This window comes from Manacus vitellinus, unplaced genomic scaffold, assembly GCF_001715985.3.
Source record: "Manacus vitellinus isolate BGI_N305 unplaced genomic scaffold, ASM171598v3 scaffold_6_pilon, whole genome shotgun sequence".
Classification (NCBI taxonomy): domain Eukaryota; kingdom Metazoa; phylum Chordata; class Aves; order Passeriformes; family Pipridae; genus Manacus; species Manacus vitellinus.
The window spans coordinates 2,807,814-3,045,576 of NW_021940750.1; the positions used below are offsets into that span (position 1 = coordinate 2,807,814).

At 38.5% G+C, this 237,763-nt stretch overlaps 4 protein-coding genes across 39 annotated transcripts; 2 read left to right on the forward strand and 2 right to left on the reverse strand.

Moving 5' to 3' along the window:
- The first annotated feature begins 31,536 nt into the window (after positions 1–31,536).
- On the forward strand, positions 31,537–51,121 carry SPI1 (Spi-1 proto-oncogene). The gene is made up of 5 exons (XM_008919766.2): positions 31,537–31,888; positions 38,409–38,502; positions 45,793–45,980; positions 49,433–49,589; positions 50,271–51,121. Exons 1-5 carry the CDS (start codon positions 31,844–31,846, stop codon positions 50,585–50,587), a joined length of 801 nt encoding a protein of 266 aa, XP_008918014.1. The 5' UTR covers positions 31,537–31,843; the 3' UTR covers positions 50,588–51,121.
- Positions 51,122–62,763: 11,642 nt separating this feature from the next.
- MYBPC3 (myosin binding protein C, cardiac) lies at positions 62,764–124,248 on the forward strand. Its single transcript, XM_018082988.2, has 34 exons — positions 62,764–62,913; positions 71,163–71,429; positions 72,849–72,944; positions 73,176–73,262; positions 73,395–73,543; positions 74,495–74,612; positions 76,002–76,050; positions 77,225–77,269; positions 79,658–79,714; positions 84,644–84,667; positions 85,241–85,407; positions 86,242–86,374; positions 86,608–86,610; positions 87,018–87,142; positions 87,747–87,852; positions 91,827–91,993; positions 92,377–92,542; positions 93,478–93,584; positions 93,904–93,933; positions 94,098–94,234; positions 95,757–95,834; positions 97,079–97,238; positions 99,303–99,407; positions 102,536–102,724; positions 104,772–104,906; positions 106,096–106,263; positions 107,535–107,623; positions 112,576–112,771; positions 117,247–117,386; positions 118,143–118,302; positions 118,875–119,011; positions 121,180–121,374; positions 122,329–122,371; positions 122,860–124,248. The coding sequence occupies exons 1-34, from the start codon at positions 62,889–62,891 to the stop codon at positions 122,967–122,969; spliced, it is 3,963 nt and encodes a 1,320-aa protein (XP_017938477.1). The 5' UTR covers positions 62,764–62,888; the 3' UTR covers positions 122,970–124,248.
- Positions 124,249–132,845: 8,597 nt separating this feature from the next.
- On the reverse strand, positions 132,846–205,461 carry MADD (MAP kinase activating death domain). 35 transcript variants are annotated; one of them, XM_018082503.2, is made up of 39 exons: positions 205,394–205,461; positions 192,060–192,252; positions 188,627–189,241; positions 185,705–186,008; positions 185,228–185,359; positions 184,075–184,188; positions 183,302–183,382; positions 182,080–182,136; positions 181,142–181,320; positions 180,333–180,568; positions 179,814–179,970; positions 178,747–178,850; positions 177,695–177,888; positions 176,761–177,092; positions 175,982–176,121; positions 174,633–174,734; positions 173,751–173,789; positions 172,665–172,724; positions 172,102–172,204; positions 170,264–170,450; positions 169,940–170,090; positions 167,772–167,978; positions 162,816–162,869; positions 159,716–159,813; positions 159,296–159,379; positions 156,629–156,787; positions 156,057–156,165; positions 155,458–155,520; positions 154,961–155,081; positions 153,692–153,797; positions 151,177–151,287; positions 150,111–150,218; positions 149,858–150,022; positions 148,265–148,337; positions 146,398–146,504; positions 141,315–141,323; positions 140,987–141,056; positions 136,027–136,073; positions 132,846–134,341 (listed from the first exon to the last, which is right to left on the reverse strand). In XM_018082503.2, the coding sequence occupies exons 2-39, from the start codon at positions 192,119–192,121 to the stop codon at positions 134,234–134,236; spliced, it is 5,148 nt and encodes a 1,715-aa protein (XP_017937992.1). In that variant the 5' UTR covers positions 192,122–192,252; positions 205,394–205,461; the 3' UTR covers positions 132,846–134,233. The 35 variants fall into 35 exon arrangements, with proteins under 35 accessions (XP_017937992.1, XP_017937997.1, XP_017937993.1 ...); XM_018082508.2 differs by having other exon boundaries at positions 176,761–177,041; positions 178,747–178,853; XM_018082504.2 differs by having other exon boundaries at positions 159,299–159,379; positions 178,747–178,853.
- A 2,987-nt stretch (positions 205,462–208,448) lies between these two features.
- NR1H3 (nuclear receptor subfamily 1 group H member 3) lies at positions 208,449–221,848 on the reverse strand. 2 transcript variants are annotated; one of them, XM_018082407.2, is made up of 8 exons: positions 221,418–221,848; positions 218,392–218,661; positions 214,295–214,503; positions 213,822–214,001; positions 213,312–213,411; positions 211,688–211,801; positions 210,783–210,877; positions 208,449–210,380 (listed from the first exon to the last, which is right to left on the reverse strand). In XM_018082407.2, the coding sequence occupies exons 1-8, from the start codon at positions 221,533–221,535 to the stop codon at positions 210,234–210,236; spliced, it is 1,233 nt and encodes a 410-aa protein (XP_017937896.1). In that variant the 5' UTR covers positions 221,536–221,848; the 3' UTR covers positions 208,449–210,233. The 2 variants fall into 2 exon arrangements, with proteins under 2 accessions (XP_017937896.1, XP_008918017.1); XM_008919769.3 differs by having other exon boundaries at positions 218,392–218,658; positions 221,418–221,846.
- Between the last annotated feature and the right edge of the window lie 15,915 nt (positions 221,849–237,763).

The window sequence follows — 237,763 nt, forward strand, 5'->3', positions numbered from 1 at the left end:
CGGGGGCGGACACCCGGCGGAAACTGAGTCCTTGGAAATACAGCGAGATGTCCGCACACATCTCCAGCGCGGGCTGCTGGGGCAGAAACACGCGCGCTGTGCGAGACCTGCACTTCTGGAACGTGCTGGCCGAGAGATGTTTGCTTTATTTTTTAAACTCTATAAATGGATTAATAATTCTTTGGGTTACAGATGTGTAGAGACTAGCGCAGTGGAAGCCGGTTTTTGAGTAGAATTTCTGGAAGTTGTTAGAACGGAAAAAAGAATGGCAGCCTCCTCTAGGGCTGAACCTAGAAATGCTTTTAAAAGATACAATTACTTTAAAATATACTTGCCTCCCCCTCGCAGGTTCATTACAACCTGCATGATGATACCTATGTAACCCCAGAGCTCCGTAAGCATTGGCGTCCTGACTATTTAGTGGTGGAGAACACCCACGGTTCTTACAGAGATTTGCAGAGGCTCCATGTGCTTAGGAAACTGGGTCGGATGAGAATAAAGATTGACTTTTGTACAAGCCAAACTAGTTTGGATCTATATTGTTTCCAATATAGACACTTTCCAAAATGTATTGATGTACCTTTTAGTTGCATCTCTTACCATCTTCCCTGAGAGATAGAACTTGTTTCTTGCTCCAGTTTTTGAAATGAATTCCATTCCCCAAGGAGGCAGTGCTGATGCCAATGCTTCTTTCTACGATCTCACCCTAGTCCCATTACATCACACCAACGTCATGCCCTGGAGCAGGAGTTAGGAGTTAAGTCAGCCACAGTCACCTGCAATGGCTTTCTGCATTCACGTAGTGGCAGCACAGTCCTACAGGCTATGCTCTGCAAATGCAGTTAAAGATAAGTTGTATTTTTCTCACATGCGAGGGGAATGTTTGCATAGGAAGTTCAATTTTGAAAACAAATTTTTAAAGAAAAAGTATTTTGCATTTTGTTCTCAAATTGTACAATCTATGATTCTTCTGTTCCACAGCTGCCTTCCTACTGTCTGAATAACTATCATCAGCCTTCCTGAGCCTTGCTCCGGTGACACAGTTCCCTGTGCCGATGGATCATAGCTGTGACTATCAGAGTTACAACAGGCATCTCCTCAGGTAAACCAAACCACGCTGAGAGCTTCAACTATTGCAGTCAATACTGGTACCATGGTTTCAGAGAAATGAGTGGGAGTTTGCTTTTGACTTCAGCAATGTAGGAATTCACTCCAAGACTTTCAGGTTTTATGACAACCTACCATAAGTCAGCATAGGAGGAATTCCAGCTGAAATGTTCACTCAAGAGCTCATGTCATCAGGTGTCAGCTGCTAGTACACTGTACATCAAATAGAGCTTTTACACAGTTGGTGGCGGTGTATTGAATTTTCAGTGATAGTCTAGAGATCAGTATGGAAAAATCGGAGTCCAACAGGCTTGGTCCAAAAACTGGTATTTTGTCACAACTGGAGCAGGGATCTGGAATGTTCTCCTGCCTCCTGCAAGCCACAGAACCACTTCAACATGATTTATGTGAAAATTACATTTAGATTTCTGTATTCTTTACTGAATACTCTTTCCTCAGCTGAGGGGGAAAAAAACAAAACCAGATCACTTCTAAATGTAGACTAACAAAACCAGACACTATATATTCAGTTCTTTTTGACTTGTAACTGATTTTCTTCCCTCCCTAATGTCTTTACTTGGATGTCACCAACACTTACTCTTGTTTTCAACCTTTGTGATTTCTTGTGTCATTCTTTCAGAAATGGGGAAAGGCAGACAGTTTCCAGGAAAAAACAAAAATTGTTTACTGGCATCCATGAAGGCAGAGACGTGGGGTACACCTCCTGCATGGCCCCCGAATGCTGACGCGTTATGTATCCGTAAAAGCCAAGAGATATTGAAATATTTGCCATGGAGCATGGCAAATATTTTTGTCAATTAATTTGGTTACTGGAAAATTGTAACTCAAAAGTATTAGTCAATTATTTTGATTTTATTAGATTATCAGATTTTATTGTTATTATTATCTTTAAAGTCCTACTTCGATCAATAAAGGAGTATACTATTGTCTGGATCACCCATCTAAAAAATTCGTCTAGAGTATTCCGGCTGAAAAAAAAAATGAATAAATGTAAAAGGAAACCCGGAAAATCAATTATTCTCACTCTGCCGGTTGGTTCTTGGCGCGACAGGAGCGGTAGCTCACAGGCTCGGGATCATCCATCCCGCTGCCGCCGGAGCTGCAGTTGCGCGGAGGCACCGCAGGGCGGCACTGCCCGCCCGCCGAACGGCGCCGCCGGGACCCGCGGGGATCGCGCTGAGCGTCTTCCAGCGGGAAAGCAGGGAATTCCACAGGCGTCGGGGCAGGGAAGTTAGACATCTGGTAGGTTAGATACGATCTTTCGCAGAGCGACTGGACACGAGTAACTAAACCCAAGCATGGCACTATGTGAGTGGTCTTGATAAGGCACCTGAACACCGCGGGCAGTTAATGGCACCTGACAGCGACAGCCGGGCGATGGCTTGTTCTGCCATCCTTGTACCTGTCCCTGGTGTGCCCAGTCGGGTTTGTGGAAGGAGGCTCGTGTGGCTGTACTGCTGGTGGTCTCTCCCCATGAAGACGAGGCGTTGTGCTGGCAGGACACAAACAACCCGAGCCTCGGGATAGTGCTAAATCTACCCCCAGTCACTCCAGTGCTATGGGAGGCTTTCCTTTAGCCAGGCACAGCCTCAGTGGGATTTAGATCTCGAGTGTCTCAGAAAGCTTGGCGAGCATCTGCTCTGGTTGAAGGAGGGGGGCACTGCGAAGGAGTCCGGCTCTCTTGCCACCGCGGGGGGGTGGTCTTCCCGAGGAAGATATTTTGGCATCTGAATTTCCACCACAAAACTTGCTAATAAAAGGGTCAGAGTGCCAGAGTAAATTCATGCTTCCTCACACCTAATAGTGCTCTCCGTACTCTGTCCCCGGGATCATATTCTTTCTTGTTTTATAGTCAGAAGCTTGCTTTTGAAAGAGTGTGGGACAGGAACGGTGCCCTTAAAGCAAGCTAACTGCAAAGAGAAGGTGCCAGAGTCTCAGCAAAATCTCTGGAGAGGTCACATCAAAACATTTCTAGAGGGTCGAGTGTAAGACTAGATGTTAAGCACTGACAGATAGGGCACAGGCAAGCAGAGAAACAGGGGCAGACCATGAATGTGGACAGGGCAGAAAGATTTTTAAAAGTTCTTCCCAGTTAAGTTGGTTAGGCATTGGAAGAGATGTCCAAGGTTTCTGTGGTATCTGTTGGAGAGTTCAGCTGGCCTTGACCTTGAGCAACCTGATCTATTTGATCAGGAGACTGGACAAACTGACCTCCCAGACGTCCTTTCCAACCTAATGTTTTCTGTGATCCCCTGGTTGAGAAGAAAAAAACAGTATCAAGGGGTAAGAAGTAAATCAGAGAGAGAGCCCTCTAAGTATATGAAAGGAGCTGTGAGGCCACAGCAGTAGGCATTTTTGCCCATTGTTTGGTGGGCGCCAAAGGCAGTAACACTATTGCCTGGAAGTCCTGCTCTGACTCATCCCAGGAGACATTTCTGCAAGGCACAGCAGAAAAGGAGAAGTGACTGCTGAGCCCTGAAGCATGGGGGAGGAGGGGAGCTGGCCCCATGGAAGCTCAGAACAGGGAATTTTAGTCTTACTCATCATATTATTTTTATATTTGGGTTTTCAGATGTAAACCTCAGTATTTCTGTCAGCATGTTAACTCTGTGTGCACCTCAATTTTGTCCACTAGCTGCAGTGACTCCTTTCTGCCTTACTCTGTGCACAGACACACAACTTCCAGCTGGGAGCTCAGTTTGACTAGCACTTTACTAGTGTTTGTAAGCAATAAATGAACTACCTGGTCAGTGATGTTTAATCTGGGCAGAATTCATTGTCATACTGGAGAAAGAAGAAAAAAGACGAGCTTGGTCTGAGAAAGATACAGCCAGAGAGTGGGTTAGGGCAGATGAGTCAAATGTGGCAGATGAGCCATAGAGGATTTGCAGAAGTTGGAAATGAGATACATACTGAAAAGGTGATCTACCTAGTCTTAACAAATGTAAGCAAGAAATGGAAGGGAAACCTAAATTATCATGAAAAACAAATAGTGTTGGAAGGGCTAGCAGAATCTAAACCTCTAGCAGAAGACCAGCACGAATTCTTTACTGAGGTTTCAGACCTTAACAGTGAGGCCACAATAGTACCCTGCCAAGCTAGGTATCAGTATGTGTTGTGTGTGATACACAGTGGTCTTTATCTTATATCTAAATGTAGTTAATTCTGGGTTCTGACCATGAAAAAGGGTTTTCTTATGATTTTCAGTGCTTGATAATGAAACCCCTGATTTCTATAACCTAACACATCTTCTACATGCCTCCAGGATACAGCACCAACTATGGTTCCTTCACTTTAGTTGACAGAGGACAGGCTGCAGTTCTATATGGAAGTTTCAGTATCAGTGTTACAGGCAAACAAATACTTTATAATCAACATTCACGCTTTCATTCTCTGCACATTCTTCCCTAGTGAGGGCCATATTCTGAACCCTGGTGCCAAGATTCAAACTCTCAGTTACTGAAAGTAGTGAGACCTGTGCTGTCATTCACCTTGAGTGCTGAAGGCTTCAGACTGTTCAGAGCTACATAACCTGTAAGAGGAGCAGCCATCACTTGGCAGAGTTGTAATTGTAGTAGTTGTAGGGCATGGTATGCATAGAAGACTTAAATACCAGGCCCCTGAAATGAAGTTGTTAATGGAGTGCAAAGGATCTCCAAAGCAGTACTACTGTGTGTCAGAACAATGCCTACCTCAAGCCAGTAGAGAAAAAATTAAATTCTCCAGGTTATTAAATTCAGGAGGATGCATTATTAGCATTGGCCACTCAAATTCTAAGTGCAGTGGTTACAGCCTAGTCCAGTTTTCTTCTAATGAGGAGGTCACAACAGTGTAGAGCTCAGTGGTTTACAGTCTCCTTCCAGACTCTTGATTAATCTGTGCAGTCTCCATTTGGGTAAAACACAAAACTACTCAGTAGGTTGGTACAAATAGTTTTGTAAAAAGACCAAGGAGAACATCTCCTGCTATGTTTCAAAATGACATGCTGCATTATGAAATAAATTCTCAGAGACGGAAGAAAACTATGAGATCAGGGTTTTTCCATTTCTGTTTGTCTAAGGTGACAGAAGCTGTATAAAGCTGGCACTAAAAAAAGCACAATTGATAGCGAAGTTCATCTGAGGTGCTCAAAGTAGGTGGGGGAAGCCCTTCTTTTTTTCTTTTCTAGTTGACAAAGAAGCCCAGGACTGGGGCAATAGTGGGAGTGTCACAGGCAACACTGAAACTTAGTAGCAGACATTATGGAGGAGGATTCAGAAAAAGAATAGCAAAGAGAATTGTCACTGAATTGCAACTAACATTCACAGTAACATGTTACCAGTAATCTGAGAAACTTGATGTTTTGGTTAAACAGAACAATTCACATGCAACATCCAAGATGAGCAGTCCACTACACAACAATGCTTTCCTGGTGCTATGATCAAGGATAGAAATATGCAAGCAGAAGTAAATTTACCAGAGACATCAAGAGGATTAGTAGAAGAAGGAAACAAGCAGCCTGGGGCAAGAAAAGTTGTGTAGATGCCAACTCAAAGTAAGTCTTAGGAGGAGAAAATTGGGATGCAGGCATAGCATCTCAAAGATGAAGTCTATAAAACTGATTTTAGTTGGATATGGATGGTATCAGATACAACATTGATAAAGATAGCTGAGAAAATGTTCTAACCAGCCATATATTTTTATATTCATCCTCTGTTTCTGAGCTTCACAAATCTTTCTGTATCAGAAATGTGTTATACTCCGAACACAGCACATTTTTTGCCAGCACAGGCATTTACTTAAACTGTGCAAATGCATCTGCTGGTTGGCAGAGCCAGTGGCCTCCTAAAGATCACAGATCCTGACTTTGAAAGCTTATCTACCATCCTCTTTTTTGCTATTGCCACAGATCTCTTCTCAGCAGTCTGGGGCTTTGCTCCCTGAATGGGGGGCTTGTGCTACACAGGTGCCCACCCCTGATAACACAGCTGAGGAGCCCAGAGGAAGTTATACAAGATGCCTTTGTCAACACTCCTTCCCACATAGACCATCTCCTGTCTCCTTTGTTACTGTAAATTGACATCAGAGTTGCTGAATCATGATACAGTAGTCACAAAAATGTTATTTATGTTGTAGAAACAAGGCCCCCTCCCTCTCATTGTTTCCTGCCTGTGTCAAAATGGAATCACTGATTTTTGTCCTAGCTCCTCCTGCACTGGCACTTTAGGTGAAGTTGTCTGAGTTCTCCTCCTTCAGGCTAAGATAAAATACACATACAGATACAACCAAGATTTGATTCTGGCCTGCTAAAAGACCGTCTTGCTGAGCAGACACTGTCTGGACAGTTCACCATGAAAAGCCATTTGGAAACATTTTCTGAGAGATCTGCTTACAAGGTCAGACCCCCAAGGGAATTTTTCAAATGTTACACCGTACATTTGAAAAGCTGACCTCCCACAGAGAGGACTTATTTGCACTACAAAAATATTTTGTTAGGGTGCTTAGTTACAACAGGCTTTAGTCCTAAGCCTGTAGATGGAGATGAACTATGGTTTGCCTTTTCAGCATTGTAACTAAGTTCCTAACAAACCAGGATGTTGAGAAAAGAAAACAGTGCTGTATCTGGAAAGAGATGCATGGAATAGAACGACTTGCAAAGCAAGTGACAATGTAGAAAGCCACAAGAAGGACATACAAAAGACAAGAAAGAGACAGGAGGTGACATGGTTATGGTCAGGGAGACACTGATGACCAGAGACAAGAAGTTACCAAAATATTTAAAACATACAAGGAGCAAGACTGAGTTATGTCAAACAGAAAGTGTGAGAGGCCTGTGAAACACAAGGAAAGCCAGAAATCATTATCAAGCCATCAAAAAATTTAATGACGATCAAAATTTTCTATGTATAAATTCATAAGCACTTAAATTTTTTTTGTGCAGATAAATACTTTTCAAAGCCATATCTTCATAGCCCAATGAGATTTAACTTTCTTACTTTAAACCAATACACAGACTCCATATAGATTTGCTAATGTGTTCAGGGGAAATGTCCAGACTTTGACTGCATAAACAAATTTATCAGGAAAAAATACCTATAGCCCTCATGCAGAAATGCAATTTGAAAGTATAACATCAGTTAAAAAAAATCTAGAAAAATTCACAAGTTAATTAATTTAATTCACAAATGACGAGAGTTCTAATTTTTTTCACCAGAATCCTATTCCTCTTCTGTTCTCTTTCAAATTTTTATTTTACAACTAGCTAATAAACAAAGTTATACTATAAAATAAACTATGGAAAAGCAATAAAAATTTCAGTTCTTCATTTACTGAGTCTTCCCCACAAATTATGACTCACCCTAGGATTATCAAAGTACATAGTGAATTCAAAACATCTAATTACTATGGAATTATGACATAATGTAGCCAACAGAAATAATTGATTTTCAATGCATTACAAAATTGTTATTGTTGCTATTTTAGCAGTAGGTGAGAACAACATTTGGCTGAACTACACATGGGCAATAAAAAAATCTTGTAACCTAGCTTGAAATCAAATGCAAAAAGTGAATGACAGAACCTATAGAAGAAACTACTGGAGAGAAAAGAAGCTAAATTAAAAAAATATGCTACTGATTTATATTAACTGTGTGACTTAGGTCATGTGAAAAATTTCTTTTTTAACAACAAATGAAATCATCCTCCTTTCTCAATTCAACTATCATTGTTTGTCTCATAGCAGTCCAAAACACAGGACAAAATTTAAAACACTTGCATAGTCATTACTGAGTGGCTAGCTAAAAACAGACCATAAAACTCTGCATAAACTTCCTTATCATGTGCTTTATGTATCTCATAGTTTCAAACATACCCATCCTGATTCTATTGAGAAAACATCCTGTTGTACCACTGGTATACAAATATCTGTAAAACTGCTGGAATATCATTGGCTGTTGAACTAACACCCCTTTGAAACAGTGAGCCTATGCTAAGTAAAGTTGGCACCACTTTTCCACTGCATTTCCATTAAATGTAGGGCATTTAACTGATAAAAGGGGAATGACAGCAGTGACAGTGGGAGCAAATCCTTGCCTCTATTTTTTTTTCCAGACTAGCACGGATTTTAAGGCCTGTAGCACAGTTTCAGCTGATTTTTCTTTGTGATAATAGCATTTAGTGCTGATATGGTTGCTTTTTTCTTTAAGTAACAGATCTCAAAAATTTTACTCTTCTTTAGACACAGTATTTAACTTCAAACAAGGCACTGAACATATACCTCCCATGACCAACAGGGAAAAGAAAGGCATACAGAGTCCAAGTGGCCAGCTAGTGAGTCAGAGAGCCAGAAAATTAACCCAATATCCTAGATTACAAGCCAGATCCTAAACAGTGGATCGTGCTCTCCTAAGTCAGAATTTGCTATTCCATTTTTTTTTTATAAAATCTACCTTTCCACAAATGTAATTCAGATGTTACAGATAGCTAAAGTGACATTTTTGCTAGTATTTGAAGGCTGAAAGAGAACACCAGATGTAGTAGCACAAGATCTCGAGAAAGACATAATCCGGAAAAGAGCACAGCAATGTGGCTTTGATACAAAGACAGGTAAAAACATAGGAAAATGTTAGGAGTCTGGGGGTGATATTATTGGAAGCAGTAGTTTAGTCACCTTTCATGTTGAGGAGGAGTTATTTATAGCTCTTTGTTTTCCACGTGGTTTGCTGTGGGACTTTGACAGAAAACACATGGTTTTGTATGTCTGGCAAGATGAAGCAGATGACAGATTTGGCTTAAGAGCCAAATGAGACTTCAGTGCTCTGATTTTGCCAGTGCAATTAGTAGTTTTCCAGCTGTGGCTCTTCAAAAAACCTCCATTCTCTATATTTAGTAGTTTATAATATGGAAAAATAAAAGGTTTTAAATTTGGATTGAATATTCTTGCACACTGGATATCAATAAAATTTATCCATTTACACATGGAATATTTATTTTGGATTTTTTCCTCAGAATTGGTTTGAAATTGGTTAGATTATGAGCAGGAAATCAGGATGATCCAAGTACAGACTTGTCACAAGTCTCTGAAGTTTGAGCTTGTGTTTATCAACCGTTTAATATCTCCATTCCTAAGGGACTGAGAGGATAAGCAGATGGTCTGCAAAGCAAAACTGTAGTATTTGAGGCTTGAAGGGAGGGAGACGTAGATCTCTCATTCTGTTCAATTCCTCTGATGATTAAGGCATGCATCCATCACTCAACAAATGGGCTGCAAAATAGTTGTTCCTAGTCATCATATACCTGTCCTAGGATGGGTTTTGTCATGCAATTGATGGTCATTTTTTGGATAACACTGAGCAAAATGGTAGCTTGACAGGTCTTTCAAATACAGAGGATAGGCCTGCTTCTGTTGCAGGATAGATGCAAGTTCAAATTAAAAAAGTGAGGCAGAGATTAATATCTGAAAATGCATTTTGCCTAAGAGACTATTTAAGAAGCACAAAATCTTAAAGTCAAGCACATCTGTCATAAAGGAGCTGCCTTTTCAGTCTGCTAAAAGGGGGCTGGCCCTGCTAACAGACAAGGAGATGGTCTCAATGCACTAATGGTTCTTTCCATCCAAATTTCCTGTATGTGTCACAGCTGCAAGTCTGTGCAGCTGTCTCTGGTGGTTTTTTTTTTTTGCCTACCCCATCTCATGTTTATAGATGGTTTATCATTTTATGTTGCATACTAAGGAGATAAAGAGCAAGAAATACTATTCTGATTTCTGTAACATATTGATCACAGAACCCTCAACAGCCATGTATCTGTCCTGTTTGTTAGTGATTAAATAGCAAATACCAACATATTCTTAGTCAGACAAACCTCTACCCATGGCTTTAGATTTGTTTTCTTTTTGTTCTCTAGGCACATATGGTCAGGGCTTTAGCCCCTGCCAAAGGCTTTAGAAGACCCTGCCCCTCGAGAACTTGAGTAAGCAACCACTCCTCCCCTGTAGAGATGAGTTACAGAGAATGCATAGAAGAGTAACCATCAGTTTTCCTGTTTATCCGTGGGGTTCAACAAATTTCAAATCAGATGTGGGGTGATGTGACCATGTAGTAATGGAACTTTCTGCGAGCTGCCACTAGCCTTCAGGCACAATGCATATATCCCCTTGAGGCATGAGGGAACACTGTTTTTAGTCACAGGTGCCTTCTGGCAGATTGGAGCAGGTGCTATCACCCTCCGATTCCTCCAGCTTTCTCTCATTTCATTCAGCAGCTGTTAGTCAAATTCAGTTCTCATCACCTAGAGGTGAAGATTAAAGCTTGGGATGAAAAGAGATGACTGATGAAAAGCCCATCCCAACCACTCTGAAGCTCACGCTGTGGCAGGTAGTAGACTGGCACTAGTTTGTAAGAGTATTGCTCCATGATTGTTAGTCCTTGTGCTGTCCACCCATCTTGTGTTCATGTCACCTTCCTTTTCCTTTTCCATTCTTTGGGCAGATAGACCTCAGTTGCTGAGTGTTGCTTCAGTGTAAAATAACACGTGGTGCTTGTGGTGTGGGAAGGAAGCTGGCTGTGAGAGATAAAGGTTTGAGGTTAAGAGCAGACCGACTGTTATGCTCCTGGGGCTTTGCTGATCTTTGTATAACCTTAGTGTGGCTGAGTGATACAAATCAGCACTACCTTTTCTGATAAAATCCATCTACCAGAGGCAAGCAGCAGCCATACCTCCACATCTTTTTGTAGTTTATTACAGCCCTGGTGTTCCAAAGGGTTTGGATGGGTCAAAGGTTAATTTTCCATTATGTTGCTGGAAGAGAGTGACCAAGTTTGGTTAAGGCTCAGAGACTTAGGAAATAAACCGAAGAAAAAAAAACATATCAGAGGACTTGCAAGAACCAAAAGCCTTCAGGGAAATTCCAAGATTGCCAAAGAAAAGAACAATTGCTGAGAATGTTTGTGCAAAACCAACATCTTCTTCCTTCCCACAAGGATTAGTACAACTCACTTTGAAAGAGAAAGAAAGAATCAAGAGAACAAGAAACATTTCACCCAGCTGTCCCACTCTGCAAAACCCCATTGCTTTACTTCACCCAAAGCAGCAGGCAGAAATGCAAAATCATGCCATTTGTGACCTACAGAAACAAAGCTCAGTGTTTGCATGGGTGGGGGAGAGAGAGAGAGACAGTCAACCTTATCACCAACTGGAAAAAATGCAGAATAGAAATGCCCTGGTAGCTTTTTTTTTTAAATTATTTTTTATTTTTAATTTTTTTTTCCTTCATACAAGCTATACTTACTTTTCCTCACAAGAATACAAATCTTAAATGAAGCCAAGCTTCATTACACATAACAATAGGGATCAAATGTGATTTTGAAGGCTAGAGACTGAAACTAATGGTTCTGGAAGGTGTTGCACCAAAATCAATCTTTAAATCTTCAGTGGAAAACAATAATTAAAATTAAGTCATGAAGCATTGAAAAAACAGAGGAAATCTAAGCTTCTTAGCCCATCTTAAAAAAAAATCTTCTATCTGATTTTCTGAAATTTTTTGCAGAAGAGAAAGTTTTTACATTCTTGAGAGTTATAGAATAAGCAAGTGTGGTTTATGAGGCAGGTCTATGGCAGCTGCAGTCTCTTGCTTTGCAATGTCCAGAGCAGAGCAAACATTGTCCTCAGACAACCTTGTTCAACCATTCTGTCATCTGATTCAGACTCAAGCTGTCTGCTCAAAGGGAAAAAGTACCGTGGGCATCTGCATAATTGAAACCTGAGGCAAGCAGAATGTTAAATAAGGCTAAAATTGCTAAACATTTTTACAAAGAAAGGAAACAAAAATCTGCTCTTTCTCTGAGGTCATCTTTGTCCTGAACATTGCTCTAGTTCTGTCACATAATCCTGACATAAGGAAGTTACTCCCTCTAAGAAAATTTGGTGGAACCAAGATGGAATTGGCATGTAGAAACCCTGTAATTCAAAACACACTGTTTGCATATTTTAGACACTGGTTTTATTAAAGTTAATAAAGTATTACTGATTCTATAAAATACTTCATAGGTCATATTCATCTCTGAAGATCAGATTATTTACTGGTAAAATATCAAGTAGTCTAAATGTTCCAACAACAGCAGTTAAAATCAAGACAGCTCAGCACCTATGAAAATCAAGTCTGAAGTGTGTAAGAGCAGAACAAACTGTTTCCCTTTCACACTGTAGAAACTGTAAACAATAACATTAAACAAAATTATGCATCAATTAATGTAATAAAAATATGATTTGAACTAAGGTTGAATTGAGAAATTGATGGACTAAAATACATGTTATTCTGAAAGTGATGAAATTCTGTTTTGTGCTTTCAGCCTTCCTTTTGTTTTCCTTTTTCTTCATTGTTCCAGTTCTTTTTTGGTCTTTCAGTTTTGTCGATGAACACAAACAACTGAACAGCAGAATAACCAAATAAATCTGAACCATATTTTACAGGAGGATTTCTAAAGAGTTCTCGTTTAGCTAAATTAGGTCATGAGGTGTTAAAAGAAGCTGCTGACTGCTGAAAATACAGTAAAGATACCAAACAACCTGAATGTAACCTTGCCAGTTAATTTAAGAGAACAAACGAACAGACAGAATGAAGTCTGCAGAATAATTTTCAAATAAAAACCCAGATGGGTTTGAAATAGAGAATGTGTGTTACAGAACGGCCACTGGAGAAGTGGTGTTTCCTCTTGTTCTCAGTGAAGGTCTATAGATCAATGCATCAAGGCTTTACCTGAGGCCTTCTATGTTCTTGGTAACAACAGCCGAAAGAAAAACTAGAGGAGCCAGCTCAGAGTCTGCCCAGGTAGAGCCCTAGGCAGGAGGGATACCAGCAGCTTGCAACTTTGAAAAAGTTCTCTCTGAAAAAACAGTAAAAAAAAAATTGATTGAAATCCAATCAAATGTAACTAATGTTGCCTCCTGTAGGACAAATTTTGTTCTTCAAATCACTTATCATGTCCATATTTTAAAGACTGCTTTTCATTTTCCAATCTGCACCCACATGACACAGTTTAATATAAGTTATGTCTTTGTTCACAGAGAGTATTTTTTCTAGCTTTAAGGGAACTTTGTACCTCTTTGACTTGGAAAGGGTAATCCAGTAAATCTATGCTTTCTCCAATCAGAGGCACAGAAAAAGTCTTATGACAAGAACCTCTCAGTTTCCTAAGCACTTAAAAGTAACTAGTCCTGAACACTTTAGGGTTCATTTGCATAATGAACCCCTTTCCTTCTATTTCTTGCCTCACCCAGCAGATTATTTTCATACTGCATATTAGACCACTAATAAGGTACAAATTTCAGAGAGCCTGATATAGTCTAATAAGCACACAAAGTTTAAGAGGACTTAAAACCCCTGGTTTCCCAGATCATCTTCATTGGCTCTGTGTTTCAGTGCAATGAAAATTAATGATAATGTGTGATTTTTCCACTCAGATTTAAATTTTTATCTGCAGATGTTAATAACACTCAGTTTGGGCATATCATAAGGAAAAAAATCAATCTCAGTAAGTGCTAAGCATGAAACAGGTTTAGATGAATCATCAGAACTCTGGAAAAAAACTGGAAACCAATTGTGAGTTGTAGTGAAAGTTGAATAAAATAATGAGGAAGAACTGGTGGAATAGGTTTTTTCTAAATGTTTGGTTTCTAGTATGGGTTTTCATACTAACAGACATGGTGAGTATGTCCTCCTTGCTCAGGATAGGCTAATTTTCACATTTACATGGCTAGGAGCTCCAGAAGTCCAATCTTAAAAAAGTGCACAATACTCCCAAGGGAACAGAATTAAATGTTGACCTCAAATTCAACTGAGTGATTTTTTTTTTTTTTTTTTTTGGAGTGTGGATGCACACTGGTAAGACATATCTTGGAGTCTAAGTATGTGCTGATTTGTCCCCCCCCAAAAAAAAAAACCACTAAGCTCTTCCATACAAAATCTGTGACAAGTGTGTGAACCGGGATATTTTACTAGAAACAAACAGGTTCAACCTTATATTTTGCCTGCTCTGCCACCAAGTGAAAATGGTAACTATCATAGTTTTCAGGACAAAAGGCATAAACAACACAGTAGTATTCTGCCTAGTAAACTTCAAGATTTTCATAACATTTTTAGAACTTTGAAAGTAAGCAAGACAAAAAATAACCAGCAGGGAGAGAGAGGTGTTAGATCAAACTAGGGAGAATATGGATGCGTTATTTTTTGGACTAGTCATGTTGCTAATCTCTGAGCACATTTGAAATGAAAATTTATTTCATGGCAGGAAAAAACCCACAGTTGTGGGAAAAATTCTGAAGTGTGTGCTGTTAAGAGTTGATGCAATGAGGGGAGTTACAAGACAAACTAAAGTCACCTGCTGAATGACTGAGCAAAACAAAAGCAATCTGTATAGAACGAGTTACTTCAGAAGGAAGTATAATGAAGTTTTCATCTCAGATTTGGTATTTTCAAAAGTAACCTGTACTGGAAGTGTTATAAACTCAATTCCAAAGCAATTTGGAGAACAAAAGTCTGGATAGAAGTCTCTCCATAATAAAGCAGCAGGTAAAATATTCAGTTTAATTTTGGTAGAGGTGCATTTCCATTTGCCCTAGATTAAGTTCAATTGAACTGTGATAAAGAAGAGACTTAGGAGGCAGTGCAGAGAGACAAAGAGATAAAGCATGTATCAACTCTGCTGAATAAGATATTTGACTGAAATCCACATCCAGGCAAGATCGCTTGAAGATTCTACATATAACTTTGCTGCTTTAGTAAAACCAAGCCAAGTTCCTAAGGATATTTCTCTAATGTTCTGATCACATTTTCTTCAAATCTACATTTAGTCTCTGTATAGGACTTTCAGCACTCTTGCAATACAGCTCTTAATATTCTTTAAATTCCTGTAATGCTGAAGACTGGATTTCAGGAATCTGACTGCTTTTCTCAGTTTGGTTGAAGATAAGGGAATAATCGACTTTTACTGGCTAAATAAAAGAAAAGGGGGGGGGAAAGGAAAACTATAAAATTAATTTCCACTCTAAATATTCACAAAACAATTCAGAGAATTTAACAGGAATCTAGAAATTGTTTGGTTTCCAGGATCAGATTCTCAAAACTGCATTTATTGCACAAATTAAATATCTAACAGAAAAATAATTCCTAGATATAGTCTCAATAGCTAACATTATCTTCCATTCCATTCTTTTGAAGCATCTTCTCCAACTCACAAATTCTGCTTTTTTAATGTGAAATCCTCTTCTAAAATTTTACTCACCTGTCATCCAGCATATAAATTTTCATTTTCCCCTCTGATTTTGCAGAATAAATTTTCAAGGTGATTTTAGTACTCAAGTATATAAAAAAAACTTTTCAAATTTAAAATATTTTTACATGTTGTATCTTTCCTTTCTCTTTTGTTTGCTGTGTTGTTCTCTTTCAGCCATTCCAGTTCTATCCCATGCCCCACAGCACCCACAGTGTTTTCTACTTAAGAGCAGCCCATCATGCACCTCTTTTATAGGCAGAATGCATCTTTATTCTGTGAAATCTTACGGTACAGTCCTTTCTCTGCAACCATGAGAGTGAGAAATATTTTTTCTTTTTTAATATTAAAAACATCCAAATTACAAGATATACATATAAATCTCCACTCTAAACCCACCCATTTCTTCCATGTTACCAAGGAAATGAGTACAGAGTTAATCATAATGAACAAAACACAATCCTCTCCACCTTCTCTATTTCTATCTTTCAGTCTGTCAGTGCTCCAGACAAGAAGCTTCCTACTGCATTTCCATACAAATTTTGGAGATGAAACAAAATAATTAAGAAAAACTCATCATATTCTGAGTAAGAACATCCTAATATGGGGGATTTGAGCTGTAATGACTGAGAAACAGGACATGCTGGTGATTGAGTTAGGCTGCAGGCCTGAGAAAATGAAGCCAGGAATTGCACAGGCCCCCAAAGGTCAGCAGATTTCTCATCTCTTTCGCTGCCTTCTCTGCAGTGTTCTGTTAACATTTTGCAATAGATTCAGCAGCTAAGTTTTTGGGGTGGGTGTAAGAGCGCACCGCTTCCTGTGTGGCCGTTCTGCTTCCTGTTTTCTCAAGGCTGATGGAGACAAGCTGGCGGGGCTGCTGATTTTGAAATAGGGGCAGCTGCATGATTGTCTTGTGAGAGCACAGAATGAATCACCATCCCATTCTTATAGAAAAATCCCAAATATTTCCAGAGTTGGAACTCTAACTCTGTGGCTTTGGGTTACCTACTGTTTCATTGAGAAGAGTGTGGGGAATGCCCAGAGCACCAAATAGTCAAAAATCAAGAACCAGATCACAACAGATTATGAGATTACTTCAGAATTCATATAACTTTTGGAAGATTTTCTCTGTTCACTGAGTTTTCATTCTTTAAGCTACATCATATTCTCTGCAATAAGAGTATTTTCTTTTTTAATATGAAAAACACAAAGTATCATGAGACTTTTAATAAAACCACAAGTCAGTAACAATAAATGGATAGGAAGGTCACTGAAACACAGAACTACTTTTACACAGATTTTGATAAACATTCAAACAAAGTAAATATTCAAACCATTGGAAGGTTCAAGGGTATGCAAAATTCAGTTTGTTGGTAAAAGAAGAGAGCCCTTTGGTAAAAGACAGGAAAGGAGGGGAAAATAAATTGGCAAAAGAAAAATCCTCTGCTGTAAGAAAAAGGATGCAGAATAAATCTATCCTTTTGTAAGCTGTATCTGGTTATTATTATTAAAACTTTAGCATCAATATGAGAGATTCCCCGTAACTGTTTACAAATAACTACAATACAACCAAGATTACAGAAGATGCTTCCCTGAGTAGGATACTCTCAAAACCTAAAGAAATATTTGAAGAACCTCCTTGCAAGTGCAAACACTCTCCACCCACCTCAGCCCCCTTCACTCCCCAAAACAGGCAGTTAAATCAATACTCTGCTTAGAGCTTCAGACTCATATCAGCCCCTAGATTGTCTAGAAATCTGGGGCTGTTACCTGTCAGCTAACATATGCTAATAAGTATGCTTGAGAAATATTGTATGGACAAGGCAGTGTGCATTTTTCTGTACATTAAGCTCAATTAAATATTAGTCTTTCCTCTATGCTTTAAGATATCCATCATAGCACTAAGTGGTTTTGGCAAACTAACATGACTTTTTTTTGACCTGCTTCAGTTCAGATCCAGGCTCCTTAGCCTGCTCCAGGCTGTTTCATGATTAAAGTCTTAATTCATTGTTGTTATCAATTCCATGTCCAAAAGCAGCCCAGGTCTACACTTTGGAAACAAGACCTGTGCAAAATGGAAAGGAGACAGAGAGAAAATAAGAGCCTAGAAAATGTCTCTTAAGGCTGAAGGGAGCGGTGGTAAAAGGAAGAACAGGGGGGGACCCTCATGTGGGGAGATATGTGTGGTCACTCCTAACATTTTGAGCCAGCCCAGAAAGGAACAGACTGCTATTTAAAGCACATAGCTCTGTTACTCCTTGATCTCATAGTAAGCCTCGTGCCTCAAAGGGATTGTATGTTCAACCCAATTGGCTGCCAAATGTTTACTTTGGGCTGGATGTATTGAACACACATACTCAAGCATACTTTTATATTCCATTACCTGTATATTAACACCTCTGCTTTTGAGCATCTATTTGAACCTCATGCTACACTGTCTAAGTTCTTGAAAATTCTTGCACATCATCTTCCACTTCCTGGACCCTTATACCCTGCTACCCTTGCCTGGTCCCCCATAATCTTAGACTGTGTTTTACATAAATATTCAATATGGGTGAATGTCCCTTTGTGTTCTGAATTCTTGGGCCTGCCCTGAGTTTTCACAGAGAAGTGAATACGAAAGAGCTTGAGTTCCTCTCCCCACGCTGCATTTGTTTCACTTTCTCCTTTTTTCCCTCACTGATTTAACCTGAACCTCTCTGAGCTCAAATGTAGGGTTTCTGAGTTCCCAGTTCTTAGGATGAAGACATTGGCACTGCTGGAGTATGCAAGCAATGAAGACACCCTGTTAGATATCTTCCTGATCTGTGTCAGTGGCTCTACCTTGAAACATTAATTCCTTTAGTCACATTTTTTTCTGAAAATCTTATCAAGCCTGCTTAGTGGTATCTACATGGCAGTTTGCATATAGAACAGTGGAATAGGAAAGGGCACATCCCACTTTCGCTACCATACCACTGAGCAAAACATATCTTAGAATGAGTCTATGGTGCATTATAAGATAACTTATTTATTTTTCCTTCCTGGCTTTAAAAACAGAATTACTTCAGTTCTCAATCGGACACAGTTTTGACCATCTGGCAGCTCAGTCTGCAGCATTATGGTTATTGTGGGGCAATTACCTATAACCCTTACTGGGAGATTCACAAACTGGAGAAGTGTAGAGAGGTGCAGACAGGTCTTGAAACTTAAGAGGAAATGCAACGCCAAAAGACAAGGAGGGTGGTAAAACAAATGTGGATGATGGCAAAAAAAGAGAAAAATCTAGAGATATGTCATCTATGGATTTATCAGTGTCCATCACTTTGGATGATATCATCACATTATGAAAGATACTAACTTTCAAAAAATGTCCAACGGTGTTTTCTGGACCTGAACACAGCAGATCAAGTCACATAATTTTGTGATTACCGATGTACAACAGTAGTTCCAAAACTTCCACGTGAGGAAGCAGGCCTTTACAGACCTGTGTGTTAAACCTGCCCAGCCCTTTGAAACCACACACCATGAGTGACAGAGCCCATGCTGACCAGAAAGGCAGGCTGCTATCTGGAAATTAGCTACCCAAGGCTGCTACAATTCCGTGGCTTAACCATCAAGTCAACTGTCAGGCAGCTGGGTGGGGGTGAGGACATTGCAGTGTTATTATGAAAGTTGTTTATCCACTGATTATCAGCAGTGAGAATATACATGAAATACCAGCAGGCTTTTACAAAAAGAGCCTCTGAATTGCACTGTGGTAACAGACAGTGCACTGTGTCCATGGTTTGTGCTCCCGCAGAAACCTGTGAATAAGTTAACTAAAAACAGTCCTACTATTCCTCTCTTCTTTCGAGGCTGGATAAACACAGACTGATCAACACCAATGTAGACAGCACTAGTGAAGTGTGGAACATGGAAGTTCTAGGGAAATAATGCATATGCAATGTTGGACAATCTGGAATCTTATTCTTTCCCCTTGAAGTAATAATGAGCAGAGTCCACACAACGCACTGCTAGTCTGCAGTCCTGTCCTTTCACATAGCATTAATGTTTTCATTTCAGGTGGTTAGGTGGCATGAGCATGAATACAAGCTTGAACTTGTAACTATCAATTAGATAAGTTTTAGTCTGTTAAAGAGGGAAAAGTCATGGTGGCAGAATTTCCCAGAAATAAAAAAATTCATATTGCTGCATAAAAGAACATATTTGTGAAAAATTGCAGGTCTGGGCTGAATGATAATTCAAAAGAAGTAGTTAGGAATTCAGGGCCCAATTCTCATTTTCTAAGTAACCTCTTTTCTCTGCTCAGGACCAAGACCATGTGTGTATATCAAACCTACAGGTTTTTTAATTTGGATAAAATGGTATGGAATATGGAACAACAAAAGCTTCTGTTCTCATGTAAGAGGCCCATAAAAAGATACCAGTACTTTCAAGAAGAAAAGTTCTATTCTTTGTCTTGTTTTCACTCTCGCTCTTCAAGTTGCTTTCCTTATCAAACTGGGAAAACAAGTAATATTCTTTCAACACTGTAATAAGAAACTAGTAAAAAAATAACCTTCCTGGTCTGGGTGAAACTTCTTTGACCTCCTTCTATATATGAACCTAAGCAAATGCTGGAGACAGATACAACCAGAACCACTACAAAATATGAACCGAGTAGCAAAGCTTAGCAACAAACTGTTACAAGGTATGTTTTCTGATTGTTTATGAATGGCTATTTATGTAATTTAAAGAAACTGAGCCTATGGTAAATATTGATAAAAAAATATTTTGCAGAAATTCCTCGCCTTTCAAGTCCAGTCAAATAAAATAAACATGGTCCCCTGAAATATATACAAAAAATCCAGAAATAATTAATCTATTGTTTTATCACTATCCAGAGAAGGAGAAGCTCTGTTGTAAAAAAGAATATTCCTCACCTGTGTGAGGCTGGTGAGAGTACATTATATTTGTTGTGAACTTGCATGTGTGAAAGGCAATTTTTTGTCCAATAATTGATACTGAACAAGAGGTGTGCCCTTTATCCTTATACAGCTGGAAGAAAAATAAAGAAAACTTGTACCTTGTCTTTATAGCCTTATGTTCCACAACAAGTCTAACATCTCATTGGTAAAAGGCACTTAACAAATGTGAAGGAAGAAAGAGGCTTGGGGACCCATGCATACAGAAGCAGAAGAACCAGAAACTGCAGAAGAACATAATCACTTTAAAACAATTTCAGATGTTTTGTTCATATTGTTACCAAGTGGATTCCCTAATGACAAATTAGCAATTTCTGACTGCTAGGATGATAACCAGTAGAGTCCACACTACAGATTCTAGTAGAGGTCTCCTGCAAATCTAGCATTTAATCTGTCAGTCAGACCTCAAAGTAATATAATGTAAATGCAATACGTGTAAGACAGGCTGAGAAAACAGTGTTAGCCTCAGTGGAGTGTGCTAAACTGATAAAATAAGAGGAAGGTCCTGCTGGCTGACAGAATCTGTGAGAAAATGTCCTAGGATTCAGGCAAATTCTCTGGGGGTGTTTTCTTTCTTGGTGTGTTACAGTCACAAAGCGTGTCTTACTGAACACATAGGAATTAAGTTTAAGGAAAAATCCCTGAGAGACTGTAAACTCCACAATATTTAAATGCGCAGCTATTTTAGTTACTCTTGTATGAGGCTTTATTGTCACAAGATGACTCTATGAGGAGGATGTGCCAAGAGGGATTAGGTTTCGACAACTTGCCTCTTCTGGAGTGACAGCAACAATAAACAATTTTTAAAGAAAAAGCAGTAAATAAACAGGCTATCACAGATTTGAAAAATTCATCTCATCAAATATTTGTGTTTCCAAAATGAATGTGGTTCTCTATAGAAAAATAAACATGAATCGGAGTCAAGAAGCATGTAATGCCTTTTAAACTTAGACGGACTACAGGCTAACATATCTAGTTTCAAAAGTTATGTCTTGATTATTTGAAGAATGTAAAGAATAAAGATTTTGAAAATTAATATGGGATGGATTAAGACTTTACTTGGAAAAAAAACACTGAAAAAATGGTTTACATTTAATTTTCTTGTAACAGTAGGGTATTGACTTCCTGATTTGGAAGTGATGTTCCCAACACCAAGCCCGATATAATTCTTGTGGTCAAGGTGAAAAATTTGTCCTTATTTCTTTGAAAACATATCTAGTCCATTGATGATGACTGACCTTAAAGCCATTCTCTATTCTTGTCTCAGGAATCAGTTTTATGAGTAAGGACAATAACTGCATTCAGTTTTGATCTTTATATGAACCAATTGGATCAGGAGAATAAACAGAAATATATTTAGGAAACTTTCTTTCCATGATAGCAGAAAGGTAGCTGGGAGTAATCCCATGTCTGTGTGCATTGTAAAAGAACTAACTGTATTTGTTGGGTGGCAAGGGAGCTACACAGTGTCTCTCCCCAAGCCTACATATACTGGCCAAAACAAAAACCTTTTCTTTTCCCACCTCATGCAAAATGGGAATGGAAAAAAAAGGGAAACATTCTCCGTAGGAGATTCTGAGAATAAGAATCATATTTGTTAGACCATCCTTACATCTTCAAGAGGTAGCTTGTGGAAAGAAGTAATTTTAGTCTTTCCTGTCTTGAAGGTTTTATATTAATATTTCAGCAAGAAAAATAAATAAATAAATAAATAAATAAATAAATAAATAAATGGAGCACTGAAGATCCCAGTACCAACTCATAGGTTCTTGTTAAATATAAAGGGCTCTGGCACCAGAGCTGAAAAAACCTTGGTATACACTGATATCTCAGGCACTGTAAGCAAATGTGCTCATACATTTGGTGCCGAAAAAATCAGTGATAAAGGGAAAGAAATAATTATTATAAAGTTTGTATGCTTAAACAACCCTTGCAACTATGCTCAGCATTTTAGCTGCTTGGAAGTCATGGGATTCACATGTTCTGTTGCTGCCTTTTCCCTCCCACTTAGAAGAGTTGTTGAGTGTTGTGACCCATACTGACAGGTTGATTGCAGGTTGACTGTTTCCTCAGTTCATCCTCAAGGACCATGCTCAGTTCTTCTAGGGAATGCCAGAGGCAGCCCTTTTCCTCAGACTAGCATAGCTACTGAAATGGATTATGACATCTTTGTATGGCTTTCATTTTGATTCTTTGTGTTCAGATTCAGAGCAGTGGATATGCAGAGAGACTCTGCCAGGTCCTTCTTTCAAGAGCTAACTACACACTGTAACACAAAATGCAGTTCACCTGTAGAGCCCCTAAGGCCTCTGCAATGTCTTCTTCTTCCTGAAGTCTTTTGATTAGCTCTACAAAAAGTCAATTCGATCTCCACTGAATCAAATCTGTGATCCCAGAACAACACAAAATAAAGGAGTCTCTAATGCAACTAATTTTAATCATCTGCCTTTCTCACATTATTCCTCAGCTTTCTGAGTTTACCTTTTATGCTCCCACTTTGGTGCCGCATATCTTCCATCACCTAGCTTAGCACTTTTAATTAGACCCGAGGTATAACCTCACAGGAGGTTTGCCTTCTAACTAGAGAACTTCTGATGAGCTAGACTTCCTTCCCAAAGTGAAAGTAGTCAGTCTGTGCCCCACTCCCCAGCTGAGCTCTTCAAGACCCTCTTCCCATAGTTTTAGCACCCAGTATAAGACAATGCAGTCAATAGTGCCTTAGATGATTTTCTGATACTGGTGGTTTGAGCACGAGAAACAATTTTTCTCTTTTCATAGGATGAGAAGAATAATTAAGTTAAATCCATAGCCTGAAGTGGATGGAAATATCAGGAAACAATCTCAGAACAGCTCAGCATATCGTGCAAAGAGGGAGTAAAATGGCAAAAGCTGTTCTAGTAAACTTCTATTTACTGGCATGCTATTGAGCAATAGTTTCAACAGCATGGTGTGTATTCATACTTACATACATATAAAAATTCTCACACATATGCACAAAACCATAGAGAAGTCCCCTAGAATTTGGGTGTGATTTGCAGGTGGTATTCAGAAACAGATGAAGACTGTGGGGATCAGTTTGTAAGATTATTGCTATTCTTCACAGCACCCTCAACAGCAAAATAGAGCCAAATCTATTTAAAAACAGTAAAGCCAGAGAAGTGAAGTTGCCTTTGGTTGTGCTGTTTTTCTCTTTCTCGTTGTAGCTTCCTCTTTCTCTTCACCAGCTCAGCACTGCTGGCAGCTTTTTATAAACCACGATTCCTACTGCTGTCAGCTTGTTTGGAAACTATATGTTGAGCTCAGTCCAGCAGCTACTGCTGTGGGTTTATGTTTAATTGCTGGCAGGATCTGCTTTAAATTCTGTATCCACCACCATAATTTTAATTGCAAAACACTCAAAGAGCTCTGTATATTCAAAAATTTTCAGTTCAAAGGAGAGTTTTCCACTAAACGTGTGCAGTTATGTAGCATAAACTAAAAGAAGAAATGTAATCCCTTAAATAAGTAGTTAAGAACTTCTGCATGATGCACATATGGGAGTGATCGCCTCTGGAAGGTTACACTGTGGCAGAGTGGTCAGTAGTGCTGGGTCATTCTAGGCTGACAATAATCTGCACTGAGCATGCAAAGTGATGTCATGACCAGAACAATAGCTGTGAAAAAGCAATATTGAGATCTTGATATGTAGAGGAATCTTCTACAATTCCTCAGACACCAGACACCTCAGTCTCCACTAGAGACAGGGTGGATGAGTGAGTAGAGTGCTGTTCAGAAAGGTTATGATTACATGAATGATTCAGAATTAAACAGTGAAAAAACTTCATTTAGATGTAGCATCAAGGAGACATTATTAGGAAAGCAGGCAGAAGCAACCATGGGGAGGAGCAGGGGAAGGAGCAGGACTGAGGAAACACTGTTGGGGTAGTGAGATAAACAGCACCAGCACTCCTGAAGTCTTTGTACTCTGCCTGCTCCTCCAAAGGCAAACTTGGCCATTGATTTAGTGAAGAGGCTGGGTTGGGACAGGCATGTAACCTTTTTTCTAACCACGGCAGAAATCTTACAGCCCATTAGGGACCGGGGGATGATGACAAGATCTTGGATGGCAACAAATGGTGCTCAGAAGAAAAAGTATAGAAAGAAGATAAAATCAGAGAGTTTCTCTAGGTCATAGAGCTAAAAATTATTTTTAATCACAGATCTCTAAAATTCTTCTATGGAGGTGCAAACATGTATGCATTTTACATGGTGAGCTTAAGCCCCTGATAAGAGGGTTACTTTTTTGTTATTTTTCTCATATCCCTCAGAAATGCTCCATGGACTTGCAGAGGCCTACAGACCATGAGTTGAAAAGTCATTAAATCTTGACTGGAAAATATAAGTCTAAACTCAATACCTTTACTGGTTAAACTAAATTTAAATTCTATATTACCAAATTAAATGAGAACAACAACATTAGTAACAGCATGCTGCAACTGTAAACTATGTTAAATTTAGTCACTGTTGAAAATACACAATACCAGCACCCTAAATTTTAAAGGATTTGTATATAGGTGAGGTCTGTGACTGAAGAGACAAAAAACCTGAGTAAACCCAGGGGCATAGGAGTGGAAATAAGGTGACTGCAGAAAAGCTGAAGCTCTGTTTATCAGTAGAGCACATTTTGTCAGCACCTTTACCTGTATTTGTCTGTGCTGTACATAACTGCATGTAGTATTCCTAGTATAACTGTATCTCAGCCCCTTGTGTTATCAGTCACAGAGGGTCACAGTGGTTACTAACAGACTCCCCACAACAGCAAAAGCCATCAGGAAAGTCTGTCCCCTTCTCAGCTGGCAGGAATCCTGCAATCTGGGGACAGTCAGCTGAGTTATAAATACTCAGTCATGGCTATGTTTTGGTGTCTACTCCTCTGTCTCCTACCATCTCCTACTCAGAAAAGAACCATTTCCCTTTTCTTAATGACCACTGAAATCATTTCGGGAATTTCCAGCACATGGTGTACAGATTCTGATTCACTTTAAACGCAGAAAATGTTTAACTCCTTCTGGTAATTATTGTGAATTGATCCAGCCCTACAAATGAAGGTATCCCAAGTTCCTCTTTCCCTTTTTCCCTTTCAGCCCCACACAAGTACTTGGCATTCAAATCATTCTTCTCCTCTGCACTCCACTGTCACTGCAGTCATGAGACCTTAGCTCTCCACATGGTTAATTTGTTCAGATTTATGAGTCTCTTTTCCTAAAACAGGAAAATAATTTCATTTTTCTCATTTTCTGAGATACATATATACCTCTTAGATTATTCTTCTGTGACATTCTTTAAAATGCTACCACTAATTCCATATGGTCAAAACTAAACCTCTCAGTTTTCCTTCCCTTCTACCTCCTTCTTTTAGCAAAGTTATTCTTCTTATTCTCACTGTGACTTGGGTGTTGTCTCTGACACTATGCCAATCTACTCAAGCAGACTTTATCAAGGATGTGCAGCTTCCTCTTGCAGGACACCTGTAAGAACAAAATTTTTCACTTTCCTTTTGTTGCTTAAACTTTTGCATGACCTAAACAATGACAGTCTCCTTCTCCCTGGTGTTCCTGGCTTCAAACTCTCTTTTCTCCTTCTTTCTTCATTGTAAGTGGGATCAAATTGCTGTTCAAATGGTCTCTTGTGTATTTCTCCACTATATTCCTCTCAATTACATCAAAAACAACTTTTGAAATCCTTTTAAGTCCCTTCACACAACTGTTCCTCACTAGTCTTTGTTTCTTCAACATCTAATATAATGATGTCATGTAATTGTTTAATGTTTGATGTAATACTTCTGGCACAACAATAACAACAAAAAAGTTAAATAGAGTTCAGTACAATACCTACTGAACTGTAGGTACAGAAAATTTCTTGCACTAGAAAAAAAAGATTGCAAAACTAGAAGACCAATTGCGACAGTCGTTGGAACAACATGAGGGAGGAAACAAAATATCAGCCCATTGGTTGTTAGCAGAACAACTTTGCAAAAAACACAATACCAAAAATATAGAGAAAAACAACTGCAATCAAACACCTTCAATGGGCTTGCAGTCTTTACCTGGCTGATGTGGTGTTTGTCAAAGTAGTAAGCAAACTTTGCTTCTAAAGAAGGGTATAGCTTAAGACCAAGCTAGTTATCTCTAAACTGTTAATTTTTTCTCTCACAAGATTAGTGAAAGATTTTAGATTTTTACAAAACCCTGCAGATTTCAAGGTACCTGAAAAAAATCCACAGACAAGAAAGCAAAAACGAAAACTGAATAATCTAACTGCAGGTGACGGTGTGAAAATGGTCTGAGGTTACAAAAGGCTGAAATGTAATTCAAATAAAATTTTTTCTAATTAGTAATTACTTCTGTAAGAAAAAGTTTCTTAGTAGGATAGATACTATACTACTGAGTGTGTCATACACACCTGTCCCAGCCATAAACAAAAAGCTGTGACGTAAGGCTTGCATAGATGCTTCACCCCTTATGCAGCCAAATGTCTATGTGAGAATGTACAAAGAGCACTGGCTTCTAATAGTTTAATTACTTTGTCTATGCATTCCGTTCCAGGAACAAAGCCCTTGTGAAAGTAGTGGCAGAGAGCAAGAAGCACAGTTTATGTAGCCCACCAGCTACCTAAACACGTTTATTTGCGATTAGTGTTTTTCTCTTTAGAATTCTGAGAGATTACTAAGAGAAATAATCCTAATAAGATGCAAGTCTGGAAAATACTATTTACATTAGGAGAGAAAGAGTCCTTCCTCGATACATCTGAACTTTCCAGAAAGATCTCCAAACTCCATATAGCAAAGATATTTCTGACACAGGTTGACAAAGGTCACTACAGACTCCGGAAACGAATCCTCTCTAATGGTGGATGTAAAACTGCAATTTAGTTCAGATCACAGGACCACTTCTAAAATTAACCTCCTGATCCTCCTCACTTACTACATTTTACATCACACAGCTGTATTAGAATGCACAAACTAGACTCTTTTCAGATGAAACTGAAGATATGACTCAGGTCTGCAGATGCAAATGGGAATTTAGTCCATGGCATCAGACTAGGATCAGTCTGAAGCGTTACCTTGTCAGAGAAAATACAGAGTGTATTTCCTCCATCAGCAACAGGTATTTTTCTCTACAAATATGCTCTTATTGAGCCATATCACACATGCATCTTACCCTTATAGCCTAACTTTTACTATTAAAATATCTGATTGGGAGGCGGGGGGAAGGAAGACAGAACCTCTATTGGACTGTAGGTTCTCTTTGAAGGGATGTTGGGCAATAATGCTTGCATCTTACTGGTGCTACTGACTGTAGGTAGTATGTACACTAGACATAGTCTTCAAGAGTAGATGGTGTTAAAGCACTCTCCCATGTTAATTGCTTGAAATGTTACAAAGGTTTTGTTTTAAGAGATTGGATGACAATGAAAGAGCAGGAATATGTATATTGAAAATCTGTTGCCCGCAGAATGCAGAAGATCATCAAAAACTGACATAAAATCTTCCAGTCATTTGAAAATGCCTTAAAACCCAAATGAGTTTTCCCAAATACAATGAACAACAAAATGCAACTGAGATGGAAACAGATCTTAAAGCCACATAAATTGCCAAAGAGAGATTTTCTTCTTTGTTGAATTCTGTTTTATGGAGAGTTTAAAAGGTACTAATCAAATGGAAAAATAAGTGCTTTTCATTTCTGTAAGTGATTGCATATCATACATTCTTAGAATATACATGAAGGTTTCTGAATTAATACTGATTCAAACTCCCAGCAGAATGATTTTCTCCCAGTGAAAACCATTATCTTCATTCTGATAGGATTTAGTCTAGTCTATGCTTGAAAACCTTTGCTGATATAGAGAAGTTAGTTAAGACTGATATTTTAATGACATTTTATGACATTTCCCGCCAGCAAAAGTCCTTGTACAGATACCGTTACATAAAACTCAGAAACTTATGAAAGCTGAACTGTCAAAGGCACTTTTTTGCAAGTAGGAATTGCATCAACTCTGGGAAGGGATACCCACATAGTGAGAAAAAGTCTTTGTTCAAATACTGCCAGGGCAATAAACCTGAATATATCACAAGGGAACATCAGTGAGTGATAATCTAGCACAGTGGAAATGGGATCATATATTTCAGTGGAGTCTATATTCAGACTGTTAAGGATGCTGAGGTGCAGGTCCCCATGAGAAAAAGTGGCAACAAATTCTTTTCAGTCAGTAATTTGCAGCAGCCATTTTCTGGCTCCTACCCTTTATCGATACATGCAACAAAGATATTTCAACTCATGCCTTCAACACAGTAGCAGTATATGTAACGAACAGTCATATACAGAGGGCTTTCCTCTAGAGCTCCAGACCCCAGAGGTTCCACACTCAGAGATCCATGTCGTCTGAATGGATATTCAATGTTAAAGGACGGTATACAAGACCCTCAAGCCATATTATGTCCAGATAAAAACAAGTTCAATGGAAAACATAGCTCTGAGAAGAACACGGAACATACAAGGGAATCCCTTGCTTTGAGATCTTGTCTTACTGTTACAAGAAAACTTAGCAGCAGAATCTGTGTAAACACCTATTTCTGATTAAAAGACTTCAGAATGAGTGATGTCTGTGGTTTTAGTAGGGAGAAAAATTACCTTCTAAGCACCAAACAAGGTTTGAGGTAACGGGACCTCTCTGTGATGTGGCTGCTAGTTGAAACCCTTTTGCTTTGGTAGTTTGTGGTTAGAAATAGTGTGAAGAATAAATGGCTAGAGGTAGGGGAAGAAATGTTTCAAAAAGCTGCACACAGTGAGGTGATGCTTAGAGGGAAAATTTTAATATGAATGTTAAATGTTTTCAGAAATAATCTTTCAGAAACTTAATCTTTCAACTCAGCATGTTTTTCTCTAGTTCTCCAAATTTCCATCATGGAGAAGCATCCCTACCTTACTTCAAAAGCCTTTTTGAATATCAAAATACATTCTGTGAGTAGTAGTTCACACCATATGCCTCTGGAAATCAGTTCTCTACTACACAACTTTTTTGTAACTTTATCTGTTTTCTGCATGTAAGTCATCTAATAATGTAACTGCAAGAATCTGGGGTAGTGGTATTGTCTCTAGTAGGCCTTACTTTAGGGGTGAGAAGATTCTGTGATTACGAACAGAAATAAGACACCAGTTATAGGCAATAGTGAGAAATTAATCTGTTGAATTTTAGCTAGATTGTTATTAGTGATATTCCTATAGAAATATGATAGATTAAACAAGCATTTTATTTCACTTTTAGCATTTCCATTTATGGAGATACTCTCCTTCCTAAGAAACTTATTCAACTGCTAGACTTTCTGCTGGTCCTGAAACTTTATGGCATATTATTTAGTTCTAATTCACCATACAGAGAATCAATTTCCTTATTTATGTTGATAATCTTGGTGCACTTATGATTACCGTATGTTTAAACCTGGTTGATAATGTTACAATCTAGCATTCCCCGAGTGCAGTGAGGCTGGTGCAAAATATATATCCTTATTAGGTAATTTCCTGTGCTAAGAGACAGTGCAGAAATATCCTCCAGCCTATGAAATATAGTTGCATTCCACTTTAATAGAAGCCTCTCTGTGTAAAACACTAAGTTTTTAAATGTTTCAGAAGCTGCTTAAGCTATCTTTCAGAGTGTCATGAATCAGATAGCATATCTTCTTTATTCTGAATAGCCTTTTTAATAGACACACAATTTCCACAGTTGCTTTTATCGCCTATTATTCAATTACCCACTGTAAGATGTGTGTGTGCTATTGTTCACTCCTGTCTCCTCTGTTTGCACTGAGTTTTATCATCTGAGCTATACTTTACTTCTCTCCCTTCTCCCCAGAAGGTTTGCTCACTTCCAGGCTGGTATCCAGGGGGAGACTTGAGAATCATCTCAGAGAGAGAACTGGACTGTTAAGCAGCTTGGTTAATTCTAGGTTATAATCAAGAATTCATGATATAAATAAAATAAGAATGAAATGCTTATGTATCACCTCATGCTGATGAAATTCAGTTTGGGGCTTAAAGAGTTAATCATGTTCTTGATGTTATCCCATTGCTAATATGGTTTGCTTGTTGAGTTCCTGAGGCTGGGGAACGAGAGGAACTTGTGAGCCGTCTGGTTTTACCACTGTATAGGGGAGGAAGTCTGTAGTGGCTGAAATTCCCCCTCACACATAGACCCAGGTGAGTGGTGAGCAGGCTGCTTTCAAGAGCAGAACCTGTGGCACATGGGCATAGATTGAAGGGGAACAACCCAGACAATGAAACTTCACTTTTCCAAGACATTAGTAACTAACTGCGAAGCAAGAAGGCATATTGCAAAATGAGAGTGTTCTCCCCTTGTAGAAAAGTCCCATTCCCTACACCCTGCCCCCTGGCCACTGCCAGCACCTCTGTAAGAAAGTCATTTGTTCACAGCAGCCAAATGCAAGAACGGTGGGATGAAGAGTGTGGAGAACATCATGTGAGAAGAGCTAACACAATATCTCTGCAAGAAATTTCTGTACCTGACTCTTTAGACAGAAGTCTATAAATTTCATTCTCTACTTGCTGTTGAAGGCACTCAGGACCTGAGAGAAGTCAAGTCATTGCGTGGGACATGTAATACTTTCTCCTTTTCCCTACTCACTTTCTCCTTGCAGGAGTTACAAAAGAAAAGAATCCACAAGAAACAAATAAGAAGACAAAGTGTCTTTCACTGAAACAATTACTCTCTTGCAAAGTTTATGACAAAAGTCTCACGAGCATAATTTCAGTGTTTTGTATAAACCTAAGACTGTATATTTGAAACTGCATACTCTTTTTTTCCTACCTACTAACTATTGCCACGTAATTTCAACACGGGACTATTATTAAAGCAAGTCTATGCCACTGCACTGGCCTCACAGAAGTTGTCAGGACTGTGTCTTTATGATATACCATTAAACCAGAGAACAGCACCATTGTTATGGTTCATCTACAGCTAGAAGCACATAGCCTTCCACAGAGTGCTGCACCCATATGCTTGTTTATTGGTAGCAGGCCTGGGCTCTGGGTATCTGATTATACAGTAGCACCTGCCCATGGCAGATCTGGCCGAGCACAGACTTCCTGCTGCAGCACCGCAGCTCCATAAATGAGAGAGATTTATGCAAACTGGCTAAAGTGTGATGTCACAGCGCTCTGATAGACCCAGGGACTATCTTCCTTCTACAGACATTTGATAAAATCAGGAACTTCACATACGACTTGGAAAGAAGGTCACCTCAGAACCTATTAGGGCAAACTATGAAAACTTGTTAGGGTCCTTCTCCTATCCTGAGATCCAGCACTGCAAAGGGACTTTACAGAGTCCGAGGATCTCAGCGGATCTCACTTTTTTCTTTTTTTCTTTTTTCTTTCCTTTTTTTTTTTTTTTAATGTGATTTTTTTTCAAGTCAGTTATGCTGGATGTTTGAAAACTGAATTAAGAAAAATACACTCAGAAGTTGGCTGAATGTTGCAAGCTTGCAAAATGGAAGGATTTCCCCTTATTCCCCCTGTGAGTATATTTGGTTTATTCCTAATACGGATCATTGGGCTCAGTAGAAAAAGGCAAAATAAACCAGGTATTATTATTTGAGAATATCTGTGTTTTGGTCTGTATTTGTAGTGTCAGGAAGTTTGGTTTAGGTCAGTCTATAAAACTAGTGACAACATGGCAGTGAAAGGGAAATTAACATTTCCTCCCCAAACTTGTATCTGAATTTGATCTCCATTTGTTTTCACAGATTAAATGTATGGTATTTTTGTACAGCACAAATATAGCAAGCCAGTAAATCTCTTTTCTTCAGTGTTGCCTATGTGATATAAAGCCAATTCTTTCTTCAGATTGTAGTTATTAATTATCTGGAGTCTCTGACATAGTTTATGTATTTAACTGTCTACCAATCTGTGAAAGAAGAGTTGTTGAATGCTTATTTTGTGTATTGCGGATTTTAGAACTCTGTGCTCTTTGAAATGATGGCATTTTAGTTTCTAACTTCATCTCTTCTTGAACTGAATTCTCTTGAATTCACTTATCCTGAAAAAGTAATTTGCGGAGGAGAGGAAAAAAACACTCAGTCCTTATTTGGGAGTTTCAATGTTTTCTCTAAGGTATAAATTTTTCTGTGTGCTTATGAGACTGTTTTATCCTTTTCTTAACTCTGAAGCATTGTTGAACTGCTCTAGTTTATCTTATGGTGAGTTCAAAAATTATTATTTATGAAGAACATAATGTCACTAACCTGTTTTTCAGAAACAAACCTTAATGGGAAATCTCTAAGTAGAATGGATAAAAGAGGCCCCAGCTAGATTTCATTAGGTTTGTAGAAGCTGAGGAGGTGCCAGATCAGGTGGTTTACTTGGCTTTTTATGTGGTAGATGACTTACAGCAATTGCTATACATGTGTCAGAGCACAAAAAGAGACAATGCAGTTTTTTTAACAAAAACTTGTATTGAGTTTTCTATTTGTCTTGTCCCATTTAATGAAGGCTAAAGTCATATTTCCTTATCTTCCATCCAGAACAACAGTCCTTTGAATTCCTGTCATATTCAGTATTTATGCTGACTGAAAATATTTTTCTTTTTGTGGGAGACCCTTTATTCTCTCAGTTTACCATCAGTGTCTCTGATATTCTCTTAATTTATCATCAGTGTCCCTGAAATCCCCTATCTACCCAAAGGACAAGAAGACTTTAAAAATAATTTCTCTTAAGTACATGGAATTGCCCAATGGACCTACTGTAAGTGCATCAGAATAAAAATCTGAAAAGTAACTGAGAAAATGAAAAAGTACGCAAAGATTTCTCGATGTGTTGCTTGTTGGGCTTAAAAAAAAAAAAAGCAACATAAATCTTGTCCTCAACCACCCCAGAAATAAACATCTCCATAAAGAAAAAAAAGAAAAAAAAACAAGGTAATTTTATGTCCTTTCATTCACTCATAGACAATTTTTCTAGACTCTTTTTTTCAGTATTTAGTTCCAGGGCATATATTAAATAAATGGATTGAAAATCTAACACAGTTTCACTCCTATTCTAACCTGTGTTGCAATTAATATTCTGTCTGAACTCCTTTTGGATGAAAAATACAACAGGCAGTAAAAATACAACTACAGGCAGTAAAAATACAACTACACCTTACAGAAGCACTTGATAGGGCAATTTAAGTTTTATTTTTGTGAATAAAATGTCCAAAAATTAATAATTTGTTGTTTCTACTTTCAGAATTGCTTTAAGTGTGCTTTGGGCACTGCCAGCTAGAGACCTACATGTCTGTGTCTCCTGGGGCTTTTTCAAAGGGGAGACATAGGCCTGTTTCTAGGCAAGGGTTTCTGCTGCAATACTTCCCTCCTCCACCCTCCCCGTTCAGTTGAGGGTGGGTCTGTAACTGCCTTCCTCTTGACTATGCTAGGAAACTCTTACCCTTCACTTGGAAAATGGTTTAGGTTCATTATTTAAATGGTTTAGGAGTATTCTATCTTCATCTGAAAATTAGGAATTTTGTATGGGAAGTTCTGCAAACTGGCTCCATGTCTTCCAATGCATGAAGAACTAAGTTGTGCTATGAGTTAAAAAATTATTAAGTCAAACACATTGACTTAAAGAGGGTCCCAGTTTTACATGAATCTCTAAGTAGCCACCTTTGACTACTTAGCCGTAGTCACAGCTTTGAATTAAGTATTTTTGCATGAGAGCAAAAATGCCCCACAGAAGTACTCTGTTCCACATAACTGCATTGCCAACACGGTCCAGTGAGGCTGGCCCAATGAGTAATCATGCTAATATTTTTACTCATGTTCTCTAAAATAGTTATACTGTAATTTGTTTCCAAGAAAATACAGTCAATTTTGGCCTTAAAACTTGGCAGCACATCACTGGAAATTGTGTGAAGTATTTCTGAATCACGTGCCACTGAATAGTTATATCAAGGTAACAAAAAAAGATCATCATTTAATGAATTTACAATTGCCTGGAATCATCTAACAAAGTCTTGGTGAATAACAAGAATTTTCAGACTGCTATTAAGTTCAATATATCTCTCTTAACCAATGCCAACCATGCTTTCTCTGAGTAGTTTTGTGGCTTTTCCCTAGAGTTTCAGGCAAAGATGGAAGATGAAGGCCACTCTTCATTTGTGAAAGTCTGTGACAATTATGAGTTCCTAACAAAGCTTTCTGTCACTCTTTTACATGAAAACAACTGATAGCTTGTCATCAGTTATATATTACATTGTAACATAAGCCATTCTTTGTTTTTTGTCATGGGAAACAAAACAGTTCAGTGTCATGGAAGTGCTATCAGTAAGATGATGAAATGAGTGTGTGGGTGGGGACTTCCAGAGAAAGATGGGGCAAGTGGGTAAAGATTGGTAAAAGAGGCAACAACAGTACATGGAGAAGCCTCTTCTCTCTAACTAGAGAAAGAGTTTTTAATGAAACTTAAAAAAAAAGAACAACAACCCCCTATTAAAAAAAAAAACAACAGAAACAATTAAAAACAGATTATTGGAAATAGCTTCTCTAATAAATAGGAGAAAAAAATCCCACCTTCCCACAGGATAATCAGAGAGAATACATTCTATACTATCTCCTTTTACCACTATCTGATTAAGTTTTTGATAAACAAATTTTTAAATATTTAATATACCTCTTCCCCTGTTAGTTACTGTACTTTTGAAGATCAGACACCAAGATGGAAAATAGTGTCATTACAAGTCATTTGTGTGGACAGATTGGTCCAGGTTGCATGACTTAACAAGGATATACACATGCATATTTTATCAAATGAATCACTGCACAGAAAACTAATTCAAGGACAAAAATTCCAAGAATCCATACTAAAGACATTTTAAGCCCCAAACTTTCAAAACAGAGCTTATTACCCCAATGCCCTATATAAAAGCAGACTCTTAGATGGTGAGTATCTGTAACTCACTCTGCAGCCAGCTGGATCTGTAAATATTAAGTGAATCACTGTTTTAAGAGTCTATTTAGCACACCTTCCTTTAGCTCTAATCATTGAATACACATCTGAACTTGTAAAAGCAGCTTTTGAATGGTAAAATACTTCATTCTCAGCTCAGACTGTGAGACATTATTGCCTGTTAATGTATATTGGTCTGAAATGGGGGAGTTGGAAAATCTTTAGGAAGAGACAACAAAGGAAAAATATAATCAGGAAAAGTCAAATATTATTTCCTGTGTCTAAAATGTGTATTTGTTATCTACTTTTGGACTGATGTTTGGCCTTCTCACCAAGCTATACTTCTGTAAAGATGTGAGTGACAGATACTTTGATGTAGCTGTGGAAATTTTAACAAATTAAGCCTAGATTGACAGGAAACTGATGCCTTAGGAAATTTGTTTACTTTTGGCTAAATAATTATCAGAGTTACAAACTTGGATGCATTTAGCTATGATTTTTTTAAAATAATTTCTATCAGTTTCTAGTATTTTAGTTGAAAAGAAACAAAGATTTTTCTTTCAAACTATGTACCTTTATACGGCTTTTTTAACCTCCATTTTTCCCAATAACATATGCATTATCCATTTGGATGTTGAGGTCTCCCCTTTCATACAATATGAATGCTTTCCTTTGAGTTATAACAAATTTACCATTCTGAATATGAAGGCACAAGTTATATGTTTTTCAGGTTGGTGTTACTTAACAGGAAGTATATATTTATAGAAAGGAAATTGGGGAGTGAGTGAGCTAATTTGCAACGATAATGAAAAGTAGAAATTCCATTCAGAACTTTATCCTAAAGAGAGCAAACTACAGTCTCACTACTTTTTCTTGTCAGAGATCAGAGTACACCAAAGGTCGAAGGAATGGAGATGAGTAAATACATATAACCATAGAGAGAACACCAAGAAAATACGTAGAGAAAATCCAGAGGCATCAGGGAGAACGCACATTGTACTGACTTCTTTGACTACCCCTCTGAAATCTGGAAAACAGCTTAGCATTAAATCTCTGTGTAGATGAAGGGCAATTCTATCAGAATCACATAGATTTGGAAATGGAGACTGCGTCCATGTCCTCTGGAGACTAGAAATGAGAAGAGTCTCTTCACTGGTATTCCTGCTGTGAACACAATTAAATGACAGTTTGCCCCTTTTCCTTAGTCTTTCCTTTAGATTGTCTTTATTGTGGGTTGTCATCTTCTCAAGATTGCCCCAAAGCAATTATCCACCACCAACAGCTATATTTGGAGCTGACAGCTAGGCAATGGATTTTCTCCTGAGTCTTTGAATATTCCATGGATCTGATTCCCACTTAGTGTTTATTTTCGGGAAGCCATGAACTTTTAGACAATCTTACCAGTGCAATTTAATTATACATTAATACAGCACATGACTGCTACTAAGGATTAACCAAGGTCTAAAGTAAATCCTGAAAGTTTGGGTTTTTGTTTGTTTGTTTTTGTTTTGATTTGGTTTTGGTTTTCTTGTTTTGGTTTTGGTTTTTTTGGGGGGGCTTGGTATGTGTTTTAATATCTTAATCCTCAGAAAAAGACAATCTTTAAATTCCAAAATTCCAACAGAAAGCACTGAAGGAGTTAACCAGAAGAATTAAAGAAAAAAGTCTTTTCCTTTCGCTAGCAGCTTATCTACTACCTCCATCTGGATTTTAATGGCAGCTGCTACCTTAGGTTTCATGTTCTCAAGTAGTCTAGAGAAGGAAGAAAAGAGAAGCTTGCCTGCATTTCTGTCATGCTGTAACCATAGCATAAGCTTACAAAATGCAGATGTTCCAAAAATGAGACAGATTCATGGAGGGAGATAAAGGATTTGAGATATACAGATAGGTATATCAACATATAAACACAAAAAATATGTCCATCATGTAAGTTATCATGTTGTTTCAAATATTTGTCCTTTAAAGTTAGTTATGCTGAAGTCATTAATAGAATTAAAATGTTTCTATTAATACCTACTAGAAATAATTTCCTTTCAAAAGAAAAAACAAGAAGGTGTTTGAGTTCTCCTTTGCTGTTGACACCACAAGAATTTGTTCAGATTGGAAGAAAATATTGTAACAAACTTAACTCGACTAAAGTTTAACAAAACCCCATGGAGCACATTGTCCTTCTCTAACTCCTCACTCTGGAAAAAAACAAGAAGGAACATTAAGTGAAGCAATGAAACTGTGCAAAACTAATAATAAACAGATGACCTTTATTGCAACAACATAAGATCCTAATCAATATTCATACTGGAATACTAGGCCTGGGGAGAAAGAGAAGTGGGAAAGTAACCCTATATCACCTGTTCTAAGGAGACAGAGAGAACTTTAACTCTACAGTTAAGCATCCAATAGGTCACAACTCAGTATTTGCCCCACATTTGGAGTTTTTAAGCCTTCTCTGCACATATCTAAGAGCCCTGTGTAGTTGACTGGAACCAGAAAACATTTAGAGTTTATTTTGGACAAAAATCAAGAAAGAAAATGGTTTTTTGCCCTCTGTCAATGTTATTACCTGCATACAAACTGCCACCATTTAGTCAGATCTCCTAGAAATAATCAGAATATGTTTAGGCAAGTTTCAGCGTTCTCTTTTGTGTGCAATAATAATAATAATAATAACTATAATGACAACAATAACAACAATAACAACTATGACAATTATAACGATAATAATAACAATTAAAAAAATAATATAATGTTTGCTACTACCAAAGAAAATATTTCCCTGCCATGCTGTGCCTGATGTCCACAAGGACTCTAAAAAGTATCCTCAGAAGGCCCGGGTGTGGGATACTAAGGACTTGTGTATTACCACAGGACAAGTTCTGCTGCACAAACTGGGTGTCTTTTCTACTGGGATTACTCTTTTTCCTTTTTTTTGTTTTCAAACCAGTGTTTGGTGTCATGCATTTTATTCCTGCTGATTCAAAAATACCTTGAAATCTCCCCTTTCTTTCCCTAGGCAATATAAAATGGGTTGACATCACCCCTTCAGTAACTATGTGAATAATTTGGAAGAGATTTGTGTAAACTTATGGTTCTAAAAATTCCTCTTCTTTTTACAGCCCTCTGAAGATATGGTACCCTATGAGTCAGACCTCTACCGACAGCCCCATGACTATTACCAGTATCTCAACAGTGACGGAGAGAGCCATGGTGGTAAGTCAAAAAATATCTCCTTGGAGCAGAAAGGTTCATGGAAAACAGATTTAGGACATCCAAGGAAAGAATAAATTTTTTGCAGTGATCTATAATGTATAGACACAGATTTTCAAATCAGAAACCAACGTTATTTTATTCCACTTAATGGTTCTGTTCCAACCCAGCAACTGCAACAGGGTTTCTCTGAAACAGAGTTTTAAAAAGCACTCTATGATGCAAAGAGCTTCCAGGAAGATAGGATCTCATGATCTCTATCCTTCATTGTCTTTGCTGTATTTTTACTTTCCTCTGCAGATCAAAAGCACTCATCTTGTTTCACAACTCTTTGAGGACATGGATTTGCAATACTGTATTTCTCTTCTTGTGTTCCTATTTCCAATTCCTATCTGACTTAGGTCCTACATAAACTATTTTTGCCTTTATTTTAATTAGATTTCTTTGGTATTTGGCCTTTTTTACTCCATATATTTCTTTCTTTTTATGTCTTTTGCATGCTGCCACACCTAGCTTTAACTTTCACTCTTCCTCCAATACACCCAAGTACTTCCTCTCTCTAAATCTATGTAAAACTTCCTTATAGCTGTTTGTATGTAAACACAGTTCAGTATAAAAATGCTGTATAATTGTTTATTACTTCAATTTGTGTATGTGGTTTCAAAGCTTTGGTGTCTATATTTTGGTGTTTTCTGGGCACTGCACTGGACTCTAAATCAATGCAGAGGTGAAGTCTTGTTTTGTGAATTTTGCCTCCTGTGAAATACAACGGGTCCAGCAACACCACCCTGGAAATACCTGAGTCAATATTGACTCAGGAAGGAAAAGCACCGTTCTACTGTATTACTTGTCGCAGTCCCTGCAAATCCTGGAGTTTCCCTGAAAGACTCCCACTGATAGAGCAACTAGACCCATTTCTGTTTAATTTAACACATTAACTACTCACAGCATAGCACTGTTTTGCCTGTGGCAGCAGAAGCTATTTTAAGGAACAGTGAGTTACAGTAGAGGATTGTTCTGAGCATTTAGCTGAAAAAGATACCTACCTAAATTTGTTCTCTACATTGTATTCAAGAAATGTCAATGGCATTCTTAACACCTGGAGACAAAGAATTAATTCAGTTTTTATAAGTTATCTCACGGCATCTGTTAGTCACACTAATCAAACCCAGCAAATTCCGCATGGAAATTCAGGGTTTTTACATTATACCCTGCAGCTGTTTACACACTCATAAAATGAGGATAACATTGATTATCTCAAAAGGCAATTGTGACAATTAAACAATAAATATAAAAGATGCCTTGTAGGAAAAAGCTCTGGGAAATAACTTTTCTGTCATTACATCTAGGCTACCTCGAGCAGAAACATCCCTTTATTTTTCATAATTTTATCATCCCATCTGGTTTACTTCCCATTTTTCTGTTGGAAGGCTGTTCCTAAGGTACATTTCTCAGATCATTAACATGTTTTTACTCATCCTAATGAACACAACAAAAACTGAATAGTTGCCTATATGGGTTATAGTCTAAGCAGTACCTAAACACCCACTTTGAACAGAAATTTGTCTGTTCCCTAAGTTGTGTGCATTTGTCCAAAAGACCCAAAAAAACCCTGTTTAATGTTTTAAACTCCAACAGTAAGTTGTTATGGAAGAGGCAACTTGAGCCCAGCCTGAGCATTTCAATCAAATTTTTATTTATGAAAGCAACCATGTTGTAGTTGGTTGTGTCTAAATATCTAATGTGCCTTATGCTGTCCTGCATTTCTCACAGTCCAAAAAAGCCATGAACAACCAAAGAATACAGATGAAGACTGAAAACCATGAACTAACACATTTTTCTTCTTTCTTATAAACACTGAAAAAGTGAACTTTGGCTTTCATTTTGTTTACATGACAGAAGTAGTGGATCTTGAGAAGTGCCATGCAGAAGAGCAGGAAAGGGACGCCACAAAATACTTTCAGAAATATGTACTAAGCATTCAGAGCAATGAGGATAAAAGCACGGTGATTGAAAAATGGAAGGGAAAAGGAATAAATAAAGTACTGCAGTGACATCAGTGAAAGAGACAGAACCTGATCAGATGGGGGGGAAAAAGTAGAAAAAAGAACAGAGTTGTGAGAGAGGAGTTCAATTTGGGAGACAATGAGATCACTGGCAATGCATAGAAAATAATTTTGCAGGTCACTCAGTAGCACTATGGACCTCAATGTAAAACTACCAGTTAATGTAAATAGATTATACCAGACAGAAAAATACTTCTGATTATGCCGACAACGGACTGCTAAAGAAAGTTTTCCGTAATCATCAGACCACCTCTCTCACTGCTAGCAAATTAATTTTGTGAAAGGGAGATGGCAATATCTTAATCTGTAGATCTGTGTTACTTGCATTACTGTCACTTTCCTCAAACACAATGCTGAAGGCAACCCTTACTCCATATTTACAGGAAGAGGCATAAAAAGCTCAAAATCAGTGTGCCACTAATATAATACATAGGAAATCTTTGCCAGTAAGTGAACAGTAGATTCAAAAATGCACCATAATATGTTCATTACCACAGGTATTATGTGCAATTATTTTCTATACTGCAGTTTAGCTATTTTTTAAATATTGTAATAAACAGAGACACAGTCATGCAGGACAGAAGCTGCTTCAAGTGATCATGTATTAGTCCATCACCCAAGCCTGGGCTTGTAAGTCTGTAAATGTAACACAGCATATTTTGTAACACTAATGCAATCTTAGTAATTACAAAATTTCACTGCTGCTTTGTCTCTAAGTTATTACTAAACGTTATTGGTTTAGGAAAAATCACTTTTTGTATGAAGCTGAATGCTGACCCTTGTTCCTTTTGTTTCTAGCCTCATGGAACTTACTAGATCCCGTGATCTGGGGTTTTATTTTTGTCCCACCTCCTGGAGTAATATGATCATTTAAGAATCTCAACTTTGATTTTGTTAGGATCCTGGCTCATGCAGAAGTGGAGGAAAGTCCAAACATGCGAATCTTAGTCTTAAATGCCATATGAAAGAGAGAAAGAATTCCAAACTTCACTAAAAATCCCCTTTCCTCAAAGCCATTCTCATGATTTGTTGGGGTCTGACTCATAGGTATTTGAACATTTGGAATTATTAAAATAGTGAAGTTTGTAAAGTGGGAGTTAATAAGATCCTAATGTTATAGATAAGACTAGTGCCCTGCTTAGAAGCACAGCATTTCTCCCAAGAATGATTCTGTTCAAGACATTAATCAAGACATTAATTTTCCAGTGTCCTTTAATATTTTTCTCATTTCCTCCATGGGGTTTTTCCTTGACTTGTTTTTTCAGACGTTGGAACATGTAAGCTATGCGATATGGGACTGTGCAAGAAACCCTCTCCTAGTTCATCATGTGTTGGAAAATCTGTACCACCCAGGACAGAACCACCCAGAAACACTAGCCCAGCCCTCACAAGTACAGCCATGCCAGCAGCTGCCTCCTCAGACAAGGCAGAGCGCTGTGCTGACAGAGCTGTTACATTTCCGGTTCAATAGCTGGCTCATGAATTTCTGCATGATTTTGCACCGCGTAATGCCAATTTAGCCTGTTGCTCCACTTTTATTATAAATGCCTTCCTTAAGCTTATTTCAAATTCTAACTGCTGGTTCTAACATTATTCAGCTATTACAAGAGCAAAGAAATTTACAGTGATCAGAAGATAATGGAGAAAGTTCAGTCATGTTTTCTCACTCATAAAGTGAGAATCTACCTCTATAGTGAATATTAACACAATGCCTTTAGGTCCACTAATGCTTCCCAGCAGGCTAACATCCTCTCTGTCATGGGAGGGAGCTCAGAATCCGTGACTGTCCTTCCTCTAACCTTTCACTACATGCAAGACCAAAACAAACATGATCTCCATGTCTCTACAAAAGAGAATTTTTTTCACATCCTCTTTCACTTCACACAAAATGTCTCATAATGACTCCATTGTGTAGCTATAGCTTGGCTTTTAATGACATTTTCCTTTACCCAAAGAATAGACACTTTCCATTTCTATAATTTTTCTCTCCTGTCTTTTTTCTTCCTTCCACCTTCATGTTTTAGAGAAAACAACAGAATTGCTATGTGTTACTGATGTGACACTAATAAAAAACACAGAAGTAAATAGTTGCTGATAACTCGAATATCAGCAGACACAGATATATAGATGATTTTTTTTTATATTTTCATGTGCAATAACTTCACCACAGAGGGGCTTGTGAAGACAGATCTGGAATTTCTTTTTTAATGTTACTAAACCAATATTATTTTTCCTAAGCATCACTGGGAAATTATAAATAATTTAGGAAGAAGTATGGATCTTTCCTCTTGTCGCAAGTTGAATATTTGGACAAAATTATATTGAATTAATTTCTGACAGATTTATTTTGTAATGTAATATTATTATGTGATCACTTTAAGTCCTAAATGCAGTGTTAATAGTACTGTTATATTACTGTATTTTTACAGCAGCACCGAAATCCATCATAAAGAAATTTAGTAATGAATAGGGTAAATAGTAAATAGAGATTAATCTTAGTATGCATAAATAGTGTTCCATAGGTTAATTTATTTGCCAAGGGAAAAGTTTAAAAAGTTCTGGAGCAGCGGTAACCCTGTCATAGGCTTCAAAAAACTAAGAGGTATCTTACAGTATAGAAACATGACTGACGATAAAAGAATATTTTAGAAGAATCCAAAGTAGACCACTTGGAGCATGCACAGATACTCATGGCTATGCATGAGTTGGAAATGGTCTGTGTTCTCTCTTGACCACTATAGTCGCTGCTGGTAAGAAATTCCACAGCTGAAGATCTACCATTGACAGCCTCAGAGACCTTTCCCTGGACTTTGTCATCCTAACAATTATGCACTGATCTCATTCTCTGTTATAGATTATCAATGACAAGGGGTCTTTGGGAATATACATTGCCATCTGACAGAGCACTTTCCGCACAGTGAGCAGAGCCAGATCATTTCAAGGAAGAAGAGTTTAGATTACTCCCGCAATGTATTCTCAACACTTTAGTGTGCAGAGTAACATGGTATATGGGGCCTCGGTGGTTGGCTCTACTTAGAGAAATCTGTGGCAATTTAACACAGAAAAAACATAAGTTAGTGTGGCTCAATCTTCCAACTAAATGGAAAAATTGCACACTGAAAGTGCCTAAAGCTTCCTATCAAGACACAGCCTTAGACAGTCTATGGATTCAAACTCACACACTGACATTTCCTGGGTTGGTACAGAGGTGGATGTAAAAAATATCTGGGTTCTTTGTACCCATAAAACCCAATTTTTTACCAGAGAAACCAAAATTTTTCTCTAGCACTACAACATGAAGAAGTGCTACCGTGTACTGTAATTACCGTGCGGCTATAAAATTCATACACAGTGCACAGAAAGTGCCACACAAAAAACCAAAGAAATTACAAAGTAATGCAGCAGCTCCCTGAATGCTTTTGTAAGCACCTTTCTATCCGCTTCTTATGCAATGAGGTGATTTATCCATGAATCAGAAAAGCAGGAAGGAAAAAAAATAATCCCTGGTGTTTTAAGTTATCTGATAGAGCCTTCAAGTAAATTTCTACTGGTCTGAGCATAAAGGCAGCTAAAAGAATGCACAACTTTTTAGGTACAACTATTTTTGATACAAGCATATCACTGAGTTCCCTCTAAAGGAAGCCACATTCTAGTTACTCTCCTGCATTTCAAATCCTCAATGAGATTAGACTTAATTGTTTGAAACATAAGTGGGGAAGGATGAGGAGATAGAAGCTGAAAGAAAGAATGAAACTGGCATTTCAGAAAAAATATTCATAGCATATTAGTGTCCAGATAATATCATACACAATAACATCATATTCCAGAATGAGACAATTGTTCCTCTATAAATTCAGTACAACAACACTTAGAGCACTGTGTTCAGTTCTGTTATCAGAAGGATGTCAGCAGCTGGGAGGGAGCTTGAAGAAGTGCACAAGTAAGATTAGAGTAGTGAATGTACTGATTTGTATTGAAAGATTGAGGCCTAAATACATGCAACTGGGTTAAGTGATAATTAGAAGAAAATTGCAAGGGTACATGACAGTACATGACCTGAAAACATGTGAAGGGTAGGACAGAAATTATTTATAATAATACAAGAGAAGAAAACTTGGAATAGTAAGGAATAAATTACAACTGCTATACTGAATACAATAAAGACATTTCAGCCAGGCATAAATGATGCAAGGAAAGTTAAACTATGGAAGGTTAGTTTCTACTTCAGTCAGAGCAGAGGATATGATGCTGACATTGATTTTAAAAACAGGTTGCACATAAATGTGTGCACAATTAAGTATGCAGCTACTGTCTGTAAGAGAGAAATAGAATTTACAGTGCTCCACATTTCTTCTAGAAGATTTTAAATTTTGAGCAGCAAGTATGAAATTCTAAAAAATTTAAAGGCTTATGTTGAAGTAAAAACCCCAGAATCTAAAACTGAAAATTATATGGAATTTAGTTTCAAAGGTAAATGAATCAGGAAACAGGATGGTGGTTAAGTACTTCTTTATGGTTTTGAAAAAAAAATCCAAATTGTCACAGGAATTTCAAACATTCTGAAGAGATAAAAATGGTCAAGAAAAAGTCTGCATCAGAATTTAGCCACACTGTAAACAACATGCACCAGACTGCCACAAAAGTTTATCCTTTTATTTTCTAGTATTGCTACTTAAAAATGTGTGATATAACAATGTGATAACAGGAAGTATCTAAAAAAGTGCCTTTTCTGCAGCATTCCTGAAATTTTGCTAGCACAGTAAAATAAAGACTGAAGATAACTGCAGAACAATCTTTAAATTTTTTCCACCTCCTCATTTCCATGCATTGAGGAAGAGTATAATAAGAATATGACAGTATATAAATCAGTAGAATTTGTTGCGTCAAGAATGAAAATGTCTTGAAACTTGTTATGGCCTTTTCTTGAGAAAGTTGCCAACATTAATGTCTTTTGCATCTTGTGCTAGATTATCATTGAAATCCATCTCATCATCTAAGAGTATTGTCCTAATTAAAGTGGCCTAAGTATTACTTTCCAACCACAGGAACTGATGAGACTAGGAAAAGAAACTTTACAGGGATCTATACAGATTGTCACTGGAGACAGGTCAACAGGGATGGTGTGGAGAGAGCAGAAAGGACAGCAACAGGAGAAAGAATCAATGAAATCCAGGTAAACGCCAAATTTCTTAATCTTGTAACGACAATCTATTTTTACTTTCTTTAGATCATTACTGGGAATACCATCCACACCACATGCACAGTGAGTTTGAGACCTTTGGAGACAACCACTTCACAGAACTGCAGAGTGTGCAGCCTCCTCAGCTACAGCAGCTGTACAGGCACATGGAGATTGAACAAATGCATGTCTTGGATTCTGCAATCCCAACCACACACATCGGACTCAACCATCAGGTATGGTTACCAGCACTTACTCAGAATTTTGGATGACAATTAATGCTAAGGAAAATAATGCATTAGGGGATGCATGCTCTCATATGAAAGAGATTGCTGAAATTAATTGCACAAATTCTTCCTGCACTTGATGTAAGACTCTTCATTCTTGGGACAAATGTGGTTTAAGTATTCTTTTTAGCTAGATAATGAGAAGTCATGTTCCTCAAACTGTCTAAAAAGATAATTGCATTTGATGGAGGTGTTTGGAATTTCAAATTTTTTTTAATTTGGAATGAAAATCAACTGTTTTGTAATTCTGCAGATGAACTGGACCTGAAAAGCTTTGCATCATCCTATCAAGGGTAGCTATGACTTCCGAGAAGTATTCTGAGCCTTGAAGCAGTAGAAAAGTTTTAAATATTTCCAAGCAATCCTGACAGTTTTACATGACTTGTGTTAGAAATGCTAACAAAAACAAGTCACTTGTAATTTTACCACAGGCTAAGAAGGACCCACTTGTACTTCTACATGGGAGTAAACAAGTCACAAGCCAAAACACACTGTCCTGTCTTTGCTCAGATTTTACTTGAAGCCAGTCATTTCCCTGTATGAAAAAGATACATCATTATGCAGTAAAGATAGTCACCAATGAATTCTCAGTAATGTTGAAATTATAAGGGGTTCCATCATACTGCAAAGACATTGCGGGTGTTGAGATCACATTTAACTCTTGATCCTACAAGAATGTGCCCAAAGTCATTTCTGGGAGCAGTAGAAAGCTGAGTGATCTTGTGCTAAGGAGTTCCCAAGGCTGGCAAGGTACACACAATGTCCTAAATACAAGACAGAGCAGAACTGAAGTCAGAGAAAAAAGCACTTGCTGATTACAGTTTTGCATATAAAGGTACCGTTGCTGAAACTTTGGAAGCACAAGAGAAAAACAAGAGGAGGTGTTTCTGCTTATCTGAATTCATTCTACTCAGCTATCATCTTTCATTTCAGGATGAAAGGCAGGGAACTAATTTTGTTACAACTTTCGATAAAGAGCACTGTGGTCTCTTTCTGCCCCACCCCACACAAAGCTGCAGATGTTAGGATGTAGAATTCACCATTACCCTCCTTTTCCTTACCAGCTGGAGGCCTTTGGCTTTTTACTTTAGATTTTTTCCTACAGTAGCTCATGCAAATGGTACTTGGCATGCTCTGAGTTTTACCCTCCAATGTGTCTCAGTCACAGTCCCAGGCAAAGAAACAGAAGCAGGAAGCAAGTTTTAATCCTCCACTGAATTTGCCAGTTACTAACTAAACCCAAGCTTGTCATGCAATATCAGAGTTCGAGTTTGTAAATAAAGGAATAACATTCAAATATATTTCTTCAATTTTCTGTTGATATCACGTTGTTTTGTGAAATCAAATTTGAGGCTTAAGCTGCTCTTGAACAAGATTTCTTTAAAAAGTTTTGTTAGCCTGACAACAGGGGTCTCACAAATAATAATATAAGAAAAGAATATTAATTCTGGAGGCAGAATGAAAGAAAAAGTTGAAAAAACATGAGAAGAACCTTAGAAAGAGGAAAACCTCACACAGGTGCCACAGCCCCTGAGACAACAACAGAATATGGAAAGTAGCTAATAGTTTCTTAAGTTTTCTCTCTCCAGAATTGTATTAGTAACCTGGCTCTTTCTAACACACTGGCATGTCCTTTGTGACTCTGTGTAACATAACTGTGTGATACTGTATTGGCCTATGTTGAGTTTCAGGTGAAAAGTAAGTGTAAGTAAAAATACAACAGTCGAGAAAAGCGGGGACAGCATGGGAAAAGCTTACTTAACTCGCCAGGCAGGCCTCTGCGACTACCTTTGCCTGTGAGACACTGTGCCCCTCCCTCCTCCACTACACTCTCCCACCATCCCACTCCATTCCCAGAAGGGCAGTTTCCTTACTCCCACACCACCTCCCAGAGCATTCCAGGTTTCCACAACCTTTTTATCTTCAGGGGCTCCAATGCCTGTTCTCCTCCCCTGTAAGACGCTGTCCCACCTTCTCATTCCCCTTCCCCCATGGCACTCTCTCTGTTCCTTCCCACCCCTGAAACTGCAGCTTTTTTAACTGTAAAAAGCTAAAGGTGACTCTGTGGTGAGGGCTGAAGTTTTGCTCTTGGGGATCTGGCAGGAAGCTTACACACACTCTTGCCCAATCCTGCCCTTCCTGCCCAATCCTCTCCAGCCAATCTGCCGACTCATTAACCGCCAGCTGCTGCACCCCAAAACCAGCCCTTTGCACACGCCTTATTGGGACATTTTAAGCTGGTGCAAAACTCATCTGAAAAGCACCACTCAGCAAAGTCCAACATGGGCTGGGTGGTGTGACTCATGAACACCCACTCCCCACTTCAGTGCCTGAAGTCCCAGGGGAAGGGTGCCAGGTTCAAGATATCCTTTCTCGATGAAGGAAAAGCAGTTCAAAAGAAACTCACCTTCAAGGATTATTATCTGTCCCATTTCATTAAAACTACATTCTATATGTTGCTGGGTTTGTGGGATGTTGGCTGTTTTTTTGTAATGAAGGAATTGGGTTCTTACTCCCTGCCCCTCAGACTGACCCGTTTCTCATTATTAAATAAGAAGCTGCCACAATTCGTGACAACTAGTTGTGATCCCTAGCAAACCAGACTGCAACTGAGAATTTACAGAGCTGAGGTATATTCCACACTACTCCTAACAACACCTCTGTATAAGGGCAAGAGAATTTAACACAAAAAACTTGCTTGCTAGATTTGCAGATGAGAAATCCCCATTAATAGGGAATTTTCAGATAGCCACTCAGGAAAACAGAATGTGAGCCAAGATGGTGTATCCTTTATCTTAGTGTTAAGGCTATTCCTCTCCTCATGGGGGAAATTCAAGACAGAAAGCTGACAGACCTGTGTAACCCCATCTCCAGATTTGGATGCAGTCCTGTAGGGATTCAGTGCTGTCAGAAGGTGCTATGCCTGAGAAAGGAAGAGGACAACAGAGCTAAAGCCAGCCATACTAAGGCAGAACTGTTCAGCTCTTTCAAATTTAAAAGAATAGCTCCAGAAGCAATTTTACTCTGGGGATAAGCAACAGGGATCAGAAAGGCATTAGGTAGAATGCAAGCTGTGGGGACATGTAGGGGAAGAGGGGCAATATTACTTGCAAGGATATAACATATGGGAAAGTTCTGACTTTAATAACCTTATTCCTTCTTCCCTCTTTTAAAAGTGCTTCATTGTACGTGTGTAAGTGATGACTGTTATCTGAAAGTGTTTCTTAATTGGATGGTAGTTATTATAAATGTCAACAACTAAGTCACTCATTATTACACTAAACACTCATATACCTCTTATTTTCTCCCCCCTTTTCTCTGTAATTCTCCTCATTACATTTAATTCTGATGCTCAACTCTCTATCACTGTCTCCTCCCTCTGCTACTCTGTTCTCCAAAAGGTGTCCTATTTGCCCCGGATGTGCCTACAGTACTCCTCTCCACCTCAGCCCAGTTCTGATGAGGAGGACATGGAGAGACAGAGTCCCCCATTGGAGGTATCAGATGGGGAGAATGATGGTGTGGACCCTGGGCCCGGAATTATGCATGGAGAAACAGGTCAGTGAAAACAGAGGGACTTTGTCAAGCCATGTGGTAAGCAGCTGTTATATATATTACCTTGATGATAATTAATGACACTGTGGAACTGCTGTGCTGGTGTTCTATCTCACTGCCATAGGTTTCCTTTCCCTGAGTCCTTGCACCCTTCTGTCTTCCTAATCTTTTACAGCCATAACTGTGTTTATATCTCATTTCTTCATATACCCCCACTGCCTCCTTCTGCTTTGCTTATTCAGGCTTCCTGAATGGAAAGGGCTTTTGCCATTTCTACTCCAAATTCCATTAAGAGATGGGAAAACCAAGGCAAGAAGATCAAGCAAGAACTGATTTTAAAAAGTATTTAGCTCTCTTTGCTCAGTACCTGAGAGTCACATTCTGTATAACCTACCAAAAATAGATTTAGATCAGTGTCAAAATAGCAATGTTTTTCAATTAGCTTCTAATTAGAAAATTAATTTCAGAACAAGGGTTTGGCCTTTGGAATTACTTATTCTTGCTTTTTCTTCTTGGTACATCAATCCACACTATGTCCTCACAGTGTTACACTGTTTATTGTTATAAATGCTGCAAACTGAAGAAGTTACAAGCTAGCTGAAACAGTTATATACTTTCTGCTGTTTCACCAGGAACTGTACACAAATCATAATGCTCCACTGGGTTTCTTTGACTCTCACACAGGCAGCAAGAAAAAGATACGTCTGTATCAGTTCCTTCTGGACCTTCTTCGCAGTGGGGACATGAAGGACAGCATCTGGTGGGTGGACAAGGAAAAAGGTACTTTCCAGTTCTCCTCCAAACACAAAGAAGCATTGGCACATCGCTGGGGCATCCAGAAAGGCAACCGCAAGAAAATGACCTACCAGAAGATGGCACGGGCTTTGAGAAACTATGGCAAGACAGGGGAGGTCAAGAAAGTTAAGAAGAAGTTGACCTACCAGTTTAGTGGAGAGGTGATGGGAAGGGGGGTCACTGATAGGAAGCATTATCCTCACTGAGGCCATGGGACCCTAAGCAAGAAAAATATTAAGACCTCCTGGCTGGATACCAGCAGAGGAGATGGACACATCTTTCTCTTTGCTTCCTGTGCCCCCTTCTCTGCCTTTAAACAGCCTTTACCATCAGATGTTTCTGGTACGAATTCCCTTCTTCAGCATCTGAGAATCCTAACCATGACAGAATTCTTTGCTTCCGTCCTCCAAGTTGGACAGAGTTGGGAAATTTAAACAATGTACAAATATATTATTGTCAGGAAAGATTTTTTTTTTTTTGATTGTATTGTAACTAAAAAATACAGCCGATGAAGTTTTGCCTCCAAAGGTGGTGCTGTGTCACCCGCAGTGACACCGCGATAGCTTTCAGCTTTCAAACTAGCATTAATACAGGCTCTGCCGCAGCTCTCAAGGCTAGAGAGAAGTTTGCAGATCTTGGAATGATACTCGTTCTTTTAAATAGTAATAACATGTACATATTTAATAAAATTAGATATAATGAAGTTCTGGTATTTGCATAATAAATGATTACTTCACAAACAAAGCTTACTCATTCAATTATGCAGGTATAGGTCCTCTGTGATGTCTGAATAAAAGGCATGCAGGGTTATAGGGCCTTTTCCATCTGTTGCTACTTTTTAATTTACCTAGAAACACCATCAGTGCTGTCAAACTCAGTAAAAAATATAATAGGTGAGATACATTACTGTGAAAGAGACTACAGTACTGAAGTAAATTTAAATATACATAGATATATAGATATATGTATTTGTCACTATTTTTTCCAGTGCAAACAAAAGCCTGCCAGTTGAATCATTTCTATTCATGTATACCAAGAATAGCATTTATAGCTCCGTCTGGTCTAACATAAGAATTAGCCATATTCTGCTGTGGTTTCAGTTATTTTCCTATTCCTGTTGCTTCTTCTGGCTTTCCTCCACAGTGATATCTTGATTTTAGCTTATGAAACTTTCTTAGAATTAAGTTGCATTTAATCATGTCTTTGCGGAATTTTAATACAAAAGGGTTTCAAGATTTTAAATGTGGATTTTAGTCCCTACAGTAAAACAACTGATAGTAATTAATAACAACTTCATTGTATAGATTACAGTCAAAATGCAAAATAAAAGATAACTCAATACCTGAGATACCATGGTAAATTTACCCAGTACATCTAAACATAGAAATGAAATTCAAGGTCAATCAAAGCTAAGAAAATGATAATTTTAAATTTTAACATTATTTAACATATCTCAATTGTTTTCAAGCACCCAGAAATCAGGAAAACATCATGACTCTTTCAAAATATATGAGGTGAAATGAGGCAGATCTAGAATGAAGAGAAGGGTTTTGTTTAACAATATTGATATGCAGTACATCATGCCAAATAAGACAATTTGGAAGTCATAACTAAGTAACCTAACTAATTAACTTGAAATTTTTCAGAGCTTGCTCCTCACTGAAACCAAAAATCGTTGGCAGTGATGAGCTTTTTACAGACCTGAGTTCTCAAAACTATATCTAAACATAGTCAGTGTTATCTACACTAACAATCTCACTGTGGAAGTGAAAAGTCTGGTGACAGCATTGGGCTACAGTGTCTCCTTGGAGCCAAACAGGAAGAAGTTCCTGCTTAAAAAACATCACAATGTGCTACTTCCCAGTTCATGAACATGATAAATATGTCAGTCAACAAAAAAATTAACTGAGAGTTAAAAGCAAGTAAGGGCTTCAGAACTTTCTCTATCCAAGACAAGAATGACAAATAGAAATTACCTTTCATACTTATAAAAAATCTTGCAATTCAACTTTTAATTACTGGAGGATCATGTATACTCTCCTAGTCAAATATTTTTCATTCATCTAGGGTTAAAATAAGTCAAATCTATGAAACAAATTAAGAAGATATTTTGTTTCTAAAATTCCACTGGAAAAATTTACCTCCTATAAACCACATCTGCATCCATATTGCAATTTTAGGATGGAAGCTGAAGACACTGAAGGCAGCTCTCAGAAGATTAGAACACTCAGCACTGACATAATATGGGTTTCTTCAATGCTGAACTAGAAACTCAGGACTTTTCTGCTTGGTATTGATGATTCTCCACCACTGACTTGGAATTAGAAAGAAATAAAAGACATTTGCACTCATCAGACTTGCAGATATTCAAGAAAACTAGAGTAATAATTCCTCTCCTCATAAAAATATCTTTATCACAAACATAGCTTGAAAAGCAGAACTGATCCTTCTCTGACGCTATAATTTGGAGGAGAAGGATCATTTCCTCTTGCAGGAAAACTGATAACTGGAAAGAGTCAAATAGTGAGTTAATTTTGGAGATGCTTAGGACATCAAAAAAGCAATTTCAAGCTTATCAAAAGCTTTCTAAGATCAATGACAACTACTTTTCCGTTTTCTTAGTAAGTCTTGTATAAAAACCAATTAGATGCTGGATAAATAATACAAAATTAAAATAAGCATTCAGACCGAAACAACAAGAACTTTTAAATGAGCTATTTGAGCACTGTGTGTTAATATAAAATGTTAATTTAGAGCATCTATTGTACTTGAATTAAAGAATTTGCATTTCATACTGCTTTTGACCACAAGTAATGTGTAAATGGAAGAATCTGAGAAAAATATTTTGGGGGGCAGTATTATTTATAATTAAAACTTTTTAAAAATATTATTAATATACTTTAACAAGCAGGTTTAAAATTTTTGTTATTTCCAAAGTTGGAAACTTTTTCTCTTCCTCTTGTTAATGCTCTGAAATACTGTTTCTAAAAATATTTACTCCCCATCTGTTTCTGGTTAGATTTTTCATCTGTGGCATAAAGAGTGAATAATCATGTGTTGCAGCTGTGAAGGAGACCAAATGATGATGCATTTCTGCCAAAGTACTGTTTGTATCCCATACAATCCATCCTATTCCGGATGATAGGCTGTCTAATCAAGCTTAATTATCACCATTCAGTTGCACATGCAAGCAGAAGTTCTTTGGCTGTTTTAGACAAAATACTGTAATTAATGAGACAAAATCACAGGTTCTGCAAAATTCCAGAGGAGCAAGCATTCCATTTTCTCTGAAGGTGGTGCCGTACCAGACTGGCAGACACGCTGGAAAAAGGTCAGTGAGGTCATTATCTGGAGAGATCACCCATGATTAGCGTAAGTTCATTGGAACATTTTGCAGCCCACTGCTGTTGGAGATCATCAATCCTCTTTCAAAGAAAGTATTCATACTACAGCTGGACATTCAACTTATATATGATCTTTGTAGCCTACTTTAAAAACCACCTTTATTAGCTGCTGGGTGGTTCCTAATCAATTTTTGTGGAGAGATTCGTCAGAGAACTATTGCTGACCTAAATCCAAAATGCTGATTGTAAAATATTTTAGAGTCCTTCCAGCCACACATCAGAGGCGTAGGTGGTATAATCTACTGAGGGATAATCTACTTGTAATAATTTACAGTGATAGCATATATTTTTTAATTCTACTCAGTCAAAGAGAGTTTTAGAATTTCTAGATCTGAGCAATTACACACCTACATCAGAGAGAAATGCAGCAAAAAGGTGCTATTATTTGTTTTTATCTGACAGCCTACATTTATCAAATTCTTCAAACTTCCTGAAAAATACATATGTACATCCCTAATATATCTGCTGGGGTTTTTTTGTCTCCTGCTTCATGAAACTGTATCTCTATAACCCCATTTCAAAATCCATACACTGACAGAGTCTTATAATCTGTATTTGTCTTCTCTTGTTATTACAACAGGGCTTACAGTCTGTATTTTGCACATTTCTTTTCCTCAGTAAACCTGCCTCAGTATTATTTTTCTCTTTGTATCACTTGATTTCTTCATCTTTCTTCCATTTCTTTTTATTTTTTTTCTCCCTCATTGGAATCTCTGCACAAAAAAATTCACTTCATAATCATTGAGCTTAGTTCAAACTATGGTGCCAACTTCATAACTAGTACATATATCACATGACAGTTCAATTCAGTCTATTTATACCATTTCTCTAAATTTTGCTTATACTCTAACTGCACATTGTAAATTCATAGCAGAGACTTTATTACTGGTGACAATAAAATAAGCATTTTTTCTTTGAGAATGTCCAGAAGAGTATTTTCTCAGTGGAAATCCCACTCTTGTGTATTTAAAATGTATGGATTGCTGATAGAAAAGACTATGATGGCACAGACTGTGGGTACCAATTCCAAAGTTTGCATTTATTTCTAATTTATTTTTTGTGGAACCTGCTATCTCACCACATTTTCTTGTTCTAAGCAATACTCAAATCAGATTTACGTAATTTTGCATACCCACATACCTAAAACACTGAAAATGTACACTTGTAATAAAAAAGCTACTGTAATGAACCTACTGATATACTACAGGCAAGTAGACAAAGAGCTTTGCTCTTTAAACCAACTGTAACAACTTCACCAAGCTTCACCTTTCCTCTTTAACAAATTTGCATGTTGCAATTCAGGTGGCTTAGTTGAGCCTGTGGTATTAAGGAGGTCTGTATATAACCGAAATTATCAGAGTCCTATTCCAAGAGCTGGGGAATGTGAACTTCTTCCAAAGAACATGAAAACATCACAAGGCTGAAGATATTCTTTCTCATTTTCTCACTTATAACTCATCTGTGTCTGCCTTAGCCCAACGCCTCTCATGAGATGCTCCTCACAGAGCAACCTAGGTTGGAAGGGACCTTTGGAGGTCACATCATCCAACTCCCTACCCAAAGCAGCCCAATTAGATCAGGTTTCTCAGGGCAACTTTCTCTATATTCTGTGTTTCTTTCCATTCTCTCCACTTATACAGCCACATCCTCCTTCTTCATGGCTTTAGTTCCCCACAGTGTTACTTTTTACTATTGGGGAGCCAAAGCAGTACGTGAGAATGAGCAGAGCAGTCTATGGACAGGAGGAGAATGAGGATGTGGTAGAGCAGATAAGGTTTAGCAGGAGGTGGTGGAGGAGAAAGAAGGGTGGGAGGAGGTGCTGGGGAGACCAAGGTTATGCAAAGGATTGGGGAAGCGGCTTTGTGGTAGGAAGGAATGCAGTTTCTGTGCTTTAAGGGCTCCCTCCGAGCTTCTGTTTTAACTTCCCAGCAGTAAGCAGCAGTGCTCTTGATATGAGAAGCCCTTCGACGACTAGTGCCTTTGTGCAGAATGCTTTGATTCCTCTGCCTTATGCAAAGTTAAGAATGTTTGGGTGCTGAGCTGGGCATTTGTGTATACAAATCAGTTTGGGGTTTTTTAGATTTAACTAGCTAATTTTCTGAGTTTTGAGTGTCTGCTTTCAGAAACATAATTCTAGATGTCTTCTTTCGACATTCCCTCTTCCACTTTTTTCCGACTCACCAACACTGTACTTTCCCTTCATCAGCCAGTCCAAACTATCCATTCTGAGCATTTTGTTCAGCTTTTCTCTATATCTACACTCAGCCACCAGATGCCTCCATATTTAGTAGATCCCAGGCCCTTTATCCTCAATGTCCATTTTGAACTTTTGCCCAGCCAGTCTTATTTCTTCCTGTCAGGCCCACTTTTCTCACTTGTGCCTCCGCTCAGCTTCTCTTTATGCGAATGGTTCTCAGTTCCAATGCGTTTGTTCAGCCATTTATAGTTTTCCCATCTCACATCCTCTTACAGTTTCAGTCTTATCACCTACTGAGTCCTAAGTCTCTTCCCTCCCCGCTGTTTCTATCCCAGCTCTCCATCTAATATTCTTGTCCTTTGAGGATCTATTTCAAACCCTTTCCGTAACGTCTAGCCTCAGTTTTTCTCCTGCCAATCCATGCCCTTCAATCACATATATTCATTTCCTTGTCCCAGTCAACTTGGTGTGATCCCTTCTCTCTCTAAAGGTCCAATTATTTGCCCCCCACAAGCTGTCCCTTCCTTTTTGATGTACCTGAGGGAGACGTTGTTTGGAGCACAGGACATATATGCCATTTGCTCTTAGTTCAAGTGTATGGATTCAATCCAAGTCCCACAGTAGCCCAGAGATAAATGCATACAAAGGTCTGCTGATACATGCACTGGACCAGATTGACAGAATCAAAACTTCTTCAGATGATAAAATCTAGAAAATTCTCACTGAGCATATGCAGACTTCAGTTTTTTTCTATAGTCTAGAATATGGAGCAACTAAGGTTGGTTATCATAAAGCCAGTTAAAAGCACACCTCTGAAATGAAAGAAAGTTGCTGTCAAATGTCCAGAAAGAACTCAAATATGGAGTGCAAAGGGTAGGGATACAAAATGGTTGTGTAGAGGAAAGTTCAAACAAGCAGAACCAGCACTCAAATTTCGTAAGTCTTTGTGAACTCAAGTTCTGTCACTAAGGCCAAGTGCCTTTGTACTGTATACACCAGAGTTCTGTGATTCAAAAGCTCAAAGGAAACAGTCTTAAGTAAGCTTTAGGCTGGATATCAGGAACAGTTTCTTCACCCAGAGGTTGGTTGGTCACTGGAACAGGCTCCCCAGGGAAGTGGTCACAGCACTAAGCCTGTCAGAGTTCAAGAAAGGTTTGAACAACATTCTCAGGCACAAAGCGTGACTCCTGGGATTGTCCTGTGCAGGGACAGGTGTTGAACTTAATGATCCTTGTGGATCTCTTCCAACTCAGGATATTCTATTATTTTATGGTTCTATGAGCAGTTGAGTGAATGAGTCCTGCTGGGCCTGTGCTCTGCACTGAGCCACCTCAGGTGTCCCACCATTAACACCAGCAAATCTGCAGTTGCTAGAGCTGAGAGTTAATTATGCTGCCTTGTCCTCAGAAACTGTTGAATCATAGAGGAGATGGTATTTTCACAAAACTAAACCAAACAAAGAGGCAGAGAGACAAATGAACAGAGATAGAAACAAGAAATTAAGTGGCATAACAGAAACTACCAGCCCAAAGTAGAAAAGCAATATATAGATTTTGTTCCTGGATAGCTACATTTGAACCTTTTAATAGGAAGTTGGATAGTCTTATTAGAAGGAGATGTTGTTAACTTTGGTCATAAATAATCCTTGGGTTTCTTTGCATAAGCCATTCTGCAACTATCCAAAATCACACAGCCCGTCACTGCAGGCCACCTATTACTGTCATTTTTTAACTTGACTTTGAATTCCGTGATGAAAGCCACTGTCTGAAGTGCAGAAGAATAATTTCAGACTTGTAAGATAATTCTAACAAGCAAGGACATCCTTTTCCCTCTCCCTCATTATTTTAGCACAGGTCCAGAGACATTAATTACCTGTTGCTTCGCTGTTCATGGACACCAGTTTCATTTGAATAGAGGATGGAACTTAACACACTTTCTAAAAAATTATCTTGTGTTGCAGTGCATTTGTAAATAGTTATCAAAATCTACTACACATCTATTTTGGGACAGTGTAGCCATTGCAATTATGTATTTCATTTGCATAGCAGTTCAGTTATTTCAAGTTGTGACATAAATAAATAAATATAGAAAATGCCAGAAAAAGTTTACCATTACAACAATGCTGCCACCTGGTAACCTGAAGTGTAATAGCAGAGAAAACATTCTTTTTGCCCTACCTTGAACATGGAGATATATTTAAAATGTTGCTTTAAATAACATTTAAAGCCACAAAAGCTGCAAAGTTATTACTAAATAGGATCATTTCCCTGTATCAGAGTAAATCATTCTCATGGCTCTGTTTCATTGTGGGGAAGAAGTAATTCATACCTTCCCCAGATTAAACTTGATTCTGAATCTTGGAAGGTATCTATGGGGAATAACCAACTAAGGGACTGACTCACCACAGTGCTTGAATTAAATAAGTCAGATTTTAAGCACACAAGTAGTCAGAATTAAGTCCACATTTAAAGTTACTCAAGTACCCCAGTAGCTCAGTAAATGAAAACTATACGAGTAAATATTTACAGAAAGAATCAAATCTACCATGAGAAAGATATGGCCTAGATAAAATGAAATTCCGAGAAAAGAGACACAAAGAAAATAAGATGTCAGGTGTTGTTGTCATAGGTGAAAAATCCATTAATTAAAAGGAAAATGTTACAACCCATTAAATAAAGAATATTTATTTAAATAGAATAAAAACACATATAAAGTTTGGGAAACGTTAAATGCATTGAGAAAAGGTTCCTAAGCACTTATGAGAGTCCATAACTTTTGAAGTCTAAAATAGTTTCTAAGTATCTGTAATAAATAAGCAACAGAGAGTGCAAAAGAGAATAAACTTATTTACATGATCCCAGGAAGAATCAATGGGATGAACTCCTGCCCAGTGCACTCCTTATGCTAATAAAGAAATGCAGAGTGTATTGTTGAGCTTTGCTTTCTAATACAAAATGCAAATGCTTCATCATCTTATTATATATATTTAGCCTAGCATATTAAATCTTTTTTGATTAGCATAAACTTCTTTCAAATTCCCCAGGAAATGAAGGCTCATAGATAGTTACTGGGATACCACCCTTAAAAAACATATCTTTAAAATAAAATCTAGTGACTGAGTGTATCTCCTTTGAATAACAACACAATTTTGATTATCCCATAGATTTCCAGAGAAGTATAAGAACACAATTATTCTGCAAGCCATGTGATGGCAGGATGAATTCCCTGTTTGTCCTGGAGGAAGCAGGACCCTTCCATCACCAGCATAGTGATGGTAGCGACCTCTTTCAGACATGCCATTGTCAGACACATGCCTGGCAAATTTAAAGACAAAAGCCTGTCAGTTAGAAAGAAGAAAAAGAAGGAAAATTCTTCTGTATGTAATGTCAGGTTTAAAAGTGTTCTAATGAATGACTGTAAAATACACAACTGTATTTTTTGTCCAAAAAAATTGGAGGAACTGTAACAAAAGTATAGAAAAAACCCAACATTCAGACACTGAATGGCAGATTCTGTTCTCTGTTTTGCCAGGAGATGAGGATCAGCACAAGGAGCACAGGCACCAACTTAAAAGAATAAGTGTATAAATTTACTGTAGTGCAAAACAGCAACGAATTTCAAAAGAAGCAAAGAATTATAGAAGGATAAGCTTAGTAATGCACCTATTAATTACTACAAAGAGTATCTATAGTGATTAAGAAAGATACATCACTAGTTACCCCTTTAATACATTACCATGATCATCACCCAGACCCGCACATAAGTTGGGGAGTCCCTGATGACCACCAAGGGTCAGAGAACCACTCCCAGTAACTGGGAAATCCTACGCAGTGCTTCCACTCGTAGGTGAGGCTTCCATCTTCGCTGTGAAAAGGGTTCAGCTTTTATATTGGTAAAAAAATAAACTTACATCACTATTTAGTGAAGAAAATATCTGGCTGTCTTCTCTCCTTGGATTTCACCCAGAGCCTGACCAAGACTCAGAGGAAAATCAAGGGAGTCAGTTTGGACTATCTACTGTCAAACAAGGCCAGCCATCTACTTCCATGGCCTTGACCAGTCTCTAAATGCCAAAAGATAGACATATTCATATCTCATTAATGAACAGATACAAATCTTCATTAATAAGCGAATACCCACATATCTTACTAGTAAGCTTACATTTTTACACAGGTGTAGTATTACACATTTTACTAAGGATTATACAGAATTTTGGCTAAATATAACATTAGGTTTGAAGGTTCATCTGGAGATTCAGGCCTCAGCACTTCTTCCAGAATAAGAGAATATTAAAATTAGAAGATGAAAAATTCAGAATCAACAGTAGAATTCCTATTTTTAATATCTGCATTTCGACAGTGGAATTACCACTATTGGAATCACACTATTGATTCCAAGGAGTTAATGTCATTATAGAGGGAAATGAGTATTTAGGTGAATCAATAACATTGAGCATTTCAAGAAATTTGAAGAAATATTTAAGATGTACTTAAGCCAATATCTATTGGCATTAAGAATGGGTTCTCTGTTAGATACGCATTACTCCATGTTTAATTATTCCAAGGGTCCCAGTTTGTGCTTCGAAGCACCTCCTGTTGGACACTCGCAGAAAACAAATACAAGCTTGGCGTGTATGATAAATACTACAAGTCTGCATTTTAAAGAGTTTGTATATAAATATACTTTTAAACACTTAAAAATGGGTTTATTTCCACTTACACCATTTTAGTTAACAGTAATAAAGGCCTATGGTGCTAACCACAAAAAAACTTCAGAACTGAACATTGTTTTGAATACAAATCTAACATAACTTCTTGGCATACTGTGTACTTTGTCAAATCAAGAACCTCAGAAAGCACCATATAAGCTTTCAGTAAAATAATTATTTGCTAATAGAGGAGGGAGAAAGGATGAAGTAGTGCAACTAAATTTTCTAGGCAAAATAATTCCTGAGAAACGTTACTGATCACAATTACAAGAGGCTCATGTTTTAAATACTGCATAAGTGACTTCTAGTCACTAATTTTCTTTTTAAACATTATTTGTTTTAAAACAATATTTCTTTGTAAACATTATTGCTTTGTAAACACTATGTCAAGGACAACTAAGATGAGAAAAAAAGTGTGGTTCTGATCACAGTTCACGTCTGAATAATCTAAACAGGTATTTATTTATTTCTCTGTGATAGCTCTGCCTCCCGTGGCCTCTGTTTTCTAAGGCTGCATGCAGACAGCTTTCTTCCTAGAAGAGATCTGTGTGCAGTTCCAGCACAGTGGTGTGTTGGGGATCAAGTTTGAAGAGAAGAGGGAGCTAATGGCATTATCTATAATACAGAGAAACTATTAAGAAAGGAATAGCTATCTTCACTAGTCAAGTGACAGATTTTTTCACACTGAGACCCAAGCTCTTTAAACAGCTTCAAGACAAAACAAATAGCTGAAATTTTCTGACTCCCAGTAAAATGCCTCAGGCACAGTATAATAGGTCAAAAACATAACATGATAACTTGTACTCCACTAGAAACAGAGGCAACGGAAAATATACATAGGTGACATCCTGCCCATCTTCCTCATTCATCATAAAAAATTCCTCTAAGTGAAGGGGAGGAACTATTTGGCCCAGAATCAGGAGAGATGTCAGCAGTCATTCTCACATGTTCACATTTGTCCTATCAGCCTACCCAGAGAGTCAGATGTGAATGACAGACATAAAGCACGGTGACTGATGAGCTGCATGCACACTGGTCCATTCTGAGCTCCCTGTCAAAAGAAGAAATCCTTTAGATTGAGGTTTTTACAGGATAGTGAAACTGGAAAAAATGAATACCACAACCTTTTTTAGAAATTATTTTTTCAATACTTGTCCTGGCTAAAATATGCTAAATATTTGGCCTACAAAATTTCTCTGGTAAAATTTAAAACTCAAAATGGATATACCATCAACTCAATAAAAGAATGATTGTCCACAGTTACTATTTTGACATACACTAAGTGTATGAATAAATAAAAAGCAATGACTGGAGCATGAAATGGCCATCCTAGAATAATTTTCTAGTGAGGTTTTCTCCCAGACCTTTTCTATATAATTAAGCAAAAATTAAAACTTCTAGAGGTGTGAAAGAGAACCCTGGAGCTATTTTTTAAATTCTACTTAAAAGAAGAAATAAAAAACTTGCTAGTTATCAAGAAATGTATGCTGTGGATCTAGTGGGTGGATGGGAAGGGCGGACTGAAACTATTTAAGTAGTGTCATGCTTTCTGCTTGTGACTGCAAATGTCAGTAATGCATAAGTGTCTCTGCAAAAGAAAATTCTTTCCTGCAGGTTCACATTTAGTTCTACAAATATGGTCTCTGGTAGAAGAGGAGAAAAAGAGACAAGAAAATCATTCTCTGAGGGACTGTTCAGTTCTGACATAATTATAACAATAAGAAAGATTTAAATAGGTAGCAAGAATGCAAGAAGATACACACTTAAAGTAAGAACTAGCATACAGAAGATTTAACTATCAGATCTAGTTTCCTGAATGTGCTATAAACACAGCAGTGTAGGAATTCCTAGTGCAATACATGCCTGAAGCTAGAAAGTGTGCTGTACGCATGTGCAACATCATATTGTGCTCTGGTTTATACCAACAGATCAGTGGTAGCCAGTCTTGGGTGGCTTGAGCTCTCTGGCTCCTGGAACTTGGCTATATTTATCCCAGCTGATGTAGCCTGTCAAGTGTGTTCTGCTGTTGATAAGGTGCTGTAGTTGACAACAGTGGGAGATCAAGGGGGAGGAGCAGGATGGGGGCTTCCATCAACTGTTTCTTTAGGGAGTTTCAAAAGCCCTGCAGTCACATTCCTGTTTAACTCAGACTCTGCTTTCTAGATACAACTGGGAGCTTCATCAGAAACAAGGTGAAGATGCCAGAGCCTGTAAAGAAAACAGGTAAGAATCATAACTGACAGACAAAACCTAAGAATAGCTTGACAGAAAAAGTGTGAGTAGATTATGCATTCTAGAGAAACGAGATGCCACAGAGGAAAAGAAAATAGAAAGGAAAAAAATTGCATTTTTTACAATTATAAGAGATATTGAGTGATCTTGCAGAGAAATCAGAGACTGGTTTGTCAACCCTCAGCCACAAAATTTTCTCAAGAGACTTTGGATGAGGAAAAATTAGAGGTGAAATGTGTTTAGTTCTCAGTTTCTTTTAATTTCTCATTTCCTTTCCTAGTAACCTTTAGGACTCCAGAAAAAATAAAAAAAGCTTGTAGTCTCTCTCTTGGACAGTTAAACAGTATAAGCCTCTCCTGCTTTTATTTTGGGGTTTATTGTTAGTGAAATCTCTGTGAAAATGAAAGCAAACAGTACCTGGTTGAGAGCTTATTTTTTCCTCGTTCTTCCAGCCAGTGACAATAGAGCTCTAGGAAAAAAGACAACATTGTACTGTGAAGAATATATGCAATTTCTTTTCCCTCACCCTACTCCATCATTTCCCCTTGAGCCAGAAGACAACTAGCCCTTCTCAGAAAGCCAAGGTCGTAGAGCCACAGAGAAAAATATCAAGAAAATATTTCAGATTTATGAATGTTGTAATTTAAAATCTACAAATAAGGAATCACTCAGATGCTGCCCACACAGAGGAGGCCTAAGATGGGGTGCAAGGTGCAATGAGTATGGGTTTTTGAGAAGAACAAAGAGAGCCTGGGAAGCAAAGGAAGGGAGATTTTAGCTTCAGGACACCTGCAAAGGAAGATGCCTCAGGAACACTTTGTGTCCACAAGTAAGTTTGGGAAAAAAAGTTGTCAAAAGCTGAAGTTATGATCAATTGTAAAGTATGCACATATTCAACACAGAGAGCTGGAGAAAACTGTACAAATCTGGGATTCTTCACTTTAGAACTTTCACTTCACTGATACCAGTGCATACCCAGAATCACCACTACCTGAATGTACAGTACAAGGTGGAAATGTTCTTAATAATGTGCAGTTTCCAGAGTTAGTCAATAGCAGCTGTAGAGACTTACTAATAAAGGCCTCTGTGCTTTGCAAAGGCCTGAGGAGGCATCAGTCTCCTCTTAGGTTGGTCAGTAAGAAAATCCCCTCTGGTCACCACAACGAAAGAAGAACTTAAAAAAAACCTTCATTTGACCAAAGTGTTTGTTATCAGCCACTGCCAGAGATAGCCCATCTCTGCCATTACAGACTACAAAGCACTAAAGCATGATTAACTCCAATAAGATTTTCTATGTTCCCTCTATATGATAATCCTGAAACAACAATGGTGTCACCAATTTCATTACAACTATAACACCATTTCATATTCATAAGGCTGCAATTTCTGGAATCAGATGGAATATAGATTTGTATATATAAAAAAAGAAATATATACTAGATCTTGAAATTGTAGACAAAACCTTGAAAATATAAGCTGTAAAGGTTAGGTAATTACCCCATAAATTAGACATTCATGTCATGTTCTGATTTGAAAGTCACATGATTTTTAATCTTTATTGAAATGAGTTCAATGGTTGTGAATGGAGGCAAAAAGAAATACAGCAGAGTAGGCAAAATTTGACTGTGTGATCACCTAGGCACTGTGACTTCTAATTTCTAGTTGTTTAACTACCTTTAAATTAACATTTTCATCCTCTATGGTTGAGGGGCAATGTCTCTGTTGTGATGATGCCCACCTTTGCTGGCGAATGGTGAAGAGAAATTCTATTCCAGCTTATTTCTCCATAGAAATCTAACAGGTGTCTAACATCACTAGTCCTACACAGTTCTTAGGAACAAACCAGACCAAACACTGGGATTATCACAGCAGGGGGAGGAAAAGCTCTTGTTACCCACTCTGACCGAGACAGAACCAGTCACATGCCCTGTGACTTCTAGAGAGGATCTTCTCAGTCTCCCAGGAGACACTAATCCCTTTGTTTTTCTATTTCATGTTGTTTATGTAGTGCAAGCCATTTCAAGATGAGATAATGTTGAGCACTATCTCAGGAGGGCCGAATAACCACTAGGCATTTCATACTTGGATAAATTATGATTCTTGCCTTTCACACACTGTGCAGTTAGAACACTGAAGAGCCCAAAGTCCCTAGTCTGTATTACCAAAATTTGGGCACTGGTGTATAGGCAAAGGAAAATTCTGCACGTCAGAGAGTGATCAGAGATGTTCTGCCTATATCTGGTTTTTTTTGACAGACCTGTTAACATTAAAAAAAAAAAAACAAAACCAAAAAAACCACCAATGAATAAATCATTAAACTTAAAATGGTGGAATAGATTTTCCAACAGACCTTCTTTCACTTTAAACTGTCCAACTAAAATACTTCAGGATAAGGCACTGCCCTATTTATTTACAGAATGACAAAAGAACTGCCCTAGCATTCCAGAAAATCTGTACAATCCCCAAGAGCAACAGGATTTAGAAGACCTGTAACAGTTTGATGTTAGACCAGTCAATCAAATTTGAAAAACTTTACTTTTTGCAGGATTCTGTTGCTGAAACTTTATGTTCTTCTCCTTTGATTTAAAGATTTCATGGTTAATTTTTGTTCAAAGGCTCACTTTTTGGAAAATTTTGTTCTTTTTTTTTGTAGTGAAAATTCAGAAAGGTTAAAAAAAGTCCCAACCATTTCCCTAACAATAATTTATGACATTAAGAGGAAACAGCTGACTTTTTAAGTACCAAATTTAGTAGATAAATGGGACTTAATGGGAAATGTGTGTATTACTATATCTGGAAAAGGAGAAGTCTGTATTACTCACCTTTGAAAATCAGGCAACTTTTATTCACATATTTTATAGACTGAGGAGTCTAGATTTTGCAGTTCAGATTAGGAAATTTCATCAAGTATTTATAAATACCCTGGCTTGTAAGTACACAGAGGTTTTCATAATAATCAGTGTTGCATAATGAAAAGCAAACTGTAGAAATTTACTTTGAATACAAGATCATTCTTTTACATTTGCAAGCAGCTAACACAGCAAAGTACTGCTCCATTATAATGAAATTCTATGCACCATAGGAATGTAGAAAAAAACCTAAATTCATATAGACCTATTTTCCTCTTTTGTAAGTTAAGATTCAAACCAAGTTGAACATTATTATCCCCATTTTGCAGAAAGTATGATGTATGCATAGAGAGAGAGGTGACTGATTAGTGAAACTATTCCTTGCCTGTTGCTCATGTTGCAGGAATTTGCAATCTCAGCTGTTGAAGTAGGCAAGGAATGATAAGATTGAGTTGTTCAATAGCTTTTGGATCACAGAATGATTAAGCTTGTAATTGCAAGAAGCCACTTAGGTTCTGAGTGAGGAATGAGCAGCATCTTTATATAGTTCCTCAGAAAGGAATTTACAAGCTCCATTACTGAAGTCTGCTTATGCTCAGTTTGCCTTTTAACTCAACGGAAGAGCAAATGGTATAGAAGAAAAACTAGATGCCAAGTGTAAGCAAAGATCAATTTTCAACATGAAGCCTTAACAAATTAAAGAATTCCAAAAGCTAATATTACTTAATATTAATTAAATATATTGGCCAATACATATTTTACCACCAAACACGCAAAAAGCTCAGTAAGATAACTCAGCTTTCGGGAGAAACCTGTGACTATTTTCTCTAATTTCACTCATCACAAATTTCTGCTCGAGTTTGTAGGATCTGCATTCAACCAGATACATTAGATTCTCCTCAAGCATTTATACCTTTAACAGTTTTTATTTCAGAAATGCAGAAATATCATTTGAAAATCTTATCTAACACACATTCTGCTGAAGTTCTTATTTCCCTCTCCTCCCTGTAAGTATCACAAATAATGATTGATGAAGAACTGAAGTCAGAGACACCATTCTGAAAACGAGGATGATACAAAAAAAACCCTAACGAACTAAAAACTACAACAACAAAACCCACAAAAGAATGACTGTCCTCTATCACTCTGTCTAGTTAAAAAGACTTGTGGAATCCACACTTCTTCCTTGCTTTCATTTCACATACTTCACACTTACTTTGAAATTCCATTATTTTAGGCATAAATTTTCAGCTAATACTTGTGATTCTCAACAAGCCAAATTATTTAGATGATGTGGCTAGGAAATTAAAGTATTCCAGTTATTTAAACATTATTTTAATATACACCTTATCTCCACTTTTTCTGACAATAATGAGATAATTGCTCTTCTAGCTTCTAAAATTAATTAGAAACAAAACAACACTTACTAATGATTTGATGCAGTACAAAGACAACAGAAAACAGTCTCTGCCTCAAAACACTTGCAAGATAAAAGCCCAGTAAATAGATAGATAGTTCAACAAGAGTGTAAAGGAAATAATTATTAGTACAATAGACAGAAACCTGGGTAGTAGCTTAGCCATTTCTAGGTTTTTGCACAGGAGAGTATGAAAACGATTTGAAGCAGAATAGTAAACTAGTTTGACAGTGGATGTTAGAAGGAGATTGCTTCAAAGCTGGTCAAAAAGTAAAGGAGAAAGCATGAACCTGTTAGTATGAAGATTTAATAAATGGCAGCAGCATGAAGGCAGAATACTAGTTTTATGATTTAATTTAGGTGCAAGTTAAAGAAAAATAGCTTTGGAACTTAAATTATTTCTAGTTTAATTTGGCCAAAAGCAAATATATTTTACATTTTTTCATCCTCTTGACCAAAAGACCTATTAATAGAATTTGAAAATGTAATCTGATCATGGACATTCAAATAGAGCTTTTTATTACTATCCAGTGAAACTGTAACTCACATAACATATATAGTTGTATGGCTGATGTATATGTCTTCAGGTGTTACAAGACTTTTAGAGGATGCAAGTTCTGGTAGATGCAGCATTAGCCCTTGAAAAGTTTTGGCAAGATAACTGCAGACCACATGCAGTCTGCTTCCTCTTCCTCCTGGGGTAAAAATTTGCTGGTTTACATTAGAAGTTATGTGAGTGTGTTTGCATTATGGAAGCTAGAAGTTATTAGGAAGGCCTGAGGTATAAGTGAAGTGTTGAAAAATAGGTTAGAACAAAGTGGCCCTAACCTCATTTTCTTTTATTAGCTTCACGTTCCTCTTCTCTCCCCGCCTTAACTCCACACAGTAATTCCAATTCCTTCCCCACTAAATGCACACACACAGAGCATCTATCACTCTCCTTCCCTTCAAAAATTCCTGTCTTCATCAGCACTGTTAACTCATGTGCATCTCTGCTCTCTCTCTAGAATTGCTGTAGTATGTTAGTACTAATGTCATTTTTTTCTCATTTGTGCAGGCTGGTTTAGACTAAATCAGGAACCAGATAGCTAACAAAATGGGTGGCAGAGGACACAGGCTACTTGGTCATCAGGTGTCCCAGCCCTATGGCTCCTAAGTGCATGTTCAACTGGAGTCTGGATAAACATGTCACAGTGCCTGAGATCTGTCAGTGCCTGACGGGCACAAGAGCTGCAAGTCATTCCACAACATCACACAAGAGGTGTCACAGTCATTGGGTTTTCCACAGCCTGATGGTGGTGGTCATATAGAAGAGTGTTTAGAGTATGGGATAGACATATGGAACTCAGAGGCATATATCTAATCTGGGTAGAAGCCAAACATTGAAGTGAGAGTGCCAAATGGGCAATGTGTTTCTGGTAAAAGCAGGCAGAAGTGCAGTTCTCAGGACAAACCAGTTTTGAATAGTGGTGGTTGGGAACATTCCTAATGAGGAAATAGCTGAATTAGATTGTTATAACTGCATGAGTAAAAGAAAACTTCTGACAAACTTGGATTTACTTAGTTGAAGAAGCAGCCCCAATGAAGGGGTGGGAGTAACTGATCTCTTTATTTTGTTAAGCAGTCTGGTTTTCCCCCAGAAGGAAAAATTGTGGTATTGTCTTCACATACTTGTTCAGCAATCTCTCTTTTGCAACAAAGTATTTTCCTGTAAAATCTCCAGCCCTACATCTCTAGTTTTCTTTTGCAAATAGGAACAGTAGAAGATGAAAAAGAATACACCTGGATAGAGAGATGCTTCTTTGGACACTGCCCCCCACTGACTCTGAAAGCGCAGGAAAAAGACTCAATAAAAAACTGAGTCTTCTTTACCTGAGAAAAAACATGCCTCTCTGCTTCTATGTAGAATCATAGAGAAAGAAGCCAGGTAGTCAGTGTTTCAGGGGTGGGTTTCAGAACTGACCTATCTCTCCACTGCGCAGCGGCCTGGACACGTTTATATGTCTCTTGAATTCTATATGTCAAACCTGCTGTCTGCAGTAACTCTCCTGCAATTTTGCACTATACACTGCATCAACATATACCATGCTGTGTTATTTACTGAAGTGCAATACTATATCAAAAAGTGTGAAACTGATAACAGGCAGGACACTATAGCACACTATAGCACACTATAGCACATTATAACATGTAGTCCTATACACTACAAAGTACTATTTTGTTTAAGAACTATTGTACAGGTTAGAAAAAACCTCAAAATATATGCATGTAGGAATATTGTACTCCCAGGGGAAATTTTACATGCTTATAACTTAATGTGGAAGGAAAGCATGCCAAAGGATACAACAGGAGCTCAGTCAAGGTTTTTATAGGCTCAGTGCAAACTACTTTTTTTTTCCCATCAAATATATAAAATGGGGTGGGGGGAAAGGAAAAAAAGAAATAAAAAAATGTAATTTAGGTTTTTATATAGCAAAGAAAAGCAAAATTTAAAATATACTACTTTATGAAATTGTTTGTAGTTGATGCTTTAACTGATGTTTAAGTAGTTTTAATCCTTTGCAAAACAATGCAAGAAACATGAACTGTATTATGACTAAAGACCAAAAGACATTAGATGAAAACTCTGTAGATGTAACTCTGCTAAGATCAACTAATTTACGCAGTCTGAGGATATGCTAGACGAATAGAGATTTTGTGCAATGAACAGATGGTATTATCAGTAATATACCATTTTATGAACTAAAGCACCTGTTTGAACATGAACATAAACTTTTTCATTTAAAATATTTTCATGTCACGTTCCTTTCATTTTTATAAAGCAGAATCAAAAGTCCAAAGTTAATTATAACCATTGTTGTGGCCTTTGGAAGGATTTTTGTTGCTGCCAGAGTAGGAGAGCTATAGACAATTTGCACAGCGGTTACAGATAAAATTATACACGATGAAATTATTAATATTTTATAAAAGCACTGTTATATAAAAATAAAGATATATAACTAACTAAATAAATAAATCAAGGTAAAGAAATTAGTAAAATAAGTTACCTTACTAAAATTCTAATCTTGAGAAGGATTAGCGTGCTCATGGATCAAAATCATGACGCATTGGTTGCTTTACAATTTCCTGTCTGCTGTGCTACTTTGATTATATCAAAACCAAAACATCATTTGGTTTATGGTTGTTCACCCCATATATTAATAACTTCATTCTTATCATAAGTGTTTCTTGACACACTGAGGAACTATTTTAATCCATCTTGTAAATAATTAGAAAACTAGTTGTTGTAGAGTGCCACATAGGTGAGTACTTCAACTTTTAATGCTGAAGTGAACTTTTGAATGCAAACAACAATTGATATTATTTTAGCTGGGATTAAATTACAGGGGTCATCATAGGAATGTGGATCCCTTTCCACTAAAACCTTGATCAGTCAAAACAGAAAGACTAAAGATGAACCATTAATTTGTTGTGGTATAGTAGGACACAGGTTCGTGCACAAACTACAGTGTTGTTGAGGAACAGATCCTGATCCTCTTTAAAAATGGTACTAAGTATGCATTAGGACAAAATTAATATTTCTAAATAAAACTGCATGGCAAATTAATGTAAAGAGTTCAATATATATGAGACTACATACCACGCCTTCTTGTCACAGATCAAAACATTCACTTATGAAAAATCAGAGCTCATAATGGGGGGAAAGAAAGATAAAGACAGACAATGAGGTGATTTTGCTATCCATTCCACTTTATTTGATGACAATATGGGGAAGATATGGCATCTCAGTTAGAGACCAAACTCAGTAAACTCAAAGACAATTCCACAACTTCTCTGTGGAAAGTGTTGTAATTTATATCTTGCATGGGCAGATGGAAGAGAAAGGAGACAGCTGCTGCAGCCACAACAGCTGACTACACCAGATATGCCACAATTGCAAAACAGATTTTAGTGAGCCATCTCTCTTTTTTTAGTTTCTGCATTTACCAAGAAGCCGAAGACAACAGAGGTGACAGCCGGAAGCACAGCTGTGTTTGAAGCAGAGACAGAAAAATCTGGCATCAAGGTGAAATGGCAGCGAGCTGGCACAGAAATTACTGAGAGTGAGAAATATGTCATCAAGACAGAAGGAAACAAGCATTCACTGACAATCAATAATGTAGGAAAAGAAGATGATGTGACATATGCTGTAATAGCTGGAAGTTCCAAGGTCAAATTTGAACTCAAGGTCAAGGAACCAGGTACTGCATTTCCTAAGCAATTCTGATTTCATCAGTATTTCCAGTCCCACCCACAACTTTCATGAATGAGGTCCATGGAAATTAGCCTATCTTAACACCATAAGATTTCTCTACCAGCATTATACCCAATTATTTGAAGCTATTAATTCATGTTAAGCTGAGGAGTACATTTGCTGTGGTTAAGACAGCCATTTCCAGATGTCAGAAGTCCACACAATGGAGATCACAAAAAAAAGCCATACACCTCTGACAAGCACCCACTGGTGATGAAGATATCATGATGTCAAAGGAGAGATAATCTTCCTGTGTACATTATATATTAATGCCTCCAAACAAGCTTTTTTTAAATAGCTACACTATTTACACTGTACTAGATGCTCCAAGTTCTGGGAGCATCTACACTACATTAGTTAGAGTAACATTTAATTCTTTCCAGTAAAAATTTAGTTAAAATTTATTTGGACAAGGTCTAAAGGGATATCTTCTAACAATAAAAGTCTTGGTATTTGATACTTAACTATTAAAATAATAAAAATAAAATCACACTGTTTTCTTTTAAGACACAAATAAAGACAGTAAAGGCATAAAGAGTAAAAGGCATACATTTTCTGAGAGCAGAGTTGATGCATCTTGATATGTTCACAGATACTGTCTTGTTTTTCAGATCTTACTAAGATGACATTGTTATAGAGTGACTGAATTAGCCATTGTTATTTGGAAGAGGCTCCACTACCTAAGGGAAAAAATATCTTGCTGCAACTGATCTGTTTCAAGAAATTCTACCTCCCACCATCTGTTCCAGTTGCTCACTCCTACTCCATTTTCATACAATTTTGTCTTCTCCATTGTGCAAAATTCATTTGCCTGAATTTTTCTGTGAGGTCATGGCTCAATTGTCAGGATACAAACTTCTGTAAGCCAGAAGAAATGACAGATGGATTTTTAAAATACTTTACCCATACTGATTACTAGCAGTGTCTGCAGCTTTTGTCAAGCAGCACACAGCAATAGCAGTTGTAACATTGTATTCCAACAGTGTTGTAAGCAAAATCTCATGAATAGGCAAACTATTTACAAAAATAATAATTACATCATTTTGCATTATCTTTTCTGTTTAGACCATTAATGCTAGCATCAAATAATAGCATTATTCATCAGCTGTCAAGTTTCTACACATCAAGACTATGGAATTTAAAAATCCAGGCATCAGTTCTTTCCAAGTTCAGCAAAAGAGTGAGCCTCATCATACAGCTTCAGTAGGCCCCTTCTGCTTCCAGCACATGTTTTAGGTTCTAGGAAACCACACCTAACTTCTCTGCATTTTCTAACATAAATCAAAAGCTGGTTTTTTGCAAAATTTTTTTCAGAAAGGAAGTAGACACATGACTTTCTCTAATCTTGGCTGACATTCATTTCCAGAAAAGAGTGAGACAGTCCCTCCTGCTGGAGATGCACCAACCCCAACTGCCTCAGAATCACCTGCTCCACCAGTAGAGAGCAGCCAAAACACAGAAGGTAATAGAGAACTAATGCTGTCATCAAGTCTGGTTTATTAGCAGAAGGAAAGAAGTTGCAGAGGGACTCCTTAGAGTAAGTGAGGTAGAGACAGTAGATGAAGGCAGACCATAAAGAATAAGGAATCTCAGAGACAAAAGAAATATATTGAGATATTTTAAATTAATTAACTAATGCACTATATAGGCTGATGCAAAAAGTTCTAACTGGTAATTATGATGCTTATTTCAGTTGCATCTTCTCAGACTCAAGCAGAAGAACCTTTGGACCCCATTGGGCTCTTTGTGACACGACCACAGGATGCAGAAGTTACTGTTGGTAAGTACAAAATGTCAGTCAAGTGATATTTGTAAACTGCACCTGTTGCTTGACTATTAGGGTGACAGCAGAGATATAACAGATAAACTAAACACTATTCATAATCTTATTTTAACCTACTTCCCTTACAAGGTGGAAACATCACATTCACTGCCAAAGTAGCAGGTGAGAGCCTACTGAAGAAACCATCAGTGAAATGGTTCAAAGGAAAGTGGATGGACCTGGGAAGCAAAGTGGGGAAACATCTCCAGCTACATGACAATTATGATCGAAATACCAAGGTACAACTGGCAGAATAGGGTTCTCAGTCTTCTGGGTGATAACCTTTAATTTGGGGAAAATAGAAGCCAATATAGGAATGTTTTGATATTAAGGTGTCTAAAGTGACACACAGTGCTATACTAACACGTAGAAGTAAGTCTATGTTTTGACTACACAGACAAGAGACAAGCTCTACATACAGACTTTTGCGTACTCTTATCTATGGTGAAATGAGAAAATGTCTGGACAACTGGGAAGAAAGTTTTGCACTATCTACTGCAGGATTCCCTCTGTCTTCCTCTCAAGTAATAGATACCTGGCATTTTTAAGAGAAAACAATAAATCAGACAGATATTTAAGAACGGTCTATCTTGATCTTAGCAGGTCAAGCATTCCATCATTAGTGTTGGAATTCATTTTATTCTTGTATTGTCTAAACTATTTTAAATAGCTAAGATCAATTTTTTACCACAAATGTGTTCGAAGACACACAAACAAGAATACAAGAGTCTGTACCTTGACTTCTCATCCTGTGTAGTATATGAAACACTACTACCCTCTCCTGGATGGAATTAAACAGCCTTGCTCACATTAGCCACTCCTTTTGCTGAATTTTGACATGTACTGTATACATTCTGGGTAGAAGTTGTAACTGTTTAATGAAAGCTTTACTTCTGTTTCCAATTTACATGCAATTAGTGTATGTGGTGACTGCACACAACAGTATACCAGCACAGTTTGCTATCCTCAGGGATACCTGTACTGATAGTACTCTTTAGCTGTTCCTGAATTTGGAACTATAGGCAATTTTTTATTACAGTAATGAGTTGGACACTCAGGACATTCTTAATTTTAAAAGGACACAAACACATAGTTCATCCCTTGCCTATTTCTCTCCGTGTATTCCCTTTCCCTCTGTTTCACCACTTCATTTTCTACTTTATGAATTCTATCATTGGTGTCTCTTCTAGGTGTACACCTTTGAACTGGAAATCATAGAAGCAAACATGACTTTTGCAGGAGGGTACAGATGTGAGGTGTCTACCAAGGACAAGTTTGATAGCTCTAGTTTCAACCTGACAGTTAATGGTAAGGTGAACTGACACCTATTTTTTTTCTTCCTGCCCCCTATTTTGTTTTTCTTCCTGCCCACCAACAATTCCCTCTGGTAGATAGTGGCTGCTAGACAAGCACAGATCTGAAGTATAGCTCTGAAGAGCTAAAGGTACACCTAGAGAGGCCCACAGATGAAGATTGGATGGGTTGGCAGAGATACAGGTCTTTAGAAATACCACTGAGTTGTCACTCAAGTCAGAACTGTGATGCTCTTAAAGAGGGCACGCAGAATCAGCCTGCCTTTTCTCTGGCTTTATTCTGATTTCAGATCCATTCCTCCATTATATTTAATTCAACTAGAATAGAAGATACGGTCATTCTTACTTTGGCAAAAGTTCACTACTGAAAATGGATACTTGAGAAAAAAAAAGGGAGGAGGAGGAGAAAAAAAGATTTAGACATGACACTATTGTCAAGTCCTTTTTCTTCTTTTCCTGATAAATTCAAGTGATGCAGAAGCACCTTGTGAGATAAAATTGCTTTAAGATTGGATGACTCATTTTACATAATACATGGTGCCACCCTCACAACTGCTATATTAAAAGGTTATAAAAATTGAAAAGGAAATACATATTAACGTCAGTTTGCCCCTAGTGTGGAAGAATTTAGGTAAACCAGGATAAGCATTAACAGCCTGAAAGAGTTGAGTGTTTGGACCATTTTCTGTTTCAGGAATTCTGTTGAAGGGACTTCAATATTAACTTGTGTCCAGCTACCAGTGTACCTACTGCAAAGACAAAAGTTTGTTGAAGTTACTCATTCAACAATGTTAATTTTTGAAGTTTCACTAGCTGGCTGTCGGACTCATAAGACTTAGGAGCAGCAACTGAAAACAGTTCTTCTCCCAGTAGTAGTAGTACACCAATTCATACTGATAGAGTAATAAAGTTCTGTCTATGCAACATCCTCAGTGAATTCCCCGTACATCTCTACATATTTCCGAGAATTTATCTTTCTTTCAGAAGATAGGTTATAATTTATTATTAATAATAGTATTCAGCTAATATCCCATTGTATTCTTATTAGGACTTAAATACCCTGTGAAGACGCTATTGAAACTAAAATTTAGCAGCATGAGAATTGGCAAACAAGAGTTAAGACAGTTCATCAAGGTCCAGATTACGATGCAACATGAAACAGAAATAAGTTATACACAAAACACTGGATTTTGAAAGCTTTTTAGTGAAGGCTACGTGTTAAAAGATGATGTTTCAAGCTCTCAGTATGCAATTAATCACATTCTACAATATGAGAATTTAGAAAAAGAATTTCTGCAGATGAAAAGCTGTAGAAATAGCACTATATTTTTGCATTATTTTGACTTGCTCTCCCACTGTTCTTCATCACTTTTTGTCACAACAGAAGCACCTGTGACTGGAGACTTGGATATTCGAGCTGCCTTCCGACGCACGTGAGTATGCACAGCAGAAACCTATGTAGATCAGATCATACATCCATGCAGATTTCAAGAAAGCTATCTAAAGGCCAAGCTGTTGTACAAACAAGTACAAATATCTGAATGTCTACTAAGAAATATTTCTACCATTAAAATATTATAGAAATCCTAGAAATCACCTAAGAGATTTTGGACTTTGTACTAGCATAATAATCACACTTGTCTTCAATTAAGTAATTGATGTTATCATTCTAACAAGAACTTCAGCACTTTTTTTCCAGACCTGTAAAGTACACTCCAAACACAGACCAATAGAGACGGAAAAGATTCTCTGTGTTGTCTAGTCTTGATTTGATCTGGCATGTACCTTAATATAAACATTTGCTAAACAAGGAAGTGGAGTTTGAAGTGAGCTCTGTAAGGAGCAGATCTCTGAAAATATTCATGTAAGCATTTTGACTGTATTTGTTTTCTTGTTCTATACCTATATTAATTGAATGAAGACAATGGCATTGCAAGTGTCCATGTGAAAACTCAGTTATATGTAGTCTTAGACATTAAAACCTGCTATGGAAAAGGACATTCTCCTCCCATCTTTAATACCCTCCAAATTGGTGTATAGCTTAATGGAATAATGTTCCCTCCTATTAGTACGATTCACAAAATTGGTTAGGTATTTCTATTTTAGTTGACATTATTTTTCACTGTCGTGAATTTCTTCTCCCTTCGTGCAATTCAGTTTCCATTTTAGTTTTTATATATTTCTGCGAAATTACTAGACTAAGAATCTTCCTACAGACATCTATTTCTTCATTATAGGGCACAAATCATCTGTGGTTATGCTCTGAGTATTTCTCTATCAGTGCTACTTTTATATAAGTTTTTTTTTAGCATTTATCCCAAAGAACTAAAAAAGGCTTGCAGAATTTATCTCCAGAGATCTATCTACAGGTAGCTGACCAGCCCTGCTGTGATGGCTGCTAAATAGAGGATGCTCAGTGCATAACTGCATTGTGTTATGTCACTGCAGTGAAAGCAGGCTTGTACAATTAAAATAATTTAGAATAAGTTCAAAGTGAGTGCAGTGTGAGCAGCTTCAGGCTGTTCAGATTGTCAGTTTCTTCTTTAAGAATGGAGCCAAATTTTGAACTGATCTGTTTAAATCTGAAGCTTTGTCTTTGATACTCAGGAGCCTAGCAGGAGGGGGGAGACGGATGACTTCAGCCTTTCTCAGGTAGTCACTGTCTGTGTCAACTGAAAAATTTAAGTCTTACAATGAACTGTCTCTCTCTGCTTAGGAAAAGAAAAAAAAATCCACAAAACTAAACTGCAGCTTGAATTCCAAATAAATCATTGTTTATAATATGTAGTATTTATATGAGATTAATACATATGAGTAAGTAGTAATGTAAGATAAATAAAAAAGATAAAATATAAAAATACAAAAAGATTAAAACACAAAAAGATAGATAAAAAGAGATAAAAAGAAGAAAGACTAGTGTGATAGTTCAGTGAGAGGCAGATTCATCTACAGAAAACGCATGTGTTTGGCAAGTGGTATCTCCTCACCACTGTTACAAGGAAAAAAGTAACTTCAAATTATATGCATGTCTGCCCCCCCTGTTGTACATGTTCTCTCTACTGAGCACATTCTGACTAAAATTGCCGCTGCTCACAAAAATGTACCAACACACATGTATATGAAAATCTGTTGTTTCCTGGCACACTCTTTATCATATAGTATCATTAAAATTTTCACTTTATGCCTTTTGGTCCTAATGTCTTCTGCTATATCAAAAACAGGAACTCTGAGATTAAATTTAACTCTATGCATGTTAAAGCAATTATTAGGATCTTATTCTTCAGAAAAGCTAAACCTTGATTGCTGGGCCTTCCTGAAAATTTGATTTAATTACCACTTGTGAACAATAACATGATTAGTTATTCTCTCAGCTGTAGATTTTGATTTCCTGAATATTTGATTACAAGAAAACCTTTTCTAATTTGGGATTATACTAGTGATTTTTATATACATTTTATATACATTTTGCCTGCAAACATGGAAGATTTTCTGAAAGTAGGGAACAAAGTGGCCAAAAATACACTTTTCTCTTTGAGCCTTATACCCAGGAAATTACCTTTTCCAGTGCTATACTATCCTGCAAGTAATCACAGAAGTAAAAACAATACTTTCTTAATGAAAAGATGTCTTCTTACAACATATTCAAAATTACACAGATTTAAAATTGTTATTTAACCTTACATTCTCAAGCAGCACAAGAAGTTTGGCACTTGTTTCTGTTCTATTTTTTTAACAGTACTGTTAAAATGCCCATCATTTATCTGTTGAGACTGATTTCTTACTCTTATTTGTTCCTGCAATATTGCTTTTTCCTGACATTCTGATTTATACTTCTACAGACAGACTGATTTTTATTGAAGCAACTAATACTGTATATCAATAAAGGCAGCATTATGAGCTACAACTGCCACCAGTACAACTGAAAAAAAATTCTGCTTATGAAACAGTAATTAGATATAAAGTGTTGCTGCAAGAAGAAAATGAATGCTGTGAGATGGCATCATCAGATTCTTGTACTCAAGAAAACAGAGATGTTAAGAGGCAGATGAACATTAATAGTTGAGATAAAAAAATACATTTTGACTTTCTAAAACCTGTTTGAATGCAAAGAAAAATGCAAAAAAGACCTTTTTTTTTTTCCTAAGTGGAATAATCAACAGTCACAGAATCCAATACTTTTTGTAACTCCAAATACTTTTTCTATCAAATCCCTGAAGTGATATTTTAGGAATTGAATCCAAAAAGTGATTGTAGTGACTTTATACTAAGATTTCACTGTAGACCAGTGCTTCAAATGTTCAGAAGCACAGCTAAAATACATTTGATTCGGAACACCAAAAATAACATTGTGCCTTCCATCCCAGTTCATCATATGTAACGGGCAGAACTATACATCAAAAAACTTCTGCTTGATGCTTCTTGTTCTCACAAGTCAATTCATCACAACGTTGCTTGTCATGATGCTTGTTGAACAACAGCATATTGAACCTCATCTCAGGATCACAGAATTCCTTCTTCAACTCTCCCAAGCACTAATGATGTGACACTTTTTTCAGTGTAATGAATTCTGGAATCACAAAGATCCTTAAGAAACAATTACAGCTGGGATAATACTAGGAGGGAAAAAGTGATTTTAGATTGCAAGAAGTTCCACAAAAAGCTTGATTAATGCTGCCCTACATCGTAAAAAAAATATCTACACTCCTGGACACTAGAGGAAAGAGGAAAGCTTCTGCAATACCTTTATGATTACAAATACATTCCAGATCAATACCACCATCAAATTAATACCCTGTACAACTTTATGCACAATGAGTGTAGAAAAAATACAAGTTCATTATATATATTTCTTATACCTATATGAAGACGAATATGGACATAGAGCCTAATTAAGTCACCTTCCATGTCAAGGCACATTCTAAGTCATATAAACACATCTACCACCCACCTGCAAAAAAATGTCATCTACATAATGTTATAGTCTCACAAGCTATTCCCATCTCCTTCTGAAACTATTTATGATTTTCTATTACTATACAGTGCCGAGGGACATGATGAGGGGGCGGAGTTTGATTTTAGTTCCCTACTGAAAAAAAGGTGAGTAAAAATCCATAGAGTAACCCATATCTATAAAGTAACCAGGTTATGTTGAACAACTCTGAAAACAATAATACTGGAATAGGTCAAAGTTTCATAAATTCAGAATCCCTGTCATTTTCCTAAAGCAGTTCTAAATGGAAAAAGAATGACAGGTAGTTATGGCAACTTCCTGAAATACACAACATTTAATGCATTTCTGCTAGGTTTATACTGGAGAAAAAAAAAAACAAAGAAAAAAAATTGTCTTTCCCAAGACAGAAAAGGCCTGGACTCAGGTAATTACATGTTTCCAGCAGGCCTTTCATTAAAAACAAAACAAAACACAACAATTTACAATATCTATATATAATGCTGCCTTTTAAAGAATTTTCTGTCCTAGCTTTTCACAATTCTTTCCATCAGAGAGTTGGGAGGACAAGCCTTTTTATGAGATATCTAAATGTTACTATTACACTGTACAACTATATATTATATCTTACGTGGCTGTTTATTGTATATATAAAATATATTCTATGTTGCATAAATATTATATAAATATTTTTCACTCTTCCATTCTCTCTTAATAATCTTAATTCTTATTTCTTGCTTTTACTTTCTTTTTTGAATTTTTTCTCCAATTCCCATCCTTCCTTGACATATCTGTTTTCATAACCTATCTACTCATGTTTTTCTCTTTTTACCAAACTCTTAATCTGGGTGTTTTGGATTCCACTGTTGCCAACAGAGAGTAAGATTTCTATTTCATTTTATTATAAATGCATGGGTCAGACTGAATATAAGAATCATTTAGTTTGAAATAATGCATGCATCTTTGTCTTCTTTACATACAAAGCATGACAAAAATTGCACAGTATGAAAGAAAACTATCAACTGCTAATTTTTGAGACAGAAACGTTTTTAAACAATTAGTAGAAGTTAAGGGTGAGCCATTCAGTACAATCAATGTATTTCTCTGAATGTCCTTTGATCTTCACCATCGCTTTTTTCATAAGCAGTTTTAAATTTTCCTTGACTTTCCAGATTTTCTCAATAACCCGTTGCTTTAAATTCCTGTTGTCATAGTAATTAGAATCAGAAAAATCATTTCCATAATATTGTTGCTGGTGCCTGTCAAACAGGCAATGAAGATTTGTTTGCTTCTTTCTGTTCACTGACCCTAGCCATTCACTCTATCTTTTCAGTGCCTGAAGTGACTATAAACACCTGTTACTAGATTCGTGTTTTGCAAATCTCAACTTAGTTTAGGTTTTCACAATCAGCTACTTGGTTGTTGTTGTGAATCTGTGTTCGGTTTCTGCTCAGGTATTGGTATCCCTATTTATAAAAAGTGTTTTATCCTCACAAGCAGCGTAGGATCATGTAGAAATATGAAGGAGCTTGGTTACAGAGGCAATAAGTACACAATAGTCTCATGTTTCACTCAGGTTAACTCACCCAAATTTCAGTGGGACAAGCAAGGTCACAGAGGTATAAAAAGCCCTGTGCTATGCAATATGCAATGCACCCAACTATAGGCAAATTCTGGCTTTGCAGTAACACCACAACCAGAACACTTGAGGGGTTTGATAAGGACACTTATCAAACTTCCTATAACTGACATTGATATCAAAGTTCCTTGTTTCAGCATGACCCAAATTGTTGTACACACACTCTAATTTCTGTAGAAAATGTTAACCAAAAAAGAATTGCTTGTCTTTTTTTAAAAAAAAAATTAAAGGGATGCCAACATGAAAATATTTGCATAATTTCATAGAGTCTCTACCTGAAATGAGGTGCTGAGTACTACGAATGCCCCTCGTAGCACCTTTCCCTTTTGCTCTCATAGCTGGTTTTGAGCAGCGATCAAACTCTAAAAGGGAGTAAAAATCTCCAGTACTTACAGAAATATTCAATTTGTGGATTTAAGTATTCATTATTTGTTAGACTAGAAATACTATTAATTAAAAGAGTCTCATCAATTTCCCTGCATTTTATCAGTGTTCTTGACATTTCCCGACTTACAAATCTCTGCTTAGCGAATTTAAGCATATAAATTCACTGTTTCTAGTTGTTTTCACGACCATTTCAGAAGTAATTTGTGGATCCTTCAGGCTTTGCACACCTCAAGTTGAAGACCACTCTTATATTAATGACAATAAATAGGTATAAAACCTCATCACGGAATGGAAGAATTTTTCATTAAAAGAGAATGGGAAAAGGTACCTCATGCTGAGGAACTCTCAAGAGCTATGTAGATTCAAATAGAATGAGGATTATTCATTTACCACTTCTGCTTTGTCGCATCTAATTTACAAGTGTCCCTCAATCCAGAGGTAATGATCATTCCCACTACAATAAAGAGCTTCATTTAATACTATATCTTCTATCACTGTAATTTAATTAACTGGTGTTGACATACAGATGTCATGGGCCAAGGAGAGGTCATTGGGAAGAAGGACGGAACAGCTGTCACAGAGCTATTAAATGGGATAGTGAGCAGAGACCTTGAAGGAGGTGACAGCTGACAGGGTCCAATCAGTTGACAGTAACAGGATAGGAAGGAACCATTTCTGGGATGTACAAAACTATTTTTAACCCCTCCACATATGTTTGAAACATATCAGCTGCATATTCCATTTACAGCAGGTTCACTAAGCTGCATCGTAATGCCCCCAAGTCCATAGTTAACCTATGAGGTGATCACTCTGAATAAGGATCACCAACATCAGGGAGAGTAACATAAGTGTGGGAGAAACTTCAGGAGACCAAGAGCTCTATTACTTTTCCTACACTGCTTAGTTCCTATAGGTAGTGGAAGAGTACAGCCTCCTTGTGCAAACTCTGTGTCTTTATGGGATCAAAGAGAATGCAAAATAGTGAAAAGGTGTACTAGGATGGGGAAAACTTTGCTCAAAGTCATTTTTTTCTTTTCTTTTTCAGAATTCAGTTTAACAGTATAGAAATTACAACCTGTAGCTTTTAGTACCATTTTACATACAAACCTACGTTCTGGGGACCTCACTGCCACCGTCCAAGCTTGCTCGGCCCCGGCAGATGAACCTCAGGATTAAAGGGTGGGCTCAGTTCAGCGCACACTGTTTCTCACCTAAAAAATCCACTGTGCAGGCTCGAAGGGTAATGACCTTTCCCAAATCTTCGCTCGCGAAGACTCGTCATACATACACATACAACAAGCCTTTTCCTGAAATCAGAAAATATTAGTATTTCCAAGGAAGATACTATATTCTTTCTTATGTTCAAATTTCTTGTACTGTATACACCAAAACATTATTGCCAGAAAAAAAATGGGATGCAATGGAGTGATGCAAAAGCTAAAGTTAAGCAAGTCTTCTCAATAGTGAGAGATATTAGACTGTGGAATTTCTTCCAAATTGGAAGATTTTTCTCACTATGTACTTGAAAATAACTCACACAAAACATTTTTTGAAAACTCCATGAATACTCCTACCTGTAAATTTTCAGATAAATAGGGGATATGTACAGACAAGCCTACAAGTATGCAGATAGACTGAGAGATCACCAGTATTTATATAAAGTCTTAGGGAAGATAACATTTGAATCTGTTAAGTCTTTATTATTTTCTATGATTTTATACTTCAAGATACACTTTCTCCACAGAATTTTAATTTTACTAGTACAAATAATTAAACACATATTTGAAATATTATATGCCCTTAGTTTTATGTACTTATATATCTATTTTAACTTACATGTATTTAGAAATATTTTAAAGTCAATCATTGATATGACCAAGGCAATTAACCCAAGAACTACCTATGTTAAAGAAAATCTTGGTCTATGTGGCAAATCAGTTCAATTTACCTACCTTCTGCTAGGCAAAACTACAAATCATTTGTAGCTGCCTCAAACTAAATTATAAGTGTATGGAAAAAAGGAATCCTGATTAAACTTGTGGGTGATACTGACGTACTGTTATGGCAAAGCAAATACCCAGCACGCTTATCACAAGCACTCCAAACTTCAGCTACTCCTATCAATTCAATGAGTGATAGAGAGGATTTAATGCTTAGTGAGTGCTAAGTCACTTCAAAGATATAAGATATTGCATACCATATTTCAGCTCAAACTCACTGAGCTGAAATCCACTTCTCTTGCTTCCTTTATGTTCAAGAGCAACAAGGGTGCTGGAAATCCCAAGCCTGGACTGCAGTACTTTAATAAACATAGCGCTCTCGTTACAAGCCAACCTTTTTCAGGAAATAAAAGGACTACCAGAAATGTTTGGTTTTACCTGCTGTCTGGACTGACCATAGTAGTACTGTTAAGAAGCAATATTTCTCATAGACTAATTGGACTGTTCTTTTCCTGAAAAAAAATGGAAATACACCCAATAACATTCCACTTTTCTCTGCATTACCTGTTGCATAATTTATCTCCTTGGTGAAGTTTACCACTGAATATGGCTTCATTATAAGGCTGTGTTCTGCTGGACTGGAACCTGTTTGATCCTGGTTATATCAGAAAATACAGCCATGGGAAGTTCCTTTTCCTTAAGAAATTTTTAACAAACTGTTATTTTTTTCCATCATTTCTCTGTTTACCAAAAGGCAAACTATGACAGGCAAAAACTCTATGATGACTGGATTTGTTTCCCTGGAAGGCAATCAGTCATAATTAGGAAAAAACAGAAGTGCCTATTGCACTTACAATATAAATCTTACAGTGGAACCATACAAAGTTTGGGAGTGAGTTTGGTGTCAATACGGATCAGCATTTTCCTTAGGCCTATTTCATAGCATTTGCATGAACTCCTTCATCTCCCTGCTACCGAAGCACAGGCATGTTCTGCTAAGGGTGAAGATGACATTCATGGCTCTTTTATATTAACACATGATGCCCTCTTTCTTGCCCATGGGGATGCTGCGTGTTTTTCCAAACGGTTCTCTGCATCATTCTGGAGTACAGCAGCTTCTTGCGCTCCGTAAATAGGTAAGGTTATGCCAATTCCTTTTTCTTTTTACAATCTTTTAAATAAAAAATACAATAGCAGAAAAAGAATGCCTTTCCCAAAGCCAGATAACCAAATTTTTCCTTGGTTTTACTAAACCAAACTTTAATTCTTCCAGAATCACTAGTTCTTTGGTTAGACTATAAAATAAGTAGTCCATCGTAAATACTGTTGCCACTACTTACCAGCCTTTTTATGTTTTATAGTTTACTATACCCAACAACTGTCTTTACAACAAGTGATAAATGTTTTAATAATATGTGATTCTTTCTAGTGGATTTAAAGGGAAGTTAAAATTTATTAGTTTTGGTTGTTAGAAATAAACACTTCAGGACAGCAATTGAATTTTAATCACTGTACATATAAACATAAGTAAAACTAATCACCAATTTTATTTCATAATTTTAGGTAATAATATAGTAAAAAGTTAGATTGCTAATTTTTTTTTAAGAAGAAGAAATGGCTTCATCAAGCCAATATGTAGCTGCCAAGCCTAGAGCTGTTTTTAAATACTCTTAATAGTGGCACTCAGAGACACTAATCCTTTCCTGCAGAGGTGAAGCAAAATCTGAATCACAGTCTGATGTTGATGTCTGGGACATCCTGAGGAAAGCTCCTCCTACTGAATATGAGAAAATAGCTTTTCAGTATGGTATCACAGATTTGCGTGGGATGCTGAAGCGCCTCAAACGCATAAAGAAGGAAGAGAAAAAAAGCACAGGTTGGTGAGATGTATTTATTCTAAATATAGAGTTCATGTCTTCCTTTTTGGGAGTTTTCCAAATGTTAACATCAGCTGGACAGCAGCCAGATACAAGAGCATGAGAAATAGGAGTTTCCTGTTCCAGTTGTCACACAGTCTTCATATGAAATGCTGATTACCAAAGATTGAAGCTAAGCCCAAAGTTCTGAGGTACCTTGTTCTGAAACTCTGGATATATACTGTATGTGATCATCTCACTAGTTTCTTCAGCTTGGCCCGTTATATTTCCCTGAACATAAAACAACAACATCCACTACTTGCTTCCACCCACCAAAACTGATCAGTATGTCAGGTATCAGTGATAAATACAAAGAATTTAATTTTCATTGGTATGATATATCTGGAATTCTTGAGCCTTTTCTAGTCCTGTGAAGTATTAATTGCCTTTTTGTAATTAATTAGTTTTAAAAGTCTGAAACAGAGAAGGTAAACTGCCATTCGTCAGTACTGAGATCAAGTATCATTTTCCTACGTGGGCAGACGTAGCCGCAACTCTATTTAGGATGTGTTGAAGTACATATTCACATCTCATTTAGAATATTCTACTCTGCTTATTCTAGTTTATAACACATGCTCTTCATCCTGTGTTAAGGGAAAAAACAGAAAACAGCACAGGATGAAGAACAGATAAAAATGGTAAAAATTCAAACAGTGATACAGAAAGTGGGGAAGGTTTAAGATGATGGTAAACAACAGGAAAAGGAATAAAGATTTATTTTATGACACAGAATGAGAAAAAAATTTAAGTATAAAAATTATTAAGATGCTTTTTTTAATCATTCTTCATCATAGCATTCCTCAAGAAACTGGATCCAGCTTACCAAGTAGACAAAGGGCAAAAGATTAAATTAATGGTAGAAGTTGCCAATCCAGATGCTGATGTGAAATGGCTGAAGAATGGACAAGAAATCCAAGTGAGCGGCAGGTAAATTAGAAATACAAGAAATCGAAAAAGGAATGAGCTACATCTTGGACAAAGTGGAAAAACTAGTTTTTCTTAGAAAGAAAGGAATAAAATAGGGAGAAATAGGAGCTGAGAAAGAATCTATATGGTGCTATGGTTCAGAGGCAGTTTGCTGTTCTCATGACTTTTTCTTTTTCTTCCCACTGCTCTACTTGTCTGCATGTGGAACTGGATGCTTACATCTACATACTTAGCAAGTAAGTACTGAGATTATATTCTGATTTTTCTGTGTATATCCAGAGTTCAAAAGTACTTTCTCATGATATGGGATATACTTCAGCGTAATTTGTTTGCAAAAGCAATTTCCAATTATTTTTGCTGAAGCTATTTTTAACGGCATTCAGGCTCGGTCTTAGAAGACCATTCAGCATCGTTCAAAGGAGTTTGTATTTCTCACGCCTGTATTCTCCAAAATTTCCTATGCTAGTTGGTCAAACACCACTGATGCCCACTGCACCAGGACAGGGATATAAGGACTCAAGACCTAAGGCACCTTGCCACTGACGTCAGAAAAATAGTAGGAATCTTTTTCTTTGCCAGGCAGGAGAAGATATTGACCCAAGAGGGTTTTTTTCTGATAATTACATTTATATTCTCTTTTCAGATATATTTTTGAGGCTGTTGGAAATAAGAGAATACTGACCATAAACCATTGTTCTCTGGCCGACGATGCAGCGTATGAATGTGTGGTAGGGGATGAGAAGAGTTTCACAGAACTATTTGTAAAAGGTGAGCAATGGAAGCAAAAGAAAAGAGATCTCCCCTAACATTTAGCATTGAACTACTGTCACCTTCTCTAGTCTCAGATTAATCTCGTAGGAAAGTAAATTCTCAAACATTAAAAAAAATCAACAAATTCTGAGATTTATTGAAGTAGATATTTTTCTCACAGTTAAATGAAGGAAAATTTTCTCTGTAAAAGCACAGTGAAAATTACCATTAACTCTCATTTGGAAAGTGATTTACATCTTCTCAACAATAGTGCTAGAAACTTATTTCAAATATTTGATTCTGCTCAAGATAAGCATGCACCTCAAGTTCTACAAGCCGATCAAATAGTACAGAAAACTAATACCTCCAGTTTATAATTTCGGAATATATATAAAAACTGATTAATCCTATGTTTTTATTCTGATTCATGAAGCAAAAAACAGAAGGTCATTTGAAAATTCTGATAATGTTATCTGGCATAGTAAATTTTTAAGTTCCAACACAGAGAGCATCACCATGTATTTGGCTAGGGGCTCTTCCTGTGGAGTACAGAGTGGTGAAATCTACCTCTGGTCTCCAGCCTTTCAGAATACTGTTTTAATAAAATTGTCTTTGTTTCCAGAACCTCCAATCTTGATCACTCACCCACTGGAGGACCAGATGGTGATGGTTGGAGAGAGAGTGGAGTTTGAGTGTGAAGTGTCTGAGGAAGGAGCTACTGTGAAATGGTAAGGGAGTAGAAGAAAAAAAACCCCAAAACAACATGAAACCTTATCCCTCCATGGGAGATTCCAAGATCAGTGTTTGTGGACTAGCTTTGCGGAACAAAAAGGGAGAAGGCATCCTACACAATTATTTTAAGGAAAAGAGGACAAGATTGGTCCTCCTCTTATATGTCAAACATTGAGAAGGAACTGAGAGGCAAAAATCTGACACAAAAACCAAATAAGGTATAGGTATTTTATAGTGTCTCTATAATTTCTTGTTCAGTGTTTACGCTTCAGTAATGTCTACTGCCCAGACTAAGCAGATCTGTGTTGTAATGAGTTTGCCGTACTTTGTGGAATCTTCTGGTCTTCTCCACTGCAATGAGGTGTTTGGGTTTTTTAAGTATTTTTTCTTAGATAAAAAGTTAGTGTCTCTAGAGACAGAGAGGGAACGTATCTGTTGTGGCAGTCCTGCAAAGCCAGTCATTATGCATACGCAGTGAGATGGATTAAGATGACAAGCATTTAGACCACGGAGTGCATTTTTTCTTGGGCATTCCAACTGAGCAGAAGCTGGAAGGTTTGTGCTGCTTGGGCAGGCATAGCAAGCAGGGCTCACATGCCATGCCTTATGCACACTGTTCTCACTTCATTTCTCTACCAGACAGAATTCTCTTGTGCTTGTTAACAGCTTCAGGCACATGGTTATCAAGCGTTCTCACAATGCCCATTACATTCCTGGAAAGTGCCAACTAGCGATCTGCTCTCCAAAAGGAAGGAACTGAGAATTTAAATAGATCCCAAGAGCTAGTACAGCGTATGCACTGCACTGTTAAAGCCTCATGCACAGGCACCCACATGCTATTGTTCAGGAACTGCTTCCACATGCCTGGTCACAAGAGATGGGGACAGCTAGATCAGTTCCTGTCAGAGCACAGTGCAGCTGCCACACTTTGATCCTATGCCTTTGAACAACTCCCATACATCTTGCAGAGCTGATATCTGTGGGATAGGTATTTGGTGTGACACAGGCAAAGCACCAGCTGTCTCAGCCTGAAATACAGCAAGTGGTCAGAAAAACTCATCAAATCATAGCAACAGAAAACTGAGAAGTTAGATATTTACACTGTATTTTACTGGTGTTATTATGTGAGACTCAGTCAATGCTTTTTGGCAACAAAAGGGAGTATTTTATACAGCAAAGTATCCAGGGAAAACAAGAAAGACAGTGTGGAGATAAGAGTTCCAATTTTATGGCACCTTAGGGAAATGCTCAATAGCTTAAGCCAAGTAACAGTCACTAACTCAGAGCACCTGTTAGAACTCTTGCACCCTTTAAACCCGGAATATGAAATCACAAGCACATGAACAAAGGCAATTATGTGATTTGCACAAGACAGAAATAAGGGGTAGGCACGGCCATCAGACTAGGGCTTGGAGAATTTCTTATGTGGATCTCTTCATAGTAATCAGGAAAGAATACTCTCTTGATCACCCAGAAAGGTTTCATATTATTACATCTCTTATGAGGTACGATGGAACAGTTTTTCCTAAACTTCAGATGGTCTTGGAAATTATGTAATTCTTGAAGAAAAAGATGTAATAAAATACATAGTTTTGACCTGATTTTTCTCTCTCTGAATGCTGGATATATATCATCATCTTTTCAGCTACAAACCTTAGTGATGTATATTTATAACAATAAATCTGAGTGTCCCAATTATCACACAGTACCTCCATCAGTGATACTTCAGAAGACATTAACCAATTAATCCTTAGAATCCAAAGAGGAAATAGGAAAGCATTTCCAGACAAAGAGGCATTGAGTTGTAGAGTTGAGAACAGATATCTGATCTTGCAGATGCTTAGGACTTGGATAGATTAAACCATGCCTGATCTACCTATTATTGCACTTGTTCTGCTTCAAATATGAGGCTGGACCAGATTGCCTATGGTGGTCTTTAAACCAACACTTCTATGATTCTATATAATCCTCCATTTATAATTTAATATAAACAGATTCTTATGCTTCATTGCTCCAGTTGCCAAAGGAAGGCCTGTAGTATTACCTTAAAGAAATAATATTACACTTAAGGTAATATCTGCTTTTCACTGCAGCAGTGTATTTATTTTAAGCCAAGTGATATCTGGGAGTTCTTTTCTGAGATTTTACAGTTTTATCACTCCTCTGTTGGTCACTACACACCTCTGCAAACACTCTACTCATATACAGCATCAGCAATATCCTGGTCATTAGTAAAACAAACAGAAGGTAAATATACTATTCCCTTCCCAGGGATTTAAGACACTAATCATTACAAACAGTCTGTTTTCATTATTTAGAGAATATTTCAATAGAACTCTTTCTTACTAAAGGCTGAATAGAACATTCAGATGTCTTTCATGAGCCACATATCAAAATAGACCCCCAAGAAAAAAATTTAAAAGTTCAACTCTGGAACACTAGCCAAGGTGCACATGCCTGGTTTTGCCACAGCAGCATGTTGAACTCTGAGATCACAGTCCATTCTCAGCAGTTCAGCAAAGGTTTATACATTGCATTGTAGCACTTGTTTCAGAAGTATCCTGCATGAATCACAATATGAGCCTTAGGAGAGCATGTCAAATGCAGCTTCAGGCTCTTATCTGAAGAGGAACGAAGAGAAAAGATTATCCTGCATTTCAAGTGGTTGTTAAAGGTATCCTCTGTTTCCTCCCTTACTAGTGCTGTTCCGTGACCTGGAAGGGAGACCAGTCTTTTACTAAAGCAACCATAAATTCCAATAAGCTGCGTTATAATGAACAGTTAGGAGAGAGACACCTGTAGGTATTTTAAAATACAGTTGCAGCAGGTACATCTAAGTCACAAGCTGTAGTATTCTTGTCTCTGCCTAAAGTTTTGATCATGTGATTTACTTTAGCAGACTAACAGAGGTAGAAGATTTTCTTGCATACATCTACCTAGAAATTAGAGCTATAGTGTTTTAATGAGTCCCCAAGTAGCATTTCAATTTCCTATACTCTAAGCTCATTTATTAGGCTGAATAGTCACTGGCAAAAAACAAAGGAAATGACACAAGATAGAAGGAGCATTCTTACTTTACTAAAAGCATACATCTTTTCTGTTTATTTTTCCATGTGACTAAGTTTCAAAGAGAAAACCTTTTTAATTTACAAACTGAAGCAATATTCAAGCAACCTCATAGAAATATATTCAGATAATAATGAAAATTATAAAATTCTATGAAATTAGTAAGCTGAAGAAATTACAAGTTATTTTCTTGTAGCCTGTTTATGTTATTTAGGATTAGGAACAGGAAACCCTTGAAACATCTTATGTATTTTTGTATGACCTTGACTAAACAGCATGAATATTCCCTGTGCATTTCCCTTCATGAGGATTGGAAATTACAATAATTAAATTTCCTCCTGGGCTGGATGGTGAAGCTTAATTTAGTAAAGTCTTATAAAATATACTGTGGCATCTTTGAATGGAAAGAACAACAAAATTCAAAATACACATTCATTTGAATCCATCTTAAAATTTTCTACTTTTACTGATGCCCACAAACCATGAATTTATAAAAATTATAATTCACATCAGGAAAATTAAGACTTTTAGGTAGTTTCCCCAGCGAGACCCATTTACCTTATGGCAGCTTTTAAGATAGTAAAGTCCCTGCTGGTGAAGTGTGTCTTCATCCCTGTATCTTATAAAGCATTTAACATACTTTCATGTTTATCTATAGGATATAAATAGTAACAATCAAGTAATACATTGTGGTGAACTCTCTTGAACCAGAAGTCAAATACCTAGTGAAAACTGATGGTCAAGCTAGAGTCATCCTGGTTCCAATAGACTCTTTTTTTGCTAACTTGAAATACTACAAAGATTGGTTTTACCTTGTGTCTTCCAATCTCTAGTAACATTGAGCTGACTCTTACTCTCCTCTTTAAACCATAGAAAAATGACTCAGCACTATTTGGCATTGCAGGGAAAAGGATGGAATTGAACTGACACGAGAAGAAACATTCAAATACCGATTCAAGAAAGACGGAAAAAAACAGTATCTAATTATTAATGAGTCAACCAAGGAGGATAGTGGACACTACACTGTGAAGACCAATGGTGGGGTATCGGTCGCTGAACTAATTGTGCAAGGTAGGCATTGGGAATATCATAGAACCAGAGAAGTTTAAAATCTAAAATGGGCAAAAGGTAACCTTCTCCAGGATAGTGCATAGAGATAGCATAATCCTCCTGCCAGGGAAAAAGAAGATGTAATAAGGGGCATAGGGTTTGAGGCATAAAGGCCTCAAGGAGAACTCAGACTTCTGTGCCGGATGTAACAGATACTCTGATAATAAAAGGTGCTAAGCTATGTGTCCTGTTAAAGCCTTGCATGCTGTGTATTTCCCTTCATATTTCCCCCTTCCACAAACAGCTTGCTCAGCCCTTGCCTTTTCTGCTCAGTAAATCCACACTATCTACTTTTTTGCTATTCTGACTTTTTATGCGTGTATCGATTATTCTCACAATATCAGAGAAAAAGCTGGAAGTTTATCAGAGCATTGCGGACCTGACAGTGAAGGCACGTGACCAGGCAGTCTTCAAGTGTGAAGTTTCTGATGAAAACGTGAAAGGAATCTGGTTGAAAAATGGAAAGGAGGTGGTCCCAGATGAAAGGATAAAGATCTCCCATATTGGCAGGTTAGTCTCGTTTCAGAAATCAGGTACAGGCTTAGGTATTGCATTGCTATTATCTCGGGGGATAGGAATATAAAATGAGACTTTGTCCTGGCTTCAGATAAAAGGAAAAAAGTTTCATATGCAACCAACATTTAGTGACAGACTTGCTTTGGCATGTGTGCTGTAGCCTTTCTGAGTTGGTGTGTTTTACATGTATGGCGTCAGTGGCATATCAGCGGAAGTAAATCTTAGTTTGCATTAGGTTTTCATGATTTTTTGGTATTCGAACAATCCAGAAAACACATGGTTAATAATTTTAAAACTAGCAGTAGTGTTTAGCAGGCAGATTAAGATAGTGCATGTGGGTAAGCCCTACAGAAAAACTAGTGTTTATATTAGCATATACAGTTGTGCAATTCTGTGCTCAAGTTTCCTACCAGTCTAACTACTACTGGAAATGGAGACCAAGAAGATTCAGAAGATACACAAGCATTAAATGCTAGGTGAAATCTTCCTTGGTACTCCTTTCTGTATTCTATTTTGAAATTAAAATAATACAGGGGTGGAGCACCACTTTTTAGTTTGTTTATTCAGAGTTTATTGTTGTCATGATCTGATCAAATGAAACCAGTCAGCAGTGCTACAACTGCCCTTGTAATAGTAAAGGACTGGACTAAAGCAGGGAAACTGCTTCCTCTCTTCAGACTCATCTATGCATCTACCTTGGCAAGAAAAAGCCATTTATATACAACATGCTGATACGGATTTGCTTTAATACTGAAAGCAGAGCAGTCAGTCTACAACCCTAGTGGTTGTTGACTTGATGTCAGGGCAAAGGAAGAAGAAATAATAATGTCTGTGAAAATCCTATAGCTTCCACCTTGTCTCTTGACATAGTCCTGTTTCTCCTGGAGAGGTAAGGTAAGGGAATGGAATACATTTGCTCATGTTTCCAGAATCCATAAACTAACTATTGAGGATGTAACACCAGAGGACGAAGCTGATTATTCCTTTATTCCTCAAGGATTTGCTTACAACCTTTCTGCCAAGCTTCAGTTTTTGGGTAAGTTATCTTACAACATGTAATGGGAATTCTGGAGGGATAAAATGAGGACATCAATTATTTTTATACCAGGAAAGAGTATGCAAATCTCTTTCCTGATACCTCAATATAGGCACATTGCTTTTCCTTGTTATTTTGTGTTATCATTATCACATTGTTTTACAGAGCCTGTTTTCCAGTTTATTACACAAATCTGCTGATGAATATGCCTTATGAGGTTTTAATCAGTTTTAAAATTACTTTCTGGGTGCAAATGCTGTGTAAATTCTGTTTTCTGATCTATTTCTCCTCACTCCTCCCCTCTTTTTCTTTCCCCCAGAGGTCAAGATAGATTTTGTACCAAGAGAAGGTAAGAACAGCAGCCATTAATTATATGCAAGTAAGAATGTCTTCAATAGCAAAAATAAGCAGTATTTTTATTATTAATTTAATATATTAATATTCTGGGGTGTAATATTTCATATGGAATACTCAAACTGTATTTAAAACTTATTTTCTCTGCCTTTGCTACAGAACCCCCCAAAATCCACCTTGACTGTCTGGGCCAATCCCCTGACACTATTGTCGTAGTGGCTGGGAACAAACTGAGGTTGGATGTTCCCGTATCAGGAGATCCAACACCCACTGTCATCTGGCAGAAAGTAAACAAGGTAAGGTGTAACTGCACACAATGTCTGAGGCAAGGAAATCACAACAGGAAATTCATTTTTCTTTCTCAAATCTTACTTTGATTTACAATTCTTATTTACAAGTCTTTTCATCTTCCTTCCAATTTTATTTTTTTAAACCTCAAGAAAAAAATTAAATATCTGCACTGCAGCTTTTTGAGATTTAGCTGGTTTTGTGATTCATCCTGAACTGTTCTTTTTCTGAACTGTTCCTTGTTTTTTCAGTCCAAAAAAGGGGTCTGATTATATATGACTAGACATATGTACCATGCAGACAGTAGGATACCACATACATTTATTCTCTTCTTACTTCAAAGAAAAATAAATAAATGATGAGTCACCCCCATCACCTTCACCTGATAGAATAGATATGTTCTGGAGGTGGCAGCTTCTTTTTTTAATCTTTCTCAAGAATCCTACAGTCTGTGAAGAGAATGTCATCTTAGCAGACTACTAGCATAAAACTGAATTTGGTATAATGAAAAGAGAGGACACTTGTTATTTACCTTATCAAAGAAAGTACAAAACATTAGAGAAAGAATTTAGAAGCTAGACTCAAAACATTGAGTGAGCATCCTTTCTGCCTATCTCAGAATACCCCTGCTCCTCACCATCTGTGGGCTCTTGAGCTATAACTAGTACAAACCAGAAATACTTTATATAATATTCTATAGCATCATTATACTTCCATAGGCATACATATAGAGAAAATAATATTGCCAATTATGTTAATTCTCCCAATCTTATTTCTTCATGATTGTACCACATTCTTTGTTCAGGTTAGCATATTTAATAACATTTAGGACTTTTTTTCTGCAATGCAGAATTAGTATGGAAACAAACAAAAAAAGCCAAGGAACTGACTCTTCGATATAGAAGTTTCTGTAATAAAATGATGATTGGGTATCAGACAACCCCTATCCAGCATAATTTCTAAAGTGTGAGGTCTCAACATAGGAGTAAAAGCAGTCAGTCTTGATTGAAGGATGTGTAGCATATACTTATTAATGAAATTCTAAACAAACAGTAGCACAGCTTCAGAAGATGTGGTTTGATGTGTGTTACAGAGCTGACTGTACTTATGAGTGTTAAAACATTTACATCAAATTACTATACCAGTTTTACAGAGAGGAGTAACCCTTTATTTGTGTAGTTACCCAAGACGAGTAATGAGTACCAGAGGACACAGATGCACACACATTTACAACTCTACTGAAGGAATGTCATGCATCTTTCTTTGTAAAGCTGTAGATTTATATTTGATGACTTACACTTTCCTTAATTCACTGCATTCTGATACAACTTTCTCTGTTTCTGCTTTTTACTTTTGTATTGGTAGACTTCCTACCCAGGTCTGCTTGCTGCCTCACTTTTCTCTTCGTTTTTCTCACACCTCCAGATTCAATCCCCCTAACAAACCTATGGACTCTTCTCTGTCTGCAGAAACAGCTTTACCATTCTGCTCAGACTTAGCTGACTTTCTGTGGTTTCTTTGTTTATCTAGAAAACTGACCTAGTTCGAATCAATGATGATTCCATGACTCCCTCGGAAAACGGCAGTGATTTAAATACTGATAATAAGGTAAGTTCCTTATTATTTATGCAGATGCACAAACGTGTTTAGTGTTTTCCAGATAAAAAGCCATATTCAAAAGGAAACAAAATTAAGGTCAGTAGATAATAAAACTGGTGAATCAAATAGCACATCAGACCCAACATCCTGCCTCACAATGGTAACTGCTAAAGACTTGACTGGACACATGAGATTTGGTGAGTAATTTTAGAGTAAGGTGCTGACTAAGGAAATCTTTCTAATCATCATCACATGATGGCTGCATTACAAGGAATCAAAGCAGTAATTTGAAAACTATTTTAAATTTATTTGTGAGTGTTTATCTTTTTTTCTTCCCACTAATCTGTAAGCTTCAATAATAGCTAGAAGAAAAATAACTAGGACAAAAGCTTACAGGACACATGGAAAGATGACAATATCAAGAGAGTGGACTATAATGCAGTGATAGAGGACTCACTTTTCAACAGCTTTCATTGTTGTGCTAAGTAACTTCTCTTTTGATGGAGTCAAAAATATTTTACATTTATTATACAGCAATAAACCATTCTCAGGGTTAGGATTCTGCTGAACTAGTCAATATTTGGACACATATTCTTTCTAATGGTTCCTGTTATAAGACTAAAAATACACAGGCACATTAAGAAGAAAGGAGTGTGTTACATATCTACAACAAAGTTGTGATCATTATGTTTAGACTTTAGCAAGGAGTAGAAAGTTTCCCCATATGCCATTATTGAGTAGCAGAAATCACACTGATGCCATTAACGGTTACAAGAAACATGACAATTTTTTTAGAGAGAAATTGGTCAAATCAATATTATCTGGTGTCAAATATAGATACTGTTGATCAGAAATGTTTGCTCAACTATTTGAATTTTTTTCAAAAACTTTCTTTAATTTACATGGTGCCCAATTGTTATCTATGAAACTCTAGTTTCTAGTGATGCTAGCAACTATCCCCAGTAGGAATTTGTGGAAGTACTTAATAAGTTCTTTGAAACATAACTGGGTTTGTGGGAATCTTAACAACCCACAGTCTTTCAGAACCAATTTTATTTATGTTATTTATGTGAGCCAACCAGTCTATATTTCTCTCTTCTACATGCAAATAGAACTTGAAAAGCATTATAGCTTGTCGATAATTTTTATAATATTCAGTGATTTGTAGATTTTCACAAGCTTACATACAGAGTCATCAGGTTGTCCCAGAAAAAACTTAAAATTATTTTATCTCTTACTTTCACTGCCCACAGCTTCTGTTTGAATCTGAAGGCAGAGTTCGTGTGGAGATACATGAAGACCATTGTGTCTTCATCATTGAAGGAGCAGAAAAGGAAGATGAGGGAGTATACAGAGTTATCCTTAAGAATCCAGTGGGAGAAGATAAGGCTGATATCACAGTCAAAGTTATTGGTAAGTGAAGGAAAGAAGCAAACAGAGCATGAAAGCATCTTCAATTCATTGAAACTCATCCTTCTCTAAAACTGAGACAAGTTCTGACCTTAGGTTTAGAAAAACTGAAAAAGATCATAAAGAGAGGAACATTATCAATCATAAATCTGGCAGAAGTATTTTTTCAGAGGTAGTTGCCTTCTGTGTGAAAAGTTAAGAGAGCAACTCCCAATAGTAATCCATGTATTTCCTGTTTCAGGTGATCTTATCATTTTATGGATGACATTCTGTTCTAAAGTACATGCTTCATGCTTGTCTGAGATAAGAAAAACTTCTAGTCATTTTGTTGTGGTTTATGTTTTTAAGTAAAGATTACTTCATTCTATAAGCAGTAAACGGTTAATGGAATAAAGAAACATTATGTACCTGATGGAAGATAAACAGATTGACAGACACTTCAATAAGTCACAGAAGAGCTGGGAGGAATATGATTTTGAGTCAGTTATTTCTAAAAATTTTTCATAATATTTAATTCGCTGATACCCTGGCACACATAACAAAAGGCTAGGTTATAAGCACATTAGAAATGATAAAAGAAAATTACTTGCACCTACAGTATTAAAATTTAGAATTGCTTGGTGAATACTAAGTCTCCTTCCTTATTTTGTTAATACTAAGTCAGGATATTTACTATGAATATCTCCAAAGTGACAAAATATGTGAGACATACAGTCATTGTATTTTATAACATTTATTCTAGAGAAAATAAGAAACCGTGGAGCAAGGCTCATCTTACGGAGCAGAATTACCTCATTATCTTATATTTCTGCAAAAAGTTTATTATTTCTGGGAAGAAAAAGGGAGCTGAATAATCACTGGTATTTAAAGGAAGCACGAAAGAGCAGGATTCGCTTTAGACTAAGTTGATACATTCTCAGTTGTACCTACTGTTGCTATCTGACAATGCTGTATCGCAGAATCATGGAATCAATTAGGTTGGAAAAGACCTCGAGTTCAACCTGTGATCATCAAGTCCAACCTATGACCCAACACCACCTTGTCAACTAGATCATGGCACTACGTGCCACATCCAGTCTTTCCTTAAATACCTCTAGGAATGGTAACTCCGTCACCTCCCTGGTCAGCCCATCCCAAAATCTAATCACCCTTTCTGTGAAGAATTTCTTCTGATTGTCGACCCTAAACCTCCCTTGGAGCAGCCTTAGACTATGTCCTGTTGTCCTGTCACTGGTTGCCTAGGAGAAGAGACTGATCCCCATCTGGCTACAACCTCCTTTCAGGCAGCTGTAGAGAGTGATGAGGTCTCCCTTGAGCCTCTTCTCTCCAGGCTGAACACCCCCAGATCCCTCAGCTGCTCCTCATAGGACTTGGGTTCCAGACCCTTCACCAGCTTCGTTCCCCTTCTCTGGACCCACTCCAGCACCTCAATATTCAATATCCTTCCTGAGTTGAGGGGCCCAGAACTGGACAGAAGATTCAAGGTGCAGCCTCACCAGTGCTGAGTACAGGGGAAGAATCACTTCCCTGGTCCTCTTGGCCACACTATTCCTGATACAGGCCAGGATGCCATTGGCCTTCTTGGCTACCTGGGCACACCACTAGCTCAAGTTCAGCTGCTGTCAGTCAGCAGCTACAGGTCCTTTTACACTTGTCCACTTTCCAAACACTATTCCCCTGAGCCTGTAATGCCACATGGGGTTCTGGTGGCCAAAATGTAGGAGCCGGCACTTGGTCTTGTTGAACCTCATACTGCTGTCGGTCTCAACCCATCAGTCCAGCCTGTACTGGCCTCTCTGCAGGACCTTCCTACCCTCCAGCAGATCGACACCCCTCCCAACTTGGTGTCGTCCGCAAATTTGCTAATGATAGATTCAATCCCCTCATTCAGATCATCATTAAGGATATTAAACAGGACTGGGCCCAACTCTGACTCCTGGGGGACACCACTAGTGACTGGATCAATGCTATACAGGAAAAAATAAGTGTTAAAGAAAAATATTTCATTTACTTGTATAAAGAAATTGAAACAATAACAACTCTCGTTCATTCTCATACTTTCTTCAGATGTTCCTGACCCTCCAGAAGCTCCCACAATCAGCAACATTGGAGAAGATTACTGTACTGTGCAGTGGCAACCCCCTAAGTATGATGGCGGGCAACCAGTACTTGGTAAGAAGTCCTAAAATATAAAGTCCCCTGCAGCTTTGCCTATACTTTTTGCTGTTCCTTTAAAGTGGCACAGAAGGATTCTCTATGTTTACTCACTCTAGGAAGGCTGACCCTCAGACACTAACTACTCTGATGTGTCTAACCTTCAAACCAGTCTAGGTTCTGGCTCTTCAATTTTGAGGAGACAGTGCCCCCTACCTGTGCTGTTTGAATCAGAGAAGTATTTCAGCGAGTAAGTTACCACAGAAAAAGAAGGTGATATCAAAAATAGTTAAAGCTAAACATTCTCATTCAAGACAGAAATCTTACGCCAGTATACAGGCCTTTGTTTTTACCTATCAAATATCAAACAGATCTCTGGCCACCTCAGTCATCAGCTCCAGACATCTGCAATCTCAAAGCATGCAATACATGTTTTTTAGTGGAAAACTACTTCATAATTCTATTTCATACAAAATAATGCATCATTAAACACTTTTTGATCATTTTAAGGACCTTAAAATCTGTACTAAAAACTAGAGTGCAAAGTTATCATGCGATGCAGGAAATGAGCAGGCACAATAAAGAATATTACTGACACTATTTTAAGTTCTGCTCAGAGCATGGAGAGTTTTAGATAAAACTCTCTGTGATCTTCAGAAGAAAAATAAAATAATGTAGGGTCTTGAACAATTTTAGGGAAAAAAATTCCTGTGTAGTCCATATCTAGCAATTTGTTTAATAAAGATGTCTGAGTTTCTTTAAAAAAAATACACTGAAAGCTCTATGGACTTCCATGGAGATGTCAGGGCTAGAAATGCTCTAAAATTCTTTTAGTCTCCTGCATATTATCTGGAAGAGAGGAGTTTGTATTTGCTTTTGGATGTTTGTACTTCATTAATTTCCACAAGATCAGTCTCATTTAATTCAACTGAATTTATCTGTGCAGGAATAAACAAGGTACTGCTGGGCCAGTCCAGTCCATTGTGGTTTCATCTGTTCTGAGCAGAAGCAAGCAAGAAGTTAGCAATTTAAACTATTGTGTGCAAAGATACATACCAATAGCTGTCCCATTATCACAGCCAACTCCACCTCACTGACTATGCAAAGCCCATGATTTTGTTTTGTAGAGTTTTCAGAGCACATATTTTAGAAAGTTCTTTGTTTCATTTTCACTGTCAAAGGAACGATTTTGTTATTGTTCCACTAATGACCCTTTGCACTACCTGAGGGAGTCTCTTCAGTCAGTACAGGACTGCACTACTAATAAAGCTACAATAAAACCCCTGCAGTGGGGGGGAGAGGAAAACCCAAGATGCAGCACTGTCCATTCAAACATAACTTTAAAAGCAAGTTAAAAAGGCAAGGGGAAAAAAGGCATATGCATTCTTATCTGTCTTCATATTGATACAGATGGCATTGTAGGCAGAATAGACATAAAAAAGAAATTCACACCCCATCTTCACCTTTCGTGGGGTTTTGTGTGATTTTTATATTACTAAAATAGTATCTTTATCTCTCACATATTCTGTACATTTGGGGAAATAATCTGCTTTACCAAGTGTCAGCAATACTACCAGTATTGTCATTTTACCTCCTTTCTGCCTTTTTTTTTTAAATTGCAGTTCTGGTATGCTACAGTGAAGAAATGTCTCCATTCTGACAGGAAACTTTATCTAAAATGGTAGAAAAACAGAGACTGAGTTGATGAAACTTCTCTCAGTCTCACAGACCCTGGTGAAGAGACAAAAAAAACAGGAACATATCAAAGGAACCACAAGTTCTTTGCTTACAGCTTTTAACTCTGTTTAGAAGCTACAGAAAACAAGCATGCCAGGAGTAACTTTATGCATTAGAAGCGATAATACAACCTGTCACCTTAAAGGTACTTCCACCACTCATTTCCCAAAACATTATGCAGACTCCCATGCTCTTCTTGTACTTCAACATAGACAGAAAAGGCTGCTGATGTATGGTGTCTGTGCCTACAGCATGTCAGCATACGTGCCACCTCCCTTCAGACACCCTAAGTGTGAATCATACTTCTCAGGTATACCAAAAGGACATTTGCAAGGTTGATAGCCATGACACTGGTGAGCAGTATGGATTGAATCACTCCCCTACACAGCTCAATTCATAAGTCCTTGCTTTAGACTTATACTGTGGTAGCTGATTGCAATTACGGACATCTGTACAGATCTCTGCAGTCTATGAGTAGAAACAGACATATACAATAAACATGTGTGAATGGCATGTGTAAATGACTATTCAGAGTATGCCCTGATTATTCATTCTGTAGTTAAAAGATGAAGAGCTTTCAAAGTAAAGTTTGTTTAAAAGAAGCCTACATGGGTCACATCCAGTCACGTTATCTGCAACACAGAGAAGCAGCAGAAATTTAATATAGCTAGATGGAAAGAAACAGTTGATCAGTCCTTTGTAGCAGGTCAACTGGAAAATATCTTCCAACGTGATATACAACCATCCTCCATATTAAGCATCAGGAATCACAGATTCCATTGTCAGTTTTGGAAAATGAGAAGTTTATCTTTTAAACCCATAGTCGGGCCTTAGTCATTCTGAAAAACAGCATGGTAGTGTGGGAAAGGCTGTGGATGTTGAGTGTGTGAGTCAGATGTACTAAGACCTGGATTCTGGGCATACAGACTAAGCTGTCCTACAGATTTGTTCTGCAGTGCAGCCATCTCTCTTGCTTCTCTGCTATTATACAGGCTCACTTTCCTTCCCAAGGAAATCAGAGCAAGAAAAATGGTGAGTGGTCACGTCTCACTCCACTGTAGGGCTGAAGGAAGCTGGGATCTGCACAGTCTGGGAAGCATTCTGCACTCTGCAATTCCACCATCTAGCAATGAACACAAAGATCTAGCATCAGTTGTTAGATAAAACATAAAAAAAAAAAAAAGAATTGTCAAACTGTTATTCTAACTAATCTTTTGTTTGGAATTTGTGCTGTTAGTCAAGATTAGTGAATTGCAGCAGAATACAAGGAAAAAAATTAACTTTTAACTCTATACTTCATCTTAAAATTTTCCAGGCAATTTCTCATTCTCTTATAAGGATTTTCTTTTTTTTCCTGTGTGAGATAACAATTTGCAGTTCTTTTACACAATAACATCTATCCTTTCCAGGCTATATTTTAGAAAGAAAGAAGAAGAAGAGCTATCGATGGATGAGACTGAACTTTGACCTTTTAAAAGAGCTAACCTATGAAGCCAAGCGAATGATTGAAGGAGTAGTTTATGAGATGCGGATTTATGCTGTGAATTCTATTGGCATGTCCCGGCCAAGCCCTGCCTCAAAACCCTTCATGCCAATTGGTGAGTTTTGCAACTCCAGGTTATTTCTAGGACAAAACCAAGACAGGATAATTTTCACCTTTTCTCTTCAACTGCTCTTATAGCTAAAAAGAATGTGTTAGGAAAGAGGCTATCAACCACCCTTATATTCTATATTTAATCAACCTTTTCCTTTGTAATCTTCCTCTTCTCTGTCTCTCATTCCTCTTACTGAAGAGCACAGAGGTTCCAGTTTCATGAAATTGCTGATGAATTTTTAGTTGTTATAATTAGAAGTGTGACGGTCAAGTTGGATCTGGAAAGGAGGAGAACTAATTGACAGAAATTTCCCTGTCCCTCTCAGCTTCTCTCGTTCCCTTATGGGTGCAAATATCACAGTATCCCACCCCGTACTCCCTTAATCCCAGCCCTCTCCACAGCTAAAAGGATAGCTGATTAAGAAAATATTTGAGGAATGATTTTCTATAAATAATTCTTCCCAACACAGCAGTGCAGTGTCTCCTGCAGTCTCTGAGCAAGGAGCAAACTAAAGGAGTCCTCAGGAAACCCGCTTGCTAAGACCTTTAGGGAGAAGACCCACAAAAACACAAATAGCAGGAAATTAAAATGACTAGAGTTGCTAATTCTACAAATATCAGTGAAGGGGAACAGCCTGCTGAAGGAGATAACGTAAAAGCAGATGATGCAGTGAAGGAGTCAGAAGGAAAGGCTGAACAGCAAGAAGGGTCTCATAATTCTGGATTTCAGACACACAACGGCTGGGCTGCAACAAAAGAGGTCACACAAGAACCATCAAGTGGAGCTACTGGAAAACAAGGTCCAAAGTTTTCATGGGATAGGCAGAGTTTTACTTGCTTAAGGATAAAGTTCACACTTACTGCTTCAGAGAAGAGGTTTGGGGTTTTGATCGTGTACTGTGTGGTTGTGTATGCTCCCAACTGCATTTGCCTCCTGTGTGCTGTCCTTGCTACCATGTGAATATGAAAATTTTTGACACAGTTACAAAAATGAAACTGGGTGGCATTTTTGGAGATTGGTTTTTTAGTGGGTTTTCTTTTTTTTTTTTTTGCACGATAACTTTGGGAACTAAGATCAATTTCAATCAGTTTCACAATCTATAAACCTTCATATAACTTACTTTGTAAAATCTATTATACATATTCAAAAGAAATTCAGTTTATGCCAAATATACCTTTCTTTAACATGATTGCTCTTATGCTCTTAAGTTTTATGGTCCTGAAATCTAAATGTTATTTTGAAAAAATTATCTTTCTGTTTGCTTTTTGGAATCAATTATTTCACAGTAGCAATTGTGTGTATTTTGGATTTTCAAGTTAGGGCTTTTCAAGTTAGGGCTTTCCTTGATTGTTTTTTCAATTAGTAGACAATAGTCTACTAATGCTGAAGACAACCGAGTTTAGCTAGTGGTCTTTCTGAACTATGGCTTTATAAAGAACCACAATACACCCATTCTGAAGAGATATGAAAAAGCTGTATCTAAATCAAATTAAAATTCTTCAGCCCCAAAATATTTTTCTCAAGTGTGTATCTGCTACAAATGCACAAATCAGAACTAGTGTTTCTGTAAACATGTAATTGTAACTTTTTGTCATTTTCTCCACTGTTAAGGAAAATGAGTAAAGTCACATTTAGCACTGATGAATTTGGCCCTCTGACTATGTGAATTTTGTCCAGTTACAGTCAGGGTGTAAGTACAGAATACAAATTGTATGTAATTTTATTTCTAAACTTTCCTGCAGACTTCTGATGACAATTTGACTCCCTTCTACAAGTCTTTTTTCAGTGGCTTTTCTCATAAGGGAGCATCTGTGAATAGGAACTACTATCTTAACCTCTTGTTCCCCTTCCTATTATAGGAATCCCATGCTGTGCTTCTATTAAATGAAGTATTAGGCGTTACACTTTACAATTGAGCTTCAGCTAGATTTATTTTATTAAAACAGACAGTGGTATATAAATCAGCTGTTAATCACTCTATGTATAGCCCTTCAATTCTCATAGTTATATTGCTATTTCTCAGAATCTACTTCTACATATTTCCTTACAGCTCCTCCAAGTGAACCAACCCACTTTACAGTGGAAGATGTTTCTGACAGCACTGTTGCCTTGAAGTGGAGACCTCCTGAGCGGATTGGAGCTGGAGGATTAGATGGTTATATTGTGGAATACTGCAAAGATGGATGTAAGTAAGATAGGCACATGGCAGCAGCAACTGAACATTTTAAAAATACTGCAATTGCAATAATTTCACTGCAATATACCAGTAACCTAACCATTTAATCCAGTATGATTAAATTGGAACTCAAATCTACGTCTAACATCCTTGACAACCATCACCATACTTATTACAGCGTGACTGTAAAACCTTGAAAATCACATCAACCATAATGTCATCTTCACAATCATCATAAACTTTAAAACAGATAAGTAAAACAAAAATATCTTGTTGTTCTATAGTCACTATTGCACTTTTGTATCATTGAGGAATTGCATATTCCTTAAAACCAATACAATAACATGACTGTGATAACATCAGTCAAACTTTAAAGTAACTGTTACCTTGCCTCACTTAATACTTGTGCTGATAATAGAGTGTAACAGCACCATATGTACAATACTCAATGTACCATGACGCTACAACATATTTATGTCATAAAAGTCAAACGACAAATTTATAATCACTTTAATAATGAAATTTTCCCTGACACCAGGTTTCATTGCCATATAATCTAAGCTAGGGGGTTTACAGAGTATAAATTATCCAGAAATAATTCATAGTCTTTAATGAGATATCATTATGGAATTACCAGAATCTCTATGTCATTGTCGTAGAAGAATGATTTTTCAGTCATATTTCTGTGCATTAGAGCAACTAAGGAAGCACTAAGAATTCTGTTCTACAGTGTCAGTTGAGAAGTAAATAATAAATTCCAACAGTTATGTGTTCTATTATTGTTTTCAGCATATGTGGCTTTCATCAATCCATTTGGACAGCCACAGGAGATATATTTATTCCAAAAAAAAGTTAAATTAAGGCTGCATTTTCTTACTAAAACTACTTCCAAAATTCTCCCTCCTCCTTTGTAATGAAAATAAATGTCAAGAAGTCCCACAGCTCATAAAACAGAATGCCAAAGGAAGTACCAAAAGATAATTCCCTCATCCTTAACTCTTTTGAATAACAAAATGTAGAAATTCCTTAACTCCATGTGTATACACATCTACTCAATCCAGAAGTCTTTTTCAAACTTATTTTATTCCCTTTGAAGTGTGGTGTTGCAATTTAAATTCATTTTACCCTAACACAAATTTATTTTCAATTGCAAACAAGGCATCAGTATTGTTACAACATGCAAATACTGTACTTGCAGCTACAGAATGGATTCCCGCGCTTCCTGGCCTAACTGAGCGCACATCTGCGCTGATTAAAGACCTGGTCACGGGGGACAAACTTTATTTCCGTATAAAGGCCATAAACTTGGCTGGTGAGAGTGGAGCAGCAATAATAAAAGAGCCCGTTACTGTTCAAGAGATCCTGCGTGAGTATCTATACTGAATAAATCTTATTCATTTATTTCCTCTGGTTAAAATTCTGCCTTCATCTAAGAATAACACCCAAACAGTTCTTTCACTTTGACTGGGTGCCAAACATCTTCTGACTCTGAGAACATCACTATAATGCACAGGTCTTATCTTTCTAAAAACAGCTTTTAAAATAAAATCCTTCTTCTTACTTTCAAAATACTCACATTTTGCCTCTTGCAATGGCACTGTCATGGTTGAAGAAATATACTTTTTAATATTTAGCTCTCTGCTTGAAAAGCTGCTATATTACTGCATAATTACTTGCAAAATGCAAGCAATCTATTTACTTCATTGTCCTAAATTATTAATTAACACCCTGTGTATCACCCAACAGCAGTAGATTATAATTCATTTGACTAGAGTCCAAAAGACATCAAGAGCTGCTAATAGTGGATTCCTCAAGCTTGGCTCACACAAAGTGTCTGTCAGAGTTTCACTAACAGTAAAATGAGCCAGTGTAAATGAAATGAAGTTGTAATGCATCTCAATACCAAATGGTCATGAAGACAGACACTCCAGCTCTATCTCAAGAAATTCTTTCTGTAAATGACAGGGAAACGAATAAGTATCACATGGAGAATGTAGAAAGCTTTCCAGTGAGGTAGAGGAAAGCAGAGACTAGATGAAAAAAAATACAGTAAAGTACTTCTTTTCTTAGTGAAAAAAGTAAGCTATGATGAGACTCCACTATCTTAAAGAAAGAACTGTAACTGAACGACTGTAGAAAGATAAAGGAAATCCATCAGTTGCTCTGCTTTACATATCTCCAAAAGGCAATTTACAGGGAGCTGCAGTATCAATATAGCAATAGATAAATCATAATTTATAACCACTGTTTTACTCCAATATACCCTTTGTCCCATCCTTTCTACTGAACTGAAAAAGTTCTCCAAAGAAACAAAGTCCATATAGAAGGCTCATATCCAACAGAAGTCACCCAAATTTGGTATTTCAGATGTGATGCAGTTTCACAAATCCAGCTGTCACTGAAACACATTCAATTGTAAATATACAACTGAGATTTGATACTAAATTTTTATCCAGACAAATACATTTGAAACTACTTTGAGAAGGAGCTACTCCCTAAAAGTATGAACAGTGTTCCCACAATTTTCTTATGCATACAGTTATCCAAGTCTCTTCAGTGTTTTGCATTATTTGTGCTATAAGTAATGTTGCAAACTATCAAGAGCTTTGTATTTAATGTATTAATGCTTAACTTCAGAGCGTCCCAAATTCTGGCTGCCACGGCATCTCAGACAGACTCTGGTGAAGAAAGTGGGTGAGACAATCAATATTGTGATCCCTTTTCAGGTATGTATCAGCTTCTATTTTGTCATGGTTATTTATCATTACTTACCAAAAGTAGTTTCCCTTATGCAAGTTCCCATTGCTTCACTGCTTAAGCAGTATTACATAAGTACAGTTGATGATTCAGGAAACCCTCTCAAACATTTGGGGAGGGGTAGGGAATCACTCTTTTTTCAGTCATAATTTTTTTACAGTCAGAGTTTCTTCCTTAATCCCTCCTTTTGGGGAAGAAGAAAAAGTAAGTGGTGTAAGTAAGTGCAAGCCCATTCTTGCTTATTGACCACAGGATGCATCTCACAGAGAAGTATACAAAAATATATGAATTCAACTACTCTCCTGGGACCAAGGTACATGATGCTACTAGGTAACTTCTTTGCCAAAAGTGTGTATGTTAATTTCTGAAAGATTTACTACAAAAATTGTAGTTTGCACATAAACAGAAGATCACAGTTGGCCCTACGTAGTCTGTGTGTATACAAAGAACAGCTTGGGCATTATTTTACATGAGCTGAAGGTGTAAAAAATACAGCATGATGAGGATTATCCAGGATGCATGTATGTAACTACACATGTCACTATGGCATGCACAAAATTGCTGAAATGCACACAAAGACTGACCTAACCAATTACCCTGCCTTGGCAACTACCTGACTATTCAAAAAACACCACATGCATTTTTTCAGATGCAAGATTCTAATAATTAATACAGTCGAAGAATTGGTGTGTGTAAAGAAAAGGTTTTCTCAGTGAAACATAGCAAACGAAATTGTATGTTACAGATTCTTGCTCTGACAGAGATACCCTCAGTAATACAGCATTTAATCAAGTCCTCATTTAAAATTTCAAGACACTAAAATTTCTCTACTGTCCAGGGCTGACATTTATGAAAATATAATATTTTAGTTGAAGAGCTTTGAAATTCTTATATAAAAGACACTGGAGACACACAAAACATTTTTTCAGCGATGCAGTTTTTTTCATATATGCACGCATCACCTATATTCTTTTGTTTGAGCAGTACCAACACGAAAAAATCTCTTAGAAAAAAATCAATGTTAACTTGAATGTATATGTCTTTTTGCCCTGTGGTTACTGGGTTACAGGAAAAGTTACTTTTTCACAAAGAAATATCTAATCAGTACACAATTGTAGATTCGTGTATGAAGTAACTGTCTTGAATTGCATACTTGCATTACTTTAGTGTAATCATAAGCTTTTTTTCCCACATTTATCTCCAAAATTGCTAAAATGGCTCTTTTACTGGGGTCTAGCCAAATGCAAAATTCAATATTTGTGCATCTGCTACTTCTGAGTAATGTAATCCTTAAAAAATCCCTAAATTAAATAAACATAAGTTTGCTGCTTTGATGTCCACCTTGAAGAAAAAATACATAAATTTATCAAGCTGTCCCATAAGCAGAGGAACTGATAAAGTTTAGCATTTGAGAGATTTGTGTTTTATGTCTCCTTGTGCTGGTTTTGGCCCAGGTAGAGTTAATTTTCTTCATAGTAGCTAGTATGGGGCTGCATTTTGAATTTGTGCTGGAAACAGCATTGATAATTAAGGGGTGTTTTAGTTATTGCTGAGAGCAGTGCATACAGTGTCAAGGCCTTTTCTGCTTCCCACAAGACTCTGCCAGCAAGTGGGGTGCTTAGTTGCTGTCTGGAGCTAAAAAAACGACACCCTCATATCGCCACCTTCCCAGCACACTAAGCCACCTCCTCTGCTTAGAGTACCCTCACTGTAATATTCCCAGAGATTTGCCAGTTCTTTGCCCTACTTCCCTAGGTAGTCCTAACTGATATATCCTCAGCTCCCTGGCCAGAGAAAGTACATGTAGCAACTAATCCAGAGGTTCCTTAATCCTGTCTGACCATTCAGCTGTTGCCAAACAAAATGAATATTAAGATCACACCTTCCCTGAATTTTCCTAAGTGGGGACACTAACTGGTGTTTTGGTATTTCACCCTGCCAGTTTTTCACAGAAGTGTACTAAGCTAAGAGATTTCTAGTCCTCTGTCAAATTGGCCAAATTGAACCAAGCTGATTCAAAAGTTATTTGAATAGCTGACTGAAAAATCATGTGCTGGTATAAACTCTAGTCTCCTAAAAGATAAGGCTAACAAAAAATGTTAAGATCTACCCATCAACACCAGATTTTACTCTGAAAAAAAAAGCTAGAGGACTTTAATTCAAGAGGTAATTTTTGAGAGTTTTCACTTTGTCATAGTGTTGAATTGCAGCTTTCACAGTACTAAGAATTGTGGCTGTAGCTATTTAGAACATGTAAAACTGATGATCTTTCAAAAAAAAAAGCAAATTAAAAAAACCCTTACCCTTTACATTTTAAAAAAATTTAAGTCACTGACCATTTCTATTGCAGAGAAAGACTTCAAGTAGTTACAATTATCTATTATCTAATGAAATTGGAAGTCAGTGTCTTCTACTATTTACAGTTTCTGCACAACCGTACCAGCGACCTCTGTGGTCACTACCATGAAATTCTTTGTCAAGGTATCCTGGGCTTAATGCTACTTGCAAATTTATTCAAATCTTTAGATCAAAACATAAAGAAGAGAAAGGGCAACATTGTTACTGAGCATTTTTCTGTTGAGTGCAGTAAGCAGGTGGGACATTCTGCTGAAAGGAAGGGAATCAACACACTCTTCCTTCAAAATTAGCTACATGAGCCCATGATTGAAGGGATATTATGTGCTACTAGTGGATAAAATTCACAGTATTACTGAGCAGCCCTCTTACCCATCATATATGTGGGAATCAACATCTAAGTGTGTTTAGATTCATTCTTCCCTGGCTGTGAGCTCCCTAAAGTTTCTCTGGTGTGCTATTTAGCCACTCTGTCACTCACTGTTCTCTCTCAGATCATCTATTACACATTGCAGAAATCCAATCCTCTGACATATGTATTAGGAACATGCTTTCTATCTGTTTGTGCTTTTCACAGTCTATAAATATAAGAGTATATGAAAACCAACACTTTGAACGCTTGCAATCTTTCACTGGCACTCATAGCATATCAAAAAAGGAGGTGTGACTGAATATATCTGATCAACCACACTAGGACACCAGAAGTAACAATCTTGTAATCAGCTTGAAAACCTGCCAAGTATTTGTCTTGACAAATTAGAAATTTAAATAAAATGCCCTTATAAATATACCATTTTAAGGAGACTATTTTTATTTTGAAAGCATTTCCCTAGCCAAATTTTTCAAGCAGAATCCTCATATAATTTTAAAATATACACATATAGAGACAATTCTTGTCAAGTTCACCAATAATAAGACACGGATATGGAAAATAAAACACAGAACAATTCAAACACTTTTACTTGTTCAAGAATTTCCACTAGATCTTCTAGGTGAAGAAGAGAAGCCATTTCTTCCTCCAGTAGGTTTTAATAGCTGTAATAGGTTTTTGTAAGGGTTCTATGAAATGAGACCAGGGTAAAAGTCCACTGAAACTGGACAAAATTATTTTGTATCTATTATTTCAGAGCTACAGGCCTGAGGTGCTTCTATGTTCCTTGGCAGAAAGCTGTAAGAAAATTATTTACCAGATAGGTGAAATGGAAGATCCAAAAGCATTGCTCATTCAAGGTTTATTATCAGCCCTGATGTAAATTACAATATATCTGATGAGTTAGATACCAGAGAAAAGAACATCTATGAATGAATAGCAATTTCTAGGAGCTTTAGAAGTTCTTTAACTCTAATTTTGAACAGATCTTGGCCTGAATCTTATAAAAGATGGAGTGGGTTTTTCAGTACCACTGAAAAAGAAATTATACAGCACAGACTTTCTGAACAAATACCAGAAAAACTTGAAATAAAGGTATAGCAATGCACAAAGATTCATTATTGGTGCCTTTAGGCACCAATCTAGGCATCTTAATCTCCCTTTGTAGGCTAAAGAAAGAGATACAGTCTTTCAGAGTATGTTCCAGACACCCAGTGGATTGAGGAGCCTTCTGGAGCTGCTTTCTCTGCTCTTTACTGAAGGTAGTGTCCTAACTTCAGTGCCTTAGACTTCAGATCCAGGGCAGCCTAAGCAGAGCTCACTGCTGTCTTGGAAGGTCTCACTTTCCCTCCCCACCCATTTGAACTGCTCCAGGCCTGTGCTGCACTGTTTCACCATGGTAATCTGGCAGAAACTTAAAAAACTCCACTAATTTATTTTTTGTTAGATTGATTATTAATACACTTAATAAATATGATATGGTCATTTCCTGTTTTCTTGGGATTCTTGGTTTGGAGTTGTACTGTGGAAGTGGCACTCCAACAACTAAGAAGAACTAAATATTATCTACTATTTTTCCTGGAAACAGCTGAGTGACAGTGATGCAAGCTAATGATATCGCACTGATTCCACAGTGCCATCTTCCATGGGTGTAGCAACACTGACTGCTTAGGTTGACAGTCACCAAAAAAACTTTGCAATGCAGAAAGAATTGTACAGTAAGTTTCACTTACCAAGATTTCAAGATGATAATAATTTTTCAAAATATCTTAAAAATGCCTGGGGACAGAGAATTAAATGTTTTAAGAAAGGGAGGAGAAAGGGGGCAAAGCTAATAAACTCAGATCTATATGAGTGCTGCTTAATACCAATCAGAACAAGCCACATCACCTGTTGGCTTCATTGATGCCTGGGAAAGAGTACTAGATGAGCACAAGTATATTGTTTCTGGATTTATTCTCAATATAATTTCAGACTCTAACTAAATGGCATCCTCCTAGCATGGTACCACTAAACCACACAGATGAGAGCAAATATTCGTCTGCAAGAAAACAGAAATTGTAAAGTATTTAGAGAGTTTACTATCTCAACTCTGCATATTACATTAGGCTTTCTAGATTTATAGATCACTAACAAAAAAATGTAAATTTATTACAGCCCCCCCCAAAAAAAACCCAACTTTTTTTTCCTCTTCAGGGTAAACCAAGGCCCAAAATCACTTGGCTGAAAGATGGTCAAACCCTAGACTCCAAAGATGTGGGAATTCGGAACAGCAACACGGACACAATCCTCTTCATCAGAAAGGCAGAGCTTCATCACTCAGGAGCATATGAAGTTACTCTTCAGATAGAAAACATGACTGATAAAGTTGTAATAACAATACAAATCATAGGTAAGAACCTGACAACATCAAAACTAAGCAGATCATTCAAAACAAAATAGTGGCCAGACTGAGGCAAGCCAAAGATCCAATTACCACAGAATCCCTTCTCTCTTAGTGGTTGATTGCAGATGACTAGGACAAAGCTCAGAGCAGGGCTAGCATGTCACTTTATTTTCCTATGATGTTTTCCCAGCTTGAAATTATCTGTGTCCTAGAGACTTTCAGAGGATGAGGGATTTTCTGTGTGTTCCATAGTTCTCCAGGGATTTCTTTTCTTGCATGGTTTCATCCAGTTTTAACCCAGGTCTAGTTTGAGAATCCAAACATCCTTCGGTAGGAAATTTTAGCTTAAGTGCATGTATTTATTTGTTTTGATGTCCATACAGTTTTGTATCAGAAAAAAACATGAATAATCATTCACCTTTCCCATTTGTAGCCTTCAGTCAGACACTCCTCAGTTAACTTTCTCAAGTTTTAGACTCTTTATTTGATTATTTTCAAAGACACCTTTCCATATCTTTGATCATCCTTATCAATCTTCTTTCTACCATGTTGAGAGGGATAGAAAGAATTTGAGACTTCTGGTGTTCTTAGGAATATCATATTGTCCTTAAGGAAGGAAATACAAATCTTGGACTAGATGTACTCTTATTTGTTTTTTTCATTAGACAAGGACAGTGAAGATAAAATCATTGCAATAATATACCTCTACTGTTCCAAAAATTAGAAATTACAAGGCACAGTCTTGTGAATTTGGAAAATTCACATTTAATGCCTTACTCTGTTAAAAGTGTCTAGTTAGCCTGAGGCTTATTCTCTATTATACAATTTCCAGTCTCTTTTCTAGTGTCATTTCAAAGGAATGCATTGTCAAAGTTTCTATATCTTCTCTTGAGATTTTGTGAGATATATTCTGAGATCTTGACTACTCAGATTTCATTAGTGTTCAGCCAGAGTTCTATTTCTCCTCATTACCACTTGATATAATATTCTTGATAACTATTTTTATTTCTCTTTCCCCACACTTTCACACTGTCATCCCAAATTTCCTCCAATGTATCAATACATTTTTAGAATGTGTATTTTGGCACAAAAAGAGTATTTAAACATAACCTGTCATATTTTGGAATTAAAGATGCTGACTGTGTTCTGCTTAAAGTTCTATAAATTAATGTTGGCAGTATGGGTATGCAATGGTGCCAACAGCAAACAAGAAAGGCATAACAAATTGGAGCAAGTATGTCTTAATACCAGCAGATGCTTCTGCTCAAGAGGATGGCTGCAGTTTGGCATGAGCAAAATAAGTAAACAGCAGCTAAAACAAAATAATCCCAAGGTTGCCCAGAGAAGCTGTGGATGCCCCATCCATGGAAGAGCTCAAGGCCAGGATGGATGGAGCTCTGAGCAACCTGGTCTACTGGAATGTGCCCCTGTCCATGAAAGGGGGCTTGGAACTAGACGATCTTTAAGGTCCCTTTCAACCAAAATCATTCTATGACTCTGTGACTCAGCTAAAGGGGAGTAGTGCACTCTATACACCAAAATACCTTTCTAAAACTGGTTAGTGAGTCTTGATTCTAGCCACTGCTCTTAGAGCATGGTATCAAGTATCTTGCACCCATTGTTTGATGCTGTAGAGAGTCACAAAAACACATCTGTGTACCATTGTGAAAGAGTTATTTCAAATAGAAAATGAATGGCCGAAAAAAAGCAACTAATTTTATCACACAGATTAATACATGTCAGAGTTGGAGGACAGGCAAGAAACTTTTTAATTCTTGAACAGCTTACTCAGCTGAAAGGGGATAAGTGTATTTCATGTGATTCATGACCAAGAAGAGAAAGGGCTTGTAACATTTGCAGATACTTCTACAGTCAAGGCATCTACTCTGATTCTTGATTTTGTTATTCTGTCATCAGAACTACCTCTTTTCAATTCTGTCAACTGCAATGTTTGCTCTCCAGATTTTATATTCTTTTAGCAGGACAGAAATATGGGTGATTCAGGCACTCTTTCTCTACTACAAGTGATGCTTTAGGTACAGTAAGTAGAATGGCATGCTGAAAAGCCAACCCAATTTTCAGAGATACAACAAGTTAATCAGTAATCTTCTGAGCTGTCTTTTGATCAGCTAACTTCCCTTGGCAAATGTCTACTTGATGAAGAAGTAATGTTTGTGGCTTCAGCCCCTATCTTTTCTTGGAATAAGGCAAGCAGCTCTGCTGCTATGATGAGTCACATATCAGTTCCAAAGAAGAGGAAACACTTCTGTTACTGCCATCACTTTTCCCTGTTGCCAAAACAGTTGCTGCCATTTACTCTAGAGACCTACAAAATATGCACTTTTACTATGAGAATCCAGTATATTTTAAATACTTTTAGAAAGCTCTTAGATAATGAAAATATCTCCAATCTCTGGAGAATATGGTTTCCTCAACTTTTTTCCCCTTCTACACAAATCAATAAATTTTGTCTTCCATTATGTCTTCTATTGACTAAAGCAAACTTCAGTGCAATTTTTTTAAATGGAATTAATAGTTTTTCTCATTATGTATTATTTTAAAATATAAATTATAATTTATTTTCGAAAGATAATTCACATTTTATGTCTTCTTCACATTCTATAAGTTTTATTAGTTTGCAAAACTCCTAAGTTGAGTTTGTGCTGAGGGTAACACAGAATACTTCCTCAGAATACAAATCCCCACTTTAACACAGTGTCGTATAGAGGAAAATAACTTGGTGCAGAAGCATCACTAGATTTAACTTTTCCCATCCTCTGTTCATAAGCTAGAGATGAACTGTTTAGTACTGAGAAAGGAATATTCTACAAAGGAATTTTGAATAGATATTCTTGCAGATTTCATTATCCCATCAACCCACAAAGATCAAGAATATAAAAATCCATTTAGCAAATTTATGTCTTTCTATTTTTTTTAAGATTGTCCTTCATAAACGTGCACAAAGGTATGTAGTATGAAAAATTCTTCTCTTCAAATCAGAACAGATTAATTGATTTCTGTGTAATGAAGACACACATCTAGAAACATAACTAAATTTTTTTCTTCTAAGTTGTGATTCAAGGTAACAACATTTCCACATCTCCATAAGCAATATTCATTTGTCAACACATTGCCATTCCCAACTTCAGAAACAGGGAAAAAAATGAAAGAAGGCTTTACCTGTTTGGTAGCTGTTGAGACACAGAAGATGCTAGGTTTTTCTCTGAAATAGGAAGAAAGAGGATGATAAATGGAATGAGAGCGATGCATTCCATATTCCTTATCACACTTCATGCAGTGTTCTAGTTGGTGCCACTTTGAAGCAGGACAGAAGGGGCCAAACCTCATTATAAAGCAGTCTTCAATTCCAAAGTATGACAGTGAAAAGAGAATTAACACATTATGCTTTGACATAAAAAGTCATAGTTCCCCTAATAACGAAGGCTGATTTATTACTGGTTTGCATATCCTTTTTAAGGAATTAAATTATAAGCAATCTAAAATTACATTCCTTTGTGCTTTGCTCATCTCAAATGACTGAGATGAGACTACATCCATCAGATTCTTACATTTCCCTAATTTTTCCAGCTTAGCTACAGAAAGGGGAGACAGTTTCCATTCAACTATCTAGAATTATCTTGAACTATTTTTCACTCAGTCACAAGATCAACTATCCAGTCCTCCCCAACAGGCCCTGTAACTGTGTGCAACGAACCAACATATAAAAAAGGTGAATCAGTGCCTTCAAATTAAAACAGACAGGAATATTATTTAATAAATCTAATTTAAATGTTACAGTATTAGACTAAACAATATCAATATAAATATGAATTATCATTAAAAAGGAGAAAAGAAAATAATGATAATTTCATATTATATATTTTTCTGTATGTTTCCAGGTATCTTAAAATGGACATAGATGTCTGTATCTCTTTGAGAATTTGTTCTTTTTCTAGTTATTACAGAGAAATGTCACCTAGTGGGCAAGCTAACAAGCACTGAACCAACAGGAAAAAGTAAGGTATATTCCCAAATGGGAAATACTCCCAAACCTCAGCTGGAAGGCATTTGTACCCCATTGCCATGGTTGTTATATCAATGTAGCTAAGTGGCTGAGAAATTGCATTGAGGTAACAAAGTAAGTAATAAAATTACAGTTTAAAGAGTTAATCACATCCATCTATCAACACAAACTTCTTATAACATTTTAAAGAAGAGTTTGTCTGGTTTCTATGTTACTAATTCTAATATGTTGTCTATTTCTCAGTAGCTTTCAGGCCTCTCAGAAGACCATTAAGAGAGTATTTGAAAATTTCCCAACTTTCTTGTTTACAGTTTCAACTTCAAATAAATGAAGTGTGTTGATATGGAACGTTATAGATTGCTATCAAGTTCTATTTTTTTCCCTGCATGGAAGGAAATGACAAAAGTCTTGGATTCTGAACTAAAAGCTAAGGGTTTTTTTCATGTCTCCTCCGCAGACAAGCCTGGTCCTCCTCAGAATGTAAAGCTTGTAGATGTTTGGGGATTTAATGCAGCCCTGGAGTGGACACCTCCCCAAGATGATGGCAATGCACAGATCTTGGGCTATACGGTCCAGAAAGCTGACAAAAAGACAATGGTAAGAACTTGCTCTCAGTCTATGACTTTGTATGGAATTTAAACTACTGCCTGTTCTGGAAACATACAGACTTGAGGGAAATTACTGAATTCATGACTCTCACTTCTGTGTCTGAGGTATCCTATGGCATATCAGAGGCAGTTAAACACTGAAAAATAGAATTGAAAACTCCTAAGTATAGAACTGCATAAATGCTCAGTAGAAAATGTAAGAGAGACCAAGGGTGTGCCATCTCTGGTCATGAGTGCACAGATAGCTCTGCTTAGAAGGTGGAATTACATTCTTTATTTGGAATTATATTTTTCATAAATACAGGAAAAAATGAAGTGGGGGGGAGGAAGAGTTAGACTTGAACTCAGATGCTGGGTATAGTAGGTATACACTGGGAGAGCTATGCATGCCAGTCAGACTGGAAAACATCTTTCCCACAGTAGTCCTCATCAAGTAATCACATTCTGAGTACCCATCTTGTACCAGAATCCCCAGATATGAGTAAGGTTAAAATGTAGAGAGTTGTGGGATTTTCTTTCTGAAAATGCAAGTATTCATACATCTATCATACCCACCAGAATATAAAAGTAAGAAAACAGATCAGCTAATCTTCACAAGAAGCAACATAATATTCATTTCACAGGTTAGTGTTAATTACCTGTCTACCTGTCTTTTTGTTGTAGCAAAAAGGATCTCTCCATACTAAAACTAGCACCATGTCTGACCTCTCATAACATCTTTCTAAACAGTATAGTCTTGTTACAGGAATGGTATACTGTTTTTGATCACTATCGTCGCACAAACTGTATAGTGTCAGACCTGATTATGGGAAATGAGTATTTTTTTCGAATCTTCAGTGAAAATTTGTGTGGATTGAGTGAAACTGCTGCAACCACCAAAAATCCTGCCCATATCCAAAAAACAGGTAACATATTCTTCAAAACAAAGATCACAAAAGCCACTAAGTACCAGAAGTAATACACTGGCAAATGAAAAATACAATCTTGATAAATGCACCACTAAAGATACTTTCATTACTTAGTAACTAGCACTTATAAAGAATTTTAGCATCAAGAACCATTATCTAGGCAGACCTCCTGTACTAATACAAATATTTGCTAAAAATATTTAATCACAGACTTCCTAAACTATATCAATTTAAGAAAATAATACAACTATAATACAACTGGGGGATTATATTTGTATTCTGGGGTTAAAAGTTTAAGATATCTGTGAAGACTTTCCCTGCAGACATATGGCCATTGTACTTTTACCAGAATAAAAAAAACCACAATTGTCAAGACCTTTTACTTTAACTAATACATGAAACATGAGATATGTTTTAGAGTGAAGTGTATTTAAAGATTTGTTATATCACAAATGCCAAAAACTTTGAAGCTTCTCTAAATCATACAGGCAAAATAAGTGACAGATAGACTGTATACGTCAGCAGAATTGAAAACATAGTTCTTACTATTTTGTTTCTTTGTATTGCAGGCACCACTTATAAGCCACCTAGTTACAAAGAACATGACTTCTCCGAACCTCCTAAATTCACTCATCCTTTAGTAAACCGTTCTGTGATTGCAGGATACAACACCACACTCAGCTGTGCTGTAAGAGGAATCCCCAAGGTACAGATCACAACTGTCATTTTTATTGTTGCATCAACCCAAGATGCTGCCTTAGAATCCACATCAGTTCAGTGTGGCTAATGTAATAAACTGCTCCTTTAACCTAAATGATATAAAGGAACAGCAGTTTTTCTGTTACATTGATACATTCACATAAGTTTTACAGAGTCTGAGTTATTTTGCAAAATTAACTAGAATAAGGCCTTCTCTCATGTGAAGTTTTTTTGAAGGGGTTTTGCTGGTTTGGTTTTTTAAACTCACAGGAATATAAGTCTCTTCAAAGAATACAAAAAGATGTACTATTTTGTTAGTCAGGAACAAGCTGTAAAAACTGTATCAGCCAAGAGCTAAATTTAGGTTTCTCAAAAAAGGGAAATGGGCTTCTTTGTCTGCAGGGAAGGAATTTACCATATTATGACATAATCTTGTCAGAAATTTAAATTAGCACCATCACAAAAAATGCAAAACTCTTCTTCCTTCACCTTCTGCCTGCTTATTCCCAGCTCCTTTCAATTCCTCATGCCTGCACAAGGATCTGATTGCTACACAGTAAAACATGTACCACAATTGCTCAGAGTCCAAATTTACTCAAAAAAAAAAAATCTTTATGCAATCATTTTCTGCAGTTCTTTTGATGAAGAAGGTGCTCCAGACAAAACTCAAATAAAAAAGGAAGCACATCCACGTAAATAGTTGCAAAAGAACACAAACATTATAGAAGAAACACCAGCAACTGCAGGCAAAATCCATCCTCCAGTACTGCCTCAGCTTAGAAATGACAGTATTACTGATGAAATTCCCACTTGGTTAACCAACATTTTTGTGCATCTCCATCTACTTCGTTCAGTTGCCATGGTTTTAAGAAGATTCTTAAAAACCATCCTTAATTTTACAGCTGTTAAATACAGTAGTTGCAGGCTTTGGAATGCAAGCATGCTAGCTCATCCTTACACATTAGCCAGAGGGATCCAAATAGTTCTCAACCTTCAGTACACTTAATAGTCTTAAAGCAGCTTTTCCAAATACATTTCTGTACTTGTATTGCCCAAAATAACCTTAACAAAATGTGCCTCTAACTACTACAGTACTCTGAAAAAGGTCTTTTTCACAGAGAGTAGCTTATGTTGATGGAGCTTTCCAATTCTGAATAACTATAGATTCTCAAGCACACCTCAGGTATGATCTGCATGGCATGGAAAAGTTACCACTTCAAGCAGAGACAATACTCATGCCCTGCTAGTAGTGAAGTACAATAAAAGACATATACCCAGAAAGATAAAGAGGCTATAGAAAAAGAAGGAAAAAATATTAAGGCAGGAAAAATTCCAGCTGATATCTTTCAAGAAAAGTAAGTATGGCAACTGGGATGCACTGGATTGATATACCACAGGTCAAAGACAAAAGTAATTCAGTAGATTTGAAGGCACTGTATAAAACAGTGCAGTAGTTTTAGTTCTTATGGATGAAGAAACAGAAGACGTTAATTTTCAAAGAAAAATGGGTAAATACAAAGCCTTGTTTTCTACTCTTTAAAGACTGTTTCTTCACTATATGTATTGATGAGCTTGAAATAAACAAAAGCAGTTTGTTTTCTATTGGACTTCCATTTTCAAAATTTCATTTATAGAAATTAAAGTCACAGTTTCAGGTACTGGAAACAAAACATAAAGACTTGAACTGATACAGAACTAACCACTTTATTCCTCAGCTGAAGCTTTATTTTGAAATTCCCGAAATTTCTAAAGATATGCTAAAGGCTTTAGAAAATCCTTTTTCAGGCCAAACTTTGGTATCTCAGTTTGGCCACTTAACATATGTGGAACTTTGTGACACTTCTGTAACATACTTGTAGCATTAACCCCTGAATGAATGGATGAATTTGTAGCCAGTTTGTAGGGCTGGGTTTTTTTTAAACTGCAATAAAATAGGATACAGACCTACATTTTCTACATGCTATTTGACAGTTAAAGGAAATACTGAACTTCAGAATTACTGGTTTCACAAGTTTGTACTGAATGAGTTGTTCCTTGAAAAATTGTTAACACTGTTGTGTTAATAGCTCTCATAATGCTATTTAGCCTTTGATGGCTAAATTAAAGCTGCAAGATCTGGTGTAAATATTCCATTTCCTACCTTCTCTTTTAAAATTCTTCTTCTATGTTCTTCAGCCAAAGATATACTGGTACAAAAACAAAATGGATCTCTCTGGGGATGCCAAATACCGCATGTTCAGTAAGCAGGGTGTGTTGACCCTGGAGATCCGGAAACCCACTCCATTTGACGGTGGCATTTACACCTGCAAAGCTGTTAATGAGTGTGGTGAAGCTGAAATAGAGTGCAGACTGGATGTCAGAGGTAATCAGGTGAATCTTATGGATAACATTAATACTGTAATGATGATAGAGTAATGGGTAGCTAAAAGAAAATAAAATCATAGTTTTTCTTTATCTAACCCTGACTTCTTGGGTGGTATATAAAAAAGTTTGTTAATTACTTGCACCAGCAAGATTGGTTTTTTCATTCTAAAGGGTTTTGATAGAATTAGGTTGATTGGTAGGTAATACAAGCCTGAAGAGGGGCAATTATTACACTTCTGACTTAATATTTATAGAGAAGATACTTATTTATATTTATAGAGAAGATACTGCAATGGAGGTCTACCTACAAACTATCATTGAGGATAGTTTTATTATCCTTTGTGCCTACTCAGTAATTGAAAGTTTTAAATTAACTCATTAGCAATTAAACTTACGTAAAAGGTAGTGCGTGCTACATCATAAACATTTTTTAAACATTTATTTTTTTGTCAAAAGAATCAGGAATGAAAGTCACATGTTTATAACACAGTAAGAAATATTGACTAAATATTTTTGGTAAGGCTACCAGTAATGTATCTATTTGTCAATATAAATGTATATAGCACCAGTTTAAATGCTCAGTGAAAGTGACCCACACAGCAGTGATTGATGGAAATTCATCTTCAGCACATCAAGCCTGCAGGTGTTTCTATACAGCACAGAGCTGAATATTTGACTCAGCGCTAAGTCTGGAATGTGTATGCAGTTCACCTTGCAGTGCTGGGAGCCAAAATTCTCAAGGATTTCGGTTCAGTACTATAAATTACAGTGTAGACATGGCTCAAAGCTTAATATTATCATAATCTGAAGCTTGATTTAGGAACATTAAATCTTCTTAGAATTATCAGATAAAAGCAACTACTATAAAGCTTTCATATTTCACTTTCAGCACCAAGTCTCAATTTAAAATTAGCATCCTTTAATGTCTGATAATATCTTAAATTTTTTTTCATTCTCCAGCACCTCAGTAAAACTCTGAATTGCAATTCATCTGCAAGTCAAGGTAAGAATCAAAATAATTCAGCTGGATAAAGGAGCAATGGCTGTTTGGTTAGATATATGATTAAATAGTTGTTAGATATTCATGGTAGAGACTTTATAGAATGTTTATAATGTTGATGGGAGGATATATGCTTGTTTCAATTTCTGTTTGTTTTTTCAATAATGTACTAAGATCACACTCCTGCAAGGTAATTTATTTCATTTATTTTAAAGTGGGTCTCCACCTTTAATATGCTGTGCCAGTGTAGAGATATATAAAAATAACAGAATATTTTGTTGTCATTTTGTCTTAACTGACTACGAGCACTTCCTCTAAGAGTCAGTTATTTATTAAAATAAGGCTAACTAATATCAATAATCTAAACAAAAAAAAAGCATAGTTAAAATACATCTAGAACTGTAATGTACACTTTAAAAACATGAAATAGCTATGATAGCAATCAGGTAATGTATTTGTCAATAAATCTTTCTCCCCATTCTCTGTCTCAGCATTAGAATGGAACTTGAAAAGAAGAAAACTGAAGAAATTAATGAAGGATAATTTCAGTTCATTTAGGAGTCTTGTTCATCTTCAAAGTCATTTAATATACGTGAATTAGGAGGCAGCAGTGTCTTGTAATGTTTTGCTTACCCAGCATACTTTCAGACCCTATTTCCTTTTTTCATACATCTGTTTTAGTTACATTGCCATTGTCTCCACATGAAGTAATTGAGAGAAACCAAGACAGAACTTTCCTCCCCTTACATAGGCAAAAAAAAGCCTGCTATATTACAATTACGTAAAAATAACCCCCGTCCTTTCCTAATGGCTGAAACAAATGTAAATTCTCCAGTTCTACAGTTCACTCCATTTTCTCTTTGACGAACTCTGATATTCTTCATAAGAAACAAGTAGCTCAGAATAATGAAACAGTAAGAAACTAATTGTAATATTTAATCACCTTTCATTATATTCATGTCTGTAGAATAGATTGTAACTTTCATTCCTACTACTTTTACTGTCTGTGAGTGCTTGAAACATCCACTGCTGTGCTCTTGAGCAGATCTTTGCAGAACTGTGTCCAAAACACACCATTTGGGAACCTCTGGCTATAGCTATTGTTCTGCTTTATATAGAAAATAATTTTTTTGATAATTACTCACTACTTGTTTTCTAGCTTTTAAAAAAGACACCAGCATAGAATTCCAGTTATTAGATGTTTTTGCAACCAGTCACAGACATCATACTTATCTACAGAGATAATTTTGCACATCAGATGAAACAGTGAAAGCTCTAGTGAGAAAGATTATCTGCACACAAATAAAAATTTTTAAAGCAAAATCTTGTGATAAAAGCAATAAACTTACTGTTATCAAATCTTACTGAAGGTTTTTGAAAGTCTATGAGTGGTATGTATGCATTTTTGCAGATGATTCTGTCTAATTAAATGACACAATAGCATTTCTAGCTTTTCATCTAGTAGTCTGAATAGTATTTGGGATGGGGGTTTTTTCAGACCTGTGGTAGTTGATAGTTTCTGGCTGGAGAGTACTTTTTAATGATCACAAGACAAGAGACGGTGGGAAGATGATATTAATCAAAGAAGCATTGCCTTTTGAAAAAATCAACACAAAGGAACTGAGGTAATACTACTTGCCTGCCAACATGCCACATGAGATGGGAAAGCATGTCTGACACAGTATGTTAGTTGTATTAAACAAGCAAATAAGTCTTCCTAATAAAAGCATGAGATGTGTATTTTGATTATTTCATTATGATATCAGAACAAAAAAGGATACTCTCTGAAACCAACATCATCTTATTCCAGATCTACACTTGTCTGTTGCACATTGTTCTTATTAAACAGTTAAATAAAATTTAAAAAGGAAAACATGCAACCAGGTTTATACTGTTTTGTACTTTCATTTTCTGAGCAACACCATTGATTAAAAAGTAGGGCACATGCCACACATAAAAGACAGAGATAATCCATATTCTAAAGAACCTATGACCAGAACGCAGTGGACTGAGAGGATCATCCCAGCATCTGTTGGACAGTGCATACTGTAAAGCAGAGACTGAACGGTAAGAGTTAGAACCTAATTCCACAGGGCCTTCTAAGATAATGCTTCTACATGAAAAACACAAATTAGTTTTTACTTCCAAAACTTTCAATGACAATGAATCGAATGCAAATCCATGAAGTCACAAAAAAAGAAGCGCGCTCTATTTAGGTTTCTAGAAGTTCTTCTTAAAAATGTGAATTCTGAATTCAAAAAGCCAACCATTCCTCACACACTGAAAAGAGGATTAGGGGGAAAGGACACCTGCAAGGTCTGAACTTCTTGTAATTAGTTCTAGAAGGGTCTTCAGAAAATGGTAGGTGTTTATTGATGTTTCGCAAGCATATAGTATTGTCTTTTACCTGCTCCATGCCTGATACTGATCCTGAAAGTGTAGTCACTAATTGTCCACTAATCCCATGTTGGTAATACATAAATAATTAAATAAATAATTTTTCTCCCAATCTGATTAAAACCACATAAACTGACCAGCTTCTCCCAAACCTAGATGGCTGAGAACAATAAAGTATCTCACAATTTTCCTTCCATCACACTTGAAAGACTACTTGATGAAAGATGGTTTTCACTATCTTTTCCAGTGTGAAATCTCCTGTAATGCAAAAACCGTGTAGTTGTTAACTACTGTTACAAGTGTGCAAGGTAAGATCAATAGCAAAAGGAGAAAAATAAATAGGCCATAAAGTTTAAAAATTTCTATCTACCAGCATTCTCTTTCAGTGTATTAAGTGTCTTTCACTGACAGCAACCACTTTCAAAAACAATGGTCCTACTGAAATCTTTTCTGTAGTTTTCCCTAAGACAAAAAAACTGTTGCTCAAGTAAAAGATCCTTACATGTGAAAACTATGTTACTTAGACAAACATAACCTCTCCAGGCCGATTATTTCTATCCAGTTGGATGTGAAAAAGACTTCAATGCTTGATGCTACCACAATTTCCATTTAAATCCTACCAATTCAGGCTGCTGGCTGCCTGGTCAGGGTACATGCCTCTCCTTCAAACTAGTAACAATGTACCACGAACTGAGATTTTAAATGTTTGAATTAACATACATAAGACTTATCTGAAGCATGGGGTGTTGCAGAGCATTACTACACAGTATCATGCAGCATAGAAATAGTCAAGCTAGCCCAGTGCTTCACTTGAGCTAAGATACCACTTCCAAAAAACATCAATTAAGAAATATTAAGACAACAAATAACACTTCCAGTACTCCTACTAGCTCAGTTCCCTCAGGGTGGTGTTGCCTGCCAAATAAACCCCCAGCTGACACTTTAGCCTAAGACAGCACACGTTTCACACCACAGCATCAATTCTTTTGTTTCATTCTGTTTTACAGCACTGTTGTGTAAACACCATAAGTAAACAATATGTACTTGCCCCTGGCAATGGGAAGCTTCACATAATACTTTTTATAAAGCCACCAGAGGGAATTAAACTGTCAAATGGAAGCAAACCTTATCTGAACACTTCATTTCCTTTATTTACTTGAGATTGCCTTAGTGCTCAAACCCTGACCACTATTCTCTGAGCAAATAACAACAGCAAAATGAGTTAATGGTTGACCATTACTTCTTAAAATAACAATGAAAAAGGCCAAAGAGCAGCATTGTGCTGCAGCTCCACCTCCCCTCTTCAGTGCTAGAAACTCTCCCACCCACTCATCAGCTCTCCATCTGAGAGATTATTGCTCAGGGCTGTAAAGCCTGAAGAAAATCTCTTCAAACTGTGGTGTGACTATAACAGATTACGGTAAAGATGCTGGGTTTCCTCCTTTTCCTCTTTCAGGTTTAATTCAGTGGGCTTGTACAGAAGCTGTCAAAGGCTGTGTGAGAGTTAACTAATGGTTCCCCACAAAAATAATTAATTTTACCTGTTGACAGATGAGAAGTGAATCAGTTGAAGCTAAAGAACTAAAAAACATAATGTCCATTCTGAAGTCATGACAGTGACTCTGTTTGGCATAGCTTCTCAGGTTGCAGCCTATTTTGTATTCTGCTATCATAGATATGTATTAGCTTAAAACTAGCAGGCATATCTGTGGTAACAGCTGCAGAATAAACATACTTGTTGTTTCCCTCCTGAGCATTAGTTTTCTGATCCGTTAGTAAAAACGCCAGAAGTATTTCATTTCCAAGTCACTGTAAATCCAGGTGCTATGCTCTAGCACTAGAGCTCTTCTTGCAGAAGGGGGGCCAACTACTACATATATTTTTATAATATCCATAATGCAGATGGATATGTGTGTGACCAAGAAAGGGTGTAATAAGTGTGTAATAAGAAGCTATGTTTCCATTAATGCATGTTGTTGCCAATTAGGTACTGATGTATTTTATTTAGCTATTCAAGATATGGTTAACTACTACTATCAATACGTGTTGTAACTGAGGGCACAGTAACACAGTTATGCAGATAGAAATATTGTAAAATGGAAAAGTCCTAAATTTTCACACATTCACATATTTGCTAATAAACCATTGCTTGGAAGATCACTGTAATGTTAGGCAGAAATCAGTGTAAAACAGAGAAGACTACTTGCATTCGGTATCATGTTTAGAAAAACTTTACCTTTCTTAGTAGCTTGCAAACTCCAAACCTTGTCTTTTACGGATTTTTTCAATTTATATGATCACTTCAGTTAATGCATGATCTGATTTTAGCATAAGCTGATGATATAGATGATGACCTAGATGATCTAGATGACTTTTAAAGGTCCCTTCCAATCCAGACTATTCTATGATTCTATGATCTGTCACCCTGCCTTGCTCTTAAATTACAATACTTATGTGATATACTGGGGTGAAGTGCAAATTAAATTCACTGCTAATTGTCCCAACAGAATGTTTATGAAAAGTGCCTCACCTGTCACGAGTTTACCTTCCTCTTCCCCTCTATAATACAGAATAGTTATCTTTACCAACTTTTTCAGATTATTCTATGAAATTATATATGTTTTACTTGTTGAAAATCACAGTGAGAGGTCAAGAGGTTCCTCTTTATTATTTAACAATTTTTTTCAACACATGGCATGACAGACATTTAAAGATAACCTAAGTACTCCTCATCTGCAGGTTTCATTCCTTATGAGAAAGGATTATTGTTCTAGCTGTTTCAAGGGAGGTCTACAACTGAGTAGAATGAATGAGAACACAAGAAAATATTAGTTGGTAGAATTTTTTCCTTAATTTAATAATACAATGGCCATTAATATAAGAGCAGCACGAGAAAATACTTTTCTAGAAATCAGAAAAATTATTTATGTTGCTTTATCACAGAATTTCTTTGAAATAAAATCATTGTATGTATTTAGGAGATAGGTTTGTCACTAACACATCATCCTGGATATGTAGGTTTAGAACTACAAGCCATTCAGTCTCCTTACAAATGAATTTTATAAGAACAGTCTGCTGAGATTAAAAATAGCCCCACTGATACCTTTCAAGTGCTTCCCAACCACAGAACTCTATTTTAGGGAAACAAAAGCTGTCATTGAGATATCCTTTACTTGTCTTTGGGCAGGGTCCCCAAAGCACTCTGCATAACCAACACATCTTAGACAGCTTGAACTGGTGAAAGTTTAAAAGAAACAGATAAGAACAGCTTCATTTATTAGGTCTAGATATGGAAAAAGTCAAGCATCTGCTTTCTGTGCCAGACAGAAATGTTGACAATAAGCAGCCCCAAAACCACAGATAACTGTCATAGCTATGAACACATTTCAGATCTATTGTGTGTTAGGATGGCTTAACCAAAGACAAATATCAGTGGATATGAAAATATTAAATAAGTGGTAAGTATGCCCCCTTTTTCTTCTTCACCATGGATAATAGTCTGAACATGATTCTGTATTCATTATAGCTTATTTAGCAAATATGAAGAGTATCATACACAGTTTTTGTTTGGCTTGAAAGTATAAATTGTGGGACCCAAACACATGAACCCAGATGGTGCATAAATGCAGTCTGACCTTCAGTAAGGTTGCATTTGCTTGGTATCTGTCATAATGCTAATAATTGCCCCAGTAATCCAGATCTATTCCAGGAAATTAGGATCACAAAAAAGACTACCTACTAACATAACTCTCAAATAAAGTTATTTACTGATGGTTTTCATATACCAAACCAAGGAAAAAGGGCCAAAAAATCCAAGCTTTTCTTCTGCTTTATAGGCTAGTTCATTGCATATGCTGACTTTAAAAAACTCCTAGTACATTTTGATCATAAGAAAGTCCTCAAAAATTTCTACCTGAAAACTAGACTTGTTCTTCCTCACTGGTATAAGAGGGGATAACAGTACTGTGTATTTACAAAGCATGATATTTCCTTTCATGATTTTTCTTGTTTCCTACAGTACTGGAAAACTTTAACAATTTATAAAATTTGTTAGGTTACAAGTCTGTTTTAGACAAATTTCTTTCTTTTTAATATCAGATTAAATGGTCGAGCCATTTCTAACAATGAGTGTTGGGAAGAGCTGCTGCTGGGAGCTATCACAGAATAGCAGAAATAAGACTGGAAATCTTTACTCTTCCCTCTATAGCACTCTTCAGCACTCCATCAAAAATAACTTTATTTAAATGCAAAAGGAGTAAGAGTGGAATAAGGCTGAGAATGAAAGAAGAAGACAGAGTATTTGGTAAGAACAAGAGAGAGGAATAAGAGACTGACTAGAAGCTGGAAAGGGGCAGAGACTGGTTGAGCAGGACACTGGGAAGAGCTTAAGTCTGAACTGCTTGGGGATAGAGGCTAGGAGATGATGATGGTCACAGAGGCGAGAAGAATGTATGACCAAAAAAGCACAGGGGGAAACAAACAGAGATGATCTGATGGGAAATTGAGGTGCAGAGCTGAGCCTCACTGGTAGAAGAGAGTGTAGGCCAAGGAAATGTGAGGAAACAGTGAGGAATCCAAGCAAGGAGATGTGTAAAAAGAGAAAAAGGAGAGTGCCTTGATATCCAGCCCACTGTGGATAGACTGGTACTCACTGGAGTTAATACGAGAAACTGAAAAGGCAAAAAAGAGTGGAAGGAATTGAAATACAGAACTAAAGTTTTCATATAATTCAAAGAAGCAATTGTTTAGAGTTCTACTGGTGTTTTTCCTGCCACCGTTTGTTCCTTTTTATGTAGAGCTATTTTGGGAGATGGGGATTTCTATTTCTATGTAGGTTCCTAAACCATGTTTATCACTATAGTAACTGTTGCAAATAGAAGCAGGACTGTTTGCCCTTGGCTGACATATATATATTTCTTTCTGACACCTTAAAACGAAATTAATCAATGCTAAAACTACTATGCTGCAGAAGTTTTGAAACATTGTACACCTGTAAACAGAAAGTTAACTTATGATTTTACTAACCTTAGTATAAACATTGAGCTCATTTTTATCTGAGCACAGAATCTGCCTGAAAGAGGTCCTCTCTAAGCGTGGCATATACTCAACCACACTCAAACCTCACTTGTCACCAACATCAAAGTTTCAAACCTTCAGATACAGTGCTGGAAAAAGGGGTCACATACACACTATTATTTAAAGCATTATCACATTTCTACTATTTTAGTGAAATGGCCAAATTTGGAATGGCTGTAGAATCTCAAAGCTGTTGCTCACACTGAACATCTTACAAGAGCATTACAGGGTAGGGCTGTATGAGAAGCCATTGCCACTATCAGAAGCAAAGTCACCAGAAGCTGTCTGGAAATGTCTTGCCCTTATGAGAAGCAGACGTGTCTGGCTGAATTGTGACTTCTGTAAGAGCAAGAAGCTCTTCGGCATTTTGTGGCAAGATCCTTTGCACAAAGCTGCTGCTTCTTCATCCTAATTACCACTTCTTCTGGAGCTAGGGGATGTTTTATTTCACCAACACCTGGCTTGTCTAAGAGCAGGAATTTGGAGTTCCTAAATACCTAAATTCCTAAATACCTAATATGGAGTCAGAGTTAAGCAGGAGCCATTGTTCTCCCAGAAGGAAGATCTTGCCTCAGAGGCAACATCACTTGACTTTCAACCATCTGGCAGTCAAGGGGGACTGGGATGTAAATATTGCTCTTTGTGAGAAGCTTAGCTTCTATTTTCTGCCTAGTTCTGAATTCAGTGATAACAGGAGCCTATGCCCATTTGTTCTCATTGTAGGCAACTGCTTCCTTATTAGAAACACACTCTGTGGGAAACAAAAGCCCTCCTTTGGCATAGGTGGCAAGATTCTAGAAATATCTTCAATATTTTTGCAACATAAAGGTTCCTAGGAAGGCTTAGAATCACAGCCATTTTCCCATCCACTTTGATTACTCAGAGAGAACTTTAGTTGGAATTCTTATGACCTATGTTTACAAGTACTTTAACTTTTAAATACCCAGATGAACATTTTATCTTACTCTGCTGTCCTGAAGTGTCAAAGGAGGAGGATACTGATTATCTGAAGTCAGGAACCAGAGTGTAGGAAATTTTTACAACCGTTTTCTTAAAGTAATGAATTCTTTCCTTCAGCAGACATCATAAGTTTTTTCCAGTTATATCCTTAATAAATATCACTTCAGTGTTGTGACGCTCACTGAAGTTTAAACCTTTAACCTTTAAAATGTGGACCCACTCATATTAGAAGTGGACACTGCATTCACAAATAAAACAAGAATTTATTTTTTTTTTTGGAATATCATGATGAAGATCCATGAACCAGGAGACAAAGTAGTAACATTTGTTCCACTTCGAAAACTGCCAGGAAGACTAGTCTCAAACCCCCATGTTTGCAGAAAACACTTAATGGTCATTTTGAAAACCAATTTCCACAAACAAGAAATTGTAGCAGAAAAAGAAACCTGTTCAGCACAAGGAAGTTTTAAGGCAAGTTTATGATTCTTTGCGACATTTGTCTAAGTGCCTTGGAAATAATACAAGTGTTAAAATAAAAAGGTTGCAATTTTGAAATTCTTAAAAACTAAGACACAGGCTCCTCCTAGTGGTAAAAACGCAGGAATTATTCATTTTGTGCTAAGAAACTTCTAGAACTATTTATTATTACTAATTACTCTCAGCCTTCAATTTAGTTCTGGAAGGTTTAGAAACCTCTAAGTTCTTTACTGCTGTTAAGGATTTTTTTTATCTAAATACCAAAATGAGTGGGACACGACTAAAACTACATGCAAACAACTGGAATTATTTTTTTCCTCCAAAATAAAGTTTAGGGACCTCTTAGTGCTTAGGAGTGATGAAGGGAAAGAGGAAAGGATGGAAGACTGAATTCCGGAAGACTTATGCTTTTGTACCACTTTTAAATCCAACCTGCATTTGGTATCCAAAGAGCAGCACTGTGCATTTAGTAGTGGAAACACTGCACAGCATGCCTTTGGCTCAGATGAATACGCTACATGCCTACAGTTCTCAGAACATCTGCTAAATCCCCATCATCAAGTGCAAGAAAGATTTTATATATTTCAAAAATGTCTTCAATTTTGAAGCCAAGACAGTTGCTCTCACCTAAAGAGCAGAGGCACAGTGTCAGCCCACTTGCTGAGGTTGTTCCTGATTCATCCCTGCCACGGAACAGCAAACAATATATTTAGCCACACCTGTTCTTTAAGAAAATTCTGTCAAAAGGGACAGAGGGCCATTTTTATTAAAGGTCCTTTAAAAGTGTCATTCTGCTCTGAAGTTTTTCAGCAGCCTAGAGCATATAGCAGTTCATGTAATTTATGTAAGTCACAGAAAAATACATTAGCAAAAATAGCTTCTACAAGGGAAGAAAAGGAGCTGTATATAGTAAGTGATGCTATGCATTTAATAACCTTCCCCTTATAATTTGAAGTTAATGGTTTCATCATGTTAATAGGCTGATAACATAATTACAATTTAAAAATTAAAATTGACTACCTGAGTGGGACCCAGTACTGCAGTAAATGGAACACCTATTGCAGACCAAAATGCTTTCAGTCTTAACCGTACTTGTAGTAGTATCAAGAACACTACAATTGCTAAAAATTCAGATATTGCTATAAGAAAATTTACAGTGTCAGAGGACAAAAGAAAGAAAATAATTTCAAAACAGGCTAATTTCATGATTTACCGATTTCAGTTTTGCCTTTAAGCCTTTAAGGATGAAAAATCCTTTACATGTCATTTCTATTTCCAAGCATGCAATAAAAATTTCCATAATTCAGATGCGTCTGTTTTCCCTATTCACATTTTTCAGACACTTTTTTTTTAAAAGACAAATCACATAAATGTTGTGACAGAAGAAAAAAAAACAAAACAAAACAAAATTACTTTAAACTGCTTCTGTGGAAAGAAATTTAGATTGTTCATTTATAGTCTTCTCTTCCTCATTATTTCATATATGTGTAGGGTATATTTTGTATATAATTACATTCATTCCAGAATAAGTTACACTGATAGAAAAGCACACAAGGATGAAAACTAGTTGCTGGTTGAATGACATTTTATTTTCACATTCAGAGAGCTGTACAGTTTCTATAAATAGATGTGATACTATAATATTTACATCATTTCCTCACCCATATTGGTATATTCCATTTAAAATGGCAGATACCCTGACCAAGCCAAAACAGGGTTATTTCTGGGTGCATTTAGTCAGAATTCTATGTCAAAACATACAATACATCAGTTTGCATCAGAGCAATTTTTCCTGGTATTTTACATGTAACAATATTTTCTCTAGACAGTCTCATCTTCCAGCACCCTAAGAGCTTTCCAGACAAGTGCAGTACAGTTCAAGAACAAAAACAGGATGCAAAAAACCATTCATATTTGGTCTATTTAAAATAAGGAATGTATGGACAGTTTTAACTATGTGAATTTGATTATACACAAACACAGTATTTTCAAGATCCCTTGAAACACAAGTACAGATCAAAAAAAAAAAAAAACAACCAACCAATAGTTTAAAAAAATTGAAGACAGCATAATCCCCTGGGCTTCTGAACATGTTCTGCAGATTTCTATAGTGTACTTCTGCCAATAATGTTTCCAAGTTTTACACTCCCTTATTCATTTTCTAATCCCTGTGATTAACTGCTTTAGGCAGTGCTTACATGCATCTGTTAAGTCTACTGCTGGGATAACTATAAACGTTACCTAAATTCCCATTTGAAAATTCACACAATCCATGAAGTGTCGAGGTTTTTCACAATATATTTATTACCTTCAAAGTTTCTCTCTCCGCTTCTTTTCCCTCTTGAGAAGCAGTCATCTCCACAGATGGACCAATTTAATAGCCGAACTTCAATTGTCACATGGTATTTTAAGACTATGACAGCTAAATTGTTTATCTCTACCAAAAGAGTCTGAAGAACTGTGTGACAAGAACTCTGTGTTAGTAGTTAAAAATGAACAACACAGAAGGAAAACAATAAAACACTACATTTAAACAACATACAGGACTAGACTGCTTCCACTGTGCACATACCAGAGAATCGGAAAGCAGAAGCCTGCAGTTGTAAAGTGATTAAATTGTAACAAGTACCACTAGAACAAAAAAACAACTGAACTCAGGCTGTTAGTCATCTTAAGAAAAAAGGAACTCCAAAGGAATGTCCAGAGTAACTCACAGCTGGATGCAGATGCTCAAAACTGTCTGATTAAAGGCTCATTTAAAAACTCCATTACGGATGAATTCAGAAGGAGACTGCACAGTGAAGTCTCAGGTTTTTCTATGGGGAAAGACTTGCAGGGTCATACATAAATAATCACGTTCTCATAAAAGACAGAAAGTGAGCTCCAGTAACTGCAGCAAAACTGGGAGTACTGCATGTCAGTGTGCCAAAGGGTAGGTATTTCTAAATATCACGATCAACTGGAAACTGGTCGAGGTGGTTTGCTTTTATTTTCTGCCTCTTTCCCACGAATTGCAGCCACATAAGAGAAGAGACACAGCACGGAGTAGCAGATCTCATGAGCCTACAAGAATTCAGAAGAAGAGATAACGAAATTCAGATTATTAGGTGTTTTGCAAAATCCATTGCACATTTTGTATTTTGCTATATGTCTTTCTTCATAAGACAACTACTCTGGCTAGAAACAAAAATCAGGAAAATGTGTCCCATACCTTCTAACTGAGATGGATAGAGTAGAAAATATGTATAACAAACTAAAAACCTCCTTTAGGATAAAAACATTAGTTGCTTAATAGTATGATTTAATAATTTTTAAAAACAGTATGCCAAGCTGGAAAGTTGGACAGCTGGCTTTAGAAAAAACATTCTACACAATTACTTTTGGTCTGTTGTATGAAGTTACAAGAAATTTTCTGGGAGGGGTTGGAAGAGCTAACTAAAAAAACTAAACATCCAGTACTGAACCTTGACTAACAAGATGGTGGGATTCTTCCTTATTCATAACTACCTTGTTATGCTAGGACTGGTAATCCTTGTAATTTTTAATCAAACACTAGTGAATAATATGAGCTTTTGGTTTGGCCTGTTTTTTTTTAATTAAAAAGAACCCTACAACCCAATATTGCAGATTTCCTATGAAGAATACCAGGCAATTTCATCACTATCTTAAAGGAGAGGGTTTCACACAGCATTACCAAGTTTTACAATTATTACTTTTAACTCATTATGTGCTATTATTTAACTGAAAATCCTCTTTTAGCATGTAATTGGTAGCACAATTCAGTGAAGGTAAGACTTAGACTTAATTTATATCCTAGTTCTAATACTGGCTATTCTGGTGATGTTAAAAATTCTTATCCTGTAATCTGACATTTAAAATCTTCATAAATCTAATAATCATAACAACGTTTTGTTGTATTATAGTACCACCTTAAACACGTCAAATACAATTTTTTTCATTGAACTGGCTTTTCTTATTAAGAGATACAGCTATCCACTTCTTAAACTACATATATTCTAAGCATTTTGTTCTAAAACATTTCTAGCTCCTTCAGTTAATTTTTCTCTCTCTCCCCTTGAAGGACTGTGAGTTTCCATGAAACCAACAAATGTGCACACTGCACTTCAGATACAAAATAACTGAAGGAATTTCAGTTCTGACAATAATCATTGTCTTCTATTTCTTCCTTATAAGTGCATATAAGTCTGATCATGTGTAAAAGTACTAAATATCATTATACACTGATGGTGTTCACAAAATGTTATAAAAACTGAACACTAAATCACAGCAATAATTCATCTATACAGCAGGAATCAATACTTGTAGTGTTCTCTTGCATCTCCCTGCTAACTTTCATGAGGAAATGGGAATTTTTCATAAGCTGTTAATAAACATTTTATGCCTATGAACTAGTCTCCCTATACATTGTTTCTATGGATTAAGGACTCTGTTCTGCACTGTCTTAAAACTAACAGTTTCACTAGTTCTTATTGTGCTAAACCAGCTACCTTGCATCTTCATCTATCTTTAAAAAGAGACAGTGCTTTCTGTACTACCTGTTGAGTTCCCCTAATTTTATAGGTACAACAATCACTGAGTTTTGTTGTCTTTTCTGGAGGAAAACATGCATAAAAAGCAGCTGGGGTTTCACTGCAAATCCTGCAATCCCAATGTAATTCTTTTTGCCACGTGAAAATGTAAGGATAGATCCTCTAGAGAACTACCAGAAGGCATCACAGGTGACTCACCATTGGCGTCTTGTACTTGTGGCTCACCACTTCTTTAGTTTCAGGAACTAAAACCGGACGGGCAAGAGACAAAACAAAAAGTTCAAAAAACGAGAGGCAAATGGGAAAGAAATAGCACAACGTTCCCATAGGAAAGGGAAGGGATGCAGACAGACAGCAGGTGCAGATACAGGCCACATCACTATCCTTCACTTCTAGATACTTTTCCTTCTTTTCATTTACATTATGTCCTTGGAAGATACTGATAACGATAATACATTACTCAGGTTGGCAAAAATTTTCACTGCCTCTGTTTGGCACAGTAGATATTTGATGGTTCTTAGAGATTCTGGCTTTTCTCATATTACTTATTCCTGCTAGACAGCAAAAATAGTGAAAAAATATGTCTAATAACAAAATATGCCTTATGTCTACTACAATAAAACATGAACCAACAATTCCATGGGAATTTATCAATATGTGATTCCCAAAGATTTTCCCATTGAGATGTTTGAATCCTTCTCTGCTGAATAATAGATCTCAAAAGAATCGTTTGAGACTATAAAGTAAGTTAGTGAAATCCAGAAAAAAAAAAAAAAGAAGTTGAGGGAGAAAATTTTCTAAACTGGAAGACTGTTTCCCAGCTTAATTTTAAGTTTCTCAAGATATTCTTTCTTCTGCATAGGATGTGTGTGATGGTATTTACTTGACATACTGACTGAAAAAGTTCAGTTTTTGAAAAAGTTGTCTCAAATAAAATACTGAGTTCAGTGACACGTATTCTTAAAATACCGAGCTTGTTGACTTATAGAAGTCCCTATACAAAAAGAGGATTAAGGCACTGATGAAAAAAAATCTATTATCCAGAAAATCTCATCTTGCTCCCTTGCACTGTCTCAAACTGACAGAAATGAAAACAGGCACAATATAGCTGAAGAAAATTTGTCTTTTGTTCTCATTGTGGAATGGCTAAAAAAGCATGCTGTAACCATCCCATTTCACTGCATTTGAATTGTGTCTTTGACCCACACTTGGTCTGCAAATGTTGTGAACAGGTACCATGGGAAATCACCAGGAGAGAACAAAGACCACACTAACATACAACTGGCAAATTTAAAATGTTAAGATCAGTGGAATACCAAGACCAGCTCTGAATACTTCCCTTCCAGAACAGCTGAAATTTGCCATGGAATTTCTGTGTCACAACAAAAGAATTCCGAAGCAGTACAAAAATTATCCGAAACCAAATCATACCAGGTTCATAGAGGAAGGATAAATGTTTTATTACACATAGTACTAGTGACAAAAAAAGAAACGGAGGCAGATGAGTTCAGTATGAAGAACTAGGAAAAGTCCACAACAAAACCTTTCCATGCAGATGTCATCTTTTCAACTATGATATGACACAGCTGAACGCTGGAGAGGGAGACGAATCACACTCTAAAGGGCCAAAAGTAGGCAGTGCAGACTGGGTTTGAGAAATTTCTCTAAATATAAATCAATGCCTACTAATTCTCGTATGCCATGGTATTGTCATTCTTGAAAAAAAATCTAGTGAAAAGTACAGAATATGATGGTAAAGAGTACCGGTTTTGTTTTATTTTTCAACTCTCACTTTTCTTGAAGTTGGCAGTTACATTAAGGACTCAGAAACAAGGGAAGTGCACACCCAGGCTGCACTGCCCCAGCAATACCAGAGACTAGAGTTGGGGAGATAAGGAGGTGCACATCCAAGCTACCTTACCCGTTGGCACCAGATGTTCCAAATTAACTCCATGTCACCAGGGGATAAAGGTGGGAGTGAGGCTGGTGCACAGCCAAATAAGGTAGGACTTTTACAGCTGTGTAAGTCTCACTGCCCACTGGATAACATACAACTGTTCATAAACTCTTCAAAAAGCAGGAAGGGAAAGCTGTAAGGACCTTGTGCCACAAGGGAAGGAGAGAAGGGAAGCTGTAAAGTCCTGTATCATAATTGAGAATAGGAAGAGAGGGAACAGGAGAGCACCTAGGCGAGGTACTCTCTCCCCACTTCACAGTCAGTAAAAGTTGCCTTGTCTTTAAGTAAAGTACTCCTTCACCGTCCTTGTAATGCAGGAAATTCTCCTGAGATGACTGAGTTATGAAGAGTAAAAAGAGTGGGTTTGCATTTACACTCAGAGAAGTCAAAGCACTACCACTGTAGAATACAAATAAAAAAGAAGAAAGGAAAAAAGGAAAAAAACAAACAAACAAAAACAAAACCAAAAACCTCCAACAAACAAAAACCCAAACATACAAAAAAGAAAATACCCAAGCCTCCTAAGACTCAAGCCTCAAATTGAGAGATGAGCAGAAGCACTTTTCTTTTAACATAAAAGTTATTCCTGATGCTGTTGCACTGAGTGGATGAAGTGAGTAAATTATTAAGCACCATTCTGCAGCCTTTGGTCCTGTGAATTAAACTATGGCGCTACCACAAAATGGGTTTAGGGGACATCACTTTACCTGCTGGAGAATGAAGGTTTTCATAGCAGCGACGGTGAAGGGGCCACAAGAAAGTAAAGCACAAGTACACAGCAGTAACTCAAATTTCAGTGGGAAAAGCCTTACATTTCCTCACTTAAATTTCCACTTCCATTTGTAGGACACAATTCCTGAACGTCTGCTTGCATCCTGCTCTGAAACCACAAGTCCAACTTTCATGCTGCCTCTAAGCCCAGCATTAACACAAACAGACCTTTAATTTCCTGATGCAATATCACTAACTTGGAGCACTTGCACTTCGTAAAATCAAATAAATCTTGCATTGAACAACTTCCCATCAGACTAGAGTATGCAGGCTTACCAGTCTCTACCTTGCTAAAAGGATCTACTACTTCAATATACTCCTACTATAATGAATTTGATGGCAAGGTTCATCATGTTTAACACAGCTAAATAACTTCATTCTTAAGAAGTCCAAGGAAGTTTTTGCTGAATGCTGTTAGTCTACTATTAACCAACATATTAATTTATCTTGAACTGGAGAGACTGACATATCTTCTCACCTTTACAACAATTTTAAAAGCAGTTCTGGGGTAGTTTCCCATCTCTGCACAGAAAGAAAGGTTAACTCCCCTTCAACATCTTTCTTTCTTCTTTCTGTTTATTAGTTGGATTGGCAAATTGTAAATCTCATTTGGTACATTTAAATTGGTTCTTGTCTGTGAATCTATTTTGGGAGGAGGATATTTTGAACTTAAAATGTTTAATTTCTCAATTTGTGCTTGTACAATCCAACTCCCACTTTATTTTTAATTACCTCTGAAAATTATCCTTTTATAAGTTCCATATCACAATTCTAGCTTTTGCAATAGGCCTTTGATTATAAAAAGAAGTACTTTTTCTTATATTTATTACAGACATTATTTAGGGGCTAACTGCTGTGTTACAGAGCCATCAATATAAGTTGACTAGAAATAACGAAGTCAAATACTGCCTTTTCTTCTTGTGCAATATAAACAAACTATTAAAAAAAATGTTTTGCATTAAACCTCTCAAAAGTGATCCAAAATTCATTTCTGTTTCAAGTAATTTCTATAAAGTTAAAGATTTCAGAAGCTGAAGCCATTCTTTAAGCTAATTTTATGACTTCTGAATTCTCATCTTTGTAAAACTCATCAATAATCTTTTACTGACTTGAACAATTTGTATTACTAAAATGATTTATGCTCATTATGGTGAAAACATGATATCAAAGGAACATGCAACCATAAATTGAGGACACCTTCTGAACATATAAAATTCCAGAAATTTTTTGTGGTTTAAATATACTGATCTGAGCATCTGAACCATGAACAACATTTTTAGAAAATGGGACAAAATTGTTCATGAATTCAAAGCCAAACTTCTTGGAGATTTATAGTAAATAACAAGCAAACTGCAACAGTCAGAAGGATTTTATCATTTGGATACATTAGAACTTTGTATCATCAAAAGGAGACAACACATTATTATGGAAAAAGACATTAATTTCAGAAATCTTGTATTAATTTAAGGGAGAATCCCTCAGCCAGAACATTCTACACACATTACCAAAGAACAGGGAGAGTCTTGGTAATGGGAGCTAGTGATTCAGATTTTGATTTATGGTCAAAGTATGGGTGCTGATCTACTACGGAAAGAAAGTCATAAAATTTAGCTTCTTTTTAAATGTTTCATAGATATTCCTAAGACCTACACAAATGTATCACAGATGGGTGGAAGAATAAACCAATACAGGTTTGGGGACTATTTCAAGAGAAGTACTTGGATCATTCTTCCAGAGAGCGGCATCTGAAGTCACTCATTTCTTTCAGACCCTAGTTAAGAATAGCATTTCTGGTACTAAGACTGAAGAGTAACCTGGAATTTTCCCCAAACTACAGTGTTAGGTAGATTATATGCAATAGCAATAACTGACCAAAACAAGACAAATTCTCTGTTCTCCTCAACCTTTACTTTTCCACTCTTTACCAGTCAGGCTCCAAAACAAAGATCACAGGATAAATTAAGTGCAACCTGACAAAACATCTTCTGCTCCGTACAACAAAAATTAAATTCCACATAGAGCAAAAATGAAACTTTGCAATTAACAGCTGTTCTTTGTAATGAAAGCATAGTGTGTTGAGAAAGATCAGCTTTAAATCCTGCTTAAAAAATGTGATTTCTCAGATGAGAAAGAAACACATCAAATAAAATTCCTACATACATCCAAGCTTAACTGTTGTTTTGTTTGCTTCAGAAGACTCAGGACATTTTCTCTGTCTAATAACAAAAAGCACCTAGGTCACAAATCTTAATATGATGAAAATTAATGTGTAAATTTTTATGTTAAGTCACCCATCCCTCAGGCAACTTCTCACATGAAATCTACATTCTCTCCCATCTTTGAAACTGCAGTGCAACTCTGAATCTGAAAACTGGAAATTTGAGTTACTGCCATGTGAGTACAGACCTAATATCAAAATAATGTAATTACCAAATTCCTCCAGGACAAAGACTCCTCGCACAGTATTGCACTTTTTAATGTGATTCAGCTCTATGAAAACCTACAAAAACAGGAGGAAAGTAACATAAAATTAGTTGGGTTTGGTTTTTTGTATTCAATTAAAACCCAAAATTAAACAAAAACATCATGACAACAGACACAACCTGAAGTTTTATAGCATACACTACCAGTTCATTTACAGTTTAATATATAAATAAAGGGTGAAATAAATATTCAGAAGACAAACTTGCCACAATGCTAGAAATCAACAAAAAAACTTAGAAGTGCTAAGAAGCGAAGACAGCAGAAGATGAAGTACCTTCCGCTCCTTGCAGGAGGAGAAAGCATGGAAGAGAAACGAAGGAGTTAGTAACTCTGACATATCCAACATTGCTACCCCTTCAGGCACTCAAATGAGTTATTGCAAAAAGAATACCAACACACCTGAAATACAGCAGAGGGGGACGAGAAAAATGCTGACTCCCAAATTTGGCGCTATTTGTAGCCTCTTATCCATCCCAGTTGGTTTCTGCCCCTCCATGCATCCTCCTCCAGCACAGAGGGCAGGTAAAGGGCACTATACTTCCCACCGTGACACTGATCCTCCTAACCTATCCAGTAGCTGAACTGAATCCAGTGAGGAACCACTAATCTTTCCTCTCCCTGACAGTTCTGCCATTAAGATTTTACTGAAGTTTATGATATATAATCTTCATAATTACTCTTGGAACCTCCTCCTTTAACAGTCAGTACTAGCTTTCTGCTTTAAGCAGGATGGGAAAGTTTGGATCCTTCTCTATGGTTTTCTCACTTCACATATGGGTTTTGCCAGCTGACCAGTCACTTGAACCCCAAAAGACAAAAGCAGTTGAACTACAAGGTTAGGTTTTTCAGTCCGGAATCTAGATGCCAAGACTGCATGAATAAACAAGTTCTCTTTGCATAATGAGTTTGTTCAATATCCAATCTATGTCAAGATACAAAATAATCCCTTCTTAGGTGCACATCTCCAAAAGGGTCAAAGTCAGTACACAGACATAAGAAGCTGTAGCAAGTCCTATAAGGAATCAAATCCATATTCCAGTTTCTAGTAGACTTGCTTTTCAAGGCAGAAAGTGTTTCAAGAGAAACACTAAGAGTAACATTGCCCTAATATTCAGAGTGTCTATGTCAAACACCTTACAGAGACCTTTGCCAAACTATATTACGGAAGTCTGGTTTGATACTTTCAGTGCTTATACACTTATGACACCATGATCTCAGGACCTTTTTTTAAAAATGGTACTGGAGAAACTTCATTGTCTTGGAAAGAAGGGAAAGGAAACCTTTGCAACCCTCTTGAATCCTGTATTAGCAACGCCGATGTAATCATACATAATATGCTACCCAAGAAAGGTAGTCAACACTAGAAATTGTTGTGGGCTTTTTTTTTTAAGAAACAGACTTATCTGTATCAAGAGAGATCAGTAAATGCACTGTATATCTGAGAGAAGACAGGTTGACTTTCAAGTCAAAGTGGTTTTATTGTTATTTTTATTGGCAGAGAACTAACCAACAGACCCAGATATTTTTTGTGCAATATAAAACCCTGAAACTTCCACTTAATCAAAAGTCTAAAGCTTGCTTTCTGCTTACATTCAAGTAGTCAAAGGAAAGGATACTTAATTCCATCTTTTTTTTTGTTTGCCTGTTTTCATCCATGTTCTGTATCAGTTTAGTTGGTCAAAACCATTTTATTTATTGAGGTATACTTACAAAATGAACAAGTCAATAACAGAACACTTTCTTTATTGCACTTAGTTTCCTTTTTCTGTAATCTTTTCTGTGAAAGGTTTTTGCTAGTAGTCTAAAGTTCAAAAATTCAGAAACTCAATAGAAAGACTCAGGCAAAACACTGGTTATTTTATTTGGTAACAGTAAAACTGCCTAAAAGACTTCACTGCCCCAGGTGGTCACGATCTGAGTTAATGTGCTGCATTAATCATGCTGCATTTCCACAAGAGTTATGAGTAAGATGAGAATTTATCAAGTTTGTCACAATTACAATCCATTTTTAGAAGATATAAGTCGATGGGCAATTTCTTGCTATATTATTTAAGGCACACAGATGCTCTCTTCTCACTCAGTCAGAAAACACAGAAATAAGTTACTTACCCTAGGGAAACTGTGGTTCTTCAAGACAGAGCATTCAGTGTGGATCCTACTGTAGATGGGCATGTGCCTGATGCATCTTATTAAGCTTCCATCTATTTTTGACACAGATGAGTTCATAATGGGGACAGGGTACTGCGTCCTGATATTACAATTTGCAGGTGTAAACTCAGAATAATCTGCCAATGCCACAGGTACACTTGACACCTTCCTATTCTAAAAAACTTCCTCTGACCTGCTAGGCACAAATAGACTTGAACATTTTTTCTTCTTAAACTTACACGTGCTGCAGCATGGCGACACAATTTGTGAGCACTGAAGACAGGTATCATGTGTCAATAACAGGTTGCCCACCCTGCATCTAAGACATTTCCTAAGGAATTCACAGGATGGTAAGAAAATATACACAGTGCAAAACAAAAGCCATCAAAAACAGCTTCATAACAGCAAGCTCCATTCTGGCACTGAAGCAGTATGTTCAGTCTTCTCAGATAGACTCCATTAATACTTTTTTTTCAAAAGTGGAAATCCCTCTTCCTCTGTTCTAAATGAATTATTTCTATGATGTCCAATCAAGCAGAGCAATAGAAACCCCTTATTTTAGTAATCTACAATACTGAAAAGAACACTTGGGAAGATAGCCAAGAACAGGGCCTGTATATGGAGTAAGGAAAGGAAGATGAAGAGAAAGCTGTGCCTGAGGAAGTCCTGTAGGCCTTTTTTGGTCAGTATCCCCATACAAACTCAACAGAAACAGAAAAACCCATTTTCAACAAAGAGAAATAGCTGAAGGTTTCTGGTTTTAATGATGCTTATATACATATTCTGAAACCGACTCCCTTAGGGAGCAATTCATGCAATGTATATGAAAATTGGAAAGAACAATTAATCTAGAATAGCACACCTTTTATTAAGAGAGCAGACTGGTTGATGAGTGTCAGAATAAGAATGCCAATGTCCTTTTGCTCCACAGACTGTGAAACTGGAGGGGATTTTTTTTTGCATGGTGCAACTAGTAGAGTCCCTTATATAACTGCTACAGTCGTCCATTCTATAGAAACCCTTAAATGAGAGACTTTTGATATCTAGACACTTTGTTTTGACAAAGAAAACAGAGACATATATTAGGTACATTAAATGGAACTGAATGTCACAGTCAGCTGGCAATGTAATCTAACAAATTAAGAATTAAACATATTGAGTAAATGCAGCGTATTTTCCAAAACTATTTGTTTCAATATCCATTAAAAGTAATGGTAACTCATTTGGCTACAGTGTCATTGGAAAGGTCATGAAGAGAAGGAATAATCCTCCAGGTGAAGCAGACAGCTGGCATGCTTCCTGGGTCTGACCTACACAGACTGTCTTCCAGAAAAGAGGTAGGAATTTTCATCACAGACAGCAAATTAGAACACCATTCTCTGTAAGGAAGGATATGATAAAGCTGCTATTCTAGGAATGCCGATACTAATAGCACGGGTCTCAGTATCTGTTGTACAAAATTCTAGTGGCAATGCTCCTGACAGTCACATAATAACAATCCGTACTAGGTTTCCCTAATGTTTCTTTCAGAATGTCTCTCCAGTCTTTCAGGGGAAAAAAAAGGCTTTGAATTCAAGGACAAGGCAATGTTCCAGGATTTGGAGTTTTTCTTTTGGACAGATACATGTGTGCTCACTATGCCCTTAACACTGAGTGTCTCTCTGTCTTGGGAAGATGCCTGCTACACTTAAGAAACCATGCTGATGATATGGCTACTTTCTTATATATCTTTTCTCACTGCAACCATATATGTGCCTGGCTTTTCAACTCTGCAATAGAGTCATTTCCATTGACTGCTTAAGAGATGAGCAGTTTGAGCTCAACAACTTTTTTGACTTCTGGCAGAAGTAGAAAAAGGAGAGGCAAACAGAACAGTCCTATGGTGTGTCCTTACCTCAGGACAAAGTAATTTCTATTATGTCCATCTATAAGGATATAAGCTGTTGCTTTGAGACCAGGGTTTAATTTTCAAAGGCTTTAGATCTGCCATTTCCAATAACTATGAAAATTCATTCTGTACTACTGATGACTTCCTCTTGCAGTTCTTCGTATTTCAGCATATCCAAAGAAAAGTTAAAATCTTTAACTTAGTTAGGCAGATTTTTCCATCACAGAGGTTTGAAATACTACAGCAGGGCAGGCATAGTCTAGGTTCTACCCTGGTAAGTGACAGCAGGAAAACTGAGGGAGGTTCACAACTTTCCACTCCTTATACTGGCACATATGAACTCCAAGAGGCACAGGGTGCTGCTGTGACCTTGAGAGAAGTTGTAAGATTCTGAGCATGTGTGTTTGAGATGCATGTGCACTTCCAGTGGGGTCTACACTGATGTATCCTCAAAGAAGATCAAAGCTTGTGTGGGAAGAAAAGTCTAGTCAGGAGGAAAGGAAAAAACACTCCACAGAGAACTGACAGAAGCTTTGCTTTTTCTTTCTCTCTCATGCACACACACAGTCTCTCTCCTAAAAATTGACTCTGCTGTCTAGCGTTGCATGCATTTAATATCATAAGCAAAACAAAAAAAACATAAAGCAAAATAAAAAACAAGGATCAAAGGAAGCAACAGAAACAACAACCAGAGAAAGGAAGAAATGACAACTCTAGTTGTGTTTCCTCTATGCCCACAATATCTGCTGTTTGGAAGGAAAAATGAATGAATATTTTTTTCTTATTTTGTGAATTACATCAAGAACCAGTTTCCCATCTTATTTTCATACTAAATTCTACATATTATTTCTAAAATTTTAAAATAAACCAGACTGTATATCTTGCAGAAAGTTACCCTCTGTGCCACCATTATTCAAACACTGTATCTTTAAGGTTGACTGCTTATGCAATCAGGATACATTCGCTGTGTGATGCATTATGGCAATTTAGATTACTATTGATCACTTTTTCTATCCCTTAACACAGGCTAACATTTGTTTTGTGCTTAGATAATTCAGACCACCAAAACCAAGAAGCTGAAAGATGTAGCAACATCTTTCTTTAACTGATTATAGGTTTTCTGAGGATATTTAATTTCAGTGTGTTTTTACATATATATATATTTATATATGTTTGTGTGTTTGAGTGTAAATATACATGTGCTTTTTTATCCCCATCAAGCTATCCCTTGTCCTTTTTGATACTCTGGGAAAAGGAAACACCTATACAGGCAAGCGGCAAAAAGCTTCATGCTCAGTTTTCTCACAGATTTCCCTCATACCTGACTGTGCATAAATTTCAGGTTAATTCCTTCCAATGTGACCTGAAGAAGACCTCCTTCACCAGTTTTCATATCCTGCACAGGGAACTCACCACCCAACTCAGGGCCTGTGATGTTAATTAAAAAAAAAAAAAACAAAAAAACAAAACCAAAAAAAACCACCACAACAACAACAACAAAAATTCAGAAAGAGAGAGAGAAAGTGGAGAAAGCAGTCAGCCAAGTCATGATACGTGGAAGGGAAACATAAAATAGTAAAAACATAATTCCTATTGATGTCCATAGCAAAAGGACACTACTAAGGACAGTAAGGAGCATTTCAGTGATTCTACCCACTAATGACAGTTTTCTGAGAACCACTAGATTTTTAAGTATTGTAATAAATTTCATTCTGGTTATATGAAGGGACATCAATGTCAGCTCAGTCTGTGTTTATTGTAGTCCATACTGGGGTTTTGTTTGTTTGCTTTAAATGCCCTATTTCATTTCTACATGGTAAGATGCTGCAATCACATAACACCACAGACAGCATAGTCTTAAGTACAAACACATAAGCAGGCACAAGTTCATTTGTGAGCTGCATTGTATGGTGTTGTTTTAATCTTCTGGCAATTAAAAAGTCAACATAATTAAAACAATAACAATTTAACAGAAGATATCAATAGGTGACAATTTAGGCATTTTCATCTAGTTTCTTCTTCATTCTTCAGTTCAGCTAAAAAATGCTTTTTTAAAATTATTTTTGAAAAATTTTTCTTTCTGCAGAACCATTGAACTCTGAGGAATGACTTCCAACACACTTCAAGCACTTTTCAAACACATTTTTAATACTATATTATTGCCCAATTCTTAAAATAGCTTTCAAAGCCACTTTTGCCTTCTTTACCCTCAGTGAAAGTTCAGTCCTTCTTCCCCATCCTCAAATTAAACTAAAGTGATAGAAAGGATTAAATTGGTAGGAGAAAGAAAATGGTAGCTCTTCCAAGCCCCAAGAGCTAGTCGAGAGTTGAACAGTTAGGATGCTAGATATAAACACAAGTCATTTTCTCAGTCATGTTGATGTCAGTTATGTGTATAAAACGTAGATCACTTAGACACAGCATTTAGACACACCTAAAATAGGCTTGTGCCTCAAAGCATGGCTCTTGGAGTCCTAACATACACTTGAAAAAAAAAAGAAATAGTTGCAACAAAAACTTGAAAACACAAAACCACAGTGACGTTACCCTGCGAACAGATTCCACCAAAGGAGAAACAACCATCTCATGAAGGTATAAAATAAGCCACCTTCATGTTCATTACTCAGGTACATACAGCACCTGCTCCTCTCTGAGAAGTAAAAAAAAAAAAATGGAAAATTGCCTTCCCAAGAACTCAGTCTTCCAAAATTGCAAATCTACTTTCTATGGTTTTTGGACTCAATAGTAAAATGGGTGTTTACAAAAATAAAAAAATTTACTAGTATAAGATTCAGTAACACAAACAAGCGTATTTATTAGCCTCCATTCTCAACACAAAGTAGACAACATAATTCTACCTCTCAATCAGGAATATAAGCAGTAATTAGACAACTATGGAGAGAGACTGAAGCTGATGTTGTGTAACCTTTTCTAGTTATCATTTTACTGGCAGTTAGTCCTCCTTACATATAACTCTTCTTCATACAGGTGTTTTGGTTGTGTCTGTATTGAGAGCGAGGGTAAAGAGGGCGAGCTAATGACAGCAATCTGCTATGCACACATGGATGTACAAAGTCACCCTAAGATTTCCAAGTGAAACGAGATTATGTTCAGGGAAGTTACTAGCAAAAACATTTTTCTGATTGCAGATTAAACAACACATGTTCCCAACAAGCAAAATCTCGTACCTGGTTTAATGCTCTGCTGTCTTGCTGCTGCTCGCTCCATACTGTCTTTTACACAGTAGTATAGTTCCCGACACTAACAGGTATAAGAAGAGTAATACAATGTTATTTCTTCAAACTACTAAGAGAGGGAAAAGAACAGCAAGATTCTAAGATTCTACAAAAATAACAAGCCCCATGTGGTGCATGACAAAAAGCCTATAAAAGTTCAAGCACACCTAATTACTAGTTTGTTTTTCTATTTATTTTTTAAGTTCATAGAGAAACTATTTCATAGCATTTCATTGCACAAGCTAGCAAAGAGTTCATGGCTTGGCACATTCTAGCCAAGTTTATACGGTTTCTTACTGTAGATAGGTCGACGAGCCGTAGGGAAGGAATGTCATCGAGACATCCCTTGACAGGCTGGAGAGGTGGGCCTGTGTGAACCACATTAAGTTCAACAAGGCCAAGTGCAAGGCACTACACCTGGGTCAGGGCAATCCCAAGCACAAACACAGGCAGAGAACGGATTGAGAGTAGCACTGGGGAGAACTTGGGGGTCCTGGTTGATGAGAAGCTCAACACGAGCCGGCATTGTGTGCATGCAGTCCAGAACGCCAACAGCATCCTGCGATGCATCAAAAGAAGTGTAGACAGCAGACTGAGGGAGGTGATTCTGTCCCTCCACTCTGCTCTCCTGACACCACACCTGGAGTGCTGCATTCAGCTTTGGGTCCCCAAATATAAGAAGGACAGGGATATGTTGGAGCAAGTTCAGAGAAGGGTGAGTAAAATGATCAGAGAACTGGAGCACTTCTCCTGTGAAGACAGGCATAGAGAGTTGGGGTTGTTCAGCCTGGAAAAGAGAAGGCTCTAGGGAGACCTTAGAGGAACCTTCCAGCACCTTAAAAGGGACCTACCAGAAGGCTAGAGAAGGATGTTTTACAAGGGCATGTAGTGACAGGGTAATGGGGAATGGCTTTAAACTAAAAGAGGGAAGGTTTAGATTAGATAATTAGGAAGAAATTCTTTACTCGGAGGGTTGTGAGACACTGGAACAGGTTGCCCAGAGAAGCTGTGGATGCCACATCCCAGGAAGTGCTCAAGATCAGGTTGGATGGAGCTCTGAGCAACCTAGTCTAGTGGAAGGTGTCCCTGCCCATGGTGGGGGTGAGGTGGAACTAGGTGATCTTAGAGATCCCTTCTAATCCAAGCCATTCTGTGATTCTGTGACCAAAAATTTAAAAATTAATTCAATTACTAAGACAGTTTTATTTAGGCTTTCCCACACAAATCTACTGTAATATTTTTACTATCTTCACAAGCCTGCAGGCTCACACAAAATTTAGTAATACTGATGTTTTCCTTCTAACAAAAAAAATAAAATAACAGCTACATGTAATTTCTTAAATTACTTTCTGGCATATTACTGTCTTCAGGTAAATGACAAGGCATAATGCCAGCTTCAGATGTCAGTGCTACTAAACAGCCCTTGCAGTTCAGTAACCAGTGCTCGAAAGAGAGTGCTATTTTTTGATTAAACACGGAATATGACACACAAAGGATTTGTTTTTTCTGTACAGCTTCTCCTGCAGTATTAAACAAAATGCATACCTTCTTTGTGTAGAACTTGTTCAGTTGTGTCTCCTGACCATTCCTGCGCCAGAGGCAGAGCACTTTTGTTTTGGGACAGTAAGTCATGTTGATGAGTTTCTCATACCACCAACGTTCATATACAGTTCCAATGTTGCTTCTAAGCACAATACAATCATCGCATACCTGGAAGCACAAAATATTATGTAATTTCTGATGTTATTTCTCTTTTTTTGTCTGTTACTAGTTGCATTACTTTTATTCTTGTCTCTACCTCCATAAAAAATATGTCTCCTGTTGTGTCTGTCCCAGCATGTACTACAAAAGTCTGCTTCTTGATATGGCGGCTGCCACTGGGTCTCACAGGGAGTTCCCGTCCATTCTAGAAAAAAACCCACATGCAATCATTAATGAACGTTGAAACCAATTTCTCCTTATCTATTGGAAAACAAAATCCATTAGGTGACAACAGAAGCATTCTCAACAAATAAAAGAAAAAAGTATTTTTAACACAGCTGATTGGAGGCAATTTTGGACAAAGTCTTAAGCAAGTCACTCTAGTAAGTTTAGATTCAACAAATATGACTATGACACTTATCACAGCGTACAACAACATTCACACTGATACCATATTCAGTATGGGATAGTGAGGTGTTTGAGCTCCAGTAACATTGGAGTAAACTGGTCTGATTTTTCCAAAGTAATTGTAAGAAAATTTTGTGTCTTCTCTATGCTTAAAACTAAGTTCCAAATAGAAAAATGCTTTGAAAAATTACCTTTCAAAGGGCCCTAACTTGTGTCCACCCTGATGACAGTTGTATTAAAAGGTAGCTAGTTATTAAAAGGTAGCTAGAGTTATTAACTGAAGTTTTAACCTATATTCTTAGTAATCATTACATGATGCAACGTTTATTCTGCATGACAGCTGATAGTAGAAACAGTTTTGTAGAGAAAACGATTGCTACAAGTCTTATAATGACCTGGAAACTGACAGAAAACCAAACACTTCTTACAGTCATTGTAATAATAAAGATTTGTGTGCCCACAAAAGTGATATTAAGAAAACATTAGGGTTGCATAGAACAGTGGTACATAAGTGTCATGTTTATACACACCTGTATTGCAGCTCTAATTGATAACTGCATAACATTATAACACTATAAACAGGGTCATACAGTCACAGTCTTTATTGCACACACATGAAGGCAGTATTTAATAATTCAAATTAATTATTTTTAATATTTTTAAATTAGTGTTGCAGAGAATATACTGAAGAATTTCCAGGCAATTTATTTTCTCTACTGTAGATCCTAAAGACACATCATCACTGTTTTACTTACCAGATTGGCAAGCTTGTCCAGAATATCATTTATTTGCTGACTGTGCACCAATCCAATATGTGATTTTCCCATTAGACGTCGAACCTTTTTCCTGATATCATTCTTGTTCACCTAGAAAGCAGACATAAAGACAGTCAAACACTCTATTCACAGAAGGCAACTCCTATCTCCTAAATATGTCTTGGTTTCCATTGCTAAGACAGCAAAACAACTGATCTCCAGTTCAGTCATGCTAGGACCTCTTTAGCCCAGTAGTACATGAAGAAGTTGCATATAAACCACTTTTTCCAGCTATTGGGCAAATGATACTATGCACAACAGATTTCCTGCCTATCTGCACACACAAGCAGCAATTCCACTACCTACCACTTCCAACTACTGACATTAAAAGCCTCAGTTTTCCATGTTGCCACTTATGTGATGAGCCTCATTGGCCAGGCTAGCTCCTCCACCTCCTTCTCTGCAAAGAATTGATTTCATCAGCTGTGGAGCCCTCAACACAACATGGTATCTTTTGGAATTCTCATTCTTCCACAGCCTGTTTCCTGGTCACTAGGCTGGGGCTCTAACAAACATTTTCAGATAGTCTTCAAACAGCAGAAGGTTCCTCCTGAAAATGAGCTGCAGGGAAGCTCAGAAGCAAAATATTTCTGCCTTGGGTGTCATTTCAAAAGGCTATTATGAATGTCAGCCACTGCTAATAAAGGCTTCAAGACAGTACACTCATGCTTGAGTGCTGACTTCAAACTGGATCAGACGTTCTTTTTTAACATATTGGCATTATGACCTTAATGCTATGGAGCACACAAAACAAACTCAACCTACTTCCTTCCTTTGACAAGAATTCTTTGCACTTGAAAGAAGCACTGTATTTTTCAAGATATTTTGAAAGTAAAACCTACTAGGCTCTGCCATCTAAACCAAGAAAATAAATTAAAATACCAAGGATTATGCTTCCCTTGATAGTTCAGAAGAATTCATCTCTCCAGTAACAGAAAGCCTTCCAACTTTGCAGTTTCTACTACAAGCTTCCCTAAGAAGACATACCTTGGTACAGTCTTAAGGCCTTCATTCTGCCTGCTTGAAAAAAAGTCCTATATACAAATAAAACACACCAAATTCTAGATCCACCACCTTTTATCCCAAAACTTATAATCAGGGGAAAAAACGCAACCACAACGATAACAAAAAAAACCCCAACCAAACACACAACACCTCACAACCCTTTTTTTGCCCAATTCTGCATCCTAACCTCACTCTTGAGCATCTCTGAAGATGCGCTGAAAGGAACTGTATTTTTATCATAATTCTCTGATCCCCTGTATTCCTTTTTTTCATCTATAACTGATAGGCCCAGAGAGACATAATTTTCAAAGACAGAACTCCTGCTTGCCTTCTTATCCCTTTCTGCCAGGAAACTATTTTCTTGGGGATCTGATTATTTTCACCATACCAAAAGACAACCTCCCGCTATGAGACTAACTCTACCAACATGTCTCATGAGAGCCTTTTGAAACCAATATTATTTGCTCTCCTCTTTTACAACTTCGATGAAAGTAGCTGCACTATTTATTATTAATTCTACTTTAAGTATTACAGCAGTGCAAGTCCTAATGGCCAAATCCCACAGTCTTCTTCTGAAATAAACTCATTCCAAATATACTCAAATCTCATCTTAAAACTTACTTTCACATTCCATTTATGTCAGGAAAAATCAATACTTTCTTCCTCTCTCCCCACTTCTCCTTCCAACCCACCCCTCTGCACTGCATCTCCCTTCCCCAAAAAAATTACATAATTTTTTCCACTGGTTGGATATCACACGTTTTTCATCTATGGTATGAAGTCTCACCTCATCATTGAAAAAGCCAAAGTTATCAAACTATCACCTGTGTACAGCTATTCCTTACTGTCAAGCTGTTGCACTGGACAGCACAGTGCCTCAAATCTGTTACAGGTAAAACCACGCACTTAAGCTGGTTCTAAACAAGACAAAACATTTAGAAGACTGATTTTCCAGGGACTTTGATTTGGCCTATCTAAGAAATTATTCAGAATAAAAGAAAGACATTTACACCATTAAGGTGTATATGGACAGACCACTGAGAAAGGAAAAGCTTGTTTACTTGTCATAGCAAATTTCTTGTTAACTAATTAATACACATGTTCACAATCTGCCCTCATTTGGAACTTGCAGCTGTGAGGAAATAAAATCAGAAAATACTCTCTACTTAAATTATAACCTATACTCTTAAAAATAAGAATATTGTCTAAAATTACTAGCGGAAATAGTAAATTTCTACTTTCGATGTCAATATATATGCATACCCATGGCACAGACTGCATAAACTCAAGACAACATTTTTTCATTAAGATTAGGAGATGTTTTATAACAGTCTTTTATATTCCACTGTTATGAGTTCTGTGAACAGAGATGTATGGTTTCAAGAGGACACCAACAAAATATATTGCCCAAATCTGAGCAGCAATCTACTAAAAAGGAAAAAAAAATCACCTTTATCATAAGCATATAGGCAATCATATTATGCAGCAGTGTAGCCAACAAACGGTCCTCATCATCCTCCAAACGCTTTCGATCATGTTCTCCCAGGGAAAGATACCTGCAAGAAGAGCTAGATCTGAAGCAGATTCACAGGAATTCTTCCTCCTCTTCCTTCACTAAAGCACTGGCAGGAGACAGAGCACTGTTCGTAAAGTGTATGGCAAATAAAATCTCTAAAAACACTAAGTCAAATGGTCATTTTCCAGTAAAACACCATGATCACTACTTAAACATTTCCCTGAATTATTAATAGTTGAAGCAAATAACAACTGGTCAGTAGGAAAGTTGTAACTGGTCCACTGGGCTTATCTATTTCCTCTTTTCTGCAGTCACAGCTCCATGACAATTACAACTGTCAGAGGAGGAACATACAACTCAGTAATATGACAAGAGCTATCTGTCTTTAGAGTTCAAAAAAACCTGCAGGGGAAAAAAACTGATCAAGGAAGTGTACAGGCATTCTCTTTTTCCAGCCAGGTAGACAGTTTGTGGAAAAATAGTTTTCAAACTAGCACCCCACAAACTAGTTCTTATTTTGGCTACCAGATCTCATGTTACATGATAGCATGGGTGTAGGCAGTACAGCTACAGGTGGCAGACAGAACAGAGAATGATCAGATATTAACAGAGCTATGGAGTGGGGGAGAAGAGGAAAGTAGGTAGTGAAGATTGACATCTCAGAAGTAGTCTAGCCTTAAGCAACCACGCAGCTATTTTCAGAGAGGGGTTCCCTCATTGGTTTTTTGTTTCCTTTAACTACAAACTGCAAAAACATCTATAAGTTACTTTGTATTTTGAGAAGGCTCAAACTTCTGTTTCTGAAAACATTTAATTCTTTCACTTTATGTCAACACACTAATATCTTCCTTTATTCCGCACTATAGTCATCGTGCCACAGAAATCTCTTGCTTTACTACTTATCTAGTCTATTCCATCTGTTCATACTGTGATTGTGCTTACATTATCCATTTCTCTGGAAACATTATCTCTTCACAAAACTTAAAAAAATGTATGTTGTTGTAACTAACAATAAACATTTCGGTATCAGGAGATACTGGCCAGCAGAAAGACAAAAGGCTCACTTTTGAACAGTCAGGTATAGTAACAAGGTTTACAAAGTGACAATAACATGTTAAGCAGAATTAAAATAATTTAATTTTTTTTACTATTTCAGCCCCAGATGAAACAATGAGGAGGAAAAAGGTCTACTAAAGAACTTACCTGTCAATCATCTCCTGAGGTCCCTGGTCCATCCCCATTCCTTCTCTCTCTAACATTACAGCATCCAAAAAAGCATCTTCCCAGAACTGCATCTGGTCCCATAAAGTTGAACGCTCTTTGCCTATGCAACGTATACAAAAATTGAGCATTTATTCCATTTACTCCAGTCAAATACTTTACCATTAATTCCTATTCATTCCCACTCCTTGAAAATACCATAAGACAACACACAATGAAAATAAAAAAGAGGTTACTTATAAACCACAAGCAATACCACGGTTGAAGAAAAGTGTAAAAGAAAATACAACACATATCTCTCATTCTCATTAATGGCATAATATTTTTAAACCCTTACACAAAAATACCTCTCATCTCTAGTCTTTAAGGAGTATATCTTCTTCCATAAACTGTTAACACTGCCCGAAAGAAACAGAAATATCTCATACAAACACAGATCACAGCAAACACACAGAGAAGTGGAAAGATAAGATTATTACTCATAGAGAAGGTTTCCATTGCAGCATCCTCTAACTGGTCCCAGACAGATCCTTTATCCCTACCTGCACCATTCCAAGCAGGTAGGAACGATAAATGGAAAGGATGAAAAACACAGGAAGAGAGAGCTCTTGATTAACAGCAAGTCCAGATGAAATACATTCCAAAAAAGCCAATATACTTCTAATTCAAAGATACACTTGAAGGCCATTAATATTCTGAATTTAGTAGCCCTCTTTTCAATGACTTAAGCTGAATGATCTTTTTTCAAGATCAGTGATATATTTTAGCTTCCCATGCATAGCTAAATTCCTTCTCCCCTTCTTCACATTTTAAAGAATTCATATCCAAGAACCCCAAGAGACTTGGACAAACTACATTTTATGCAAACTCCATCACTCACAGCCATCTCCTCTTACTATTACTCAATTTCCCCAGCAAATCTCTGGCTTTACTCTGAACAGCCTGATGCACCCAGCATGGACAACAGCAATAAGTTAAAAACACTGTTAGGGAATGTAAAAATTCCAGTCTGTCCCAGACATAACTTCATCCAAACCTCACGCTAAAAGATTCCCTCCCCGCAAAAAAAGTAGCTTACCCAAAAGTCCTTCATATAGATAGACACGTTGGTTCCCATCCTCTGGACCTCTCCCTGGAATACTGCCTTTGCTATCCTTCACACTCTGCTTCAGGTTGTGAGACTTCGCCTGAAAATAATACAAGAGGTGTCAGACAATTTAACTCTGCAATCTGCAGGGCTCCTTCTTGCAGTCTACTTCAGCTGCTCCTTAGAAACAGGAATTTTTCCTCTTAAGCAAGGATGAACAATGCTCATCAACGTTGTATTGCCTCTGAAGGGCAATTAAATGTCCACTTGGTTGAGAGAAATACTGAATGATGGGGAATTAAATATTGCCAGAAACTGTAAGGTGGTACAAGATGGGAATATTACTTTCAAAGAACCGTTCATTGCACAGGAAATGAAGATTGATACGTGGATCCACATAAAAATACATCTTTGACATGTTAATATTTTAAGTCATTGCTGATTAACCCTTAGAACAGAACCAGAGATCCTCTTCCACACAGGCACACATATTGAAATGATTATTGTGCAAGATTGAGTAAAAAAAAAAAAAATAAGGAAAGGGAAGTCTGCAATGCCCTTACAAAGATAGAGCTAGTAGCAGAGTTTGTCTCAATTTCGCTGTCTGACACAGTGCCTCTGGATCCTGCCAAATTGCCACCGTTTTCCACACTCGGGCCATCACCAGCATTGCTACTCAAGTCACTGTCTGCTCCTAATGTCTCTCCAGAACTGTTACTAACCTGTGGAGAAAAATAAAGCGATTACCTTCAATAGTCAAAGACACTGTGGATAGAAAAATTGTAAAACATTTCTTCTTAATGCACAAAAGAAGCAGTACGACTGAGGGCCACATTTGCCTTTTCTTCTTCAGTAGCATTATCTTTTCATCAAATACTACTCTGTAGGAAGAGATTAAGAGAGACTCAAAAAGCCCTTCAGAAAAATCACAGAACTGCTTAGGCTGGAATGGATCTGGTAAGATCATCTATACATGAGTCCCCCAGTCAAGCAGGGTCAGTGAGAGTATGTTGCTGAGGACAATGTCCAGTTAGGTTTTTCTGATCTCCACAAATGGAAAACCCACAACCTCTCTGGGCAAACTGCTCCAGTGTTTGACCACCCTTATTATAAAAAAGTGTTTTCTTGTATTCAGATGGAATTTACCGTGCTTTAATTTTTGTGATGATTGCCTCTCATCCTGCCCTCAGAGAGTGCTACTGAGAAGAGTCTGGAGATCTTGCCTCTGTTCACTCCCATTAGGTATTTATACCCATTGATTACAATCCCCCTGAGTCTTCTCTTCTCCAGACTGAAGAGTCACAGCTCTCTCAGCCTCTCCTCTTATGGAAGATGCTCCAATCCCTTAATCATCTTTGTATCCCTGAGCTGGACTCACTCCAGTAAGTCCTTATCCTTCTTGTACTGGCAGGTCCAGAACTGGACACATGCAGCCCTCACCAGTGCTGAGTAAAGTGGAAGGATCATCTCCCTCAACTGCAGACAACCTGCTCTTCCTAATACAGCCCAGAACACCACAGGCCTTTTCTGCCATGAGGGTGCATTACTGGCTCACAGTCGGCTTGTTGTCTATCAGGATCCTGAGGCCCTTCACGACAAAGTTGCTTTCCAGCTGATTGGCCTGCAATGTGTGCTGGTGCCTGGGGTTATTCCTCTCCATATGCAGGACTTGGTATTGTCCCCTTGTTGAACCACACAGATTCCTCTCTATCCAGTTCTCCAGCCTGTTGAGGCCCTCTGAATAGTGGCACAACCATCTGATGTGTCAGTCATTCCTCCTAGTTTTATATCATCTGCAAACTTGCTCTGTACCGTCATCCAGGTCATCAGTGAAGATGCTGAACAGTGTTGACCCCAGTACTGATCCCAGGGGTACACCACTAGAGACTTGTCTCCAGATGGACTTTGTGCTACTTATTTCAACCCTCTGGGCCCCATCGTTCAGCCAGTTTTTGGTTCACCTCACAATCTACTTACCTAACCCATACTTCATCAGTTTGTCTATGTTACAGGGGACAGTGTCAAAAGCTTTACTGGAGTTGAGGTAAATCTTTCTCATTACACTCTTCCTCTGGTTTCTGAGGCCAGTTTTACTGGTAAAAACCTGAGGCACAGAATGTCCCAAAATCCCTCAGTCTTTTCCACCTGCCATCAGATTCAGCAGGTGGCTTATATTTTCCCTAGTCCTTTCTCTTATTATTTATGTACTTGTTTCTGTTTCCATTCACATTCTTCGCTAGATTCAACTCCAGGTCCATATTGGCTTTCCTAACCCTTTCCCTGCAAGGTGAGACAGAAAATGCATACTCCTCCTGCGTCACCCGCCCCTGCTTCAACCTATTGTATAATTCCTTTTTATGTCTGAATTCAGTAGGGGCATTTTGCTCATCCATGCAGGCCTCTTGCTGCCTTTGCTTGGTTTCCTACTTGTTGGGATGGACCTTTCTTGAAGGAGGACATACTCGAATATCAGCCAGCTCTCTAGACCCCTCTTCTATCTGGGGCAGTATCCCAGAAAATACAATTTTTTCCTCCATTCAAGAAAGACAATCAGAGTATTATTCTTGTTACAGGCTAAGAAAAGATCATGGAAAGCCAGGTAGGCAGCAGTACAGAAAAAAACCAAACAACAACAACAAACAGGGAAAGTTCTTTAGGTTTTTATCCCTGGAACATGTAATATCATATAATCTGGTAGGGAGAAGGTTCATTCTTTTTTTTTACTAAATGCATTCCTGCTACCTTTTCCCTCTAGGCCCTATAGTTCATTGGAAAGTAAACAGATATATATTGATGTAATTCAAGAGCTTTCAGGCAATATATGAGAAAATTTATTCTTATTTTTAATGCACCAAACTATCTGCCTTTTTTGCTCTCAGGTTACCTTTTTAAACATCTATTTTTTATAGATGGTTTATACAAAACTGAGACATATTTATAGAATTGTTGTAATCCATCAGTTCTATAAATACACCAATATGCAGGAATACGTAAGAGCAACGAGTATCATATATGAAGGATGCAATCTGGTAATAAAGACAGCACTATGTATGTTGTCAGACACACATGCTTGCCACCCACTCAGAGGCTCTGGAGAGAGAACTCACAGACACACATTATGCATGTGTGACAGAATGCTGCCACACCACACAAAATGTAGGCACAAAATGCCCTTCACCACATTAACAAGCAGTCAATCATGCTAAGATTTCACTTTGGGCATATCCTACCACAGTGCTGACTTCAGAATCCTGGCTTGTACTTCGGACCATAACTGTTGGTCCTCCACTGGGAATAGAGTCAAAATCACTCTTCTGCAATCAAAACATATAAAGGACAAGAAGAAGAGTCACATTAGTCTTTACCATAATGAGAGAACATCAGTTCCCACTCCTCTGGGGTCTGGAATGCTTTATGCTTTCTTAATTTATTTAGCCAACCAAGTAGAAACTACTGCCTGCATGTCAAAAAGATCATAGTGTCCTGTAATTGAGTTCAAAAGATCAATCCCCTACAGAAAGAGAGGAAGAAATTTTACCAAATGTGCCTCTCAAGAATTCCCAAACCTGTAAGTCTTCCCATAATGAAGTAATGAATAGAAGAATCCTCTCTTTTACCACATAAATAAAGCAAGCATAGGAGTCACTGACCTGAGAACCTGAGGCCAAACTGAGGCCACTGTCTGCACTGATTTGGGATTTCTTCTCATCTGTTTCTCCCAAATCGAATTGTTTCACACCTTCTGTTCCTGAACAAAGGAAAAAGTAAATCATTACTGTACCAAGAAAAAACAGTATGGCAGAAAGCAGATGACAGACTGGAAGCAGGAATAGTACCATGAAAACAGATTTGCTTTCTCATTTCTTTGATTTTTATTATTCTTATTCCTTGGTCTTGAAAACAATGAGGCCAGCAGGATACATCTGCTAGTCTTTGAACATTAGTTTGAATTTCAAATACTCCAAAGGCATAGTCCAGGTGTGACTATAACTAAACAGTACCTTTTTTAGCCATTCAAGACAGAAAAGAGAACAGACAAAGGTCAAGTAGCTTCCAGTTACAATAACACATGCAGAGGAGTTGCCATTCAACTCTAGGAAGCCACTTCCTTTATTCTTGGTAATAACAAAAGATACCTATTTACTTAAAGTCAGAATCCTTTTTTGAACAGCTAAATTGCTCAAAGGCCTGGACTGAGTGTTTTTTGGTTGCCCACTGCAACTATCTAGGCAAAAATCAGGGAACACATGAGAAGAACATGTTACCCCAGTAAGATTTTCAAGGAATAAGCTTGTTTGATGCTGTACTTCACGATATTCTCCAATTTATTAACAAATGGCTCTCCAGAGTTGGCAATCACACAGGTCAAAAGTGAGAGAGGGAATCACCAAGCTTTTAAGTCATGCATTCATTAACACAACAATCCAAAAACAAAGAAGGGAAAAAAAGGACAAAAAGATTTTATGTTCAATTTCCCATGCACTTCTAGAATTGTATCATCTATTGTCCTCTGATGGGATGGCAGAAGGAAAAGAGAATGATGGAGAGATAGAGCCTGAAAAGAAATTTGGATAAGCATTGAACAAAACTAGTAACAATGCAAGAAAAAATGTGTTATAGACTGTACACAGAATGTCAATACTCTCAGAAACGGAAAGAGACTGAATGCAACACTTCTGCCATATCCATATCTGCCAACTATTCAGTAACAGGAAGACATGATCAGCTGCTGGAATATTTGTATTATATACCCATGACTATATCCAGTATCTCTAAGCAAACAATGCCACTATCTCTATAACAGCTGATCACAACAACCTGGGAATTATGAACATCTGTAATATATGTAACATTAGAGAGGGTAAGACAGTGAAAAGGAAAGAAAAAGGGAAGGGAGGAGAGAGAGAGAAGGATAATATACAAAGATTTGTGGGAGTGAGTTTGAGATGGTATGTAAACTCATGGATAGCCAAGCCATAAGCGGGCTGTGCGGACCATACTAGCTTACTACTCAACCACCAATTCTTCCTGTGAAGTGTTTACAGAAAGTATCCTTCATGTGTTATAGTATTCTGCCTCTAAATCCATATGCCTTAGTTACTGTAAATCAAATCATCAAAGATTCTAGGAAAGAAAAACCATAAACAAAATTTACCAAAAAAATAACTAAAAGTATCTTTTCTAAGAATTTGGCATCTTTTTCCCCACTGCAATATGCATTGCTCACTTCTAGATGTCTATTTCCAGTCATTCAAGTGACCAGCATTTCTAGTTCTGAATAACAATACAGCAAAAAGTTTTATATCTCATTACTACAGTGAGAACACTAAATTTCAGCTGTGTGTTTTAAGCAATTTAAGAGTTTCCTGTCCCAACACATTCTTCAGACATATTTCTGGCAATTTGACTTTTAAAGTTCAGATATTTGACAGCTGTAACTGAGTTTAAGGAGCACAATAACCACAATCACATTGTTGTCATCTCAATGTAGAGGCACTTACAAACCTCCTCTTCCCTTCTTTACGGAGTTATATGTGTAATACACATAAAACACTAAATGCCGAATTTATCCCTCCCAATGTAGGCACCTACCTGAAAGGCTCATTTTAGGAGAGTAGGTGTGTGCATGTGTTATGTGTCTGTCTCACACACACTCCTACCTCAGCAGAAAGCAACTCACAACTTCAATATAGCAAGCTGTACTGCAGAGGTGCCCCACTTGCCCCATTCTCTCTGAACTAACTCCTGATGCTAATTTGTACTTAACAGAAGTATTTAACCAAGGAGCCTAAAACTAATCAAGGCAAATCCAGGCCTAGTCAGAATGTCAGGAATTTTCACTCATTCATCTTATCTATTAATCCTCCCCAGACCTTCAGTCTGTAAACTGGGCATCAGCTCTGCAAAGTACAAACTACACTTACGGTTAGGAAACATCTACCCCAAAAAGGTTGCTATAAATTAGCTACTGTTCTTATGTCATAGTCCCTATTTACAACAGTAACAACCAAAACAGCAAAACCTTGTACTACCCTTGCAGATAGTACACATTCAATATCTTATCCAATATCATATTTCGATAGATGTTCAGATTTGTGTAGATTTAGACTATTGTTTAGACTCTGTAAACAGCCTCAAATTCTTTCACTTCTTCTTTAACTTGGATACAAAAAATAAAACCAGGTTGATTCCTTGTTATGAGGCTATTTTCTAGCAGCCATCACTAAATACAATTCTTCACATACACCTTCTCTCTCACCCTCAGAAGTATTTCTTGTTGCAGACTGTTCATGGTTGATTCCAGGTAACAAAATTTGCCATCCCATGGCTTGAACAGAGAATTCTTCATTCCAGTAATATTCAATCAATCAATATATCCATGCCGATAACTTGTTAAACAAAACTGGTCTTTAAAGTTTTAAGAAAGGAGATGAACTATCTTAAAATTCTTCCATATTTATCTGATATGGTGAGGATGCAGAATATCTGCTTCCCCATCTTTGAAGAAGGCAACATTCAGGGGAGGAAAAAAAAGAAAGGAAAAAAAAAAGAAGAGACATTTGTGCACAATTTCCCTAGGCCAAACTGATCTGTTTGGTCTCTCTAATGCACACTTTCTTTAAATAGACCTTTGTTCTTGTGGGTATAAAACCTGTGTGCCATAGATGCAAGCTCACCCTGCACCTGGTGAGTTGGCAGTTATGGGGAGGCTGGAGGAGTCAGTTTCTACATTTTTTTTAATTTCCTTACTCGTTTTTTCCAAAGATTTTTGCTTTTTCACTTCCTGGTGCTTGTTCCACAATTCTACCCAAGATGCATTGAAAGCAGGAGAGAAAGAGAAAGAGTCAGCGGCTGGTCAGACAGGTGAAAGTGGGGAAAAAAATTTGAAACCAAAAACCCACCCCTTCATCTCAAAAAAAAGGAAAAAAAAAAGAAAAAAAAAGAATTAAAAAAAGGCAGAATTTCATGAATGGTTAATAAATACCATTTTAAAATAAATCAATATTAGCTACTGAGCACTGCATCATCTCTTTATAACAGCTGTGGTGCATCCCACCCTCCCCTCCTCAGGCCACACTATGACAACAGTGAATCAACTAAGGAAAAACAGCTCTTATGAACACATATAATGCAATTAATCACCTTTCCTGAGAAAGGTATTTAAGACTCTCAGATCTTTACTCCTCTAAAGTGTAGGCATCAGAGAAGCTCTAATTAACAGAAACATTTTAATGTCTCTAGTTTATATCACTGAAAGGAAAAGACATAAAAACAGCAGCAGTAATTCCAAAAAAAATAAAACCGTAGGTTAACACAACATTTAAGCAATATTATATCTTAACAGACTATCATAAAGTTTACAAGTTATTTTTGACCTCACAACATTCTCAATAAATGCTTGGCTCTGCCTATCAACCTGTCCGATATGCAAAGAGCTGAACTTCTTTGCATCCACTTGTTCCTATCAGGGTATAAAGAATGGAAAATGGAAAAGAAGAAAAATGAGCAAGATATCAGTCACGCTTAATACCAATTTCCAAAACTCAAATTAGGTCACAGCACTCCAATCAAGTCGAGGAATTCCCTAAGAGGGTATACAATGCACAGAACAGGAAAAAAGTCTGAACTCTCCTTACATTTGAAACTTAGCCCTGGAACAATAGTGATGAGGTACTTGCACTTTTCTGTCACTCACATTCCTCACATTTCTCAACTCTCTGAAATGCAGTCCCCTTTTCTGCTCAGAAACATTGATCATTCCAGGTGCTGGCCTATTGGCCAAAGGAAACATTACAAGCTGACATGCTGAACTGACTCTGAATGTTAGGCACTAGCATAGTGAAAGCTGAGAAGACCACAGTGGAAGATCCTCTCAGAAAAGTTGCAAAGGGAAGGAAAAAGAAGTACAGTGTTCTACTTTTTTTCAAGGAGACTTCCTGAGCAATTGAAAGGTCACTTGAAGTGTGTCAGAAACCCACCCCACTCTGCAAATGGCAGAAATAAGGGCACAACAGGCTCTGAAAAACAAAATGTCCACTGAAAAAAATTAAAACAGATAGTGTTGCAACTGTGGAGGAAGGCTCCAAAATATTATCATTAAACACATTAGGAACAAGGTAAGGAACAAGGCAAATGTAACTAGGTAGAAAAAGTTAGAAAGACAGCTTCTAGCCAACTGATTTCTAGATCTGCTTCATGACTGATGGATCTTCCTTCAACTTTCATAGACAGACAGATGGATAGGATAAAATTGCTTAGAGATCCAAACAGCATTCTATAGGCTTATCTAGCTGAGCACACACTGACACAGATAACAATCTCTAAGATAGACTAAATTTGTTTGTTAAAGGGCTTTGAAAACATCTGGCCTCTTAGGGGCTTAGTCTATATGGTTTTACTTTAAAAACCACTAGGCTGAAAGCTACAATCCCTGCCATTAGATTACTTTTATCTGACTTGTCTGTTAATTCAGGGTATCATATATACTAGCATATTAAAAACAGACTAGATTTAACTCTCAACTAATATGTCAAAGAAGAAAAGGAAAACTCCAAGTAAACTCAAGGGGTATAAAATACTATGCCTATGACTTTGTTACATGAGCTTGAACTAAACAGGACATCAGGTCCAGAAAGGATCTGATGCAGACAAAGTAGGTAGCACAATCTTTTCTTTTTAAAAAAACAGTCAAAATAAAGTGATCTGACAGGATTAAACAATTATTTTAAAAGTAGTAATGGAAACTTCAGTAAGTACTGACATTTTCATTATCAGTTACGGGAAGTATTCAATAAACCAAACCAACCACTAATGTAAAATGGGAAACTACTATCAACTTTAAAGCCACCAGTGTCCTAATAAAAAGACCAACACTAGAGGTGATGACCACGAACCTTGGAAGACAAGAACCCCAGAAGTAAGCATTTGATGATCTTTTAGGAAACAAAGTATCAGAGGCATCATCTTCAAAATGAACTTTCCAGCTAGGAATTAGGTATTAAAGCACAGCAAAGATCAAGCCTAAGCTGGTAAAAATCCCTCCCACTTCACCTCAGAAATAAGAATTTTGAATGCTCTGTTACAAGAGAACATCAGAAGCACACAGAAACCCATAAACTTCCTGAAAAGTGAACAAGAAAAGGGGATCAAGGAAGAATATATGCACCCTGACCCCTAGAAAACTCTGAACCTCCTGGCCATTGTTCCTATAGTACAAAAATCCATACAGATTCAGCTACCCCACCTTTAGATCTGAGAGATTTAGTTTAATCACCACACTAACACACACTTCTCATATGGCTACTGCAAACAGTGTTGTACATTATTTTAACTCTATCATTCTGAAGACTTCTCATTCTAGTATTTCCTCTTATATCTAGGTCAAAAGGTTAGCAGCCTAATTTGTATTTCATCTATACAATACCAACAGATTCATGAAAAGTTTTATTTACATATCTGCAACCTGAGGCTGTAAGTACCTTCCAAACTTCACAGAATCAAGTAACTGTTGAAGTTCAAAGGGTCCTCTGGAGACCATCTAGTCAAACCTGCCTGCTCAAAGTAGGGTTGACTAAAGCTGGCTGCCACAGGACCATGTCCAGTCAGGTATTAACTATCTCCAAAGATGGATAATCCACAACCTTTCCATGCAACCTATTCCAGTGTTGGAGCATCTTCACACAAGAACATTTTTTCTCATGTTTAAATTGAACTACTTACAAATACTTTGTTATTTCAGCAACATGTAAATGTTTACCAGATACTTCATCCCTAAATAAACTAATTTGAATGAGAATATCTGCATTTCACTGCAGAAGGAATTTCAGCCTAGCCATGACTAACTCAAATCCTATATATCCAAAGTTGTCTTATTCTGAAGCCTTCATGACAGAACATAAAGGAAGTATAATAGCCAAGCAGCTTTAAATCATCTTCCTGCAACACAAGAGAAATCCTCTTTACTCCTAGATCACACGAGTCAAATGAACAGAGACACTACATTATTTTTACAGCAATATCCTAAAGACTAACTTGCATATCAGTTCTGGTGAAAGACAAAAGCAGTTAGAAAAAAAGGCTTCAGAAAAAACATTAAAGTCTTTAGAACTTCGATCAGTTTTGGTAAAACCACATCCTTCTTGTAACTTGGTTCCATAGAAGACAAGTGGAAATCTTCAGAGCATCAGAACCACCAATAAAAATGTACCTTTGCCTGCCCTTGAAGACCATTAATTGTTTAAGGCTAATATTCTGGCAACAGTAGTTAACATGACATATTAAGTAGCTCTTCTTTTTAAAAGGACTCCTTACGATGCTTCACAAACACAGACTGTCTGATCTTTATGATTTCCATTTCTATGAGGCTTTAATTTCATCTAAGGGAAAGAAGCAGTCTTAGCAATCCAATCAAAAGTTCTCTTTTCATTCTTTAAAAGGACACTGGCCTAGTGCCTGATTTATTCTTAGTTGTGTCAGAGGCAACTTTCCCTTTTTTCCTGTACAGAAAAGTAATGAAGTATCCAGCACAAACCAAACAACTAACTGAAATATCGGAAATCTGAATCTGAATCTCTTTCAGCTTTATGATAGATTTTCAAAGAGAGAGCAAGACTAGTTTCTGAGCAACTGCCTCCATAGATTACCTCTTTAAACAAGAAAGCAAATCAAGTCAGAGGGATTCAGTATCAGTTCAGAAGGACTCAACAATATTTAGCCTGCAGCTATTACATGGGTATAAGACTGAATGTTTGCATTCCTGCCACATAACTGCTCAATATACACATTCCCTTGTCTTATACCACATACTACAGATATAGGCCTCACGGTAGCACACTTTAAGAAGATTATTCTTTCATACAATGACTCCATTGAAATTTAAACCAGCTGCAAGAAGCAACGGATAAAATTTAACATATTTTTGCAGTTGACAAAAATTTTCTCATATGTTGAGGCTACTTTTCTCACGTTTACAACTGACAGCATGCTGGATCAACCAAAATATTTTTTTCTCCTCCACCAAAAAAACCTGTAAAGCACTTTTTAGAGGAAACAGTTTAAAGCCTACCTTTAACTTTTTCCCAAGACATAGAGAAAAGCTATACTAGCTAAGAAATTAGGGCAGGAAAATTTCTAGCAACCAGCCTAGCAGATGCTGTTTAGACAGATATGCATTCTATTTGGTACTGCATGGAAGGAAAATCCATCAGTCCTGTTCACTGAAACTGTTAACACTACAACTAAACTTCTTTTGGAAATTTTATTGTTAACAATCAGCATATTCTGGGTCCCATTTCTATCAGGATGTGAACTAGATAATTCACAGGTAGCCAGCAATTATAAGAAACATTTATTACATGTTTCCATGTTTCCCTTCCATGGTTGCCCTTTCTGAAGTCCTGCTATCCCTGTTTCCCTTTTGCCATTTCCTGTTGCTTGAAAACAGCAATCACAGAGTAAAAAATAAAGCTGTTTAAAGTGTAATGAAATTTAAAAACAATTAGGATTAGAAAGCTTCTGGGAGAAAACTGCAGTGGATAGTTTAACCCAGAGTAGAGTGAAGACACATATGATTGTTTCTTGTGATCCAAGGTGTAAATGAAGCATGTTACAGCAGCAATGTAGTGTGTTAAAATGGAGAGAATGCAAATAGAACCTAATGCCAAAATAGAATTCCCTCCTGCACTTGACATGAATCTCAATACACACCAATGGAAGCAATAAAATTTTCTTCCTTTAGACTTCTTGTGTCAAACTCCCTTGGCCCTTTGCCTGCAGGGCTTGGTGGCTTTGGCATTATCTGAGGTACCGGCAGCTGCATCGCAGGTTTTGGCTCCACTCTTGGGGATGATCCAGGATCCTTGCCAACTGGAGTGACAGATCCATCTGTTGGACTTCGTTTTCTCTTTTCTGGTTCTTTAAAGAAAAGAACAGTGTTGAGAGAAAATAAATAAATTAATAGATAGATAGAAAGAAACATAAGGAAAAAGGAAATGAGAGTGGGAAAAGAAAGATGAGACAGATGGTCTCACCTAAATCATTAAGCCTGGCACTGAAACAGCTCAGTGCCACATTTGTTCCCCTAGGTCAACATGTCTTGCTGACAGCCTGACACATTGGTGGAAACAGTAGAGGAGAAAGCCAGAATGCTGTTTTAGGGTACTCAAATATCTCATTCCTGTATACTTGAAACCTAGGAATGTTCTCTGACACATTAACTGTACCATCTCCTCTGCCAAGTTGTGAAAAATTAAACAACTCTGCCTAAACTGCCAAGAATATCACTTACAGAATATAAGTGAGTTCCTCTCACAGTGCAAAGGTGACAAATACAATCATTTTCATGGGTAACACTAAATGAAACCAGTTAGGAAAAAACCAAAAAGAACCTATCAGCTATAGTTCTTCCATCATTCTCCAAGACTTCCTATAACCCTACGTCCCAACAGGTAGTTTGGATTATTTCTCTGTTTAAAACCTCACAGTCTGAATCACAGCGACACCTTCAGAATACAATAATTAAAATCTTCCATAAAGAGCCTCCTTCAATCCTGCACAAACTGTTCCAATTGCTGACGAGTCTAACAGTCAAAACTTCATACCCTAATATCTAAATCTGTCATATCACTAGACCTTGTGATACCTTTGTTCAGTAGATTCAAGATTCTGCTATCAGCAACACGGTATGCATCATATGCGAACCAAACAATTTCAGGATTACTAGTTTATTACTAGATGTTAAATAACTTTAAGATAAATGCTAATCTCTATAAAACATCTCCTTAAATAACTAGATCAACTAATTGAAAACAAGGTAAAACATGAAACAGCTAAAATTTGACTATAAATTAAGATGTTATGCAATAATGAGACATATCACGGTTTTAAAAGTTTGCGTCAATTTTTGTCTATTGTGACCTCAATTAATTTACTGGGTAAAGTCTACTTACCATCAAATTATGCTATCTGGTCTTTACTCTTTTATTACCATTGAGTTTTACATCAGCCGTTCTAATTTTGCTTAGAATCAGTGTCAGACTAAAAGGCTTGTAATTACCAAAATCAACCTACTCCCCACATTCAGGACTGTTCCACTAGCCCAGCCTTTATTACATTCCTCAGCATCCTAAAAATGATTGGAAATGAACACTTGTAAGCCACAGGGCATATCTAAGCCAACTCATAAAAAAATCCCTGAACACCAAGTATAAGGGATTTACTAGATGCTGCTCCTCTGCTACAATGAAATAAATAGTTTTTTATCATTTGAGATTACAACCAGGTCAGATATTAAGCAGACATTAAGCAGAGATGTAGCTTTTTGTCATCTTTTGCTATTTTCCTTATGCGTGCATTTTCTTACTTTGCATTAAGAATCATGTTCTTAAGAAAAAGATGAAAAATAAAGAGATATTTTCAGACTTTCCTCTTCAGGAGTTCTCAGTTGTATAAGAATTGTGTAATGCAAGGTGGTTGGTAAGATATAAGTCTCATAGGGTTCCACCTTATAAATATCTCCCTCCCTATTCAGGTTACCTGCAACAACTTTCCAAGACAGTGACAGTTTTAGCTGAAGGTCCCCACTCTCAAAATTTCCACTTCACCTATAAAAGTTCCTGGTTTTGTATTTCACTGCAGTTCCCATTTTCAATCAAATATAAGTATGGCCATTATTTTGCATTGGTCCAGTTGAATGTGTGTAAAAAAGAAGAAACACACTTCAAGCTTTGTAAGGCTTCAGTAACAATGGTACAATTCTCACCATTTTGAAAGTGTTGTAAAACCCCTGAAATATCAGAAGGTACAACACAGCTACCTTCACAATAAGGATCTTGTTTGGTTCATAAACACAGTATTCTCGTAAACACTCTTCTTACCTTTATTATAATAGTGAGTATGTGCTATCTCTAGCAGGCCAAAAACACTGGCCATGCCTCCCAGGCCAGCATTTGCATATGAATGCTCCAAGCTTAAGACTGTGCACTTCAGCAAGTCCAGCATGCCTTTATAAACCTTGCGGCTGATCTCCTGCAATGACAATCCCATTAGTGTTTCTATTTCAGAAGCGAGAAAGTAATTCAATAACTTAAATTCCAAAACTGCTATAACATCAGCTTTTAGAAGGCAATGAACAAAAACTTCCTACAAATTGAGCCTCAGCAGACACTGAGTGTGAGGACCCTGCTGAATTCAGCACTGACCACGTCCTGTATGACATCCTGTCGAGCATCTTCTTCCGACTGGATGGTGCGATTCAGCTTGCTTAGTACAAAGACACGGAGCTGCTCACTCTCCAGCAGACGTCGGACTCTCTTCATATTCAGCCAGCCAACACCCTGCCCATCAAGAACATTGTGCACCACCTCCTTCAGGAACTGCTGGTTCTCACTGACAGATTTAAGAGAAAGCAAGGAAAAGTTAACCCTCTGCTTACTTCGGCTTGCATGGGAAGATAGATATGGCCAGGACACACAGAGAAATACCACTGAAATGGTTTATTGCTTAAACATTGTTAAAATCATGAAAAGGCTTTTGGCGACTGTAACAAACTGTGCAAAGAAGCAACTGCCCCTCCCCGAATATGCCCACTAATTTGGACTACGACAGAATTTGAGATACAATAAAAGTAGTACTATTGCCCAATTATCCCAGGAGCAGAATGTATCCAGAAGTGTAAAAGACTGGGATGCTAATGGGTCAGTCAAGTTGCAAACTGACAGTGCATAAAGTAACCACCCAGATGCTGAGGGCATGCACGTCCAATACCTCAGGCTACAAGATGGCTGTTAAACAAGATCGGGAGAGAGGCAAATCCGGCTAGGCAGGGTAGTGTTTCTTTATCCTTACACAAATGACTCAGCTGTGATAACTCCCCTCTGGGGAAGCACCAGAACAACTCACACACAGCCTGAAGACAGTCCTCTCTGCTGATGGGCCATAATTGACTCACTTGTGCTGATGTAACAGGCAGCTGTAACATCTTAAAAGGTGTCAAAGACTCCTGAAATGATGCAGCATTATGTCCATTGTAAAACTCCCCACCCCAGGGGAGGTACCAGAGGCATTCCCACCTCACCTAAGCCCAATAAAAGATGTCGGGAACTTCACTTAAGACATAGGACTTTCCTTACTACCCTGGGCATCATTAACTTCTTCCTTCACCACCACTGGCTTTTTCCCTCCCAGCCCTGGGTTTCCCTCAATGGATCCAAACTGCAATCATCACTTCAACAAAGCTGGCACTCTCATCACCCAGAAGAACACAAGAAGAGATCAAAGGGATTCCACTGGAATCCATGAAACAGTGACATTTTTTTTTACTTAATGTCTTTTGGTCACACTCTCTCCCCCTTTCTCTCTTTTCCCTATTTCTTTCTATTTCTACCTCACATTTACTGTTGAATAAAAATCTGTACTGCTGACTTTAGTATATGGTCTCATTTGCACCTTAATTTGGGCAGAGGCATCTCTCTAATAATTTTAAAGAACCTGCTTATAACACTTGTCTCCCAAACCCAGTAGCTCACAGTAAATTTCACTCTACCTGTGACTGCTACATAAGAATGGGAGGAGAAAGCACAGGCACAGGTCAAGTAACATTTACTTGCACTATTCTGAGTTCCTCCCCAAGGCTGAGAAAATGATGTCACATGAATTCATGGAATCAAACTGCTTCATTTGACTCAGTTGATCCCCTGTGTGGTGCGTTAAAACTCTGCTGGCTAGATCACCTTGTCAAGAACACACTCAGTTACAATGAATAACTAGTGAGTTAAAGTAGGAACCTAGAAAAATTTGGATCTCAGACAGAAAGAGGATACATTTTGAAGCACAGAAAAATAAGTATGTGCGCTATTAACTGTAAGACCATCCATATGGAATCTTCCCAGACAATAGTATGTCCAGGTCTAGGGCCACAGAAAAGTGCTACTTAGTTTTCAACAGCTAGACTTTTGAGAAAACATTGGCCAAGTATGAGGCCACTCTAACTACACTGTACACTCAAAAAACAGTATTACACTCAAACTATCAATATTACCTGGAATTGCTAGTTCGTCCCTGAGGCGATGGAGATTCCCTCTTCACTGTTGGGCTGTGCTTTATGACTGAAGATTTTTGATCCACAAGAGCTCGTCTATTTCCTAAAGAGAAGAGGAAACAGGATGAGAGAAAGGGGTGGGAGGAAAACATTCTGATCCCGGGACAGTAACAAGCAATGCTAAAGTTGGCTAACACACCTATTTGAATCACAGGTAACAGACTTCAAACAAAATGGAAACTCCAAAAAAGCAGCAGCATATATCATATTCTAGCATCACACATCGGCAGAAAACAGTAATGGGAGTAATGCAGAGAGAAAAAGAGAAGATGGTAATGGGAGCAGGAGGTGAGAGGCAGGAAAAGTTCTGGCTGCTCTGCATGCAGTTCCACAACAAGAACCATCTTCAAATTAGTCACTATATGTAAAAGCATAATGCATTGAGGGTGACTAGTATAGATCATGTGGTACTGGTTACCCAGCGAGAAAGGTAGCCCAAAGTCAGGCATAGGGAATGCTGGAAACTGTTACATCATGCACAGCTCATGCTGTAGGGAACCCACCTTCATTGCTTACTGGGCCAGCTTCAGTAATAATCTCCATTATAGTATTTAACCCAAATACTGGGACACAAAATATACAATTAGTAGTGTACTACAATATCTACACGCCCCATTGTCAGCATCAAACGAATCCAGCTACCAGCTTCTTCCCAGCCCTCCCTCAAAACAAAACCCAAATGAGACTAGAGCAGGAAGGATGCTTGAAAGCCCAAGACCACAAGGGCCAGAATAACTTAAGAGATAGTGCTTGACTTGAAATTTGGTATCGTGGAACCAATGTATTGCATCTTCAAGGACATCGCTGCACGTATTGTGTTTGAATAGCACTATGAAAAACATCTGCATCACCGAAGAAAAAATATTAATGGATGCGCGTGAAATAAAAATTAAAAAGGAGGATGGAAAGTGGTCAAACAGCAGCAATGAGATGGAGTCCCAGCATCATTTCCCATTACAGTTAGAAACACACACTTGGCAAGAACAATGCAGCAATTTTATATCTCTACAATAAAGACAAAAGCATTTAAAAACCACTGAAGTGCCCAGTGGGAATCCCAGTGAGCCAGCATGCACATGTAAATGAACACAAACACACACACACACACATACACACACACACACTTGCACATGCATAAAAGAGACTGAGCTACTCCACAGAAATCCCATCCTCATACTATCTGCATAATAACTTCAAAGGCCCTACAGGATTAAAATAGTAAAGAAAAGAACATCAAAGTGCAGAAGATGAGGCACAAAGCATGAACGTGGAATGGCAAACCCCATCACTGTTTTCTTCCAATGCATGGAATCAGTCATTAAGTTTACTCAAGGAAATAACCCCGACATGAAGCATGTTTCTCATCCAGCACAACTGGACATGAAAACATAATCAACTGGTAAAAGGTTGATAAAAACAGCTGTGCAGAGTCTCTGCTAGTGTTTTCACCCTACCAGTCCTGTTACTCCTCATTTTACATATAGGGAATGATTACTTGTCTCAAAAACAAAGTCCAAAGCAGAAACACAAAATCCAGCTTTTGGTCTTTGTTTCTACAAGGTCAAAGGTCAGCAAAATATCATACCAACCTTCATCCACATCCCTTCCCAATTCCAGATTAAAGTAATCTTTACCGATAAAAGTGATGAGGAGGAAAAAATAAATGAAAGAAATCAACATATTAAAACAAAAGCAGTACGTTCTAATCAGACAGAATAACTCAAAAGGCAAAATAAAATCTCTCCCTAGTTTAGCATCTGAAAAGGTCTCAGCACTAAGGCACCAGCACATGCTCAGTCATCTTGTGTTATTACAGCTGGTACAAGGGTGACCAGGCTTTCTAACTTCCCATGGTACAAGGGTCATTTCTCTAGTGCCCATTCAGACATATTAACTGTTGATACTGCAGACAAACAGATGTTCTAATGAAAAGATTGTGTACATGTGGTAGGGATTGATCTTCACTCTGAGAGAGCTGAAGTATACTTATAATTTGATTTTCTATTTAGTGATCTGAAAAGACTACAAACACTTCAGAAACTCACGTAAACTGCAGTCTCCATGGGAGGATGGCATTATCCCCACTTACAAAGGCAGCATCATTGCTCTAATAAATTACCTAAGGCTAGTCATGAAGATAGCAGCAGCACAAAAGTAGGACCTACCTCTTGGTTCCCATTCTTTACACTAAGTACTTAAAAACAAAACAAAATACAAAACAAAACCGACATTCATAACGTATCTGTTAACTCAGGCTAGACCAGACACTCTCCCATCCCAACACAGCCCAATTTTTAGGAAGAAGACTGACTGAGAAATATCAAGACAATTTACTGTCTTGATTCTTCAGATAGGTACTACCCCAACAACGAAAATGCATCACCCCCAGGATTACTGTTAGACGTAACACCTCAGACTTCCAAGTCACAAGAACAGTAAAGGCTGCAGAAGACAAAGGGAAAAATGGTTACCTTTCAGGCTGGGAAAAGGAGTATTCTTGTCTCTCCCAACTTTCGTTGGTAGGGCTAAGTTGGACAAACTGAAACTTGTGCTGTGGTTTCTGTACAAGCTGCCTAAGACAGAAAAAGAAAAAAATTAAATGCCTAGTGCTCACTGCACACACACAATTTTCTGTAATTCACCATCTTATTCCAGATCCTTAATGATTAAGTTGTTCTTTATTACCCAAAAGTCTCACAAGCATAACAAGATCTCATTTACATTGCAACCAAATCTATAACCAGATTATTCTAAACTGTACAAAAACATAAGTTTTAGCTTTCACGTCACAATAATTGCTGTTGGATCTTTGAGTCTTAAATGTAATAGCAATGTCCACCTGTCTTCCTGCATTTAAACAGATAACATCACTTTAGCTGTATTTTCTAGTTTGATCCTCTTTTTGGGGGCAAAGGAATGACTGGGCCACATGAGAAAAAAGGGTGACACATTTCCAAACCTGTACCTCTGAAGTGAGGACTGTGCACTCTGTCTTGTGAAACACTGTAAATCTGTCACAGAACCATGCTTTTTGAAATAGAAGTTTTTCATTTATTAGGAAAAAACATACGTTCTACCTGGTACAGACAAATCTTAAGAACATGATAATGTTATCGCCATCTGGTTAAGCCTCTAGACAGCCTGAAAGCATCACATTTAGATCACAGAGCTGATTTACACTTCAAGTTATTTATTTAAAATGTCAGCGTACTATTTCAATTTGCTTTGGTTCCTTCTTTTTGGTTTTTTGCAGCCTTATTTTAGTAACAGTCATTTTACCAGAACATCCAATATATTTTCCCCACTGCTGCAAACTTCTTTCACTGCTCCCCACTATAGTGCAAGACTCAACTGGTCATGTCTTCTTACTAAGAAATTCTAAATTAGTTTTCCATGTCTGTAGGGTTTTTTATTAAAATATAATTGAAAGTAGGTGAGCATGGTCAAGAAATTGAATTTGGCACCTAAACACACAATGTGGCAGCATGGAAGGCATATCACTGTAAGATTTTTGTATCAGCATGATGCTTTCTTTGAATGAAACTGAAAGAATTTCTCATCTGTGCCCTAAAGTGCCACACGACTCAAGGGCTAACTACATAAACAAAGTCCTTCTTACTTACTTTATGAAAAAATCATAAAGCAGTAGTTGTCAGTAGTGTAAGATAAATAGGTCCTGTGGCTCCCCACATGATTTCTGGGGAGTTGATAACAATTTGACAACCAAGTCATTCTCTTAACTAGCAATCCCTCTATTCCATCTCTCTGTAAGCTCTAATATAATAAATAAAACTGGCTTAATGAATGCACTTGTACATACTTGCAAAAGACATGATGCCCCCAAAACCTTCACTGCTGTTGTTGGAGACAGTAGAGTTTGGGGAGCTGGCCCTGGAATCTGAATCTGCATCAGAATCATTGGCCAGTTTTAAACTGTTTGGCCGGAGTAACTTCTGAGACCTTTAAAGAAATTAAGTACAACGATTATTAGCATTTCCCCCTCCCATCCCAAAACAGCACATTGTATGACTGTGGGAGACTGATGTTGGTCTCATTCCCCACCAGTTTTCACTACACTACCTGTACCTCTTGGGAAAGAAAAGAAAAGAAAAAACAAGAGAAACAAAATATGAGAGAAGTGAACATCTTTACATTCAGGTTCTTATTGCCTTTCAGGGCATGCTGAAAACTTGTCTACAAAAAGGCATTGGTGGATTTGAGGGTGAAATGGTTCTGTTTTGAAAGCAATAACAAGAAAACCCATTGTCATCAATCACTATGCTATCTTTCCCCCAAAAGACAAAGCTTCACACAAAAAAAATTGCTTGACGGTTTTCGGAAATCAGTAGGTGATATGCTAGTTCTAGAAAGAACTGATAATTCTCATAGCTCCTACTGCTTACATAAAAGCAAGGAACTGAGGGAACTGAGCAAGTGCTTTTACTCAACCAGAAGGGCTGACAGCATTTCAATATTAGATGAGAGTGACCAACAACACATTTCAGGTGCAAAAGACATTTGAATGAATGTTAAACTACATGAAGCAGACAGAAAACCCAGAAGTGCTGTACAGAAGGGCAGGAGACAAGGAGGACTCACCTGCTTCCATTGAGATTCTGGTCAAATCTTGGGGTGTAGCTCTCTTCCTGCTCATCGTCTTCATCCTCTGTAGGAAAACCATACTGAGGTTCAAAGTATGGATTGTCATACTCTCGCTTCCTCACCACCCCTTCTGAGGAGCTCATGCTGCCAGCTGCAATGTCACTCTCACGACGATCCAAGCTTATCTTGGGAAAGCTTGGTTGCAGTGGCAAGGAAGGGAGGTGGTTTGAAAATCCAGCAGCCAACTTCTCTTCTATTTCTGCCGAGTCTGCTGCCTCCTGTGGACCAGTCAAATCATTGATCTGTTCTCTAGTTTGCATTACATACAACTGAAGGGCAGGACAAGAACAATTATTTCAAACTGGGAAGTCTGCACAGTCTCCGATGCTTGCTACTGCCCCCCCCCATCCCCACTATCTGTGCCTCTAACCTAAGACTGTATATATACTGCAGTATTTGTGCATTGTTCTCAGGACTTAGTCCCCTGTAAACCAGATCTTAATAGTAAGTCTTAGCTCAAGATAATGGCTTTCCATTACCATGTTTGGTGGTTATGCAAGTAATTCCCATTCTTCTCAACCAACCACAGATTCATAAGTTTCCCCACACCACTCTGTTCCTCTAAACACATCAGGTCTTTCCAGACTCTGTAAAAGGAATTCCTGTAGTCACAACCTGGACCTTTTCTCTCTGCTAGTGCTGCATTTTTCAATGCATTGGAACTTTTTGTACAGGAATGGTCTATCCCAGCACAAAAGGGTACCAGCAAACTCCACCTTCCTCAGAAGTCCAGGGAGAGCATGCAATTTAATCTGTGCATGGTTTCACAGTCCTATTAGCTTTTGCCCTTCTCAGAAAGAACCGTGTGCATTCTCCCATTCTTTATCTCCTAATATGTTGATCTTGAGGCTGAACTCATCTCAGTACACACATGATTTGCTCCATGGATGACAGTGCTGGGGCTGCTACTGGCTGTAGTACTGGAACTTGAACGAGGTTGATTGTTCTCCTGGGAGTTCTCACTGTCCATGGTCTGTTCATCCATATCCCCTGAATATTCTTGAAAATCATCAAATTCCACTTCACTAGCATCACCAAGGGCTGCATGAGTCAGGGGGTCAACATCTGCAAACACATTATTTTTCATTAAACAACACTTTTTTCCTCAGCTTTTTGTCCAACTAACTAAAGACCCCTAGCAGATGAGTACTGCTCACCAGAATAAACTTGTACAAAAATTTAGGTTGTAAAGGGCTTTTGGAGGTAACCCATTCCAACTCACTGCTCAAAGCAGAGGTTAACCTCAAAATTAAAGTAGGTTTCTCAGGGCTTTGTCCTACTGAGTTTTGAAAGTTTTCAAGGCTTGACATTCTACGGTGATCCTGGGAACCCGTTTAACTAAAATAAGCATGAAGTTATTTTCCTTATGTCCAAGCAGAGCTTCTTTTGTTGCAGCTTATGATTATTTACCTCTTGTCCTTGGGACATAAGAAATATTTTGGTACTCCTAGATTTTTATTGACGAAAGTGAGAGTTTATGCAGCTTCCATACAAGCCACAGAGAATGCATTTTTTTTTCTCCGTTAGGATAGAGTGATACATTAAAGCCAGGACTGAGAACCAATATGCAGGGGCAGAAAACAGCTCACACTCTGCTATCCATATTGCACAGTATTTACTGGAAACAGCAGGTTGGTTCCAGATCTAGTGAGACAGTTTTGTTCAGCAGCACCTATTTCTGTTCTTCCTCCCCACAGTGTCCTTTGTAGGGCATTGTTTCTAAGCAAGAGAAATGTCCTTTTTCAGCCTACCCCTGGATATTGAAGGAGTATAGAACACACTTCTACCTCAGAGCAAGACCTCAATGGAACAATACCTTGTTCTGATTCAGGGACTTAGGGGAAACATTTTTCCCAAAGTGTAGATGAATGGTGAAAGGGAACCCATGTGGACCTCGTGAAAGTAAAGCTCAAAGTTACTCACTTGGGGTATCACCATTAATGTCACATTTCATCATCTCACTGACAAAGTCACCAAGGGAGGAGTAGGAGGAACTTGAGTCGTCATAGTCGACACTGTCACTGCCACTGCCACAACAGGTGAGAGAGAGAGATGAGTGGCAGTATAAAAGCAACAGCAGGGTCTGACATTTTAAAGATGTGAATTGGCACTGTCTTCATGGATAAATCTCATAATATCTACAAGCAAATTTCACAAGCCAGCTTCATGAAAGGTCAGAGCATAAAATATAACTTTCAGGTACATGAAGAGAGATGGGATTTAAAGCCTCTTAGCAAAGTTAATGAGGTCATGTATAAGTGAGCAGAGAATGGTGCATTAATTCACAAAATATGTATGTGTTTATGTAGGCCAACTTCAAGAGAATAGGAAATCACAAATAAAAGCATTTCCTTTTTGCACTAATGATAAAAGCCACTCTGTTAGCACCACTGGTGCTGTGTAGAATGTAAAATATGTGCAAGTCCAAGCCTGAAATATCTCACAGACTAGGAGAGAATGAAGGATAATGAAACAATCACAAAACTCCAGGAAATATGGCCAAAACCTACTATAACAAAAAAGTTTCCTTTCATTTTACTGAACCCACAAGGAGGTTGCAGGCAGTGGGTAGTACTAACAAGCTTTGCATAACTGTGGGCAGGGAATAGAGATTTGAAAGAGTGGTAGGATGGGTGGGAGTATTTGTAGTACTGCAATAGAAATAACTAGAGAAGGAACAGCATGGAAGAAAAAAAATCTTAGGGTGTGAGGATATGCCAAATGTCAAGTGGCATAGAGGCAGCAAAAGAAAACAGGAAAATACTTATGGAGAACCACTTTAAATGACGACACTAACAAAGGGTTAAGAGGTTTGTTGTGATAACAGAGCAGTGCAAAAATTTACTTCAGTGTCAGTGCTCCGCCCAGACAGAAGAAATTAAACAGCAACCTGGCAAGCTACAGGAAAAGGCTGCAAACATGAAGTAGGAAGAGAGGTTCAGCAATTTGAAGTAATTATCATGTGTTCTAGGGCCATGTTCCCTACTAACCTGTCATCAGTGGGATCAGAATCTGTTTCTTTCTCTGCTGGGATATTCAGTGCTTCAGCCAGCTGTGAATTACTGTCATAGACTCGATAGTGGATCGGCTGCAGCTGGTGAGCATACCACTTGGGTTTGTCACCAATCAGGGCTGGGTCAAACATGTCTGCACAAAATACAAGGAGAGCATTAATTGAACTAATTTGTTGGTGTCAAAGGCTTCATTCACAGTGAAACCGCCCTTTACTGACTCTCGCACAAAGAAAGGGACAGTCTCTACTCTAAGAAGCCTACAAGACTTCTCTGTAATCAAACAAGACAAAAGCTAAAATTAATTGAAGGAGTTGCAAACAGCGGAGCTAACTTGGTAGAAACATGAATATACACACAAAAATACAAAAATATTCTTTGAACTGAATTTCCCTCCCCATCAGGAACAATACAGTACAAAATTAAGTCCTTCCCTAGAATCTCTTTGCTTTTTAAGTTTCTGCATTATGTCCAAGCGCAGATGAGACCGAAACTTACTGTTATGAATTCTTTGGAAAGCATAGTTAGTAGGATTGAGTGACCATTCTCCAAAGTATTCTACTGCCTGTGTTCTGGAAAGCTTATCTGCAAAAGGTGTTTGCTTCGGCCTAGAGGCAAGAAAAGAATTTGCCTGGAAGGCCACCACTGGTCGTGGGAAGAGACGAAGAGTGCGAGTATGCATTTGGAAACCTTGCAAAACATTTGGTGAGTTGAAGAATCTCACCATAGCAACTCTAAAAAGAAACAGAGAACAATATATCAGATAAAAACACAGAACATAACAGAAAAGAAGACAGAGAGGCTTTAAAAGTTATGCAACAGGCAATGTTTCAAACCTTTGAAGAATAGTAACCTAAGTCATCTTAGAAAACAGTTATCTTGAAAAAAATAAAAGCAAAAAAACAAACCAAGACCCAAGAAATCACTTCATTCTAACTCACCACCTAGTTCACCAATACAAAGGATGAAGGATATAATTCTCATATCCACTAGCTGAGGTGACAACTAAGTCTCCAGCTTTTTTTGTAGTTCAAGGCTTGTGATTTAAGCTGAGGATACAATATCAGACTGACAAATCCAGGTAAAGTGGATGATTTATAGGAAAATGCAAGAAACAAAACACGCCCTCAAGATACACTTATGTTCATGCAGTTAATAGATCTAAGATAAACACTGTAATTTCTGCTCTTTTTCCCCCCATGATGTGAAGTAGAATCTGCAATAGAACCTGGAAGATGCTGTTTCACCCATAGAAGTGTTTGTACTTTTTTATGAAGACTCAACGGTACCTTGCTGTTCAGCCTCACCTGGTAGCCACATCGACAGAGTCCACATCATTTCCATAGATCAGGGGGTTGAATTCTGTGGAAGGAGTAGACTGCAAATCATTCTGTGGTCTTCCCAGCAGCAGTGGCACCTCCTGCCCCTCCTGGAACTTCTCTAGATTAAGAATGGGCTGAGTATTCAGACTCATGCTGGCCAGGGCCTAATGAAGGACATTATGCACACATTCAGCAAGAACAGTTATTCAAGGAACAAAAGAGAGATCAGAGCTACCCTGCCCTCTAGGCAATTGCAACAATTGTGCATGCTCCATTAATTTGTTTTAAACCACCTCCTATGCTGAGTCAATAAATATCTCCAGGCCCTCCTTTATGTTTATTGTCATAATGATCTCTTCATTGCTTAAACAGTTCTGGAGCCAGTCAAGGAGTAGCACAGAAGTCCACTTTGATAGATCATTCCTGACATGAAAACAGATAGACCAAATAGGATCACAAGTAGTATGGCTCCGCATATGACTTACTGTAGAGTTATTCCCATGTGCAGTTTGAATACATCTTGGGACCTAAAGGGCTTGAAACTTGCCTTGCAACTTGGCCATTCAGCCAGTGAGTTTGATATACCAGGACAATGTGAAGACACTTTAACACAAACATCTGCCTGTATCCCTACAAACCTCCACTTTCCATCTAATTGGAGTCTTCATCTCTCCATAAAGCTACCATCCTCTTCAACCCTCATAAAGTTTTCATGGATATGCACTGGAGCAGCACAAGTGATAAATCAGTCCTGGACACCCAGACCTATCCTAAATCTTCCTCATGTACCCCATTTGCCCACTGAGGCTTCGTCTTTTCATTGAAAAAAAAATACATAAAACCAAACCAAACAAACAAAAACAAAACCTCTAAAGGAAAAGTGTAAAATGGAAAATTGAGGGGAAAAGAATAAAATAAAGAACCTTGTTGTCGGGAGTGAGCAGCTGTTTCTGAGTGATTGCAGTCATGCTAACCAGACACTGGAGGCAAGATGGAAGATCATATAATAACACCACAGCAGCCCATCAGAGCCAAGACGAACACATGATCACAGAGAAACAGATGGAAGGAAAAAAAAAATCTATTACTACCAAATATCACAAATGAGAGGAAACAAAAGGGACCACAAAATAAGCACATCTTAGGAAAGAGGTCTAACTGCCCCACCCCCAAACATTCACATCTTGCCACTCTGGAAACTGGAAAGCCTGCTGTCCTTAATGATGCAGCTAAGAACTTCCTACTACAGTTTAAAAGCAGATATCCCGAAATTCATTAATTGACTCTAAGACCCAAAGGCACACAAAACATTAACCTTAGTGATGTGGGCCACAATTTTGTCTTGTCTACTTTGTACAGCAACCAGCAGCACTCCTTCTTTGCCAATGGTAAACTCTTAATGATAATGCCCATAAGGAACACATAGGGATGTAAGCTGAATTTGAGTGCAGACTCTGAGAATCTTAAATATGGCTTCAAAAAAACTGCAATTTGTTCTTCTGATACCCAACTTTACCCTAGTGAGAGAGTTTTGCTAAAGAGTGCCTGAAATTGCAAGGGGGTGAGGCAGCAGTGGGGGGAAGGTTGTTCTAACAAAACTCCAGGCAACACATCACTTCCATCTGTGCTGACAGCAGGTACTGGGGTATGACAGAGGTTACACACTTTGCTCTCTTGGTCTACGAGGAAAGAGCAAACCTCATCACATTAGTAACACCTTTACCTTTAGATACTGCATGCAGCGTGCATAAGGAAAACAGAAATAAAGAGATAAAACCTGCTTGACACGATCAGCCAGGATGACCCAAGCTGATTAATGGCTTAGCAGGACCTGAGAGGAGAGACTGAGACCTCACACACAGATCTGTGAATGGAGGGGAAACAAAGATGATCATAGCTTGATGGATCAAGTCAGAGTTTTAAGCCCACATGGCAAACGTAAAGGAGGAATCTGGAACTTTCTGCACCAACTGGAAATAAGTTAGCCCCAAACAACAGTAAAAATCAGAAACTATCTATTGTGTACAGGGCCATTTCAGCTTTACATTTGCATTGCATTCTTACCCAGTATAGCAGAAGAGCTGGGCAAGACTACATCTGCTAAGTTCTACTGAATCTGAGTCCTTTCCTCAAAGTGCATATTACCTGTTTCAGATGCTTTTTCAGCTCTGAAGCTTCTGGTTCCGGTAGTGCTGGCAAAGATTCCGCATTTGTGGGAACAATCACCTGGAATTAAGCACAGCAACAAACTAAAAATTCCTATCTGCAGTCATTTCCAAAACAAACATTTTCCTGAATCTCCACCACCCTAGAGACCAAGGAATAGAAGTCATAAAGTAAAATAATTTATAATTAAAAAACCACAATCTGACACACATACAGACGCGTTTCACTTTGATGTTCACTTCTCTATGGTTGTTTTTGTTTACAGTATCCCAAACAGTGGAGTTACTTTACCACAGAAAAAAGAGAAGTTTGAATGAACTCACACTTTCCATCAAGTAGATGATGGTTTACACATTTCCCTGGAATTAGCCTTGCTCATACCTCTGTAGAAAGTGAGATACACAGCCCCATTTGAATCATGACAACCAAGGCTGCTGGAAGGCTCTGAACAGATTTGGTTTCTTAGGTAGGACTATAAGAAACAGTCTCACAAGTAGTCAAGAAGAAAGCTTTATCATTTGTTTGAGGATTTATCTTCTAATGAGATAGCCAGATGGATTAACTGAAAAAGGATACCTTATGCAAAAGAAATGGGAACCTTGAGACACAATAAGGAATGGAACCCTAAAGTTTAAGATGGGAGTGGCAAAGACAGACCGAGGGCAGGCATTATTAAATTCCCAGTAGGTACACTGAAGAAAGTACACAGTTCCCTGGAAACAAAGCCACAAGTCCTGATGGGTACTACTTACCCTGTTGGTATCCAGGTCAATAAGCCAAACATCATCAGGCATCTTAAAATCCAGTTTGTAAAGAAAGAAACTTGCTGGAACACCAATGATATAAGGCGTAGGGGCTAGAAGCAACTGAGAGAAAGACGGACTTTACTAAGGACAAGATCAGCATTTGATATAACCATTCTTCCCAAATATTTATTTATTGACTACAATAGAGCAGACAACACAAAAGGCATTGATAAATAAGTCATTAATATTGTACAATAGAAACATTACCAAAAAAAAAAGAATAAAAGTTCCTGCTCAGAAAGCTTTAATGTTCAACTAGAAGAAAATACATTTCCACCTCCCACGTTCCTCTCCTCCCCAGGATGTAACTACATGGCTCTTCAGAAACAGTTTCCCACATTTATCATGGACCAAGGAAAAAAATGTTCAGAGTAAGAGCTTAATTTGAAAAGCAGCAAGTCACAGATTAATACATCCTCAGCTCAGAATGAGTCTGTGCCATTGTAAACAGGCACAAACCATATGCAAGGGCTTTACCCTTATGCTTGTAGTGGTAGTTTGGTTTAAAAAAAATAACATCTCTACGAAGCAGAAGATAGACTTTTTTTTCAAATGTATGTGGAAAACCTTATGGGAAATTCAGGAAAAAAGCAAATCAGCAGAGGAAAAAGGTTTAAATCAATTATGCACGTAGCAGCTTGAGACCAGTGGCTTGGAAGGTTAATTTATTCTTTAAATCTAGAACAGTTGATCACCTCCAAGGGGTGGTACAAGCACAGACCTGCAGCATCAGTTACAGGATAGCACTGAAGTAATAAGATGGCCTGAATTCTATTTTTCCAGGCAAAATAATGAGCTCCGGCAAAGAGCCAGCTATTGGCAAAACCCAGGTTCCCAGCTGATATTTCTGAAAAGATTAAATTGCAGACAATCGTTTCTAAACTCTGAATCAAGAGCCCTCAAACATCCTTAAATATTACTCTGGACCCTCCCCACAAATGTTAATTCTCAGGGGGGGAAAGTGGGGGTGGAGGAGGGTGAGGTGGGGTCGTAAATACTTGTCACAATATTGTGGATCTGTGGCCATTCAGTCCATCGTTTGTTTACTACTGCTTTGAATCACTCTATTCTATGAGAGTAACAAAGGAAAAATAAGTACCTGTTCTGCAGAGGCCATGCAGGTGGGAAGCAGAGGGATCACGGGGAACATGTACTCTAATGGGTAGATCATGGCCACAAAGGCCATCACAGACATTGAAAGTGCATTATAATCTCGGGACTGCAATACAATCTGCAACCAAATAAACTCCCATTAGCACAGCAGCAACCATTCACTTCTAATACTTCCCTCAGGGATATACAAAGATCACAGCCTGCAGGCTCCAATTCAATGGCTGTGAACTGGGTAACTCTGTATTAATCTGTCTGAAAACAAGTTTCAGATGCTTTTTGGAGTGAGAACAGAACTTTTCAAACCAGGAACTTCAGAAGAATCTATTTCTTCCCCCCACTCCCACAGACAAATTGATTCCAGGCAGTGCAGGGACACAGCTATTCTACACATCCAGCCTGTGTTGGTTCTGAAGAGGGCAGAGCTTCCTACATACTTATCAAAGATCTACTCTTCCCTTCTTACCTTATGCTCCAAAAGGATGCAGGTCAGCACCTGCAAGCAGGCATCCACTCCCAACAACTCCAAAGGCAGATGTAATGGAAAATCCACCAAGGTGAAGCGGGATGGATCAGGCAGAGCAAAGGTCAAAGCTGGCTGCAACTCATGTGGCAAGACTTCCACATCCACCCGCTTCTGACCAGCAACGGGCATTGGTGACCGGAGCAGACGGTATATCCAAGCCTCAATCTCCCGCAAGTCGTGTAGCAACGCACTAGACTTTTCTTCCACCAGGAGAGAGCCTGTGAAAATCCGCCACATCGTATCCCTGTACAGGGAGAACAAGGTTAAGACTCCTACAGTTTCTCTTGACAGCCATTCTGCAAGGCATTTCCAGAGAAAGGGTAGATCCACAAAGAACTAAAAGAGGCAACTAATAAACATTTGATTACACAGTGGAATGGAAGATAGAGATTTAAGCTTACTGACACAACCACTGTGGGGAAGTATAAATCTTTCTGTGGCAGGAATCAATACAAGTATGTCACTTGAGAGTTCATTCGTTCATTTAAAGGATTCAGTCAGGTCCAGATCTCTGACGAAATCTCATTGCCCTCTCATTTACTTGAAATTCAGCAGACACACAGGATACTTTTCTATCTCATACAGAATTGTGGCAGATTGACTGTAGAGCTCTGCTTCCAGCAGTCCTAGAAATCTTTGCAAGAATAGGAATCAAACATGAGATAATAAAAATATGCCACACCCAAGATATTCCAGATGTTTTGCCATGATAAAATATTCTTCTTCGTCCTATCCTAAATTGTGCTGCATCATTCTTAAGAGCTAAACAATCCATGGCAGAAATGGATGTACTTCAGCTAAATCTCTGAAAGCTGTGCAGAAAACATTTAGGTACCTTAGCATAATAAGCAGCAATTTTTCCATGCCCTAAGCTAGCAATCTGCAAACCTGTAGCTCACAGATGGGCTGGCCAAAAATCATATACAGCATTGCTCAGGACCTTCAGAGCTTCAAAACTCAAAACTGCATCTGATGAGGGAAGCAAGGGTCTTGTACACTTCAGCCCTTAATGCTGTAGAACAGTGAAGGTTGCAAACCTTCTGTATTCATTCTGCAAAAAACTTCAGCCTGACAAATATTTTCAGATCCCTTAGAAAGGTATGGGTTCAAATTAGAGATTCTACCTTCCAGTTCAGAACTTTAAAAAAGTAAAAAAATAAAAAGAAAAAAGATTCACAAATGAAGAATAATTAGAGAAATTTGGATGGGTCAAAATAAGGGCAATTTGAGATCACAATAAGTACATGATACACCTCTCAGGAACTGTGACACTTTTCATCCTCCACTCTTCCTTCAGCCACTTGTCATGCACAAGACATTGGGTTGTTAGGAGGCATGCTCCACCTTTTGACAGGAGTGAGGATTCGGTTTCACCTTTATTCTGCCACCACTTCAAAACTATTCTACTTTTCCAGGTCACCATTAGCAAATCACATGGTAATTCAAACCTGCTGTTTTACTTTTCCTAGAGATCTATGCTCACTATGCCTTCTCTTGCCCTCCTCATTCATCACTCAATTCTCCTCTTTAAGCATTCTGTCCAATAAGAGCAAACTTCTCATATAACACATGCCACTCAAACACCCCTTTCAAAAAATCATATGAGCTCACTGAGTTGAGGAAAATAACAAAATTCAGTGTATTTTTTCTGCCTCAGTAATTATCAGACTAAATCAAGTGACAAAATAAACTTCCTTAATAGACACTTCCATAGGGGAGAGGGGAAATTTTGGTCTGACAGAATAATTTATTCCCCATCAGTGGATTCAGGTGATAAATCTGCTAACACAGGAATCAGTCATACTTGCCCAGAACACTCTCCTAGAACTATTCCAGGGCAATAACCCGAGAAATAGGCTACTGCTCTATGAATGGGACACATTTCATGCAAAATGTAAAGAGCTTATAAAGATAAAAATTATAATAATCCTGTCAGTTTTTGCTTTTGACAAGTTTAATTTGGAGTGTACCAAGCTACTTAATTCATATTATGTACTATCTCACGGCCCTGTCCCTCTTCCTGTCGAGATAATCCCCTCCTTCTCCAGAGTTTCGTTTCATATTTTTTCTATTCAATTAGCATATTGGAAAGGCAAATATCATCCTGGAATATAGGTGCCAGGCACAGCAGCACAGATATACATCCTTGACTGAAATACATATAAACGTTTTTCCTTCTCTACCCTACAGTGCAACAGCTTTTGTAACATACCCAACACTAAAACAGAAGATACGCAAGATTAATGTATTACATTAAATATACACCAAGTTCCTGTTAATTTGCTGTTACCAACAACCATTCCCATATGTTTCCTAGACAACTCCCTTGTTTTTCTACCTCTCCTCGCTCTCCCCTTCAAATACTGTACTTTGACCTATTTCAGCTGATCCTGCTTCTCTAGTCTTTTCTCTCCCACACTGAAGTTCAGACTATTTCATAAGCTCATTAAGCACATTTTCATCATTACCCTCTTGCCCCAAGTGGAAACTCTCTCTGTTATTTCTTGGCTGTTTCTAGTTTGCCAGAGAATCAGTCTTGATGTACTCTGCCACAGAGCTTAAATGCCAAAGCAACAATAACAGCATCAGTGCTCAGCTTCAGTTGTCAGAAAGGTAGTGCCTCCTTAGGTGTATCAAAAATGAAAATCATATCAGTTTACAGAATCAGAGAAGTTTTAAAGACATCATTATAAAAATTTCCTTTTCCTAACAAGAACCTGGGTTAAAACAGTGAAAAAGGCCAACCATTGGTGTTTGGCTGCTTCTGCAACCATACCTGCACCCACAATTTGCCATGCAGACAATTGCAGCCCTGGACACAAATAGTAGGCAGAAAAAGTTCTTTCTTCCGTCTCAACATACCTCTGCACCCCACGAGGAATGCCCAACTTCTTGCCCAACAGTCTCTCACTACAGCAGTCCACAAGTCTCTTGAGGGTGTAGAGACACTCACGAAATGTGGAAAAGAAGGGATAATGACTAAGGATGCACAGTGAAGTCAGGGTGCTGTTCCGAGAACGATGACTGCCTTTGGCCAGACGCTTACTGCGCGGTGATCGATTCACATCAGGGGTAGACTCTGCACTTGGAGCCTGCAGTGAAGAACCACTCTCTGAACTCTCAGTGCCCACTTCCTCTTGGGGTGCTGATGCCTCTCCAGATTTAGGGATCTTCTGTCCCTCCCGACCTCGATGTCCCCCTGTGCCTTCTCCCTTCTCCTTGGGTACTCGCTTCTGGAAGGAGCGGTAGAAGTTGACACAGATTCCATAGCGAATGACACCTGTATCCTTGTCTGTGAGGGTGAAGACAAAGGAGGTGTCATCACGGAAGCTCATGCGTTTTTGCCGCACACTCAGACATCCTTCTGGCTGGCAGAAGAACACAACATCAGGCGGTAGAGGAAAGTCTGCATGGTCTTCTAGAGGGTAACGTCGCAGCAGTTCGGGAGTCTGAGCAACACTATCACTGCTTGGGTGCCTAGAAAAGAAGCAAACAAAAAACCCATACATAGTTGATTAATACCAATAAAAATCTTTGTGAACTTCCTACTAACATGTCAGGAGCCTGTGGGCTCAGCTTCATCTTTGTTTCTTCTCTCCCCTACTATCCAGGGAAAGTGCAGCTTCTCAGTCACTGTCCACAATGCTCAATCGCTAGCACAAGGCAGAAAGGTCAAGTAAAGAAGTCTAAGTGTACACTATCATTATCAAGGCCCAGCAAGGACCGTGTTCAAATTTGACTGAGAAAAGGACTTTCAGGAGTATGTTGTTCCCAGAGGAACTCTATATTGTCATGTTTCCCTGACTCTGACTTTCAGAATTAACTTAGCTGCACAGGTAGAGACCTGTGCAACATTTTGGCAGGAAATACACTGTCCCTCTCCAAACATCCAGTAAGATGAAAAGCCCCTGTATTTCAGCCATTTATGAACAAGATGAAAAATTAAATGAGAAAATCCAGTATCAATTCCTAACTGGGAAAACAAGAATTTACAAGGAAAGAACTCAGATGAATGGTGGAGTGATATGGACCTCATCCTAAAAAATTTTCATTAAAAAGTCCTAGCAACGATAGCTATATATATTTCTAGCTTTGATTTTCAGGTTGGATTTAAAGTGTAAGTTACTATAAAAGCTGTGTGGTAACATGTGGACCTATTAACACTGTGGTTCTCTAATCTTTGTACCACTGTGTACCAATGGAACACAAAGACAGAAAGGCAGTATTGCTGTTTCCTAATTTTCCACTGGAAGAACAGATTCTTTCAAAATATTAACAATTTTCCTACCATTATTTTTCCATGAAAGTTAATGAACAACTGCCAGAGATATAGAAGGAGATCCAAATAGTGAAGGAAGAAAAACTTGTCCCCAGAGTAACCTCTCTTTGGTTTCACCTCTTTGCTATAGTCTGATCTCTCATCATTTTCTAAAGTAATTAGCATTTACTATCATGTTTACTAAATGGAAGGTAGGAGACCTGGCTCCACCATCACTCCCCTATGGGATACGACACCAGACATTTTCTCATTTTGATACTTTAGGTTTGCCTATTTCAAAATACAAATTACACTTGTTTTTCTCATATAATAGATATGAAAAAACCAAACAAGTAGTAATGGAATGTTCCTAATTTATAAAAGAAACTGGTGCAAATAGCTCTGCTGACTAATTCTCCCAAACTAATATTTTATTACAGAAAAAGTAGAAATGCTTTCATAATGAAGCATAAATTCCTAACAAGATTTATACTGCCTGTATAGTTAAGTACTGAAATACTGTATGAAAAGAAAAATGAAACACTAAAAAGCTTTTATATGCTAGCAGACACAACTAATGCATCATCTGCTGAAGAACAAATATCAAATAATGCTGGTAAGGTTTAGAGAGTCTATTTCACAGTAAATGGTCAAAAAAATGACATCAATGAAGTACCAGTGAATATATCACCACTTCTTTTGCAGTAATATTAGCTACAAGGACAGAGTCTTCTCAGACATTGAGAATATTTGCATCTAATAAAAGAGAATAGTTACAAAAGGCATGGCTATTTGTGCACAGAGGATAAAAAGAGGTAACAGTAGAGGCCACATGGAGCTCCTGAGGACTTTGTAGTAGAATCTACTTCAGTCAGCTCCATCTCTTATCATAAGCATTTGCTGAAGTGACTAATGAGACAACAGACCTCCGAGCAGTAGCAGTTTAGCTACCATGGGCTGACAAAAAGCAAGAAAACTGTGGGAGTCCAGAAGTGATACGAGCAAATTTCTAAGTGAGAACATCAGACACTATAAATGTCATTGGAGGAGGCAATTAACATTTCTTCCTCCTTTTTCTGGTTGGTGACACACATGTAGGAAACTTGGTTATTTTCCTACAGACACTAAGAAGTAATTTAACTATTATTCTGTCCATAAAATGCAATAATAAAAATAACTATTAGTTAGGATTATGCTATTTCCTCCACTTAGCCTATTTAAATATTGCATTCAAAGTATTCTGAAAAGAAAGTAAGAAGTAAAGCAACAGGCTGATGCACATAAACCACAGATATTTAGAAATGAAAGCAAAATAGACTTTTGGATACACCCACTAAAGAGACTCACAGAAAGCAGCTGCATAAACTTTGAATAAAGAAAAGTAACATTTACCGAGCAATCGTGTGTTTGACAAACAGAACACCTACCAGTCCCACATTTCATACATACTTTAAGTAAATAAGCATAACATTTTATCTATTGGTAGCTAATAAGAAAAAACTGAAAGCATTCATGTCATTCCTATGAGGATTAAATAAGTATTAGAGGGAGAAAGAGTCAAGTAAGGCAAGTTCCAGATTTATTTTTTTTCAAGTTGAGTTTACAGACTACACTTCAAAAGCTAGAAAAGTGGTAGTATTTTACTACTAGTATGCTACTAGTAGTAAAATTAGTAGAAAACTAGTATTTTACTTGCATTTAGTTTTCAGTGTTTTCAATTTGTGAATCCCTCTGTCCTGATGCCAGTAAAAGCAAAGAAGTTCAGATACACTGGCTACTAGAAAGTGATATATAAATTGGTTTTTCTTAGTTGCCCTTTGCAGACCCTGGAAAAGAAGTCTAAGGACCACAAATTAAAAACCTTTGGCTGTACTAGTATCTTTCAAAAAGTGCCCTGGCCCAAGTAGATGCTACCCTCAGGGCAGCATTCTGCACACATTTCAAACAGCATTTCCTCAGCACCAAGCAAGGTTTCATCAATGGATGTGAGGCTATTTATTCCCAAGTCAAAGCATTGCTGAGACTCTTTTACGTTACCTGGCTCCAATGATGACAAGATAGTCCAATAATCGGGGGCAGATTCTCTTTTTCTGCACCATTTTCCTTGACACCCCTCCCTATGTCATCTCAGTGAATTTCTGTTCATCGATCCAGTGGTCAATTATCCCATCAGCCGTGATCAACCACCTTGGGGAACAGAATCTGCTGGAAACTATGTGGGAAGTCCAATCTACAATCAAGAAAAGCAAGAGTGTCAAAAGCACAATCAGGAATATCAAATACACATAAGCAACTTCATGGCCTTAATTACATTCCCCAGAAGCCTCAATGTTCTGTGCACACATGGCCATCCACAGATTTCTATCTTCTTGACTATAAAACCACAGCACATGCCCGCAAAAACAGAGAGAGCTGAAAAACACACAAGAAAAGAACAAGAGGATCTCAAGAATTACTGGTTGGAGTCAATCATCTTAGAGGCCTTTCCCCACCTAAACGATTCTATGATTTTGCTCTAAAGGAAAACACAGACAAACAAAGCAGCATTACTTGCAAATCACTATTCAGTAAGTGATTTGTGTGATGTTTAGGCAAATCCATGACATCCCTACAGTGCTTGGGAAAGGAGCTTCAGTTGGCAACGCTATACAGCTAAACATGACTGAAGAAAAAGACACAATTTGAACTTTAGCTGTGTGACAAACAGAAGGGGTAACATCAAGAGAAGTCCAATTTAACAAAATGCATCTCACTGCCCCAAACCTGCAAGTGGCCTACAGCAAGAAGGATCTCCACAATCCCCAATGACTGTGATCTCTTAATGCTTTTGCTGTGAAGGTATAGAACAGCAGTTCTACAGAACTGCAGTTTGCAATAGCAAAAGTTCCCCTTGTAAATCATACTGTTTCTTTCACTTACTTACAACTGGTATTTTACTGCAGCACTACTACTTGTCAATAATTATGCTTAATAGATATCTAGAACTCAGCAAGCACTGTAAAATCATTCTTTCCAATCCCACAATTCATACTTCATAGAATTCATGACAGAGATAGGGGAAAAAAAAAATCTTAAAAAGTAATACAGTTCCACATTACAATGTTGCCTATCTATGTTTGAAAACAATCTGAAAACAGAAATTTTCTGAAACAGAAAGTTCTCAGAAACTCTAAAAGTCAGAGATGCTCAAAGTATACTATAAGCTTACTGAGAACCCAATGAAAGTATTAGTAGAGTTATTTTATACTTAAAAAATTTGAACTGATTGCCTTTGGGGGCATATTCAGAGTAAGGTTTCCACTTCAGTTCATGTGTCTATCCTAAGGTTGTCACAGAATTCCAAAAATTATTATTGCTGTACTAAAATATTTCAGTTCTGCAGCATAAAGTTTATATTTCATTTGTATAGAAGTAAAACAGATTTACTAACAACCTGTAAATCTCAGCAAAATCAGATTATTTTCTTGATGTTTCTCTCATTAATTCACAACCAAAAGTTAGTTAAAAGCACTGTAACTGTCAGCATCTCAGAGTCACATTCGAAGTCTAGCAACATATTTTCTTCCTAGCCCTTCACATTCGAGAAACAGAGTTGTGGAATTTTATTCACTACTTTCCAAATACCAGTAAGAAAACAAACACACACACACACAAAAAAAAAAAAAGGATGTATGTGGCTTATAAAAAAGGAAAATCATACTAGTCAGTAAGTATTAATTAAGGAATAATAAACTGAATGAAACTTTAATGCTGACACACACAAACTCCCACAACTTGTAAAACTTTGCTGCACAGTTTTAGTAGATCCTCAATTACAGTCACTGTAGGCTCCCAAGTGACAGCACTATGAATTATCTTCTCTGACCAGTAATACTGTTATAAATTATCTTCTCTGAATAACAGACAAAATACAGACACAGGAAGCAAAGTTCCTGTTTCTTCATTTTAATGACATTATTGAAACATTGTAGAATTTGCCCTGGAAAAGTTTTTGATCCTTGATATTCTACAAATATCTTTGTGTAGATTAACTCAAGAAGAACAAGATGAAGTTGGGATGATCAAGTGGACCTTTTTGTCTCCAGTTTGTTTTCTTTCCAAATACCTTTACCCAGAACTCTTTAAAGAACAAACTGATCAGTTACAGATATAGGAACAGGAACAAGTTACCACGATGTAACCTAGAAGTACGACTTTGAGGAAATTTTGCTACTTGTGGTAACAAAACATATGTTCTTCCTCTGTAACAGAGACTACCCTACCCCTCAGTGAAGGTGGAGAAAGTAAAATGCATTTACAGTGGAGTAAAAACTTGCGCAGTAACTACAGAGTACTGAGAGACTACAAGACTACAACCTTAACTTACCTTTTAGTAACAGCATTAAAGAGTATTGTAGCAGTATTTGTTGGAACTCACCTTCCTAATCCTGGCTGGAATTGGACACCACAGTTGATAATCTGTATAAAGCAACACAAAAGACATCAAAGTCCTGCCTCCTGCCCCCTATCTTCCAAAAGCTTGCTTTCAGGTCAGTGTCATTCCCTTCTCTGTGCTGGTAGAAGTGCTCATGCCGCTGCATGGCGACCCAGATTGTGGAATTGATATGGACTAAAACTAAAACTTTCCCTTCTCCTCCCTTGCCATTTTTTGGTTTTACTAGGTTGGGGGTTTTTTTGAGTTGGTTCACCAAGTGGCCCCACAAATGCTTGTGAGGGCATGAAAAAAAAGTAGGAGCAAGCAAGCAGTTAGGGGAATCTGGAAAACCTGACTGAACATAATATTATCACAGAACTACAGACAGCATCTCTACAGGCAATACAGAGGTAAAGTAGTTTCTTTCTCAGAGATTTGCTATCATCTTCCCCCTACCTTCTGGATTTTACAGACTAAGTACATTAGGGCAGAAATAGATCAAAATAGATCAAACAAACAAGAGATACTTCAATTTCTCCTCTTTCATGTTGGCATTTGGACCTGAACTGAGATATTAACTTGACTCTGAGATGGCACAAGTTTTGACATATCAATGTCAAAACCTCTTCTCTCCCTCAAGCCACTTTAAAGTTGCTTTTTCTGAAAAGGTTTCTGCAGCATTTCTCTTTGCAAACATATTGGAACCCGCCCTTAGAAGGCTGGATCCTCAAGCAGCACTTGAGACTTTCTATAACTTCAGCTCAAGAAAAGAAGAAAAATAAAGAAGTGAAGGCCACCACAGAAACATACTGCACAAACAGATCACATATCAAACAACATCATAATTTAAATAAGCACTTATATGGATGATGAACAGGTTGGTGAGAACTAACACTACCCACCTACTGTAGCAGTTGTCAGCAATACTCACGAACTAGGAAAAAGTTGGCACAGTAGCCTAGATGTAAAGACAAAAGGCCAGAGCCAGCATCAACCCACAGCCTACCAGTAACTCAAGATACAAAAGAAGTGTTCAAAACAACAAACAGATCTATTACTGGCACTACTCTGCATTTCAAAATTGCCAAAAAAACCCCCAAATTTCAGGTTGTAGCACAACTTCTTAGAGGACAATCTGCATGGCATTCTGCAATTTAAGGTCCTCCCAGGAATAAAAATCTATATAAACACACAAAAACTCATGAAAAGTGCCACACCACAGAACAGATATGGCAGCATGAAAGAACCGCAGCAGACTTTTTATCAGCTTAGAGCCACCTGTGTCAGACCAATACCCTGCATCCCAAGAGACATGAATCGTGCAGCAACTCTGTTTCATCTATCCCTTAGAGTCTTCAGCCTTTTTAAAGTGTCTTTTCATTGTAGATACAAAGCTAGAGGAACAAAGTAATTTAGTCAAGGAATAACTTGAATACGACAAACTGTTAATGCAACCTGGCTCACTGCATTTGCTCTGGCTGAGATGGAGTTCATTTTCCCCACAGCAGCTCTCGGTGTTGGTGTGCTGTGTGTTGGTAGCTGGAAAGGTGTTGACACACCAGTCTCAGCTACCGCTGAGCAGCGCTCTCACAGCATCAAGACTGTCTCTCCAATGTTCCCCCCTCACCAATAGGCTGGGGAGGTGACATAACCAGGACAGCTAACCCAAACCTAGGGGATATTCCATACCATATGACATCTGCTCAGCAATAAAAGCTAAGAGAAAGGAGGAGAATCCATTATTTACAACATTTGTCTTCCAGAGCAACCACTAAGCCTGCTGAAGCTCTGCTTCCCAGGAAGTGGCCAGACATCACTTGCTTATGGGAAGTAGAGAACAAAAGTTTTGGGGTTTCGTTGCTTCCATGAACGTAACCTTTGCTTTATTAAACCACCTTTATCTTGACTCACAAGGTTTTTTTCCACCTCTGTCCTGCTGAGGAGGGCAGTGACAGAGTGGCTCAGTGGACAACTGGCATCCAGTCAGGGCAACCCACCACACTCACAGTTGTTTTCATCACACAGAAGCTTCCAGTTCTGACAGGCCTTACACTCAACTATAGGACAGTTAGCAGGCATTTAGATCATTGCCTGCAAAAATGATATAAAGACAACAGATTCATTTCCAACAGGCAGATGTTAAGTCTTGCTTTCCTTGCAACTCTTCCATACTTCAGGATGGTACCAGAAAGGCTTCTCCTTCCATTATGTCCTGCTTTTATTTGGTACAAGGATCATACTGCACAGTTCACCAGTGCGTGCATACCTTTAGAATATAAATCAGCATTTTACAATTCCATTTGCACACTGACTGAGTAAAGAACATACAGTGGGACATTAATTTGTAAGAGAAAAAAAGAGGAAGTCAATAAGGAGACAGAATGAATTACAGGACAGAAGCCACATGAATTATGGTTCACTTTCACCTGGTGCAATACCAGATTTCCAGCCACACCCAAAAGGAACAAAATTTTTAGTTCTAAAATGTCCTTGGAACACCTTGAACTTCTGTTTACTCTCAGCCAAAACAGTCTGTACTTAGTTCAGATCTATAGCCACTATGCCTGACCTTAGTGCATTGTTTACTGTGAACTCAAGATCCATACCAATCGGACTACACTGAAAACTGAAACAAATACAAAGAGGGCCAGAAGTTTCAATGCCTGCTTTTGGGTTGATTTACGTTTCCTTTGCTCACATCACACACCTTTACCTACCTGCTAAGCTATGAGAAATATGGGCAAATCCCTCCAGACCAGCCAACCTACACACAGGAACTCTTCTCAACTCACCACAGAACTTCAATCAACATGGTCTGAAGCTCAATATGAACTGTTCATGGTAGCTTTGACCTGTCTTTAGAGATTTTAATAAACTTTATGGAATCTTTACCACTGAAATTCTGGTTATTTCTTCTTCCAAGTCTGTTTCAAATGATCTCATCCATTCTCTCTGGTAAAGCACATACTATTTTTGCTTGTACTAAGGTTTTAAAGAAGCAGACAAGCAGGTCTCTTTTCACATGATCCATTTTCCATTTTCTCTGTTTAACATCTATATGAACACTAAACACGTGCTAATAGTTTTATACTTAAAAATATGCAACATTCTAGGAAGTTCATTATCACTATTATCCAGATAACACAGTGCTTCTACTAACACAAGAAACACAGATGACAGCGCAGACACTTCTCCAGAGCTTGACAGAACATGGAACAATTTCTAAAATCAGACCTGGATGGACTTGCTATACTGGTGCAGCTGCTTTATGTGTGTTACCATCCACCTTGGCAAGGCAGCAGTGCATGCCAACCCTGTGACTCCTAAAAAGATACTAGCACTTTGGAAGAAAAAAAAAAAAAAGGCATTTTCAAAGCGTTGCAAGCATGCCTAAAACAGACAATGGCATAATTATCTAGTATGGTTAGTCTGTAATACAGGTGTGGTTCTGTAAAATGCCTAGGGATAGTTCCAAGCATAAGAAATCACCCAGTAGAGAACAAGACTGCAGGCAGATTCTAAAAGCATCCTCCTTGGAGCACATGCATATCTTCAATCAGTAAGAGTTCCTTGTGGATAAAATAGCAGATGCATCCCAACTGTTTTCACTTTCCATCTATCCATAAAGCTTGAGGAAAAGGACAGAATTAATCAGATTAAAGAAAATTAAAGAATTAATTGTGAAAACAGTTTTTGGTAATACAAGAAGACTTTCTTTGAAGACCTTCTGAATAATTATAATAATTTAAAGATTTCTTCCTACTACATATTATCTCTTTGCCTTCTGAAAACAGTACTGACACAGCCAAGCTTCTTTAGCCTCCATATCAGTTTTCCAGAGCAAAATGGAGGTAGTGTGGACAGGGATGCTGACAAATAGACTGAACATGACCAGAATGAGTTCACAAACAGAAGTATCATGCCATACAGAGAGGAACATTTTTGCAGCATCACAGAGTGGAGCTGGACTGATTCAGGTTCTCGGTTGCTATAGTGACAGATTTCCCCGTCCCTGCCATATGCTGGCCCTTCAGCGTTGCTTCCTCTCGCCTCCCTGCTTCGGCCAAATGCTTGGTCAAAGCAGCCTGCTGTACATGCAAGATCACGCAGTCACCACACATGCACATGGTGTGAAAGCAGACCCACAGGTAATCTGATTCAGATCAATCACCATAGCAACCCAATCTTTTAGTCTCTAGATTTTAGCCTGTCGGGTATATTTATAGAGCAGCTGCAGTGCTCCACCCCCTCTGCTCCACCACCAAAGCTCCCAGCGCTGCCCACGCTACAAACAAGCTTCACCCAGGCACACGGACTGCCTGGAGTGAACACTGAAACACACCCATCCTGGCACCTGCAGGCCCTCAAGTTAGATGACATGTTAAATAAACGCCTCCCAGTCAGTGAGGTTTCCCATATCCACAAATACTAAAAATATCAGAAGTCATTATTACCCATGGAAAGCTGAGTACCAACCACAGCTGACAAGATCCATTTATCCAGGTACTCACAGGATGCTTCCACAGACATGCACTGCAGCTGCTCCTTTAGTATTACAGAAAAAGGATGTGCAAAGTGTGCTAACACACAATCCTAATAGGAACTTGCAGACAGCAGCAAACGCAAAGGAGTGGTTCCAGCAGCCCCTGCTCTACAGAGGCAAGGCTGTACCTACCAGTAGGTTTTTGAAAACCACCCAGAAAAATCAAGACCGAGACCTTGAATGAGCAACAAGAGACAAGCATGTGAGAAAGAACAGTATGCAAATACTGTTACTCATTTTATTCTATTACGCTCTTGGGAAAAAACATCAACAATTAACTAATGTAGGAAAAGCATACACTTTTACAGTACTCCATTTCCTAATAGGAAAGAGATGACAGATTTTAGCCTCAGCCCCAGGTTATTTCACACACTTCATTTTATGTTAAAGCCCTTATCCTCCTCCCTTTCTTCACTGCCTGGAACATCCCTTTAGTTATCCTCCCTGTGCAGGATCATTGTACAGGACACACAGAGTACCACTCACTATAGAATCATAGAACAAATTCTGGCATAAAAACCCTCTGCCAATCTGGCTGGTTCTCCTGCTCTACACTGTTTGAATTTAAACTCATCTTTTATTTAAAATTAATCTCCAGAGATTTGCACAAGAGAACAGTAACACAGGAGCTTTGGCTCCCTGTCCTTTATCTTTTCAAGTCTGTCCTTTTTTGCCCCTCCTTATGAAATGTCAACATCACAAAATAGGAGAGCTTTCTTGTCTATTTCTACCTCATCAGTTTTTCATTTATTCTCAAATCTGAAGTAGCAACCACTCATACACTTTCCGAGGCATGGGGGGGGGAAGGAAAGGCAAACCAAAACCTACACAACGCCCCCAAACTAGCCTAGTAGTGCAACCACTATAGCATTACCTTCTTTTCTAAACCAGAACTGGTTTTGGCTTGACCTTTGAGTTAAGAAACTTTGTTGCTGCTTCTGACTACAGCCTAGACCCCAGCATCCACAAGATGCTTCCATTCCCAGCCCTCTGCCCCATTTGAGAAGTAGGCCACAGTTCCCATAATCCAGGCACCAGAAGGTTTTTTCCAAAAGCCAAACAGTGCAAATGTACAGTCATAAAAAATTAACAGGAAAACAACAAAACGTGACATTTGAGAGAACTGCTGGATGGAGCTGCAACTGCTAAATTATTCAGTGCTCTCCCTTGCTACGGTGCCTCCCCAAGCCATGGTAAGCAACTCTAGGCCAGGAGACATTACTCATGGCACCATCACCACCAAATACAGGCAGATACAACTCTCTTTCCTGGAGAAGGGTCACACAGGGACAAATGACAGGGTCACTGGGATCCCAACAATAAATTCCAGTCATTTGTAAGACAGAAAAAGGGGACACTCACAAACAGCGTGGAAACACTGAAACATTGCTCAGGACAATGAGAACCAGAAAATAAAGTACTTGAAATAATCCAGCCATTTGGCTGTTGTTAGCACCACGGAACTCAGAGCCTCAAATCTGTTTTGCTATGTATTAGAAACACTCCGCCTGTCTCCCCACACATACCACGTGCCTTCTTATTCATTCCTTCTACGTGTCTTCTCTTCATCAACACTGTGGAAGATCAGAAATTCCTACTCTCAAACCAATTCTACTATTAATTTTGGTGATAAATCGCAGTACCAGCTGGTGAAAACTGAAAGGAAATAAAGCCCATTTTTTAGTCTGGAAGAGTACTGGGATGTGAGAAGCTCGTGTTTGGCAGACTCATCCACACGTAAACATTGGGGGAAACAAGCTCAGGAGGAAGACGGGACAGGAACTGCCTCAAGCAACAGTTCAAGTCAACAAATGACAGAACAAGAGGTCCCAAGGGGACCTTCTAGACATCGGCAGTCACCACGGCAAAGGAAGGAGGGGACACACAATGCCTGCTGGATATGGTTGAAGACTAATGAGAAAAAGAAGGTAGAAACCAGGTGTCCTGGAGGACAGAAGAAGCGTACTCAGCTCATGGCTCCAGCAGAGTGCAATTCAACTGCCATCAGGTGGAAACAGATGTGGCAGCAGAGTGGCTCAGTGTTTGTGGGTAAAGCAATTCTGGCGGAAACTGGGTTTGATTCTTAATCATTTTTGTCACAAAAAGCACTCCTCTCCTCCTGATGAGGTTTAAACAAGCAGAGGCACAACTCCCCATCTCCTCCTACAAGGGTCTTCCCAGAGCAAGTACAATATACCCAGGCAAGCACAGATCCAGGGAAGCTGGTGTCAAAGCTACAGGCAAGAAGAGCATCAAACATTTTATACTGACAGTGGGAAATTCAGTTAGAATATAATGGGAAGCAGGACACAACCACAGTGCTGAACTGGCAGATGAGACAGAGAAACGCAACAGATTAAGAAAAAAAAGCTGCTCTGCTCAAAAGATAACACACAGTTCCTGGAGGTCATCAGATACCAAATTTGACAGTAGCGTATCTTTGCCTCCTATGTAAAAAAACAAGTGTTGATTCCCTGATTCTCACAAATATAACTGTTTAGAAATTAGTTACAAACAAAACAAAAAGCAAAGATCTGACAAACATTACTGGATAAGTCAAAGGCAATATGATGACCAGCCCTTTATTCAGGGACACTGCTGCTTTGAAATATTGAAGACTGTGGAAGAAACAGAAAATCATGAAACTTTGTTCCTTGCTGCTATGCCAATGCATTACTTGTCACAGGGACCCAGAAACATAACAGTCTCATTTAACTGCAATGTCTAGGAACACAGCATAAGAACTGCCTCAGCTTAGGTAATTTAGGCATATGAAAGTAGCAGTTCTAACTTTCAAATTACTGTAAGGGTCCTGCTAGTTGCAGGTATCTAAAGTAAACACAGCCTCTCACAATTTAGTGGTTTCGAGGCACCAAAAGGTATGGCCTCCCCAACTGGGAGTTCTCCAGTATAAAGAGATTTTAGAGCTCCTGGCAGTACCTGGATAAGTTCTTCAGAGTTTTGCTGGGTTTTGCATTTCAGTTGGTTATTCTAGTTCTAAGAGACAAATCAGGAGCATGTTTGTCAGTCATTAACAGTAATTTTCATATGGTTGTGACAGGTTTAAAGACCTCCAGTGACAGAGAATCTAATTGTACTAAAATTCTTTTCTAGCTCAGACAACAGAGCAAAGACCAGCAAAATTATACAGGTTCAGTTACAGAGAATGAACAATAGGTCAACATTGGCTTTTCATAGATCTCAAGGTGGAGAAAGAAAAGCAGTAAAACATTCCGTCTTCAAAAGAAATATCACAATTATTCTACAGATTAACAGACTATCCCACTAAAAAACACTCCTTTCTAATTGATGCTTCATGCTGCTCATTTTTATTTCACTTTGTGTCTTAGGTTGTCACTTAGGTCACTGACAACACTTTTACTTCACAAAAATTTATACCTTGAGATAGATGGAGGCCATTTAAACTGGGGATGTGGTATTAATCTTACACCTCAAGCTCTTTCATTCTTTTTTCTAAATCCTTTCCTCATTGCTGCAAATCCCTAATCAGAAGCTGTATTCTGTATTTTCTAGTATTGCACTGAATAACTACGTTTGCTGAGGGACTGCCCGGAAATTTAATGGAACATATCTGAAATGCAGATCCCATAGGGCCAAAGGACATTCACAGGAATTAATCTGGGTTGTAACATATGCATTTTCTGTCTCCAATTCCTTCCTAATGGAAAGTAACTGAAACATTCAACTGTACTAAGGTTTAACAAAAAAGTATCAATTACCATCTTGTGAGCATGATGGCACTACCCACCTAGTTAAAAAACTACGGTGTGAAATGACAGGCAAGACACTACATTTGACACCATTTCTTATCCACTCACACACTAAATCTCTACCAGTATGTTTTCCAAAAAAAAAACTTATCTGGAATGGAGTATCAGAGAAAATCTATAAGCTTGACTGCTGTAAACTAAAAACTGTGAAGAGATTTATTCTCTTAGAATTTAGCAGTACTTGTGACTTGCTAATTTAATACCAGAAATTCTCATAAATATTTGGTTTTTCAACTGGCTCATCACAGAAGGTCTAAAACAGAACAGACTGAATATCTTGACAGAGGTATGCCTAGTATATTCTGTCTATACAGAACTTGAATATTCAATATGGTTTGAGGTGAGAGAGAAAAATTATGAGCCTCTGTACCCCTCACCCCAAGGCAGATGAAATCAAAGCCAACACTAATTTAGGGAGATGATATGAAAAAGTGTTTTAGTAAGAGCTGAGATTTTACCTCTCCAACTCCAAAATCCTTCTGAAACAGACTGAAGTTGGACTTCATTACATACATACCCTGTCTGTTTTCAAAAGAGTTACAGAATGGTATTGAGGCTGAAGAAGAGGTTTGCCCTCTAGTATATTTACTTTATGTTTTTCCATGAAAATTAGAAGACTTTTTTTTTCCAGTTGCTACACAGCCTTTGGTTCACCACCATTCATGGCTTTGGCACATAACACATACATCATGAAACTGTGTCTCGGCCATGCTACACGCGTTGTATGGACAGCATTCTTTCAGTGAGGATATTATTTTCCTTTTTGCCTATCCATGAAATTATAAATTTTTTTTAAGTAAGAACAGTGTGGAAACTAATGCAGTAGGATTCTGAAGCTTACACCTGGAAACCTGTTAATTTGATAAGAACACAAAATCCAGACTCATGATAAAACTACAGCACCATTGGACAGGCATGTACAAGATTTTTTAGTGAGGACAAAGCTGTATTATTTTCCAAACAAAGCATTCTAGAGACTTGCTCATGATTTTGCATTTTATTACACAGTAAAATATTTAATGAGTGTATATTTAATTCCAGTGTCTATTAAATCCTGTCCAAGAGCTGTGCATTTTCTAACAATACAACAGTAAAGCAACAGTAGTATTTTATAGCTAGAATGATCTATCAGTTCAGTGTTACATAACATGTTATGATGGGATGGCCAGATGAAATCCTGTAAAAACTGCATTTTGACTATGTTGGATGTGAAGTGCTCTCTCTCTGATGTGTCAGTATTGCAGATTTTCATTAGTGCTGAAAACAGCAAGTACTTCTTGTGCTCATCCAAAACAGTTCCCTAGGTTCAAGCAGCATAAAGTCCAAAAATAGAGACGCTTCCTAAATAACCTATATTTGGATGACTTTGGTTTGATTATGTGACCCTGAGGACACCACAATACATCTTCCCTCCCCCTGCTTCTGCCTACAAGTAGCATCCTTTTTACAGATAAGGAGCAAAGGATTCTTTTTTGCTGCAAGGAGCACAGCAAGGACACTTGTGAGCACACCAACAGAAATGCTGACCCAGAGTTGCACTGGATGTAGAGAAAATGGCTGGCTTGTCTTGGGAGATCACAAAATATTGCCAGATTACAATTCTAACCCATCTTCATGGGGCTACAAATTTATATTGTCTGTTATTTTGGGTATGTCTGAAAACAGTGTGGTGTATGGGTGAGTTCAGGGAAAAAAGGGAGAGGAGAAAGATAGGCAACAAATCAGTTTCCTCCAAGGCTTATCATTTCTCTAAGCCTTTCTTTACCGTGACTCCACACAAACAGTGACACAGACCAAGCTCACTTCCCCTCCTTCGCCTGACAATAAAAGCGAGCAACACAGCAAGGTGGTGACACCCATTTCTAAAGAGAAAGTGCTCTTGATTTATAGGTGACTTAATAAGAAATTGCCTAGCATAAAGTGGATTTCCTATTCTATTGTCTTAGGGAGTAATTGGATCTGCTGTTTACAAACCAAGGAGTAAAAGCACCTTTCCAGTCACATTACCGCAGCAACCCCTTCACAAGGCTACACACCTCACCCCTTCCAAGGGGATAGACCGCCCTGCGCCTACCTTCTCCCTTCCCTCACTATCCTGCCCGCTCCCTCGCGGCAGGGAGCAAGGAAAAGCCGCCGGGAGGCCCGGGCCCGGAGGCGGCGGGGCCCGCGCCCGCACACCCCCCGCACCCCCGGACCGCCAGCGACCTCTCAGGGGCTGCTTGCCCGCCCGCGCGCCAGCTGAGCCCCGCGGCCACAGCGGGACATCGCGGCCCCGCCCGCCATCGGCACCCGCAGGATGGAGCAGAGCCCGGCCGGCCCCGCTCCCCGCAGCGGCGCGGCCCCGATCTCTGCCCGCCGCCGACCGTGACCTTGTGGAAGGAAGGGCTCGCCGCTCCGAGCATCCCCGCCGCGCGCGGCCGGGCGGCCTGCGGCGGAGCCCGGGGCGGGCGGGGATGCCCCGCCGGCAGCTGTCGGTGCGGGTCACTGCAGGCAGTGGCGCCGGCTTGCGCTCCCAGCCCGACCCACGCATAGCGGCGGTGGGGCAGGCTCCGCTTCTGACATGTGCACGCACCCGCCGCTGCGGCACCGGCACACGCCCGCCCGGCCAGGCCGCCCCGCTCACCTGCGCCGCCGCCGCCGCCGCCGCCGCTCTGCCCGCCCCGCCAGTTCCGCATCGAGCGGCAGGAGCGGGACGCGCACCGGGCCCGCGGGGGGGCAGAGAGGGCGGGGCGGGCGAACCACTTAGTCCGCATGGCGGGGGAGCCGCCCTCGCCAGCCTCCCGCAGGGGGCGCTGCTGGGCCTCTGAGCGGCAGCCGGCGGGAGGAGGCGGGATGTGGGGTGGGAAACAGCTCTCCAGAGCAGGCTGCCTGAGGAGAATGGGGAACGCTTCAGCTTGTACTTTCACCCTCTGTATTGAGCTACTTACCCGCTGATTTGCTACAGGCTTCATGAGATTACAACAGAATTTGGTTATTAAAAGCTTGAGATACAGCTTTTTTAATTCCTTCCAAGCTCCCATAAACCACTGCGCAACCAAATCTGTTTATTAACAAAACAAAAATTACCAAAATAAACTCAAAATGCAACCACAAGCACCGCAAGTAACCAAAGAGTTTAAAATATTTTTATATATGAGGTGTAAAATGGTGAAATAGTTGATTTGATATTCACAGAATCACCAAATATGCTGAGCTGGAAAGGATCCACAAGGATCATTGAGTCCCCACACAGGACATGCCCAAGAATCATACCATGCGCCCAAGAGTATTGTCCAAATGTTTCTTGAACTCTGTCAGGCTTGGTGCTGTGACCACTTCCCTGGGGAGCCTGTTGCAGCACCCAACCACTCCTTGGGTGAAGAACCTTTTTCTAAAATCCAACCTAAACCTCCCCTGACACAACTTCAGTCCATTCTCTTGCATCCTGTCACTGGTCACCACAGAGAAGTATCTGACCCTCCACTTCCCCTCAAGAGAAAGTCGTAGACTGCTATGAGGTCTCCCCTGTTTCCTCTTCTCCAGGCTGAACAGACCAAGTGACCACAGCTGCTCCTCACATGACTTGCCCTCAAGGCCCATCATCATCTTTGTTGCTCTCCTTTGAACGCTCTAAAGCAGGACAATCACCTCCCTTGACCACCTGGTAATGCTTTGTCTGATGCACCCCTGGACTTTTCAAACTGCAGAGGAATTGGGTTTTCAGAAATACACCCATTTTTTCTCCCTCTGCATTGATCTGAACCAATCATAAGCAAACACAGCCAACAGAGAACACTTCCCGAGACTGTAATTCAAGCACCCCATGATTTTTACAGTGGCCAAATCAGCAAAATTAATTTGAAACAAATTGGGTATAGAGACTTAGAGCAGCAGGACTCACTCTCAAGCCTAGATAGCATTTTGCAAATATAAAAGTACAAAGGGTCACTGATCTCAAGGAAGGTTTCTTCACCACACCTTACCTGAGCTTACTTGAGCTCCATGAGCTAACCAGGCAAGTTTCTATAAAACAAAAATTCTGTACTAATTTGCACTTTCAAAAAAATGGGAATGTGAAGATGTAAATGAGGAGCTTATATTTGACTAGATGATAATGAAAAGGGATGCACAAGGCGGAATGTGCTGGTTTTGGCTGGGGTAGAGTTAATTTTCTTCACAGTGGCTACTATGGGGCTGTGTTTTGGATTTGTACTGAACATACTGATAATATAGAAATGTTTTTGTTATTGCTGAGCAGTGCTCACACAGATCCAAGGCCTTTGCTGCTTCTCATACGGCCACGCTGGCAAGGAATTTGAGGGTGCATGAGAGGTTGGGAGGAGATACAGCAGGAACAGCTGACCCCAACCGACCAAAGAGATATTCCATACCGTATGACATTATGCTCAGCCTATAAAGCAGGGGAGAAGGAGGAAGATTGGAGTGATGGCATTTGTCTTCCCAAGTAACTGTTGTTCATGATGGAGCTCCGCTTTCCTGGAGATGGCTGAACGCCTGCCTGCCCAAAAGCAGTGAATGAATTCCTTATTTTGCTTTGCTTGTGTGTGCAGCTTTTGCTTTCCCTATTAAACTCTCTATGTCTACTCATGAATTTTCTACTTTTTACCCTTTAATTCTCTCCCTGATCCCACTGGTGGGAGAGTAAGCAAGTGGTTGTGTGGGGCTTGGTGGCTGGCTGGGGTTAAATTGTAACACAGAGCCAAGGAAAATCACTGTTTTCACCAATGCCACACACAGCAGTGTTATAGATTGTACCTTGAAAATCCCTCAAATTTATATGCAGGTTTTCTCTTCAAATTTAGGAGATGCAGCTCAAAATAAAGAAACTGAAGCTAGAAATGAAGCTGCAGCTTCATTGCCATTGCCTCTTCTGACTGTTGACAGTCTCATTGTTTAGCAATCCCTTAATCAGGGCCCAGCCACCCTCTAGTCCACCCAGGGCTGACTTGAGCGCTCGAGCTCTGCTCATACCTCAGTGCAGTTTCCTATAAGCCTACTCCTTCTTCCTCTGGTTTAGTAGATTTCAATTTAAATTTTAGAGTAACTCAGGGGCTTCAGCAGAATAGCCTGTGGTGTGGGGAGTTGCTGAGTTGACAGTTGCTTTTCTTTCCCATTGTGGCAGAGGATCAAGCACTTCGGAAGCAGCTAATGCTGGACAGCTCTCTGCTTTCCCATCCTACCACTCCCTTCGAGGTAATGCATATGGACAAGTATTCTGGTTGATTCTCCTATGAGTACATCAGAAAGTCTCAGTATATGAGGTATCAGCTAGGGTCCATCTGAAAATCCACTTCACAGCCAGGGGCACGCTGGACTCCCATCTCAATTTTGACAAGCCATGATATGCAGAAAATGGAGTACAGCACATGGAATAAAATGAGTAAAATTCTGAATGTAGCTGTACATACCAAGATGAAGGATGTTTGTATAATTCATGGTCTTCATGATATGCACTTAATCCACTTCACATATTTGCCAGGTCTGCAATACAGCAAGGTGGATATCAAGCTAAAAATCTCATCCTAGAGGCCAAAATAAACTGCCTGGGGTTGCACTGCTATTTCTTTTTCACCACTTCTTGCTTCTCTCCAATGTTCTTATCAGCTTTAAGCTTGTTACAGCAAGAACTTATTCCACCCTCCTCCGAGCTAATGACAGCACATCAGAGAATGTCAAAATCCTGTATTAGGCTTTATTCTTTTATATAAACATTAACATTTCTCAAACAGATTAGTTAAAAATACAGATTTAAACAAGAATTTTTGCAATTGCAATGAGTTATAAAAAACAACAGATTATTTTACAGATTGTTACAAGTGCTTTACAAAGGTGCAGAGTGAAGGCCAGTGGCAGGGGACCAACCTCAAGTGCAAAATGGACACGATACCCTCACCACGGGCATAGCGCTCAGATACACAGCCAAAAAAAACAACAACAAACAAACCAAAAAAGACAAACAAAAAAACCCCGAGCCATGTGAACCTATGCTCTTGGGATGCTCACTGGGCAAGCAAACATAGACCCCTATGACAGAGAAGACTCATGAGACCAAACTACCAGGATACTTAAGGTTACATCTCTGAGATCAGCCATAAGATGATGTTTCTTGGAAAGTAAGGAACATGTTTTACAACAGTATATTTCTCTTCTGTCAGACAAAATATTGCTGTAAATTCTAGAATACTTATGAATGTGGATACTTAAAAACCTGGGGCATAATCCAGTGTGGATCTCACAATGCCCGAAGTGAAGAAAGGATACAAGACCCAAGTGTCCTTCTAAAGCAGTTGGCACTCCTCACACAGGAGGGACCTCCATATCCCATTATCATCCCTAAAACCTTGGAAAGACTTTGGCAAAAGGAAGACAACGCAAGTGGATCTGATTACACGCAATATTCCTGCAGCCCATGATCTGAGAGTTGTGCAGCCCATAGCTTATGCAATGCCCACATATTTCACTAAATGCAGTGTGTCCTCTCTCCTTGGCCAATACATCTTCACACCCACCTTGGAATACATACCACATGCTTCAGATTCTTGGAAGTTTTTGAGATCCTTCCACCACACCTACCTCACCTAGGTACCAGTCCTTCCCACCTATCTTTCTTCTATTCCACTCCTAAAGATAAAATCTATGCCCTGATTTGTTTTGAACTAAAGTTTTCCAGCTGTTAGCAAATCAAAGGTAAATTGAAGTGTCTGAGAACCACGAGATAAAACTGTGATGCGTTATATTAAAAAAAAGTCCACTACTTTATGCCTGACATCTTTTTGATGTACGAACGTTCCCTACCCAGAGAATCTCCCTGTTAGACAAAGGGCACTACATATTAGAGGAATCCTTTTTCCAAAGGAGGGTCAGAATAAAGGGCAGTTCTAGAGATGAAGTCTCATAATAAAGAAATAAAAGCTACTTCTCTTGGAATCATTGTAGAGGGCAGCACATTCAAGAGATTTTATTTATAGGAAACCCAGTGAAACCCATAGAACATCCACACTGACTTCCCTGAGCTCCTCAGATCCAGGTACACTGGGGACCCTGCAGAAGCCTTTCGAGCTGGGTTACTCTCAATAGAGAGCTTTTGGCAAGTTCCTGCAAATTCATTTTCATAATCAGTGAGAAGAGGATCAAAGGGCAAACCTTCAGCATATGCTTAGAGAAGAGAAAGACTCTGAAGAAAGAGGACTTGGGGGGCAGGGGGAAAGGTCTTCATTTCTACCGTTTTCAAATGTTTCACGTTATTCCTTTGGGGTATGGGCACTACCTCAAAACCAACCCCTCCACCTGATCTACCCCAGCTGCCTCCTGCATATCTCACGACAACATTGAAACCCCGGGCTCATCACTCCCTGCATGCCTAGCCCAGGGTTCAGTGCTTTGGAGAGGAGAGGCTGGCTTCTCATTAGCAAAGGCTGGGAGATGGCATTATGTCAGCGCGTCAGCATTCTGGGAGCATGCGGTCACTCATGCACATCCCAGATTTCTGAGAGCAGAGGAGGGAGTTTCTTGTCCTGCAGCCGAAGGGCAAACACCTGTTCAGAGTGGACACTGCTTAGTGTCCGAAGACTGACCAGCTTCATTAACATCCGTGGAAACATCAGGCGGTCCTGCAGAGTCAGGCAAATAGACAGCTGTTAGTAAATTCACACTAAAACTTTAAAAAAGAAAAAATATATCACAACAGATGATGTATTGTAATGACAATCCTGACTTCCTCTAAACCCAGCATTCACCAGGAGGCTTCAGTGTGGAGGAACACAAACAGTACACCATGTTCCAAAACTCCAGACTTTCCATGCTGGCTAAACTATGGAACATGATACAGGACAGTAGGCTGCGACAGCTCACAAGTCCTGCATTTCCAGCTGCTATCAAAGTGCCACAGAAGGGACAAGTATGACAGCACAGGCAGCAAGAGACCTGTTACAAACAGTACCACAGGAACTGTGTCTGCATAAACACAAAATCAGCTCTCATCATTGCTGGAGATGTTCTGGTCAGGCACTTACATTTGGTCTGTTGATGCAAATGTAAGAATGAAGGGCTTCCACATAGGTGTGCTGCAGCCTCTCCACCAAGGACTGGTCCTGCACATTCGGTCGGTCTGCCAAAAAGCAGGTTAGAAGTAAGGAGATTGCCACAGGCAGTTTCACTGGACTTAACATCCCTGCCTAACCCTATTCCCTCATACGGTCTCTTCCCAAAACCTCACTAGCATTCACCCAGCACAGCTGGGAGGTATATCCATGATTGTAGCAGCTATGTCAATTGTCTGTGACTGTTCTTTCTCAGTGATGTCTCCTGTACATGGGGTATCCAATCTGACTCCTACAGAGGTGGAAGGTTAGAGACCAAACACACTTACATAGTACCGTTTGGTCTCACATTCCTGTCACAGAAGAAACAAGAAGCTGTCTACTCAAGAGTGATTGGGAAAGTCTCTGCAGCAGGTGAGCCAGTTAGAAAACAAGAACAAAGAAAAAAAGTACTCAATAATTCAGGTCACAAGACAGAAGAATGGAAGTGGCTTCTTGGCAAAGCTCTGTCCTGGCCCAGAGCAATACTGTCTCATGTCCAGGGTATTTTCACTTGCCCACTAGATGTCACTCATGCTGTGGGACCTGCATCACACCAGAGGTGCCAAGGACATTAAGGGGACAATTAAATAGCAATCTCTAAACAAGGAAGACAAATACTGGCCCATTTTTCTATACACTTTTTCAGTAGTTGGGGAATTTGCTTTCTTCTGGAAGTGGCACTATAGAATTCAGAATATAACAAATAACATGCTCCCTTTATCACTGAACTCTATACACCCTCTATTACTCTTCTTCTGCTTGTGACATTCCTTAACTCTACTTTCTTTGCCCTCTGACTCACTACTGCAGCTCCTCAGACCTCCCTGGCTTTTTACCTGCAGAGAAAATGTTGATGGCGATTAAAAGTGCATATTCAGCATCGTTAAGCTGTAGCTCATTCATTCCCTTTGAGAACTCAAAGATGGGGTTAATGAACTCAAACTGCAGACCTGAAACAAACAGAAGAGAACAAGGTGAAGCAGTAACAATTGTCTCCTTCCCCTCATGGAATAAGCTGCAAGAAACCCACTGCAGTACACCAGGGAGTGGGGAAGACAGGCAGGCAGGGAAAAACCCTTACATTATGTTCCAATGAAACCTCCCTTTACATCCACTACTAGTGAACACCAACAACAGTGGCTGAGGAGTGGGGTTCTAACTATAAAGTTACGCTATTTCTGGGTTTTCCTAGAGCCTTAGATGCCCCACAGCACATCACCGGGCAACAGCTAAAGGAACACATCATTTATCAGGTAAGTCCATCAAAAAGTCAGAAAGCTACAAGTACAACATCTACACTTTCAACTCTGACACCATCACCTCCTTCACATCCAGTAGCTCTCGTGCTTTCAGCGAAAGCTTTAGTACCGTGATCCAGATTCATCTGAAGTCAGTCTGAGCTGAAAACATACAGTTCCAAGAACTCTGAACTATGCCATTTCCTTCATCTCAAAAAGCTGGGAGAGCCGAGGTAGAGCCTGACTGAGGCCTCCAACTACCTCCTTTGATACATGCAGTCAGGCAGAAATGCAGTGATATTTATTGCCATTACATATAGAGACCACTGTCAAATCAGGTCTTTTTGTGCTATGTAATCATGCTGAAAACTTCAGGCCTCTCCTCCAAAATAGCATCCAAGTTTCTAATTTCCTGCAGCACAACTGCATCAGAAAAGGAGAAACAAAATGGAGGGAATTTTTCTGGCTGCCTACTATTTGCCTTCCTAATAACCTGAAAAAAAGGCTACCAGGAAGACTGTTGAAAAGGAAAGTTGTATATAAAAGTCATCCCAAGTATAAATGGTTAAAGAGCTACTCAAACAATAATTAAAAAAAAAAAAAATCACATGAAGGACAGCTAATGTCTTGCTTTTAGAAATGCTGAAGGTACATACTTCCTGTTACTTCATCTGAAATTATAGACACTCATAGCTCCTGAAAAAACAGAGTTCAGAAATCACGCCACCACAGACCAACATATACTGGGACGATAAAACATCTAAAGCAATGTGTGGGGACCTTCCATGCACGGAGTGCATATAACCACATTAATGTCCTTACTCGAGGTGTGTATCCGGATTAGCAAGTGATACACTTGCAAAGGAGAAAAGACTGTGGTTTGAATTGCTATGATCTGATACAGCTCTATGACCACATCACATCTCTACCAGCAAGGAAGTTCACACCAGCTGCTAGCCCTAGGTGGACATTTCCTACTAGATTTTCATCCTTTAAGAGTCCAAATTTTCCCAAGCAAGTTCACATCTGGAAAAAGACATGAACTGAACTGGTAGATCCATATTAAAATCAAAAAATATATGGCTTTTGAGGCTATTGGTCTGGTCCTCTTCTAAGCTTCTCATCTGACCCCACATACTATTTCCAGAAGTCCACATTAAAAAGGAAAATATGTAAGAACACAAGACACAGGGAAGGAAGAAACACCTGTCTAATGCACCACCTGCTTTGGCGAAGTCATCCCGATTATAGCTCAGGTCCTTAAGAAAGGTGATGCTCTCAATCTCTGGATTATAGCGCCGAGATGTCTCCAGTAACATCACCTGAAACCAGAAATGGATATACTTGATTTGAAAATAGGAAAAAACGTTACAACATCAATAATTCGTTGAATGTTGGAGCATCTCTGAAAAAAAAACCAAAAAAAAACCCCAAACAAAAACTCTCCGGTTTCTCTCAAGAGTGTTTAAAAATTCCAAGATAAATTCTGCTGCATCCTTTGTGGTGTCTGCTTCTGGGAAAGGGGAAGTTTCTGCTTATCACTACCAAGGCACTTGTCTTATTCTCCTCCATGACCCTTTGCCAGTATAACCTGGCACTGCAGTAATGGTCCCATTACTGAGATCCTTCAGTCCACCATCCCAAAAAAAGGCATGGAACTAGTTCTCCATGTGGGGAACTCCAAATTCTTTCATCTCTGCTACTATGTACTGTGGTGGAGCCAAACTCTCACCTCTATTGTAGATGTCTTCAATAAAGCAATCTGATCTTCCCTGGTGAGCTCCAGGAAGCCAGGTAGTTGCTTGGCAAAGTCCACAATCTCTTGCACAGAGATAATTGCAAGTTCTGTAAAGTGAGCAAAACGCTGCTGCCTCGCTTCACGGTTATTAGGGTCAGGAATCTGGGGCCACGGCTGTGGGAATGGGAAGAGACAGCATATATATATAGAGATATACAGAGACACAGAGAGAGCGAGAGAGAGAGATGTATGTGAGAGATTAAGCCGGGACAGAAAGATGAAAAGATGAAATGAACAATGAAAGAAAATGAACCAACATCAGAACATCATCTTTTGCTATTCTTTACAGAGCTTTAGTCCACAGAGGAAATGCCTGAAGTACGTCTGTTCTCCCAAATATTTCACCCAAAACCCAACTCCCCAAACTTCAATTTTTCTTAGTTTTTGTAAGCTTGTAGATTTTTTACCGTCACTTTGAGCCTGTCTGTGAATGAGCGCTGGTTGCACTGCTGCTGAGCGGCCACAAGCTTTTTTATCATGTTCAGCTGTTCCGGCGTTAGTTTGTGGGAAGGGCTTGGCGGATTCGGAGGGTTTGGACGCACCACAACTGTCCGAGCCTGATCGTCTTCCTGCTTCTTCAGTTTCTTCAGTCGGATCTGTTCTTCAGACAGAACATCTAAAGCAGGAATAGCCTGTGATCAATCGTAGAAGCATACTGGAAACTACACTAAACACAGGGTAATGTGCTGTGGATGGAAAGTGGAGATCACAGCTGCCTGTATCTGGCATAGCAGAGTGTACACAACACAGCAGACAGTGATACTGTCATTTGTTTCTCCCTCTATTCCCGCTTTAAGTTGTTCCATTACCTTTCTTCTAATCATACCATCATGCAAAGTGTTCACAAAGGGCAGAAGCTCCTTTCACGATGCCCTGCAGATCTCAGAAAAACAACAGTGACTTTCCCCATTGAGCAATTCCCTAAAATGTCATGTTATAACAGATACCAACAAGTGCTCCTTTAACATGCCATGGTGCGTCCACTGTATTTCATGCTATTCTGCTGTTATGCCTTATTCCAATATTGTTAATTTAACAGCTTGTGCATTTCATCTTCCTCTTCAGAGGTCAGAGCCAGTCCTGGATGGATTTTGAGAGTGAAAGGATAATTTGCTATACAGGCCATCTGCAGCAAACTGTAGAGCAGTAACATGGTGCAAGATGAAGAGTGAAAGAATAGCTTTGCATAAAACGTACTGAGGACCAACCACAGGTCCTTCAGGAATAGGGTTAGAAGTCTTCTTCAGTTGTTAAATCAAAGGAGATGTCATTTGGATGTAATATGGTAAGGAACTGAACAAATTGGAGGCATCTGATTTATGGGGGGCTAATGGGGTCCATCTGTCAGAGAAGGGGAAGCACATCTTCACTCATAGGCTTGCCAGCCTGTGAAGAGGGATTTGAACTAAATTTGTCCAGGGAAGTGACATTATAGAGGGGGTCTGTTACAAGGTCACCTGACCAGAAAACTGAGTGGAGCAGGCCCTCTATAGACAGACAGGAATGGCCTCACATTCACAAGCCCTGGTCTTCTTGGGAGATTTCAACCACCCCAATATCTGTTGGAGAGATAACACAGCAGCGAATAAGCAATCCAGGAGGTTCCTCTAATGTGTTAATGATAACTGCCTTCTCCAAGTGATAGAGGAGCCAATGAGCAGAGGTGCTGTGATGGACCTTGCTCTCACCAAGGAGGGCCTGCTGGAGAATATGAAGCTCAAGGGCAGCCTGGACTGCAGTGATCATGAAACGATGAATTTCAAGATCCTTGGAGTAACGAGGAGGGAGTACAGCAAGCTCACTGGCCTGGATTTCAGGAGAGCAGACTCTGGACTCTTCAAGGATCTGCTCAGTAAAGTACTAGGGGATAAAATGCTGAAGGAAAGAGAAAGCCCAAGAAAGCTGTTTTTAATATTTAAGGAGCACCTCCTCCAAGCTCAGGAGCAATGCATCTCTAAACTGGAATGGCATGGATTTAACAGATGGATCAGAGATTGGTGGATAAGAGATCGGATGGTGGTTAAGAGATTGGCTGGATGGTTGCATTCAAAGAGTTGTGGTTAGTGGCTCAATGTGCAAGTGGAAAGCAGTGGCATTCCAAGACGAGTGGCATTCCTCAGGGTTGGTACTGGGACCGGCACTGTGTCGTGCCGTACTGGGAATGTCTGTGTCAGTGACACGGACAGCGGGACTGAGCACACCCTCAGCAAGTTTGCCAACGACACCAAGCTGTGTGGTTGTGGTTTACAAGCTGGAGGGAAGGGATGCCATCCAGAGGGACCTTGACAGGCTTGCAAGGTGGGCCTGTCGAACCTCATGAAGTTCAACAAGGACAAGTGCAAGATCCTGCACATGGGTCAGGGCAATCCCAAGCACAAATGGAGGCAGGGCAGAGACTGGATTGAAAGCAGCCCTAAGAAGGACTGAGGGTGATTCTGTGAACTGAAGAATTCACTGATGTGAATGTAGAGAAGGTTTGTTGTTTCTTTAAGCCAAAGTTGCAAAAACTATCTGAAAAAAATCCAAAAAAATAAAAGGAAAGTAGCAGATATACCTGGATTCAAGGGTTATCTTCCAGAGAATCATCCTATAAGTTAATGATAAACAACAAGGAGCAGAAAAGGGACTGACTGGGAAAAAACCTCCGCATCTTCAGGAACAAAGATAAATAAACAAAGCTTGACTTACAAACAAGATTTTAAAAATGCTGAAAGATTCTTCGGTCGTTTTTTTATGCACAGGTAACAAAGACACATAGCGGCTATACAGGAAAGCAGGGCCCAAAACTGAACAATTATACACTTACGCTTCTTAAATGAATCATGTTAAACATGAAGACAAGAACTGGAGAATTACTGTGAGAGAGTACTCTGGAATTGGAAGGATAGATAAAGAACATAACACATTCAAGCTGAGAGGGCCCTTTATCCCCGAATTTTAACAGGGAGGATGCATGCACAGGTGCATGCACACACAAAATTTACCATTCTAACAGCAAAGACATTCAATACAATTACCAAAATAAGGAGGACCTGTAAGATTAGAGAATGCTACTCACAGTGTTAGTTTAAGAAGGCAAGTAATTAATTCAAGTGATTACAGTCCCTCAACTTGGGACTCAGATGCACAAAGGATTTATAACTGGTAACTTGTCACTTGGCTATTACTGAATCTTGAAAACTGCCTATGTGCAAGTTTCTGCACCATGCTAAATTCAAAGCAATCTAACTTACTTGGTTTGCCAGGAAGGAACTATTTAACCTCACAGTTCACACTGGCTTAAGAACAATAAACTGGCCATGAATAACTTCAGTCTGGGAATTAGAAGAATGTTTCCAGCAATTACAAGGGGGAAGTTCTGGAATGACCTTCCAAGTGAAACAGCTGGAGGAAAAAGCCCTCCGTTTCTGTCAAAATTAACAAGGCAAATTTGCAGTAGGGATTACAGCATTGACAGGAATTGCCAAGCTCTTAATAATAACACTTTTGACCTAATTTTCCTGAGCTGTCTTCAACACAAGACAATGAGTAAATACAGAAACATACTGAGGTTCCCTCTATCTACCTGCAACAAAAGAGAAGCAAAGTGAACAGGCAGTCTTACCACATCACTTTTCAAATATATCTGGTTTGTAGCTCTCAGGAACAGGGGTAAATGAGGTAAACACAGCATATGTAATGCTGATACAAACCAGTGAGACAGATACTGATCTGTTTTGTTTTATGCTGGAAAAAACAAACAGCATGTCTCCTTGGTGTAGCATTATTTTACAAGATGTTTCTGAAATACTCCCTGTTCCTCACTGTTCTGGGTGCTGGATGTCAGAAAAGGAGACTTCACACAGATCTAACATTAATCAAGCATCCATTCAGTCAGTCTTGGCCACCAAAGGGATGAAACTTGGATGCCTTGGCCAAGGAGAGCTGTTCCTGACATGTGAACAGAAACACTGGTGAATATTCAGGAACAACAGCCTTATTACTTGTGTGAGAAAAATAGCAGATTTCACTAAAGGGAGCAATGAGATCAGCTCTTGCACAAACACAGCTGCAGTACTGTGGTGCTGCCCTTGACCTCTGTCACAAGCTCACAGTAGGAGGCAAAGGAAAGTGCCTGTTGTTCAAGGAGCATGGCGACCGATCCTGCAGTCCCAATCACAGGACAGAAGCCTGAGTTTACTGATACACTTCACAGCATTCTGAAGAATGTGCGAGTCCTTCCTCTGCTCTCACAGTCCACAAGTTCTTATAAGGAATAAAGCAAGGCTGCAGCTCTCAGCACACCAGTGGTGTTCCACTAACAGCCTCACCTCCCCATGTGATCCCTGCTAAGCTCTCAGTGACTTCCCACACACATTTCAACACACAGCCTGCATGGCTGTGTCCCCTCCTTCCCAAGCATTCACACTGCCTCCTGCTTTACACCCATCACCCCCACAGCCTGCTCCCACACGCCTCCTGTCCCAACACCACCATGCCCCCATGCACCATTTCCTGCACTCACACTGCTCCCTCATGCCCGCTTCCTGGCACTTGCGCAGCCGGCACTCCTGGCACTTGCGCCGCATGTACATGTCCATCTCGCACTTGCCGCCGTTCTTGCAGAGGTACTGTGCTCCCTTGATGACGCTGCGGCGGAAGAAGCCCTTGCAGCCTTCACAGCTCAGCACGTTGTAGTGGAAGCCAGAGGCCTTGTCCCCACACACGCTGCACACTTCGTTTCCCAGCATCTTCGGGGCTGGGCCCTTCTTCCGCTTCAAGGGGGGATTTTCTACTGAAATGAACAGTACCCAGGGGAAAAAAAAACAAAACAAAACAAAAAAAAGCACACATGAAGAAGTATGTTTGCAGCTGACTGCCACATTCCTTAAAATAAGCAGTATCCTCACTCAAACCCACCATCTCCCAAACACATGGATGAAAAGATCCTGTTTCACACACTCCCCTTCTAGACAGGCATATCTTCTGCAACAAACTAACTACTGACATAATCACTAAGGTTCACCTCAAATATATAAACAAATACAGCTTCACACTTGCTCCTCTCCAAAACAGAGTGGAAGAGCCAAAACATGTTCAGGTCAGATGCTCTTCTGCACTTTCCAGTTACAGTTAAGTTCCCAATGTGAGAAAGACCCACAAAAAAATTGACCTGAAATCCAAGACTGTGCAGAAAGTAAGTTTCTTCAGAACTCACCTCCAGTTCTCCTAGCTCTATTCTCTGCCATACTTATGCACAAGAATAAGGAAAAATGGTTCATCAATCTAATAGAGACAAAAAACCCAGTCCTGAAACTGCGACCCTACAAAAAGCAGACTGAGTAGGCAATCCCTGTAACTGGAACACTTAGGGAAACTGTCAAGACAAAACACAGCACCTCGAGGAGTGTATATACAGGCAAGCAGCACACAGCACAAGCTCTGTGAGTCTTTGGAGCCCCAAAGCCATCATTTCTTCTTCAAGGAGGGTGCTCCCCACTCCTAAAACTGAAACGCTCTCATAGTGACAGTTCATTTACTAAACTTTGTTATTCTACCTGAAACACAGGCCCTGCACTACTGCTTCACATTTCAGATGGTCTTAGGCAGCAGCTCCCAGCTCTTCCTACATCATTCTGAGAGATCTTAATATTAGCAGCGGCTCTGTATTCTGAAAACATCTTTGGTTTTCTCCAATGCACCTTAAATTAAGCATTTGAGCCTACTATCTCTCTCTCTTTTCATTCCATTTAACTCTAGACAGACCAACATCTGACATTCTACACAGCTCACAGTGCAGGTATTTTTCCGTATGTCAGATATTACAGATTCTTCTATGGCAGCTGTTCATAAAGATTACAAGCAACGTCTTGATAGGTCTCCAGATTATGCTTAGATATGCCTGGAAAGCCTTTACACTGGAATTAATGCATACAGATAGGTTTGCAGGACGCAGCTACTGCATTTCCTGATCAACATCAGGTTTACAATTGCATGTCTAATTTTTGTACTTACTGTTCTAAAACTTCTAATCCTTACTGTTGTTTACACTTACTATTCTGCTCAAGTTTCTGAAAGGGTAAACCATTTTAGGTTAGTCTCAGAAATCATTATTAGTGTTCCTCACTACATATTAGTTTTCAGTCATAAGTATCTTCTTGTTGATTTTCAATCCCACTGACTTCACAGAGGCCTGGAGGCCACTCATTTCAGCCTGCACTTCTCACTCTCAGCAAGAAAATGTCATCAGACAAGTTAAATTTCTGATATTCTCCTTTCTTGTTTGACTCACACAATATATTACCAATTATTTCTCCTCACACAGTATGTTACCAAGAGGAAATTATGCAATGTATACAGTTATTTCAGATTATTTAGTATAAATATATGCAATGGTATAACAACTTTTCCAAAGCCTTAAGTGATGTTCATATGCTTCTGAGGAACAGCAGAGTAATCCAATGACTTCGAGAGATGAATCTGTCCATCTTGTGGATTTCTTAGCTGCCTTTAAGACGTTACATAAACACCTTATTACCTTTTCTATGACTGGTTTATTGAGACAGACAGGCTTATTCTTTGATCTATGTAAATTATTTTCCATCTCTGAACACTAAGCATTTTAGTTATTGTCATTTTCTGTAGTTAAAGATAACACAAAAATAGCGTAAGAGATATCAAGCATCAATGCCATCTTTAGCTCTCATTAGGGTTCTCCTTTGGAAGATACGCTATTATATTTTTTTTTTTCACATTTTGTGACTTTTTTCCTTGCATTTTTGTAAGGAAACAATCTATCAATTGCTTTCTTTTCCTGTCCTCAAATATGGTTTAAGGACTTTTATTGGCTAATATCTTACCTTTTAATTACTCTCTTTGTTTCTACTCTACTGGTGAGTCCTTGTTCAATGTTCAGATTACCTCTTCTTTTTATATCAGGGATTGCCCCTTACCTCACAGTTGAGCAAATACATTTATTTATCATATTTTCATTAAGCTGCTGACACTATGCACATCTGTTTTCCTTTTTTACCTGTTAGCTGTCCAGAGATGCTACACTATGTCGTCTTACAGTTTTAAAGTGTAGGATTGTGGTCATGAGCAGCAATTTTAACTACAAAATCTCCATTCTATTTCCTGATGCTCTTTAACCTCAGTTAACCTAAGAAATATGTAGAGGAAACTTCTACCGTCTTCCCGTTATATGAATCTGCAAAAATCTATCATTTCTTTGCACCACCTATCCTTGTTGGATTGTCACCTGTAGTAAAACTTTATTGCTCAGCAGCTTTTGATAAGGTTAACAAAAATAAATTCATTTTAGTGCCATGAACCCAGCCTCTAAAAGGTCAAATAAGCAAAATATTTATCACCTACATAAACCCAGTTGTCTTCAATTATCAGTAACTGATTCTATTCTTAGACATTATCTCTGAGTGCCTCAAGCACTTCAGAATTTGCCCTAAAATTTTGCCAACTATCAATTCTGCTTGCAGCTGAAAGAATGGACAGCCTTTAGCTTGCATGGATTTAGTAAGAATTTTTCCATACCTGCATGCTCAGGGGGGTTCTCTGAGCCAGGGAAGAGCGAAAGCCCTTCCTCCTCCATCTCAAATACACTTGCCACCCTCTTCCCATGATCCTGTGTGCTGAGTTGAGTGGGACCCATGGAGGCCACACAGGAAGGGCTCACTGTAATCTCATCGCTGCAGCATTGTTTCTGCCAAGCAAGGGGCTGTAGGTGTCTTTCTTCAAGGTCTTTAGTTTTTCTCTGCTACTCAAAGTCAGAAAGGAAGTACCTGTGGAAAAAACAAACAGATGCAAAAGAGGTAAGAGTTCAACTATTGAGATATTAATTTCCAAAATCTATTAAGGGCTGCACCACGAGCAAGCTTCAAGATTTCATTTCCTTAATTAGCTTTGTTTTATCTTGAAACACAGTATTTGAGCAAACTGTGGTAAAAGGTACAAGATTAGCACATCCAGGTGCAAAACTATCCTTTGATTGCTGAAAGATTTATCAAAGCAGAAGAAGTCTTCACTATTGCTAACACCACCAGGACACTTCAGCCCTGACCTCTCCAAGTGTGTAAGAGGGAAATTTCAGACTTTATAAGCAGTGGCCTTTGTTAAAGCTTCCAGTAACAAACAAATAGCTCATTGCTGCCAGCTGCCCTGGATTTTGTAGTATGTATTGCAGAACATACAGAAAACTGTACAAGATAATTATTTAGCAGAGACTATAAACACTGAAGTTCCCTATTAATATCAGTAGCCAAAGACTGTGAGAAAGATCGATGATGTATCAAAGATGATAAATCCTCCCTTCACTTACAGGTAACAACTGAAAGCCAGCATCATACCTATAGCAAATGACCATGATGCCACCCTCAGAAATAGATTCACCACCAACCTACTGAGGATAGCTTTTCTGGAACTTAGACACCATACTGAAAAGCATTTTCATTATACAGCCCGAACTCCACTACAGAACCTGAAATTGCAGAGCAAATCCAATCACTTCTTCCAAAAATCCCCACCTGCACAGAAAAAGGCCCTACTGATTTGACTACACAGACTCAGTGAAACTGATGCAAACTGCTAATGTAAACACCCTTAATCTGACTGAACATGCATTTGATCAGTTGATCTTAACTCAGTGATTTACCAATGCAAGCTAAAGAGATTAACTGGTTTAAAAAGCAACTACGTGAAAGGCCTGTACCAGTTTAACTTGAGTGATTGAGCTCATGACTGGAAGCCTGTCACTCTCTGAAAGACAAGAGGTGACAGAAAGCTCTGCAGCAGATCAAATACAAAAGTATCAGGTAATTAGGGGTATGCCTCACACACTGCAGTGCTGACCATCAAGAGGCAGAGGACCCAACATCTAACATCCCTTCTTCCCTCCTGGATATCTGGACCAGACCATGCAATTTTTCTTAGAATGCCAAAGACAAGGATGAAAGCAATGCTTCCACAAACCACCCCCCTCCCAGTACTCTAAACCAGTCATTAAGTATAAAAGCAAGTCATACTGTCAAGCCTGCTGAGCTCCTGCCATCTCCCATTACACTGTGGATGCAGGTGTTAAAACCCACAGGGCACATTACTTCACGTGACCTTTATAAATACAGCCTGACTGTATAAGCAATTCAGAGCTCCCTCCTCCCCTTTGGTGCATGCAGCCACTGAATTGCTGGGGAAAGAAAGAGACTATCTAGGACAAAAGCAGTGACAGCAAATATGAAACTCAAAGCCATATAAAGGAAGAAATTCTGCCGTGGGAGGCTACAGTGTGATTTGCAACCAATTCAAAGAGACTCACGGTCCTCAAAGGAACAATGTGGTTATCACAACCAACTTTTTTTTTAAAAAGTCTCCCCAGAAAATCCTGCAGCAGCTGAGAATCTTGGAGAGGCACAGAACATCAGATGGAGACAGGAACTTCACTGAAACAAACCCACACCCGAGTTGTATTCCCAGTTCTATGTAAGCTCCTCACTGATGCCAATATCAGATGTCTCCAGATATGTTTGGGCATGAAATAAGAAAGGTAAGCATACTGCCTATGTTCATCTCCACATTCCTTTAAACCATGCAATAGACTCACTCAAAGATTAATTATTGTGCAGAATGAATCACCAGCAGCAGTACCACAGCAATTTTTCAAAGGAAGAGTTTGATCCCCCAGCTGAAGAACTGAGTGACAGTGCTCAGGTCCCACCGCCTTCAGTTCAGTGACCCAGTCTTACTGCATCCCAGCCACAATGGCAATGTATTCCAGAAAAAAAAAACAGGAGAGTACAGTTTGATGGAATTTCAAAACTGTGTGATCCACACAACCCTGACTGACATTGCAAGAGTGAAACTTGCTGTCAGCAAGACATCTGGAGCACAAAGGGGTGCATCTAAGAGACTGTAGACATCCTGAGAAGTCTGCAGCTACCAAGAGGGAAGGGAGTATAAATTCCTGTGCACATCCAGGACACAGCAAGGGGTAAGGCCTACCAGCCACTATCTTCGTGCTGTAAAACAAACCCACGTGTTCCTGCTTCATGCACCAGCGTCCAGTCTTCCCAAAACAGAATGGGTCAGATAGGAAAGGTTGCTTGTCTTCTCTGCTCCTAAGACACAGCGCCTTTTGGTTTTGTAGGTGCAGTAACAGTTGCAGGCTGTGGAAAACTGACCTAACTACAAACAGCAGCACTCTAGTGCTAGGTAAAGAAACCCAAACTACCATTTTCCACACATGTACACAAGTGAGAGGTTGTATAACTAGACTCAGGACTTAATTTTCACAGAAATGCATGAGGATTGTTTTAAAATGAGGAGAAATCTTGTCAAGTTTTGTACTAAGAATCATGTTATTAGAGATTCGCATCTTCCGATCTGCACCACCACTTCAACTAAAAATGCAGAAAGGTGATGCAAGCCATAACTACAAGAGGGAACACTGTCTTCTTGACATAATCTGCTATGCTGCCTCCCACTGTCTGTCTCAACTCCTTCGGTTTTAGAACTCAGGACTGGCCAAGTGACAAGAAATGAAGCAATCACTTCTAATCACTTCAGAGTCTTGAACAGAGGAACCTGATGACCAGACATATTCCAGTGAGGAAACACATAGAGATGAAACGCTGAGGGAAACAATTTTCTGCCAGCCCTTGCCACCCATGTATCAAATATGACACTAAACACTTCTGAAATGTGTCGCCACCAGCCTTGCTCTACTCCATTTCTTCCTTCTTCCCTTCTTTTGAGACAACTGAACAACACAGATACTGATGGTCTCCAGATAGCACTCTTGCATCAGAAAGTACTGCTTTTTTCAGAGACTAAAGATGGTAGCCTTGGCTCTTGTACATCATGCTAAATGCCAGAAACATTCATCACTCAGTCCAGCAAGTCTCATCCCATTCTCTCAGTTGGAGTCCTCTTCCAAGCCAGATGAAGCACTTATGCATTCTTCTGGAAGTCTTTGATCTGATCTGTCATCAACAGACACAAAGCTACAGAATATACCAAACTATTGTCTAACATTCATTGAGGATAAGTAAAGGAGATAGCATTGACCAGCATAGCACATAAAGAAACCAAATAAGCCAGATGTAGTTACTGTGACACTTCTGCTAAACAGTGCTGTCCTCTCCCTGTATTTCCTGTTTGGTGCCTTCTGTGAGAAGTTTAACGATCAGGAATCAGACCAGGTGCAAGCATATCTCTGAAGAAACTGTGCTATGGAACACAGGAATAATCAGAGGAATAGTACAACGAGCCCTTTACCTCCAAATACTGGCTGTTCAGATAAAATAGAAGATTTTTAGGAAGTTTGTTCAAGTCTCTGGGATCTTTCAAAACAGGATTTACTCATCACAGTCCTTGCCCTATAAATTACAATATCCAACAGTGTTCTGTCAAGGGAAAAATATATGGCTATGTTTCAGTTCTGTAATGAATCACAAGCATACATCTTTTGCTCTGCAGCATGTCAGCATCAGCAGAAGAGATCTTACATTTGTATACATATGTTAATATGACTGTGCTTGCTCTGTGTCAACAAGACTGTGCCTTTGTGCATGGGCTGTTGGCAAACAAATGCATTTGACAGGAAGGACTATCTTTCAGAGGTAACCAAATCAGGGATATAATTTGGTATTTTGGATTCTAAATGTATTCTAACATGCAATACAAGTGCCAGCCCCCAGTGTCAATCAACATCTGAAAGCTGGGCCCACTGCAGTGCATAATGGGCAATCAACAACTCACACAGTGATGGCACTACCTTGGGTATCAAATGCTGGCTGCAGATCTAAATGGCCAAGAAAAAACATCCACCTGTTGGACTGAGATTTTACAGGACACTACAGCACCAGCACAAAGCTAAGCCCTTTGGGAGACGCTGCTGTTCCAATCCTTTCATAGGGAGTAAACATATTTTGTGACCCAATGCTCTTCCTATACTGTGTCTGGTGCAGCAGCCAGAGGATTTTCACAGATCTTCCCTAGGATCTTGGTACTACCTTGTAGCTGTCTCAGAGAAACAAAGATTATTCCCAGCTCAGGTTGGCTCATTCTTCTTTGTTCCCTCTGCATCATCACATTTCTGTAGAAACACTGGAACAGATAGAGGGGCTCTGAACAGGGCAAAAGTATACATATAACAAGTTTCAATTAGGAAAAAGTTGAAAGAGATACACCTTTCAAGACAGAAAAAGAATCTGTCACTTTGAAAATTAAGTAATATTACACGTGAAAACTGTCAAAATTTATGAGGAAAAACAATCACCTTCAGGTTGACAACAGGAGGGACAAAACATGAAAATGCAGGGTGTGCAAAGCAGTGCAACAGGATACCATAAAGAATGATTTTGAACAGTATGTTTATGAAGAATGGGAAAAACAGTTCTGCAACCCTCAGGGAACAGACTAGTTCTGTGCCCCTGCCGTGAATCCCTCTCTACAGAGAACTGAAGGGACACAGTTTGACATCGCATTATCCATTTTGATCTCTCAGAAGCATAAAGACAACCACAAACTGGAAGAAGTCTGTAAGCCACCATCAGTCCCAAGCTGATAAAGAAAAGCTTCGGCCTCCTGATTGCTTTCATTTGTTGTCCAGCTAAGCTTCAGCTGACCATGAGCAGCTGCCCAAGCTTGTAGCACTGGTCTGTGAGCCTTTTGAAGTTGTTGCCACCTCTGACAATTATGCAGAAGAGTCCTAGAAGTCAGTCCTGGCTGCGCAGCCTGCTTCCCAGGGATGGGCAGCTGCATTCTAGTCTCTTGCCCTCAGCTTAAGGGTCTTATTCCCACCTCTCCCACTGGCTCTGAGTTTCAGAGCCTGCCCTCCACCCCCACCCCACTTTGGCTTTTACTCCTGCTGCTGACCAACTCCTTTATTACCCATGACTTTGCTGACTTTTGGTATGGCCTTTTCCTACGCATTTGTCTCGTCCTTTGAACTGGGTTCTCACTGCAGCATCCAGCTCTTGCTGGCTTTAGTCTGGTCTCAACACAAAGCATGCCGTCTCCTACCCAGGTCAGGTATGGAAACCATGGCAGAGGTTCAGAGAACAACAGCAGAAGTGACTAACAACCGAACAGATTAAAATAAACAAACAAGTGTCAATTGGAAAGAGTACTGGGAAGAGAAGCGGAGAGGTGTAACGATGGTGTTAGGATGAAAAGTATTATTCTGAAAGACGGTATGCTTAAAAGGAATAGAAGAAAACCAAGGAAGGGAAAGTCAGGTTATTACAGAAAAACAACCTAAAGGTTGGAAGGAAGTCTGGATAACTTTCCTTCCAAAATTAGACCTTATATTACAACTAAAATGCAAAGAGGTCTGTGGGCATTTCTGAATCTGAACTAAATAGGACTTAGGCACTCTTCACCCACAGAATAGCTATTATAAACAAACAATGGCAGCAACAGAAGTTCCAAGCCAGTTGCACCCTACATCAAGCAAGAAGGAACACAGGACTGAAACAACTGAACAAACGGGTTAGCAAAGTGAATTAGGATCATAAAGCACAACTGTACCACCAAACAGAATACAATAATTCAGGGAAAGAACAAGCCCAAAGTACTTTTGCTTTGCTCCACATAAAAAAACCAAACTCACTCCTTGTCCATGATCTGCAGAGTACAAGATTCCTTTCCTACATAGTTTGTGGATTCCCCCCATTTTGGGAATAGGGCTTCCCAAATTTTATATCAGATGATGACAGAATGTGCTGACGCCAGTCCAACCCGGGGAGCTACAGGCTCTGCAAAGCAACTCCTCACCCCCAACAGCAACTATTTTGCAAGTCAGCTCTCCTGTTCACATGCCTCATCCAGCACCAGATGCTTCCTCCCCTCTCACCTGCCTCTCATTATACCTTGCCTGGCAAAGGCTGAGGTTTTGAGTTTGCCCTTGCCTACCTCACAGTTTCTGCCTGATCAAAGAGTGCCATGTCAACACATGGAGCAAGAGGAAAAAGAGAGCATATGTGTGACCACTTTCAGGGTGGGTAAGATCCTGAAATGGGCTGTGCCTTTATGTTTCCTCCCTCGCTCTCTCCCGACTGCCAGATGTCCTTGGTTCTGCAACTGAGAGGAGGAGAAAGGAGACAAGGTTACTGGAGTTCATTCACACTGCGCACAGGGCTGCTCTCGCCTCTCTTCCTGTTTGCAAGGAAGTATCGGTCCCTCTAACAAAGGGAGGGAGAAAGAGGCAGACAAGTGGATAGGGGGAAAGGGAGAAGGAGAGGAAAGGGAGGAGAGAGAGGGGAGGGAGGCGGGGAGAGGGAGGGAGGGAGATTATGGTAAGACGATAGACCGTTTCCTGGAAATGAATAACAAGTGATATCAGGAACAATGTGGCCACCTTGCTACCATGAAATTCCTTTAAAAGGCCATTGACACAAGTTCCCTTGAACCCTGGAAAACAACATAAGCCTGATCTGGGTAACAAATCTCCAGCCCATTCTATCCCTTCTAGGCTTTCTCCTGTCGCCTCAGTTTTCAAGCTTCTGGCTAACCTAGATTATAAACACCTCAAGAATGGCAAAAACTAGGCAATGTACCAGCTTACAGCAAGGAAGATGTTACAGTAGCAGCATCCCACCATCTTTCCCTCCCCTCCAAGTCATCCTGTAAAATGACAAGTCATCCTTCCTCAATTCTGTCTGGCCAGGTGAGCTGTGAAGCCAGTGTCCCAACACGGGAAGCAGACCAAGCACACCCACTTCAGAGCGACACTAACTTCTGCAGCACCCACCAGGATAAATATGGGCAGAACTTGCTCTTTACAGCTGAACTGCAATAATCCCCCATGTCTGGCTGCGAATCCAGCTCATCGACAGCTCAACACCACTATCACACCGACCTTCAGATGGCAGGAAGCAAAACTGAGGCTTTGATAGGGGCTTCCAACAGGAAAAATCCCATCTGTGCTACACCCAAAAGAATGAAACACACAAAGCAGAGCAGCTACCCCCCTCCCCTGCTAGCAGAGAAGCAAAGGGCAGCTCAGTGCCACTCCTTGGGAAGGGAAAGGGAGGGGATCCAGCCTGGAGCCTTGTCCACAGAATATGTTTGTCAGCATCAACTATAACAGCAAATTTTCCCTATGGAAACTCACTTTAAAATAGCAACAGCATTCTTTCACCAATACCGCTCAACTTCTCCAAGCAAATTTAACTATCCTAGCAGTAAGCCTTTTTTCCCTTTGCACATATAAATGTATCTATGCAAAGGTGATTTTGGTTTGTGGGTCTCTTTTTCTTTCTAGGGCCCCTGTATTGGCTAATGTCATTCTTTCACACTTCTAAACCACAGTACCAGATACATACACCAACAAACAAAAAAAGAATAAAATCAAGTGTTCAAGCAACCAAGAAAACTTCCTACTATAAAATAATCTAACTAACAAAATCCCCCTTAAATTTGGAAAATTAAACTTGAGATCTTTACAGCTGATTATTCCTGCTGCTGGCCAGCTCTTACACACCCTTCATGCAACGACAGCACATCACGTCCTACTTGAAGGCTGAAAATGTGATCTGACCCCACCACCTTAGTTTCTTCATAAATGCCACTGTGTGGCAGCATGGAAAACATGCCCACAGACTCAATTTCTTTCTGGACACCTTCTCTGTATTTACTCAGCCACCAATATCTTGTTCTACACAACTATATATAGCTTTGCAAAACATAAAATTCAGGCCCAGAGTTTAAGAGCTTCTATCATCTTCCCAGAGAACAGAGTTTAAAAGAGACAGGAAATATACAGTGTCATCGAGATCAGAGGTAATGGCAATATCCAACTAGGTCCAAAAAGCTGTTTTTTTGAAACTAGGTTTGCACAGGAGTTGGCAGGAAGGGGGGAGAGTTAGAGAAGCCTCTTCAATCATTGCAGACTTTCACTGTTGCACCACATTACAGAATAAAAACTCTACCATGGATTCTACATTCCTCCTTTATGACCCTTAATTCCACAGATGTTACAGCCCCCCTTCAGGGAACATGAGTGTGACTCACAGCAGATTTGAGAAGTCATCCCAATGCGATTTCCAAACTGAAGTAAGAGATCAGAGTTAAAAAAAAAAAAAAAAAAAAAAAAAAAAAAAGAGAGAAGTAAGAATGAATACCCAAAATAACATCCTGGTAGTGGAGATGCCAGGGAAAGCGGCTAAACCTAGTCCATAGAGAATCTATGAGATTATGTCTAGAAAAGAGAACTGGAGGTCTTTTTTCTGTATGTAGAAAACGATAAATAATCCCACAACATACTGTTCACCTGACTGTTTCCTTAAACAATAATTTAATCTCCACTGAACTATGCAGTAAGGAAATAACATTTCATGACCCTTGCCTATTCTAGCCAAGCACCTTTATTGGCTGGCATCATGAAAGGGAAATCTGCTCAGCTCCCCAGACTGTCTCAGCTCATCTCTTCAACACAGGACTCCAAACTGCTGTTGACTCCTCAGTTCACTCTCAGCACTGAGCTATTAAAACAGAAAAAAGCGAAAAGAAGCAGCTGCAGCATTTTACCAGGAAGACAAGATGACAAAGGACACGAAGCTGTGGGATGTATCACAGCAATGCCAAAAAGAAAACTTAAAAGCCCTCAATTCATAACCCCTGTCCAGGCCACCTTCTCTTTCAAACTAGTCTTCTTCATCCTCTACCAGCTATGAAATTACAGGACATGAAGAACAGAGGCAAAAGAGGAAAGAACAGAAGGGGAGGGCTGCTTACAGTGCAACTGTTTGTTCATTTTTCTGATTTCCTCCTTTTCTCCCACCCCAAGTGTACTTCCATCAGCATGCTGTTAACTGATACATGATAGTTTCTGGGAAACAGCCTTTTAATAATGTATCTATATAGCACTTTGTATCCAAGCACCATCCCACCTAAAAGCATCAATCAAAATAAATACTACCCCTCACAGGCAAAACAGAAATACAGTACCAGATTACAAAACAGGCAGGAAACTCATTAATATTCCCTTAAGGGCAGTAGGGGAAAGCACCAATTTCCATTCATAGAAGTATCATCCCTAGATGTAGCACAGAGGTCAGGAAGAAATTACAGTGCCACAGAAATACCCATATAAAGAACAGATCGGAGGGATACTGGAACAGAGTTTTAAATTGCTCCAGAGTAAGCCTGACTGTTAGTCTATTCCACTCAACCATTAAAAGGGACGTATCTTGGCAGGTTTTGCTAATACTGCTTTTAGAAGAACAGGAGAGAGATGCAGGAGTTGCAGATGTATATATCCAAACCTAGACCAGACAGAAGACTGCAGTAGAGCAATAAAGATCAGAAGAGCTGCCAAGAAACACAGTGAAGACTGGCAGAGGAGTGCAGGTCAGAATAAAGGACCATTAAGTGCTTCGTTGCAAAGTAAACTTGCCCTGCTTTTGACTACTATTCTGGATCCTGGCCTGTATGGGCTATTTCTGATTTTGGGGGTCATTGCAACTGAACCCTTAACAAGGGCACAGTAACAGCAGCATACAAAGGACTTTTTTGGGTTTTATAAACCCACCAGGCAAAAGCTAGGAGGGAGGGGTTACAGGTATGAAAATGAGAGAAAGAGATTCCTGTGACAGGAAGGAGCATGTGAGAGGGCGTGTGACAGGCTGTGTAGGAGAATGTGCGTGTAGATCTCATTCCCTCTGAGGCTCTTGGCCAAGTGTGGAGCTGAACTTTCTGCAGACTTTGTCCTGCCAAGTCATGTTCCCTTCTCACACTGCCTGACATCACCACAAATACTCAGCTGGAAAACAGTCCAGAGCCGGACAGAGTCCACTGCTCAAACACCAGCCAGTGAAATGGCTGCACTCATAGCACACCCACCAGTGGGAAACCAGAGCCACTGACTCTCCTCACAGGTTATCTCCAAGCACGCAGGAGGCCTCACCCTCATCCAGGCAGAAAGAGCCCTACCAAAGCACAAAGACAGTGGAGGTGCAATGATTTCCTATTGCCCCAATAATGCAGCCCAGAACAAATTGAAAGTCTGTACAAAGGCCCCAACACAAAAAAGCGAAAGAATGTAATCATCAGACCATGTGAGTCTGTCACAAGCATCATGGTGCAAGGAGCCCAATCCATTCCCAACGCTGAAACATTCCCTGCCACAAGGAGAAGGAAACCATCACACACGACCCACAGACAAACCAGGGATCCTACAAAGACTGACACTCCAGCAGGGTCTGTATGAAGCCAGCAAGCAAACATTGCCCCATCAGAGCACTCGTCACCTTGAGTTCTCAGCAACAAATGTGAATCCAAGATCAGGGCTAGAAAACATGAGCACACATACAAGTGCGCGGGAGTGGGCAATGGGGATAAGCCAACAGGTGGGTCCATTTCTTATTTTGATCCTTGTATCAAGCAAGAAGGGTGTGGATGGCCTGCCGATTCTGGGACACTGCTAAAGGCACCACCCAGAGCAAGTATCAGGGAGTAGCAGCCGAAGATGATACTGAAACAAGGGAGGACAAAGTCTGCGGTCTCTTATTTTTTCTTCAGCCTTCACCTCCAGGCTGCTGCTTAAAAGTAGCACAGTAGAAAATGTCTTTAAAGTACAGATGATAGGGAGAAAATTCATGTTCTCCTCAGACAAAGGCTTCTCCTTTCTCCACTCCTGTTCTATTTCTGGAAGAACAAATAGCAACTTGGGAGTTTTCTACAGACGAAGGCAAAATTTCTCTTCAGCTTCATGTAGACCAGAAAATTACATTCCCTCTTCTCAGACACAGACAGATAACAGAGACTCCATTATATGATTTATGGTTATTTTAGCTCTTATATTTTAAAATTTTATTTTTCAGTTTAAAACACTCCTCACAACAGGAGTTCCCTCTTTCTTCGCTAAGGGATTCTGACACCTTCCTTAAAGAGGGAGCAGTGCAACCTTGCCTGTCCACATGCTATAGAGACTTTAAAGCATATACTTACCTAAGGCTTCCTGCCCAGACCTGCAGACGCCTAAAAATCTGTCCACCTCACCAGCTTTAAACACTAAAGCCCACCTTTTAAACTTCTTCCTGGCCCTTTCAAGGGAACTAGAATATTATTCCTCTCCTACAGAAAATGGCCAAGGGTGGCAGACAGTCAGAAGACCAGAATCACAAAGTTGGTATTTGAAGGCCAGGTGACAGCTTCTCCTTCTACTCTCAGAGCTTGCAGCTGGGTAAGCTGCCCTGCCTCAGTGGCACTTCTCATGCAAGCCAAAGCAGCCTGGTGAGGGCTCCCCACAGGATTCTGCATGTGCGCCTGCACGTCAAGGCATGCACCATCACAGCAGGTCTCAAAGGCTGTTCCAGTGCAAGTTCACGTGCCCACACAGTTGCATGTGAGTTTCTGACGGTAGGTGCACAAAAAGCCACTAGATGTGCATATCTAACAGCCTGACCGTGTGAAATCCTCCAGGAAAAGTCACTGGCAAGGCATGCAGAGTCCTTTGGGGGCTGGCACATTTCTGCATGTATGTCCCTGGCAACCAAGATACACTACAGAGCTTTTGTACAAGCCTACCTCTTTGCCCTCATTTCATAAGGGCCCTAGAAGAGACTATTTAAATTCCAAATGTTTTCCTTTAAATGGATTTTACGCACAGTTTTCAAGATTAAACTTGTTCTGTTTATTTTTCAAGTTAATGGCAATTTTTGATAAAGACTAAAACAACCATTTAAACATAGGCACCCCCAGTTCAAGTAGCAAATGGTTGCTGGATGTTTAAAGAGTGTAATTCCTAAACTCAAGAAAGCCACTGAGTCTGCAGAACCAGGATCCACTGAAGTACAAAACAGATCTTTCTTTAAAAAGGTAGAAGCATTAGTTTCTTCAATTCACTTATAAAATTAGTTCACTGAAAGCTGGGGGAGGCAGCATGAAATGGGTGGGAGGTGTCTCTCTCTTCCAGTCTCCGAAGAAAAACAAGACAAGGGACAATGAGTTATGCTCACTGTAAGATCTGGAAGGACACAATGACCAAAAACAACTAGTTCATTCTGCTAAGTACAGATAACACTACCCTGACAGAATAAGTCAGATTTAATAGCACACACTCCACCAAGCATATTTTCTCTTATGTATGCAGTGCATGATTTGTGTGACTACAGTATAATTATAAAAGAAGTGCACATTTGATTTGACCTCTTTATTCAAATGCGGTTTTGTACAAGTCCTGAAGAAAGAAAATCACCTAGTAAATACAAATGACCATTTTGCAATGTAAACATTAACTGTGAAATACCATAAATGGATGCATGTAGATACACTGTATCGTCCTGTTTTGCAAGTAGTACTAAGTGAGCCTAACCAATTAGATTAAAGCTTCCTTTTAACACAGTAACAAATGCAAAACAAAGCTTAAATGAATTATTTAAATCACATTAATCATTATTTATATCAGCAAGTGGGAAGCTTGGATTTAAACCAACCTTGTTTGCCTCACAGCTGTGGTAAGACCAGCAGGCCAAAACTGCCCCACTCCCTGGAGGGAGAGAGGATACAACTCCATGCCATGGAGTTGGTTTCCAGAAATTTTACGAGTATATTTGCCAATATTTTTTAAAAACCTTAAAACAAACTATAAAGTACATTTCAGGAGACACCTACTCTCTTGTCAGTCATGTGCTTCAGCAATCAGTCTGATACTCACCTAACATCTTTTCTTTACATCTCGGAGGGGTTTCTATGAGTACACAATACAACCTGACTGCAGCATGGCTTTTAAATTGCTTCAATTCTCACATCCTACGAGGTAGTTCTCCTGCTTAATCCTACAGACATTAGTTTTGGTCTGTTCAAAACAAGAATTAGATTTCTCACGCTCTAACATCTTCTGTTAATTTCTTCAGCAACTTCCCACTAAAACATTTATCTGTTCCCCTTATTAAACCTACTGGGAAGATCTGCAGTGCTCTGCTCTCCTCTACTAGCCTTTGTTCTCCCCAAAAAAGACACTTAAAAGCTTGACAGTATATACTTCAAAATTATTTATGAAATTATACTGAAATTGAGTATATCACCTTAATATTTTATTTTTGACACTCAATTTTTGACACTCAAATTTTGCCTTACAGGAAATATGGTTTTGAGATATCCAGATCTAAAAGTACAAGCTGCAATAGCTCTAGGGATGTCTCCTTTTTAGTGAGGACACATGAAATGAATTTGTATATGCTCCAAAAATGGAAAAAAGGTATTTTGTCCTGAGCAGGAAGTCACAGAACAAAAACAACACAGCAGTGCTAAAGTAAGCCATCGTACCATTTTTAATTGATAAATTTTTAAGGTCTGACTGAACATGGACAGCCTCTTTTAACAATGTTATACACATCTCTCAAACCCAAAGTAACTACAATATAGCTTTTACCTGCAGTAACCAGAATGAAAATGGTAAGTCAAATTCTGTACTTGTATATTAGCAGAAATATGATCTAATGACCAAGTTCAACCTGTCAGCAGCCTAAATACAGACCTATACCTGTCAGCAGGAAGCACTCCTCTAATTTCCTCCTAAGATTAAGTTCTTTCCCACCAAGACAATTTCCACAGCCAAGAGAACGTAATTCTGCCTTCCTAAATTATTAGGCTGTAAGGAAAACAAGGTATCTTACCTTACTGCAGACCGGCAGAACATTTTCCCCCAGTGAAACAAGATATCTTTGTAGAGAATCATAAAATGGTTTGGGTTGGAATGGGCCTTAAAAATCATCTAGGTTCAACCCCCCGCCATAGGCAGAGACATCTATGACAGGCTTCACCTCAGTTGTGGAAGACTGATGTTTCTCCAAGACTGTCAGGTGTGTCAATCTTATTACTGGTGGGGGAGGGAAAGGAGGGAGTCTGACAATCAATCTGATAAGCTTTCCTATTCGACATGCAAAGACCCACGCATCTGCAACAATGAGACTTTCACAGCAGCTGCTTCCACAGCAGAAAGCAGGATCACCCTTCAATGCATCTAAGACAAAGCACATACTCTTCCTTAGGCAGATGAGCAGAAGGGATCACAACTTCTGAAAAACAGCAACAGTTAAAGACCTTAAATTCTAAACTTAAAATTTTAAAACCTGTTAATCTTGATAGCCATACAATCACAAACTAGATCTAATTACAAGAGAGATGACTTCTGAGCTCTGAGACCACTCAATCAAACATTTAACAACAACAAAACATTAATCCTTCTGTTTACCACAGAACAAGTGCATGGAGTTGCAAGGACTAATCCAAGAGAAAGGAAGAGAAAGTCATAGCAATCAAATGCACTTTAACACACTGGAAACATGACTCTTCCTGCAGGTGTGAGACAGGGATTGAGACGGGGATAAGGCAGCAAAAATGCTCTGCACTTGTAGGGCTGCATGGCCTGTCCCACACACCCTCTGTCTGCCTCCCTCCTGCACAGCCAGCTGGTAAGGGAAACATGCTGACATGGCACAAGGAGCTGCAGCTGCAGTAACTGGAAACAGCCAACAACGGTAACCCCAAGGCACACTGCCAGGACACACTAATTCTGTGACAAAGTTTCCTGTCTCTATTTTTTTAGATTAGGCAATTTTTATATATATATATATAGTCCCTGCTATGGTACTTCTCCCTGCATCCCTTCACAATATGAGGAGTTGCAAGTTTCCTCTGGCAGCTACAGAACCTCCAAGCATCTCTGCAATGACCCATGTTCTGTCCTGCCTGAGGCTGGTTTGGGTTTATTTCCCCCATCTTTTATTTGGTGAGGCAGAAGAAGGTTGTTAAATACTTCTACCCCTGCTTTTCTCCTGCAAAAGGAGATGCATGAGCACATGTACGTATGAGAAAGAGGTATCACTGCAAGTGCTCTCAGAAGGGGTCACACCAGGAAGCCACAGAGCCAGCCTGCCCTCAGAAGTCTTGCAGCAGCAGTATCTTCTGGTGAACATGCCACAGGTGTGATAGCAGAGCAGCACAGCCAGCCTAAACTCCACCTGGTCCTGGCACAATGTGTACCGTATCCAATGCCCTCTTTCCATAGCCCAAATGAAAGAAGGGTCGACCTCAGCAACACTTGGCTGAAGTTTTCAAATGGTTTTGCTTCTATAACTAAAAGGTAAAACACATTTTTCTGTTTCTACCCCAGCAAGGAGGTTATGGCTTGATTAAGACTCACATAATCGAAAAATCAAAACCACCACTCACTAAAAGAAGAAAAAACAACTTTTCCTTCTGTTTGTCCTCAGGTATAGACTTCTTTCTGACACCTAGGGAACAGCGGATACTCCACGTACCTTGGAACAAGCAGCAGATCTGAGAGGACTCTTCCCTACAGACAAACATAACCTGCAGTCATAGCCAGAAACTGTCTGACACACAGTGATCCAAATGGTTAGTCAGAAATGTGACTCAGTGTCAGAGACTCCCTTTAAAAAGCCTTGTAAGGGAAGGGCCCAGATGTCCCTTTAGGAAAAAGAAAAGAGGGGAAAGAAGTTTCAAGAGACAGAACATTTCTCTTTCACCAGTAATCCAAGGTCTGCTTCCAGCCAATACCTGTCTTGACATATCTGTGGACCTTAGCACCCTGAGCGTCAGTGAAATGCCACAATGAAGAGTAATCAGCAGCGTAAGCAAGGCTACCTCTAAACAGCACCGAGCAAACTGACAGCCGTCCAGACAAGTTTGTGTCCTAGAAAACTCGCGATCTGGGTTGACAGGATGCAACAGGTGAACGAGACAGAGAAACGGAGAGCTGAGCGGAGGAGAGGAAAGCTAACAAGTTACCACAAAGCAAGTAAACATCTGACAGCACGTCCGGAGACGACAGAAATCCGGGCTCTTCAGATGCACAGTAACAACATGAGAAATTGACACCCCTCCCCAGACGCCTCCGACCTCCTCAGCAGAGGGAC

What these genes read in the sequence shown, in the direction of transcription:
- SPI1 (XM_008919766.2), top strand. Translation starts at nt 31,844, where the DNA reads ATGTTGCAAGCTTGCAAAATGGAAGGATTTCCCCTTATTCCCCCT. An exon ending in ACATCGGACTCAACCATCAG is followed by an intron (nt 45,981 to 49,432) that starts GTATGGTTACCA and finishes GTTCTCCAAAAG; the next exon opens with GTGTCCTATTTGCCCCGGAT. An exon ending in AATTATGCATGGAGAAACAG is followed by an intron (nt 49,590 to 50,270) that starts GTCAGTGAAAAC and finishes ACTCTCACACAG; the next exon opens with GCAGCAAGAAAAAGATACGT.
- MADD (XM_018082501.2), bottom strand. Translation starts at nt 192,121, where the DNA reads ATGGTGCAGAAAAAGAGAATCTGCCCCCGATTATTGGACTATCTTGTC. An exon ending in GGGCATCATGTCTTTTGCAA is followed by an intron (nt 174,735 to 175,981) that starts GTATGTACAAGT and finishes TTTCTGTCTTAG; the next exon opens with GCAGCTTGTACAGAAACCAC. An exon ending in GGGAAGGGATGTGGATGAAG is followed by an intron (nt 172,725 to 173,750) that starts GTTGGTATGATA and finishes TTTGTGTCCCAG; the next exon opens with TATTTGGGTTAAATACTATA.
- NR1H3 (XM_018082407.2), bottom strand. Translation starts at nt 221,535, where the DNA reads ATGGGTCCCACTCAACTCAGCACACAGGATCATGGGAAGAGGGTGGCA. An exon ending in GGATGACTTCGCCAAAGCAG is followed by an intron (nt 211,802 to 213,311) that starts GTGGTGCATTAG and finishes TGTTTGTTTCAG; the next exon opens with GTCTGCAGTTTGAGTTCATT. An exon ending in TTTGCATCAACAGACCAAAT is followed by an intron (nt 210,381 to 210,782) that starts GTAAGTGCCTGA and finishes CTGACTCTGCAG; the next exon opens with GACCGCCTGATGTTTCCACG.
- MYBPC3 (XM_018082988.2), top strand. Translation starts at nt 62,889, where the DNA reads ATGCCAGAGCCTGTAAAGAAAACAG. An exon ending in ATTATGATCGAAATACCAAG is followed by an intron (nt 73,544 to 74,494) that starts GTACAACTGGCA and finishes TGTCTCTTCTAG; the next exon opens with GTGTACACCTTTGAACTGGA. An exon ending in AAGATCTCCCATATTGGCAG is followed by an intron (nt 92,543 to 93,477) that starts GTTAGTCTCGTT and finishes TCATGTTTCCAG; the next exon opens with AATCCATAAACTAACTATTG.